A 285,529-nucleotide genomic window follows, 5' to 3' on the forward strand; every position below is an offset into this window, starting at 1 on the left:
TATTAAGTGACCTATGATGGTGCTGCCTTCTAGGTTTTGGACTACCTGGTGAAACCGAATATGAGACATGGCAACATGTTATCATATTTCTTTAAGTTGAACGTTTCAGGATTATGCTTCGAAGCTAAGGAACGCAGTGATGATGAAAATGAACGAAGTGATGGTTTGAACAAAGTGGGAGGTAACAGGAGGACCTGAGAAAATTCATGCATTCGGTGTTCATCCATCACAAAACAAACTTGGTTCGAGCTACGATCGAACCAGGGGCCCGACGCACCAGACGTGAGCGTTCTACCATTGAACCACCCCGGCCCTATGTTGCCACATACGAGTGTGCACGACTATATGTGGATGCACATATTGTAAGGAACACTCTCTGCTTGTGTTAAGATATGAAAATTCCCTATGTTGCCACATACGAGTGTGCACGACTATATGTGGATGCAATATTGTAAGGAATACTCTCTGCTTGTGTTAAGATATGAAAATTTCAAATGCGAAGTATTCGTTATATGTATCTAAATTTTAGCCTTCGATTGTTATGTTTTTATAAAAGCAGATATGTAGAGGAAGTTCGGGTATTACGGAATTGTCGGATAATATGGGATACCTCGTTATCTCGCCTGTGATGTGTTGCTTCCAAGCGGAGAGCAAATAAACTACTACCTCACGTTTCTATGACTCTCTACAGTCTGTCTCCTTGTGATTGTGACATTCGTTGTGTTGGTAGACGTAAAAATCTGATTTCTTATTCGTGAATACTTTTACAGGTAAGTATTTTACAACCTGTATTTTCCTATTAAAATATAATAGAACAACAATTCTTTGTTTCCTATGACGTTGGATATACAGAGTGATAGTTTGATAAGCGCCATCATCCTATACGCCTTGGAATGCGTTTAACAGCTCTTTCCTTCCCAAGATGGCGTGGAGGGCAATATGGAATATCCACAAGAAAAGCATAGTATTCCGTATTCCGTTGATATTAAGATTACAAAAATATCTATTGGTATTGGGCAATTAAACATACATTTATGGACAACAATGCTAAGTGTATTTTTTATTGCAGCAAATTTTCTACTGATACGAAAGGTGAGCTTTGGGTCCAGTATTCATAATGTTTAATGTGAGCGCACAATGACTGTGCTGATCCTGAAGGAGGGTATTATATTTATGACTTTTGCAAGTAATGACATTCAGTTATGGCTTAGCATTCGAAAGTTTCATATATTGTCACTGTATTCATTGTATGTTCAACAGAAAACTAATTTCTTTTCTATATAACATTTGTATTCCATATTACCCGACTATTTCATACTACCCTCCAAACTGGTTTCTTTACAAATTATAAATTTTGCCCACCCCTGTAACTTCTTTATCAAGGTACCCATAAATAAAGCCAAATATGTAAGGCTTATACTTGTTTTCCTTTCTGTTTCAATGTGCAATTATTAGCTGAGTTACAAACGAAACAAGAATGGTATTCCATAATACCCGAACTTCCTCTACAATTCTTTCGTTGTATAAGTTATGCATTGACCAGTAGGTGTTTTGTTATTAGCGAGCATCACCAGAGATTTATTTATTTATTGAAATTTTTATGTCCCTTTTGTGTATCGAGGTTGTATCGGGCATGGATCAGAAGTCTTCTTCTACCGGAAATCGAAATTGGAACCACTGGATCAAAGACACTCACTAGCCACTAAACCATCGGGGAGGGTTTATTTATTGATATTTACCTTGATTAGACATATCAAATATAAATATGTCTAATCAGACTTTCATAATTCATGACTTGGCATTTATTCCGAAGTTTGTCGTCCGCTTAGTTTTCGACCAAAAGCATAATGGCAGCTACGAAAATTTAAAGACTATCAATTTTTAGGACCGCTTTAAAAGAGTATAATAGAGTAGGGTAGGGTCGAGTAGAGTAAGGTAGGGATACTTAGGGTAGGGTTAGTTTAGGGTTAGGTAAGTTTGGATTTATACAAACAAGCAAATTATCCATTTCTGCCCGGTAACTTTTCAAAATTTTGCTAGAAACGGACGACCAACTTTGGAACTTAACCCCATGACTTTAACTGGCTGTTAACAAACACGAGACAAAATAAACATATAGAAATAATTTGGGCTGCAAAACAAAAAATGTATTACAGACATCATATTGTAAAATAATAAATAACATTCTGCTATAATACTAAATAAAAAGCATGATTGTGAAGTAAAAAATATATAAAATTATTAATATATATATATGTAAAAAATGTTTTTAAAAAATTACAAAATATAATACTTTATAAGCTTACAAAGAAAATGCAGGGAATCTAGCCTTACTGGGTTCTTGTATATCTACCATGAGATATATTGTACCTGTCATGCCTTTAAATAACGACAAATGAGAATATGGAGTTCTACCTGTGTGTTTTCCATGTCTGATACACCATTCAGCAAACTTACAAGCTCTATAAAGATGTTTCACGTTTTTTGTCGCTTGAAATAAACATAAAAATGTATACGTGTTCCCAGCTACCCCATGACAAAGTCCACAACCTTTTTTCAGTAATCCTTTGTTCCAAACAAGTTCACCACAGTCCTCAGCAGCTTTTAAATATTTAACATCATGAAATGTATTGAATGCTAAACCGAAAAGATGCACTATCCCAGGTGCACCATGGCACCATTGTACAAGATCATCATATTCATTTTCAATCGTGAAAGGAAAGTTGCTTAAAGGTGATCGGAGCTGCAAAATAAAATCTATTGTTGGCCTTATTAAGATGTTTAGTTCGGTATCGGTTAGGTATTTTTTAGCCAGCAGTAAAGTGAATAGAATACCTGTAATACCACGTTCAGCTCCCAAATAGTGTTTATTGTTATTAGTAAACATAAGTGGGGATTCTTTGGTTTTGGAGGATCGGCCAGATTCCAGTATGGCTATAATTACCTGTCTAATCACGTCTGCTTGAATAATTTCTGACTGCAATTGAATATTAACAAACAGAAGAGAATACAGATACCCTGCCCTACCATGTAAATTATCGGCAATATTAGATTCTAGATCTGTTGCGAAAACTAACAAGGACTTTAGTTCTTGAATTAATTCTGACGATCTGGTTTCATTACCAAGTCTGTGTTGAAGAACTGCTCCCAATGCTAAAGGACCAGAGGCACCATATAAGAAACTAATGTTATCAAATGTCACAATTAACAAGTTTTCCTCTATAATTGTTGCAGCCGTTTGCAGGTAGTGTTGGCTATCTTGGGCGCACCCAACAAGATAATAAAATAAAGCAATTCCCGATGATCCAGAATATATGGAAAAATCTTTCGGATCCCTGTGGTTTACGAGTTCAACATGTATTTCTTCCAAGAAGGATGTAACATTGTCATCCAATCTCTTTTTGAAATCAGTGCTAAGTACATTTGCTTCATTGTCTATGTAATCTGTCAAATTTTCCAAGGAACTCTCACCCAGCTCTACGAGTGCATTAGGATAATATCTCGTGTCTTCCTTTATTGCGTTATTCATATTTTAAAAATTATAATCAGTAAAATTAGTTTCTTTTTCCTTCTTTCCATCTTTTTTGCAGGTATTAAACGCAGACCTTGTTCCCGTCGCCTACATCTTACGTTCATTCTCTTTTTCTATTTTTTTCAGTGTTTTTTTCAACTAAATTTTGTTTTAATCCTTTCAATATTGTTTCTATTATACTTCGTATTAAGAGTCTGACATACTAAAAATAATAGAAAATTTGCCACTTTTCTTTTGCTGGTTTTTCATAAGTGAAAGGAGATAATGAAGTGCAACTTACCACAATTATAGATAATGTTATTCTACAACAGAAAATATGAACTGAAGAATTTTCAGTGTTGCCATTCAAAGAAATTGCAGTGTTTCCAGAATGACATTTCCCCCAAACTAAGTTAAGGCAGCGACTAGAGGAACGAACTCAACTGCATTTGATTACTTATCATCTTGTTGTGGTGTCCTGTGAAATACTTATACGCTAATCTTGATTAAAGACTAATTTGTTTGTCGATTTCGGCAAAATATTTTTGGGAGTCGATCATAAGTCTTTGCTTTCTGGCTTCCTGTGTCATTACTGCTGCTTTCCTTTTCTTCTTTTTATCTGTAAGCACCTCGTTCATGCGAGACAGACAAGATTAGGGTAATTTCTTTTTTTCAACTCCCCGAAGTCTGCATTTTCCAGTAGGCTCATTCAGAAGGTATCTAATCTGGTTTCCTTCTTGAAATAAGTTTCATATCAATTTTTACCCTTTATTGATTAATGGGTTCTTTAAATTGCTTATCTTCACTCTGTGCTATCGGGCGATACAAGAATGTCCACTGCTTTTTGTCATCTGTGACAATGCTTCATGTGGACTGAACGCTATTTTGTGAGGATTTAAAAATGTAAGGACTTCAGTTAATGGATACTTGGAATGGGAGATTTCTCAAGTTGTAACTATAAATATATTTATTGAGAGTTCAAGTCAAAGAATAATTTTGCGAGAGTAACATTATTTTTTATTTTTATTTATTTTTACATTTTGTGTTATCTGCAAAATGAGTTCATTTTGTATTCAGATTCCGCAGTTAAATTTATTACGAACAAAATTCTAGTTTTCACCATTATTCAACACGCTTCTGTCACACACAAAATAGTTATGTCCTAGAAATTTTGTTGTTGGCTCGTGCTATTGTTTGATTTTGTCCTTTTGAGCTAATAATATTGAATTCAGGAAGACCTAGGCGCAGATGGGAGGACAATATTAAGATGGATCTCGCAGGGATTGGAATACAAAGTAGAAACTGGATGCAGTTAACTAAGGATAGAAGTCAGTGGAGAGCTTTTGTGAACGCGGCATTGAACCTCCGGGTTCCATAGGCCATAGAATTAGTTAGTTAATATTGAACTCATAATGAATATGATTTTTAAAAGTTAATTTTTTTTTTTCATATTATAGAGATAATATGCTAGGCATATGTAAAGAATTTTAAGTAATAAATCTGAAAACTTAGGAAAAGTTTATATTAGAAAGTAACGTAATTTATTGTTCATTAAACTATCACATCGGTAAGTCTTTAGGATGGATTTTATACAATTGAAGAGAAGTAGATATTAAACAAGGCCGTAATATTTGCTATAGATCAACCCCATTCTTTATTCCGTCCGAAAATTTGAAAGATGAGGTTGATTTGTTGATATAAGTGGTAAAGTTCATTTTTGCATTCCATTAGTCTATATAAAAATAGAGAGAGAAAACTTACTTAACCCTTTAGCGCGCAGCTTTCCATATATGCAAAGTTTACTTTGAAATTGTATTGCACCATGTAGTTTCTAGTTCGGACATAGAAAAGTAGCTTTGCGTATCAGCTAAGATGCCCTTTCACTAATAAAGTTATGAATTTCCCGCTAGATGTCATAGTAAGCCAGCGTTTGTCTTTTTTGTATTACTTGCTACACGCGGAGTTGTCATCTTCTCATCTTTGAGCTTTATTTGCTCGTTTAGGTGCACACGTTTTGAACTGTTGATTTTTTCTATGTTAGACAGAAGTGTAGTGAATTCAGAAGTGCAAGTACGCTGACATTCGTCGCGTTTTATTGGTTCTATCTAGTTTTAGTGGACTTTGCAGATATCAATGCGCAACTTTGCATAGTCCCTATATGCAAACACCATAAAATATCCCATAGACACCATATTATTTGCATTAATGTTTTCTTTTTAATCCCGTGTTTCCTACACCGAAACCACTCCAAATTTTAAAAAAATCAGTCTGATCGAGAAAATGGTACGTTAAAGGGTTATTTCTGGCAATGAAAATAATTGCCGTAAGGAATTCAGATTTGGTTATCAGATCATAGGTTTTGTTGGATTTGATTCTTAAGTGTAATGATGTGAAAATGAAGTAGATTGGGAAATTTAGGTTTTGAAGTAATGGATTTTTTTTCGGTTCAAAAAATCCAATATATTTTAATCAAAATTTTTCTTGTAAACTTATATCTGGAGAACAACATATACTGTAGACAAATCCAAACTATCACCTAACTCAGTATGGTGTGCTTATTCCGTAAAAAAATACGAAAACCCTGTTTAGAGGCCGTTCAAATCTTTTGTGACCCCTGATCCAAAAACTAATTACTGACCAAGATTGCAATCTTTTGGTGGATTTTTTTGACCATTCCTAAAATTCTCGTTAAGATCGTAATCTTTTGATCCATTTCTTTATCATTCCTAAAATTCTTGTTTCAATATGTTCCATGTCATTTTTTTGTTTCTCCATTTTCCGTAAATGCCATGCTGTTTCTTTGTTAGTGAAAGTTCAATCGTGTGGATTTCACTATAGGTTTTAATTAGCCTAAGGATCTTTTTATGTTAACTTGTTCGAAGGACATGAATTGCCCTACCCTCTTGTCTCCTTTAGTTTACACTTCCAACTTTCTTCAGGTCTTCATATCGTTCACAGTGAGTCTTCTTCTTTCTACATACTGTATCTCCTATCCTTCAGATTCAGCGCAAATCGGTGACATTATACATCTCGAAAATATCATCTTCACGTAATGCTGTCAACATGTCAAAGGATTCCATGTTCTTCCACGACGGACTGAACTGATTAGCCCAGTATATGGTGTTGCTGTTCCCGAGACAACATTCCTCGAGAAAGGAAAAGCAGATTTGGTACACTCCGCATCAACAAAATTGCGACACCTAACGCCGTGCAGTTAGGCCACCCAATATATACCTTCTTATCCCATAATCGTGTTGGTAGGGAGACTCCCTCCCTCTTCTCCTTTCTTCTCTCCCATACTAAAATTAGCTAACAACATGAACGCCATTCTAATTTCAAACTACACATGTATTAGTATCGATAAAATAAAATAACAAAACCGAGACGAAACAAGATTCATAAGTTATTTAGGAAGAAACTGAAACACACACAATCAAAAATTGAAACCAATGAATGTCTATTACACAGAGGTTCAGAAATGAGACAGAGAGAGAGAGAGAGAGGGCGAGAGAGGAAGAAAAAGAAATGGGAGAACAGATAAAAATGTGGAATTTTAAACTTAGCAAGAAAAGAACCTAACATTATAAAGTTCCTTAACAGAAATTCAACAAATATATTTAAGGACTATTCGAATTTATAGAGGATGCTTGAAACATTCATTTAGTCTCTTTCATAAAGGACAGCATACTCAATTTCCAGTAGAACTGTAGATCTCACGGAACAAACCTAAGATAATGTCAACAATTTAACACACATGCTTTCTTTCTGCGTGGTTCGGTTGTAATTTCGGTAGTGTTCATTGGACGTACTGATGCAAACTACGTTCTAATAAACCCAGTAGGTAGCGTAGATCATATCTTCCATTTCAGACTACTAATGCAAAGTGAACAAAAAAGAAAAGAAAAGAAAAGAAAAGAAAGAAAAAGGAAGAAAGAAAGAAAGATGAGTGCTATTTTACTGGTAAATTTTTATCAGAAATATCCTATATTAAAAGTCCAAACCGTATCATAATGAAAAGTTACAAATGTTCAAATGGAAAATTGGATGTTCCTTATAGATGTAGCAGACCTTGCATATTTCAAATTTCAACGTGAATAAATCACATTGAATTACAAGATGGAAACAAATTTGTGTCGAACTAGTATAAATAAATTTTTGTTTCCAAATAACCAAAGAGATTAGCACTTTCTAGTCTTTTAGGAAGAATTATCTGTACCGAACATCCAGCATCACTTTCATCTCTTGCGAATATAACGTTGTAATTTGCACAGAGAGAATGAACACGCTTAGAGCCAAAACGGATCATAGTGTCAGTCGGATGATGTTGGTTAGCTTATGGACTACCACTGGATCAAAGATTCAAACCCATAGTGAACCGGTAATTCGACTGAAACTCGGTAACCCAGATGATAAAAAAGATATTTTGCTTATTCTTTTGCGTTTAAACAGTATTTCTTTCAGAGATCAGCAGGACTGGAGATGTTATGTCCAGAGCACGAAAAATTCGACGCTGAAGTTGCCAGTTAATTACATTCTCCAGACCAGGTCTATCGTTCTCTTGCTCCGTTTTAACTTTGGAACAAGCACACGCACTTCATGTACGTGAGAGAGAGGGGGAGAAGTGAAAGATGTAGCGATAGGATAGGGAAATGTCAAGAAAGAGAGAGAGAGAGAGAGAGAGAGAAGGAGAGACGAATATAAATATGGAACATACTTATCATTACAGCGTATGATAAAGAACGCACACACTGTTTATTCGAATTCTCGCCAGTGATGTTTTGTAAGTTCTCCAACAGAAGATAAATCTCTGTTTGCAGCCATTATTTTATGCGAAAAAGTTAAAAAACCTGCTGGGGAATCGAACCCGGAAATCCTGCTTGGAAGTCCGGTACTTTACCACTACACCACCGACTGCTTTACCCAAACTTTGTTAAACAAATGCTGTAATATTTCTTTCTGAGAACGATAACACGAAAATTGTTTACTGCAGATCAATGAAGTGTTTCGAATGTTCTGGTAAATCCCTTGCCCTTTCCCAACCAACATTCGTAAATCGTCTATATCATGACAAAGGTGTTTGCTTCCACATTCTTAAGCATTGCACGTATAATATGAGAAATCGATTCTTCAATATCACTTTGTAAAAAATGCAAGTGTGGCATGAACAGGATTTGAACCCATGCTGGACACGTTTGTTACTCGTAACTACATTACGTTACCACTACACTACAAGTTTTATTATTTCCGTACAGAAATTACAAGCTGAGAACACAACCACAGGAGCCAAACATGATTAAGTACAAAAGGAGGCTGTAGCCTGTTTACTATATTACATCATAACACATATACTATACATCACAAAAGAAAATTAAAAAAAAATAAATAATAATAATAATAATAATAATAATAATAATAATAAAAGGGAAAAAATTGTACTAAAGGAAGCGGAAGCCTGTTTACTGTATTACATAATAATACTTATACTAAACATTACAATAGAATATTCTATGATATTAAGAAAAAAAAACTATTCCGAAAGAGAGTGATGTGCGTTATTGCAAAACCACTTCCAAAAACCGGCTAAAAAGTTGCCGGTCCCTGTCTGGGGTGTACAACTTTCGACGTGTACGTTTCAAAAATTCAAAATACGTGCGTGCATCTAACAAGGTTGTGAAGCGCTGAAAATATAGTAGAGTGCTGGCAACAAGAAACAGCACCGCTCGATGTTTAGTGGGGGGATAAAAATGAAAATCTGGGAATAACATAAATTGCACCGTGAAGTATTAAGGCGGGCGACGGGTAATGCGGCCCAACACCTCCTGCATGGTGTGCCAAATCAATGGCGAGCCGACACATTGTGTATATCGATGGGCTAATGTGTCCTCTTGCTGGCAGTGCTCACACAAAGCATCTGGGGCTCGTTGAATCTCATAAAGACGCGCCCGTGTCGGGAAAAGTTGATGTACTACCAAAAACCACAAAACCTGCTTGTACTCAGGTATGACAGGGTTTGAGATATTAGACCACACCTGCGGCCAATCTACGTGTGGATACTTTTGAGGTACGCGTAAAGTAGTGTGAGAGAAAGAGTGCGCATTGAGTGTCCTATATAACGAGCGCGCATTGTGTTGTTGAGGGTGGAGAACCATCCCGGAATAATTCCAATATCGGATAAACGTTTTGATATAGGCCGGGCACTGATCAACGAATTGAATATAAGGAGGGTTTTGCGGTTGACTATAATCCTTCCAGAAACAACTTACCCATTGGTTAGTGATAGAACTGAGTGATGAGAGCGCTGCATAAGTGTCAGCCATAAACAACATTTGACATTTGATACGAATATTGACTAAGCCCAGCCCACCAGCGGAACGAGGCAAATAAAGGGCTTGACGGGGAATGCGAAAATAAAAACCTCGCCAAATATGCCATAGGAATAAGGATTCAAATCGTTTGGCATAAATTTCTGGGAACGGAAACACACGCGCTCTCGCTCTGTACCACAGTTTAGAGCTACCATGCCACCTGAAGCTAGAAGGCAAATATTACTTACTTTAGCCTTGATTATTAAAACGATCAAGCTTCTTCCTGTAAGGTTATTTGCACCTAAGTGCACAACGAAATTAATTTATTCGACGACCTGGGAGAAATTAATGCCCACTAATAAAGGAAACCACATTCAATCCAGGAAAAAAATAGAGAAAAAAAACTTTTATGCAGTAATTTCGCCGTGCAAATTCAAAAGTATGCCAATAATAATAATAATAATAATAATAATAATAATAATAATAATAATAATAATAATAATAATAATAATAATAATAATAACCTATATTGTAATATTGAAAGGGACTGTGACTTATAGTCTCTTGAACCACCCGACCGACGTGGATGAAATTTTCAACATAGATTACGATTGTGCAGTGGAATGCTTTTAATCATTTCACTTTGATGGTGGAATGTAGGGAAGGGGAGGGCGGGGAGATATACACAAATCAATTTAAATTTAAAAAAGTGACTATGTTAATGAGTTAATAAGTCTTGAATCACCGAACAGATCTGCATCAAATTTTCAACATGGATGAAGTTCAAGCCTGGAGTGGTTTTCATCATATCACTTTGACGATAAAACTTAGGGGAGTGGAGGGTAGGGGAAAGATATATAAAAATAAGTAAAACTTAATAAGTCTTGAACCACGCGACCTATCTCAATCCCTTCTTTAACATAGATAAGATTCGGGCCTACTATCCATTTCATAAAGATAGGCCCCTGACTTCGCGGTGCTGCCGTGACGTCCAGTCAAAACTTATATTTCATTGTCGTACCTCGTTGGAATTGCTGGAATGTTGTCTTTTCAATACTTAAGACATAAAAATTTTCTTTGTACTATGTAGTGAGAAAAAAATAAAAATTAATGAAAAAGTGCGTATTTTTTCGTACTTTTTTGGTAGATCAATGTTTATAGAGCTATATCTCAGAAAAGAGATCACGTGAAATAATTTCCTGTGTACAATATGTAGATGCATCCATTAACTATAAGTTGTGAAAAGTTCAATTTTCATCACTTGATATTTTTTGTGTAATTAAAACAAATGTACAACGCTCTGATCTCCTTTACCATGGTAGGTAGACAAACGAACAAAACACTGTTCGAAAATTTGGAAGTCTAGTGTTCGAAATATTTGAAACTATTAACAAAAAAGGGTTTAGTTGGTAGAGTATTTATTTAAAAAAAAATGTTTACTTCAACATATTCTCTGCGTTAAGCGGTGAGCCATGTTGCAGCCCAATCTTTAAATTCCCCGCGCTTATATGAAGAAACAGCATACAGAAATGGAAGTGCGGCAACGCTGTCGTGCAGTGTTGTCGCGTTCAGGAAGCTTGTAGCGCGAAGCCTACTTCATAAGAATGTAATAGGAAAAGTATTTATTATAACCTTTCACAACATCATAAAAATATTAATGCATGTACAGTCATGTCCAAAGTTATTGTCGCATGTCTATAAATATGTTATTGTAGGAATATAATTTGATAACGAATTCGCCTGGTATTTCTTATAATGTTAGTATGTCTATAATCGGCAAAGACATGTAGGCTATGTGGAAAATTTCATGTCAAAAGAGCAGTAAATAAGAACAATAAAACGAAACTAAAATTTTCTTATCCATTTAGCAACATTTTGTTTTACTCATGCTAATTTTCGTATTCTTTTCCTATGAAATTTACCACAAATATACATTTCCCGACTCTACATATAGTATCAGTATTAAAAGTACCCTGCAAAATCATTATCAAATTATATTGTTACAAGAAGACAGATATAGGTATGCGACAATAATTTTGGACATGAGTGTACACATCTCAATGTAATCGAAATAAAACGTTGAAGTAACACATCCAAAAACTCATCTCTTACTTCATTCACTTTTGTCATGGCTTTGTTGACTCATCGCTGCTCCTGCTATCTTCCCTAATATTTATAAACAATGGCCTCATTTCTACCTCACACCCTATCAGTATACACACTCTCCAGCTTACGAACATGTTAAAGGTTAAAAAGAAATGTACTGTAGTCTTGGCAATCACATGTTCACCCAAGTTCTGCGATCAATTCCCCTGCCGAATGTACAGTACTAGTAACACAGAATGGGTCCTTTGTTTTCTTTCAACGAAAGAAAACAATGCAATGAGTAGGTGACGAGGGCTGTATTTGGGTCTAATCACGTCGCACTGATTAAGTCTTCAACACTTCCCTTCGGTTCGTAGGCGTCAAAAACTTACACACGCACTCATATCACATGGGTTCATTGCAATGAGACGGACGAATGGGCATTTATATTTTCGTGAGTATATCTTGTGCTTTTTGATTTTAAAAAAAATGGATATTCCTTCACGAGCGGCGGTATTACAAAAAGAAGAGGCAAAATGTTTAGCGATAATGAAATTGCAGAACTGATGAATGACTCCGACTCAGGCGGTTATGAGTTAGTAATTACATTAGTAAGGACATTGATTATTCTGTGCTCAGTGGCGTATCCGGGAGTGAACAAGATAGTAACTCTGTTTCAAGTAAACCTGAGGCTGCGCAGAAAAAAAAAAACGCGTCATTCCTATTCAAAGGCAGATTCTAATGTAGCTTGGAGCTCTTAGATCTGAAAACAGATTTTCTGTGAAGTGTAAACTCAATATTACATATCAACTAAGGTTGTATCATATAATAAACTTTGTGCGTGTTTTTGTTTCTGTGCAAGTGTATTTTGTACTGGGTGCAATAAGTGAAGAACTGACAAAAAGCAACAAATTTTCTAGGACCATCACATGCAAATCCAAACAAGATAAGAGTTCGCTTTTCTAATTTTGAACCTTGGTACATTTACTGTATATCCTGTTAATTTCTAAGAAATTGGTTTAAAATCTGTGGAGACATTACATTTTAAAAATATCTCTAAAAAGTGCCGGACAGTGTGCGTGACAAGTTTAAATACCCGTCCGGCTGAGAGTGTATACGCGTCAGGAAAATGTGGCAACGTAGCACTCCGTATAAACTGCGATAGCGAAGGGCGCAAAGCAGAGAAAATCATAATGTCATATTTGTGATTGTTTATCTTTTAAAACAAGTCAAAACAGTTTGGTTGAAAAAGCTACTTTAAGATCTTTCTAAAAGTTTTTTCAGATTGTTAATACACCGCAGCAATTCAGAGATAATGATGTCTCACTTTTTGCTGAATAACAAGAAAATTACTGCGTGTTGAGTAATGAAATTTTCAGAACTTGTAGGTAATATATGCATTTACATATCGTGCACAGGAAATTATTTCATGTTATCTCCTCTCCGAGATATAGTCCTATAAACATTGATTTACCAAAAAAGTACGAAAAAATACGCACTTTTTCATTAATTTGTATTTTTTTCTCATTATACAGTACAAAGAAAATTTGTGTGTCTTAAGTATTGAAAAGACAACATTCCAACAATTCCAACGAGGTACGACAATGCAGTATAAGTTTTGACTGGCCGTCACAGCAGCACCTCGAAGTCAGGGGCCTATCTTTATGAAATGGATAGTAGTATGGTTTTCATTATTTCACTTTGACGCTAGAAATTAGAGAAGGGAAATGCGAAAGGGATATATATATATATATATATATATATATATATATATATATATATATATATATATATATATATATATATATATATATATATATATATATATATATATATATATATATATATATGTGTGTGTGTGTGTGTGTGTGTGTGTGTGTGTGTGTAAAATTTAATGACTTTTGAACCACCGTACCAATCTCGATAAAATTTTCAACCTAGATGAAATACGAACCCGAGGTGGATTTCTTCAGATCATTTTGATGCTGTAACTAATTGAAGGGGGAAGGATAGCAACATTTAAAAGATAACGAAAAATAGCCGATATTAGTATCGAATCTATAATTTTTGGAGTCGCTGAGATGAACAGTGACACCTCTGATGCCGTTTAAATCCAAATTCAGCCCGCAACATGGAGGAGGGGAAGACATAAAAATGATTATAATAACCAATATCATTGTGGAATTCACAGTTTTCCGGCTGGCTGAGATGAACAATGGCACTGAAGATGCCGTGTTCCGCAGCATGGGAATGTGAGGGGATATATAAAACTCATCGAAAATGACCGATATCAAAGAGCGCTTTAGTAATAGTAAAAAGTGACTGAATAACGGAGCATATTATTATTTTTTCTCAATTTAGCCCAGCAAAGCGGCCAATTGATACTACTACTACTACTACTACTACTACTACTACTACTACTACTACTACTACTACTACTAATAATAATAATAATAATAATAATAATAATAATAATAATTATTATTATTATTATTATTATTATTATTATTATTATTATTATTATTATTATTATTATTATTGGCATACTTTTGAATTTGCACGGCGAAATTACTGCATAAAAGTTTTTATTTCTGTAGTTTTTCCTGGATTGTATGTTGTTTCCTTTATTAGTGGGCACTAATTCCTCTCTAGGTCGTCGAATAAATTAATTTCGTTGTGCACATAGGTGCAAATAACCTTACAGGAAGAAACTTGATCGTTTTAATAATCAAGGCTAAAGTAAGGAATATTTGCCTTTTAGCTTCAGGTGGCATGGTTGTGTAGCGGTAACGTAATGGAGTTACGATTAATAAATGTGTCCAGCATGGGTTCAAATCCTATTTATGCCAAACTTGCATTTTTTACAAAGTGATATTGAAGAATCGATTTCTCATATTATACGTGCAATGCTTAAGAATGTGGAAGCAAACACCTTTGCCAACAGGTAGTATAACTTTTTCACATAAAATAATGGCTGCAAACAGAGAACTTACAAAACATCACTGGCGAGAATTCGAATAAACAGTGTGTGCGTTCTACATCATACACTGTAATGATAAGTATGTTCCATATTTATATTCGTCCCTCTCTCTCTCTCTTTATTGTCGTTACATCTTTCACTTCTCCCCCCCCTCTCTCACGTACACACGCACTTCATCTTCGTTTGCGTGTTCCAGTTAAAACGGAGCAAGATAACGATAGACCTGGTCTGGAGAATGTAATTAACTGGCAACTTCAGTGTCGAGTTTTCCGTGCTCTGGACATAACATCCCCAGTCCTGGTGATCTCTGAAAGAAATACTGTTTAAACGCAAAAGAATAAGCAAAATATCTTTTTTATCATCTGGGTTACCGAGTTTCAGTCAAATTACCGGTTCACTATGGGTTTGAATCTTTGATCCAGTGGTAGTCCATAAGCTAACCAACATCATCCGACTGACACTATGATCCGTTTTGGCTCTAAGCGTGTTCATTCTCTCTGTGCAAATTACAACGTTATATTCGCAAGAGATGAAAGTGATGCTGGATGTTCGGTACAGATAATTCTTCCTAAAAGACTAGAAAGTGCTAATCTCTTTGGTTATTTGGAAACAAAAATTTATTTATACTAGTTCGACACAAATTTGTTTCCATCTTGTAATTCAATGTGATTTATTCACGTTGAAATTTGAAATATGCAAGGTCTGCTACATCTATAAGGAACATCCAATTTTCCATTTGAACATTTGTAACTTTTCATTATGATACGGTTTGGACTTTTAATATAGGATATTTCTGATAAAAATTTACCAGTAAAATAGCACTCATCTTTCTTTCTTTCTTCCTTTTTCTTTCTTTTCTTTTCTTTTCTTTTCTTTTTTGTTCACTTTGCATTAGTAGTGTGGGCTGGAAGATATGACCTACGCTACCTACTGTGTTTATTAGAATGTGGTTTGCATCGGTATGTCCAATGAACACTACCGAAATTACAACCGAACCACGCAGAAACAAAGCATGTTTTTTAAACTGTTGACATTATCTTAGATGTGTCTGTGAGATCTACAGTTCTACTGGAAATTGAATATGCTTTCCTTTATGAAACAGTCTTAATGGATGTTTCAAGCATCCTCTATATATTCGAACAGTCCTGAAAAAAAAAAAGGAAACCTTATTTCTATGTAACTGTTAGATTTCTGGTAACGGAACTTTATAATGTTAGGTTCTTTTCTTGCTAAGTTTAAAATTCCACATTCTTATCTGTTCTCCGTTTCACTTTTCTTCTCCTCTCGCCTTCTCTCTCTCTCTCTCTCTCTCTCTCTCTCTCTCTGCCTCATTTCTGAACCTCTGTGTAATAGACATTCATTGGTTTCAATTTTTGATTGTGTGTGTTTCAGTTTCTCCCTAAATTAACTTATGAATCTTGTTTCGTCTCGGTTTTGTTATTTTATTTTATCGATACTAATACATGTGTAGTTTGAAATTAGAATGGCGTTCATGTTGTTAGCTAATTTTAGTATGGGAGAGAAGAAGGGAGGAGAGGGAGGGAGTCTCTCTACCAGACACGATTATGGGATAAGAAGGTGTATATTGGGTGGCCTAGCTGCATGGCGTTAGGTGTCGCAATTTTTTGATGCGGAATCTACATATATCACTTGCCTACATACAATTCCGAAACCACAATGACTGGTAATGTTATTTGAAACCACTACATTTCAAAAATGATTAGGAATTAGAGGCACGTACATTTAAATTCAGAAATGTAAATGTGTAAACAAATGAATTTCGAACCATAAAATAAAATTGAATGTAGATTTACAATAAACCTCGATAACAATGAAATGTTTTTTCTGTCTTCTTTGAATGAACTTCATATATCGGATCCATACAGTAAGTATTAACATTTAGTCATTTTCACGCTTTCTCAATACCATAGAGTTGATAGTACGCTAGTACAGTTATGTTTCCGAATTAACTTTAGATAATGCTTTTTCTTCTTTTACTGTAGGCTTGTGCAATGTAGTTTTACTTAGATACAGCGCAATAGTATTTGCTTCTGTAGATGTTGCTTTTGCTCGTGTTGTTTATTAACGTTACGTAAATATTTTACTTTATATCACGTGCAGAGCTGTAAGGAACATGGCCCCCCTCCCAGCTTTTTGTTTAAAAAAGAGTTATTCATATTAACTCCACACTCGTCTAGGAAGTATTCCACAGGTCCAAAACCGACCAATAGGTCTTTCCCCCTTCCAACAGACAATTCCTATCTTCGCCCAAGCTTTACATGCATGTATAGTGACAATTAACGTTTGAAGTAACAACATATGCTTATAATTTGATTTGAATATGGTATTTACTTAACTATTAGCTTTTATTACGATTGTAAGTATTCTTTCCATTCTGGTATGGTTTGTCGACAATAATTGTGATGACAAACATTTTCCGAAGACAAGGTAAGCACATGATTACGCTGCTTGGCTTATGATTCTAAAACAATTTATATTATCCATATATATATATATATATATATATATATATATATATATATATATATATATATATATATATATATATATATATATATATATATATATATATATATTACTTTTCATTATATTGTATTTCCTCAATTTATTTACCTTTAACTGTTCGTATTTATTTTATTTTATTTATTTCCATCAATTCCATCGTACAATATATTTCTTTTATTTTAGTTTCAGAATTACCATCCATCAAATATCAAGAAGCCTTCCTGAAGCACCATATATTAAGAGTAATGTGAAATACCATAGGAAACAAACTAGAAATATACGACAAGTGAAAATGATGGACCCAATTTCAGAAATTTATTCTGTGAAATCTAGTACACATACTGTATGTCATTGTGAGGCATATGCTAAGTTAGGTAAACTGTCAGTTTTCTTCAAACATATCACAAATGTTCTATTGTGAGCACCTCGCGTAAAACGGCACACATCAAGCAGATAGTCTATGTTCTGCCAAATCTTTTGTAGGATGTTGCAGTCAAAATCAGCATTGCATTTCACGCTCGCTACTGATTCTTAAGCGTTAGAATGTGCAAACACTGCGTGGACACAACTTTGAAAAGTTAACCTTTCGAAGTTCATGTCTCATAATAAAAAAAGTTTATTATATTTCACAGAATAAGTTCCTGAAATCAGGTCCATAATTTTGACTTGCCCTGTACGTCTTTTTCCGCTGCGATATATTAATATAGCCATTTGGATGTTATTTAGGCCTACTTGAAAACATATTACAATTACAGTAAAATGACTGCTTAAGAAAGCTGACAACGATATGTTTTCCATAATTGTTTTTCAAAAGTTTTGCTTATACCGTTTATATTTATTATTTATAACTAGATCTCATTGTATAGGTGTCTTGAAAACTTCGAGGAGAAAGGAAACGCTCTTCAAGTTTGCCTGGAAACTAAAACTACATAATTCTGTATCTTTGATTATTAATAGTGCCTGATATTTACATATTTGTTAGGGAAAAAAGTTACAAATTAAATATTAAATGCAAACTAAAAGATATTTGGAATTGTTCAACATGTACCAATTTCCAAATATTCGTTTTTAATAACTGTTACAGTTCTTAAACCTCACCCTCAACCAGGGATGTATCCAGGGAGTTTATCTTGGGGGTGTCAAAACTTTTTCAGAAGCGCCGAACTTTCACATAGTAATTTGACCCGAAAATCTGCTTCAGAATGTGAAAGAATTAATAACATATATATATAATAACATATATATACAGATGGTGATCAGAAAAATGGAAACACCTGTAGTTGGCAACACGTCAGATGTATGGGTTGGCAGTGGTGTCGTGGCGCCCGCAGCGCCGGACCGCTGGTGGTGATGTGTTAGGTCAGTCTCCATACTACGTCAGGCGCAGTGGAACCGCAGTGTCCAGTGGCTGCAGCAGACGGAGGTAGTGTAAAATGGGAGACCTCTCAGATTTTCAAAGAGGGAAAATTGTTGGTGCGCGGTTATGTGGAGTGAGTGTGAAGGCAGTGGCTACTGTGTTAGGTGTGTCGCGTAGGACAGTGTCGAAGGTGATGACGGCCTATACAACACACGGGAAAACCACCTCGGGGAAGCGGAACAGTGGGCGGAAGAAAATCATGAGTGACAGGTCACGCCAGGTATTAAAGCGCATTGTCACGCAGAACCGTCGTGCCACTGCGGAGCTAGTGACAGAGGAACTCAATCAGCATCTCCCCCACCCTGTTTCGACAATCACAGTCCGCCGCGAATTACATGACATGAATCTACCGGGTCGTGTTGCACGGGCCAAACCGCTCATCAGGGACCATAACGCTTTTGCACGCCGCAAATGGTGCCGCGACCATGCAACTTGGACCGTTGAGGACTGGAAACGTGTGATATGGTCGGATGAGTCATCCTTCATCCTATTCCCAACCACGGGCCGTGTTTATGTGTAGAGAACGCCCAAAGAAGCTTATGATCTGCAGTGTCTCCGCCCAACTGTGAAACATGGCGGCGGCTCGGTGATGCTGTGGGCCGCCATATCATGGTTTTCATTGTGTCCTGTGGTCACACTTAGCGAACGAATCACTGCCAACGGTTATGTCGCAATTTTAGGAGACCACTTGCATCTGGATGTTGTTCCCGGACAATGACGCCATCTTCCAGGATGATAATGCACCCATTCACAAAGCTGGCGTTGTTGCAGCGTGGTTTGAGGAACATCGGGATGAAGTTCAACATCTCCCCTGGCCCGCCCGATCCCCAGATCTCAACATAATTGAACATCAGTGGTCCGTCTTGGAAACACGACTCCGGCGACGATTTCCACCTCCATCCTCTCTCACAGAACTGGCCAATGCCCTGCACGAGGAATGGTGTAAAATTCCACTTGCTACCATTCACGACCTCTATGCCTCCATCCCACGTCGCATCAAGGCTGTTCTGAAGGCGAAAGGTGGCCCGACACCATATTAATCTGGTAAGTTGCAATTTTGTTCAGGTGTTTCCATTTTTCTGATCACTATCTATCTATCTATCTATATATATATCAAGGGCTCGGGGCAACAAGTGGACAAGCCACACTTTTGTGAAAATCCTTTTATTTGTTTAAATGGTGTATTGTAAGTATATCTACAGTTTTAAAAATATATTTCGTCAGATTCCGACACGATGGCAGCACTATCGTGACAGTCACGTTGTTGCCCAAAAGGTTTTTATTTCTTTTTTGATAAACACAATGACATGCCACAGAGAAATATGGCGTCCTGCATCTGGGATAATGCTGCGAGCAGAAGAAAATTGTTCAATTATGATGATTTGGAGAGCAAAAATGGTGGAGATTTGAACGTGTTTGATGACATAACAGATCAAGACTCAGATTACGAACCGTCCGCAGACAATGCATCAACATCGAGCCAGGTAATTAAATCATATTATAAATTGTGGCATGTCATAGTATTATATCGAAACTTTTTGAGTTTTATTTTGCTTGTGGCTTATATTATAATGTGGCTATGATAGCTACAGAAATCGACGACGTGTTCGTTTTCTTTTAAGTTTACTGGGCTAGTGAATCATTTGGTTAAGAAAAGTGGAATGTCTGAAGTAAAGAAAAAATTTCTTCTACTCATAACTCCTTGTACTTCTAAATACTCGCATTAAACAATTAAAAATGCAAATCACGTGGCAAAGTTTTTCCTTACTCTAAAGTGGTACTAGTGTTCTGATTCCTAATCACTCAAGATGACGTTCACCTGCTGCATGATATGAATGAAACATTATTTAAAGCCTTCAATACAGCCCCCACTTTGCCATTTATTTGGAACCAGAATTGTCACAGGTCGGAACATGTTTATCGTGTCACTATGATTCTTGTTAAGTGATTCTTGTAAATGCAACAGAGGAAAATCCAATTTTTTTACATCAGAAGTAGGGGAAAGAAGTCAGAACATAAAATGTGTATATGCCTAATTAGTATATTATACAAAGATAAGGAGTATGTACTTAGCAGCCTTGATCCAAAAATAAGAGTTCTTGATCTCTAGCCGGGTTCTTGGTCCCCCATGTTCTTGCAAAAAATTGTGCAGATCTAAACTGTCACGTAAAGAAGTAGACATTTTTAATGGATTTTGGGATCTTGGTTCCTATGACATACAAAATGATTACTTATTTGGTTGCATTAAAGTAAACCCTAAGAAGAGATCATATCCTAAAAAAACTAAAAAACATATTTCTTCACGAAAATTTACAGCCGAATACACAGTTAAAGTAAGTGGTGAGGAAATCAAAATTTGCAAAAGTGAGGTTTTGAGTGTTCATGGATTGCATAATTCAAAAGGAAGAATAAATTCTATTGTTTCTCAAGTTGCAAGTGGAGTTACAACACCCAAAGCGGATAGCAGAGGCAAACGTAAGAACAGGCCAAACAGAATAGACGAAAATCCACTTCAGTCTATTAGGAATCACATAAACAGCATATCAAAGTACCAGAGCCATTACAGCAGATCGGATAATCAGGAAAAATTATTTTTTGACTGTGATTTATGAATTTCCCGGTTGTACGAAGATTTTTACTTACGATGTTGCGCGGGAAAGGGCATTCAGAATCCAGTCAGTCAAGATGCATATCGTAGAATTTTTTGCACCGAATATAATATTAGTTTTAAATTGCCTAAGTCAGATACTTGCAAAGTATGTTATATATCGAAGGTCAAAATTGCTGCTTTAAGATCAGAAGGCAAAGAAGATGAAGTAAAAACTATCGAAAATGATCTGAAGTTGCACCAGAGGCGAGCTGAAGCCATGCAGGACATTCTAGAAAGGGAAACTCTGGGCAAAGATAATAAGAAACTCGTGATTAGCATGGACTTTGAACAGGCCTTACCAGTCCCAAAACTCACTACCAGTATTGCCTTTTACTGTCGGAAACTTTGGCTTTCAATTTCAATATTCATGATTGTACGACCGGGAAAGGTTACATGTTCGTGTGGAGCGAAGAAACTGGTCGCAGAGGCTGTAATGAAATGTGCAGTGCTCTCATAAAATTTATAGCCACGAAGCCCGAAGTGGAGGAGCTTGTTGTTTTCAGAGATAATTGTTCAGGCCAGAATAAGAACTGGACTATAATGGCTCTTTAGTTCCATCTTATTAGGGAGAGACACTTCAAGCAAATAACTCATTACTTTCTAATATCAGGACACACCATTCTACCATCTGATAGAGACTTTGCTGTTATTGAAAACTTTCAGCGGAAACACCAGCAAATTTATAATCCTAGTATGTGGATGGACATCATTTCCAAAGCTAATAAAAAGAATCCTTTCCACGTAACACGAATGACTCAACAGGACATATTAAATGTTGAAGCATTATTACAAAATGTGACGAAGACAAAGAAAACGAAGTGTGGACGCCAAGTTGATTTCTCAGCAGCAGTTGCATTCAAATTTAATGCTGATTATCCCTGCAGCTTTTTCATCAAGCATGCAGTTAACGAAGAGCACAAAGAGGTGCAATTCCTCAGAGTTGGTCGACCACTTTCAATTTCATTGGATAAACTTAAACCAAAATATAATGCGCCACTAAGGATAAATAAGGAGAGACTTGAAGATGTAACAAGTCTCTTACCATTCATTCCTCCCATCTACAGCACCTACTTGCAAACGCTTATGCCAAATGATGATGATGAGAGCAATGTGGAACTTATTTAGTATGTATAGGGCAGGCAAAATTGAGCTTGTCTCTAATGTTATACAAACATGAAAAAAGTAAATTTGACTATAAGTGTAACAAGAAAAAACATTGTGTAATTGTTTTGAATGTATATAGTTACTTCAATGTTTGGTTTTAGTGTTACAAAACTGCCCAAATAAATATTTTTCGTCCAGAAAAAAATGGTTTTGAAAATTTATTTCATGAAGCATGTCATAGTCTTGCCCCAAAACTTTCATTTCATGTGTTATCTCTAAGCAAGAAAGTGACAAGCCACAAATGTTAACATTTTCTGCCCCAAAATAGCGATTTTTACAAAAATTTATTAGTAAATCAGACTTTAACTTGCAGTAACGTATTCATGATATATTCATGCGTAAAGTAACAAATAGTGGCACATATATAATCAATAACAAAAATTATGGAATTTTTTAAAACTTAAAAATCACTGTACTGTAAAATTTGTATATTGTGGCTTGTCCACTTGTTGCCCCAAGCCCTTGATATATATATATATATATATATATATATATATATATATATATATATATATATATATATATATATATATATATATATATATATATATATATATAGACATAACATAGATAGATCAGTGACAAACTTTTATTGATATATCTTGTTTATGGTATCATTCTAATGTTTTCATAATATGAAATTTTACAAACCTTCTGTGTCCACAATATTTCTAGTCTAAGTTTAAGAACACAATAAGTAAATCTAGCAAATCCTAAAACTTTTACACTGATGAAAGCTGCAAAACAAAATGAAAAAAAAAAAAAAAAAGAAATGGAAAATATTTGAACTCCATGTTGAACATATTCTGTATTCCATGTTAACCAAAAAATATTAATATTCATAACTTCAATAAGATAGTTTACCTTATCTTGCAAACAATTAAAATCAACCTCAACTTCTCATCGTTCTTCCGAAAACAGGATTTAAACAAACAAAATAATAATAATAATAATAATACTAATAATAATAATAATAATAATAATAATAATAATAATAATAATAATAATAATAATAATAATAATAATAATAATAATAATAATAATAATAATTTCAAATAAACCTGTGAGGAAAAGCGCATAGTTTTAGAGATATTGTTGTACAAAATCGTAGAAAAGCTAAATTTCGACACGTGCTATTTGAGTTCGAGAAACCATGGAGTGGTGATCCGTGTTAGCGTAAAGGAAGTCACATATATACCCAATCCAAAGATCTTTATTTCATCAATATGCAATTGGTATGCAAGAGGTTCCCTACTGGGTATAATTTCCAGACAACATAATTCTAAGATATGCTCTGATTTCGAGATCTGATTTCATGGTTATAGATTTTTATGCACTGCTGTTATAGGTAAAATTGTTCAGTGGAAAGAAGCGAACAATGGTAACGGTGTGTATGAGTCATTTTACCTACGACTCCTGCAGGATAGGAACGCTTGTTTTTACGGCAGGACGGATGACGTAATGCGAAAGCATGAGAACACGATAAATACAATATTATTTATACACAATATCAATTTTGTATTTAAAAATATTCCCAATGTTAATAAATGTAATTAAGAAAAACGTATATGCAAAACGGTTATGGTGACGAAGACTATAAGTTGGAAACTATTTTACAGAAAGAAAAAATAAGTTTGCTAGGACGAAATATTTTGTTGAGACGATGAGCGTTGCATTGAAAAACAACAATTTTTTTGTTTTATCGTGAGAAGCGATAAGAACGACTGAAGAACACCTGCATACACAGAACGAGTTGAAATTTTTACCAAAAGAGAAATAGCTTTTAGTTGAGTAAAATAATAATTTTGTTGCATGAATAAAAGTTAAAAAGAAATACACTGGTCGTTTAAAAACATAGTTTTGTGGCCGGGCAGACGGTCATAGGTCCAAAGTAGACAAAATGTAAACCTTGAAAGCAGTGAACACGGAATTCTTCGGCAAGAAGTCAGAAGTGTTAATGACTGACAGCTTCAAGATTTTCCGTCTTCGGAATAACATGTGCTGTGATGTGTTTTGCCGCGGTATACTTCACGTTTCTTTCACGTATATGCGTGAAACAAAACATCGTACCATGCTTTATTCCGAATACGAGGAATAGTGGATCAATATTTGTGAGTCGAAACTGTATTTTTGATTCAATAAAATATTATATTGAATGTGTATTCATTTTCTTTTATTTTAATTTTATTCCTTTTCTTGCGTCAGAAAATTGAGGTTCAAAACATGACACTTGTCGTCTGCAGATTTCATCATCTTGAAAGAACAAAAAATTATCACAAAAACAGCAACAAAAATGAATACAACTAATAGAGTTTTATAATGTATGTAAAGAGACAAAACTCGCACATAACAAATAGAACTTACGAACACATAACAAATCAGTGTTTAGTATCAACATAATATATAGACGAACAGATAAAATCTTTAAAAATGTGTGTAAGAGTTGGGTACATTTCCTGAAAGTGATCGTCCGCAAAAATGATGAAGACAAAATTAAACAAAAAAAAAAAATGTCTGATCTTTTATTTTATTTTAAATAATTTTAGTTATTATCTATTTATATTACAAAATCATCTCAGTTTGTGATTCCTAATAGTTTACAATTGCAGCTCCGTTCCGTGCATAGAAATAATTGTCATAACACTATTTATTTATTTATTTAACTATAGTATATTGAACACAACAGACATATACCCATTGACAGTGTTCAGTAGCATTCATAAATGATCACATTGCTAAACTATGTAGTCAAAGAATTCTGTTATACGTACATCAAATATATCTATTGTAGGGCATTTTATTTGGACACTATTATATATTATGCACATTCTCCTAATAGACGATATACTTAATGCATTAGTATGCTGTAGCGGTTCATGAAATGTTTGTAGCCGCAAGCGCATTTTCCTGTTCGGTATATGAATTGACATTTCGGACAATAATATTGGTAAATCTATCTCATTATATATAAGTTTATGTAAAAAACACAGAAGGAAATGAGCTCTTCTTGCTTAAAGAAAATATATTGAATAGTTTGTTAAGAGTTCAAGATATTTTTCATATCGTGGATAGATCTCCGTGTCTTTATATATTAAGCAGCGAACAAATTTTTATTGAATTGCTTCTAATTGATGTGCACTAGGATTCCATATTATGGACTTGTATTTCAGTTTGGTATGTACATATGCAGCATCATAAAATTTTAAGAACATTAATGTTCTTGAATTCACTTCCAAGTCCTATTACAAATCCGAGATTTCCGTGAGCTTGATTTACAAATCGATTTAGGTGAATATCAAACGATAGATTTGATCTTATTCATACGCAAAAATCAGTTATTTGCTCAACTCTTTGCTGTGGTATGTCATTAATAGATATTACACTGCACTTCTCAATGTTTCGTGGTAACTTATTAATTTCATACCACTCATGAAGTGCGTTGATGTCATTTTGCAAATTAATGCAGTCTTTCCGAGTGTATGACACGATAAATCGTCTGCATATAACAGTTTTTGTGACTTCATTACTTCAGGTAAATCATTAATTTGCAAGCACGCACGTATGATGCATGAAATTTCTTCTGTTCGGGCTATTCAATCATGGTGAGATTACGGAGAAAGTCAAATCAAGTGGGAATTGCTTACTGTGCAAACGATCAATAAATTGTAGAACAAACATTATGTTTGCGATAAAATAAAATACTGTTGGAGCAACTATCGAAGCAATATTTCCTAAAGTGAAAATCGATTATGGGATTATATCACACGCGCATCCAGAAAGTTCTGTTGAAAGGGATCTAAGCTTTGGAGGGTGGGGGGGGGGAAGCTTCCAATACTACAAACCACTACGTCTATGTAGTATTGAACGAGTATCACTCTGCCCCCGAAAAGACGATAAGTAATTGTAAAATAGTTCCACCTATATTTTCAGGAAAAAAATGATAGAACTGTATTATTTTTATAAGAGAAAGAGCACAGATGAAGTGTAAACTCAAAAATTTTCATGCTACATCAATTATTTCTCTGCTTAACAAGTACAGTTTCATTAAGAAAGTGTATAAATGTATGTTGAGTTAGAAAACTTTGGGAGAGGGAGACTTGGTGAACACTCCCCCGTGGGTACACCCCTAACTATGAAGTGACATATTGCAAATGCTGAACGTATTAGTTCATAGTGTGCAGTTCCGACCCTAATTCTATTCTCTGCTTATATGACTTAAGATTACATTTTAAACATCACCATCATTTAATTTGAAATAAACAAACGGCTTGTGTATACCCGCTCCCCCCAGTTCTTTGTCATCGGAACTGGAAGAGTCACTACTACTACTACTACTACTACTTATATCGAGAACAGAACCCAACCAACCCCTGCGGGGCTTCTAACCCGTTCCTGCTACTACTACTATTGCTACTAACTACCACTACTACTACTACTACTATTGCTACTAACTACTACTACTACTACTACTACTACTACTACTACTACCGCTACTACTACTACTACTACTTATACTAAAGCCTCCTTACCGCAAGATTTACATCTTAAATTTTTATAACATGCGATTCCGATTTATTATGAACTAATATGAATCGTTAGAATCACTATTATTCGTTAAAAATCATTGGGGGAAGCGGGATTTACTCAATCCTAAACAAAGTTTACATAAAAAATTATTATCAATTACATTGTACACTACGGAAAAGCGAGTACTTTGTTATATAATCGTTTGTTATACTTTGATGGATAGATCTAGCTGTTACAGTAACGCGAGCTATATCAAAGTTCACTAATATTGACTGCAATTTAGGAACTGAAGAATATTGCAATTCCAAATAAATAAATAAATAATAACCAAATAAACTACTTGGCACAAAAAATTCTATTATTTCGAAACAGGAGTTCTATGCTTCCTTATTTTTAAACTACATAGCTTGGTATCGCGATCTATTTTTATTTGCGTAAGTTTATTTATAATACAAAATCATCTAAGTTAGGGGTGTTCGGAATTGAGATTTCAATTCCGGAATTCGGAATGTCGATAATTCCGGAATTTTTCGGAATTCCGTTTTTCGGAATCTCGGAATTTCGGAATCTCGGAATTCCGGAATCTCGGAATTCCGGAATCTCGGAATTCCGGAATTTTCTGAATCTCGGAATTCCGGAATTTCGAAATTCCGAGATCCCGGAATTCCGAGATTCCGAAAATTCCGGAATTCCGAGATTCCGAAATTTAGTATCGTGTTCTGGATTCCGGAATTCCGATCTTCCGAAATTTCAGATCTTGTTTCGAGATTTCGGAATTCCGAACTTCCGATATTTGCGATGAAGTTTCGGAATTCCGATTTTCCGAAATCAAATCTGTTAGAGGCTTTATATTTTAGTATAGATATGTGGGAAATACCAACTGAAAATGTTCGTTGTGTAACAACAGTAGTGCCAATATTGTAAAGGCCATTGTTGACTTGAGCGATTTCCAACATTTGAGTTGTTTCGGCCATACTTTGAATATTAGAGTAAACAAAGCCCTTGAGCTACAGGGACCTTCGGAAACAGACAAATTATGAGTCAAAGCAGGAAAATGAGACATGCGCTGCAAGAAGAGTAAGATGCATTAGGCCTTCTGCGTCAAATACTTCCGTCATGCACGCTAACAAGATGATTGTTTACTTTCCTTTTGATGCTGGTAGTTTTAACACGCCAAGAAGAAATAGCAAAAGTTCTGTCTCAAACAATATATAAAAATCTTATCCTTCAGAACGAAGAAACAGAATTATTAACTATGATTATTAATTAGAATTATTAACTATTATCGTCCTTACAAATGCTTTGTGACAGTATGTCAGCATAAACATCTGTTATAGCGTCGGACATATGGCCATCATATGAACAAATTTCAAAAGATTTTCAAGTCGAAGAATCTCAAGTACGCAGGAAACACATCTTTCATTCTATGACTTTTTGACTGAAGAGGGAGATAATGAACAGATCTTAGAAGCAGCCTCAAAGAAGATGAAAGAAGCATGAAAATTTAAATTTTGTCTCTTCTGAAATCGCGATTCGAGAAGGATGAAAGAAGCAGAATTCTGTAGAAAATTTGTGCTTTCTTAGATCTCAGGTTTAAAGAAGATAATTTGGGTAAAAATATTGAGATAACATAAGGTAGAGTACTGTATAAGTTGAGACTTATTCCAGCAGGAAATCCTAAAAAAGATAATCGAGGGAATGTTGGTACTAAAAGATTAGACAGTTGCCTAAAACGAAGGACATTTGGTGACAGGATAAAGAAGGCAGTCACATAGAATAATTGAACCTGTACCTAAGCCTTAGGGATGCAGATTTGGAGGAAGAGCCACCACTTTGGTGGAATAATCATTCCCACCATCTTTCAAGATTAACAAAATTAGCGAGAAAATATTTGTGTACACAAATAATCTTACCGCTGAGCATGCTGGGCAGTTAATATTTCTGTCCACGAACAAAGCTATTGTCCCAAAAACATTTTAAAATACTATTGAATATAAGCTAAATTTTCTCATTGTTTCACATCTCTGGCTTAGTATAACAGGGGATTCATAAATCAACACGAAGTACAGAGTCCGACATAATTATTCTAACATAAACATGTTTACTAGATTTATCATTTCTATAGGTATGCAAAGAAAGTAGACAAAATTACAACTGCTACAAAATAAATTTGAGTCTTCTACTAAATATATAAACTCATGAAAAGCATCGGATACTTATTTCCACTACCAGAAAGGATGAAAATAGTTTGTTTACATCTGGATATCAGCATTCAATAGAGAACACCTAGTAATTAGTTATGTTCCCCTTTCTATGGATTACTACGATAATTTTTTAACATGACTGTACTTTTTTGTGCTGACTGCAGAGTTCATATTTCTCCACTCTGAAGAAGTTCTTTCAGATGGTCCTTACTTCTAATGTGATGTTTCCTAACACGATCTTCGAGCTCGTTCCAGATGTTCTCTGTAGGATTTAAATCTGGTGATTTGGTCGGTATCTTCAAAGTGTGAGGAGTGTTATACACCATCCAAAGCCTCATAATTTTCGCAGTATACTTTGGATCATTGTCCTGATGGAAGTAATAACCATTTCCCAATTCTAGCTTCTGTGCACTCCTCTTAAGATTGTTTTCAATAATTCTCTTGTATTCAAACTTTTCCATGATTCCATCTATGAGCATCAGTTCCCCAACGCCTGATGAAGCCGTACATCCCCATACCATCACACTGTTGCCTCCATGTTTCACTGCAGCTACCATGTTCTTAGCTGTATTTGATAGCCTTCACACTATAACACGTCCATCACCCTTGTATAAGCAGAATTTGTTTTTATCCGACCAGAGAGCGTGATCCCAGAATTCTGTTGGCTTCCCCTATACAGGTTAACAAATTTTAGACTTTTTCTGATACACACAATTGACATGGTTTCCTCGTAGGAAAACTGGCATTGTAACCGGCACTATGTAAAACCCGTCCAACTGTTCCTGTGTGCATCAGAGTGCCAGAATATTGTTCAAGGCTTCCTCTAATCTCAGATGCCGGATTCTGCTTGTTTGGCTCCTGTCTCTAGTAGTAAGTTTAGAAGGAGCGGCGTATCTCGGCTTATTCACAACACTATTAGTCTGTTTGAAGCGCTGAATGATGGAGAACACCATGATTTTGCTTCTGTTGACTGTACTATCAATTTCGGAGAGGGGTTTGTGTTGTTTGTACAGATTAATTACAACATTTCTCTCTTCGACTGTTGTCTCCTTACCTTTACACTCCATGTCACTTGTGAATGCTTAGCTTTACACTACAATTGCGAGTTGCTGTTGCGAGGCACAGTATGAAATCAACGACTGTGTGGTGGAGGCATAAAACATGCATCCAATCATGTGTCTACTCGTTTGGAGACGTTATGTCGTCCTATATATGAGACCGCAGGAGAAATATAGTAGACTCTATATATTGTGTGCTAAATACATGCATTATGATATTTTAAATATAGTTTCGGAGACACATAATGGTAACGTTTATATGTTTACAAATTCAACACTACTAAGCAAATATGATGTATGTTGTTTATAATTCATACAATGTAAATAAAGTATTAATTATATTATTCCAATACTTCTGTCGGTCTCTGTATCTGTTTTTTCTTATTTTCAAAGGTACGGTAAATTTAAGCTATTGAGAAGGGCATAGTTACCAGTGTCATTATCACTGCATAGATGTATCTGTATATTATTCAAATAACATTCCCTTTGATTTCATAATGTTAATACATTATTTCAATATAATATTTCAATTAATATATTTCTTAAGTTTCATAATATTTCGTATTTAAAATGTTGTTTGTACAGCATAACATTTTCTTAGTTTTCTAGTGTTACGTATTAAATATGCGTAATATATATTGTTATTATGTTATTTGTATAACATTTCCTTATGTTTCATCATGATAAGTACTTTTTATTTTAATTTGTAGTTAATGTACATTTCCATTCTGCCTTTTACATATGTCCTAGTAAAACTAACCAGACTGAAAACGCTATGAAAGGATAAAACAATTTTCAAAAGTAACATTTTGTAGTAGAAATAATTTACAGATACAATCAGGTTTAATGGCATCCATCAAATATATAGGATATTATTTCTAATTTTTAAAACATTTATTCTTTTGAAAATTGTCGCGAACATAACTATCCTCTCACGAGTCGGGATCGAAGAACTGATTTTATACATCAGAGTCCGACGAAATAAAGGTTGTTCTATAACCGCGAATACCGTGTTCAGAAAAGTATTAAAATGTTGTACAATGATAGTATTGGATTTGAGGTAATGTGTATTTTTTAAGTTTTTGTAAATTAATTGTAATAATGTATATTCTAATCTATGAAAATTTATACGAAATTTATATTGCATTAACCAACATCTTTAAACATAATAAGGTATTTTTTGTTTGTTTATTTTATTGATCTTATGAACAGGTAGCCTAACTTACAAGAGTAAGAATCCGCTATTATGTAAAGCTCTGATAGAAAAAAATTACGGTAGAAACTAAAATTATAGGTTTCCTATAAATTAAAGAAATTTGAGAGGATTAACATTCTATTGATATGGCATTTCATTATTACTTTATGTTGAAAGCTAGATTGATTGTATATTCTTCCACTGCTTTTACAAATATTAAATACAGTTATTACAAATATATTACATTGTATTTCCAATCTTCCGCAGTTCAGATCTATCATATTTTTATTTCTTCTTTATATTAACGCAAAATACATTTGACATTAAGGAAAGTTTTCATTTTGTGTATTAAAAAAGGTATCATGGTATAATTGAATTAATTTTTGTGCCATGCTATCTACAAAAATTACATAATTATGGTACAGCATTATGCAAAATCTACGTTATGAAAAACTATTTGCTATCAGCTAGTTACGGGACCGACTACGTATGTGAGCTCCGAACCACATGTTTTCGTTGAAAAGTTGTTTTCCCAATACAAGAAAATAAAAACTAAGAAAACTATGAGGGAGAAGAGCTAGATGCTTTGTCTTATAAAAATGGATGTATGTTTGTTCCAGCATAATTCTGGAACACCGGAAGCAATTTCAACCAAACTTGGTACACATATGACTAAACTAACTAATTCTATGGCCTATGGAACCCGGAGGTTCAATGCCGCGTTCGCAAAAGCTCTCCACTGACTTCTATCCTTAGCTAACTGCATCCAGTTTCTACTTTGTATTCCAATCTCTGCGAGATCCACCTTAATATTGTCCTCCCATCTGCGCCTAGGTCTTTCTAATGGTCGTTTTCCGATTGGTCTTCCAGTCAAGATTTTGAAAGCGTTTCTACTTTCTACCATTCTAGCTACATGACCTGCCCACCTAAACCTCCTAGACTTGACGACCCTAACAATGTTGGGTAGACCGTATACATTATGTAGTTCCTCGTTATGAAGTTTCCGCCATTCCCCATTCCCATTCTTCTTGGGTCCGAATATTCGTCTCACGATCTTGTTCTCAAATACTTTCAGTCTATGTTCTTCCCTCAGTGTAAGCGACCATGTTTCGCAACCATACAGAACAGTAGGGATGATTATCGATTTATATATTTTAAGCTTCAAATTCCTCCACAGAATTCGCGAGGACAAGAGATTTTGCGCCGAATAGTAACACGAATTCCCTGCTTTTAGTCGACATTTAATTTCTTCGTGAATATGATTTTCCTCAGTTAATATTGATCCTAGATATTTGAAACTACCCACTTTATCAAAAGTATTATTTAATATTTTAACGCATCCACATTTATCCGTATTACGGTCCCGACACACTTCCATGTATTTAGTTTTCTCTGCATTTACTTCTAAACCCATGTCCCTGTAAGCGTTTAATAAGATCTCTGCATTTCTTTCTATTGTTCTCCTATCATCCTCTATTAAATTTACATCATCAGCATATGCCATAACCTGGTGAATACCGTTCAACTGTAGGCCCTGGTTGCTATCTTTGATTTTCCTTATAGCGTATTCCAGAACAAAGTTAAATAATAATGGCGACAACGCATCTCCTTGTTTCAGGCCATTTTCGACGTGAAAGCTCCTGGACAAAAATTTTCCTACCCGGACTTTACTTTGGGATTCATTTAAACATATTTTAATTAATCTAATTAGCTTTCTCGGTATTCCAAGTTCTGTAAGAACGTTGTATAATATTTCTCTCCTAACCGAGTCGTATGCCTTTCTAAAATCTAAAATCTCTTCGTGCGCAGAACGAGCATTTCAGCTACGTATCCAGAACCTGGCTTTTAAACATTAAGGAGTACGAGGGTGAATATCGGTTCAAGTGTGCAAGTAAATATATAGGTAATGAATACGAAACTCGCAATCTATGGCTTCACCCTGTTTCTAAGTTTTTCATTTTCTATATGTCATTTTGAAGCCACGCAAGGAAGAAACTGGTCGATACTCTATCCGTATTGCACTAGTGACCCAGCTAACTACTATGTATAAACATGTTAGAGCCTGCCCTTGGATAGAACATTAGAACAAGACAAGAACCAGTAAATAAAGTCTTTACACTTTGTTCAATGAGTCCTTCTGCTCAGCTCTTTTCGTTCTGCAGAAAGACGGAGTATTGCCGCCACTGGCAATGAGTAAAAAAGAGTAAGTTTCATCATTGCATTGTCTGAGTGTTGATGTCTATCTCATAATCATGCTACTTGAAGATTTCAGATACTGACATTTCAGCATTCCGAGATTCCGATATGCTGGATCGACGTACCGTTATTGGGAATTTCGAATTTCAAAGATTCAGAAGGGCTGAACCGAAGTCCTCATATTCTGGAATTCATAAATTTCTAGCTGAAGTTTCGAGATTCCGGAATTCCGAGTTTTGGAAATTCCGAAATTTCTGACTGAAGTTCCGGAATTCCAAGATTCCTGAATTCCGATATTTCGAGGTGAACCTTCGGAATTCCGAAATTCCGGAATTTAGAGACTTCGAAATTTCGGAATGAACTTCCTGGATTCCGAAATTCCGAGATTACGGAATTCCGAAATTACGGAATTCCGAAATTCCGAAATTACGGAATTCCGAGATTCCGAAATTACGGAATTCCGAGATTTCGGAATTCCGGAATAACTAAATTTTTAATTCCGATTCCGGAATTAAGATTTTCATTCCGAAGTATTCCGGAATCCGGAACACCCCTAATCTAAGTCTGTCTCTGCCTAACTCCTAATAGTTTACAAACGCAGCTCCTCTACTTTCACTGCCTGATTTTATTTAAAACTGGATACTGATAATGATGAACATAAACATGCTTTGCTAATTAATATTAAGACAAGGTAAATATTTTCATTATTAAATGCAAATAGGGTTATAATTACATGTATAAAATCCACAACAATTTGTTCCAAGTCAAGCACAGATGTAATTTATTAACTAAGCAGCATGGACACAGTATAAATTTTACAGACAGTTGTTACCGTTTACTTTTAGGGCAGTGGGATACTTTACAACCATTGCCGCCAACCTACATGATGTATACTGCCATTAACACTTACTATGGAAGTATAAATAAGGTTTCAATCTCTATACAAAAGAAGAAATCCTGAGTGACTTGCTAACTGATCAACCCCTAGGCCAAACCACAAGCTAGAAACCTTAGATTTGTACAATACAAAGGATTTTGATGTAAGGTACCACTAAAGAACTTTTTGAAATTTAACTAGGAAGGGGAGAAATAGAGGTGGTAATTATTTCATTGAAATGTCCATATCTCCGAATTTCTGATAGTTGGGGACACGCAATTAGGTATATGGGATTCTCTTTTAAAATAATAAGGCACGTGTTTCAGCTTACTTTTTTTAAAAAAAAAATATTTAACTTATAAGGGAAGAAAATGCATGGCAAGAAAATAAGGGTAGGGATTACAATTATTACTATAATAGGATGTCTATATCTCAAAATCTCTTAAGGTTACATAAATAATATTTGGTATACAAACTTCCCATGTAAAATAATAAAACTAGTGTTTCAGAGCTTTTTGTTATTTGACCTTCAAGGGAAGATGATGTCGGCAAAGAAAAGATAAGTGGGATTATATTTATCATAATAAGATGACCATATCATGGAATCCCTTAACGTTAGAGACATAACGTTCGGTAAAGCACTTAAACATGTGTTTTGAAGTCCTTTTTTAAAGTTTGAGCTAGCTAAAAGGGAAGAAAAGAGGATAGGGGTTGTTGCAAGGCTTCCAAACTATAAGCTATGCGTAAATGTCGAAAGTCATAGAAAGATTTGTCTGTCTGTCCATCTGTCTGTCGACAGGCATAAGAGCAAAAACGGTTTAAAAAATCTCGAGATGTGACTTTTAATAATCGATTAAGCGTTACAATTATAGGTTCCATCTCTTCCATTAACTTTCTATTCAAACCGGAAGAGGTTCAATTTAACAATTTCCGGTTTCAACGTTTACCGCCATAAAACGAAAACGGTAATAGATAGCGAGAAGCTGTTTTTGGAAACGATTCAGAGTCTCAAGGCAACGTAGCATGACTATCCTGAAGACTTTGCCGAAACCAGAGATGATTCAAATTTAATATTTCTTCCAGTTTTAATACTGATTTCCACAGAGCAAACACGATAAGGGATGTCGAGATGAGATTTTCTGCGACCGAATCAACGTCCCAAGGATAGACCCTATCTTTTCCATCAAGTCCCTATTCAAACCGGAAGTGGATCAAGTTAGCAATTTCTGGTTTTCAAGTTTATCGCCATACAACGGAGACAATAACAGATAGGGTGAAGCTTTTTTTTTTTTTTTTTTTTTTGCAAAGTATTCAGCGTCTCAAGGCAACGTACCATGCACTGGCGCGAATCCCGGAGAGGATGAGAGGGACGTCCCCTTCAATCTTGGAACTGGGCGGACTATTCCCCCAATAATCCGATTTGAAATGTGTTTTTTTCGGGAGAAATGTGATGATTTGTGTCCGAACAAAGGAAAGTTAGATGAAATTGATGTATCCCAGAATAAGCCTCATATTTGTCCGGGCCTCCCAATGTTAAAGACAACTCTGCTCCCTTGATCCTCCGCAGCATTTTTTTCACCTTCATAAATATTTTGAACATCGTTTAAATATATATGAGAACGGTCTTACCCGTTCCCACCCCCAATGTTGAAGACAAATTTGCTCCGCTGGTACCATGATTATCCCAAACATACTACCAAAACTGGAAGTGGTTGAAATTGACTACTATTTCTGGTTTCAATACTGATTTTCATAAAGCAGAGACAGTAAGAGATATCGAGATGCATTTTTCCAATTGATTAAGCATCCAAACAAGAGTTTTCATCTTCTCCGTTAACCATTTATTCAAAGTAGAAGTGCTTTAAAAAAAATTCCATTTTCGTTGCCAACGTTTATTGCCATAAGACAAAATACAATTATATAACCATAATCAGTTTTTTGCAAACAATTCCGAGTCTCTACCAAAACCGGAAGTGATTCAAATTTAGTATTACTACCAGTTTGAATATTGATTTCCAGAGAGTAAACACAATAAATATATCGAGATGCTGTTCTCTGTAATTGATTCACTGTCCGAAAAATAGGTTCCATATTCTTCATTAACTCTGTATTCAAACCGGACATTGTTAAAACAAGCCATTTCCGGGTTCAACAATGATTCGCGATAGAACAAAAATGGTAATATATAGCTACAAACGATTTTTTGCAATCGATTCAGGGTATCAAGAGAACATATCATCACGACTCGCAACACTCTACTAAAACCGGAAGTAGTTGAAATTAACTACTACTTCCGGTTTCAATACTGATTTTCATAGACCATAAACAGTTAGGGACAAACTTTTTTGCAATCCATTCAGCTTCCAAAGAGCCTCTCCTCTGTCCTCCGTCAATTCAAACCAGAAGTAGTTTAAATTAACGATTTTTGGTTTGAACTTTGATCGTCATAGTTTAAAAAGCAGAAAGGCGTAGCGAGTAATGGCTATCAATGTTCGATGACAGGTTCGATTTTTGATCTTATTAATATACTGTATTGCATCATATTGAGTATTATTAGAACTCCCATAATTTGGAAACTTACTATTTTCACTCTGTGAAACGAGACTGACTTGTTTGCAATAGATTCAGCTTCCCAAGAGTGGGTTTTATCTCCTCTCTTAACCACCTATTCAAATCGGAAGTGGTTCAATTTAACTACTTCCGGTTTCAACTTTTATCACCATAGATCTAAAACAGTAAGACATGGCAGTAATTGCTTTATGATATGAACTCAACGTTCAAGGAACAAGTTCTACCTTTGATCTTATTAATCTTTTGCAACCAGTAGTTATAAATATACTACTTTAAGTTTGAGTAGTGAATTCCCATTGTTTGGAAAGCTACCATATTTTCACACTGTGAAACGAAAGTCACTTGTTTATCTTGAGACTGCAAAATATCTGGAGAAATAAGCATCGGACGAAAAAATGTCAAAATTAGTAGTCTTAACTTTTAAGGAGAAAATTCAACTGTAATAAATAGCACCCCATCGTCTCATGAGTGTGGGGCAGAGGGCAACTTTGAAAACTTAAATGGAGTAGTGGTGATTCCCATTTTTTAAATTGCATATTCGGATTCTATGGGGAAGGGGACTGAATAAGTGAATTTTATTTGAAACATGTTTCTAGATTCGTGAAAGATGACACTGTAATGAAAATAAAATGAAATATTTCAGTCAGAACCACTTAAGTTACATACATTAGATAACCATATAAGATTAACGTTATGGACAATGTACGAGTATAATCGGCAGTGGTGTATCTAGGATTTTGTTTCGGGGGTGCTATGCACATTATCCTGAGTGGTTTATATATACTGGTTCTATGTAAGTATACAGTTATTATATATACTACGTATAAATGTATCTATTTCGGGGGAGGCTTGAACCCGATAGCCACCCGTCTAAATACGCCACTGATAATCGGCTTAATAAGTTAAGTGGTTTTTAACGTCCCACGATTATGCCGCAAACATTATCTGTCAGACTTCTCTGTTCAAAAACTACTTTCTGTATTTCTTGTGATTTTCATCCCTCATACTGTTTTATTATTATTATTATTATTATTTTATTTAGTGTTACATATTTGTCTTTAAAAATGACAATGTTATTTTCATTTTACATGTAAGATGAAATTTTCATGCTACACCAATCATTTCCATGCTAAACAAATCTAGTTTTATTGAGAAAGTATACAAATGTAATTGAGTTAGGAAGTTTATTTGGGATGGGTGGATGGAGGTTCGAATCCGGTGGACCCCTGCCTTATGGGTAGTAAAGTAAATTTGCTTTGTTTATTTTCACTCTTTGCAAAACATTCAGTTTAATCGTCATTACTACCTGTTTCCCGATTTCCGTGGCTACCAAAGGTTTGTCTTCCCTAGCTCTGTTCCCTATGGTCCATAGCACCGTAAATTTTAATGATCGCCATTTCTTTTCATACTTAATCAGATGCCGTATGTTTGCACTGGATTTGTGCGACCAATACACTGGCATTTACTTGTAAGAAGTATTACGCTTGTATAAACAAGCTCCTGAAATGTTTCTTTTTTAGTGTGAATTAGTAGATTTTACCTGCAGTTTTCAAATATTGGTACCCATAATGTTAACTTACACCTTAAAAGTTTAATGTTTGTAGTGTTGAAGGATTTCGCACATTTTTTTCTTTAATATATAATAATGAATACATTGACTTCATCAACGTCTGATCTTGAAATTCACAACAAGTACTCACGACCTCTATCATTATATTAAAGAAAAACAAGCCAAAATATGTGATTTGTTGATTGTACTGGTTACTTTATAATTACGTTTTTGAATACAGGCAATATCATGTAGCTGAAAGGTAGGTAGGTGAGTTGAGAGCAAAGAGAAAAATAAAATAAAATAAAAATCAGCAACTAATTTGTCTGGTGCATGCATTAGCTGCTTTTAACATCAGTTGCCGGTTTACTTGAAATTCACAAACAAGTTTGCATCAGAAACTTTAAAATTGAGACATTCTTCTGATAAATGCACGCACACAGATTCACAGACGGAACAAAATGATAGGGAAGAGAGAAATTCGGAACGCGTGCTTCATTTTTTTCTTATATTTATATAAAATAATATACAATCTTGTTATAAAAGAACTTTCTATTACGCTATACAGAATTGTTTCCCAAGTACGTGGAAAGGTGGGAACTTCACGTGATGCAAGTCATTCTGTATATGTAGCCTATGGTATGTTGTGAAAGGTGTTAAGAACAGTGGTCACAAATTTTTACTTTTTTCTTTTTTTTTTTTAAAAAAAAAGAAGAAAGTCTTGTAGGTAAAGATTCTAGTTGGTCCAGTAAAGAAACAAGAAAAAAATGATAAGTTTCTGCTTCAGGGAGGAGGGAATATTTAGGAGAGGGAAGTGGTACCAAATCGTGAGGTACTTTTATTTTTTATTTTTTTCTATTTTGGTTTTTTTCTCACGTTTACTGATGGCGCCAATCGCGTGTGAGATGATCCCGATGACTTTCCTTAGTACTTCTGGAAGACAATTACTGACGTCAGACAGACAGACATACGACGCCCTCCATATACAAGTAACCAACCGGGGCTTGTACCAACCAGTCTGCAAGAACTGTTTGCAGTAGTGACATGTTTATTGCGAGATCGTTTCTCGTGTGGGATGATTTTACATTGTTATCAGTGAGTACTTTGTTTCATCATCTCTTTCAATTCCATACATCACAAACATATAATATACATATATTATAAACATGTAAATACTTGGTTCAGTAAGACGTTACTGGTATTAAACATCTGTATAGGCTTAAGTGGGTGTGCGAAATGGGATGCTACTGGTGTTGTTCATGAGACGACTCGTCTCGGAAATGGGATGATAAGTACATTTTTAAATTAGAGGTGTTAGATTTCAAACACTGGTTTAGTATTGCATGATTCATAGTATAAACACTATAAATTGATAAAGTTATTGCACGAACATGCAAGTCATTACACAGTATACTCCAATAATAAATATGGCTTAAATGTTGTACCACACACCATAGTCGCGGACATAAATTTATATAAAAAAGATATGAGACTTATACAAAATTTGCGAGACCAGACGAGAAGACCTAAATGAGCTTTCGTCTTGCAAGCACAATCAGATGTTACATTTGCTGTGTTATTATATTTTTTTTTTCTACCAGATGCAAGACCCCGCCCCTACATTTTGATGAAGAAGTACCGTATATTCCTTTCAGCAGTGAGGCTATATGAGGCGCGGACCTAGTGAGTAACCTGGAATCCAAACCACATGAGCTCCCGCCGGAAATCGAACCCGGACCTCCCACCTCAAAAGGTTAAAATAAACCAATAAAATTTCATTACATTTTTCATAACAACTAAAATAGAACTTTTCCTTATAGATGTTTGTCTGCAAATCAGAATAATTTGTTTTTGCGGTATTAAAATACAAGTTTTCTAACGTTATTGATGTTAGTTAGAGATTAAAATTGTGGGGCGCTCAGAAAATTATTAATTAAATTAAATAAGATGCAAAGATAGAAGTCCCATGACCTTATATTTAGACTCAATTTTTTTTTGAATTGCTGGTAAGTTCTTGACAAATAATGGATTAGTTCTATAACATTGTCTCATACAAATATAGATAATAATGTTACGTATAAAACTTTTATGATTTTATTTATTATTTAACAAATTCAAGGTTATGATAATGCATAACGTATGAGCAACATTATTAGGAATACGGACACACTCACACAAAGATGTACGCAAGAGATGGGTCCTGAGTGTCAGGACCTTCCTCTTCTTCCGAAACCCTGACTCTTCCGTAAATTTAATCTAATTTTAGAGATCATTTATTAAATTTTAATATAATTTATTCTCATTAAGTCCTTCTTGAAATCAATTTCTGCATACGTGTCTGCGCTCACAAACAAAATGGTTTTAGGACCAGTTTTACAAATATTTGATAAATTCTCAATTTCTAAATTAATAAATATGACAATACTGCTGAGTATTTTATCCAACATTACTATCTACCATTGTCTGACGATGCTGAAACACATCCATTATATGACCTTTGTTAGTTTATCAGGAACGTAATATGAATGTTTAATAGGGTTGCTAATTTAAATTCTTTTGCGTCTACTACAGTTAAAAGTATTTCTTTAAATTTGAGAAATTCTTTCTTATCTGTGCACCCAGACAACATTTTCTTGGAAATGAGATCCGGCAATTCTCATTCATAAGGAAAGTAACAATATTTTCTCGTTTCGTTTTATACAACCTCATCTAATTTTTTTCATTTCTCATTAACGAGAGTTTCAAACTCTTGTTTCTAAGAAAGGATATTCTCAGTGCACAGATAAGAAACGGTTTCTCAGATTTAAGAAAGTATTTTTAACAGTGTAGGGCAAATGATATAGATGAAATATGGAGGGAGGTAATTATGTTAAACTGAAAATAAAATTGCAATGGAGCAAAATACAGGACTGTCAATTTCGAAACCAAAAATTGCTTTGATGAGAAATATAAGGACATAACGGATTAGATTAAAATGGTTTCAAACTTTGGTTTGATAAGGAAAGTAAAAACCTTAATAAACAACGGGAAAAGAGCTAGATTACAATGGTTTCAAATTTTAATTCGATGAGGAATATTTATATAGACATAAATGAACAATGAAAACGTACTAGGTCACAATAGTTTCAGAATCCAAACGTTAACCCGGAAAAGTGATAATATAAGAAAAGTGAAGCTTTTCGTGGCTTCATATCCAGTAAAGAAAAATAAGTAAAAAATCGCAGAAATAGAAGAAAATTTTAAAAAGGAAAAATGTTTGCAAACTCGTAAAAGAATGTTAGCTGACATTGAGTTGGATTCAGCACGAAAACAAAGCAGACAGTATCAAATGTAGTTAATTCCGTAAACGTTTTAAGTAGATGGAAGCTGTATTGTAATGACATGTAAAATCTACATGTGGGGAAACGAAGAAAAGAGAAAGAAAGCATATACCGCAATATCTCTTATTCAGGAACCACCTTTCCTAGAGACCATATCAGTTACAAAAGTAAAATAAGAAGAATGATCTCAAATATATGCGAGTTAAATTTATACCAATCATATTACTCAATACAGAATGAACCAGAGAAAGGTATTTATCCTAACCTTTATTCATATTCATCCTCATTCAACTGTCTTAGAAATCATAACTCTCTCGTTATCACCCCCCAAATAATATTAATACTTTAAATCTCCACTTGCCGTCACATTATGCACAGCAAATAAAGATGAGGGCGGCCCGAATGAGGGCCAATTGAATGATGATGTCCATTTACGGGAAGGAACCATGTAAGATTAACAGACTAGCTTTCATAATAAGGCAAAAACAGCGAATTGTTAAGGAACGGGTAATTATGGTTACGTTCAAGAAAAAGGACAAAATTGACGGCAATATTAATCGACAAATATCGCTGTTAGGTCTAGTTATTTTTTTTTTAAAAAAAAAAGTACAATCAATCTCGTGTATACTGTAAATGAAGTAATCGGAAATCGTTAACATGAATTCAAACATAATAGGTCGACTATGGAAAAAATATATATTTATTTTAATTTAATATCCCGCAATAAGGCTCTCAGGCTAAGGGAAAAAATGATTATGATGTTGAATGAAATAATGGAAAGAAGGATGTGCAAGGAAATGGGAGAACCGCGAGAAAACCCACATATATAGTATTGGTCCAATACAAAGTCCAATTGGCCAGAACTTGGGTTGAATTACTTTGCATTCTACAATTATATGAACTTTGTTGTTCACAGTTACATCTCGAGGGTGCTGAAGAATGTTGACACCAAATTTACGAACGAACTGCCCATATTCATTGTAGATTTGTATCTGATGGGTAGGAGATCGCTCTGTTACTATATCTCCTGATGTTCTCACAACAGCGACTCGATTCGGATACAGTAACTGCCCATCTCGCTTGCCATACTTACCAAACTAGATCTTAACTCTAAAATGCATTTTGATGCCAATTGGCATCATAGTAAATCAATAACAATAACAATAATAATGATACTCTTAAAATGTGTAATTTAGCGAATAGCGCAAGCAGATGCCATGTGGCACCAATGGAGTTAATTAAGCTTTCTACCACACAGTTTTCGTCTAGTGGCATAGGTCGGATAGAGAGTGTCAGAGAGCGTTAAAAAGCATATAAAAAGCACAAAACGTGCACATTTGTTACTTATAAATTTCTATCACAAAACCTTTTTTGTTCTCTTAACATTAAAAAAAAATATATTGTGTCACAATCTTCCATACCACATGTTTTCTGCTTATATTGACAGTAAACTCTGTTTTCACTAGTGTAATACAACCATGACATTCATCCTGTAACTTGATACCCCAGAAGTAAAAACATAAAAAAAAGCATATTATTGGATATTATTTACATTTGTGTACCTAATTCATAAAGAAAGGGAGAAGAAAAATAATTTCAACACGACCAAAATTAATTCTTGCAATAAATAGTTAAAATGGTCCTATTTATCAAAGATCTGAACACGATGATTGCTATGTCATTCTGATGTCGTTATGTCATGCTGCGCACTCACAGCAACAGCATTCGACTCAAATGGACTGTCCTTTAGTTACACTAAATTCTCCGAATTTGCAATGAAATATTAATTTTTACCGTTTAAACTGAGATTTAGAGTAAATATTGTGGTGGACATCAAATTCGAAGTTAGATCAATCATTGAAAGAGGTCTTGAGGGAAGCGGAAAATGGTCACTGCCATTTTGAAAGATGCTATCACTATCACCAATAGACCATTTTTCGTATGGGTTAACACCATTCAAATTGAGATCCCTAATCGATGATGAGAAAGATCCCAAATTGTTGGCTCAGCACTCTACCACTGAGTCACGGCGGACTCTATGGAACAAACATATTTGAAAGCATAAACATAGACATTACAAAGAAAAGACGAAGAACAATTAGTCCTTAGAAATTCGGTTATAGAGAAGAACAGTGAAACCTAGGTAGATAGAATGTGTGCCCAATGAAGGAGTGTTGAAGTAGAGGAAAGAAAACAATATTGCAGGTAATTTTAAAAAGAAATTAGTTGGAACACTATTTTGCAATGAAATTATGATACATTCTGAGGGACATGATAGAAAGAATGGTAGAATGAAAAGGAAGAAGGGGAAGCAGTAGGTTGGTATTGATAGGCGATATTGAAGATGATAACTTGTGCATAAAGGCGAAAGGGTTAGGAAAGGATAATTGTACATGGAAACATCTTAAGTTACGACAAGTTGTCTAGTGGAATATTTGTGTGGTCTTGTAATTCAGTTCATTGTAAGCGGAGTTAGTGTGATAGAGAACGTCACATACTGTCAAGCTTAATCTTGAATGATGCTCTGTGCAACCACCAACTGAACCGGATTAATGTCCGCGTAATAATTTGTTGCCCACTTAATACTAGTAGTTACGTTCTCTCCTTCATAAACTCGATGTTGTATAAGGACGTCAAATATAGAAATTCAAAAATTAAGGTATTGTAGAAGTTGAAAAGGGAAGTCGAGGAAACAAAAGTAAACTTAGTTCCGTTTTCTTTTTCTTTCTTGTTTTGAGATACTTAAGAATGGAAATTTCCTTCATGATCACTGTCAATCCATTATGAAACTTCATTTAAATATATATATATACAAGGGCGGATCTAAGGGGGGGCTACGGGGCTATAGCCCCCCCCCCTTGATGCTCAGGTTTACACTGGATAAAATGGGCTTCAATTCTGCTTTACACTGGATAAAACGGCAAATTATGGTTTAGCCCCTCCCTTGATCATATCCTGGATCCGCCACTGTATATATATATATATATATATATATATATATATATATATATATATATATATATATATATATATATATATATATATATATATATATATATATAATAAAGGAATTGTTTCTAAAAGTTTTTTATTACAGTTTTATTCAATATCCTACAATTAATCTTTATTCAATATCCTGCAATAATTTCTTTTCTCTTTACTTCCTTAACATGAAAATATTACATAATTTCAATGTATGAGCTTACATATTTAATTTTCCAAAGACATTTTTGAATCAAAATTTCCAATATATTTCAATAAAAAAAATTCCTATACGCCTTATATCTGGAGAACTACATATAGTGTAGCCAAACTCAAACGATTACTTAACTCAGTGTGATGTGCCTATTCCGTGGAAAATACGAAACCTCGGGTCAGGGGCCGTTCAAAAATTTTGTGACCCCTGATCCAAAAACTAATTATTGGTCAAGATTGCAATCTTTTGACGCATTTTTTGGATCATTTCTAAAATTCTTGACCAAGATCGCAATCTTTTGATCCACTTTCTTGGATGATTCCTAAAATTCTTGTAAAAGACTTACAACACTTTCCAAAAGATTGATTGATTGATTTTGAGTTTTACGTCCTGTTCAGCAACGAGGCTATATGAGACGTGGACCTACTGATTAACGTGGAATCCGAGCCACATGAGCTCCCGCCCGGAATCGAACCCGAGTCTCCCACGCCAAAGGCGCGTACGCTAACCGCTTAGCCACGGAGGAGCTCACACTTTCCAAAAGAATATGCTGTATCAAATCTATCCTTTTCAAGAGCTTCATGGGAAATTTGTCGCAGTAGTTCTTATCGTTAACACTAACGATACCACATAAAGGTTTCGAATTAGCACTCTGGCCATCAATTGTCGTAATTCTTAATTAACTAACGTTCCGTACGCATATACTGTATGCAATGAACTTAAATAATTTTACAGTAAAACAATAACATAGAGCAAAGGTTATATACAAGTATTGTATTACCATCAGCTTTCTGTATCTGCACAATATTTGAGACCTTTAGTTAGTACCGACATATATTAAACGTATGTTGCAAGATTTGACAGTAACAAACAAACAAGGAAACAGAACAATAACCAAATAAAAGCATTCTAAAAATCGCAAGTGTCATATGTACACCACGGGAAGGAGTTTGGTTTGTATGCCATGATATTTAATTTTAATTAATACCGAAACCGAAAGTGGTAGCAGATTTCTACCACTTCCGGCTTTAGTAGACATATTAGAATGGAGATGGAATAAATTTTGCCCCATTCGGTCTCAACCTAAGTACAAGGTTCCTAAAATAATATTTTCGGTTCTAAACAACACGACTACTAGATAAGGAAAGCATAGGTAGGTGTGTGTTTCACTTTATTTTCATGCAGATGTGCTTCTTTATCTTCCTTACCTTTGATCCATTTGCATTTTGTTTTTATGGCGATGTATTTCTTTAGTTTCCTTATTTTTGATGCATTTCCAGTTTGTTTTCATGCAGATATATTTCTTTACCTTTCTTATCTTTGGTCCATTTGCACTTTGTTTTCATGCAGATATGCTTCTTTACCTTCATTATCTTTGATCCATTTGTACTTTATTTTCTTACAGATGTATTTCTTTACCTTTCTTATCTTTGATCCATTTGCACTTTATTTTCTTACAGATGTATTTCTTTACCTTCCTTATCTTTCATCCATTTGCACTTTATTTTCTTACAGATGTATTTCTTTACCTTCCTTATCTTTGATCCATTTGCACTTTATTTTCTTACAGATGTATTTCTTTACCTTCCTTATCTTTGATCCATTTGTACTTTATTTTCTTACAGATGTATTTCTTTACCTTCCTTATCTTTGATCCATTTGCATTTTATTTTCTTACAGATGTATTCTTTACCTTCCTTATCTTTGATCCATTTCCACTTTAACAGGACTGCAAACCGCGAAATCTCACGTTCCACAGTGGTGCGTCTGCTACATGGGAGTGGTCTCTTTGTCTGGCGGCCATTATATTCATTGTATTCCGTTGACACTTGCACATCGGCGACTCCTTTTGCGGTGGCGCCAAGAACATCAGAACTGGACCGAGGAGGAGTGCGACCACGTTTTCTTCTCCAATGAGAATATATTCCGTCTGAGTAGTTCTTTATAGACATACATTCACCTGACGAGAAGTGAACACACCCAATGAATCAAGAAACGTTGTCGAACATGATCATTTTGGTGGTCCGGAGTTCTTGCGCAGGGTGGCATAACATTATACGGGCCTGCCAACTTCCTAATTTTAGTACATTCGCACGCGGTACACTCACTAATCAACCTTAACGTAACAGTGTACTACTTCCCCACATGAGTCTTTTCAGAGTTGCAGTCGGCTTCAACTTCTTCTTTAAGGATGATAATGCGCGACCGCATCGAGCGGCGCAGATGCCAGAGCTCTTGGAACGAGAAGATATAAGAGAATAGATTGGCCTCCCTGTTCCCCAGACTTGAATTTACACATTTGATATGCTTGCAGTTGAGTTGCAACAAGGACCATCTAACAGTTGTGAACAGCACTATCGTAGTAATGAAACTCCATACCACAAAAACTGATTATCAACTTTGTAAGCAACATGGAAACATGTTGCAGAGCGTCCATCGTTGTCCGTGGTAGTCACACGCCATTTCAAGGACTATTTCACTCCTTCTTTAATGTCAAGGAGGCATAGTGAGTCGTAGTGCTTTCTGTGAAATTAATGTATTTGTATAACATTGTCATTTTTGTTTTAATGATCACGTATTTCTTACTGTTGTTTCCTGTATCAGATTCTAGCACTACTTTTTATGTATCAATCTATGCCACTTGGAAGCGACGCATTATGTGAAACTTGCTTTGTCCTTAAGATTTACACACACCAATGTATAAAAGAGTTTTAGTAAACCAAACACTTTAAATAAATCTAGAGAAACAACTGTGAATAACAATGTTATATATAATTGTCTGATTAACCACGTGCTCACCCAGAATTTTTTGTTGGAGGGGGGGGGGAAATACTACAAACTTTTACGTCTATGTGGTATTGAATGGTTATTATTCTGCTCTCAAAAAAAAGATAAGTAATTGTAAAATATTTCAACCTATATTTTCAGAAAAAAATGATAGAACTAGATTTTTTAAATAAAAGAAAGAATACAAACGATGTGTGTGATCAAAGTTTTACGCTACATCGATCATCTCCCATTTAAACAACTTTAGTTTTATTGCGAAAGTGTATGCATGTTAAGTAATGAAGTTTTTTGAGGGGGGTCTGAACTCAGTAGACCCCCTCCATGCACCCCTTCGGCAAATATATATTCTTGATATTAGAAAAGGGAAATAGGCAAGATCACAAGTTCGTTTGAAATCTATTAATTATTAGCTGAATGTTTGTTCAATGCAAATATTCTCTTTATGGTATTGAAAATGTTATTGGCTTATTGCATCATATAAGTTGTCCAGCAAATTTTCGTAAAGTCGCCACGTGAACGTGACAGTGCTGGAGGCCAAACAAAAATAAAAAAAAAAAGTACGTAAGTGGTAATTGCAAAAGTATTTATATACGACACGAGTATTTTTAACTTAATTGCAAAATCATATAACTAACTTAACCGAATGAAAATAATTCCTTGAAAACTGTCTGTAATATTCTGTTGGTTAAAGAAAATGTGAACTTATATATAAAAGTTAGACCATTCACCTCAAAAAAATAAAAATAAATAAATAAAATAAAATAAAAAATAAAAACGCTTTGTTTAGAGATTTTTTATTTCTTTTGTGGAGTTGAATAAAAATCATTGTGTTGTAAGATGTACGTGTATTAAAGCCAAGCGTAACAGAATTATTCAAATGATACAACCTCAGATCAACACAAGTAGGCGTATGCTACTGCAGTGGTTCCCAACCTTTCTTGGTTGACGACACACTTTGCTGAACTACAACGACATCGTGACCAGTGTTGAATTCAGACATGTTTAAGGGGGCCTGAGCACCCCCTAGCATATAGACACGTATTGAAATATTTGCTTTTTTCTGTTTGTTTTTTTCGGAGATAGGACAGTCTTAAAAACAGATTTGTGTTTTATTTTTTTTTTTTAAAAAAAAGGAAATTAGTTTCTTCTTTGATTAACCCAATTATTCCAATTAACAAACCGTGTTCTCGCAGTCGAAGTTAAATTCAAACTTGAAAATTAGATACAGACGCACACAAACGCTTTACAACGTTAGTTAGGGGAAAATGATAATATGTTGGTTATTGCATACTAGCAGACAATAATAAGTCGCGAGTTTTGTTGCGAGAGATTCCTGCTGCTCTATTCCAATCTAAAACACTGCCCCCCTCAAATTTTTATTGCCCCCCCCCTTGTACGAAAGTCTGAATTCAACACTGACCGTGACACACTTGAGCTCCTTCATGACTAAGCGGTTAGCCCACGCGCCTTTAGAGTGAAATACCCAGGTTCTACTCCCAGCGGGGGCTCATGTGGTTCGGATTCTACGTTAAGGTATAGTTTCGCGTCTTATATAGCCAGCTGCTGACGCTAAACTGAAAATAAAATAAAATAAAATTATGACACATTTATTTGATTTTTTAAAAATTAATAATATAAATTACAATAGTGTAACCCTATAAGTTTCTATGAAGTAGTGATCCTATATAGTACTAAGCATTGTTGCTGCTGTAAGAGGTATAAACAGGTACAGTCTGTCTCATAATTGATTTTAAGTAATTATTATTAAATGCTTCATGATATTTTAATTTCAAAAATTTCCCTTTACGCCTTACGAGACTGTGCAACACAACAGACACACGGTTGGCTATCTTGCTTCACAATCGGGACATCTCGGACTCGAATCCAATGTCTGACATTTCTAATTGAGAGTTAAAGGAATCCTCGCTCAGTTAGTGGTTAGCTCGTGTTTCTTGATTCGGCTTCCGATTGGAGAGTGATGAGCGCATTGTAATGGTTTGATTATCATCAATAATAGATGATCAAGATTTAGGAATTCAATTCCTTGATGGAGATGATTCATTGTCCAGAAGTGGTGGAAATCAACAATTTCCGGTTTCAAAGTCGATCTCTATGGAGCAAGAACGGTAGCAAATAGCAAGAAGATGTTTCCTACAATCGTTTAAGCGCCCCAACAAGATGTTTCATCTTCTTCCGTTAACTCTCTACTAAAACCGGAAGTGATAGAAATCCACTACGACTTCCGGTCTCTCAATATTGCATCCGGTCTACATAGAGCAAAAACGATATGAAATAACTAGAAGGGTTTCTTTTTAAATCGATTTACCTTTCTCTAAGAATAATTACCATCTTATCTGTTAATCCTCTATTAAAACCGGATGTGGCAGTGGCTCAGTGGTAGAGCGTTCAAATCTAGTGCGTGAAGTCTCTGGACAAACACCGTGTGCGTGGGTTTCTTCGGGATTCTGCCGTTTCCTCTCATATTCTTCATTCCACTATTTCATTCATTTCTCATCATCACCACCTCCTTTAGCCTTGCTGGCATAACCGTGGGACGTAAAACTCAAAGATTTCATTTCATTTTTTTCAAACCGGATGTGGCAGAAATCAACCCACTTCCGGTTTGATTTAACGTTGATTGCTATAAAGTAAAACGGTAATAGATAGCGAGAAGCTGTTTCCTGTAATCAATCAAGTCTCTCAAGAATACAGCAGACCCACGGGTTACGAACTTAACTCGTTATGGCCACAGAAATATGGTACGGTAATTTTTTTAACGTTTTTTTTAGTTGTTTCCTGCGATTGAAAATAATATTATCGGTTTTAAACACAAATAAGTAACACTAAATTAAATGAAACACTCTGAGGGCAAAAAAACACAAATAGTATATATATATATATATGCAAACACAGAACTCTTTCAGATAATGTTTACGACAAACGCACAAGAACACTGGTAGACGCATGGAATTCTCGGTTTGTGCATTCATTTCCCGAAACATTGTTCTAGGCTGAAAGGAAAATTGGTCGCAAAACTTGTAATTCGAATTGTTCGCGAGCCGAGGATTCACTGCCCCTCCCAATCCACTCTAATCTGTCTATTAAAAACGAAGGTGGTAGGTATTGACTACTTTTTCTGGTTTCGATATTAATTGAGAATATATCACGCCATACAAACCAAACCCCTTCACGTGACATACACATGACACTTGGCAAAGTCAGGACTATATGCCGGATGTAACATCAGTTCGATGTCATCAATTTTCTGAATTTTTGTGTTGCGTTTTTCGAGATGACTATGGTTTTGCGTTATCCTGTTGTAGCAAGAAGCGCTTTCGGCTCACCAATGCAAAATAATTGACGTAGAGCAGCATACATTTAGATTAACGGATGACATTGATAGTACAAACGTTAGGAATGAACTAGAAGTGAATTATACCCCCCGTGGTTTCACCAAACTTAGAGGATGACTTTATGCTCAAAACAATCCTGTTTGACGACCAGCTATGGAAGATGGCCGTTGGTCAATCACTGGTTTTGCTAACTCAGATTTCGGAAAAAAAAGAACTACTTTTCGTCACATATGACAATCTGTTTCAGGAAACGCATATCATGCAGATTTTGCAGCTTATTCTCGGTTGCTGCGGCAGTATTATACCCGAGTTTGAACTTATACAGTAACAGTTCACGTATCAGAGGTTGTTGAGCATTCATCGTCACTACTACTAAAAACTAAATGAAGATACCGACAAAGTGGTGCCTTCCCTATTAAATACCGCTAATCGCTATCTATTATCCTCTTTATGCCATAGTGATCAATGTTCTAAAAAACCGGAAGCGGTTGATTTCTGCCACTTCCGGTTTCAATGGAGGATTGAGAGACAATATGTATCTATGCTTAGAGCGCTAAATCGATCCCCTCAAAAATGTCGCTTCTCGATATCTCTTATCGTTTTAGCTTCATGCAGATCAATATTGAAACCGGAAGTTACTGTGAATTTCTACTACTTCCGGTTTTAAAAAGAGAGTTAAGAAAGGATAATGTATTCTTGGGATGCCTATTCGATTATCTGAAACCGCTCCTAGTTGTCTATTATCATTTGTACACTATAGTAATCAACGTTAAACACGAAATGGTTGATTTCTACCACTTCCGGTTTAGAATATCACTTTTAACAAGGAACTGGATTTCTAACTTTACTCTGGCCAAAATTGGTAGTGATGTCCCATGTAGTTCTTGAGGTTCTTTTGTCTTCCGGACGGACACAAGTACAGTAGGTCGTGAGATCTTTTCTCTCCCGAACGGACATAAGTAGTACTTGAATTTTATTTCCCCCGGACGCACACAAGTACAGTGTTTCTTGATATTTTTGTCTCCCGGACAGACATAAGTACAGTTGTAGTTCTTGAGATTATTTGTCTCGTGAACGGACACAAGTAGTTCTTGAAATTTTTGTCTCCAAGAAGGACACAAGTAATTCTTCAGATATGTTGCCTTCTAGACGGACACAAGTACAATAGTTCTTGAAATTTTTGTCTTCCGGACGGACACAAGTAATTTTTGAGATATGTTATCTTCTGGACGGACACAAGTACAGTAGGTCTTGAGATTTCTGTCTCCCGAGCAAACACAAGTAGTTCCTAAGAATTTTGTCTCTCAGACAGACAGAAGTACAGTAGTTCTTGAGATTTTTGTCTCCCGGACCGACACAAGTAGGTTTTTGATATATTTTGTCTCACGAATGGACACAAGTACAGTAGTTCTTAAGATTGTTTTGCCTTCCGGACGGACACAAGTAGTTCTTGAGATATCTTGTCTTCCGGACAGACACAAGTACAGTGCTTCTTGAGATATTTTCTTCTCCCGGACAGACACACTTGGACAGAGAGATTAAATATGGAAGGAGTTCTGGTAGACTAAAGTCCTTAAAATTAATAAAGTTGAGCAAATTACAACTAGAAATTGATTTGATACGCAGTAGTTGAGAATTCTGGAAACTTCTACACAAGGGTCCTTCGGAACAATATATGTGAGAACTTATGTTATTATTTGTTTCTGCGCATATACATATAATCCTCGTAAAATCATTGCCAGTGCAGTGTAAAGCTTTCACCGGAAGTAATACGAATCGGCTTGTATACTGTATTGGCCTTGAGTGATTAGTAGTGGCGAACCCCATATTGATCAAAGGCAGTTGCCAATCATGCAGATCCTTTTATAAATGAATTTCATGTTGGCGAAGGCTGCATCGCGCGGGAAAGAGCAAGAAAACCGGATTTGCTAATTCGTTGTCAGGGTCGATCAGCGAAGTGGAGATTTCCAGTGATAGAGATACAGCAACAGAACATGTAAAGGAATTCACGTTTGTATCGTCTCGTGAATATTTTTCTGTTCTCCTGCGTGACCTCACTTGTGGCTAGATTGCTGCCATTCTAGAAGTTGTTGTGGAAGCGCAGGTTCGATTTCCGTTTGTACATAGTTCGTGTGGTTCGGATCCAGGTGCGCAATTTGGAGAAACCGGACGGAGGCAAGTGACTCCCTCTTAAATTTCAGATCTATATATGCTTTAATCAGTTATTATCACTGGGATTCTGCCATGATTGGCAGGTCACTTGCCGCAACTGAGAAGCTTCCATGCCACAGTAATCTCTTCGTCTTCACATACATTTTTCTGATTTAATATTATCAATGAATTGAAGCCTCCTTCGTCTCCTCCTTTTCATTCTTGCTACCATACCCTCTAGCACGTCCCTCATGATAGAGTTCCTTCTTAGCCAATGTCCCAACTAGTTTCTCTTCCTCTTCTAAATAATATTTAAAATTGTCCTATTCTCCCCCACCATTTCTAATACCCTCTCATTTGTTTTCTGCTCGACCCAGCTAATTTTCTTCACTCTTCTCCACACCCACATTTCGGAAGCTTAAAGTCATTTTTCTTCATTCTTGCGTAATGTCCACCCATACAGCACTATCCTCTACACGAAGCACTTTATGAGACTTTTTCTCAACTATTTATTCAAGGCACCACAAAATATACATTTCTTCCTCCTAAACGCGTCTTTTACCATTTCTATCCTTGCTTTAATCCATAATATAATAATATTCTTATGAAAAATGTGAAACTCGATACATATGTCGAAGAGTCTCCCAGTACCTCCCTCAAATTAAAATCGAAAATGATGTTACTGTTTGAATCCCGCGTTAAAATCTGAATTTCTGTCACGAGAGAAAGCAATCAACGCGTTACATTCATTGTAGATTCCATCTGATTTATGATTTCGACTTCTGGGCTTTCGGCATCTATGGCCATTTAGCCCATCAAATCCCTCGATGAGCACAATATCCGGGGAAAGGGAAGGAAGAAAGAGTTGGGGCAGGAAGGAAGCGGCCTGGGACCTATATGTTTGGTACCACCCGGACATTTGTCTGGTGTGAATGAGGAAAATCCAGGAAAACTTCATTCAGGGTGGCTGGCCTGAAAAAGCGTTTTACACTTTTACAACCGAGTACCCCTACCAGGAATCGAAACCGGAACCACTCGCATCGAAGGCTAGATCAGTAGCGTACGCAGGAATTTATTTCGGGGGAGGTTCAAAGTCAACATAAGGGTATTTTATATTAAAATTCCTAAATTTGCCCCTAAAATTAGGCTAAATTTACACAAAAGTCGAAATTGGGGGGGAGTCCGGACCCCCAGGACCCACCCCCTGCGTACTTCCCTGGGCTAGATTCTATCTGATTCTCTAGATTATAAAACCTTAGCGCTCAAAAGAGACTTTTAAAGATTTGAAGAAACTGTATCAACAATAGATCTGATTGTTAATTTATACTAATGTGATCAAATTCTCACATAGAACAGAGACACCTAGAGCCACCATATGTTGTATAGAAATATATATTCACCAGATATCGCATACAAATTTGCTTTTTATATTATTTTTGACTCGTAAGGGTGACAGTGATAGGCAACTCACACTACACTACTGTATTTAAGGTTGCATGTAAATACCGAAGGCATCGTTGTATATATATCATGCATGTCTTTATTTTGAACTATTTTGCATAATGATTATTCTTCCCTTGCAAAGAATGAGTACTTCTACTAGTATAAAGTAAAAGTTAAGATCATCTTTAAGGTTTATCATCGAATAGACTCGTAATAAAATTTGATTTTGGTTGGTTATTTGAGGAGTTTGGCGTCTACTTCTTAACAACGAGACTACATGAAACATGGACCTAGAACTTCAGATGCTTTCCGAATCACGGTAACACGTTCAAAATTTCAACGCTCTTTCACCGGGAATCGAACCCGGAATACAATGCAGCAAAGGCGCTTGCGCTAGCTATGAAATCAAGGGGAGTGCTACCCTAATTTGAGTTGAAAATGTTGCTGATTATGAAATAAGTTATGTGAGACGAGTTGGCAGCCCCAAACATCTAGCGCATTAAATAAAGATTTGAAGCATGGGCAATATGCATTATTGGAAACATTTTACTATCTAGAAAGAATCAGTGATATAGTTTTTATCTCTGTTCCATTATCCTATTAAGATACACAAATGTACTGAACGACAAATGTCTCATATAATTTGAATCTCCCTCAAATTTAACTTTTCCTCCAAATTTACTATTCTTCCTCAAAACTAACCTTTCTTTCTCCAAATTGGTCATTCTTCAAATGATACTTACTCTACCCTAATTTAACGTTTTCCAGTTTGATTATATCATTTTCAATGAAAAATTACACCCGCCAAATAGGTTCATAGCCACAACGTGCACCCTTAAATCCGCCAGGGGAACTCTGATTGTTGTTGTACTGTATCACCTTCACAAAATTAAAGTTATTGTCATTAAAGTAGTAGTACAGTAAACATTTATTATCACAATCAACCTTACGGTACATGTTGGTGTAAGTGTCCTGCAAGAGAAACAAGGTACAGTACTGGTGCAATAGACATTTTGGAAGTATGCCGTACACTGATTCAAGAATATAGAGAAAAATTTAGCAGTACTACCGCGAAGTCAAATAATATGTATGTGTTTAACATGCATTGTCTCATGTTAGATATATGATTTTTTTTATGTTGACCTGGTACCGTAAGGCAATTTGAAAGTTGATTGCTTAACAGATATGGAAATAGGGTCCAGTAAGCCAGAAAGAACATTGATAGGAGCATATGTGCTAACCACATATAATTTGGCTAAAACCTGTTTGGTCTAGTGGCAGTGAAGCCGGATCTATCCCCTGGCTCACCGCAGAACTAAAAAATAATTATTATGCAAATTATTAGAGTTGAATTGAGTTGATTTTGAGTTCCGTTCAGTAGCGAGGCTATATGAGACGTGGACCTACTGATTAACGTGGAATCCGAACCACATGAGCTCCCGCCGGGAATCGAACCCGGGTCTCGCACGCCAAAGGCGCGTACGCTAACCACTAAGCCACGAAGGAGCTCAATTATGCGAATAGAGTTTCATAACTTGGGGGATTCTTAAAAGTTCGGGGAATCCTCAAAGTGCGAGCTCAACCGCCGCTCCGCCATTAATTTGATTGGTCATAGTCCTTCATAAATTGTAATGCCACGGTGTTTGGTTTTTAGAATTAATGTAAACAGAAACCTTCATCATGTTAAGGTCATTGTAACTCCCTTGTAGACCTGACTTTACAGACGTATTCATTCACGTGTCTTAAAATGTGTAAAGAGTTAGTTCCTACAGGTGATCTCTTCTTTATTAGGTGTTGATTGAACATGATGTAGTACCTTCACGAATATCCTTTATTCGTTTTGTCTCTCTCTCTCCCTCTCTCTCTCTCTCTCTCTCTCTCTCTCTCTCTCTCTCTTCCTTATAAACATTTTCGTCTGCACGTTTTCTGATATCTTCGAACAGGTTCTTCCCCTCTGGAAGAAGAATTCACTGGAATAATTTTTTTTAACACTTCCCAAACGTTATCTTGCTCTTGAGCCGGAAGTCAGGAGAAGCAAGCGTGTAGCGGAAAGTATTCTTTGTGAGTGTGTATATGTGTTTTATTTTTGTTTTTCATTTGTTTCACGTTAGCGCTCTGAACAGTGACATGTAAAAGGAAAAAAAAAAAAGTAATAGGTTCACGTGCTGCGTTCTCCAGTAACCTTGATGTCTTTCTGGAAATACCGGAAGAAAAGCGGAAGAGCTGCAACTTCTTAACGAGATATGTTATGTCTTTTGTTTCTTGTAAGTCCCTTGTGATCTATTGTGTTTACAATAGAATAGTTAAGTCACATATTTTTGGCTGTGTTGCGATCTATTTATATACTCAAATACAATATATACTTTTTTTTTCTTTCTTATGTCATGCCATTAGCCATATTGCCTTGTTCCGTTGTCATTGTTGCTTTCTGAAGTACTAAAGCGGTTGAATTATGAGCCTAGGTCTATGACTGTATTACGTACTTTATTCTTAGTGGGATCGGTAGTGTTTACACATAGCTGTGTTGTCCAGGTGAGGTACATTTATTGCTTCTTTTAAGAATATAGTCTTAATTATTTTGTACGTGATCAAAACATATTAGTGTATAGTATCAAGGGCGCCACGCAGTTTTTTGTTTTCTTTTTTTTTCTTAAAGTAGTTAATTTTGTATGCAGAAGAATACTACATATAATTTTATTTGATTTTGAGTTCAGTATCCCTTTCAGCAGTTAGGCTATATGAGAGGTTGACCTATTACTTAACATGAGATCCGAACCATATAAGCTCCTGCTGGGAATCGAACCCGGTCTTCCCACATCAAGGCGCATGCGTTAACCGCTTAGCCACGAGGCAGCTCTACAACATATAATTAGCACAGATTTACTTAGTTAGTAAATTCTTCTGTTACTTAGCAGCATAGAACCCTATTCTGTAACGGTCTTCGTAAAATTTCCAGACCGCGACGCTAGGCAATTAACTGTTGTGTTGATTACATCGCAAACAAAACGCAAATTTTTCTTACGTTGACGCAAATCGTTACTGAAAGAGGATCATAGTAGACTCAACAGTGGCAAACACAGGCTGGCCAACTATCGACGTTGGCCCTACATTATGGCGCGTATTGGCGAGCAATTGCCTACCCAGTCAATAGCCAACGTAACTCTTACGAAAGAGTTACTCAAACTCTGGTGGGCAATTCCCTCTGCCCTCCTTGCCCGATGTTAGATATAATCATATATAGCTTCAGCGTTGAGTAGGGAAGTTAAATCCCGATCAGGCTAGAAAGACACGAAATGGGCCAGTTTCCTCTTGAGCAAGCCCAAAGTTAACCCACCTTAAGCAAAATATTATGCAAGAATAAACTTTACCATATCAGAATCTGTATATAAATGCCTGAAGTTACATGAAGCTAGGATCTCGAAGCCTCCTTTACAAAATTCTGCATATGCTACTGAATCAGCTGATATGTGGAACGAGGTCTCTTGTTGAAATTAATCACATGAACGTTAGTAAATGAAGAAAGAAAGAAAGAAAATTAAAGCGAAAATGTTTGGCTGAAATGATCATAAATATACGTAGAAAACTGAAAGCCTTCAAGTTTCTCCAGTTTAGCACATATTAAGTCATATTAATAACTAAACTCCCTGACATGAATCCCCAAAGGACTTAAAAAGATCACACGGTGATTCGAGATTGAAACAGGGGCCGTGGTGGCTCAGTGGTTGCCTTCCGCTGGTCTAGTGGCTAGCACGTACGCCTTTGGTGTACGAGGTCCGGGTTCGATTCCTGGTGGGAGAGCCTTTGTGATTTTAACTGTCCTCGATGTTTCTGTGTTCGTGTCCCTGTCGTTCTAGGTGATTGGAAAAAAGTCAGGTAAACGAGTAAAGCAAGTAAAATTAAGTAATAAGTAGTTCAAGTAAGTTACTGAGACACCTTCGATGAGTAAAAAAAAAGTGGTAGATCGTTCACTTCTCGTGCATGTGGTCCTTGGTTCGATCCCAGCTCGCGCCAAGTGAACTTTTTTGTGGACAAATACCGTGTGCGTGAGTTTTCTCGGGGATCTCCCGTTTCCTATCACTTTCTTCATTCAACCATTTTATTCATTTCTTATTATCGCCGCGCCGTCTTCTTTAGCCTACTCGGAATAACCTTGACACGTTACACTTACAAGGGAACATCTTATATTGATAGTAGCATTGTCCAATCAAACAATGCGCAATCGATAGAGAAGTGAAGAAAAGTGAGAAATCCAAAGTTTTACGGGCCGACACCCAGAAATACAGGAGATACAGAGGAAAGAAGGATCTAGAATTATGTGAAGACAGCAATGCAAAAGATACATTGACACAGAAAGAACTTCAAAATGATTAAAGTAATCAAAAGGACATCTACACAACAGTATAGTAAGCAAACATTGTACCCACAGACATGCTTAATAACATCATATGTAAAGCAGTGTTGCCAACAACACAAAATGAAGTTTTGTTAAATGGCAGGGAACACAAATTATAACATCTAGAAAATCTAATTATGAGTAGAACCATACCTGTGAAGTCGTGATATAAAGTGTTGCCAAGGTCTATATGAATTCTTATATGAAGTTTTGTGTATTGCGTTTGATACTATTCTGATTTTCCGCTTGGGCAAGAACGGCTGTGCTTCGTCCCTTATTTTCGTACTTCAGTTATTATATTGTTATTTGTGGTCTAATATTTTGGTTTTAATTAGATCGAATCGTGTACTGTATGTACTCTTCAACATACAAGATTCATATAGACCTATCTTCAAACGTTGGCAACACTGTACATCAAATATCACAGGTATGGTTCTACTCATAATTAGATTTTCTAGATGTTATAATTTGTGTTCCCTGCCATTTAACAAAACTTCATTTTGTGCTTAGTTGGCAACATTGTATTACATATGATGTAATTGAGCATGTCTGTGGGTACAATGTTTGTTTACTATACTGTTGTGTAGATGTCACTTTGATTACTTTAATCATTTTGAAGTTCTTTCTGTGTCAGTATATCTTTTGCATTGCCGTCTTCACATGATTCTAGATCCTTCTTTGCTCTGTATCTCCTGTGTTTTTTAGTGTTGGCCAGTAAAACTTTGGATTTCTCACTTTTCTTCACTCCTCTATCGATTGCACATGTTTGATTGGACAATGCTACTATCAATATAAGATTTTCCCTTGTGAGAGATATCGAAATTGAAAAATGTGTCAGTAACACAACGCTAGTGTCATTGTTGTTGTTGCTGACTTTCTAGACTTCCGTTCAGTACTTTTTATAGTTCCAAACTATGCTATGCATAAGTGCCGGAAGTCTTATAGAACAACATGCCCGTCCGTCTATCTGTCTCTCAACAAATAGAGCAAAAATAATAAGAGATATCGAGAAGCAGATTTTTGGAATTGTTTCAGCGTCCCAACAATAGATTTCATCTTGTCCGATAACTCTCTATTCAAATCGGAAGTGGTTGAGTTTAACCATTCCCGGTTTCGATGTTGACTGCCGTAAGAGTAAAAACGGTATGAAATAGTGGCAAGCTTTTTTTCTTCTTCTTCTTTAAATCGAATCAGAGTCTTAAGAAAATATACTGTCTCCAGTAGCATCTCTATAGTAAAACTGAGAGTGGAAGAAATTTATTACGACTTCTGGTTTCATTATGTATTTCTATGGTGCAGGAACGGTACGAGATAAGGAGAAACAGATTTCTGAAATTGATTAAGCGTCCGAGGTATCTATTTCATCTCTGAATTTATTCCCCTAGTACAGTGGTCGCCAGACTTATGAAGGTTCTGAGTTACCGTACCATTTTTTAATCCTACTGTGAGCTACCAACCAAAAGAACTACCAACTTACAAAAAAAAAAAAAAAAAAAATCTTATATGTTTTTATTGCCTATAAACTTAAAAAAAAGAAATCTTACATGTGTTTATTACCTATAAACTTAAAAAAAGGAAATCTTACATGTGTTTATTGCCTATAAACTTAAAAAAAAGAAATCTTACATGTGTTTATTGCCTATAAACTTACATTTCTAGTAAAATATGAAATCAAAATTTCCAAGTTCTCAAATGTCTAATATACACACGCAAAACATAATGTGTGCAGCTCCATGCGTATACAATCAACTGTGAGATGACGCTGACAATGGCAGTTGAGCGGGAGAAACAAACGGTTATTGTCGTCAGCGCCCCCTGTCGTTAGAATTAGTTCAGTGGAGGAATCAGGTTAGTCAACCGGAGCATTAACGCAATCTACCGAAAGTGTCTCCTCGAGCAACTAGTAGCTCGCGGTCGAAGGTATAGCGATCACTGCTCTAGTGCAAGCTGCATAAAACTACTACCACTTTCGGTTTGAATATTAATGATCGAATACAAAAAAAAAAAAAAAAAAAAAAAAACTGTAAGAGAAGGCAAGAAATAGATTGTTTGATATGGCTTCAATCTCCAAAGAATAAATTGCTATTGTTTGACAAATACCGAACATTTACTGCCCATAAGGAGAATCAAATTCGGACTGTGCGCATCAGCGGTTCAAAGACATCGCATTGGCAAATGTTGCACTGGTGCACTCTCTTATTCCGGTCTATGGGACTATTTCTTCTCATTTGTAAATGAATTGGAACCAGAACAACGAAAATAAGAATAACACATATTTTGGGTCAATTGGCGAACATCGCCTCGTACTAATTGCTGAAAGTAAGTGATCCTAGCGTGTTTGAGTATCGGATACTCTCGTCTCGACACATGCCGATTTACTACGTGAAGGTAGTCATCTTCATTGTGGAGATCATATTGCCCATTAAATATGTCATATTCTTTCAGAATATCCAGTATACTGAGACTTCAGAGAACCTTTTAAAATAAAAGATTGAAAAAGCGTTTTCTGAGGCTTTATAAAAATTTTTCATGACCACTACTACTACTACTACTACTACTACTACTACTACTACTACTACTACTACTACTACTATTATTATTATTATTATTATTATTATTATTATTATTATTATTATTATTATTATTATTATTATTATTATTATTATTATTATTATTATTATTATTATTATCATAGTCACTTCTTTTGTTATATGTATTATATTTTATTTATTCTTTTAGATTTCTCACTAGCTCTGTATTATTTTTTTAAATACGAGGGCAAGCAAAATTTTATCAGAACTTTTATAAGGTTATACTGTTGTGGCAATGCTACAAAAGTTTCGTCGTAATTGATGTATATTTCTCTCTTCTATTGCAAAGAGAACATCATTCGGCTGGCAGTGTGCACAAAGAAAGAGCAGAGGACAGTGATCATGCAACGAAAATTCTGTCTTCGACAATTGATCTAGCTGTAAAATGGGAATTGTTTTAAGCAAATCAATGTACTGAACGGGTGCTGTTAACTTTGCATCCCCTTTTCCGGACAGTTTTTCAATATAGACCCTTTTCAGTTCTAAGATATAGTTCGTATCACTCTTCCCGCTGAAGTTTGAGTCTTGATTCGTTTTTCTTTCATTAGTGATTCTGGGTATTTCCACTGTACACTTTCTTTCTGGACTCTGGCTGAAAATGAAGGATTCACGTTTCCTCTCATGTGACTATTCTGTTCAAAGCTTCGTCGGCACAATTGTCGTGGGGGTCGAGTAAATGGTGAGATTTGGCATGCTGTTTCTTTGTATGTCATTTTAAACTTCTTTTTGCACTCGTATATATTGCTACGCAGTAGAACATTGTTCACATATTGTGATGAACGTCTCCAATGAATTTCAGAGTCCTCATACCAGACAAACCTGGTCATTGTTTTCGGTTCTTTGGTACACTGCTTAATATCAATCGGGCAGCCATGTTGTTCCTGAAATAAAAAGAAAAGAAAACTGGAGCAACTAATATCAAACTGTCATATTATTACAACTGCGAGAGCAAAAGACAGTGCGCACAATCTGAAGAAATATAAGGCAAAATTGCTGATAATTTTTTACTTTTCCTTGCAGATATTTTGTATTGCTATTTTGCTGATTTTTTTAAAAAAAATTTGATTTCCACTGTTTAGGAAGTTTTATTTTGATCAATATTTTATATTTTTAGGATTTCTTTTATGAGAAGGATGTATATTGATCATAGACCTTTTCATACAGGGACAAACAGCCCCTGCTGCTGATGTCCCCGCTAAAAACAACTTTAACATTCAATGAATCGCAACAAAGACACACTTAATTTCAACTATATCCTGCTACACGTAATTATGGAATTGATAAAGTATATTTCCTTGTTTTGTTTTTAATATAATTCCCGAATATTCTCTAGTTGTCATGATATATAATGAGTGAAATCGTAAACTTCCTTGTTGATAAAATGAAACCTAGTAAACACTTGTCAAATCCGACACGAATGAAGAAAACAAGATTTTTCTGAATGAACCTTTTGACCTCTGCTGAGGTGAAATCTTCAGGGTAACGGCCAAGGTTGTCATTTGGACAACGGGATTTAAAATATAAAAATAAAGAAAAACCTTCGCGTCTTTCTAAAAAAGAAGTCATTTTACAAGAAGAGAAAGTAATTGTCACTATCTTCCTCTCTGCATTTCATTTTATTTATTTTTATATCATTGGAAAATGTGTAAAACATGATACAGACTTTAGTTCATGTTGCCTACATATCGTTTACATATGTATTCAGTTCGAAATTTAGAGGATTTATTTCATAGTCTCTAATTGTCTACAAAGTTTTTCTGGGTTTCACATGTCCATTAGGATTTTAATACTTTCGCTCGTCCAGCTTGCTGTCAATTTAGTGTATCTTTTAAAAAAATGTATATCAGGTAATATGAAAAGCGCAAGCAAGTGAAATATATGACAAACATCCTATTTTAAGGTAAATACAACATTTATTGTTATTGTTGGTTGGAGTTGCTACAATATTACCGAGTTAAACTTGGGATTCGTACGATTCCATTAATAAGGTTGCCCAAGTCTTACTCGCAGGCTTAGGACAGTATTCGTAGGTTTCCGTAAGAAAATTTTCCTCGATTGACACAAAAATTTCCGCTTTTCTCATGAAGCTTTCCCTAGTTTGTTGAATGTCCAATTCCTATGACAGAAGATATGTGATTTAGCTAAATTAAAGGAAATGACAATCATATTTGTTTTGTTCATTTTATTTTTTGCTTCTATTCCCCCCCCCTTTTTTTTTTGTACAAAATAACACACGATTACACTCAGCCAACAATGGGTGTAAATTATGGTGCTTTGAACTCACACAGACTACTGCTATTGTCAGTGGCGAACTCACAATATTTTTTTGTGGGGGCTTTGATAACTTTATTCGTGGAAATGTGAAAATTTTCAAGATTTTTCATTTACTTTAAAATAGTGAATAAAATTTCGGGAGGCCTAAGCCCGGAAGCCCCTCCTTCAAAACGCTACTGGCTATTGTATTGGTTTGTTTCTAAAGAATAAAGAAAAAAATTTAAGCATTTATGTTGGTCAATCAGTTAGTGCGAGAATTTCCTTGGATTTTCATGTCTTTATGTTTTAAAAATATCCCTTTCCCATTTAGCTAAATTTACCTACGAAATTTCCCTGTATTAGAGAAATTTCCCTCAAACTACGAACACTGGCTTAGGATTGAAAGCGTTGAAAAAAGTTCTTCAATATTCAATTGATTTAATGTTTAACATTTCCAACTGACATACTTTATAATGTTACTAATAGTTTTTGTTTGTATGTTAATAAATATTTTTTTCAATTAGTAATTGTTACTAATAATACATTTTTTCCAACAAAAATGTTAACCGACTTCAACACAACATCTGTTCAGGGGTTTTATAGTCTAGCTTCAAAGAATACCATCAGACCCTAAAGACATTTATATGGGTCCACCAGAAAGGTATGTTCTTTCAAACAACAACAACAACAAAATCATCATAGTCTGTGCACCTGTGTCAAAGTTCTGCGTGAATCTACCAATGACATATACAGAATGAACACAAAGTCGATTTCGCCAATGATATGATGGAATAAAATAAAAGAAGCTAGATGACTTGACAATCTTAGAAGGAGAAAGCAGACTTTGGTAAATGAACTTCTGGACCATCTTTCACGAGGTAGTAGTGTACAGCTCACAGATGACGAGAAGAACCCTTGCAGAAGTAGTATGACGTAGGTATGGACTCGCCCATTTTTCGCACGGGAGTTTCCAATGACACCACGGAATAGCACACATATAACTTTACCCGGAGTAACAGACGACAACTAAGTATAGGCCACACCTCAAAACCCGAAAATGGACTTGACCGTGTCGTTGACCTTTCCCCGCTACCCCTGTTTTAGGGTTCTTCTCGTCATCTGTGAGCTGTTCATTTAGAGCGTTAATATTACAAACTGGGACAGAGCAATAACCAAAAATAGCGGAGAAAAAGTGTCTTAAAATTTCCGACTCGCCGCATATGTGATACGACGCGAAAAAGCTACCAACTGATGGCGTGGCAGAATAAAGAGCATTTACGGCTCTCGTGCAAAGGGTCCCGGGTTCGATTTCCGCTCGGGTCAACTTTTTTTTTTCTTTAACGAATAAAGTAGCCATTTGTAACTACAAGTAAAATATTAATTCACCAAATGTTTATAATGCATAAAACAATAGAAATGTTTAAGTCAATCGTAAAACCTTTCAATATTTCATTTAATTAGTAACAGAATGTAACCTACTCCGTAAATATATTGATACCACGAGTTATATTATGGTTACCGCAGTCGTTGTGTAAAATAATGTTCTTGACGCTTTGTGTCTATATCTGTGGACACTGTGTGAATTACGAGGGGAAATTCCCTTTGGTAGTACTGGATGTATGCTATAACTAATATACAAACAATATTATTTATTTATTTATTGTTTATTGCTATTTATTTATAACTTTGCTTGTTTATAGAAGTTTAGTGTCGCTTTTTACCGCCAAGATTATGCCAGACGTGGATCTACAGTTTAAGGTGGAATGTGAATCAGTGTAAGGCATTAAAATTTCAAGACTTGCTCAAGGGAATCGAACTCGGGAAACGATAGCGCTAACCACTATACCAGTAGGGAGAACAATTATGTTCTTTGTTAGCAACGAACCAATATAGAATGAGAACTATAGTTTAAAGTGGGATACGAACAGCTTTAGTGCGATCAATGTTCATCCAACGAAAATCTAACCCAGGACCTAGTGTACCAAAGCACGCACGCTAATCATTTCGCTAAAAATGAAAAAAAAAATAGTCGTGACTTCAATTGTTTCCGACTTTCAACAGCCTCCTCTCTTGGATAGAATCTTGTTAAATATCTTTTGTTCCTTCATAAATTACATACTTTTATATTTGTACTTTGTTAATTTAAGTGCTATCAACATATTTTGTTCTAATCACAAAATGTTTGATTGGTTATGGATTGGTCACTTTACCGAGCATTTGCCAACTCAATTGCCAACGCATTTCCTACGAAAGAAGTAGAATTGCGATTGAACACACATGAGAGAAAAACTGATGGCAAATTGCTAATTGGCCCAGCAAAACATGTGCACTAGATTGAGCCAACATATTTTAAACTTTTTTTTTTTTTTTTTTGCACTTATCAATTACAACCATACTGACATTAGCCTACGTTGGGCCAACGTACATTTCAACTCTAATTTTCTATTTAAAAATTCCCAACCATTAACCTACGTTCTGCCGACGTATGTTTAAAGTTTAATTTTGAAATTACCAATTCACAACCATGCTTATCATTAGCTTATATTGGTCCAACGTACTTTTAACTTTACTCTTGTACTTACTAATTCTCAACCATACTGATTATTACCGAACGTTGGACCAACGTATGTTTGAACTTTAATTTTGTAATGACCAATTCCGAATTATACCGACCATTAGCCTACATTCTGCCACGTATTTTCAACTTTACTCTTACAATCACTAATTCCCAACAATATTGACCATTAGCCTACGTTGGGCTGAAGTATGTTTAAACTTAATTTTAGTAATTACCAATTTCTTAACAAATCATTAGTAGTCATTAGCCTAAATTGAGCAAACGAATTTTTCAATTATATTTTTTGCAGTTACCGATTCCCAATCATATACCGACAATTAACCAACGTAGGTCCTACAAAGTAGGCTGTATACTTAATAAGGTTATAGGTATGTTGCTCAGTATCTTTAGAGTTTTTAAGTGTTGTTTGTGAGACGAGAAATGAACCGCCTCGTCTCGTAATTTTGTTTTTATTAAATCTCATCTTGTCTTGATGCTCAAAAAGTTTTTGTCATTTCGTCTCTAATTTTCTCGTCTCGTTTTGTCAATTTATGTACAAAATTTGTGGCCTGATTTTTAAAATCTTAATTTCATCTACTAGTCATCAGAATCCTTAAGCACCATGAGAGATCCACGAAAGCTGTAATATAACAATGCTTAAATTAATTATTGGAGGGTGTTGTATAATGATATGCGTATCTTTAAAATTTGATATATATTCTCTTCATTGTGTTCGTATATTCACTTTGTCTAATTATTGCTTTTTTTTTTATTTTTTTTTTTTTTTTACTATGAATCATGCAACATTAAAACCATCTTTGAGATCTAAGACTGAATGAAGTAGTCTTGTCCATGAGAACGTGAATGTTTTTCGTCTCGCCTCGAGAACGAGAGAAGAATTCTTTCTCGCCTTGTCTCTGATTTGAAAATGTACGTCTCATCTCTTCGGACTGTTTTACTTCTTTATTTCTAAATTAAGGGGGTCATTCCTTACCAGTCTTCTCAAAATTCTGCTTACAAGAACGCAGAACAAAGCAAAAAAATTCAAAATGTCATTCATTATAACTACTGTGCCAATTATCGAAACTAAATCGCAAATTCCGTGTTGTGTTAACGCAAACCTTTACACAATTTAACCTAAGTCAACTTTTTTTTTTTTTTTTACATCAAATTTTCTCAAACTCAGAATTCCTCATATTCCTTTTGCAAAACGTAACTATGACCTTCATTACGTCGTGGTTCGCATCAACACTGCAACATTTTGAGTTTTACATTGCCCTAGTCGGCGTAGCAGTTATAATATTTTGCATTATTTGCGTTGCATTGCGATCTGCAAATTTTTCAGCCTTAAACTGATTGAAGCCCCTTAACTTTCGTATAGTACTCAAATTACAGTATTCTTTTTTTAAAAAAAGAAAAAGAACAATAGTTTCGGATATTATGCTTCTCAAAAACTTCATAACAATTAAGCTTTTTATTATATATGAATGTTTCTAGTTCATAGCCCCAGTAGCGTCATTTCAGATTTGGCTTGGGGGGGCAAGACCCCTTGATATAAGTAAAAATTTCGCGTTTTCCACTGACTTACTACTATTCTATTGATAGAATCTACATAAATCTCAAACTCAGAGGGGAAATGCCCCTCTCTGTACCCTAAATGACGCTCCTGCATAGGCCCTCTTTTTTCAACTCCAAGTAGCCATTGTTTATCTATACTGGGTTATGTATGTTAGGATAAGTTGAGTATAGTTACACTTAATGGATGGGTAATGTATGACACATTTCCGTCAGTACTTCGGCCATCATTTGTTTCTAGCGGATTCCAAAAGACATTATGGGCCGTATTCAGAGTCGTTCAGACGATTGATAAGCGTCATACTAAAGACCTAACTACCGCATGAAACCTGTGTGTTAGTCGAACTCTAGTATGGCGCTAACTCTACGTCAGAACGACTCTGAATACGCACCATGAGCTACTTATGGAAATCACAATGGCTATGTTTTGTACTAACTCATATATACAGTATTATCACGAAAGAAAAAAAGTTGTAGTTTTTCTTTAAATTTCGGAAAGAAGAAACTAAAAACCAAACGGGTTAAAAATAACAAAGATGGGGAAACGTATTTATATAAAAATAAAAGAAACATACAGTGGCCTATGGTTTGTTTACCTAGCAGACATATTGGACATTGCGACTGGAAATGTAAGTTTTGAACCTTGCACTTAGGTTAAGCGACCAAGTGACGAAATTACTTGACACTACCTTTCTTTGAACAAAGTAGGCAGCAAATCGTTTTCGAGTGGCCGAAGAAAACGAGGATTGTGGCGGATAGGTTCCTGCATTTTATATCAATGAATAAGTGATTGGGGTTTAATGGAATATATTTTATACTTACCCATTTTCTTCTGCAGACATTTTTCCTTTAATCGGTTTTGAAGGATCATAGTATCCAACTCAGACCTAATTCTGTATCGGCTTGTGTCAACGCAATGCAAAATCTGCATTTTAGTATATATTCGATATTATATAGAGATATTCGATATTACATACTGATTTTCCGACATGGTAGCAGTTACACAAATTTTGCTTTTTGTAGTCATCTAGAAAAATGCGCAATTTTTTCACAGATTACCACCATAATGTTTTTAAGGTATATTCTACGTTGCGTTTTAATAGTTAGGATAAATTGAGTAGAGTTACACTTAGTGAATGGGTAATGTATGACGTATTTCCGTCTGTACTTCGTGCAAGTTTGTGAGTATTGATACGGAATTATGACCCTTGTCATAATCATTTGGGTTTTAAACAAGTCCGAGTGCGATGAATAATACTTCACGTCCAGAAGAAGAGACATTTTACGTTTTAAGTGAGAGATGAGGAAAGAGAGTGAGATGAAGAGAAATAAAAGAAGAAAGACAATGATTTCGTGGAATAGAGGTCATAAACAGTAATAGCCACATGCCACAGGAGTTAAATGGTCTTTTCTTTCTTGTTAAGTTTTAATTGTGAACATTTTCTTCTTCTTCTTCTTCTTTCTCAACTAGTAAGTAAGCACAGCCCACCAGCAAAAAGGCAGTTTGACAACGTTTCACGCAATCAATATAGATAGTTAGTTGACGCCATATTGGTAATAACCATGAAAAAATAATAATAATTTTCTGGGCGTTGCCCAACGGTTGGTTACTGTAGTGGGAGGGGAGGGGAGGAACTTATTTTTACATTTCCAGTTTTCTGTTAACTAGGTTCAATATAAGTGCGTTTATATTTTGTAATTATACACTGCCTTTTAACGAACTTCTCCGTCGTTTTGTGAGGCATTTAACATAAGGCATAGGATTTAATTTTGTTTTATTAAGTTTCTTTTATCACGATTCTTTTGTTTAACGCCAGAATCCATATGTTCATGTAACGTTTGGAGTCTTTCTTCTGAGTGTACATTACGGATTATATACGATATTTAAATCACAAAACTGCTTGATAAAATCGTATGAACGGGTGCCTATATTTCTGAAATTATTATATTTGCTTTTTTAAAACAATAAATGAAATAAAAAAGTTAAGCAATCCTTATCACAAAGATAAGTCGTAGGTTTAACAATATTTCCACAGGCCAAACAGCAGGCGTGTCTATACGCCGTGATTACCCGTTAAGTACAAGATCAAACTAGCCCAAGAGGTAGCGTGGGAAGCAAAATATTATTTAACACTTCGTCAGTATCTTCAGACAGTTGTAAGTGGAAGCGACCATGAGTGCTCAACAACGTTTGGTACGTGAACTGAGTGTGAGTTCAAACTCCGGCATAGCGCTTGCGGTAGCAACTCAAAATATTTGTCATGCGAAAGAGGAAGGTGCAATGAACCACGACACAGCAACTCGTTGGTTCTAGAACTTTTTTTGTAGGCTATAAAAATGTGTAATATAATCCAAAGTCCGGTACCTAAGGGAAAGAGATTCTGAGGTCATACTAAACAAAACGCATCTACTAGCACACGACAGTTGTCAAACCAATTCGGTATGCCCACTGCATTGCGTTACCTTCACGAACTCAGGAAAACCATCAGCATCTGCATTGTGCCATATGAGTTAACTCCAACTCAGGGCTAGAGGACAGTGGGCGACAAATGCTTCAAAATCCGCGTGATTTGCGTTTGTTACACATGACAGAAAGCGTTTTCTTCCGAAATCTGAATATGTATTGAGCAGAGGTGAACTTGCAGAACCGACGGTCAAACAGTTCCGTTTCGAGCATAAAGTTATGCTCTGTGTATGGTGAAACTATGAGGTGGACAATTCATTTCGAGTTCGTTTCTAACGGTTGTTTCATCAATGCCGACATTTACTCTCCTGCATTGGTGAATCAAAATGCGCCCTGCTGCAAAAGAATAACGCAAAACCACACTCGCCTCGAAAACCGAAAAAGATAATTCAGAAACTTGGTGGCTTCGAACTGATGCCGCACCGGTGTATGGTTCTGATATTGCCTTTTCAGATTCGGACTATTGCCTGATTCTGACCATGGCGCACTTTTTGAATCGACGATGCTTCACCAACCAGCAGGAGGTGGAAACAGCAGTGACTTGACTTCTTTGCCTCTGAGGATGAGATGTGGTATCGTATAATGCGTTTTTTTAAACCTTGGAGAGGGGGATAGCTTCACTTTATCGTCCTCAGTTGATTTTAAGTTCAAGTAATGGAAATGATTGTGAAGCCAAAAAAGTACACCTATTCCAAGAAAATTTATATATATATATATATATATATATATATATATATATATATATATATATATATATTACGAAAGATATCTTGGATCATATTTAATAATCGGAGAGGGGTTAAATAATCCATACCTTATTAGGAGACGAAATCACTGCTCATTCTTGACTGAGTTTAATCCCAAACACTGGTGATTACGAAAAAAGAGTCGAAAAAATATGTATTGTTTATTTCAAAATGGAATGAATTTTAGAAAATATATCGTGTGATTCTAAAAGGAATCGGGGGTGGGGGTAGAGAGGAAAATTTGGGATGATATACTTGATGTGAGCGGAAAGCTCCACGAAACTATGTACATGCAGATTATTATGGATATAATCTGTGGATAACAAGTCGTTTACAGAATCTACGATCTCCTATCAGTACATTTTGGCAACATACAATTGGTTCGCTATCAGAATTCGTCTTAACTTTCTACTCCTTAACGGTATTCTCCTCCAATATTAATATTAACTACTACTAAAAAACAACCACTAACCACACAACACTCCATTACTTGTTTGCTCTTGTTGGAAGAACTTTATGGAGGAATCCTTTGTCCAGCCAGAAATTTTTGCTTTCAGACCATCGACCGATCTTCACTCTTCGAAGCTCTACCCTGATGAAGACATTTACTTGTCGACCGAAATATTCTTGTCTTACCTTCTTGACTTACCTGTCATTTAACATTCACAATGACATAAAGGAAATTTAATACATTAAGTTTTGTCATAATCGAGAATTTTTTACGTGCTCTATATTGAAAAATTGTCTTCCGTGTGTATGTGTACACTTACTATATTGGGAACTCTCTCGTGGCTAAGCGGTTAGCGTATGCGTCTTTAACGTAGGAGACACGGATCCGATTCCTCTCGGAGCTCATGTGGTTCGGATTCCGCGTTAAGGTGTAGGTCCAAGTCTCATATATTCTCTCTGCTGAAAGGACGCTAGACTGAAAATCAAATAAAATCAATTGCTATATCGGGTGGATTTAGCCTCCTTTTACCCCGTCCTTACATTTGGATTCTAAGGCTAACAATAGAGTTATTTCTATATACAAGAAGAAAGAAGGCACATACAAAGTTTCATCAAAATCGGATAAGCTTTACGAAAGTTATCGTGGAGTAGACAGACGGACAAATGAATAGACAGAAAATGCCAATCTAATAGTACAGAAGCTTCGATAACGCTCGCTTCAATAATAATAATAATAATAATAATAATAATAATAATAATAATAATAATAATAATAATAATAATAGGGCCTAATAATAATAAATCACATGAAAGAGTATTTGAGGAGGTGTTATATAAGTCTAATGTATGTTTAACTTACTACTTTACGACTTACTAAGGATTCAAAGTCTTTGGAAAGAGCTGTTCACAAAATGAGAAAAGAAAGTGTTTTTCGAACAGTAAATTGGTAAGTGAATTCAATACTTTGGTCATATATATTGAATGACGCACTATTATGTCGGAAACTCAGACAAAGTTCCGAAACTGTATGGAGTTTCTGTTTGAATGAGAGTTCCTTGTGCCTAGTTCCAATAATACGTTTCACATTATTTATCAATAAAAAAAAATATCACAAGTAAGAATTCTTCAGAGCTCAAAATGATCAACATTTATATTGAGGGAGGAAAATGTCTGACTATATTGCAAATCTCTTGCGTGTTATTTCTTCTATGAGAAGCAGGAAAGTAAAGGTTCTTGGAAAGAGTTTCTGAATGTGACTCGACTAGTGACGATTAAATGGCTTCTTATTATCTGCGTTCTGTAGAAATAAAGGAAGACATTCAAAGTAATTCAAAGGAGTATTGGAACTTAAAAAAAAAAAAAAAAAAAGAGGATGTTACAACCGTCAGAATTATTTCTTCCTTCATTATCTGTCTTTTTTTTAAAATACAAATTTCCATCACAAATATGGCTGCATAATTGCTAATGAAGTATGTACAGTTACTAAAAAAAAAAAAAAAAACTAAGAGACAAGAGGGTTGCCTACGTTAAGGCTGTTTCGTCTCGGAAAATATATCTGTTTCTATTGGGTGAGCTTTGTCTCGTCTTATCTCCTGAGCAATCCGAGGCGAAAAGAAAATAGCCTATGTTATATTGAGACTGTATACATATATGTGTTTGTTTAAGAAATTCACAGATGCAACCTGCGAGATTAATTCACACAATCCAACAAATAATAACTATGAGAAAGGATGTGGAAGTCAAATAGGACCTATATTTAAAGGTATCTTCCTGATATTCGCCTGGTGGAACTGAGGAAAAAATTCAAAATGGTTGAATCTCACTTTCAAATTACAAAGCTAAAACGTTTACCGCTAGCATGTGCTTGTTCGGTAAATAATATTGCCCGTGGCAAAACATAGTCCGTCTTGAGCTGTAACGTCAGGGAACATAATATTTAGTTCAAATAGTGTACGTCAGTCAAGGGTGCCTATCTCCCCAAGAAGCTTTAGCGCAACTCCACCTAATTTATCATTATTCCAGCAAAGTTCACCATTCTTCCTCCAAAATTTACCATTCTTTCACCGATATTTATCGTTCTTATTCCAAAGTTTTCCATTCTTTCACCAAAATTTACCATTCTTCATTAAAGCTTATCACTCTTCCACTAAAATTTACCATTCTTCCTTCAAAATTTACCAATTATTTAACAAAAATCTCGATTCTTCTTTCAAAATTTCCGATTCTTCCACCAACGTTTACCATTAATCTTCCAATACTTCCCATTCTTTCTCCAAAATTTTCCATTCTTCCTTCAAAATTTACCATTCTTTCACTAAAATTTATCATTCTTTCCCCAAAGCTTACCATTCTATCAACAAAATTTACCACTCTTTCTCCAAAGTGTTCCATTGTTTCACCAAAATTTACCATTCTTTCCTCAAAGTTCGTCATTTTTACTTCAAAATTTACAAATTTTTCACCAAAATTTACCATTCTTTCATCAAAATTTACCATCCTTCCACCAAAATTTACTATTCTTTCACCAAAATTTACCATTCTTCCAGCAAAAATCACGATTTTTATTTCAAAATTTTTCATTCTTCCACCAACGGTTACCATTGTCCCTCCAAAATTTACCATTCCTTCACCAAAATTTATCATTTTTCACCAAAGCTTACCATTCTTCCCTCAAAGTTTACCATTCTTTTACCAAAATTTACCATTCTTTAACCAAAATTTACCATTCTTTCATCAAAATTTACCATCCTTCCACTAAAGTTTACTATTCTTTTACCAAAATTTACCATTCTTTCTCCAAAATTTCCGATTTTTTCACCAAAATTTACCATTCTTTCAGCGAAGTTTACCATTCTTTCTCCAAAATTTATCGTTCTAAACTCAAATTTACTGTTCTCCTACCTAAATGATCCTTTCTCCTCCCTAAAATTTACAATTCTTCAGTTTAGTTGTACCATTTTCAGTGAAAAATTATATCGTCCGAAATAATCTCATGCACATAACCTGAGTTCTAAATTTCGCTTTAAACACTCCTGACATTAGTCATTTCCAACCAGTGTTTCTTCTAGAAATAGACTCGAGGAAGTAGTCAACTGCCTCCCCCAGAACGAATTAAATTTTAATTATATGTCACTCTTGTGCAAAGATACATCCTTTAGCAAAATAATGTCCCAATGCAGCCCCTTCACGTTTTCATTTTGTTCTCTGCTCCTTCCCGGACGAACTTTTCTGGGAGAAAGTCTGTTTCCAATTTCCAACTGTCCAATGTGTGACATACGAGCGCGGTTTTACCATTTAAGAAAAGCAGAGAGAAATTAGGAAAGGACGGAGTGAGGATGATATAGGAGAGCAAGTACTGGTAGTTATCATGGATCCAGGAGTACTATGCTTATAAAATCGTAAAACTATGCGATCGATGTTCTTGTTTTCCCTACCATCACTGTTTTTTTTTTTTTATCAACTGCAGGTTACCTGCTTGCTCCTTGCCTCTCTGTGTGTTTTACTGAGAAGAGTAGCAACGGACTGTGACGTCACAATGCATTCTGTTGGAAGTGACTGTTCTGTGTCCATAGATAGGACAAAGTTGTTGGTGAATTCCCAACCAAAATTTCTTAGTTAATATCAAATCTTCTCTTACATTCAGGCTTGTATTTGAGTATTTTATACCCCTAGGACCAAGAAAATTTTCCGTTGCTTTCCTCTTGTGTGTTTATATTCAGTAAAGGCCTAAACAACACTTTCGCGCTCGCTTACGTAAATGAAACCCTATAAACTGAAACAGGACGTACAGAATCAAATCCACAGATTACGCTGGATAACCAATACGCCTTAGCAACAGTAGCGTCGTAACGAGAAAACTTTGTTGTGCAGTAGTAGCAGAATTGTTTTCAGTATAGATCTCTTTTAAATTTCCTTCTTGTGGACTGCCTTTCTTTTCCACATATATTTTAATATCGATTTTTTAACTTGCCGCTCCTGGAAAATGGCCGCAATGAACCCAGAACATGGAAAGGAAAAAACTGATTATAAACTATGTTTTCTTTGAAAGTATCAACTCATTCATTCATTTAACATTCATTGTGCATTAATATAAAGTCTTGTTCAGAATCTTGGCCACCTACTTTTGCTTTAAATGGTGATATCAAAAATCTTGCCCCCCCCCCCCATTTTTGCTTTAAACGGTGATATTCTTGTAACCATACATAGGATATTCTAATACTTTTGCCTCTAAATAAAGGTATCAACAAGCTCGAGAAAATCCACATTTTATTGATTTAATTCAAACTAACTAAGAGTGTAAGAATTTTCAAAGACAGATGAGTGGCCATTTTTCGATTAATTTAACTCAAACTGGCAAAGAGTGTAAGACTTTTCAAAGACAGATGACTGGTCATTTTTTGATTAATTGAATTCAAACTGACTAACAGTGTAGGATGTTTCAAAGAGAGATGGGTTGCGATTCTTTGATTGATTTAATTCAAATTGATTAAGAGTGTAGGAATTTTCAAAGAGAGATGGGTGGCTATTTTTGATTGATTTAATTCAAACTGACTAAGATTGTAGGACTTTTCAAAGAGAGATGGTTGGCCATTTTCTTAAAACAACACTCTATTCATCCAATGAACTTACAATATACACGTATAGTAATACGAGATTTGTAATGCAAAATATAACTAAAGTAAATACAATACAAAATATACAACTAATATATCAGAAATAAGTTAATATAAGATCACTGTTAATAGGATAACGCCAGTGAGACTTCTAATGTTATAACGTTAGTATGTCCGTCTTTCATATCAAGTTCCCTAACTTTTTGGGTAATTAATGGTGTGTAATACCAGCACCATTTTGTCTTCCTTTGCGCTCATTAAATTATATATATATATTTTTTTGTTTTCCTTTCAACAAACTACAATTTTAATGGTTTGTGTTCACCATATTTTCTTCAAATCTATTTAAATGTCCGTTTCTTCGTGAAAATTAAATTCTGATATATGGGTGCGCAAATGAGTCATTTGAGAGTTATAAACGAGCATATGTGCACAAACGAGTCATTTCAAAGTTATGGATTAACATGGCTGTACAAAAGCGTCATTTTGAAGTTATAGACTAATAATAGTGCACAAATGCATCATATTGGAGTTATAAATTAGTATATGTACACAAATGCGTTGTTCTGTAGTTATAGATTGACATAGGTACACAAGTCATTTCTGAGTTATAGATCAAGACGGGTGCACAAATTCGTCATTTCGGAATTATAAGTTAGCATGGGTTCACAATTCTGTCACTTCGGAGCTCTAGACTAGCATGGATTCAAAAATGCTTCATTTCTGTTGTAGATTACCATGGGTTCACAATTGCCTCACTGCAGAATTATAGACTAACTCCAATACATCGTTTAGGAGTTATTGATTAAATATTTGCACAAATGCGTCATTTCGAAGTTATAGAAACACATGAGTGCACAAATGCACCATTTCAAAGTTATAGAGTAACATTTGTGTACAAATGCGTCATTTCATAGTTATGGCCTAATAAAGGTGCACATATGCGTCATTTCGAAGTTATTGAATAAATGGGTTCACAAATGTATTTCCGAAATGAAATGAAATATAATTTTTGAGTTTTACGTCCCACTTGTATGCCGGGTAGACTAAAGGAGATGGTGTTGATGAATGAAATGGTGGAATGAAGAAAGTAGAAGTAAACGGGAGAACCCCGAGCAACCCACACACACCGTGTTTGTCCACCACAAAGTTCACTTGACACGAGCTGGGATCGAACCTGAGACCCCAGCACCAGAGGTGAACGCTCTACCACTGAACCATCGCGGCCCCGTCACCAAAAGGATCAATATATTTCTGAACTATAAGACACCTCAGAAAGAGCACGACGGACAACATTCTCCAATGATAGTAGCGATATATGAATGCAAAAAGCTTGTTCTTGCTCACTCACACTTCCATTGGGAACAAAATGTAATGCGTATTCTTGTAATACTGCCTCCATTTAGAAGCTCGACCCGAGGAGCCAAAACTATTTGAGTAAAAGTCAGTTGTTTTATAGATATTTTTAAATGACACATCACGTGAAGGCGTAGTCAGAAGTGGAATTGAACGTTCTCCCTATTCACCAGACTTGAGACCATGTAATTTTAACATGATTCCCAATGTAAGTAATCCATAGGAAGAAGACACTGACGGTGTTGGTTCGACGTTTAACGGCGAAGAGTCTAGATAAAACATTATGTATATCGGAGGATCCGAGCTACATGAGCTCCCACTGGGAATCGAACCCGTATCTCACTCGAGCCAGTATCATATGTGTCAGAAGGCGATTTTCGGATACCTCTTCCTTGAAATGAGAAATTATTTCAGTAAGAGAACCTGCAAAAGTCAAAACAGAAAAATATATTATATGGAAAAATAAAGGTTATGGACCGCCATACTAACTTTTTCGCTTTCACTTAAATTGAATCATGTAATGTTGCAGTTATTACGGAAACATTTATTTACGGAATATGAACAAAATTTTAACTGGTGTTTTCAGAAATCTTTGTATCTCCCAAAGAAAACTCACCCAACGAACAAGCTACCTCATTAGATATTTTAATGAAAAATGATTCATATCATGTTGTAGGTCTGTTAGTGAATAATTTATTTATGAAATTCGAATTCTCTAAGAAAACCTTCGAAAGAAATTCACCCCAAGAGTAATCTACCCATTTAAATTTCATAATGAGAACTAATTTATAGCACATTGTAGGTTTGTTAATGAATCATTTATAAAATCCGAATTCTCTGAGAAAACCTTTGAGAGAAAATCGCCCCAAGAGTAATCTACCCCTTGTAAACTTCATAATGAAAACTAATTCATGGCATATTGTAAGACAGTTAATAAATAATTTATTTATGAAATCCGAATTCTCTGAGAAAATCTTCGAGAGAAACTCACCCCAAGAGTAATCTACCCTTTTATAAACTTCATAATGAAAACTAATTAATTGCATATTGTAAGTGTGTTAATGAAACATTTGGGTATGAAATGCGAACAAAATTGCGTGAGTGGTTTTAGAGAAAAATCGTCCAAGAAATTTGGTATAGGGGACACTTTTGCTATACAGAAAACTAATATGTCATTAATTTTTCATGAATTCTTTAAACAAAATCTCAAAAGATTGACATTTCACTAACATTGTAAGTTTAGTTTGAACCTTTGGAAATAATGAGACGGATTTTAGTATCTGTATAAGGGTTTATATTTATTTCTTGCAGAGTCTAAAACTGGCATAACATGTTTAACTAAAATCGGCCATTTAGAGCAGTAGTCTTCTGAATGACCTGAGGGAACCCATGCACATCGTGTTTGCACACTAGAAACCCCACTGGTGCGAGTTGGAATCAAATCTATTATCTCACTCACCAGAGATGATCATTCTATTACTCAGCCACCGAGGCTCAATGAAAATTTTATGCTTACATCGTTTGTGGTCTAGAATCCGAACACGTACAAAAATCGGCGAGCTGACATATATTGTTCTTACTTGGATTTCGTTGTAATTTCCCCAAATTCGTTCTAACATTTCGACAAGGATAGTGTAATGTACTACGTGTTTGTGTTTTTAAATATTTTACACGTGCTTTTATTTATAAACAATAATTATGTGCACTTTGTTATAAAGTACAACGATTACAAACAACAAAGCCCCCTTACTTGGAGCACTTATATAACTAAAAGAATTCCATAAACAGCTATCAGTCTCGGCGGGTCAATTTCTTATTTAGCTTGCCCGGAGCTCTAAAAAATACCCAAACCAAGCCTCTAGTTTATCTCGAAGCTCTAAGCTTCCCTTCCTCCCGCTTAGCTTGCTTCGAGGAGCTCTGTCGGAATTCCCAGCCTCAGTCCCTTAGCTTGCTGCAGAGCTCTATGGCTTTTAATTCCCTTTCTGCTTGCTTCGGAGCATTGGGGATTCCTAACCCACTCCACCTAACTTACCCCTTAGGGAGGGTTTCCGGGCTTAAGCCCTTCCCGAAATCTTACTTACTATGAAGTATATGAAATATCTTGCAGAATTTTCACATTTTCATGCAAAGCCCCCCCCGAAAGTTAGCAAAGCCCCTCCCGAAACAAAATCCTAAATACGCCACTGGATATATATATATATATAATATTATTGTACTATTCCTTCCTGTAAAATCCCGTTTATATTTTTTAAATAATAATTCCTGTACTAAAAATAAATTTCAAACAATAGTCTACTCTACCAAAGCTCTTACTTCTCCTGCACAAGCTGAACTTTACAATAGAAAATCCTAAATATCGAAAATGGATAAAAATTAAATTCAAATTCACAGTAATTTGACCTCGCAATCATTATCCTTAACCGTCTTAGAGTGCTCAGTTATTCATATTGGGTCTCCTTGCCTATGCGAATGCGTCAAACAGTCAATGACGCATAAGGAAATGAATTGAAAAAAAAAAAAGCGACACAAATGTCGCATCAGCCTAAAGGTGAATTTTCATGGACGTGACAGCCACGTGCTTCAACAGCGTCATTAGGAAATAACAAAAATAATTAATTTATGTAGCAAAGTTATAACACCACGCCTACATTACAGCTGAACTTAATTCAACTCTATAGCATAAGTTGTTATCATTAGAAAACATGACGTGAAAGGGAAGAAAAGAAAAATTGCGGCGTTATGTTTCAAGAAGCGAGAAACTGACACATCAATGAAAATCCAACTTTTTTTATCTTTTATTCTTATAATCGACGAAATGCAAAATCTATACAAGTATTAATATTTTCCTCGGGTGTAAACGTGTAATGGCTCTGTGAGTTGTGTTAAATTTTGGTGCTACTTCATCTTCAGCGTAGTTTGGAATGTTAAAATGGCAGTCGTCAAGTCAACTACCTGACATGATGAGGAAGATTAGTATATAATTTTGTTCATGTATATATGTTCGATGGCATGTATATATGTCTTACCTGTGAATAATATTCTAGTTAAATAAAAACTAAAAATCTCTGATTAAATTTCTATAATATTTGGATACTATTCGAACAAATTATTAGGATAATGAATAACTATTCGAACAATTATTCGCATAATGAATAACTATTCGAACAATTATTCGGATAATGAATAACTATTCGAACAGTTATTCGGATAATGAATAACTATTCGAACAATTATTCGGATAATGAATAACTATTTTATAAGTAATGTATTTTTTTTAAAGAAAAGTAGAAATTGCCATGTGCGGTATTAAAGCAGGGAAATTTAAAGGTAATGGAATCTTTCAGTTTACGTTCCACTTCTATGTCCTTGTAGGCTAAAAAGGACGAATAAATGAATGAATGGCAATGATTGTGAAATAGCCTAATTGATGGAATGGGTATGTGAAAAAAAACGTGAGAATTCGAGAAAAGTCTACAGGCACGATCTTGTTCACTGCAAACTCACATGGCATGAGGTCAAGCCATGAACCTCTTGCACCACATGAGGCACCGTGTCCATCCCCATCTCTCAAACGGAAGAGTTTTTGTCACTGAATCTTGAAAACTGAAAATATGCAATATTTGCAGAGCCGTAGCTAGAGATTCTGGCGCCCTTGGTAAAGTAGAATTTGGCGCTCTCTCATTCACTTCTTCTTTACATATAAGAGTATCGACTTTTGTTGTAATGTTTAAGTAGGCCTAATAAGTAAAAACTTGTAACTCTCATTGAAACTTTTGGGTTGCGAGCGGAGCGAGCAAGAAAATTCTTAACAAAGCTACATCTTTGCAAATCTACAATAATATTGATTTAATAGGACGCCAATACTTTTACGAGACAACACGTCGTTCATTCTTTTCCAACACTTTTCCTTTGTTCTTGCTGATTCGGCGCCCTCTTGCTAACAGCGCCCGGGGCAACCGGCCCGCTCCCCCCCTGCTAGCTACGGCTTTGAATATTTGTGCCTAATATCAGAATTTAAATAATGCCTTCACAATAAAAAAAAATCACTATATATTCCCAAACCATGGAGAAATTATGTGGGGGCCCAAAGAGTGGAGAGAATTCTGCGTTGGGGGGGGAGGGAGGCGGAACTGATTTTACCATGACTAGTTCATATTTTGAATTTTCATTGTAATAAAGAAATTTATTCTTATTTATTTACTTATCTACTATAGAAAAACAAAAGTACAAAAACAATTTTTTTGAATTTTTTCTTTTACTTTCAGGTTTTGTCAAGAGTATCTGAGAACCACTTTGAATCACCGACATACTACAACACACGTAAGTAATTATGTTAATTCCTTAAAAAAAACAGAAAAAGAAAAGAAAGACCGAAAAATATGTATTTAATTATTGTTTGCACAAGGTTACCTTCTATGGTGAATTCGACCTTGCGATTGGTGCAGTTACTGTACTGTGTGAAGGTCTTCTAGAAAGGAAGCATTTTCCCCATCGTCTTCTTCTGCCAGACACAAATATAGGGGCTATATACTCACAAGAACACACACCTATTTATATATGCCAAGCCAGTGTTTAAAATACTGGTATATTTTCTCTGAATGTGTTGGGGAGGGGGTGTTGTGTGTTATTTCTAGTAGTGTTGCGCATATATATATATATATATATATATATATATATTTACATCACCTAATGCTTATGGCAACAAATACTATTCAAAGCTTTCTTGCACCCACTGGAAAACGTGAAGTATATTAATATTTATTTGCATATATTGTTATTGTAGACTGTTCCCATAATGCCCACCGACTTCGATTTTACAAAATTTGAGAAATAAATTTCACTTTTTATTTAGTGGTCAATTTGAAGGCATTTTGTTATACTACCATTAAGAAACCCATATACATCATATTACGAATCAATCATTATGGAACAATCTCATGTGTGACACGCAGCAGTGGTACCAATCTTTGAAAGTTTCATTTACAACTTTTTTTCCTTTTTCTTTTTTAACTGATTTTGTGAGTAATGGTGCATTCAGTATAAAGGTACAACAAGATATTCTCTCTCTCTCTCTCTCTCTCTCTCTCTCTGTGTGTGTGTGTGTGTGTGTTTGTTTGTTTGTTTCTAGTTTCCGGCGTAAGCGTGTGGATACTACCAGGTATACTTTCGTGTGTACAAATGCTAGTGTGTGCGGGTGTGGCGCGGGGATCGCGTAGTGGAACTTATCAATATTAGTACGTACATACAAACGGCTGTTACTTCACACGATAACTTTGGACGAATCCGAATTTTTAAATTCTGCTTTTTGCAATAAATAAGTAGAGTGATTCCTCTCGAGGGAGTTCCCCTAAATGGTAGCCCCTACCATGTCCAATTGAATCACAAATTGCCGCAATCGTTTGTACATTGTTTGTACAGAAATGTGCAAGCCAAATTTTCGTTTGTACACTATTAGGGGCGCCGCTAGAACAGAAAAAATAGGGGCTGTCTAAGTGGTAGCCCCCCACCATGTCCAATTCAATCACAAGTTGTCGCATTCGTTTGTGCATCGTTTGTACAGAAATGTGCAGGTGAAATGTTTGTTTGAACAAACTTAGGGGCGCCGCCAGAACGAAAACAAAGTGGGGAGCTGTCTGAGTGGTAGCTCCCCCCACGATGTCCAATTGAATCACAAAGTATCGCAATCGTTTGTACATTGTTTGTACAGAAATGTGCAAGCCAAATTTTCGTTTGTACACTATTAGGGGCGCAGCCAGAACGAAAACAAATTGGGGCTGTTTAACTGGTAGCCCCCCCACCAACATGTTCTATTCAATCACAAATTATCGCAATCGTTTCTACTTCGTGTGTACAGAAATGTGCAGGCAAAATTTTCGTTTGTACACAATTAGGGGCGCCGCCAGAACAGAAAAAAAGGAGGCTGTCTAAGTGGTAGCCCCCCAACCATGTCCAATTCAATCACAAATTATCGCAATCGTTTGTACTTCGTTTGTACAGAAACGGGCAGGCAAAATATTTGTTTGTACACAATTAGGGGCGCCGTCAGAACGAAAACAAAGTGGTGGCTGTCTAAGTGGTAGCCCCCTACCATGTCCAATTCAATCACAAATAGTCGCATTCGTCTGTACGTCGTTTGTACATAAATGTGCAGGCGAAATGTTTGTTTGTACACAATTAGGGACGCCGCCAGAACGAAAAGAAAGTAGGGTGCTTTCTAAGTAATTCCTCCCCACCATGTCCAATTGAATCACAAATTGCCGGAATCGTTTGTACTTCGTTTGTACAGAAACGAGCAGACGAAATGTTTGTTTGTACACAATTAGGGGCGCCGCCAGAACGAAAACTAAGTGGGGCTGTCTAACAAGGAACCCTAGGTATCTATCAGAGCCCGATTTTCATGAAACTCTGTACATAATTAGAGTACCTCGGGAAACACGCACAGCCAAAATTATAGCTGCAGAGTCCAAGACGTTGGAACACTAGGGCTCGAGAAAGATCAAATGTGGAACGTCAGTACATTAAGGACATGGTGAGAAAATCCAAGGTTTTCTTTAAAACTCGTCATTGTAACCACATGAAATGAACATACATGGATACGAGATGGTAGATATCATCTGTTAAAAATGATGAAAAGAATATCTGCCATCTTGAAAGAGGCTAGGTTGAAACTGGTGCCATTGCTGTAAATGAGAAGAGGGTCATGCGATGCATCAATTTGAACGTAAATAGACGCAAAAACCCGTTGGTGAAGTCTGTTGTGGGATTACATTATTTCTGTGCTTCTGGTAGAGTGGTTTATGTACAAAATGAGCAAAGGTATCTCATGACACTCGAACAGATGGTGGGTATGGAGCGCTATGAGTGAACTGATAGGCGTTCTGATTTCTGTTCGAATTAATGGAAATATAATAAACAGTTACAAATTAATGCTAACCATGGCATTATTATGAAGAACCCGTTGTATCAGCACATCCACACCAATTATATGTTGACTCTGACACAAATCATGTACTGCTAAAATTATATTTCGCTCTGTTTTTCTAGTTGCACTGATCCCACTTATAGCGCACCATAACCTGCATCTGCTCGAGTGTCATGTGATACACTTTGCTCATCTTGTACCTAAACCACTCTGCCAGAAGCACAGAAATAACGTAATCCTACAACAAATTTCACCAACTGTTTTTTGTGTATATTTATGTTCAACTTGACGCATCGCATGACCCTCTTCTCATTTATACCAATCGCACCAGTTTCAACATGGTCTCTTTCAAGATGGCGGATATTTTTTTCATCACTTTTAACAGATCATATCTACCATCTCGTATCCATGTATGCTCATTTCGTGTGGTTACAATGACGAGTTTTAAAGAAAAACTTGCATTTTCTCACCATGTCCTTAATGTACTGACGTTCCACATTTGATCTTTCTCGAGCCCTAGTGTTCCAACGTCTTGGACTCTGCAGCTACAATTTTGGCTGTGTGTGTTTCCCGAGGTACTCTAATTATATACAAAGTTTCTTAAAAATCGGGCTCTGATAGATACCTAGGGTTCCTTGTAAGTGGTAGCCCCCGACCATGTCCAATTCAATCACAAATTGTCGCAATCTTTTGTACGTCGTTTTTACAGAAATGTTCAGGCAAAATTTTCGTTTGTACACAATTAGGGGCGCCGCCAGAACGAAAACAAACTGGGGGCTCTCTAAGTGGTAGCTTCCCACCAACATGTCCAATTGAATCACAAATTGTCGCAATCGTTTGTACTTCGTTTGTATAGAAATGTGCAGGCGAAATGTTTGTTTGTACACAATTAAAGGCGCCGCCAGAACAAACAAAGTGGGGGCTGTCTAAGTGGTAGCCCCCGACCATGTCCAATTCAATCACAAATTGTCGCAATCGTTTGTACGTAGTTTGTACAGAAATGTGCAGGCGAAATTCTCTTTTGTACACAATTAGAGGCGACGGCAGAAAGAAATTAATGTGTGGTCTGTCTAAATGGTAGCCCCTCCATCAAGTCCAATTCAATCACAAATTTTCGTAATCGTTTGTACATCGTTTGTACAGAAATATACATGCGTAATTTTCGTTTGTACACAAATAATGGCGCCGCCAGAAGGAAAACAAAGTGGGGCTGTCTAAATGGTAGCCCCCACCAAATCCAATTCAATCACAAATTATATCAATCGCTTGTACATCATTTCCACAGAAATGTGCAGGCGAAATTTTCGTTTGTACTCTATTAGGGGCGCCGCCAGAACGAAAACAATGTGGGGGACTGTATAAATGGTAGAAGCATTTAAAAAAATGTGTCACATTTATGGAGTATTTTTCTAACAGGACTTTGTTCACACTATTGTGTGGTTTGGTATGTTCACACTATCGTGTGATTCACTATATTGATCTTATCCTAACGATGATGGAATTAAATGTTTTTTTTGTTTTTTTTTATATTTATATTTATACTTACAATCATTATTGCTGAGTTAGTTTATTAAACTCGGCTTTTATTATAAACTTATTCATTATTTCTTACGTGAACTGAATCCTTATGAGAAAAAATTATTTTTTTCTTTCCATCTTGCGGAGAAACCGTTATTCTCATCTCGTACAGGAAATTGATAAGTGGAAGATATAACAAATTCACAAAGTAGACTGTTAAAGGGAAAATTATAACACAGTATTTTGTTTTATTTGATCATCTTCATTAAACTCATTTTGCAGAAACTATAGAATGCATGGTTAAGTATTTTGGTGCATTCAGCATTCTGATTTACGAGTAGAGTTGCCAACTGGCCGGTATTTGCTGTGATTTTGATTAAGGCCGGTGACCGGTACAAACTTCTTATTAGACCCCTACTGACCGGTATTTTGGAATCTGCAATCCAGAATATAACATTGAACATCGAAATTTTTCAACAGTGCCTTTACAAACACAAATTTCCGTTGTATTATATATTATCGATATTTTTTTAATGTATGGCAGTTTTTTTTTATTTATTTAACATAACAAATTTGATAACACTTATATTTTATTGTAAAAGAATTTTATTCATTTATTGAGAGTAGAAAATGACTTTTTAAAGCAATTTCCTTTGTTTGAAGTAGAGTAAATTTCATTTTATGAATCAGCTATTGTTACATAAAGATTGATATCCAGTATTATTCATCTGTTTCGATAATTTTAAACAAGTGGCAATTGCTGGTAAATACAATAACGATCAATACAGTCTTCAGTTTCTCATTTGTACAGAGAATTTTGAGGGTGTGCCGGTAAATTTGTTTTCCTGAGTTGGCAACCTATTTACGAGGTTTTGTTTCAACTCTGCTACATAGTGGCTCCGTACTGACACTCCGCATGCAAATAAGTATGTAAGGCTACCATACGCCCCGATTTCTTAAAATTTGTCCCGGTGTGCAGAAATTTTCCTTCTTGTCCTGTTTTTTTCTTTATTATTATTATTAATTACATATCAAAATTTCTGAAAAGATAATAAAATCGACTTATTCCTTTTGCTTTCAATTCCGACAATACTATAGGAACAATTTCATTCTAATCTTTATTATTATTCCAATCCCTGCTTCCCCGGATATAACATGCTATGTTTAAATCCTCCTAAGTAGCACTCTTATCACTGAAAGTAAGAATGTATACCCCGAGGTGGCAACAAATTCTTGTGACGTTGCAGACCAGCCCCGAAAACACATTTTTTTCTGCTTCAGAAAAACAATTATGCAAATTGCTTTCTTTTAGTTCGCATTTTAGGTTAACAAAAATAAATCAGCCTATTGAAATTTTGAAACAACTTCATAAATCTGGATATTTTTCTTTATAGACATGTAGAGCATGTAAAAGTGGTATGCGTAATAATATTGAAAATATAATTTTTTGCCTAAATATTGTATTCACTGATTGCGTTTATATTGTATAACAGCTTCTAGCTTCTATAATAATTTTTAGCACTGTTGATTAAGTATGGACTATATTAATACATTATTTTAAGTTGTATAACTAGTGCGATACTGTAGTAAAATTCGAAAGATAAAATTAATACAAAATGCAATATTTACTACTAATTTGTAAGATGTCCCGTTTTTTCTGTTTTCAAAAAGTATGGTAGACTTAAAGTATGCTAAACCATACAAAATAAATTGTACTGTAAATTGTACCCCTCTGATAGTGCTCTCAAACGGGTCGGGTTACCGGTCGGGTTGTCGGGTCGGGTCACTCGGGTCGGGTCGTCACATTCTTCACTTATTTTCTATACGGAATACTATAAAGAGCTTTGTTGTAGAATTCAATTCGAAGTTGGTGAATGAATGATAAATGTGACTAATTGAAGGTGAAATAGTAATAAAATTTTAATTTTACCCTATATTAACTAATTGGCATTGTAATTGTAATTAATATTAATACTGACTTTTTTCCTATCTCCGTTTCTATGTCAAGTTAAATGTCACATTAAGTGAAATTGAAAGGAAATATCTAGTTAACGTCCCACGTTATGCACCAACGCTAAGCGAGACAGTGATGATGAGAAATAATTGAAGTGGTTGAATACAGAAAGTGGGAGGAAATGGGAGAACACCGAGAAAACCCATGCACATGGTGTTTGTCCACCAGAAAACTTACTTGGTACGAGCTGGAATCAATACCCATGGACCTTCGGGTCAAACATCTGCCTTTGGGCAGGACACATTATTATTATTATTATTATTATTATTATTATTATTATTATTATTATTATTATTATTATTATTATTATTATTATTATTATTATTATTATTATTATAGCTTTAAGAGTGCCCAAGAAAGTTCCGCCGCCTTTTCACCAACACCTTCGAACATTGGTATGTAACCTAAGACGTACCTGGAATATCAAAAATCGTCTCCGTCAGCCTCGACGGCCTTCTGAAAACGTTCTGGAAGGCCATGGATTCCATCGCAGTCGAACTTGGTGGGACGAAGGTATCAGGTGAAGAAGGTATCAAGTGCATATTGAACCTCTACTAGCGATTTGAATTGGCGTTCTCTAAGGTGATTGTCCAAGGAATGGAACAGGTGATAATCGGACGGTACAATGTCTGTGGAGTATGGCGGATCCAATAGTGTTTTTCCATCCAAGGCGTAGAATGATGTACTGGGTCATTTTAGCCACGTGGGGCTTAGCGTTGCCTTGTAACAAGAGGACCCCTTTGCTATTCAGAACTGCTGGATCCAGACAGTGCACAGTGACAGTACACAGTTGCATTGATGATCTGACCAGCTGGTAGTAGTTCCCGATGGACGATGCCTCGAGCAGTCCACAAAATGCACAGGAGAACCTTATTCTGGCGTAGTGCTGGCTTGGGCTGTTTTTGAACCGGTTCATGGGATGCTAACCAACAATGACGGCGCCGTGGAGCTTCGTACAGGACCGACTTCCCATCACATGTCAACACCCTGTCCAGAAATTGCTCCTTCCTCAGACGAGACACCAAAGAAACACAGGTGTCTGCTCGCGTTGCTTTCTGGCTCCAAGTCAAATCATGTAGGACCTATCAACCCAACTTGCAGTGCTTCCCAAGTTGATGGTGGTGGTGCCGAATGGTTTCTCCACTTACACTGAAATGTAGTACCAGTTCCTCACATGTCTTTCTTCGCCTCAATTGCTGCCTGAAGATCTTTATTTTGAACATCTGTTTGTCTTCCGGCACGTGGTGCGTCTTCGAGTGTTTTGTCACCGTCCTTAAACCGTCATACCACTACACTCTCCGCGTAGTCACGACACCCTCACCAAAGGCCTGTCATATCTTCCGCCCCGCGGAGCAGCAATTTGAACTAGTACAGCAAACAAGCCCTTATGACGCTCTGTGAAGGCTCCATGTTCACTCAGTCCTTACGCACGTTCACGGTGTATCTGAACAGCCACAACCAATTAGTATGTTGGATATACTTACTAGTGTTGCTCACGAGACCTGGTTTGGGGCATTCTCGTTTCGAAAATGTGTCGTGAAGGTTGTCTCGTCTAGAAAAGTGCATATGTTTCTATTGAAAGAGCTCTGTCTCATCTCGTACCCCTTCATGAAAATTCTGTCTCGTCTCGTCTCGTCCAACAACTGACCTTCACCTTATATCCATTCGCATTCAACTCACGGTGTGAGGGCCAATTGAACACAGACTTCCACAAAGAGACATAACTTTCTTGGTCACCTTCAGATTATTATTATTATTATTATTATTATTATTATTATTATTATTATTATTATTATTATTATTATTATTATTATTATTATTATTATTATTATTGCTGGGGTAGTGATTTGACTTTCTCCGCAATAAAATACTTGCTAATTTTATATAACGTTGCAAATATCTTCTAGATAAATTAATCAAGAAAAAATAAAAGCTAATTCCCTACAGAATGATATTTCAGTGCAATTAGTTCCTTATGATTCTATCAGACAGCAACGCTGTTTTTAAATAGAAAAATTGGAATGTTAACGTGATGAAATTGTTGTTTGTTACACAGCAAAAAATATTAAAAGAAGTTCTTTATACATTCCTTACTAGAAAATAATGTCTTCAGAACATTTATTCTTTTAGTCTTCAGAACTTGTCTTCAGAACTCAGTCAAATTTTATTTTGACTTTCGAACTTGATTGCCTAAATTTTAACCTTGGAAATTTGGATGTGGAGTAAAATAAAGAAGGTTAGCAGGGTAGAGAGGTAAACGAATTAGGAAATGCTGAAAAAATGCAAGAGACGAGAGCAATATTAGACGATATAAGGAAGCGAAAAATGGACGGATCACAAGTTTCGATCTTGCTAAGGGATTGCATTCTGAGAGATGTAGTAAAGGGGGTGAGATCAGGAGAGCGAGAGTGTGTAAGAAGGTTGGAATTGATAGATTGTAATAAGGAGGGTGGTACTTTATGTTGGGTTGCGAGGCAGATGTTAGCGGGAAATCGCAAAAATGGAAGCTTCTTACCTAGTTCACGGAAACTGGCCTGTCATTAATGGCAGAACACTGAGGAGGAGGATAATTATACTACAAATAAAAAAAGCCGAAACAATGGTTTATTCATAAGAATTGGTCAGCATTTTTTTTCTGGTGGCAGTTTTGTAAGGTTCTAGCTCTCTCAAACTGGTTAGATTGTAAGGTCAAGTCACTCGGGTCGGTTGTCGGGTTAGGTCACCTCGGGTTGGTTCACTCGGGTCACTTTGGGTCGGGCCAATCGGGTCAGCTCGGGTCGGGTTGTCGGGTCGGGTCAGTCAATTTGGGTCACGGGTGGGGTCGGGTCGGTCTTCAACACATATAATTTCCACGAAAATTACAATATACCACGGTTTATACCTCATTGGACTTCCAATAAAACATTTTCAATGATGTGTACACCATGTCACCATTTTTGTATGAGGGAATGTCTAGAGGGATTTTGTGGGAATTTGATGGAGTGTAGATTCCTGTGTGTGTGTGTGTGTGTGTGATACCTTACAGGATACAAGGAGTCGAGGAAGTGTGTAAATAAACCGGACAATTTCTGTTATGTATGTGGGGAGCTGATATTTAAATCACAACGTCGATGTTTTACTCCACTTGTGAGGAAGTGTTATCAGTTACATTTTGGTTGCTGTGTAGGAGACCAGGATAAGAACTGGGTTCCTCACTACATTTGTTGTACTTGCGTGAAACGTCTGACTGGGTGGGCAAATGGTGGACGAAACATGAACTTCGCAGTACCGATGATCTGGAGGGAACCAAAAGATCATTCTTCAGACTGCTACTTTTGTATGACACAGATAAAAGAAATAAGCAGTAAATCTAACCACACAGTACAGTACCCTAATTTGCATCAGCAATTAGGCCAGTTCCACACAGTGCAGAATTACCTGTACCAGTACCTCCTCCTCATCTTACGGTAAATGAGGATTACGTACTTGAGGCAACTATTGAAGTTCCAAATGAAGATGATGATCCTACTTATGTAGGAAGCACATCTACATTGGATTCCCATCTGATAACTCCGGGTGAACTAAATGACCTCGTACGGGATTTAAAACTCTCCAAGACACAGACAGAACTTCTTGATTCTAAACTTAAGGCTGGAATCTGCTCCATCGTGACACTAAAGTGTGTATTTTTCGAAACCTTCATACAGAGTTTCAAAATTATTATTCTCAAGAAAATGATTTAGTGTATTGTAATAATGTCTGTGCTGTGATGGATACACTTGGACATGCACATATAAGTACAGAGTGGAGATTGCTTATTGACTCTTCGAAAACTAGTTTTAAGGCTGTCCTTTTGCACAATAGCAACAAATTTCCTTCAGTGCCTTTGGCTTATGCAACTAATATGAAGGAAACCTATGAAAACATCGAAATAGTGTTAGAAAAAATTCAGTATGAGAAATACAAGTGGACCGTTTGCTGTGATTTACAAGTCATTTCTTTGTTAATGGGTTTGCAGCTTGGTTATACGAAATATTGTTGTTTCCTCTGCGAATGGGACAGCAGGAACAAAGCGGAACATTACATCAAGAAGGAATGGCCAACGCATGTATTAACTCCTGGACAGAAAAATGCTGTTTATTCCTCACTGGTGAGCCCTGATTAGATAATTCTACCTCCTCTTCACATAAAGTTGGGGCTCTTCAAAAACTTTGTTAGGGCAATGGACGAAAGTAATGCAGGATCTTGTTACATCAAGGAAAAAATTCCTCGAGTTAGTGACGCTAGGGATTTTTGTAGACCTCCAAATAAGATGATTGATTCGTGACCAAAAATTTGAGGATCTCTTAACTCTGGTTGAGAAAGCAGCTTGGTATCCATTTAAATGTTTAACAGAGAATTTTTTAGGAAACAAGAAAGCCCCAAATTACCGTGAAATTGTGAGTGATTTCCGGCAATCATTCAATGAAATGGGTTGCAACATGTCCCTTAAAGTTCACTTTCTAGACTCCCACCTGCATTTCTTTCCTGAAAAGCTTGGTGCTGTTAGTGATGAGTATGGGGAACATTTTCATCAGGACATTTCCTCCATGGACAAGAGGTACCATTGACAGTGAAGTTCAAAAATGCTAGCTGATTACTGTTGGACACTTAAAAGAGATGTTCCAGAAACCAAACACAGAAGAAAGTCGACAACTAAAACATATTAGTTGAGGTAAGTAAGCAGTGGCGGCGATTGGATGTTAAAAGTGGGGGGGGGGCAAGATATGATCTGAATATTTGTATATCAGTGTTAGTTTTCCTGGTTGTTTCTAACAATTTGTCTGGCGAAAGGTTGTATAACTAATAGGATACTATCTTTTTCAGTCAAAATACCGTATATCGTGTTTCATATTTAATAAAGTAAATTCACAAGAGCAACGCGCATTAGGTACTAAACCTTCATTCCTTGCTCATGAACATCATTAAATTCTGTCTGGAAAATTGTGTGATCAGATTACCTAATAACATATTTGCAAAACAAATAAATAGAAAGGATAATATTAATCATACTAAGGAATAATGAGGCTTGTTTTGTAGAAGTTATATTGAAACTGGGGATTAATAAACAACTTACATTTTTAGTTCCACACTTGCCATTAAATGTGTCATTACTTTTAGAAAATGAAAGACAGTAAATACTACAAGCATATGCTACGACACAATTGTAATATTAATTTCTTTGAATTGCAATTAAAACGCAATTCCTGCAGCTGTCTTAACTCCACGGGAAGACAAATAACCAATACCCACTTACGCAACGACAAATATTATATGGTACAACTTTTTCTATGAACCAGTAATATATGCAAAAACTTTCCATTTCCAAATTAAACTATATACATTAACCAGTTTAGATTATGGCTCTATAAAGGTAAATTATTGAATTTCAGTCAATCAGCTACAGCATCATCCCTATTTATCCTAGAATCATGGTTAGTACCTCATTCTCTTCAGAATAGAACAACCTTTCAAACGGTTCCATTTACGTTTTCCTATCATGTCCCTAAGGCGGGAAATTTTCAGGGAAACATGAATTTTTCTTATTTTTTTCAAACTTTTATCCCCTCTGAACCCACTATGTTAACACACAAATCTCAAAATCAACTGAAAAATAAGAAAGGGGTGTACTAAATGTGTATATATAAAAAAGCTTCTATCTTGAAACTTAAGTGCGGGAAAATGTTTACCAATGAGCTAAGAACATTCCCACAATGCCCCAGATGTAATATAAAATTTTCCCGAGACATCCCTATTTATCCTAGGATCATTGTACGTACATCATTCCCTTCAAAATAGAACATACTTTTAAACGGTACCACTCACATGTCTCCATCTTGTACCTGAGGTTGGAAAATCATGAAAAAATGGATTATTTGTTTAAAAAGTATTTCTTCTTTGTACTTTTTTGCCCCTCTCTACCCCCTGTTTTAACGCAGAGATCTAAAACAAATCTGAAAAATACTAAAGGGTGTAGTAAATGTGTGTGCAAAATTTCAATCTTCTAGGTAGGAAAGTAAGCCCGCAAAAAGTAATAAAATAATCATAACAAAAAATGTTTTTTTAAGTTTTGACGTAATCACACTACATCTCGACGCAGAAAGGCGTGAAAACGTATGTAAGGTGTTCTACAATGCCTCCAGTCTATATATCTCTATAATACTCCAGATTTTAGTATAAGAAAAGATCTCAGGTAAAAATTCCCTGAGACATCTCTATTTATAATAGGATCATGTTTCGTACATCATTCTTTTTAGAACAGAACATTCTTTCAAACGGTACCACTTACATGTCTCCATCATGTATCTGAGGAGGGAAAATCACGAAAAAAGGGATCTTTGTTAAATTACTTTTTTACCTTTTTGCCCCTCTGGACCACCCCGTTTTATCGCAGAAATCTGAAAAGGATGTGGAAAATATTAAGAGGTGCACTGAATGTGTGTGCAAAATTTCAATCTTCTAGGTGCAAAATTAAGCCCTGCAAAAAGTAATAAAAAGTCATAACAATTTTTTTTAAAGTTTTGACGTAGTCACACTACATCTCGACGCAGAAAGGCGTGAAAGCATATGTAACGTGTTCTACAATGCCTCCAGTCTTGAGAAAGAAACAGAAGTAGAAAGCTTTTTTGGTACTTTTTAAATCGAATAATGAAGATTCTAGCCTATCACAGAAAAATAGATTATATAATTTAAAAGAGTTAAGTGGTCACTTTTAAAAAGTGGGGGGGCAACTTCCCCCTCTTGCCCCCCCTAATCGCCGCCCATGTAAGTAAGTGTCCATTTATTAAGAAGATACCACTCACTTCTTTTGTATTATTTATTAAGTAGATATAAAATGGTGACACGGTGTATACATCATTGAAAATATGTTTTATTTCAAATCCAATAAGATATAAACCGTGCTTATATTGTAATTTTCGTGGAAGTTATATGTGATTTTATCTGCACTAATGAATATTGTAAAATGAACAGTACACATAGCAAATTTTTTATATAAATATGTTTATTTCTCTAGATAGAATAATGCTATTCTTATGAAACTTAGAGGGCTTACTAAGTATAAATCAGGCTAACATACAATATAGTTTGTGCGTTTATAGACCTAAGGTACCCAAGCTACAAGTATGAAAATGGTTTAAAAAAAGAAAAAAAGAAAAAGAAAAGAAATTTGAGGGGAAATTTTCCGAAAACACTTCTGTCACGGGAAAACTGAGGGCGATGGAGAAAAACTGATTGCAGATTCGAATTCTACGTGAAAAGTTATATTATAATCAGGCATTTTCTTCCGTGTGCCAGAGAAAAAGAATTTTTTTTCGACTAGTGCAATAGGTACCATTTTCAAACTCATCAACCGTTATTCAAACCGTTTAATGTTGATCGCAGATATTAAAAATACTCACATCCGTATATTATTTAATACAAACGAAAATTTTACCTGCACATTTCTGCATAAACGATGTATAAACGATCGCGACAATTTGTGGTTCAATCGAACATGGTGGGGCTAGCACTTAGACAACTCCCCTTTTTTTTCGTTCTGTCCACGCATCTGATAGCTTAGAAAAAAAATTTTCGCCTGCGCATTACTTCTCAAACGATGTGTAAAGAATTGAGATAATTTTCTTTTGAATCGGACGTAGGGAGGTGCTACCAATTAGGTAGCCTATACTTTGTTACCGTTTTGGCGCGCCCGCAATTGTGTACAAACGAAAATTTCGCCTGCAAATTTCTGTACAAAACCGTAACAAACAAGTGCGACAGTTTGTGGTTGAATTCGACATGGTGTGAGGCCTATCAATTAGAGAGCCCATAGTTTGTTATTGTTTTGGTGAGGCCACATTTATGTGCAAACGAAAATTACAGCTGCACATTTATGTACAAAGGCGTACAAACAAGTGCGACAGTTTGTGGTTGAATTGGTTGAATTGAACATGGTGGGAGGGCTAACATTTAGACAGCCCCCCACTTTATTTTCGTTCTGGCGGCGCCCCTAATTGTGTACAAACGAAAATTTTGCATGCACATTTCTGTACAAACGATGTAGAAACGATTGCGACAATTTGTGATTGAATTGAACATGGTGATTGGGCTATCACTTAGAAAGCCCCCACTTTGTTTTCGCCCTGGCGGCGCCCCTAATTATGTACACACAAAAATTTTGCATGCACATTTCTGTACAAACGATGTAGAAACGATTGCGACAATTTGTGATTGAATTGGACATGGTGGGGGGAAGGGCTATCACTTAAACAGCCCCCACTTTGTTTTCGTTCTGGCGGCGCCCTTAATTATGTACAAACAATAATTTAGCCTGCACATTTCTGTACAAACGATATAGAAACGATTGTGACAATTTGTGATTGAATTGGAAATGGGGGGGGGGCTACCATTTAGACAGCCCCCACTTTGTTTTCGTTCTGGCGGCGCCCTTAATTATGTACAAACGAAAATTTAGCCTTCACATTTCTGTAGAAACGATGTGGAAACGATTGCGACAATTTGTGATTGAATTGGACATTTGGGGGGGGGGCTACCATTTAGACAGCCCCCACTTTGTTTTCGTTGTGACGGCGCCCCTAATTGTGTACAAACGAAAATTTCGCCTGCACATTTGTGTACAAACGATTGAGACCATTTCCGATTGAGTCTGAAAAGGGGGGGGGGGCTGTCTAAATGGACATCTCCTTTTCACCTCTACTGTAATTAAATTCTTCCTCGAGAAAATCTGTAATCAACACTGTCAGTAGCTACGTCCTCGACTAATATATCTTAACAAGTACAGCTTTATTTTCGTATATTTTTCAACAGTTAACCAATTTAAAACTATCGCAAACAAGAATATGTAGTCAACTTCTTAAATACTTCGCTCGCCGAAACCCGTTCAGCGCGTGCAACAAGCAAAAACAACATGTTTGGCGTTTCACAAATGGAAAAGGGGAAAAAAGAAAAGGAAAAGCAGCACGGCAGTGCCTTATCGCAGTCAGAGCTGACAACATAGTTTCGGTCGTCACTAACGCGAATAGACCTACTAGCGGTGTACAAGAGTTATACAGTTACAATATACGTTGTGCCACAGTAGCGCTACAGGCGGAATGTGCACGAACTACAAATGAATATGTTCCCTTACAAGCATCAGTCACTGTTGCACCCTCTTTACATTCTACACATCCTTTTTTCTCCCACTTTTTGACCTTGACAAGCAGAAGTACCAGGCTTTCCGAGTTCACAACCATAAACTGTTTGTGTACAGAGTACGTTTTCAGTTCTTCGAATGACTGTGCGCGCGAAGAACAAGGGTGATGATCGGGCTACCGTATACGGAAGTCAGAGACACCCGGTTGCAATAATAAATGTAAAATACAAATATAGAGCCTTGACAATGCCGTGAGGATGAATATATATATATATATATATATATATATATATATATATATATATAGGTGTGTGTGTGTGTGTGTGTGTGTGTGTGTGTGTGTACTAAAAAACGTGTTGTTTGAAGTAGAAAATATATATTTTTCTGCGATAATTATGCCTGGTTTGTAGTTATTATACATTGACAATGAACTAAAAATAGTTTTACTGGCGAGAAATTGTAATACTACGTACCATATTACTGCTGATTACGAAATAAGAAGCACGCTATGAGAAGGAATCTATTTAAAATTTGATTCGCTGTGGCGTTATACTGTGTTTTATATTATTCATCTGTATGCGTGGGCTTCTGGAACATTCACAACCTTTTTCTGCAGGTTCTAGTGGTCCATGATTTCTAGTTCTAGGTTCAGATCGTTTTCCTTGTGAGGCCACAGTTTCTATGGCATTATTATCGATCCATTCTCATGAAAGAGTAATATATCAAATTCTGATCAAGAATGCTTGAAATAATCGATAAGACCCGATATACTCATCACATATTAACTATTGGAAGATGTCTGACAGGCTACGACCCTTTACGATCTGTAACAACAAGGGGTTCTATTTCAGTATTCTTTAGTTTTGTTTAAAACATCAAAGTACACAATAATATGTTGCATGTATTTGAATTATGACATATTATTGTGCTTCGATTCACTGCACACAGTCTTCGCGTTTACGGATGGCCAAATAGTTTCGGATCTACATATCTCGAATCCAACAAGATACGGATTTGCACCTTGTCACTTCTGGATCCGAACCAGGATTCAGAACCGATCGGATCTAGAACCACTTCTAGAACTGATCGGACCTAGATCCAGATCACAACTATGATCCCAGATCGATGTCATAGATCTGGATCTGAAATCCATATTTTGGATCTTGATTGAATCTGTATCCTGGATTGGGATCCGGATCTTAGGACTTGGATTCTGATCTCGAATCTAGATTCGTTTCCGTAGTGAATCTTGAAATCAGGCCCTTAACTTATTGTTTGAATTTATTTTTTAAATTTTATTATTTCTATACTTCGTTAAAGATAATTTTATTGATAAAATTTAATAATTGTTGTCAATCGATTTAATTGCCTATTGTAATTTTCAAATTTGTGTTCAACAACGACAGTTATTGCACTTTAAAAATAAATGACTTCAAAATCCCGAATATATTCGTTTCGTCAAAATATGAATATATATACTAAAAATGATTCCTGAAGTGAATATATCATGGTAAATTATCATCGAAAACTCTTAAAAACTGTACAGGAAAATACTCGTAGAAACAAGAAAAATACATATTTCACGCCATTTACAACACTGAGAAAAGTCCTTTACCGGAAGCGATACATTGTACAAATATACGGAATCCTTATGTTTACTACGGTAATCTGTACGGATCATACGTTATCCATATACTCATACGTACTGCCTTATTTCCACTTAGATATTACATCATGTCGCTGCAGGGTGTCTGACATCTAACAGTCTTCTGTATATTATATACGTCAGCTATATATTATATACGTCCATCTGTGTGTGAGATCCTGACTGCATATATACAGTTCTTTCTTTCGTACGGAAAGTACATTTATTTGGAACATTTATACGGAAAGCGTATAAAGCATAGAGGCATGCAATAACACTAGTTTATACCGGTAGTCTACGAAATTTTGAACTCTGAAATTTGATATTTTATATTCCGCATTCTTTGAACTATGGATAATAAAAATAGTGCATGTCAGAGGTACAGGATTTACCCCTCCTCTTCTGTCTATTGGCTCATATGTCATTACTTATTCCGTAACTATTCTCCGATCTTAATTACACAAGTTATTATCTCAACTATCTACTGTCAAAATATTAGTTTCTGCTTAATTAGTCCGTTGTAAAGTTCCAGTTACTAGTGGGTGAAGGAGTAAAATCTAGAATTAGGGTTCGAGGTACCAGTATATAAAAATCAGTTTATTATGGCAGTACTATAACAGATATTCACTTGAACTAATATTCATCCAATATAAGGTACTCTCACCTTCTATACTACAAAAACTCAAATTCCGGTCAGATGGTTATAGTGAATATTTGAAGAAAAAAATTAGTAGTATCAACAATAAAAAGTTTTGTTCGAATCAGTATCAAGTATTTAATAGCATTAATCTAGTTTTACGATTTGTTATTCGACGTATCACTGAGTTTAATTTGCATTCATTTGTGTCACTCATTTTTACCGACCCAAATTTTTCAGATTTTGCATATTTTATTTTACCCATTCCTACCAACCAAGTTTTAATCTAAATTTGGCATTAATTTTCACTCATTCATACATACCCAAATTTCTTTAAATTTTGCATTCATGTTTTCACTAATTCGTACCTACACAATATTTTTTTAAAGATGTATTCATTTTTTTACCCATTACGACACAATTTTCTTAAAATTATGTATTTATTTTTCATCCATTTCTATCGATGAACTATTTAAATTGTATATTCATTTTCACCCATTTCAACCAACACATTTTTTTTTAAATTATATATTCATTTTTCACCCATTTCTACCGACACAATTTTCTTCAAACTATGAATTTACTTTTCACCTATTCCTACTAACAGAATTTTCTTTAAATTATGTTTTTATTTTTCACCCATTTCCACTGTCAAATATTCTTTAAATTAAATAAACATTTTTCACCCATTCTTACTAACACTCGTTTCTTCAAAAATTTACTTGTGACTCACTTATATCGATCAAATATTCCTTAAATTATATCCACATTCATCCATTCTTAGCGACACTATTTTCTTTAACAGGTTAAGTGCCGCGTGAAACCACGTGGTATCAGGTTGTCTCACACAATCTCATGTTTGCCTATGGTCTGTGATGACTCACTGATCTGACTTTTTACATTAAAAAACTATTGCAGTGTATAGTAGTCTGCCTGGTAGTACGAGAAACAGCATTAGCCTGTGGAATTGTGATCCAACGTGCTGTCACATGGCTCTATCCAGTGGCAAAATAGATCGTGCTTTCCACCTAAAGGTCTAATGTATTATTCAAGTCACTCAAAACTGAGGTGAGACAATTATCAACGTGAAGTAAAAGTACAACAGATCGTGCAGAAGTTGCTGCTATACTGAACTCGCTACTAACTTACACATTCTCATTTTCCCAAGAAAATCCGGACACAATCGGCTAAAATTTGCGTGGTGACATGTTGGTCTCACGCGACCACTAAGTCTATTCCGCGCGTCAATTTACCTGAAGTCGCGTGAGACTAACGTATCGTCACAAAAAAAAAGTATCAATACTACATAGTACCGATCATGGGCGGAGTTATGGGGGGCATGGGGGGCATTGCCCCCAACTTTTTGACAAAGAATAAAAATGCCACTTATGAGATCCCTCAATTCTCATTTGTGTTTACCGTGCCCCCCCAACAGACGAAAGGTCTGATTCCCAGCAGACAATTCCTAACTCCGCCCATGGTACCGATACTACAGAAATATCTAAAATGATTACATTACTACTTAGAAGTACATAGAGAAACCAAACATGAATAAAACACATTTTGGCCATAGGGGATGTTTTTGTTGCGATATAGGTGGCACTTAACCTGTTAAACTACGTATTTATTTTTCAACCATAGTTACCAATCAGATTTTCTTTAAATTATATATTTATTTCTTTTACTCATTTCAACTGTCAAATATTCTTTCAATTATGTTTTTCACCGACTTTTACCGACACAATTTTTCTTCACATTATGAATTTACTTTTGACCCATTCCTAACAACAGCATTTTCTTTAAATTATGCATTTATTTTTCCACCCATTTCTATTGATGAAATATTCTTTAAATTATATATTTATTTTTCACCCATTCCTACTGACACAATTCTCTTTAATCAATAGACCTCACTCAGTGGAACAAAATGACATGCAAGAGAATCCATTCTTACGTGTTGTTTTTCCAATGGAAATTGACAATAAACAAACTTTAATGGCGCTGGAAACTTAAAAATAGGCTTAAAAACACTTCACTTATTAAAATGAAACTGATTGGCCAAAACCTTTTATTGTAATACTAGGAAAATGATAGTATGTACACCGATGGTTAATTAGAAATATTAATTGAGCTGAGCGAAGCGAAGCTCTTATACTCGGGTTAGCCGTTTGGTTGTCCGCGAACTCCTCCTGGACCGTTTGGCCGATCTCAACCAAACTTAGCACGCTGATAGAGTATGTCGTGCTGAGTGACAACATAGGTTGAAATCAAAAATCCGATGTACCATCGAGGAATAATCACCGAAAAACGCTTCCTCCTAGACCGTTTGGCCGATCTCAACCAAACTTAGCACGCTGATAGAGTATGTCGTGCTGAGTGACAACATAGGTCGAAATCAAAAATCCGATGTACCATCGAGGAATAATCACCGAAAAACGCTTGCATAGACTTAACATGGGGAAAAAGTTTTCACGCGATTTTTTTGTCAATAATTAAAAATGGCATTTATTATTGCATAATGGCCAGGAATGATTACGTAGTTTAAGCTCGCTCAGCTCATTTCATTGCAATCGGGTACGTCCATTGCATTCCTAGTCTAAAACTATCGTTAACGCTTAAATTTTCATTTTAGATATCTGTTTCAAGTAATATTTGGAAAGTTGTAGGTATTTCTTGTAAAATGAAATGTTAATATGTAATAATAATATTCTGTTCTCCGCTTTCTTTCCAGCACAATTTCTAATGACTGGCGGACGCAAAAACCATCAACACCAATCCCTGATGACGTCAGCGGTACTATTACTTCTGCTGTTGTCCACGATTGCTGTGACGGATGCCAGCCCCGTGGGAATCTGCATCAAGAACTGTGCCCAGTGTAAGAAAATGTTCGGTCCTTACTTCGAAGGCCAGCTGTGTGCAGATGCCTGCGTCAAGTTCAAGGGAAAAATCATTCCCGACTGCACAGATGTCGGATCTATAGCGCCATTTTTGAATAAGTTTGAGTGACTCTTATTTTAAACAACACGCAAACCACCAAGTTTATTTTTTTTTAAATAAAGCTTCAAAAAAGTATTATTACTACTGTTATTATTACATTTTTTTGCGTGTATATTTGTGTACCGCTTGTCGGTCCGACTACCGGTCTGTGATAATCAGTATTATTAATATGTAACCTTGTCGCCCAGTTAAGTGACTGTTTTGTTTGTTCTTTTGCTTCAGCACAGAAAGAACGGACTAGATTTTACAAAAAGCAAAAGAAGAAGAAGAAGAAGAAAAGAAAACTATCGTACTTATTAGTTACATTTTTGCCAACTCATGTTCCATGACATTTGTGTAACGGGTTCTAAAAGTATTCACAAACAATTTACACAATTCTGTTTATTTTTATTATTAATAACTATTGTATTATAATTATTTTTGAGTGTGCTTTTTTTCTCTCCCCTCGTTTAGTGAATGATAGCAAATATTTTTATATTTGTTTTTTTTAATGTAGGACAGTTAGATAATAGTGTAGTTATTTGATGTCTACAGTGTTGCAGATTACAAACAACTTTATTTTATGTATGCATACCTCAATGAAATACAGTTTTATTTATCATTTACATACGAATAAATTTTATATTTTGTTTTGTTGATGCCTGTGGAATCCCTAATATTACTGTACAGTAATGAATACAAGGCAAAGTGCTAAAAGCTTGAATGCCCAAGAAGTATGTGCAAGAAGACGTTCAATTGTCACTTATCTTGTTCAAGGTTGGCAGTTACAGACTCAAAGTACCACCGAATCTATAAATATGAAGAAACACACACACACACACACACACACACCCCCCCCCCCCCCCACACACACACACACACACACACACACACACACACACACACACACATACACACACACACACACACACACACACATACATACATACACACACAAAACAAAAACAAACAAACAAATAGATTCAACACAAGCTTTAGAACAGTTGTAAAGTAGCAATATTAACATATTTATTTATTGTTTTCTCAAACTATTTATCTCCCACTGCTTGTGCTATTCTAATACGTATTAATCTTACCTCCTTAGGTAAGATGCAAAAACATGCATTAAGAAACACTGCAAGGGTGTGACAAGTATTTTTTTAAGGGTGGAAGAGCTTTTCACAAAAAACTTTCAAACTACAGAATCGTTAGTAACTCACTACATATACTTTGTATATACATACATACTACACACATACATACGTACATTATTATTATTATTATTATTATTATTATTATTATTATTATTATTATTATTATTATTATTATTATTATTATTATTATTATTATTATTATTATTATTATATTCTCAGTATTTTACGGTTTTGAGACAGGAACTTGAAATTACAATCAGAGTTTATAGAAATGAAATCTTTAAGTTACACGTTCAGCACTTATACCGGTTAGACTAAAGGAGACAGTGATGATGAGAAACGAATAAAATAGTGGAATGAAGAAAGTGAAAGGAAATGCAAGAACCCCGAGAAAACCCACGCACACGGTGTTTGTCCATCACAAAGTTCACTTGGTGCGAGTTGGGATCGAACCAGGGATCCCATGCACTAGAGGTGAACGCTCTACCACTGAACCACCACGGCCCTCACAGTTTATAAAAAAATGATCGAATAAACAATTTATTAGGAAACGAACACTGTTTATGGAAGATATTTTTTGACTACCTTTAGAAGGGTATAAAAGATATTTTAAAAAAATAGAATGAAAAATTAAGTCAAACTCAGTCACTGTTATGCAATAGTATAGTAATATATTCATAACTATGAAGATCCAGTTAGGAAAATGAGAGTGCAAAGTGGGGGTTTCACTGTAATTGTTTCAATTATTTTTACAAGTTGAGTGGTTTATTATTGTTTTTAAAAAAATCTTTCCATATTTTGCTATAAACATTCCTCGTTTGCTGTAAGTATTAAATTAATTTAATAAACATATAACAAATTAATTTCATTTGTGGTGCCAGGAAGCCGTTTGAAAGCCGAGGGCCCCATTTTCTTCCCTTGGATACATCCTTGTGAATACCTCTTTTTTTTTTTTTTTTAATGCCGACTAGGTAGCTCCCATTACAGAAACTTTAGCCACATAGAGAATATTAGGCTTAACAGTGGGAAAATGATAGGCTAGCCGACAGCCATCCACGTTGTAATTAGTCGCTTTGACGAGCATTTGCCAACCAACTCAACTGCCGACGTAAGACCCCTTCGAAAGGAGTAGAATTGTGACTAAGGATGCGAAGTCGAAACTGTTGAATAAATAATAGCAAGTTGGTGGTTGGCAAACACATTTTCAACAACATTCGAACACCGTATGTTTCAACTTTATTTTTTATCATTATTTTCCAATTCCTAAGCATACCGACCACTAGTGTACGTTGGGCCAACGCATGTTTCAATTTTATATTTTGTAATTACCATTTCAACCATACCGACCATTAGCTTACTTGGCAGAGGCGTCATACAGGAAGGGAAGAGAGTGCTATTGTCCTGTTGACTTTGAATAATTCGGATATTTTAATCAATTGGATATTTATGTCCTAATTAAAAAAAGTGAAACTGTTATGTCGATGGAGAGCCTTGCCGCTCGCAAGCTAAATCTGATATGATGCTGCTGCTACGTAGGACTCACCAAGTGTACTGCTAAAAGTGTTAGTGAATTCCATTAGCATTTGCGAATAAGATCATACATATTTTTAATCTTACGTCTTACCTTCAAAGTAGCCAAAGACAATAAAACAAGAAGCAGAAGCTCAGTGGTAGAGCGTTCACCTCTGGTGTTTGGGGTCCCGGGTTCGATCCTAGCCCCCGCCAAGTGAACTTTGTGGTGGACAAATACCGTGTGCGTGGGTTTTCTCGGGGTTCTCCCGTTTCCTCCCACTTTCTTCATTCCACCATTTCATTCATTACTCATCATCACCGTCTCTTTTAGCCTAACCGGCATAATCGTGAGACGTAAAACTCATAGATTTCATTTCATTTTTCATTTCAAGAATCAGAAGGACTTATAAAGGGAAAGTCATCACATTAATAAAATGCGAAGAATAGGTTATTTAAATAAAGAATCAAGTCTACTATACTTGTTGATTTTTATTTGATTTGATTTTAGTTACCGTCTCGTTCAGCAGTGAGGTTATATGAGACGTGGGTCTACAGCTTAACATGGGATATTAACCACATGAGCTCCCGCAAATAATCGAACCCGGGTCACCATACTACTCAGCAGCTGAATTGATATTTGGTTTTAGCCAAAGATCTAGATACGTGGTATATACTACGCAGCAGCCGAACTGATGTTTCACGTGAACCAATAAGCTCGGGCACGCTATTATCACTTTGTTAAGTGGAATCTGAAATGTCGTCACTGATTAGGTGAGGAATTTGCTTTCAACAGGTGAGTATTGCGAAATATTGATAAGGTTCAGTTCTGACGAACATATAGAATTTAAGCAGAGTGGGTTTTCCCATATGAGAGTGCTGGGAAGGTCTAGAAGCAAATTACTAGGATCACCAGAAAAGAAAAAAACTTCAAAATTGGTTTAGACAGCTTCAAGCGTCAAACAAATTCATTTCGAACTGCTTTGGGTTTGCTTTGTATACTAAAAACAATGGCTCATTCTTCGCGATACATTGTACGGTAATCGAACATTGCTAAATTATGACGTCGTTGTTTCCACGAACTGGCGAATTTAGTTGTTCCAAAATACCACAAACTGGCGAATGTACAAAAGTATGGTTTTGAGAAAATTGAAGTCTAAAAATGAATACTTTCATTCACTAGTGAGTCTATCTAAAAATTTACGTAAATGAAAAATATTAATAGGAATGAATGAACGATATCTTAAAATACAGTTTATGATACATTTGTCTTATAATTGATATTGTAAACTGTGATTTATAACTTTGAATCTATTCGCCGGCTCGTGAAAATCTTTTTACATATTCACCAGTTCATCACTCGTTTGAATAACACAGTTTTCGTAATCGATAATAGCGAATCCATATTCTCCACAATTCGAAGGATAACAATAATTATTTCAATTCAAATGCCTACGCTACTACTGTACAGAGTGTTCACGAAGTCCCGTTATCCTTATCGTGTGCCAACATATTCATAGGTGGTCGCATTGTATTGATATGGGATTATGGCAGAGGACAACTTTGAGGTAGTGTGATTATTTTTTACTATTTATTTCAGTGTCTGTGTGTACACCAAAGTTTTCATAACCGAGTATGATTCTTCCCCATGTACTATGTGAAATTCTCTTCAACATTGCTGGCGTGATGGCAGTAAATCCACGTCGCACAGTATCCTTAAGCTCGTCAAGTATCGAAAAAATGTAAAAACTTTTTCTAATCAGCCATCCTCAGTGAGGTTTCCTCATTCACACCAGACAAATGCCGGGATGGTATCTTACATATTGGTCCCAGATCGCTTCGTACCTTTCCCTTCTTCCTTCCCCTTTCTCGGACACTGTACTCGCCGAGCAACGTCGTCCCTCATATGTGACGGGCTAGCATGGATATAGCCTAGATGTTGAAAGCCCAGAAGTCTAATTCCTAACCTAACCCAAAACATCGTAAGTTAGTGGTGACTTCATTAGGACCTCCTTTTGCTAATCCTTCGTGTGAAACAGAACCGTGTCTGCACTTACTGGCAAGTTCATAGACTGTGAAATTGTAAGTTGATTGCTTTCGTTTACAGTATCATTCCCCATGCTTGGTACGGCGTAATTATATTAGGTGTTCCACATCAAAGCAAGTAGCGACGGTCTTTGGATCATTTGAGGGGCGTTGTTTTTCAAAAGGTAAGATCTCTTATTCTACCCTTTTGTTGAATGTATCTGTAAAACTTATCTGTCTGTAGCTAAATTTAGTTTGTCTCCTTTGCGAATTGTTTCTCACATGGTGCACAAGCCCTTCGTTGGTACACTAAATTTCAGTTTCATAGACGCAAATACTGATCTGTACAAAGGAGTACGATGTAAGATTATTAGGAAATCTTCATTTCAGTTACATCTTACCAATTGTTAATGTATTTGACAAGTATTCGATTTAAAATACACTGCATTTCGGCAATGAAAAACGGATAAGAAACAAAATTACAGAATATAATACTCAAGGGCGCCGGTCCCAAAGTTCATGTGTGCCCCCCTAGTGTATTTATGAATATACAATATTTGGCATAATTTAAATGCAATTTGTCTTAACATCCTCATATATATACCTTCTGCGTCTGAGTGGGGCCCCCAAATTTACAGAGAAATCGGCGCCCTTGATAATACTAGAAACATTTTCATTCTGTAATAGTTGATGGGGCACAAAATGCACATAAACATTTAATTACAAGTAAGAAAATAAAGTAAAAAGGAGGAAAGGCTACTTTTGTTACAGTTTGCTTCATTTACTATAGTAAATATAACCACGACATCTGTGGCCCATAAGACTAAAGAATGTGGCAAATGTGAGGATTCTATCTCTATGTTTCACGAAGAGGCGATTTATATTCGCCAGTTGGTAAAATTGTGGTTCTCATTTTCTCAGTATTCCCCCATATAATATTCCAATATCTCACAAAATAAACAGACTTCGGGGCTAAATTTTCGTTCACTAATTGTAGCATACACATGCAGGCCCCTATCCACGGAGGTCTAGGGTAGGCTTGCAAATGAACTATAATATGGCGATGAACTATAATATGGTTGAATCGCCCCCTAACTTCTACCACCTCCCTTAGTTTTTGAAAATAAATGAAATGAAATCTTTACTTTAACTTTTACGTCCCACGGTTATGCCGGTTAGGTGATGATGAGAAATGAGTGAAATGTTGGAATGAAAAAAGTGGGAGGAAACGGGAGAACCCCGAGAAAACCCACGAGCACGATGTTTGTCCACCACAAAGTCCACACGGCGCGAGCTACCAGGGACCCCAAGCACCGGAGGTGAACGCTCTACCACTGAGCCACCGCCAACCTCCCCTAAGTTTTTGAACTGGCTACCATATCTGGCTACACATGTATCTAACAGTTTTCGTAATATAAACTAAAAAAAAGTGCATTTTTTCATATTTGCCGGTTCGTGATATCTGGGAACAACTACATTCGCTAGTTCGTGAAAACAACGACGATGTGTTAGTTTGGAAATAAAATATGAGAAAAAAGGAAAACTAGAAGATTCAATATAATTTTAGGATGTAATTCAACGGGATGAAATAGAGAGTGGTTTTGAGTAAACAATGAAAGGATCAATCGAATAGCAACTGCCAAATTTCATTCCTTTGTCCTTATTCCTACTTGCCCTTACTGGTTAACGTAGGATCAGAATAACATAAGCTGTCACTCTTAATTGAACTATGTAAACAACAAGAAAATTAGAAAACCAAAAATCGATCAAAAGATTGCGATCTTGGCCAATAATTAGTTTTTGAACAGCCCCTAAATCGAGTTTTCGTATTTTCTACGGAACAAGAAATACATACTGAGTTAAGTGATAGTTTGAGTTTGTTTACACTATATATAGTTCTCCAGATATAAAGCCTACAAGAAAATTTCTGATTGAAATATATTGGATCTTTTGATCCAGAAAGAAAGCTAGAAGAGTCCATTCAAACAGAAAAACGAAAATTACTATATGTGTGCAAAATAAATATAGATATTTGCATCAGCCGTGATGGCGTACTTGAAATACTCTCTAAACAAAAATCTCATTTGGACTTCCCTCAACTCTGTCACACTTTCCACAAGATAAATAATGAATGCCTTACACTTGAATATAATAAGGTACTGCACTTTTAATTACTATACTTCGTCTTAATTACACAAGAAAGAAAACTAGGCCATTCAGTCCTCAACAGTAATTAGTAAAACAAGACAACAGCGTATTTTGAAATACAATCAATTTTCTACTCTCTACACAGTGATGATATCTCAAGTAGAAGAAGAAGAGTGATCACAATACTAACAATCATATGAACTGCTTCAATATACTTGATGTTTACAATATACGTATATTTAATCACTTTCATAATTAAGAATACAAATGAAAGTACTTTTTATTTGTATATTTTGCTGATTACTTATTGAAAATTCATTCTTGGATTTTAAAAGCAAGTGTTCATTACCAGAAGTAAGTACAAAGTATTTAGAATTTAAAAGAAGAAGAGGAGGTGCTAAATGAATCAAACACTTAGATCTGGTCAAACAGATATACGAGGAACAGTCGAAAGTTTCCAAGAATTCTATTGTAGCTCTTTATTAGCACAATATAAGTACATATTTACTTGATCCCCTTCAAAGTTGCCAATTTCGGAACACACATACAGGTGTTCTACCGCTCCTGCGATTGGTGGAAACACTAACAAAGTCCTTTTTTGGTATCTTCCGAAGTTCAGCTGTTGCATTAGTTTTGATCTCTTACGTTGGCGAAACGAAAATGGTCCATTTTTAGCTTTCTAAATAGCCAAACCTCCGATGATGCTAAACTGTTTTTAAGGGTATCAAACTCTCTGAATCAGATATTCCCCAATTTCTACATGAACTTGATGTTTGTGCGTTGCTCGATCTGTAAAATTGCACCAACTAATCACTATACACTCCGTTTTCCTACACTATTCTTACACTGTCTGTTAAGACGTCTTCACACTTGTCAAATTCAGAATTAAGGCAACCTAAAGACTATATTGTACAGTCACGAACATAAATAAATGGAGGTTGGAGCCATAAGAAATAATGGCTCCAACCTCCATTTATTTATGTTCGTGACTGTACAAGATTCATTGTGATTGCATCACAAATACCAAAAGTACAACATTCCGGGGAATTTTTGACTTCTCCTCGTATATGTTCACTTACTATGAATTTTAACTTGTACGTGCTGACAGTATTCAGGGCAAGATTTAATGTTTTACCGCCCCTAGACCAAAAGATGTTTGACGCCCCTCATACCGACTTTCAAAATTTTAACATAATAGAGATTTAAAAAATACATTTTTTTAAACTTCTTTTAAGTGAATCAACGTTTTTGGACCAAAAGACCCAATATATTTCAGTCAAAAATTTTCTTGTAGGTCTTATATCTGGAGAACTACATGCAGTGTAGCCAAACCCAAACTATCACTTAACTCAGTATGATGTGATTATTCCGTTAAAAAAAAAAAAAAACGAAAACTCGATCGATTTAGGGTCCGTTCAAAAATTGTGTGGCTCCTGGTCTAAAACTGCATCAAAAGATCCAATATATCTCAGTTAAAAAATTTCTTGTATGCCTTAGCCTATATCTAGAGAACTATATATAGTGTAGCGAAACTCAAACTATGACTTAACTCAGGATGAAATGATTATTATGCAAAAAAAAAAAAAAAAAGCCACCTCGATTTAGAGGCCTTTCAAAAATTTTCTGACCCCTGATCCAAAAACTAATTATTGGCCAGGGTCGCAAACTTCTGATGCATTTTTTTTGGGGGGGGGGGTATTTCCTAAAATTCTTGTTTTTAAAATAAATTTCAATATAGTTTCATTTTGAACCTGCTATAAAGAAAGATTTGAATCGTTACAAATTTACGTGTTTTTTTAAATTAAGTTACATAGAATTATCAGTTTTATTTTTACAATATGCAGTAGCGTAATAATAAAATAAATTCGTTTTGAATTTTTGTCCGTAACAGTGTGAATATTGAAACATTAAATATTACACGAAAACGAATGGAATTCCTGGCTTCAATTATTGTACTGTAATACAAAATTATTATTCGATTCTTTTTATTACACTAAAACTATAAAAGTAAATGGAACAGGAGAGAAACGTATTATGAAAATATAGGAAAATATGTTTAGGCCTACTATTTTAGTTAAGTTTATCATGATATAATAAAAATAATAATTGTTATTATTCAACTTTTACAAATGTCCTTCATTGTGTACCTCTAGGCCCGGAAATAATAGTAAATCCTGCCCTGGCTGTATTGATTAAAAGTTAAAAGGGTATGTCGAACAGAATTTAGGCTCATTTTCCCAGCATACTTTGTGATTGGCAGTGGCGTATTTACGATTTTGTTTCGGGGGAGGGGCTTTGCTAACTTTCGAAAGGGGGCCTTTGTCTGAAAATGTGAAAATTCTGCCAGATATTTAATATACTTTACTATTATAGTAAGTAAGATTTCGGGATGTGGGCTTAAGCCCAGAAACCACCCTAAATACGCCACTGGTGATTGGTGATGCCTTATGGATGTATTATTCAAGCAAACAAGGGAAATTGTGTTTTATAAATTACTGCTAATTAGTGCTTGTACCGTATATTGTTTAAAGCAGTGGTTCTCAATCTTTACGAGCCTAATAATTTTCCAGAGCGTTTCACCTTGGGTGAATGCAATTGTACTGAGCGTCCAAGTCATCTTAACCCAATCTACCCATGCACAAGGCTGAATGTAAGAAGGCAAAGAAGTCTTTAAACCAGAATAGGGTTTCAATTCTTAAAAACAGGTCATCTACAACCACATACACCCCCACGATACCTCTCTCTCTCTCTCTCACACACACACACAAACACACACACACACACACACACATAGGCGGATATACAGTATGGCGCTAAATTCGTTGCACAAAAGCAGAGGAGTGATTCCTGTGAGTAAAACAAAAAAAAAAAAAAAGTTCCAATAAACATAGGACGAAAACCCCATCATTTACGTGTTATAGACTGCCAAAAACAGGATAAAATGAATTTTAAAGGTTCATAGGTCCAAAACTATGGGACCTACCTTGGTCGGGTATAGACTTCACTCAGGAACTAGTATGTGTCCTATCCAAAAAATGCGTGTTTCAGAATCCTGAGGTGCTTCCATATCAATTTTTATAGAGGGAGTTTGACTACGGGCCTATGATATAAAGTACTCTCCAACTACCTCCATAAAAATTGTTGTTTGAGTACATTTTGATTCTAAAACATGTATTTTTGGATAGAGCACATACTAGTTCCTAAGTGAAGTCTTGACCCGACTACAGTAGGTCCAATAGTTTTGGAGCTATGGACATTTAAAATTCATTTTTTTAATGTTTTTGGCAGCCTATAACACGTAAACGATGGGGTTTTCGCCCTATGTTTATTGGAACTTTTTTGTTTGTTTTACTCTCAGGAATCACTCCTCTGCTTTTGTGCAACGAATTTAGCGCGATACTATATATATAGACCTATATAAAGTGGGGTGTTTCAAACAACCGACTACGTTTGGGAGGTGATTCCTAACATCAAGATAATACAAAAAGTATAGACCAACCTGCACAAATGCTTCCTTTCGGAATTGAGTTGATTTGATTTTGAGTTTAACGGCCCGTTCAGCAGCGAGGTTGGAGTTATAGGCTGCCGAAAACTTCAAAAAATGAACTTTAAAGGTCCATAGCTCGAATACTATGGGATCTACCGTAGTCGGGTCAAGACTTCACTGAGGAACTAGTATTTGCTCTATCCAAATATCCATGTTTCAGAATCCTAAAGTACTTCCTCAACAATTTTTATAGAGGTAGTTGATGAGTACTTCAAATTACATGCGAGTAACCAATGATCGATAATAGTGTGAAATCCATAGTTTTCGCTGTCTCTGAAATGAATGGTTAAACTCCGATCTTATTAACTTCCAAATTCACCCCATTCTTCTCCGGGCCTGAGGTCACCGGAAGGGGATACCAAGACATTAAAATAATCTAATATTAGTGTCAAATTCATAGTTTTCACGGTCGCTGAAATGAATGGTGATACTCCCACAGGCGTTGACTTCCAAATACAGCCCCCATGTGAAGAATGGGTATGTTCGGCTAGTATAGGTCTATATATACAGCCGCAGATCCAGGATATGATCAAGGGAGCGCCAAAACAATAGTTTGCCGCTTTATCCAGTGTAAAGAGAGTAGGATGGAAGCCCATTCTATCCAGTGCCTACTAAGGATGTTCATAGTATTTTTTTTTAAAATTGGGCTATTGCCCCAAATAAGTCACTGGCCATGCAAGGAGCATTAGAATATTAATTCTATGACATTTGTGAAAAATCTAACGCTCACTGGCATTTCCAGAACAAAATTTTGAATTTTTATAAAGATCCATCATCTAATGCTTCGCCCCCTGTGCCCCCCTAAGGCGGTGCGTTACCAAAATAACATTCCAGATTTCAAAAACGCATACTCTTTTGCTACAATGACGCCAAATTTCACATTAATTAACAAAAAATACCTTCTTGTCATAAGTCCCTACTAAGGATATTTATGGTGATTTTCTTATTTTTGAAAAAAGGGCTGTAGCCCCATTATCAGTCACTCTTGCATGTAAGGAGCATTAGAGCATTAATTCTGTGACATTCGTGATTAATCTGGCGCTTATTGGCACTCCGAAAATAAATTTTGGGATTTTGGTAACACATCACCCACTACCTTTTTACGCCCCTTACTTCCCAAAAGGGGGGCCTTTCCAAAATAATGTTTGAGACTGCTTTACTAGCTTTGTGAATGAGTGTTTTTGCATTTTGTAACAAATACAACTCATTTGCCCCAAAATCTTTACGAATAATTATTGGAGAAAACTGCTTCCAAAATTTAACATTGAATCTCCCATAAGGAAAATGAACTTCTGTGTTTACACCCCTAAAAGGGGGGCTAAGCAGCAATTTTCTCGTATTTCCTTTAGAAATTCGAAAAATTAAGATATTTCTCAATAAGAGTGCTAAATTTTACATTAATAGTGTGAAACCTTCATCTTCTCCCAATGCTGTAGAAAATTACACGAATTATGGAACAGTCTGTGTATATATATACAAACTTATATATATACGTTATTTTCAATATGTAATATGAGGTTCTCTCACTGAATCAGGTTTTGTAGCGAACACAACCAAAATAATTTTTGTTTCCTTCCTTGGGCAAAGCAGATGTAATTTATTTTTATTATTATTAAATATTGTGTAATTGATACGTTGTTTAAATGTAAACCATTTCAAAATGTAAATTAATACATGTTTCACTTCAACAATTTAACACAAGAAGAATGTCATTAACAGAACACAAGTGTTGCTGGCACAGCCATATTGATTATAATACACGTGTCGCATATTACTTCCATTATGTTGTATTCTTAAACAATTAAACAATAGCTCAGTGTGTCTGAACAACGGAACATCAATACTTCTGCGCACTAATATGTTGCTTTTGTGGTAAACCATCTGAAAATAATTACGAACCGTTTTCTAGTAAATGGCTGACAGAGGGTAATATTCACAACGGATTAGTTTTAGATCGTCCCAAATTAAAAGTCTTGATGAGTAACGAATTTAGGATTTATCCATTGTATTAGCTTGTCACATTTCAAAATTAATTTGATAAATTTTGGCTTAACAAGTAAAGAGCTGACAGCAACTTTTTTTTTCTTTTTTTCTTTTTGGATCAAAGATCCAATATATTTCAGGCAAAAAATTCATTGTAGACCTTATATCTGGAGAACTACATATAGTGTAGCCAAACCCAAGCCATCAGTTAACTCACAAGTAAACCTTACGTTTGGGTGAATCGAGTTGCTGACTGAGACACATATGAGAAAGTAGTACTAAATGTGGTCAGTATTTCAGTGAAGTTTTAGGTGCGAAGCTCCAGGGGTTTAGGAGATATAGCTACCAGAACATCACATGAAAGTACAGAATAGTCATCATATAATTGGAGGTAAAAGCTCTGTAAGACCTCTTGTAACGACAAAAGATGAATAACAAATATATGGGTACATATTAGGACTAGGGGGAAGTCATATAGTAAGGGTACACCTGACGGCGGCCATCTTGAAATCCGCCATTTTGAATTAAGGTTAAGTTTTTAAAATAGGAATAGGGTCATGTGATACATGATTTAAGGCGCAAATTTAATCAGAAGAACAATGGTGACATTAATTTTGATTTACGCGCAATTGGTAAAAAGTTACAGGGGAATTAAATATTGTTGCAGCATATGTATTAGTCCTTTACCCCACCTTGTAAATTTTGTGTTAATGATAATAATTAAATAAAAAGCAGATGGATAAATATTAGGTTCTATGGTAAGAGTTGCCTTGATGGCGGTCATGTTCAAATCCGCCATTTTGAGTCAGACAAAAGTTTTAAACAAAACGCATAACAGTGACACCTTATTAATAGCAAATTTTACCATAACTCCAACGGTATAACCATTTTTGCTTTATCATTAACCAGCACAAAATTAAATGGATCGCTCCTTACGACTACTGCTTTGACGGAATTGTTAACGACAAATGTGTCAAGTGTAACTCGATTGCCTTTGTCAGGTGTGCTCACTGTGAGCAGAGCATTTGTGCAAGTCATGCACTCTTTTCTGAACTACATATTGATTGTACTAATTGAGGACTTTTCTGGAAGAAAGACCCAAGTTCAATTGTGACTCAATTCCACTTTGGTCATTTTTCCCTGAATTAGCAACTTGTTTATGCGATAACAAATGCTGGTTAATGATAAAGCAAAAATGGTTATACCGTTGGATTTATGGTAAAATTTGCTATTAATAAGGTGTCACTGTTATGCGTTTTGTTTAAAACTTTTGTCTGATTCAAAATGGCGGATTTGAACATGACCGCCATCAAGGCAACTCTTACCATAGACCTAATATTTATCCATCTGCTTTTTATTTAATTATTATCATTAACACAAAATTTACAAGGTGGGGTAAAGGACTAATACATATGCTGCAACAATATTTAATTTCCCTGTAACTTTTTACCAATTGCGCGTAAATCAAAATTAACGTCACCATTGTTCTTCTGATTAAATTTACGCCTTAAATCATGTATCACATGACCCTATTCCTATTTTAAAAACTTAACCTTAATTCAAAATGGCGGATTTCAAGATGGCCGCCGTCAGGTATACCCTTACTATATGACTTCTCCCTAGTCCTAATATGTACCCATATATTTGTTATTCATCTTTTGTCGTTACAAGAGGTCTTACAGAGCTTTTACCTCCAACTATATGAAGACTATTCTGTACTTTCATGTGATGTTCTGGTAGCTGTATCTCGTAAATCCCTGGAGCTTCGCACCTAAAACTTCACTGAAATACTGACCACATTTAGTACTACTTTCTCATATGTGTCTCAGTCAGCAACTCGATTCACCCAAACGTAAGGTTTACTTGTCAGTATGATGAACTTATTCCGAAAAAAAAAAAAAAAAAAAACCTATTTAGGAGCCGTTCAAAAATGCATCAAAAGATCCAATATATTCCAATCAAAAATTTTCTTGTAGGTCTTATATCTGGAGAACTGCATATAGTGTAACCAAACAAAAACTATCACTTAACTCAGTATGATGTGGTTATTCCATAAAAGATACGAAAACTCGATTTGAGGGCCATTCAAAAATTTTGTAGCCCCTGATCCAAAAACTAATTATTGGCAAAGATTGCAATCTTTTGATGCATTTTTTGGATCATTCCTAAAATTCCTGCCCAAGATCTCAATCTTTCGATCATTTCTAAAATTCTTGTTTGTTCTCTTAGAAGTTGTGGTCTTTCTTTTCTAAAGCCTCTGCATTTTTTTTTTTTTTTTTTTTTTAGTTACAGATATCCTGCTTGTTGTTACTTGCTTTGCATTATGTCATTTGTAGGTCTATATACACTGAATTTAATTGGCAAAATTGATTTATTAACTTATTTTTTCTACTGACATGAATGATTTATTTTAAATATATCTTTCTACTGTCGAAATTGATTGATTTTTCACCTCTTCTCTCTAGCGACATTGATTCGACAAGTATCTCATTTTTACTACTGAAATTGATTTGATTTTTTTTTTAATCTACGCATTTTCACTGATTAAATTGATTGATATCTTTTTTTATTTTATAAAAAAAGATCACTATTTACTTCCATCTGTTGGAAATCGAAAACTTCTGTCACTGTGATACTTTCAATTCAGAACGCTATAGCTTAGGTATAATCATCTAGGCTATGCTTTATTTGTAAACTGAAAAAAGATAATTCGGATTTAATTTTCCCATTGATAATATTATGGAGAAATAGCAAGTCTGCCACCATGCGTTGAGTAAGTAGAGTCTGTATATTAACTTTGTTTAGGAGCTGTGTTTTATTAAGACTACGCACTGAAGAAACTCTGTTTGACAATGACAAAAAAAGTTAAGAACAGAATCAAAACGGGATCAGTTTGAAACAGAGACCGTATTCTATTTTGGTAAGCAATACTCAATTTTAGGAGATACAGAATCTTTGAAGAAAATACTGAGTGATTTGAGCAGGGGCGATCGGGGCAATTGCCCCGCCCCCAGAAGAGGAAACTTTTTCTTATTTTATATATAAACAAAACCATCCAAGAGTTTAGAACTCTTGAAAGTAGCTGTAAGTGCCAGTATTACAACTCACCGCCTCCCCCAGAAGTCCGTCCTGGATCCGCTCCTGGATTTGAGATACCGAATTTTAGTAAATCTGTAAAAGAATACCTAGTATTCCCATAGCACTCTTCTCAGTAACAGTCATGTGAATCAGTCGTTCTTTCAGAAAAAATGTTCCGGGGGGCACTTCTGGTACTATTTTATTTATTATTATAATATAGACGTATTATTTTGGTCTCGTCCGGAGGTCCACTCTCATAGCTCCGGGGAGGCAATGCCCCCCAAAAAATATGTCTGGAAGAAACACTCATGTGAACCAGCGAATGTAAGTTTATAATCGAATAATACTCCAAGGTTTTTATGTGTAGCAACTCTTTCGATATGACTGTTATTAATACAATATATGTGATAAATTTTATTATTCTTCAAAGAAATACTAAGAGTATAAAATTTTGAGGGTTCAGTGTTACATTCGAAGTCGCATATTACTCAGTATGTTTAGCGAGAATTTGTTGAAGTCGTAGGCCATCGTCTATCGAAGAGATTTTATGGAAAATTTTACAATCGCTGTTCATGGATGATACAGAGAGGAATTAAGACGTAACTAAGGGTGGTCAAAAGGAACTTATGCCCCAAGCGCCGGATTGAGGAACGCAAACTGGACAAATATTTATTTTTACTATAAGGTAAGGAATGGAATTTTAGCAAAATAAAGATACTCGTAATAAAAATTTACGTCAGAAACTTAACAGGACAACAACGACTCACCAACCTTAATTTAGCTTCAAAGCTATCGTTTGAGAACACTGTAAGTACCTTTGCAGCCAGAAGAGTCCGCAAAGTTGAATTTTAGTTCCACCTTTTTGTGCTTTCTTTTTAACTTAGAACGATTTAAGAAATTTGCAAAATGTCCGAGTATAATACTCGAAACAACAGGTACGATGTTCGTCATAATTATTCTATTCTAAAGCAGCAGACTCTTGATTCATTCTACACATATGCATATCTCGATATAATTCCAAAAACTTTGTGATTTGCAGTTATTATGATAAGACTATAAGAATGTGTGAAGCATGCTACTCTAAGATTACTTGGCAATCAAATATAATTAGTTTGGTGTTTTATCTTGTACTAAAAATAAAATTATGTATTGCAATTTTGAGATCAAGCTTCACCACTTGAAGAAAAAAATGGAATAGGAGAATTACTGTGTGATGCCAATATCAAGTGTAGTCGAGGAGCGATTTGGTTTAGTTGGTCAGGGGGGGGGGGGGAGGAGGGAACGTAAAGGCGAGTTCTTGCACCGGGCTAGTTGCGTCGCTGGATCATTCATAATTTTATTGTGTTCCTAGCGCTTTAATTGGGTAAAATTAAGTTTAATACCTCTTTTAAACATCTTTGCTATGTGAGACATGACGCTTATAATGTTAAGGAACCAAATTCTTAGCCGAATTGACTTGAAATCAGAAACACCTTCTTTAAAACAATATACGTATAAACAATGTAGTACAGAGGTGATGGCGCATCTGAATGTGTGTCATTTATTTTGAGCGCTGATAGTTTAATTCACCAGCCTCTAAAAGATAAAATTAATCATTTTGAATTACGATACTTTTTTTAAAATCGAAAGTGAGCTATGATAAGGGAAATTTTATAGGTAAAAGAGAAATAATTGTTAATAATAATTTTTATTACATTTCAAAGTTGTACAATTAATCATAGAAATAAATATTCATCTTCAATAGGTCCTCAATTTCGCATAAAGTTTCTTTTATTTTTAATTAATATATGGCAATTCATTAAAAAGAGACAGGGAGCATCTTAAAATATTGACACTAAATAATTTCTATCATAGATGATAATTTTGTGTTGCCATAAATGTAACTCAACATTAAGATTTCTTTTCTGAAGTTTACGTTGCAGCCTCAAATATATTGATTAACAAAAGACTAGAAGTATTAAGTACTCTATATGAGTTAAAATGAACCACAGATTATTCGGACGGATGCATTCTTCGTTTAAGCTCTTCATTTGTAGCGTTTGAGGAACTGCTGTAGAGTTGATGGATTGTTACAGTCAGGTGACGTTAGTCCTGCAGTTGCAAGACATGCCTCTGCACACGCTCGGCCATGAAAATAATCGCCAAACATTTCCTTACACTGTCCACAGTTTCTGGAAAAGAAAAGAAAATTGCAAACATTAACATTTAATAATTTAATTATGAAAAATTTAAATTATTATACAAGTAAAGTTTGTCTTATTACATGTATTCAGAAAGTTCGTTTTAAAAAGTAACTTTACTCCAATCAGAACCCTATTTCCCAAAGCAATAGTCTTGTACTTATTTTTACAAGTCGTAAAACAAAGAGTGTCCCATAAAGAAAGTGACTTTTGAAATGCCCGTCATTTTTATTCTAGTAAGTTGGCAGTGCTGAAAGTTACATAATTTTCACCTGTTGTCTTTGTGATTAGCAGTCACGGAACACCGAATAGCACATGATCGTTATCTGTTTTATGCACTGATAGGAATGCAGCACTTCACGGCGGAACAGCGTGTTGTCATAGTGAAAACTTATTACAAATCTGATGAATTTCTATCGGTGCAGAAAACAGAAGACGATCACGTGCTATTCGGCGCTCCGTGACTACTAATCACAAAGACAACACGTGAAAATCGTGTAACGTTCAGTACTGCCAACTTGCTAGAATAAAAATGACGGACATTTCAAAGGTTCCGTTCTTTATGGCACACCCTTTATCATTAGGCAGAAACATTAGAACATTAATGAAAATCATTTCTAAGTACTAATGCTAATACCTTAAATTTTATCATAATTTTGTAATATATGGAATGAAAATCAAAGTCGAAAAATTGAATGTCAAGACAATATCCCGTGAAATATGTCTTTACGAGTCAGAGTTAAACAATGATATCTCGAGGAAGTCGATCATTGCAAAAGGTTTGGGAAGTATTTTGACAAGAAACGCTCGCTGCACCAGATAGATCAGACCAAGAACTGCTGTAGCCTAAAAAGCATTCAACAAGGAAATATCACTCCTAACTAGCGGGCTTAGTATTGAACTAAGGTAGAAGCTAGTCAAGCCTTATATACAGTGGCGTATTTAGGGGAGGGCTTCCGGGTTTAAGGCCCTTCCGAAATCTTACTTACTATAGTAAAATATATGAAATATCTTGCAGAATTTTCACATTTTCAGGCAAAGCCCCTCCCGAAAGTTAGCAAAGCCCATCCCGAAACAAAATCGTAAATACGCCACTGCTTATATATGAAATTGGATTGTATGCTTCAGAGATTTTACGTCTGTGAAGTTGTCCCGCAAACCTAATGAATTTTTCTTTTACTTATCTACATCGTTAGTTTAAGTTAGTTTTGCTTAAATTATCGTTAGTTTCGAAAAAAATATATATATTTTTATTCAAAAAATAAATGGGCAGACCAACTTCACGGTTCCCCACCCACAAACGAATTTCAAATTTTTTTCACATCACATCGTTAGTTTACGTTAGTTTTGCTAAAACTATCGTTAGTTTTGCAAAAATAACGATTTTATTCTAGAAATAGTTTCCCGCCAACTGTGAATTAGCCCGCCCATATCGAGTTCTCATAAACTTCCAACTCATATTGTTAGTTTATCGTTAGTTTACGTTAGTTTTCCAAAAATTGATGTTTGTTTTGAAAAATAACGATTTTATTCGAGAAATAAAGTTTCCCGCCAACTGTGAATTAGCTCACCCATATGAGGTGCAAGTTTATGAAGATTCTTTAGGGGAGAGCTAACTTTATATTTGGCGGGAACCTTTATTTCTCGAATAAGATCGTTATTTTTGCAAACCTAACGTAAACTAACGATAAATTAACGATATGTGATGGAATTTTATAAGAATTCAATATGGGCGGGCTAATTTACAGTAGCCGGGAAACATTATTTCTAGAATAAAATCGTTATTTTTGCAAAACAAACGTTAATTTTTGCAAAACAAACGTTAATTTTAGCAAAACTAACGATATCAATTGGAATTTTATGAGAATTCAATATGGGCGGGCTAATTCACAGTTGGCGGGAAACTTTATTTCTAGAATAAGATCGTTATTTTTGCGAAACTAACGATAGTTTTAGCAAAACTAACGTAAACTAACCATGTGATGTGAGAAAATTTTGAAATTCATTTGTGAGTGGGGAACCGTGATGTTGGCCTGCCCATTTATTTTTTGAATAAAAATTTATTTTTTCGAAACTAACGATAATTTAAGCAAAACTAACGTAAACTAACGGTAAACTAACGATGTAGATAAGAAAAAGAAAATTTGTTAGGTGGGCGAGACAACTTCACAGACGTAGGGGTTTGGGCATTACGAAAGTTAGAGAAGAAATAGAGCTGGAGAAATGTTATGTTGGAGAAAGATGGAGAAAATAAAATGGACGGAGAGAGTAACAAACAAAGATGTTTTAAAATGGATAAGAAAAAAGAGGACAGTTTTAGTCAGCACACTTCGTAGGAAGGCTAATTTGATTGGATACATATTGTGAAGAAATTGTCTTCTTCATACCGCTACAGAGGGAAAGATGGAAGGAAAGCGAGGAATAGGAACAAGAAGAACACAACTGATCTATGATTTGAAAAATAGAAGAAAATAGTGGGAGTTAAAAGAGGAAACTGAAGATCGGGAAACATGGAAGAAACATTTCCAGACCCAGACCTAAAATAATAATAATAATAATAATAATAATAATAATAATAATAATAATAATAATAATAATAATAATAATAATAATAATATGCAATTGTAAAGTGTTTGACTTAGAAAAGATTCACACTAGTATTACAAGACTAGTAGTTTTGAGAAATAGATCACCAGCTTTTCCATTTCCTTTTATGGGTCGTTCACAGGAGATGCAACCTCAATTACCGAAGTTGTACCGAGAAAAGGAGACAGAAAAAGCGCGTACCTTCCCCTTAAATCCACAGAGAAAATAAAATCTGTTATTCTACATAAGAACTATTTACAATATCTAGGCGAGAATCTTTTAAGCATCACAACGAGCTTCAGATACAGATCTTATGTATTAAATATGTTCAAAATGACCAAAAATTGGACTTAAATCTCTTGTGCATTGAACGTCCAACATATGTACAAGCAGAAGTGCCCGTTCTTCGCAAGCACCGAAACAGTATGCAACCTGCAACCCAGTAGAGTAATGTGAGTTGTTGAACTTGATGGGAGGTAATAGTGAGATACTGCATACTTTCTCAACTTCCAGAATATGTGACTCCCCAATCCTCCCTTCGAATCGAAAATAAAAAAAAGGGGTTCCTACACAATTAGATGTGGTGAAGGTCTATCTGTGTACAGAGTTAGGTGGTTTTAGGTGACTTCTTTCTCTATAATAAAGAATAGCTTCTGTTTTTTGATTCAAAAGAACATCTCTCATTTGTAGTATATCTATATCTATATCTTTATGAAGAAAACAGACATCATTAATACACTACCTTGCCATTAATCACCGGACACCCCCTGCATAGGAGGTAGACTCGCTAATGATAGAAAATAGTACTAATAAAATTTTCTAGCAATTTATCTTCCATTACCGAATAGTTGTTCTTTTTGTTATTTTGGATGATTTACTTTCTATTATTCTCTTCCATTATTCCGACATTTTTGTTCCATTCACCCTATAATTATTCAACTAATTTTTCCTTTCAATATTTGAATTATACTCCCTCCATCAGTTAACTTTTAAGGTTTTCCTTACATTTCTCATGTAATTTTCTTTCATTAATCGAATAATTGTCCTTCTCTTAATAGGATACTTTCCCTTTCAGTAATCGAATACTTTTCCTTGTGTTAATCGAATATTTTCCTTCTATTAATCGAATACTTTTCCTACCATTAATCGAATACATCACAGACTTTCAATTAGGAAGTTGCTTTTCGTGCCCTAACTACCTTGGATTCATGGGTCGTATGACATTGTGTTTAAAATGATTTAGGTTTTCAAACAATACTACACTCATACTTTCCAGATGCAAAATTTGCTGATTTTCGAGAATTCTCAAGGAAATGATTTTCCCGTAACCTTTTCAGCGCCACTACCGAAGTCTTCACATATCTTACTTCAAGATTTTTTTTTTTTTTGAGTTATAGGAATAGTTATATAGTGTTCAGGTACATGAACAAAAATGGTGTATATAAAAAAAGTGTATATGAGAAAATTTCTCGGCATTTTGTTTCTTTAATTCGGGCACCACTATTAAGACCCCAGGATCAGATACCTGCACGAAAAATATCCCGAAAATTTTTAATTACCCTAGACTAATATTTCTATATAACCAAAGGATGTATATTTTTTTCGGGAAATCTTTCGTATATGTGTGTACTAGCAAAATATACACACATTTTAGAAGTTTCATTCGCGTACAGTTATAGTAGGCGTACAGAAAGGTACAGAAATTAGGGACAACAATTTTTGTAGCAAATATGACTTTTGAGAGAGGGCGGCAGAGGAAGATACAGAAGATACAGAGTGACAAAGAGTATGTTTTCATATGTACAGTACCGTATATTATAGCCCGTAAGTTTTTATATAGGAAATAATGGTTGTAGATTTATAACGCGAAGTTGAAATGTAGTTAATAGTGCGAACCCGAATTTATATGCAGAGCTCCTTCGTGGCTAAGCGATTAACGTACACGCCTTTGGCGTGGGAGACCCGGCTTCGATTCCCGGTGGGAGCTCTTGTGGTTCGGATTCCACGTTAATCAGCAGGTCCCGTCTCATTAGCCTCGCTGTCGAAAGGAAAGTTAAACTTAAAATCAACTCAAATCGATTGATAGAATCCTGCTTTCGCTCCTTTCATGTACGTAGAATTGGAGTGGGAAGAAAAGGGAGCTACCCAACATCGTTACACTATGTATAAAATCTTAGTCTATAGAAAATCAAAACAATTTTGTACGTAAGAAATCACAAATGAACCGCGGAAGAAGAAAGAAAAACAAAAGTATTCATTGTGGGCGTAGTCATAATCATTCTTATGTTTTCGATACAGACCAATGACCTTCTACTCAAAGATCTTCTGACATTTCATTGGTGCGAAATTTCTCAGGCGATGTTCAGACACAATTTTAGTAGTCTTTTGTTTTTGGACGTGATGTCTGTGAACGATGATGCAGGTCATTGCTGACTCAGCAAAAAAACATTTTGAAAGTTTCAGCAAAGATTATTATTATTTCTTTCGTTTTCCTTTGATTAAAAAAGAAAAGCAATAATTTGTTTACTAAATGATGGAGAGGGGAAAGAGAAACGGTAATTGTCATTTGTCCCTTTTTTCGTATTGTTTTCGTTTTTGCGTTTTCTTTAGAGTTGCATTTTGGGATTTTCCATTCAGTTGGAGCGGATATGGCAAAGACAAGTGCAATCTAATGTTAAGAAAATAGGTGCCTGACCCTCTGAAAATTTTCCATGATGTCAAGCTGAAATCAGTGAACGAAATTCGAAAGTACAGTACCATCGGAAATGTATAATAACAGCTAAACGTATATTTTTCTTATATTATTATTATTATTATTATTATTATTATTATTATTATTATTATTATTATTATTATTATTATTATTATTATTATTATTATTATTATTATTACCAGAAACCTTCTGTGAGAGGAAACTACCTCTTATTACAACTAAAAATGTAAGAGATGCTGTTAAATCCTTAAATACCAAATCTGCATTTGGCATAGATGGTATATCTGTTTTCATTATGAAAGGAGTGGCTGAGGTAATTTCACCTGTGTTGGAATCTTTGTTTAATTAGAGTTTAAATGAAAATATTTATCCTGAAGCTTGAAAGGCAGTAATCATAACACATATACCCAAGACTAAAGGAGACAAAATCAATGATTACACGCCAATTTCTATAATGAATGTTATTCCTAAAATTTTTGAAAAAGTAATGTATAACTACTTGTATAGCACTGTCTATGATCTGTTAGACACAAATCAAAATGGGTTTATAAAGGTAAATCAGTTGTTACAAATGTGACAAGCTTTGTTCATAGTCGATTTTTTGTTATTCAATCTGCTGGTCAGACTGATGTTATTTACTTTGATTTTGCAAAAGCATTTGATAAATTGCCTTATCATTTATTAATAAGTAAGTTGTACAAGTACAAATTATCAAATCACACAATAAAATGGTTAGATTCATACATAAGTAACAGGGAATTTAGAATTAGGTATAATGGTTATACTTCCTCCATTTATAACATAATATCTGGTGTACTCCAGGGTTCCAATCTTGTCCCTTGCTGTTTTTACTGTAAATGACGTACCTTAACACTTAACCTGTAACTATTTGTTGTATGTTGATGACATAAAATCTTTAATGAAATAAATACTGTTCATGATCAAATTAAGTTGCAAGAAAATATTGAAACAATAGTTAAATGATCCGAGAATAATTTTCTGTCTTTGAACATTGCCAAAACACAAGTAAAATCGATCTTTTGTTTTATAAATATACAATTGGTAACCAGGGTATAGAATTTGAAACTTATGTTAAAGATTTAGGGATAATATTAGACAACAAATTATTATTCCAAAAAATTTACAGGTAGTCACATCTAAAGCCAAGAAGAAGCTTAGCAATGCTAAAATGGCTTTATCATAATTTTTCAAATGTTAATACTTGTAAACTTCTTTACATGTGTAACTTGCGTTTCTCATTTGGAGTATGACACAGTAATTTGGAATAATGAAGCCAAGTACTTTGATAATGCCGTAGAGTCTATTCAGAATAACTTCCTAGCCTGGTTACGATGAAAGTTCAAAAATGTTAAAAATATGAGCTTGTCTTGTACACTATGTGATCAAAAGTATCCGGACACCTGGCTGAAAAAGAATTACAAGTTCGTGGTGCCCTCCATCGGTACTGCTGAAATTCAATATGATGTTGGCTAACCCTTAGCCTTGATGATAGCTTCCACTCTCGCAGGCATACTTTCAATCAGGTGCTGGAAGGTTTCTTGGGGAATAGCACAACATTCTTCACGGAGTGCTGAACTGATGAAAGGTATCGATGTAGGTCGGTGAGGCCTGGCACGAAGTCGGCGTTCCAAAACATCCCAAAGGTGTTCTATAGGATACAAGTCAGGACTCTGTTCAGGCCAGTCCATTACAGGGATGTTATGGTCATGTCACCACTCCGCCACAGGCCGTGCAGTATGAACAGGTGCTCGATCGTGTTGAAAGATGCCATCACCACTTCCGAATTGCTCTTCAACAGTGGGAAGCAAAAAGGTGCTTAAAACATTAATGTAGGCCTGCGCTGTGAGAGTGCAACGCAAAACAACAAGGGGTGCAAGCCCCCTCCAAGAAAAACACGACTACACCATAACATCACCACCTCCGAATTTTACTGTTGGCACTACACACGCTGACAGATGACGTTCACCGGGCATTCGCCATACCCACACCCTGATATCGGATCGCCACATTGAGTACCGTGATTCGTCACTCCACAAAACGTTTTTCCACTGTTCAATCGCCCAATGTTTACGCTCCTTAAACCAAGTAAGGCGTCGTTTGGCATTTACCTGCGTGATGTGTGGCTTATGAGCAGCCGCTCGACCATGAAATCCAAGTTTTCTCACCTCACGCTTAATTGGCATAGTACTTGGAGTGGATCCTGATGCAGTTTGGAATTCCTGTGTGATGGTCTGGATAGATGTCTGCCTATTACACTTTACGACCCTCTTCAACTGTCTGCGGTCTCTGTCAACAGACGAGGTCGGTCTGTACGCTTTTGTGCTGTACGTGTCCCTTCACGTTTCCACTTCACTATCACATCAGACACAGTGGACCTAGGGATGCTTAGGAGTGTGGAAATCTCGCGTACAGACTTCTGACACAAGTGACACCCAATCACCTGACCACGTTCGAAGTCAATGAGTTCCGCGGAGCGCCCCATTCTGCTTTCTCACGATGTCTAATGACTAGTGAGGTCGCTGATAATGAGTACCTGGCAGTAGGTGGCAGCACAATGCACCTAATATGAAAAACGTAAGTTTCTGGGGATGTCCGGATACTTTTGATCACATAGTGTATATCGAAAGAACTCCACCTGTTATCTTTAACCGATAGGTGTTATATCTTCGATCTGAAATTTTTTCATAATATTCTGCATGGATGTTTCTTTATTGATGTCATATTTTCCATAAAAACTCCTTACCGTAACATTAGAAATTTTATTCCTTTTATCTCGAATGTTTCTACTCTAAAAATCTTTTATATATAAAACTGCAAACAAATATTACTCTGTCCTAGATATTTCCCAGACTAAATTTGTTGAAGTTCGTTCAGAGCTTATTAAATTTCTAAAGAACCTTTTATGTTTACTTATTTAATTTATTGAGGTGCCATTTGAAAGAAGCCATAATGAGTCCTTAAGTGTTGTTAGTTTGTAATTTAATCATTCATCATTTTTTATTTTCCTCTAATCTTTTCTTCTCTTCTAGGTTTAAGCTTTTATTATTTTTTTCCCACTACACTTTTCTACAAGTCTTTATTTACATGTCATATGTAATATTTTTAAAACTTTTTTGTATGTTTATTCTTGCTATTATTACTATATTATGATATCGACTAAATGTATAGCTTGTATTGCTGGTGTATTTTGCCTCTTGATAAATATAATCTAGTCTGTTCTAAATGTAGGGTTGTATGTATCATGTGCCTGCTGTCTGGGCGCTCTTGTGACTATGTATGCTGTTTGCTGCCTAATAAACATTTAAATTATTATTATTATTATTATTTAAACACATAACATGTTCAACTAGGTACGCAATAGCTGCTGCAAATTTGGAGCGAGACGATCGACATTTATTGATAATATATATATATATATATATATATATATATATATATATATATATATATATATATATATATATATATATATATATATATATATATATATATAAGTAAATCAGTTGTTTTCGTGAATGAACACGACATGCAAATGGTTGAATTTAACATATCAACGAAAAGCATAATGACTTTAAAAAACTGTGTTCACTTCGCCTATTTTTAAGGCTGAAAAGTCCATCTCCCATTCTTTACAATGAGAATTCGCGCGCCAAATGCTTTTCCAATGTGAAGTCTATAGGTATCCCATTAACTAACTAACTAACGCTATGGCCTATGGAACCCGGAGGTTCAATGCCGCTTTATCAAAAGCTCTCCACTGACTTCTATCGTTAGCTAACTGAATCCAGTTTCTACTTTGTATTCCAATCTCTGCGAGATCCATCTTAATATTGTCCTCCCATCTGCGCCTAGGTCTTCCTAATGGTCGTTTTCCGATTGATCTTCTAGTCAAGACTTTGAAAGCGTTTCTACTTTCTTCCATTCTAGCTACATGATCCGCCCACCTAAGCCTCCTAGACTTGACGACCCTAACAATGTTGGGTAAACCGTATAAACTATGTAGTTCCTCGTTATGAAGCTTCCGCCATTCCCCATTCTCGTTCCTCTTGGGTCCGAATATTCGTCTCAGGATCTTGTTTTCAAATACTTTCAGTCTATGTTCTTTTCTCAGAGTAAGTGACCATGTTTCGCAACCATACAGAACAACAGGCATGATTATCGTTTTGTATATTTTAAGCTTCACATTCCTCGACAGAATTCGCGACGACAAGAGAGTTTGAATCGAATAATAACACGAATTCCCTGCTTTTAGTCGACATTTAATTTCTTCGTGAATATGATTTTCCTCTGTTAATAATAGGTATACCTTTTTCGGTGATTATTCCTGAGTGGTATGTCCGATTTGGACATGCGAGCTCTAACGACACTCAGTGCGCGCACTCGAATTACCATGTTAAATTTGGGTAAGGATGGTTCAGATATCTCGGAGGAGTACCCGGACATACGGACGCGTAAGTCGAGTAAACAGGAGCTTCACTCCAATAAATAAATAAATAAATAAAACTATAAAGTGGCACCTATTTAGCACTAATAGTGGAATCCGAATCACCATAATACATACCAATTTTATGGTTTTCCTACCGCTCGAGGCTCGGAACTCGAGCACCAAAGGCTACAACTTTGTTAAACTATGAAACGAGAGGTTGCAGTATATCTATAACTCAGCCTGTCTTGAATATTACATGTTCCCATAATGTTCTCTACCAGCATGGATACACTGGAAGAACGGACAAGGAAGAAATTAACGGTGCATAGCACTCTAACCCTGTTGAGTCGCGAATGTTTTATAATAAATATATGTGTTCACTTCGTCGATCTCTGAATTGTGTTCCACCTTGAAAACTTCTTCTTTTAAACTCCCAAATGAAGTGGTCCGAAACTGTTTAAATCTGGGTATTGGGATCGGCAAATTAAATCACTGAAGCTGAAGATCATTCGATTAAGAAATAACTTTCGACGTAGGACTATCCTTGTGTGTGTTTGAGTGTGCGTGTGTGTGTGTGTGTGTGTGTGCCGTTATGTCGTGTTGTTGGAGCCAAACGATGTGTATACGAAATTGTCGTGCCTGAAGTTTTTTATGTATGAAGAAATTTGGTATTTCTTTTGGAAAAAGTTGAAGCGATAGATAATCCTAGCTTATCGTTAGCTCATAAATAATTTTGAAGGCATCGGGTCACTCAAGTCGTGAAATACACTCCATTCCACAAAACATGGTGTTGTGACTCATCCCACGCTGTTCTAACAATACATCAGAAATTTTTCCAATAGATTACTTTCAAGATACACTGTAGGTTATATTCAGCGGCGCAAATCTGTCTTCAACATTGCGGGGGATGGGCAAGACCGTTCCCATATATTTTTTAAAAGCGATGTTCAAAATTTTTATGAAGTTAAAAAACAATGTTGTGAAGGATCAAGGGAGTAGAGTTATCTTCAACACTGGAAGGCGGACAGATTTGAGGCTTATTCTGGGGAAGACGGACATCAATTTCATCTCACTTTCCTTTGTGGCAATCGGATACAAATAATCACATTTCTCCCCGAAAACCACATTTCAAATCGGATTATTGGGTGGGAGGGTCAGTTGAATGCAAATATGAATGTGCAAACTTGAACTTCTCAGCACATTGAAACTATTAAAACATTTTTCCCCTTTTGTATCTGTCTCCTGGATTTAGTATATATAACGAACTCGATGTACTCCACACTGTACATTTCAAGGTTACGCAGGAACATTTCTTTCCGGAAACAAATTTATTTGAAATTCATATACGATATTCTAATACGAGCAATTTTTGCTTGCTTGCAAAAATTACCTAAACACCTACATACCTAATACCAAAACATTCTTATGAAACTTTTTCTGAAATCCGTCTCCGGAAATGAAAGAGTAACTTTACGAACGTTATATATACGAGAGTGGTTTAGCGTGAGCCATTCCTGATCCCGCTCTAGTTATAACACTTATAATTTCAACCATAACATCTTACATGCTTTGGGCAGATGTTCATGAAGTTCAAAGAATTTACAATTTTTCTTTTCTTTAGATGTTGTTGATCAGTACAAATCCTAAGTGTAGCCTGATTGAAAAAAAATCAAATAAAAGAGAAATGACCTCCGAACACTTGTAAAATATTTAGCGAAGAAACATCTAACACCCAAAAACGTCAATGATTATATGGTAGGAGCTCTTGAGGACTCTAGCCCCTCATATGACCTAGTGAAACGATGGTGCCATGAAGTTAAACGTGGTCGACAGATTTTGAAGATGACGATAGTGGTGGCCCGTCTGCAGCTGTCACCACGTCAGTAATGATTGCGAAAGTGCATGACATAATTTTGACAGAGCAGCGAATAACTGTCCGTCTTAAAGCAGAGATATATGGCATCTCAACTGACAGTGTGCATTCAATTATTAATAACCATTCATTAATGTAAAAGATCTCTGAACGGTGTGTTCCACAAATGCTGACGGTCGACCAAATTATGTCAAGTCGTAACCTGTTACGGATAATCAAGGCTGACAAACGAAGATTTTTGTGAAGATTTGTCACCATCGATGAAGCATAGATTCACTACTGTGAACATGAGTATAAACACGAAAGCATGCAATGGAAACACATTCACTCTCTACCGTCCAAAAAATTATATGTCCAACCATTAAGGTGCAATATGATGTCATCTGCTGTCTTGCGATGCAGATTGAATAATTTGGATTGATTATTTCAAACGGCAAAACACCATCACAGGCGTTTATTTTGAAATCCTAATTATCAAACTATGTATTACCATCAAAGAGAAACACCGTTGAGAAACGGCCCGTGGTGTGTTGTTCCATTACGATAATCCAACCGCCTACATATTCAAATTACAGCCTAATTGGTGGCTGTAATTTATAAATCAAGGTTCAAACTTATTCCACATTCCCCCTATTCCTCAGATCTGACTCCTAGTGACTTCCACTTGTTCCCTAACCTAAAGAAGACCCTGCGTGATAAACATTTTGGCAGTGATTTTGAGGTTATGAATACTATGGATGTTTGACTGAAGAACCAATCCAAAGATTTTTTTTCTGCTTGGATTGAAGCATTCGACGGACGATATGAAAAGTATGTTAATACTGCAAGGGACCATATGAGAAAGTAACAGTGGTTTGCTTTTCCAGTGGGGTTCCCTCTATGTCAGAAGCAAAGCCAGCATACTGAATCATCTACGTATATATACGGAGGGAATATGGATGACTTTATTGGTGGGAAAGACCGACGAGAAGCAAACGGCGAAGTTACTAAAATTGAGCAGTAAACGTGTCGGTAGAACCCCATCTTTAGTGAACATCTCTGGGGGTGGGACCTCCTGAAAGCTCCGCCACCGAGAAGGTTAAACCGGAGCTGGCTGACCAACATGTTTAGAGGTAGCTTGCATCTAAAGTAAGAAGTCAGATAAACTCGTTGCTACTCACTCACTGATTCTTAGTTTCAGTTGCCTACACTTTCTGACTAAGTGGAGGCGGCTTATTAACGACTTAAAGTCCGTCCGTCTCCGTATATTCCCAGTTTCCTGCGCTACTTCAAATGTCAACACTTCGGGCACATCAACACGTCGTGTAATGCAACTGCTGCCCTTTGTGCGAATTGTGGACAGAGTAGTCATGCTGTGGAACCCTGTACAGCGACCAGGCTCTTTTGTGTCAACTGCAAAGTCGAGCATTCTGCTTGGTCTGGAGACTGTCCAGCCTTTCAGCATGAGAAACGTATTCGTGAGCTAATGGTTGTTGAGATATCTGCTGCCGAAAGTGAGCGTCGCTTAAAAGAAAGCATCCCTTCCTCGCTTTTTGTGCCCTTTCCTACAGTTGTAACTACCTTTTGTAAATCTGTGGCAGCCCAGACGTCCGACGTTTCCACCCAAACGGATCTTGTTCCCGACAAAAGCCTGGAAATTCAGACTCCAGTCACATCGACTAGCGAACCTCCCCAAACCCCACTTGTTTCTGTTAGTATTGGTGTTCGGCGAATTCCAGCTCTTCGCCGCTTACCTTACATATGCGGCCTAAAATTTAGCCAGTATATACGCCAACTCAATGATATGGTTCTTTCCCCGAAACGAAAAAAATAACCACCTGTTCGTAAGCCTCCTGCAGTTTCTTTGAAATCTGACATAATGGGAACGTTCGCCTGAAACGTTAATTTCTGACTTTTTTTCTCTTTATTGTTGTTATATTATAACCGTCACCAGGTTATAGAAGTATTTTTTGTGGACGCTCTGTATATTTTGGAAAGAGTAATAATTTATTCGATTTATACTGTATTCTGCGACGCCCATAAGTTCTTTCTTCGATGGGAACTGTTTTCTTCCCACGCAACAGGACAAAGAATTCTTTCATCGTTTTTTCATATACATATATTTGTAACGTTGCTTTGTGGTGAGAACATTTCAGTGTTTCTCCCTGACTCATTAATATGCAAAACCTATGTTCTATGGTCATTTGGAACTGAATTAAGTGTATTCTCCAATCATTTATGGAAATACTGAGATCTAGAACTCATCAAGTGCAGAAACGACTGAATGGCACCAGCCACACCGCTTTACCAACTCGTTATAACACAGTCAAGTTATCGCAATGTCTTGTGCGTCGTGGCCAGTGGACTAATATTAACGTCAACTGTTTCTTATGTTCTATTTGCATGTACATACAGGTGACTTAAATTAAGTGCTTTGAAGAATGAACTGCCAACATTGATCCTTCGACCAATGCAGCTCGTATCTCGAAACTCAAAGTTCGAGGAGTCTTACTCCATAATTGTAAGCAGTAACCACGCATGTCGTGTTGAGAGTCAAATATGATATTGTGCTAAGGGGCACAAGCTATTAGCCGTGAAGGACCTTCGGCTAGCCCCAATCAGTAAGTCCCAGGTTCATATACCTTGTGAGTCAAAGTTTTAAACGCTCCCTCCAACATTATCATTCCACTTTGGAGACTATCTACTTTTACTGAGGATAAACGTCGACTCTTCAGGATTGTTTGGAGCAGCAACTATATTACTTCGTGAGATTATTCCGGAGACATTACCCCAGTGTTAATCCCCCAAGTGCATTAATGGTGTGAGAAAAGTTTATCTAGTGGAATTATTTCTTAATCTTCAATCCTAATATATAAAGTGCCAAACAGCTATAGTGCAGTGAGAAAGTAAAGTGTGATTTTATTAAAGGAAATAATTATACATATGCAGTGTTGAGTGTTGTGATTATTTTTCTAATCCGTTATTTTTTCTTTAAATAGTATTTTAATAAATAAGCATAGTGTCGTTTAATCCAGTGTGTGTTTGTTGTGTGTATGAATAATGTTTGTGTGCGTTGTGGTCTGAGTGACCGTCTGATCGTCCGTGAGGTTTTCGAGACGAGACATCCGAACCTCTCGGTGCCTAATACCCATCTCATTATTGAGACCAGCAGGCAATTTAAACATAATTTTGTAATCCCTTTTAGGAGATGTCCTTCAACGCCTTACCCAGGTAAGTCCAGGTATCCGGAACATACTCATTGGCAGGACCACGGAGGACAGACCCCGGAAAACAGTTATATAAATAAATGGTACCCGAATAGCAACCCGATATCAGGCGATTATAAAAAATGCCGCCCGAACAGAGACAACGAATCGATTATAATATACTTTCCTTACTGTTACTATTATTACTATTTCTTGTTATTCTTATATATTTATTCTCATATATTTAATTGTCAATCTTTTGTTTTCGGTTTTTATTTATATTTTACACTTTTCTGTTCCTTTAATTATGTTCGTTTTTAAACATATAGTCCGTGTTGATCGTGACAAAGTCAAATAGCCTAGATGCTGATGTCCCCATTATAGCTCAATCAATCAGTCAAACACATTCATCCCCGCCTCGAGAACGTCTCCATTAACCCTCAGTCAATCAGTCAATCAAGCACATTCATCCCCGCCTTGAGAACGTCCCTATTTACCCTCAGTCAATCAGTCAATCAAGCACATTCATTCCTGCCTTGAGAACGTCCTCAATAATTCTCAAATCAATCATTCAATCAAACAACAATTCATCTCCGCCTCGAGAATGTCTCCATTAACCCTTAATCAATCAGTCAATAAAACATATTCATCACTGCTTTCAGAACGTTCCCATTAATCCTCAATCAATCAGTCAATCAAACATATTTATCCTCAATCAATAAGTCAATCAAACATATTCATCCCTGCCTTGAGAACGTCTCCATTAACCATCAATCAATCAGTCAATCAAACATATTCATCCTTGCCTTGAGAAAGTCTCCATTAACCCTCAATCAGTCAATCAAACATATTCATCCTCGCCTTGAGAACGTTCCCATTAACCCTTAATCATTCAGTCAATTAAACACACATTCCAACCTTGAGAAAAATATTTAATTCGCACACTGGTCATATGAGGAATACTAAAATTTCTGAATTATTTACATGGAGGGAATTTTAGAAAAATCCTTGCTTGGTGAATTCAACATTCAAGAGCGCAAAGGATTCAAATGGGGCAAGTAAAAAAAAAAAAAAAAAAAAAGATAATGAAAGACGAGTCATAACTATTGTTGGGAAAAAATGACACCTCAACCGAAGATATTGCGTTGTATCTGTTTTAAGAGGAACAATGTTAAGATAATTTCTTTTTAATTTCTCTGCTCGTGGCGGCAGCATTGTGCTGAAATATTGCGTCAGCCATCTAGAAAACAAGGGCAAGCATCTGAAATTGCTTTTTGTCGCAAAAAGAAAGAAAAAAAGGAAAACCTCTTAGTACACACGATATTACCTCCTGGCGCCATATTATGACTCCCCTCCCCCCTATACTGTAACAAACTGCGTGGAATGGAATTCTAGTAGTATTTTGTTTTTATTTGTATTTTGTTGTTACTTGCACGAACTACGAAATGGACACACCTATTTCATCAGCCAATAGGATTGGCTGGTTATACGTCACCAGATCTTCCTGCAGAAATTATGGTAAAGTGGCCTGACTTGACGAAACAAGAAACAAAAACAAAGAAAAAAAAGTATATAAGCCACTAATATATGGCCGGGGGTGTGTATGTTTAAACTACGTGGAATAACTTCCTAGTTTTTATATTTCTTTTGTTTCTTTCATTTGTTCGTAACTGACCACTTTATTTTTTTAAAAAAAAGAGGGAAAAAACGGAGGGGATTCGATTTCTTTTTGATTGCGCAGTTGAATTCCAAAGAGTCTTTTTAACGACTGGGTGGCCATTTTTTCCTCTGTATGAATGTTTGCTCCACTTCTATAAAACGAAATAAGGAAATGACTAAACTCTTTTTTTTTCAATAGTAAATGCGTGATTATGGAAAAGTACAAGTTATATTCACAAGATGTTTTCAATAAACAATAAGTCAGTGGCATAGACAGAATTTCATCAAGGAGATATCAGTTTAAAAATACCGATGTTCGTATCACTTTAGGACATGCATGATACGAGGGGTGTTCAGCAATTATAATCCCTGATATAGAAGACATTATCCGAAATACATTAAATTGTATGTACATGCAGTATAAGTATCCTTTGAAAACTTAGAGACAAAGTTTCAGGTATGTCGGGTGTATAATGTTAGTATTCTGCTTTGTTTTTCAGGTTAATGGTTTTCACTACAGCGAAATTAAACTACCGCTAATTTTAGATTTTTTTCTCTAATATCTTCAAAACAAATAAAAATATTCGAAAAGCAGAAACGTAGTAAACGTGACAACACGGTTTTGCATATGATAACCGTTATCACAACTCATCTATCTGCTTTTGATTTGTAACTGTAGATAGATTTAGCATTTTTTGCGGATTCTGTAAATAGCGGCATACCCGAAGCAGATAGGCGAATTATGGTAAAAGTATCACATGCAAAATCGTATTGTCTAGTTCACTATATTTCTGCTTTTTAAATATTTTTATTTGTTTTCAAGATATTACAGAAAACTCTAAAATTAGCGGTAGTTTAATTTCGCTGTAGTGAAGACCCTTAAGATAAGCAATGGTTGAGAAAATGAACAAATCTGAACAAAGAGCCGTCATTAAGTACCGTACCTCAAGAGGAAGGGATTAACACCTAAGGATATTCATGGTGACATGGTGAACATATTAAATGATGGCGCCCCTACATACCAAATCTTTCAAGAACTGATCACATGACTTCCGGTGCGTCAGGGAGAGCTGTGAACATGCATCAGGCGCAGGACCGCCCGTAACAGTGTGTACACCAGTAAACATTAACATGGTTCACCTACCACCTGATAATGACTGACAGACGACTTACTGTGCGGAGGTTAGCTGAGATTACTAACTTCTCATTCGGTTCAACAGACACAATTTTACACCAATGCTTGGAGGGGCACAAGATATCAGCCCGATGGGTACTACGAGTGTTAACCATTGATCAAAAGCGTGAAGGAGACCGTTGTTCATAGACAAGTTTGGCCTTGTTTAAGAAACACCCGGGTAACTTTCTTGCTAGATGTGTGACCGTAGATGAAACTTGGATACATCATTATGATTCAGAGTACAAGCAACAGAGTATGTAGTGGGTGCACGATGATTCTTCCAAGCACCAAGAAATTCAAGACAATGCTATCAGCTAAAAAGCTTATGGACACTTTTTTTTTTTTTTTGGATAGTGAGAGCGTACCGTTCATTGATTATCTCCAGGATCAAAAGCCAATTACAGGTGACTATTATTCACAATTGATTCCAAAAGTTAGGAAGGCAATCAAGGAGAAACGCAGAGAGATGCTACACAGGAAAGCGCTGCTTTTGCAGGACAATCCTGCAGTAGTAATGGGGACACTCTGCCTAACTTTGGACTTTGACCCCGACCTTTGTGACGTCATAGGTCAAAGGTCAATGACCTTGGCCAGGGGTCAATGACTTAGAGGTACCTAGGATCACCCCCTCTAAATTTTGGGAGGGGTACCTTGGCCCACCCCCTAAATTTTGGCAGGGGTACATAGGACCACCCCACTTAAATTTTGGAAATTGCCAAATCTAAAAATTGGGTATGGTAGCCTAGGACCACAGTATGTACCTCTATCAGTATTGGGTGTCTATGTCGTTCCCTTTCATGAGTAAAAAATTGCCAAAAAGTCAAATTTCGGGGGTTTTTGACCTAATTTATCCCCTTGGATGAGGTGTTATTACCCTATATGGTTATATGGGCGTATACAGGGGTCCATTCCCTTTCATAAGACATGGGTATATTAATGCACCCCTTGAAAAATTTGGGAGGGGTACCTTGGCCCACCCCTTAAATTTTGGAAATTGCCAAATCTAAAAATTTGGTATGGTAGCCTAGGACCATAGTATGTACCTCTATTAGTATTGGGTGTCTATGTCGTTCCCTTTTATGGGTAAAAAATTGCCAAAAATTCAAATTTCGGGGTTTTTTGACCTAATTTATCCCCTTTGATGAGGTGTTATTACCTTATATAGTTATATGGACGTATACAGGGGTCCATTACCTTTCATAAGACATGGGTATATTAATGCACCCCGGGAGGGGTACCTTGGCCTACCCCTTAAATTTTGGAAATTGCCCAATTTAAACATTGGGTATTATAGTATAGGACCCTAACATGTATTATGATAAATTTGGGTGGTCCACCTCGTTCCCTTTTAGGGGTACAAAATTGCCAAAAATATAAACGTAAGCAATACGTTGTACCACGTGTTTGGTTTTTGGCCCAATTTCTCCCCTTGGATGAGATCCTATGATTACAGGGATCTATTTCCTATCATAAGACATGGGTATATTGTTGCACCCTTCTTAAAATTTGGCAAGGGGTCCACTGAAATTGTCCGGTGGTCCTATTGCCAAATTTTTAAGTACAACCACGTGTTTGGTTATTGACTCAATGTATCCTATTTGATAAGGTATGGACGGGTATCCCCTTTCAATTTGGTATAACCCCTCGGGTGTAGTACGGTCACGTGATCGATGATTTGGTTTTGATGCGCGACGAGGTCCCTGGTCAATGTTCTCTAGGAATTAGGTGGAAACTTTGATAGGAAAGATTCATGGCATTTAATTTTTTTTTGCAACTTTCAAACTAAAAAAAATCAAACCAAAGTTTTTCAAAACAAAAATTTGAAACGAAAAATTTTGAAACGAAAACATTTGAAACAAAAATTTTGAAACGAAAAATTTTCAAACAAAAAAATTTCAAACAAAGTTTTCAAACAAAAATTTTGAAACGAAAAAATTTCAACCAAAAAATTTGAAACGAAATTTTTTTTTTCAAACTAAAGAATTTTGAAAACAAAAAAAAAGTTTGAAGCAATATTTTTTTTGAAACGAAAAATTTTTCAAACTAAAAATTTGAAACAAAATTTTGAAAACAAAAATTTTCAAAACAAAAAATTTCCAACAAAATTTTCAAACAAAAATTTTGAAACAATTTTCAAAACAAATTTCAAACGAAAAAATTCCAAACTAAAAAAATTCACGTTTCACGGTTAACCGTCAAACTTTATCCGGTTTTTAACTATTCGATTAACAAATAAACGGTTTTCAACTATTCGATTAACAAATAAACGGTTTTCAACTATTCAATAAACAGATGAACGGATTTTTCCTTTTCACACCAGTGAGTGTAAGAATTGTTGTACTCGCTGTAAATACGCATCATTTTTGAAACAAGGTGTTAGTGTTCATCATGGATACACAGTGGAAACATCCATTTACCTGTATTCTCGCAGGGCCTAGTGGGTGTGGAAAAACGTATTTTGTGAAGCGATTACTGTCACATCTCCCAACCATGATCAATGCAAAATTTCGTAAGATATACTGGTATTATGCTGAATGGCAAGACATGTATGCAACAATGCCGGTTCCAGTAGAATTTCACGAAGGACTTCCACGAATGAAAGATTTTCAGCCTCAAGATGGACCACATTTGATTATTATTGATGACCATATGCGAGAAGTGAATAGTGATATTGTTGATATGTTCACAAAAGGATCACATCATCGAAATATTAGTGTGATTTTTATAACACAAAATGTATTTCATCAAAGTAAAGCAAATAGAAATATGAGTTTAAATTGTTCGTATTTGGTGTTGTTTAAAAATCCACGTGACAAGTCACAAATCAAGCATATGAGTTATCAAATCATGCCTGAGCATCCACTGTTTCTACAAGAAAGTTATGCAGACGCAACAAGAAATCCACATGGCTATTTACTGATGGATCTTAAACAAGATACACCCGATGAAATGCGATTTCGTACAAATATTTTCCCCGACGATTTGCATCATTATGTTTACGTACCAACAAAACATGTTTAAATTATTGTGCATGTGAAAAGAATGACTTAGTCTGTCACGATGTCTCCTACAGTGAAACACGCTGATCTGCTACGTGCTCTGCACAAAGCTAAACCAAGATTGCGTAAAGCTATTATTGCCAATGCAGACGCTTCATTAATTCATAGTATTTGTGAATGTTGTTATAATGTCTTAAAAGGCAATGTTCCACTGACAAGTGCGCAGAAGTCAAGATTAAAGCGTTACAAGAACACGCTCCGCTATCTCGTAGACAATACAAAATCATTGGATAAAAAGAAGAAACATTTAGCCGTACAACAAGGAGGATTCTTACCTGCATTACTTGCACCTATTAAAGGAAGTGTGTTATCCAGTATTTTGTTTAAACAATAAACATCATGGAACATAGCAAGAAGATGGTTTTAGTGCCACCAGAAATGCTTCAACGAATGCATGCATCATCATCCCGTGTGAGTGAAAATCGAGAATCTAATCTCGATCGTGAAATGCAATCCATATTGAATACATCGTATCCAAGTGATGAAGAAAAATGGAATCAGTACAATAGAATATTACAGAAATATCTTTATGTGATACGTAAACAAGAAGAACCAATACCACTTACAATTACATCAATGAAACCTGATGGTGACGTCCCGAATGTTGACGATAGCACGAAACAAGAAATTTTAGCCGCAATACCACAAATGTATCGTAAGAAAGCCGAACTACTATTCCGTCGTTTAAAACAAGATGACGCAATTACGTGGGATCATAAAGGAACAGTGTACATCAACGATAATAAACTACATGGATCCAATATTGTAGATTTAATGTGTGATGTGACTCGACCGAGGAAACATTCTAATCCTCAAGGCTGGGAATTGTTTTGCAACTACCTTGCATCGTCAAACACACCTCAAGAATTGATTGGTAATCCACGAAGATTAAACTATATTGTCAAGCATAATAGTACATCAGCATCTGAAGGATCTGCACCACCAAAACCGGCACCTGAATTATTTTCTTCCGGAGAAGAAGAAGAAGAAGATGATGATGATGTTTTAGAAGTCCGACCAAAAAGAAAACGTATCATTCCACAATGGTCAACGTACAAACCATGAACAAAAAGTTGAAATCCATTTATTACAATCCAGCACATCCTGCATCGTTTTCTACTGCAAAGAAATTATGGCAAGCCACAGGAAAATCTATACCTCTAGCCAAAATAAAACTTTGGTTAAACAAACAACCTACCTACACGTTACATCGTCCTGTACGTCGTCGTTTCCGTAGAGATTTTTATCTTGTCAACAATATTGATGATCAATGGGAATGTGATTTAAATGATTTACAATCACTTCAAAACTATAATGACAATTACCGCTATATTCTTACAGTGATTGATGTGTTTAGTCGGTACGGGTGGGCTGTACCACTAAAATCAAAAAGTGCCGAGGATATAGTGAATGCATTTGAAATGATTTTCCAGGACAGGAAACCAATTGTACTACGTAGTGATCAAGGAACTGAATTTACCAACAAGACAGTACAAAAGTTTCTCAGGAAACACAACGTGCAACATGTTACAACAACGGATCCAGATATTAAAGCCAGCATCGCAGAAAGATTTAATCAGACATTGAAACATCGTATGTGGAAATACTTTACCAAATATCAAACATACAATTACATCAAAGTATTGCCTTTACTTGTAAAAGCATACAATGAAAGTCGGCATTCCAGTATTAAAATGGCACCTGCAAACGTTTCTCAGGACAATTTACTGGAGGTGTGGCATAACTTATACGACAAAAAGCTACAACGTTCAAAACAAGATACGGATTTGTCTGTTGGTGATACTGTTCGTATAAGTAAAACAAAACGTATCTTTGACAAGGGTTACCTTGAGAACTGGACTTGGGAAATATTCAGAGTAAAAGCCATTGTACCAAGAAACCCACCAGTGTATCGACTAGAGGATTTAAATCATCAACTCATCGATGGTGTTTTCTACAGAGAAGAATTACAACCAGTACCGCTTCCTTCGACGTTCCTCATCGATAAAATATTACGTACAAGAACAAAAGGTCGCAGAAAGGAGTATCTCGTCCAGTGGAAAGGATATCCTTCCTCATTCAATTCGTGGATCCCTGCAACTTCATTGAAGAAGAAGAATGGAACCTGATCAAGATTTTTACGTTACACTTCCCAGTAATAGTTCCATGGATTATTTTCCAGAAAATACATTGACTTCATATATTACGAAATTACAACGACGTGTAGAGTTTCGCCAGAAATGGGATGTGGCAATTGTAGAGATTCATTATCCACATTCTTTGCTGAACATTAACAGTAAAAACAATAAAATATATTACAAATCATCAAGTAGTAATGATCAAGAACCGTGGAAGGTTGTAACGATCCCTGTTCGCTATTATAACAATATACGGGATCTTATTCATGCAATTAATATACATCATAAAGAAACCAATTTATTTATATCTCATGACGCAACTAATAATATATGCCTCATAAGACATCCCAAAAAGGAAATCCATACTTCTGTACAAATTTCACCAAGTGTTAGTTTAATGCTTGGATTTGAACCGAAAAGTGATTTAAAAGATATGGAAAAGGGACAATATACACCGGATGTACGATTAGGCTTACCATCACAAATGTACGTCTATTGTGACATTATTGAATCTGTCATTGTTGGAGATACAATGGTACCATTGCTACGAATTGTCAACATGGATCCTGTGAATCATACTTTTGGAAGTCATGCAGTACAAATCTTTAATCCTGCACATTATGTTCCGGTGGAAAAAATGAATTTTGAGCAAATACAAATCGATATAAGGGATAGCACAGGTCATCGGATGCCATTCACCTTTGGAACGGTGTGTACAAAACTACATTTCCGTCGTCGTCGTCATGACTGATCCGTATTTGCAATACTACCAAAAACAAGCGTTGTCCGGTATCGGCAACGTCTATGTGGGAAGTCCCTATCAAGCAGGACATGGCATTGGAAGTTTCCTTGGTGGCTTATTTCGTTCAGTGTTACCACTTGTGAAACAAGGCGCTAAAACTGTGGGAAAAGAATTATTAACATCAGGTGCCAATATGATTAATGATGTTGTGATCTCGAATCAACCGCTGGAAGAATCGTTTCATCAACGGATGCAAGAGGCAAAATCAAATTTACAAGAAAAAGCTAAAAATAAGTTGAAAACTATGCTGGGAAGTGGATATCATAAACGAAAATGGGATGACTGCTCTCAGTTTGAGGTTGACCTTCCAACGATCAACAACACCATCAATCCTACAAAGAGACGTAAATTATCACATAAGAAGAAGAAGAAATCATTGGCATCGTCACCAGATATTTTTGATTAATTCAACGATGGCTTTCTTACATCATCAATCCTGTGAATGTGTAAAAAGTGAATTGGACATTTTTTCAACGTTGCCCACGCAAACCAGTGTTCTGGACAATCGTATTATTGGCTACAAACCAATTAGTTCAATAGCTGAAAATTCACCAATAGAATTTGTAGTGAGTGGTAGCGGTGATGAATACATTGATTTGCCACAGACCTTATTATACATCCAAGCACAAATTGTGAAACCAGATGGTTCCTCCTTCACCAATACGGATAAAGCAATTGCACCTGTCAATGATTTTCTAAATGCTATGTTTAGTGAAGTACAAATCTACTTGAACAATAAACTGATTTCATTTCCGTCACATAATCATCCATATCGTTCGTACCTGGAAAAACTGCTCAATTATAGTGATGGAGCTAAAAATACACATTTACAAACAGCAATGTGGTTTCAAGATACGGCTGGTCATATGAACGCAACCACAAGTGAGAACAAAGGATTTCAACAACGCTATGAACTGACAAAACAAAGTATGAAATTCGATATGATTGGACATCTTCATTGTGACATTTTTAATCAAGATAAATTTTTAATTCATGGAGTGGAATTACGTGTGAAACTTATTCCTGCAAAACCAAACTTTTGTCTCATGGCCGGTGAAAGTGGTGTCAATGCAAAAATCAATATTCTAGATGCATCGTTGCAGGTGAAAAAAGTTAGCATCAGCCCTAGTGTTAAATTGGCACACAATAAAATTTTACAATCTACACCGGCAAAGTATCCTCTGACAAGGGTTCAAATGAAATCATTTACCATCCCGAAGGATATACAATCCAAAACTATTGATAACCTGTTTATGGGAACATTGCCAAATCGTATTATTGTAGGATTTACATCGAATGAAGCATCCAGTGGAACTATTACCACCAATCCATTTGAATTTCAACATCTAAACATTAATTTCTTTACATTGTACGTGGATGGAAAAGCTGTACCTTCAAAACCATTGCAACCCAACTTTGAAGAAAATCTCTACATTTCATCGTACCACACATTGTTCTCAGGCTCTGGCATACATTTTACCAATACTGGAAATACAATTTCAAGAGCCGACTACAAGAATGGATATACACTGTTTGTATTTGACCTAACTCCCGATTCTTCTGCTGGAGATTGTCACTATTGGAATTTACAACGACATGGCGCCATCCGATTGGAAGTTCATTTCCAAGAGAAATTAGCAGCACCTGCAAACTGTATTGTGTATGGGGAGTTTTCCTCACTCCTAGAGATAGACCACCAGCGCAACATTATCCTGGACTTTTAAATTACAAGGTACGTATACGTTATGTATCATTTCCATTCACGATGTTGAATACATTACAATTAGCTAGTGCTTTACACGGTAGTCCATTATTCAGAAATCATTTTACCGGGGTATTTGCAAGCGATGAGTTGCCCTCACGGATTTCTCTTCCTCTGGCAATGATTGTAAATACAGATCCATCCACAAAACTAGGAAGTCATTGGATTGCGATTTATATTGATCATCGCGGTGTTGGAGAATATTTTGACAGCTATGGCCTTCCTCCTTATGTACCACTACATGTTGCATTCTTAAAACTTCATTGTATGTACTATAAATATAATAATAGCCAAATGCAAAGTCTTGGTTCATCCGTATGTGGCTATTATGCTTATTTTTATTTGTGCTGTAAAGCCCAAGGAAAATCTCTGCGTGAAATTCAATACTTGTTCACAACAGTACCCACGGTTAATGATCGTAGACTGCTGCAATATACCTTCCAGGTAATTTTATCATATTTATCATTGCAAATGTATTGTTTAATCATCATCTATTTCTATACTAATCATCTTTTTCCTCGTTCTTTTTACAGAATTCACAATACGAAGCTTTGCAAACGGGTGCTATGCTGCAAAACATGGAAACAAATCATTACAATCAAGAAGAGGAGGCGGTCTAATGAAGAAACCCAGCTCAATATACAAACATTGTCAATAAGAAAGAAAAAGAAGAAACCAGAAAAATGAATAAAATACAATTTATACTTATTTATGTGTTTTTATTGTCCATTCCATATACAACGTTATCAGATTCTCCTAAAGAACTGTGCGATATAAGACGAGAACCCTGGACAAAGTTTCCACCTAATTCCTAGAGAACATTGACCAGGGACCTCGCATCAAAACCAAATCATTGATCACGTGACCGTACTACACCCGAAGGGTACTACCAAATTGAAAGGAGATACCGTCCATACCTTATAACTTTATCAAATAGGATAAATTGAGTCAGTAACCGAACACGTGGTTGTACTTAAAAATTTAACAATAGGACCACCGAAACATATTGAGGTCCTGTACTATGCTTAAATTGGACAATTTCAGTGGACCCCCCATTGCCAAAATTTAAGAAGGGTGCAACAATATACCCATGTCTTATGATAGGATATGGACCCCTTGTAATCATAGGATCTCATCAAAGGGGATAAAATGGACCAAAAAAAACAAACACGTGGTACAACGTATTACTTACGTTTATATTTTGGCAATTTTTGTACCCCTAAAAGGGAACGATGTAGACCATCCAAATTTATCATGATACATATTGAGGACCTGTACTATAATACCAAATGTTTAAATTGGGCAATTTCCAAAATTTAAGGGGTGGGCCAAGGTACCCCTCCCGGGGTGCACCAATGTACCTATGTCTTATGATAGATAATGAACCCCTATACATGACCATATAACCATATAAGGTAATAGAACCTCATCAAAGGGGGATAAAATGTACCAAATACCAAACACGTGGTTGTACTAAAATTTTGGCAATTTTGTACCCCTAAAAGGGAACGAGGTGGACCACCCAAATTTATAGTGATCTATATTAGTGTCCTATACTATAATACCAAATGTTTAAATTGGGCAATTTCCAAAATTAAAGGGTGTGGGCCAAGGTACCCCTCCCAAAAATTTAAAGGGGTGCACAAATGTACCTATGTCTTATGATAGGTAATGGACCCCTATACATGACCATATAATCATATAAGGTAATAGGACCTCATCCAAGGAGATAAATTAGGTCGAAAACCAAACACGTGGTACAACGTATTGCTTACGTTTATAGTTTTGGCAATTTTGTACCCCTAGAAGGGAATGAGGTAGACCACCCAAATTTATCATAATACATATTAGGGTCCTATACTATTATACCCAATGTTTAAATTGGTCAATTTCCAAAATTTAAGGGGTGGGCCAAGGTACCCCTCCCAAATTTTTCAAGGGGTGCATTAATATACCCATGTCTTATGAAAGGTAATGGACCCCTGTATACGCCCATATAACCATATAGGGTAATAATACCTCATCCAAGGGGATAAATTAGGTCAAAAACCCCCGAAATTTGAATTTTTGGCAATTTTTTACTCATGAAACGGAACGACATAGACACCCAATACTGATAGAGGTACATACTGTGGTCCTAGGCTACCATACCCAATTTTTAGATTTGGCAATTTCCAAAATTTAAGGGGGGTGGTCCTATGTACCCCTGCCAAAATTTAGGGGGTGGGCCAAGGTACCCCTCCCAAAATTTAGAGGGGTTGGTCCTAGGTACCCCTAGGTCATTGACCCCTGGCCAAGGTCATTGACCTTTGACCTATGACGTCACAAAGGTCGGGGTCAAAGTCCAAAGTTAGGCAGAGTGTCCCCATTACTACTCCTGCTCATAGAAGTCAACTTACGACACCGCTATTGCGAGGTTTGAAATACTTGAGCATGCTCCTACTTTCCAGCTCTTGCTCCAAGTGACTTTCAGTTGTTCCCCAAGCTTACGCAGCACCTGCGAGGTAAAAAGTTTGCCAACGATAAGCATACTGTGCAAGCTTCGAAGAATGGCTTCTAGCATAGCTAACAAGTTTTTGGAAACTGGTATTCGTACTCTAGAGCATAGATGGGAGAAGTGCATTACAGTGAAGGAGGACTATGTGGAAAAATGACGGATCTTCTGTCAGAGACAATCATTTTGAACATCTCCTTGTATTTGTATTCCAGTGATGTAATGCTAGAACTTTTCGTAGGTATACGCTCAACCGTTTTCAAAAATATAGGATATATCCACTCCCATTTACGCTTGTTGTTTCGTACCTTTACGGTGATTATAGTTTTAAAAAATATACGCCGTATACTCCCGCATACACCCCATTACATCTCTGTTGTATTCGTATCTTAACATGGTGCTGTTTTCATTTTTCTGTAATAACTTGAAGAAGAGAGTTCAAACACGGTAATCACCTTTTGCGTATTCCATTGCAATCAGTAGGCATTATAGAAGTTCAGTGCATTCAAAATATAATAGGATGCGAACTAAAATATTAAGTTTCGAAATGTCCTATACAGTGTAGATAATCTGTGTATCAGAAATATGTTCAAGATATTTTGTAATATAGAGCTGTTACCAAAGAAGCAAATTTGAGTGTGACACGAAATCAAAACTACCAATGATATCGACATGAAGTTGAGAAGTTATGAGTTTGATAAGACACTAACACTAGAGCACCTGATTGACGCAATAAGATAGCTGCTAACACTTCAGATATATCATACCAGACCTGTAGCCAGCCAAAAATATAAGGAGGCGGTAGAAGTTAGCCGAGGAGGCGATTCAACCATATTATAATTTATCACCATATTATAGTTCATTTGCAAGTCTACCGTGAACATTTTATAGGAGCCGTTTGAGGTTTATTTGATTGATTGATTGAGGTTTAATTGGGACGTGAGCATGGAGGTTGTTTGTAACAGTCAGGATCAAGACGCTCCATTTAAATTCATGGAAAAGTAAACACTGGTTTTTACACTGTAGAAGCTACTTACAAAATCTGGTCAAGAATCCTTTAAGCTGTGAAAGGAGCTTAAGATTGATATCTTAAGGATAAAATAGGTCCAAAATGAGCAAAAAGTGGACTTGATTTCCTTGTGCACTGAACGCGCCATATATTTTAAAGAATTCTAGGGATAAGCTTACGGTTAATACTTCTTTCAAAACTAAACATAGACATTCGAATAATAACACATAAAAATGAATAAAATGAAAAGATTAAAATAACATTTTATTTCAGTAGTATCTTCCAAGATTTAGTATTTAAAAGAATTAGATTTCTGGGCTTTCGGCATCTATGGCCATGTTAGCCCGTCACTAGGATTAGGATTAGGAATTAGGTTTCTGGGCTTTCAACATCTATGGCCTTGTTAGCCCGTCACTAGGATTAGGATTAGGAATTAGATTTCTGAGCTTTCGGCAGCTATGGCCATGTTAACACGCCACTAGTATTAGGATTAGGAAATAGATTTCTGGGCTTTCGGCATCTATGGCCATATTAGCCCGTCACTAGTATTAGGATTAGGAATTAGATTTCTGGGCTTTCGGCATCTATGGCCATATTAGCCCGTCACTAGTATTAGGATTAGGAATTAGATTTCTGGGCTTTCGGCATCTATGGCCGTATTAGCCCGTCACTAGTATTAGGATTAGGAATTAGATTTCTGGGTTTTCGGCATCTATGGCCATATTAGCCCGTCACTAGTATTAGAATTAGGAATTAGATTTCTGGGCTTTCGGCATCTATGGCCATGTTAGCCCGTCACTAGTATTAGGATTAGGAATTAGATTTCTGGGCTTTCGGCATCTATGGCCATGTTAGCCCGTCACGTATGAGGGATGACGTCCCTCGGCGATCTCACTATCCGAGGAAAGGGAAGAAAGAAAGGATTGGGGAAAGAAGGAAGCGACCTGGAACCTATATGTTAGCTACCGTCCCGGCATTTGCCTGGTGTGAATGAGGAAAACTCAAGAAAACCTCACTCAGGATGGTACGCCTGAAAAAGATTTTACACAGTTTCCACCGAGGAATTGAACCCTGGACTCCTCAGTAGCACCTTCCACATATTATATCAAAAGAATATATATTTGAAACTACCACGCTTTTAGCTTACAGTCTTAAAGTACAAGAGTTAGTAATTGCCATGTTGTAGAAGTAAAATTTTAATTCTAGTGTCTCGTGATAGACTTATCAAGGTCGTGTGCACATTGTTCAAAAAAAAAAAAAAAAAAAAATACATTGACGACGTAGCGAGAGAAACAGGTAATCATTAAGAAAATAACAACGTTACATCTTCAATTAAAAGGTAATAATATCAAGGTTAATACCAATGGTGTTTTGTATGCGTAGATAAATCAGACAAAACTCTTTCTTAGCCCGAGCTTATATTCGGCATTATACAGAGTAGCACTCTGTCCACTCCTTAATTTCAAAGATTTATATCTACTAACTAGGGGGGTATGTGAAAACAAGACATATACCTGCTGAGAGGACGAATCTTGTCATTAATTACCTGAGATTTTCAAGTTTATTTAGGGAATACAACATCAGGATGATGGTGTCCATTATAGTCAGTGATTTGCTGCAATCGCTTCTTGAAATTTGCAAACACACGTTCCAGGAATCCAACGTGTATGGCTGCTACCTCTTAAATTATGGCGTCCTCAATTCAGGAATTGTTGTCAGGCGTCCTTCAAGTCAGGAATTGTCATTAATGTGGCCCCCATAAAAAGTCGGGAACAGACAGATCGGGGGAGCGAGGATGCCATAAAATATCTCCCCCAACCTGAGATTAGAGTCCTGAATGTTCCTCTATGAAAGTTACCATTACAGCAAGCCATTGACTGTAATGGACGCCATCTTCTTGATGATGTATTCTGTAAGTAAGTTTGTAACTGTTTGGTAATTAATGGTAAGATATTTCCTCTCAACAGGTGCCATTCTTTTTTTCCTAAACGATCCCTGTTAGTAGATATAAACCTTTGAAATTGGGGAGTTGGCGGCGCGCCACTCTGAAGCAGTTAGAGTAAGATCATAATTTTCATGATGCCAATGTAAGATTAGCACATAACTTTGTCTCTTCAAAACCCGTTCCAAATTATCTAATGCTCCTGATTTCTGTATATATGAACGCGGGTTCATTCCCCAATGGAGGAGTCCAGTGTTATTTGCTGCCATGTAGAAAATTCCTGTTAAGTGCGTCTATCTTAGGTATTTTTGCAGATTAACAAGATAATTCTACCAATGGCTGCATCTGTCAGACAAGAACAGGAATTTTCTCCATGGCCACGAATGACGACACTCCTTCCTAGTAACAAGAAAGCTATCGGCCTGTTGGCGCTTACTTGGCTTTTGGCTTTCTACACTTACATTTTAAACACATGCTTTCATATAATCTGCCTTTTGTTGTACTTGCAAACGATGCTTTAAATACTTCACAGAGAGTCCTAGCATCACTGGCCGTTCATTGCCTATTAACTTGACTTGGCTTGTAAAACGCTTGCGTCAAGCTTGAATGGAACACTGAATGTAAGGTTGCTCCCATGTAACTTCGTTACTGGAATCCAGCTTGCGGCGTGCTTGCACGTTTTCCAATCAAGCTGGATGCAAGCTTGGACTACTTGCAATTCAAGCCTACCAAGTCATTTGGAAGTTGACTCTGATACTAGGGCTATGGAAGTACTTTGTTTTTGATGCTCGGTGTGCATTGTGTTTGGTCGTCAACACCGGCACACTAATAATAATAGTAAAATTCCTAATAGCAGGATAGTTGCTTGTACTCTAGGAGCAACATGGTAAATACAATCAATTTCTAATCCTTGTGAGTATAACAAAATACTTTGGATTGAGTAATAATTACCTGTACCTTGGGCAGAAAGTGCTCATACATGTGCACTATACTTAGTAGAATGTTAATTTCATAATAACAAAAGAAGAATGTTCTTTAAGATATGTAAAAGTATTATTATGGGATAGTTGTTGCTAAGTAAATGTTTTATGGATACCTAGTCAGCAAGTTTGTGTGCTTGACAGTTTTAAGGAAAAGGTATTATAAAGTATATCAACTAATAAACCATTTTAACGCCGTTCATAGACGTTATCATTCCTATTAAAAAGGTGAGATTAATAGTATATAATTATTGAAGCTAATTTTTACATGCAAAGAAATACTACCACTCGAAATTTGTATATCTTACTTAGCCGAACCAGGTTAACGACTATCCAGTGATAAGTCGTTGTATGAGCAGAAATTGTGAAGCATCCTACACAACAGTGTTTCTTTCAAAATAAGTGTTCCGGGGAGGCACACTTAGTATTCGTGGAGGAACTGCTGATACTCTTCTATTTATTATTATATTATAGACGTATTATTCTGGTCTCCTCCAGGGGGACACTCGCAGAGCTCCGGGGGCAGTGCCCCCCAAAAAAGACATGCCTGGAAGGAACATTGCTATACAATGCTTTATTTGCTTAGATTACTCGTTAAATACTGATGATTATTATTTTTTTCTGACATCCGGTATAACGATTTGTATTCTTTGTTTACAGGAACTCAAACATGAACAAGAAGGCAGTTTTTCATGAATTTTATTACGGCCAACAGGTGAAGAAGCAAGAAACAAAAAGGCATTCCAAACGAAAGCAAAAAATGTAAGAGAAGAATCCGTTGTTCAAGTACTTTAAAAGAAAAAAAAAAGATTGGTTGTTCTGTTCATTTTTATCTGTGCGTTTCCTCTTGTTGGTTCTGGGAAATTGATTTGTTTTGAGAAGGTTGATGGCCAGCGACGGCGCGTCCTTGCTTGAGGTCGTCGGAGTTTTCCTTTGCTGACGTCACAAACAGGCGACTACTGCAGCAACATGTAGGTCGAAAACCAATTATAACAGATGGTCCATTGGTGTAAGTGGGAGGATTAATTTCACTATTAAAGAAAAGAAAGAAAGAAAAGGTGACTCAACAAATAGATAGACGCAAGGCGACGAATCCGCCAAAAAGAAACTGAAAAGAATGAATGTAAATAAAGGAAGAGAATAAGAGAAACAGAGAGGAAGAGAAATATGTTTTCGTGTGAGTGGAAACACGTACGCAATTCTGTCCTTAACTTTCTTTTTCTAAAACTTTCGCAATTAAATTGGCTTCTACGATATGTGACATATAACACGTCTAGATTTTTCGCTTGAGATATACCGATTGATTAGGTATTTGTAGCCTGCACCATTTAAAGATGGCATATAAGATAATGAATGTACAGGGTGTTTCAAAACAACTCCGATAACGTTTCGGAGGTGATTCCTGACACCAAGATAAGACAGAAAGTATAGCCGAACCTGGGTGCAGAAATGCTTCCTTTCGGAGTTATCGGCTGCCGAAAACATGACAAGAAAAAATTTGAAAGGTGCATAGCTCCAAAACTATGGGACCTACAGTAGTTGGATCAAGACTTTACTTAGGAACTAATATGTGCGGATTCCAAAACTACATTTGAAAGAAAACAAAAATTAACGAAGATAAAAGAGCTAATGTAGAGTTGGAGAGGAGTCGCTAAAATTAATTTCTCTTTAACGAGGATGATTACGAAACATCACCTACTGATTGAAATCCAGATTATTTTCTAATAAAGTAAATTCCAATAAACTTTCTTGTTATTGTTAATTATTCCATATCGGACTCCCGAAGAAAACTTATCGAAACAACTTATTGACCGTGCCAATAGCGACTACTCTCAATCATGACTCCGTTTTCTTTCATTTAGAAATAGGAAAAAAAAGAGAAGAAAATAGAAGGGTAAAAGAAGGAGGTAAGAAAAGAAGAAAGAAAAGAAATAGGGTATTTTAATAAGAAACAGATTACTGGATTATTCCGGAAATATAGTAAAAGGTCGGGAAAGTCGTTGAAAGATGAATCATTCTAAATGTTATTAACAACTAATCAATTTTGGAATGCTTCGGAATAGACACATGTTCCCTCATACCACCCAGACCTAGCTCCAGGCACCACGATCGTGGGGTTGCCCAGGCCTAGACCTGGAAACGAGAAAAGTGAAATCATTCTTTGTACTGTTGTTCCAACCGGTGATTGATTACTATCCAGCATCTGAACTCTGTTCTCTAGGATCGACCACACATATGAATTAGCCAAGGAAAAAAAAATCAAACTTATAAACTCAATATAAATTTATGTATCGTATCAATAAGAATTTCAACTTCCTGGAAGAAAGATGTCGTATTTAGGCTTATCCTGCTATTTTTGCTTCACTCCTCGAGCCGATTTAAACCATTAGTGACGGTCCTTCATGACCTAGGTTATTTACCGTAACACATCTATTAAAACATGACACATATATTACAGATGTTAATATGACAAAGGATATCACTAAAATTACTTAAATTAAATCTATCATGCATTCACACGCTCACTCACTCAGGACAGTGTATATATGTTTAAAGGAAAATCAACTAGCTACAAGGGTACAAATAGTTTATTACATTCATAGTGAAAAGAAAAGACAAAACAAATAATTATGAAAAAAAAATATTAAAAGCACAAATTCTTAGTTATATATTAATAGAGTACATAGTGTTATATTTTAGTAAATTTTTATATATTCAATCATATTGACAAAAGAAAAGAAAAAGGAATTATTACATAAATCATATCTTAGGCATGCTAAAGCAAAATTATGATTTGCGACATATGCAAAGAAGACACTTATTTCACTTAAAAAAAATTGGACAAAGAGGAAAGAAAAAAAAACTTTTAGGTGTATCAGAACTTATATGAGTCTCTACCTCACATCGGGTAATAAAATATTAATGATTTTGAGCGTTCAAATCACAAATCACGCACTACTCATAGTGTCCAAAACATTTCGCTCCATTTGACTTAGTTTGTGGTCATTTATATATATCTCTATAGGTATATATATATATCTATTGGTTTACAAAACCATTCGTCGTCTATATTTGGTTTGTAACTGGTAACAGTTTATATCTGCAATCGCACACTGCTACGTCTATACCCATCTAGGGATTTCGAGAAAATAACTTTCACTAGAGGAGGTTTCTCCTCTTAGACGGTCTATTTCCAAATTTATTAATCGAATAATTTCAAGTTATTTATCCAACACTGGGACACTTCACGAGACCTTTCATTAGGATCACTTTCGTATATGTTTATACATGGTTCGGATTAAAAAAAAAATGATCTTCCACAGGTGTACGGAGTATGATGGTTCAAATTGAGGATAAAAAAAAACTGGTCAAGTCATAGTATACACATGTAGGTGAGAAGGATTCAAGGTGCACTTTCCACAATGGTTTTAGGTTAATTGTCCAGGGATAATATTTGTTATGATGTGGGTTACGTTTAGACCTGCCGATATTTTTTCAATGCATGCCATTATATAAGTACAGAGGTTATCACTTACATTGATTCAGAGGAAAAGGAAAATTACTTAAGTGCACGGCGGTATTCTTAACAAAATCTACATTCTTAAATTCGTCGGAAGACTTCTGGTAAACTATAGCAACCAATACACGTCTAGGGGGACAGACACGAGCGCTCTTACATATATTCATAATACATTTAATATCATACTTTTACTTTAACATCATATTCACATACTAATTACACATACATTTCGAAGTATTTATTTCTCTCTATATATATATATATTTATAATAAATGCGCACACATTTAAATTAATCATCCCCAACAATAAAATTTTTCAAGGTTGCAACATTGTCCAAGAAAACAAATGACTTCCAACATTACATTTGGAAACAAATTAACTTTTATCTGATACCGTGCGTCTATAAATTTTTAACTTTTATATAATCAATTCGTGTTTAAATCATTAAGGAAAAAAAAACTTTGTGAGGCAGGCACGTAACACAGAGCATTTCTAGATATAACTAGGTAAATCAAAATACAATTTCTGGGCCCATGTTAACTAAAAAGTAATTGAAAACCAAAACAGAAAGGAAAGTGACCAACGGATTAAAAAAAAACTTAAGAGGAACGACGGTGAAAGAACGTAATCGAAGTGTCGTCAACTACTAAGTCTTTGTTCATTTCAGCGATAGGTCAAAATGTGATGGAGGACCCAATCATTATCTACTCCATTCATGAATCGTGTCTTGCAACGTCTCAGCTGGTAATTTCAGATCAGAGTTGTAGGTTAAATAAATTGTAAGCAACAAGTTCAAAATCTCGGGGGGGGGGGAAGGTTGAAAAAATTAAAAAAACTTGAAGAAATGAAGACAGAGAGAGAGATAGAGAAGAAGGAAGACGAAGAATAGGGGCGCCAAAGACTTAAGTGAGAAATAACTAACGCTACAAAGTTAGAAGTCGAATTTCGCTCTCAACAAAATCCATAGCCAAAATATTCTTAATATGCCAAAAAGGGTGGTCTACTCAAATACGTAGACTCAAGGGGCGTCCTGCTGCCAAGGATGCAAGTTCTGTGTCCATCAGATCCCAATCCCACAAGAGTTTGCTTGTAAGATTGAAATCCGATCCCCGTATCCGGCCCAGACCAGCAGGAAAAAAGGAGAGGGGGGAAAGGGACCAGGTAACTGCGTCCCCAATTTTGAAATCTCTAAGTAAAAAAAAATATTCGACCCCTTAGAAAAACTAAGAAGGTTCGAGGACAGTAATGAAACTAGAATAGAAGTATTATCTAAGATATCCCTAACTAATGATTTGCCGAAATAAAAAAAAATTAAATAAACTGAATTTTGAATCGGTGATTTCTATGCCAAACCTCACCGATAGCTACCCTGCGCAGACACGCCACAGTCTGGGATGTCGTTAATTTCCCTCGTCTAATTAAACTAAGAAAAGAAACGAAAATACTTAAAGGGAATAGGGGTCGACATCCGGGTACGCGAAAATAAATTTCAATAACTAATTGTTTTGATTCTGTACCCAGTCAGAGCTGTCGCCTCCATGAACATTGTAAGCTAGCCCGAGTAGGTAACGTGGGGAAAAAAAATCTCACGGAGTGGTACATTCTATTTTTAAAACCGACCAGAAGATATGATTCACTACAGCCCTGTTGTCTAACTACTATTGTCTTTTCATAATTTATTATTCAATATGTCTAGTCAGCGATTATATGATGCTACCCATTCTATCAGATGGTATTACTATGGTTGATTACTATTATGACACATAAACTACAAAGTATTACCGTAGTCCGACTATATATCGCCCTCCGGTCCGCGTGATATTATGGTGCAGGGGTCAGAACCTGAGATGTTTGCAGTTACACGTATCTATTCAATATCTATATATCAACACGCGGCGAAGTATTCACTGGGCTACTATATATTTAACTATATGGGTGTCCTATCTACTATATTCATTTACTACAATATTCATATACTTATTAATATTCATATTCACATTAATATTCATTTGCCACGACGCTATATTCTACAAACACCCTGTTTCCTCTATCTACGCCCAGCCTATTTACACATTTCATCATAATACTTTAAAATCTATAATCACTACAAACATTTTCCCATTCCGATCACCGCACGACAACCTCACTCGAACCCAAGACTCTTTTACCACACACACAATACTATGTAATACTTGGTAGCTTTATTAAGAACGAAAGAAAAAAAATCCTATGTATGTTCACTGAAAATAGAATAAATCTGCGATAATGTCTAATGTTTATAAAATTCTGCATCAACAATGAAATTCTACAGCCACGAAGAAAAATGGACATCTATATATATAAAAGAGAACGCACAAAATCCTTTGTCCGCTCATCACGCTAATACGGCTGAACCGATTTCTTTCATTTTTGGGGGGTTGTTAGGATTTGGACCCTAGATGGTTTTTATCATATCACTTTAATTTTCAATTACCAGTGTCTTGAGATAATTGACCAATCAGGTGTCAATACGTACAAAAAATCCTTTGTCCGCTCATCACGCTAATACGGCTGAACCGATTTCTTTCATTTTTGGGGGGTTGTTAGGATGTGGACCCTAGATGATTTTTATCATATCACTTTAATTTTCAATTACCAGTGTCTTGAGATAATTGATCATTCAGGTGTCCATACGTAGAAATCCTTTGTTATTAGTTCATCATAGGTATAAAAATAAACGTATTTATATGCAACCCGCATGACCCTGTGATTCGGCGGGTTAACATAACTAACAGGCGCTATAAATCACTTGAAAGCGAAAAAGTAAAAATTATCTAAGTAACAAAGTTTATTGCGTTCCGGGGTGACCGCAGCGAACCGGGGTGAACGCTGCTAGTTTAATATATTTTCAAAGCGAAGAACTAGCATCATATCGCCCGACTTCCGTTAAAAATTTACGTATTGTTTATTTATTTAAATATTTAGATTTCTAGACTATGCAGAATGTTGAAACTTTCCGAATATATTAATTTTGGGTCACTTGACCTAACTGTACATTCATATGGGCTGTGAATTATACCTTCTAGGTTTTATTTCGGAAAGAAAGGTCAGTTTCATGAAAACTAAATCACTAAGCACCTCGACGGAAGAATGGCGGTTAGTACTGACTTTTGACACTAGGGCTAGCGACGATATAATGAACCCTTGAACAACTGAATGTGACCTTGTACACGGAATTATTATACTATATTACGTTCACTTAATGACGGAGTAATAAAAATTTATCGCATAGTAAATACTACACTGTCCAACACACTCTTTCATCACTTAATTATCACTATCACTGATACTACATTACAAATATACACATACTACTCGAACTACAAGACACATCATGCCACATTCATACTACACACTACATTAATACATGTTATACTAATAAATATACACAGAAATCATTCAGATTTCACCATGTTAAATCGGCTCTATGAAAGGTAACGAAAGGAAAGAAATGAACAGGGCCAACTGGCTCTTTATTTACTAAATCACATTCTTGAAATCAACCTGTTTAATCGATGCCCTGAGGGGACATATCGGAGTATTAGCTAGCAATAGGACCCCTGCCCTGAAGGGGCAGGAACCCGGAAACAAACTGAATGTTCAACTCATCCCGCTGGAAGCCGTACTCCCAATTTGGGAGTCAGATAGGAGCCCTTACTGAAATTTACACGTGCATTGTGATTACTGGACTGACTACCACAAAATTAAATACCGCCATGTATGTAATAAATAAATACAAAAAGAAATCACATCCACTACATACACGAACACAAACGGTAGTGAGGCAGGCCTTACGTAACTAAAAAAGGAATAATTTTAAGGATAAGAATATTTTAAGGGAGAAAACACCACTCCTCCGAAACTGTTTATAGATTCCTAAGAAAACTCGCAAACTGATGCACTTTACAAAGCCTGTCCATAACTAACAATATCTGCACAACATGGCGTCATCTATTTTTTATTTCTTCAGTCCGGTTTTTACTATGAAAAACTAACAAATTATGGCTCCGTAGCTTCCTGCTTGGTAGTTATTCGACTATTATATTAGTTTTACCTTTTACTGCAGTTTTTCTCACTCCGTTGCGACCTTTTAAGCTCGACGATCGAAATCTGGCTGTTGTCAGCAAGATTTTCCGGCTTGGAATGGAATAATTGCGCCCTAATATCATCGCGTGGGTTTATCAGCCAATCAAAACTAAGCATTTTGGCGGTGGGGCTTTGAAGCGAATAAAATTTGGTAAAATCTGGATCAAACTAGATTTTAGAAGGACCTAGGTATCTAAAAGAGAGGTGAAGGGTGGTCCTGAAAATTCTGTCGAATTTTAGATTGGTTATTTGATCTGGAAAGTTCCGTCCAATAGTGGATCTATATTTTCGGATAGCACTGACACCGTAAGAATTGTAATAATCCATTTACATATCCATATACAAAACTTATAACTAATTTAAAATATAAATAAAGGTATTGATTCCCAAACTATAATTCCTAATGAATTTTTTACAGGTTTTCCATGTTAATTTGAAATAGAATAACAAATAAAATTACGAATTATATGAACAGCCAGAAATTTTTTGTTAAACATCAAGTACAGTCGGTGCAAAAAATTTCGGGCACCCTCCTATTAAAAACATAATTTCATTAGACTGTAATGGCATATTACAGTTCCCCGGCGTCGTTAAAAAAAATTTTGTTTGAATAACAAAATTTTGTTGAATAGAATTAACATGTATTAATACTAATAAACTAACTACTCACTCATACACTCATACACTCATACACTCAAATGAGACAGTGTAACATTCACTTTGGGTATTGAGATAGAAGTTCCCGTTTTTTGTCCTCGGTACAGTTGAAAAGTTTAAGATTTTGGAAATTGTGAGTTCCGATACTTTCACCTTTTAGATTGTGTAATACAGCGCAATTTTTCAATAACTTAACTGCTAAAAACGTTCACAAAGGAACAGGACTGACAGGAGTTCCAGCTGAGATATTGAAAGAGACAACTCATAGGGTTTCACCCGTCGACTGGCATATCCAATGACGTTAAGATCTAGTTTCTCGACTATCACTCCCTCGAGTGGCTAGAATTCCATTTCCGCCATTAGTTTGTATTGGCGAAGGGGCAGAATTCTGAGATCTATTTGCACAGTTATTGTTAACATTGCCGTTTTGACCATTACCGTTTTCTCTTCTGCGGTACGCCCCGTTAAAGTTCCTTCTATTATCGTCCCTATTCGGGTTCGATTCCCCCATTGTGCGGTCATAGGGGCGATAACCCCGGCGATTGTTAAACATCGGTCGGTTACGGAACAGACGTCGACCGTTATATTGATTGCTTTCTGAGCCACTCCCACTCGGATAGCGAGATCCAGCTTGGGTGTAACTCAGAAAATCCGTTTGGCAACTTGCCGTTGCCTTGCTTTTCACGGGTTTCACAACTTTTGCTTGTCGGGCGAAATACCTCTTTGGTGGGCCTCCAGTTTCTTTCCCACACAGGGCAGCTAGGCGTGACGTAACTTCTCGCACCGTTTGGCATAAGTGGGAAGCAATAGCCCGCGACTCATCTGGTGGAAGAGCGTTCACTATGATGTCTACTAGTTCGGCTTGCGATGGATTCTCTGCAATCTGGTAGTACAGTTCTATGATCTTCCAAGCATAGTCCAGAAGGGACCCATACTTGGCTCGATCATATCTTAAAGATTGGAGGTTGCGTTTCTGAAGCCTCTCTATATGTTCATTGCAGTATTCTTCCTTGAAAAGGATCAGGAAATCGTCAAACGTATGGATTCTATATTTAATAGAAGCAAACCACGCGCCTGATGCTGCAATTAAAAGTTTTTCCACTATTTGTAAACGTTCTCTATCGGTCAGCCGATACATTTCTAAACACTGCTGCAATCTACGCAGAAAAACACGAGGCTGTCCATTGGTAATATTCCCGTCAAAAGTGGGAAAACGTTCGATGTCCCTCAGCGAAACCTTGGAACCCATACTAACATAAGCAGGGGAATAGTTACTGGGAATTAACATATTATCCTGCACAATCGGAGTCGTCACCGGATTTACCAGCGACGACGTAGTAGCGGTGTTATAATTACCCATGTAAGGGAAAGGGATTTTGTTGGTCGTATTGAATATGTTGGGCTCCATCCCCGGACCAATCGCACCCATGAACAACGACTCAGAATGGCACCCATCTCCTTTTCCCGGCAACACGCTATGTGATTGTATACCTCCATGTAAGGAGGGAGCACTCACGCTAGTGACCGTAGTCGTCACAACACTCGACTGATTCGGCACACTATTAGAATTGAACCACGACTTTGGTTCTGACCGATGCATGGGGTAGTGAGTCGCAATATCCCGTGCATCAACTGACGTTAAATTTTCTTTTCCTGCGCTACGGGTAGTTGTAGCGGGTAATATTCCTGAGGAATCGCTACCGGGGAAAGGATAGGTTACCTCTGATTTTTCGCGACTAGATTTTGTCATTTCTTATCGAATATTTACTATGTCATTTTGAATTTTCAAAACTTTCTGGTCAGTTACTTCCAGTTCGGTTTTCAATGATAAGTCTGACAAGGTTGACTTTAAACTATCAATTTCGGCCTGCTGTGTTTCCAGTTTATTGTCGATTTTATGTAATTTTGTATCCATTTCTTCAATTTCAGAATTTACATGATCTAATTTACTTTCAGTCTCCTGCTGAAGTTGCTTTATGGACTGTTGAGCCTCGCATCTGACCAAATTAATTTCAGTAGACATTTGCTCTCTCAATGTAGTTATTGAGGAAGCAAAGTCCGAGCGTATGTTGTCGATTTTCTGGGTTAATACCTCGAATCGAGATTCGGTTTCTCGTTCCGAGGTGTCGAATTTCTCATTTATTTCGCGTCTTATCTCCCGGCTATTTTCATTCATTTCACGTCTCATCTCTCGGCTATTATTATCTATTTTCTCATTTATTTCGCGTCTCATTTCCAGACTATTCTTATCTATTTTTTCATTTATTTCGCGTCTCATTTCCCGGTTATTTTCATTCATTTCTTGTAGCATTTGTTGCAATGAAAGGAGGAGAGCGTCATTATTAGATGACCCAGTCTTCCTTTTCTTTTCTTTGGGTTTATCACCAACTGGATCCCCATCTCTTTCATCATCATCGAGGTCAGATATCTCCACTGGAGATATTTGGCCTCGGTTCTTCGGGGTACTAAACCCTCGCTCACCGTCTGAATCGGGATGTTCAGTTTCTCTCTCCGAGGATAAACTCATGGGTTCACGCGACTGGTGGAGCTTCCCCTCACATTCTTTGCAGTATTTGACTATCTCACCAGCCCGGACCTTTTCTGCATTTTCAGCAGTATCCTCTAAATTAATACAACTGAAATGAATCCATTTCAGCCCACATTCGTGACACCTCACTAGCCTACGAGAGACGCGAGCTCTTTTCTCACTACTTTCTAAAGTACATTGTGTACATGAGACTTCTGCGTTCTCGTGTGATACTACTTCCCTATTGGTTGCCATAGTTTCCATATAAAAAGACACAATATAAACACATGCAATTATATCCTTATAAACTAACAAGACTTATTATTCAGGCACTGTTCATAAATTAAGGGACTCCTATCTAATTCCCTCCTTGGGTCAACTTCCAGCATTTTCAATTTTAGAATTTACTTTGACAAATTCCTTCATTTCCCCCTTTCTACAGAGAGAGACAAAGATAGCAGAACAGCCAATGACTATAATTATTTAATCTCACTGTGACTTTTTAATTATTCATCTTTGTGGCCAAGTCAATATGTGCTCGATCCTAAACAGGTCTTTGTTGTGGGTGCACGGATTTTTTTCCATTTCATGATGAATCTGTGTGGTGTGTGTTGTGCAATGAACACCACACATCAATGACATTATAACTTATTGTGTATTTAATGCATCATTTTACTACATACTGTATGTGAGATGAAAGAGAGAGAGCAAAAAAAGCACTGATCATGCATGAATTATAAAATGATTAAAACTATCTAAAAATATCAAATTTGGAAGAATTAACGGAAATAAGTTTCTAAATCTTTATCTCCATTTATGGATCTACTCTATTTCTCCGTCATTCAAATCATATTTCTCTTGTCTACAGAAAATCTTGCTCATCACACTAGGTATGGATTGAAATTGAAATTGAAGTATAGTAAAAAAAAATCGGACTTGCCGGGATTCGAACCCGAGTCTCTTGGGTAGAAATCCAGTGAAATCCATTGCGTGGTATTTCATCGTGTACATACAGTATTCGTTTACGCTCGTTCGTATCATTCAAGGAAGACATCATGTCTCCTGTCACAAGAATGGCACATTGCCCAATGACAGCAAATATGTAATTCTCTACCTCAGAACTCAGTTTCTACAGACGCTGAAATGCAGAATCCGTTTTCCTCCACCGCATCCATGTAACCACGCTGTTCGTTTGTCCATTCCACAGAATGCTAACATTATCATCCAGTAAAAGCATGGAACTACAGTAGATGTGTCTGGATCTGGGAAATAAGACAGAAGTATGTATCATGAATTGCGATATTTTGACTGAATTTCGCTGATCAATACTCAATCCACTATTCTTCAGGGTGTTGTATCTTGCCAAACACATCAATTATATTATCACAACGTCTGAGTCTCCTGTTCGGATGCATACTTGTCTATATCCATTCTCAGTTGTCGTTTGACGTGGAACATAAGTCTATCTGACTCCTTATGCTAAACTGGTGAAATACCACTCACATTCAGCGTTAAGGCTGATGTCACAACATTGTCATCAAAAGTACACACACTTTCTTTACTTGTATAATGTACATACTCCCTCGACGAACTGTTCTGTTAGAAACATAAATATAAAGGTAATCAAGAAAGTTCTGTCGCTTTTTCACCCAACACCTTCGAACATCTATATATCACCTAAGACGTACCTGGAAGATCAAAAATAGTCCCCATCAACATCGACGACCTTCTGCCAACGTTCTGGAATGACATGGATTCCATCACGTTAGAACTTGGTGTGCCGTGAAGCGAAGAATGTATCAACTGCATTTTGCACCTCTACTATGGATTCGGATTGGCGTCCTCTAAGGTAATTGTCCAAGGAATGGAACGGGTGTAATCGGACAGTGCAATGTCCGAGAGTATGGCGGATGCAATAGTGTTTTCCATCCAAGGCGTAGAATGGTGTCCCGGGTAATCCTACCCACGTGAGATTTAGCATTGTCCTGTAACAGGAGGATACCTTTACGATTCAGAACTCTTTACGGACTCTTTATAGGGATGTCAGAGAAGTAAATTGCCGCAATTCCAGTTTCCTCTTCCATACGGTGATAGAAGTCCAGCGATGTTTTCGCCGTGGGGCTTCTGCTTCATGTCTTGTTTATACATTGCTGAGATTTCATGCTGGTACGTTTCAGTCAGGGGTAAGTCTAGTAGTTCGCAGAATTGATTTTGACGTTTCATTCTACCTTTCGGAGACGCAATTTGTCCCTGTAAGAGAAACCAGCCATAATCATGAAAACTTCTGTGAAATTCTCTGCGCACTAGCGGAAGAACGGGCTTGGGCCCTTGGTGTCAACAAGTCTGTATGCAATGGCTCGTGTCATGTGCGCCTTATCAAAGGCAACAACAAACTTCAACCGATCACTCGCGAGATGACATTCGTACAGCCTCCTGCAGTTCCTTTTTCGTTCAGCCAGATGGCATGGTTTCAGGGCGTGTACACTGCTCTTGCGAATGACCATAAGGCGTAAATCCCTGTGAATTGCGAGGTTGATTGTCGCTTGCGATATGAGGCATTTGCTAACCATCGCACGCTATGTAGAGATATTTTCGGAGGTAGCCATACGCCAAACCACATGGGAGATCTTCTTCTCAGGATGCTCGCGATGTGGTGGGTCCAGGACTCTGTCCCGCATATTTTTGTATAATATGATTCACAGTGGCACGACGTACACGAAAATTACACACTTGATACATTTCTAGGATGCACGACACCATGAACTTAGAGTCAAAAGGGGCCACAATAAACATTCTTCCAGAATCTGTCCAGTTTCAGCGCCATCAGGTTACGCTACACCACATTGTTCTACATGTGACTAACGATATACTGTTGTTTGTCTCGTGACAATCTCACGGCGATGGGTTGTGCATGCATGGTATAGTTGCTCAGTGACTTCGGCTCAGTATAAATGAACCGATCTACCAGTATTACTCCTGTGGGTCATTTTGTACTTGATTTGCACCAACACCCGTGTTACAGGGCAGATATCTTGGAAAATGGCTGCAGCCAGGTCAGGAAAAAAATTCTAATGACCTATACTTACTGCCCTGAAAAGGACAAACTAGCATTCGTATGACATTTTTTCAGTTTCAAAGATTTAGCTATTACACTATATTAACTCTAAAGGAAACAAGTGCTTTAAAAACAACTTACGTAATACAAACACCAACTTGACTTAGGTAGTTATTTTGGGCTGAACTGCTACAAATTATGAGAAAACCAACTATGGCTATCCAAAATCGAGTTCTACAGCTCGTCACCTGCAAATCATAAGAAAGATAATAATAACTATTATTACTTCGGTATTTATCCTGGAAGAGAACACGCAGTGGAATATATTGATAAAAATAGCATACAATAGGGTAAAAACAAGTTGTAAATAAAGAACATAATGTTTAAAATAATAAGATGTTAGTAGGAGAAATTTGAGACCATAATACAAGGAAGGGAAAACATAAAATTTGGATGAATGTTGTTTGGGGGTAGTAAATGCTTTAATCATACTTTGTGTACTTTGATAAACGAGGAAGCCTGTGCTAATAATATAGTGAAAAGTTTGTGAGAAATTAATGTAACATTGTTTAAGTATGATCGGTATTTAGTAATTCAGTGATATTCCGAATGAATGTCGTGTTTTGAATTGTGAGATATTGTAGGACACGAAAATCCTGAATTTGAAAAAAGATAGAAGATTGGTCTAAGACATATTCTTAACATTAATACTTACTCTCCCAATTTTGTATTAGGTTTACAAGGGAAGTTCGGCAGAAATCCCGGATTCATTTTATATGATTTAGTTTTCCAAGAGTACGTTCAAACTCGACTTTAATCTCTCTGTTGAATCCGGATATTGTAGAAATGTCTCATATCTCGTTTTAATATTAAATTTTCATAGAGTAAAAAACGATAACAGTTTTAAAAAGCAATATTTCTTAATTCAGAGAAAATGTTTTTTGACATACGCTAAGCATTAGTAGTGTCTACAAAGACAAGAGTGAACACGGATAATACTCAGATTTCAGATTTCAGATTTCAAACACAAATTCACCCACGTCTCAAATTTCAAACACTGTTTTAGTATTACACGTTTCAAAGTATAGAACTTCAGATTGATAAAGTAAATGTTCGATGTTTTAGTGTTACATGTTTCAAAGTATAGAACTTCAGATTGATAAAGTGAATGTACGATGTTTTAGTATTACACTATTCAAAGTATAGAACTTCAGATTGATAAAGTGAATGTACGATATTTTAATGATACACGTTTCAAAGTATAGACCCAAGTAACATTTTCGTTGTCAAACGGTGTGCCAACCGTTGTCTGTTTGTAGGCATCGTTGGCAAAGCCACTATCAAAATGCCAACGGCAAATTCGACCATCCATCAACCATCGATTGCAGTACTGCCAAAATCACCGTTGGCCAACCAACTATGGTCGGTTGTCCCAACCATTTGCCAACCCAAAATGTTACTTGACGAACTTCAGATTAATAAAGTGAATGTATGATGTTTTAGTGTTACACGTTTCAAAGTATAGAATTTCAGATTGATAAAGTGAATGCACGAACAGAATTTAGTACATTTACCAACCTCTAAAGATACGCAAGTCATTACATAATATATTGCAATAATAAATATAGTTTAAATGTTGTTTTATCATACACTTTATGGATTTCTTATGACGCGAAAGGATTCTGACAACTTCTAAATGAAATTAGAACAAAAATTAGAGCAGACATTTCATACATAATTTTACGAATCAATCCGAGAAATAAAAGCACTTCGAGAATCGAAATGAGATGAGAAATCCTTATTCCTTGTCTTGTCTTGTCTCGTGGCCAACACTACTGAGCATAACAAGAGTAGCTCGTACGAGTAATCTCTGATTCGAACCTCGGTCACGCGATTGTTTATTTTAGAACGTGGCCTTTGTAGGCTTTCTTGGGTTTCTCCCGTTTTCTTCCACATTCTCATTTCGTTAATTATATCATAGTCATTAACCTTGATTATAATCATCCATTTCCTTTTTTTTATACTCCCGGGTGGCGCACGAGAAACCAGCCCGCCACAAACAGGCAGACTGCGCATTCCATTACCTAGATATTGCCTATTGTCGCGACAACTTTTTTTTCTTTTTTCTTTTTTCTTTTTTTTCTTTTTTTGTTTTTTAATCGTCGAGTGTTGCGACAACGTTTGTGTAGTGTGTTCTGTATTGTCAGTTTTCAGTAAGAAAGTCGTGAAGACTTTGTTAAGACTAGGGTTACCATATTACCCGATTTTCAGGTCCTATATTCGTCCCTCGCTTAATCATCTCTTAATCACAAAAAAACACCCGCTTTTCTGGATTGGAGAAAAATCTAAGACGACTTTGTTGATTAACGGCTACATCTCCGTGTCAATCTCAATCTCGATTGAGTTAAATCTAGACTCGCGCTCAGGTCCAGGCTGTGAGTTATGTGTTCATCGAATCTTTAAATTACGGTATCCTTAGCATTTTGTTTAGATTAGACTAGCATATATTACCTGCTTCGCTGGGTTGAAATAAATAATCTAAATGCACACTGATATTGCTCATTTCGGATTATTTTAATGTATGTCGTACCTCCTCATCCTCCAAGTGTCAGGGCTGAAAATGGACTTAAACAGCATGAGAAGTGTCACTGTTCATTTCCGCGACCGCAAGAACTATAGATTCAACAGTAGTATATGTCATTTTTGACCATATATATATATATATATATATATATATATATATATATATATATATATATATATATATATATATATATCCCCCACCCCATGTTTCGGGCCATGGCATCGGAAGTGTCACCGTTCATCTCAGCGATCTCAAAAAATGTGGATTCAGCACTAATATCGGTAATTTTCGATGATTTTTATATATCTCTTCCTCCCCCTCCCCCAAGTTGTGGGTTTTGAATTTGGATTTAAACGGGATGGAAAGTAACACTGTTCATCTAAGGGATCCGGAAAACTATAAATTCGACACTAATAGTGGCCATTTACGATCACACACACACACACACACACACACACACACACACACATATATATATATATATATATATATATATATATATATATATATATATATATATATATATATATATATATATATATATTCTTCCCCTCCCCTAAGTTTCGGGTATGATTTTAGATTTAAACCGGATCGGAAATGTCACTGTTCATCTGAATGATCCCGAAAACTATGGATTAGACACTAATATTGGTAATTTTCAATCATTATTATATATAGCTCCCCCTCCCTCTTCTCCTTGCTGAGACACACGGCATCAGAATTGTCACTGTCAATCTCAGCTACTCCTAAAACTATGGATTCGACATTAATATTAGTCATTTTCGATCATTTTAAAATGTTTATCCCCCTCCCCTACGTTGAAACCTCCCCTCCCCAACTATCAGGGATGAACTTGGAATGACGTCAGATCCTGAATCACCTGTCCTAAAAGCCCCCTGGCAGGAAATTAAATGTTTGTTTTCGGTCTATGCTTAGAGACCATTCCCAAACGTTCAATGGAGCTTTCCACCCTTAAATCTTCGCCATTGCCGAAAAAAAAAAAAAAGAATACGTGTCGATGATTTTTCGATGTTCTACAAGTGTGCAAAGTTTATTCAAGCCGGTGAGTGACACTTCCGGTTTTTTTGGACGAAACGACACGGCACAGTCGACGCCTCCAGCGGCAGCAATAATGCTCAGTGCTATATAGAGTCATTACAAAGACTAATAGGTTTCACTATTATAATAGATATTATCTATCTTCTAATATAAATAAAATAAAGAGTTTGTGTGTTTGTCTGTCTGTCTGTGTGCGGCGTGGAGACCAGACGAGTGGACCGAAAGTTACCAAAATTTGGTGACGGATACCTTGGTCCAGGCCCCAGACCAGAGCAAAGCTTTTTTAAAAAAAAATCCAACTAGTGGGTTCTCAGGGGGACGTTTACCGAAACATGTAAAAAATAGTAGAAAATGACCTATTTTAGTGTCGAATTCATAGTTTTCGCGGTCGCTTAGATCAATGGTGAAACTCCGATCGTTCCAAATTCACCCTATTCGGCTGCGGGCCGGGGGTCACCGGGGGATATACCAAGACATATAAAAGTAATCCCAAATGACCGATATTAGTGTCAAATCCATAGTTTTCGCGGTCGCTGAGATCAATGTGACACTTCCATTAGCGATGACTGGTAAATTCAGCTACCATTGTATGCAGGCCGGGGGTCAGCGGGGGTAGATACCGAGACATGTAAAAAAATAGCCCAAAATGACCGATATTAGTGTTAAATCCATAGTTTTCGCGGTCGCTGAAATGGTGATACTTCCACAGGTGTGGACTTCCAAATACAGCCCCCATGCGAAGACTGGGTATATTCAGCTAGTTTATAATAAAAAATATGAAACAAATATGTCGCGATGTCCTTGAACTTTCAGCAAAGTGTGCCGTTAGTCCAAAAGATTGGGAACCGCTACACAAGCTTATTACAAACCAGAAATTATAAGGCGGTCGCTGGCAAAAGGATGTTATAAAATGGGGGTCGTGATAGGAGTTAGGTTGAGAACCACTGGGTTAGAATATATCCCCTGTAGTCTGGAAGTCTCTCGTAGTTTTACAATTAAAAAAAAAAACAAAAAAAAAACTTCAAGTTATTTAGTTAAAACAAATTATTAAAATACCTATGTTTGTTATCTGTAGAGAGCGACGATGGCTCTCTACAAGAGGAGTTTAAATTTGTGGTCAAAACGTATGCTGTACAATTCTAGTTACATCAGAATCATAAGAATTAAAGCAACGCTTCTACTAACTAAATATCCTTGAAGAGCAAACAGATACGCGTCACTTACTTAGCTGATTAGTTGCAGTCAATTTTCCTCTCGCAAATTTGAATTGCAAAACAGATTGGAAAACATTAGATGCATCTGTAATATTGAGGTTTCCATCAAGGAAACATCCCTGAGACATTGAGATTTCAAAGGAAAAATTCAAGGAAGTGCAAGTGTTGTTTGTAAGAGCAAATTTTTTCTGAAGAAACTCAGTTCACAACAATTTCAAACATTTTCTCACATGTATAAAGCACGTCGCTAAAATATATAGGGTGTTGTTATAATTATACTAGAAACGGTTGAATTACCTTAATTATTAGACAGAAAAGTGATTAAATTGTCGTAAGTGAACAATATTAGGATTATGCTTTAGCATAGATACACATTTATCTGGCACTTGCCCGTGCAATTAATAGTCGGACGGGTGCTCTGTTGGATTACGTGTTGTTTGCCACGACTCGATTTTTGTGTTGTTTGCCACGGTATTGTTCTCTCTGATTTATCTTATATCATAATCATGAAGATTTATAGAAAATCGACTCATAAATTGAGGGTTACCAGATGACTATATTATAACAATCGGGTCTATTGTATTTATAAACTGAATAGATACATGTAATACAAACGGTCCAAAACACGGTTACTGTTTCTATTCCGTAACCATAGTTACGGAATAGAAACTATTCATTAGTCATTTCTCTGCAAAAGGTATTTTAGGAATGTTTTAGTTTATTCTCAACATTTAAATTATATCTGAATGTTCCATTTCGTATCCTGTGGTTGTCCGTTAGCTATTTTAGTGAATTTAGCCTATGTTTTTGCTTGTTTGACATTAGACAGGACTCGATCGCTTATTAATTTATGTTTTAATGAGTTTGTGTAGGATAATTCTAGCTCAATGGTAGAGCGTTTACCTCTGGTGCGATGGGATGGCCCCCCGTAGCGTAGGCGCTAACACTCTCGCCTTTGGTGCGAGTGATCCCGGGTTGGATTCCCGGTGGGGACACTCGGTCGAAAAAGTGTAGAACGCCTTTTCAGCCCAACCACCCTCAATGAGTGTTTTCCTCATTCACACCAGGCAAATGCTGGGGTAGTACCTAACTTAGATCCCAGACTGCTTCCTTCCTTCCCCAATCCTTCCTTCATTCCGGATTGTGTGATCGCTGAGGGACGTCGTGTCTCAAAACGTGAAGGGCTAAATTGCCTTAGATATGCCGAAAGCCCAGAAATCTAAATTCTAAATCCTAAAATCTGGTGCGCTGGGGCCCTGGTTGGATCCCAGCTCACTACAAGTGGACTTCATGATGGACAAACCCCGTGTGCGTGGGTTTCCTCAGAATTCTTCCTTTTCCCCCACTTTATTCATTCCACCATTGCATTCTTTTCTCATCATCACCGTCTCCTTTAGCCTATCCGACATAACTGTGAGACGTAAAACTGAAAGAATGCAATGGTGTAATGATAAAAACGCAAAGCCCACTTCGTGCGAGCTGCAATCTAATCGGAGACCTCAAGCAGCAGGTGGGGTGCTGACTGCCACGGGTGCTGACTGCCACAGCCAATTATTGGTGCTGACTGCCACGACTTGTTCTGATTACCGATAACAAGGTGCTGACTGCCACGACGGCGTGCTGACTGCCACGATCCTGAGAGAAAGTTGCTAGACGTAACGTTACCGGACGCCAAGAAGCATGAAAGAAACGCGATGAATTTTAACACCACATTTAATCCATACGTTCAGGCGGCTCCGATAGGAACCTTGTCAGTTGCTTTCTTCAGTACGCACGTCGTCCAGGAGACTTGTTCAATACTACGTCGTGAAGTAAAAAAGAAAATAAAAATAATTACAAAAATGCCTCTAATATATACTGGCTTATACTGATATATACTGACTTATACTGATATATAAAAATCATTACAAAAATGCCTCTAATATATACTGGCTTATACTGATATATAAAAATCATTACAAAAATGACTCTAATATACACTGACGACTACTCTAATTTATGTATGTAGCCCAAACTCCTAAGACATTTTCGCAAGTTACCATGGATTTGCAAATCTTGTAGAATTACTTGGTCCCTGTCGTCAACTTTTGTGTAGGCTAGCTTCCTCTTCTTGGCTGGAACTTGTAATTTAACTTTGTTGTAAGTAAAATAATTTGATTTTGCATCTTCCTTTAGGGTCTTGAGCAGTGTGAAAACATGTGGGGAGTTCTTGGAAATTGCATTGTTTAGCCGATGGTACCATCCTTCCACACCATTGTTCGTGCGGTGCCTCTGGCCGCTGCAGTTCAAACTCTTGACAGGAATGGTAGGGTTTTCTAGCCATTGTTGCGTGAAGTAATCATTGAAGGCTTCAACTTTTTCTCCACGTGGGCACTGCTCCATGATAAGCAACCAACTATCATCAACAAATTCAATAGGTATAAGTGCCAGTGATGCACACATACGGATGTGGAGACGCACTTCTTCATTGTGCAGGTAGTCGCTCACCAAACCTATATCCTGCACTTTCCGTCAAATGCTTTGGTTAAAGTGAAAGTTGCAGCCAGATACCTGTGAATTTGGAAATACAGAATTTAATGCATTGATAGCTGCACTTTCGAAGTCCACTTTCAACACACTAGGATCGTGTTGTTCAGACCAACTTCTAACAAAGGAAAACAGGTCTCTGTATGTATTTTCTGTTTTGTCAGGGAGCAGTGCGTACAAAACTGGTACGATTGATGTATTATAATTTGAACTCCCTATGTCAGCATGAACTGTGTACAGCTGCGCAAATTATTTCGAGCAGCTCTTGAAAGTTCCATCCAAAAAACACTGCTGGCTGCCCCTCAGCGCTGGCCTCAGACCATCATATCCAAAACATAAAATCCTTTTATCCTGTTGCAATTTATCATACTGCAGAAAGGAAGTTCCATCTTCGAAGCGAAGAAGATCCTCCGGAAAATCTAGCTCTTTAGATGTGGAATTGTTTTGCTTTATACCCAGCATCGTCCTCCTAGCATTGTTTAAATAACCCTTCCTTTGACTATACAATGGAATTGTAGTAACAAGATCCAGTCCCTGGTTTATAGGGACAGACATCTCTTCTCTAAAAATTTCACACACAGGTGTTAGAACATCCTCTCGGGCCCTTTTCTTACAGTTTGCAAGTCGTATTCTTACTTCGCAAGCTGCGAGATCTGGCGTGCAAGTGTGATTACTCAGCAGACTTGGTGCAATGTCGTTTTCAGTTTTAACTTTACCTGGACATCCCATCTTCTTTCTTTTCACACACAGCTGAAAAGAACCAAAATACTAAAATGTCGAAAACATGTTTAAAACAAGTTTTAAAAAATATTCAAAATACACTCTATCCACAATACCATTGGACTGTTACCCTCTTCCAGGACAAGTCATTGGTCAATTCCAATGGTCTGTTAGGTTTTTCAAGAGTTTTTTTTTCTTAATACTTGGAATGGAAATTATCTTAAACTGTTCTAAAAGTTATGAAACAAGTTCAAAAGATATTGAAAACACACTCTATCCACAATACCATTGGATTGTTATCCTCTTCCAGGACAAGTCCTTGGTCAATTCCAATGGTCTGTTAGGCTTTTCAAGAGTGTTTTTGTTCTAAATATTCTCAAACATGTTTGAAACAAATTAGAAAAAATAAATATTGAGAATAAAAACGAAAATAAAAAGTCAAATCATTTGCCTTACCCATACACTACCGTCTTCAATCTCTCTTTGGAAATGATACTGGAAGCCATGGTGCATTAAAACGGGTTTTCCTCTCTGTGACGTTGTAAACTCCATTTTAAACTCAAATGATATAACACAATTCTCGAGTTTTGGTTTCTCTTAATACAAAAATTATTAAAAGATTTGCAAGAGTTTAAAAAACATTATTAGAGTGAATATAAACATATCATTTTTTTTCTTTACAGTACTCGATCCATTAAATAATACAATGAAACAATTAATATAAACAACGAAATATTCAAATTACACGTATAACGGAAAAAAATAATCCCTTTATAAACATCAAAGCTTATGTCGTTCCACCTAGTGACTTGTAACTTTGTAACTTAAAGCGGGGGGGGGGGAGCTACTGCCCACTTTTCTCCAGGCTCGTGGCAGTCAGCACGCCGTCGTGGCAGTCAGCACCTTGTTATCGGTAATCAGAATAAGTCGTGGCAGTCAGCACCAATAATTGGCTGTGGCAGTCAGCACCCGTGGCAGTCAGCACCTATCCAAGCAGCAGAGGTGAATGCTTTACCACTAAGCCACGTTACAAAATGTCAACTGTAACACGTTTTTTTTTTTTTTAACCTCAACTATAGGTTGGTGGTCAACATAGAAATTTTAAAACTTTTCTCTCCCTTGGAGGTGCTGTTTTATATTTTGATAGGGTCTATTCTTGTAAATGTTAATTTACGATGCTCGGAGTTGATGTCATATAGCCCTTCTGCTATTTCTAACCCATTTCTAATATCCCGCAGCAGGCTTTCTATAGATTTAATATACTACAGAATTTATGCACCCAGAAGCATGAAATAAAGTGATAATTACAACTTCACATCATATTTGGTTCTTAGTCCTAGGCCGCTCCTATAAGAATGCAGAATGCTTTGTAATGGACAAACACCGTATACGTGAGTTTTCTCGGGATTCTTCTGTTTCCTCACACTTTCTTCAATACACAATTTTTCATTCATTCTCATCATCATCATATCCTTTACCTTACACGACATAAATGTGGGACATGAAACTGAAATATTTCATTTATTTTTCTTAAATATATCAAGTCCAGTTCTTTAGTCGCGTAGCATAACACAAAACAGAACATTATGTAACAGGCGGTGATATAAAGGACTCCAATTTATTAATCATATATTATATATCAATTATATCAATGAGAAAATGCAATTACATCAATTTACTAAGCTATTGTCATATTAATGATGATTTGTGTTCATATGTTTGGAGCTTAATATTCTCTTTGAAAAGCGAACAGCGCCGTAAGTTAGATTTTTTCTGGGGACGGGGAAGTATTAATATTTGGGCCCCCTAGAAAAAGTTGATTTGGGAACTCCCGCAAAATTCGAAAATAGGCCCCTTCTTTCTATCTTTGTCTTACTCTATGTGGACTCCCCGCAGCGCTTGGACTTTCCCGCACGCCCCTAGGCCTGTTCCAAATATGACAAATTAATTACGGGGACCAGTGGCGGCGATTGGACGTCAAAAGTTGGGGGCAAGACATGATCTGAATATTTGTATTTCAATCTTAATTTCTCTGGTTGTTTCTAACGCTTTGTTTGACGAAAGGTTGTATAACTAATAGGATAGTATATTTTTCGGTTAAAATACCGTATATCGTATTTTATATTCTACTAACAAGAGCAACGTAAGTGAGTATTAGCCCTTTGTACTCTTAAACAACGAAGTGTAAGAAGAAATTTGATTCCTTGTTCATGGACATCTTAAAATTCTGTCTGGAAAATTGTGTGATCAGATTATTAAATAACAAATTTGCAAAACAAATAAATAGAAAGGATAATATTAATCAGTAATGAATAATAAGGCTTGTTTTGCAAAAGTTATATTAAACTGGGGATTAATGTACAACTTACATTTTTAATTTCACACAAATGCTATTAAATGTATGTTATTACTCTTAGAAAATGAAAGATAGTAAATACTACTGTACAAGTATATGCTACGACGTTTAAAGGGATTTTGCTTTTGCAGCTTCCCGAAACATGTTCCTTCCCATTAAGTGCAGTTTTCACTTTTTTGGAACACCAAAACACAACAATACTTTGAATCATTCTACACTCCAGTTATACAAAATAATCCCAAAACCTAGAGTTATGTTGAGTTCACTAAGTTTAATTGTATATACACTTGCACACCTCTAAACACACACTTCAACGTATATTACACTGCAAAACAATGAAAAAGATAGAAGTTGTTTCTTATTACTCTTTTTAATCAATATTCTTTATTACTAAGTAGATAGAAGAAAATATATTTTAGGAAATGTCCATTTTTGTGCAATTAAAGAATAACTTGTAAGATCTTTTTTTCTTTGCGAAATGTGCTCTCAATTAGTTTCAAAACGGCTGAGTAACATACCGAGCCCTTGCAAGTAGAAGTGAAAGTATGCTGGAATTGTTGTGCTCCAATAGGTTAATTTTTGGGTTATTTTCCGCCGCAATTCAAACGCAATTCCTGTAGTTTTCTTAACTCCACGGGAAGACAACCAATACGTACTCACGCAACGGCAAATATTATATGGTACCATTTTTTTCTATGAAACAGTAATACATAAAAAAAACTTCACATTTCCAAATGAAACTATATACATTAACGGGTTACTTCAAAAAATGGGGGACAACTGCCCCCTTTTCCCCCATGAAGGGGACAATATGACAAAACTCAAAGCAATACGAGTAAATATTATTTCTAGGGTCACTAATAGACATTTTTACTGAAATGGGCCCACGACTCATTTTCGTTTTATATACCTTTTGTGTGCTGTTTTGTTTATGTAATGTAGTGAACCTGTTTGATGCTTCACTTATAATTTAATGTTCGTATCGTATATGGAGTAGGAAAATTTTGTCTTAAAGTGGGCCTCCTCAAACGGCGGGGTGTTTCTCTGAGGGCAATTGCCCCCTGTCCCACACAAGTTACGGCCCTAGCAGTGAATCTAATGAGATCTCTCTCGTCCCTAAGGAGAGACCACTTAAAAATTTGATCCAGGGGATCACAAACAGAGGTGCCTGGCAAACCTTCCTTTTTATCCATGTGTTTGTGAATCTTCAGGATAATGAGATCTGATAAGATCGGAATGCAAATACTGTGGCAAAATCGTGGCAAACAACATCAAAATCGAGTCATGGCAAACAACATGCCACCCTCTGTTGACACTTATTCGGGAGTTGCGGGGTGTGGAAAATGTTTTCGAACGGTACTGCTACTTCTAGCAAACCTTTTTATTTATATAATTACTGCCTAACTAGCTGAACCTGCGCTCTCTACACAGCGCATCATTCACATATGAGCATGAATCTCTTTGTCATTCCTCACAACATCTGTACATGTCCCTTTACAGACACAAGTGAAAGACGTCTAGATAAAACTTGTTAAGGGGTACCATAAAGGGGAGATTTTTTTCAATATCTCCACCGTTTACAAGATTTGAGTTTACTTCCGGTTGCAGTTTCTAATTTGTGCATGACCAGTGTTTTTTTTCTTCTTGTATGCAGTATATAATAAGCAAATACATTATATACACAATTAATTATAATGTCAGTGATATATGGTGTTAATTGGGCAAAACACTCAAAACAATAAAGATTCATCTTAGACTGGAGAAATAGTTATCCTTCATTTTTCATTATCGTTTGGCCATGACACAAAAGTCTGAGAGATATACAATCCCTAGGTACAACTATGTCGTGTTGGAATATATAACTCGTAGGATATTATATTTACTACTAAAAAAATCAACAGTTCTAGTTTACACGTAAAAAATGTAATGAAGAAATAACCATCATGTATTTTAAATATTCAATTTTAACTGATCAATCTACCCAAAATTTGGAATTGACCAGTGAAAACGGCACTTTTCTTGCACTTGCGGTTTTCGAGATCTTATTGTCGAAAGGATTGGAGAAAATCATATGACCCTAGTATTTTAATACAGAGTTATTATAAATGATGGACCCATTTTCAAAAATTCGTACTAATTAAAGCACAAATCCAAAATGAACAATCTTTATGCCAATGGAAAGAGGAAGGTTGAAAGTTTTGGTGGGCAATGATGGTTCCCGAAGCGAACGGCAGAGTTCGCGCAGCAATAGGCCGTCATTCCTTTCCCCTCTCAGTTGTGAGTGAGATGGCTACCGTGGAGCACAAGGTTTTCTGCCACCGAGATCTCCTGATCTCAACCCCATATGACTACTTCTTATGGGGTTATGTTAAGGAAGCTGTTTACGTCCCACCTCTACCAATAACTCTGGACGATCTGTGGAGCCTTATCACAGATGCCGTGCACTCAGTAACAGTAGATACACTTACTCGTGTGAGGGACGAGTCCAGCTAACACATAGATGTTTGCCGTGCAACAGACGGTGGACACATTGAACATTTATAATGTATTGCGCAAAAAAAAAAAAAAAACTTCCACTTTCCATTGGTATAAAGGTTGTTCATTTTGGATTTGTACTTTAATAAAGACACATCTTTAAAAATGGGTCCATCATTTATAATAACCCTGTACATACTGTAGATACTACGACCGTCTTCTTAATGAGAAAAAGGAAGGATATTTTTTAAAAAATGAAATGAAATCTTTAAGTTTTACGTCTCACGGATATGCCGGTTAGGCTAAAGGAGACGGTGATGATGAGAGATGAGTGAAATGGTGGAATGAAGAAAATGGGAGGAAACGGAGAAGCCCGAAAAAACCCACGAGCACGGTGTTTGTCCACCACAAAGTCCACACAGCGCGAGCTGGGATCAAACCAGGGACCCCAAGCACCGGAGGTAACGCTCTACCACTGAGCCACCGCGTCCCTGAAGGAAATTCAAGTTGAGTATTGTTGATAGACATCAATTTTCTCAACGTGGTCACAATGGACAAATAAAATAAATCTATATTATAAAAGAGAACGTACAAAACCTTTGTTCCCTCATCACGCTAATACGACTGAACCAATTTCTTTTATTTTTGGGGGGTTATTAGGATTTGGACCCTAGATGGTTTTTATCATATCACTTTAATTTTTAATTACCAGTGTCTTGAGATAATTGACCATTCAAGTGTCCATACGTACAAATCCTTTGTTATTAGTTCATCATAGGTAAAAATAAACGTATTTATATGCAACCCGCATGACCGTGTCACTCGGCGGGTTAACATAAATGACAGGCGCTATAATGTTAACATTTACTGCAATTTGAAAGCGAAAAAGTAAAAATTATCTAAGTAACAAAGTTTATTGCGTTCCGGGGTGACCGCAGCGAAGCGGGTCACTCGGCGGGTTAACATAAATGACAGAAGTAACAACGTTTACTGCGTTCCGGGGTGACCGCAGCGAAGCGGGGTGAACGCTGCTAGTCTTTAATAGACAAAAAGCTCTTCGCATAATTAATTTCCATGTTGTCAGAATATGTTACAGAGCAATAACTGTCTTTTTTTATATTTATTTATAAAGTTACATTTGGTTTTGTGTTTTACTCAATGCATAGCCTTTACTTCATGAAGATCCTTCAACATATACCGGTAATATATGGAAAAATCAAACATTCAGGTGATATTCCAGTTGCTAAAAAGAAAATCGCCCTGCAAACATGATCCATTTTTATCACAAAGTAACTCGAAACCTCTGTTAAACGCGCTACAAAATTTCTTAAGATGGCATCCCTGCTCTTAATATTCTGTTGAACAAAGTGAAGGAAAAGATTGACAGGGGACACGCAACACGCACTGATGATTACGCCTGAGCAGTTGAAGGTAGTTTACTAACTTGTTTAAAGATTTTTTCGGTTACAACAGAGACATATTCACATAAAGCTTTGATAAATTATCATAACGATATATTGATGATAAAGTACAAATCTTACATATACAAAATGAACAACAGGACAATTCAAGTATTTAGTAATCCTTATTAATACTTGTGTATTAAATAACGAGTATGTGTATGTCTGTTATCAAATATTTATATAAGAGTAACCTGCGGGAGCAAATTTTGTGCATAGTTAGATTTTCACTAGATCTAATCGTGTACGAAGCCCTTTTCATTCCCGACTTGAGGAAAGCTCACAAGTTCTGGGGGTTTAAATTTCATAAAATCTCAGAAGTAATCAAGTTAGGCAACTCAAACTACTGTACTGTATTTCAGGTTGCATATTGTTCGGGTTGTGCTAAGAACGGGTATTTCTGCTAGGAACTAATATGCACTTCAGGAAGCGGGTGTAACGCTCCATCATCCAAGGCCTCCGATGCGTTGCATCATCGATTTTTATGGCTCTGCCTACACAAGCATGTTTTCAAAAATGAAATTTCATAAATTGGTTTCTTTCTCTTTCTCTAGTCCGCCTTTGGCGTAGGAGACCCGGATTCGATTCCTGGTGGGAGCTCATGTGGTTCTGATTCCACGTTAATCAGTAGGTCCCGTCTCATATGGCCTCCCTGCTGAAAGGGACGTTAAACTCAAAATTAATTCAACTCAACTCTCTAGTCCTGAACTAAGTCAAGATGACTTTACCGAGCAATCGTTAAATGCACTGGGGTTTATATTACAGCTAACTTAAAGTATTTGTTTTATTAATTAGTTATTTTGTAAATTAAAAAAAACATGATTTTCTTCTTCTTCAAATGGCTAGCTCCCTTGTGAGAGTTTTGTCTCTAACAGAAGAGCATTCAATAAATATACTTAGTGAATTTGATGGGCTAAGATGAAGTAAACTTATTTTATTTTATTTTATTTTATTTTATTTATTTATTTATTTGTTGCCAGCGGAGGTTAGCAATCCGCTTGAGGGTTACACCGACAATTTTAGGACAGGATTGAGAGATGATCTAAGGGATGTTTCAAAATGTTATATTTGAAATGTATTCTCATAAACTCAAGGGTAAAAATGGATCTGAAAAGGTAGGGGGACGGTAGGTAGCGCCATTACGTCACGCCGTCCCCCTGCCTATCTTTCTCCGTTGTAATATTTTTGGAACTGGAGAGACATCATACATAGGTTTTGGAGGTGGGGGACGACGTTCTCCCGCGCTTTTACCCCTGCATAAACTGAATTATTGGTCATTACGATGTTTGGACAGCAATCATAATAACAGAGTAAGGTATTGTACCGAGAATTACAGTTTGGTGGCCTGATGGAGGAGACATGTGGAGCGGGGACTTCGGAATGATTTACCCAGGAGCTGTAAACGGTACAGCAGGAGTCGGTTTTGTCTTGAATAAGAAGATAGGACAGAAAGTTATAGGCAGCTGGAGATACAATGAAAGGATAGTAATGTTGAAGATACCAACCGAACTGAGGAATATGACTATAATCCAAGTATATATGCCTACATCAAGCTACATAGATGAGAAAGTAGAAGAAATCTATGAGCAAATAAAAGAAGTATTGATGAAAGTTGAAGACCAGGGCAATTTAATCATCATGGGTGACTGGAACGCAGTAGTCAGCGAAGGCAAAGAAGATAATGTAACTGGGAATTTCGGCTTAGGAGAAAGGAATGCGAGAGATGCACGATTAGTTGAGTCCTGCAAAAGCCATAATCTGACGGTAACGAACACTCTCTTCGAGCAACCACTAAGAAGAAGGTACACATGGACAAGACCAGTAGACAAAGAAAGATATCAAATAGACTATATACTAGTCTGACAAGCATTTAGCAATCAAGTGAAGAAGAGCAAGAGTTACCCAGGAGCAGACGTTGACTCAGACCATAATTTAGTTTTGATGAAGAGCGAACTCCGACTAAAGAAGAAACGAGTAGTAGTACCAAACAAAAGATGGAACAAAATCAAGCTAAGAAGAGATGAAAACATGAAAAGGGAATTTGCAAATGCGACAGACAAAGAGACGTCTACGGTAGCTTTAGCAGGTGATGACATCGACTCGAAATGGGAAACCATGAAAGCAGAGATTACAAAAGCTGCCGACGAGCGCATAGGAAGAGAAACGAGAACCCAATATAAACCCTGGATAACAGCCGAAATATTGGAAATGATAGAGCAAAGAAGACAGTTCAAGATAAGAAACAAAGAAAAGGAATACAGAAGGTGCAGAAATCACATCAACAGAGAAGTAAAGAAGGCCAGTGAAAACTGGATAAACAATTTATGCAAAGAAATTGAGGAAAATATAGTCAAAGGCAATACAGAAACGGCATATAGAAAGGTTAGAAAACAGTTCGGTGAGAAAAAGAAACGCACAGACATTATCATAGACAAGGATGGAACAACGCTAATATAAGAGGAGCAGATAACAAGAAGATGGAAGGAATACGTTGTAGAACTCTACAAAGTAGATAAACTGAACGAAGAAGAGATAGAGAAAGAAGAAGACGTTGATGAAAATGAATTAGGACCATCAATTTTACAGTGTGAATTTGACAATGATTTGAGAAAATGCAACATGGTAAAGCCCTAGGAATAGATCAATACCAACGGAAGTGATTAAGAATCTCGGAATAGCAATAAAGAAGAAACTATTTAATCTTATTAATGAAATGTACATCTCGGGAAAAACACCAAGAGACTTTGAGAAAAGCATATTGGTACCTATCCCGAAGAGGAAAGGCGCACGGAAATGCGAAGAACACAGAACGTTAAGTTTGCTTTCCCATGCATCAAAAATACTTGTGCAAAATTATCGCACAGTGAATAGAAGAGAAAATCGAAGAATGGCTATCGTAGGACCAGTTTGGATTCAGGAGGAAAAGGGGAAAAAGGGAAGCAATACTGAGTCTATGGTTGATGGAACAGTACATCAGAATAAACAAACTAATTGTGATAGCATTTGTAGACAGGGGCGGATCCATGGGGGGCGATCGGGGCGATCGCCCCCCAGAAGAGGAAACTTTCTTATTGTATATATATATAAATAGAACCCATCCAAAAGTTTGGAGCCCTTAAAAATAGCAGTATGACAACTCACCGCCCCCCCCAGAAGTCGGTTCTGGATCCGCCCCTGTTTGTAGATATAGAGGAAGCTTTTGACAACGTAGATTGGAATATCACGTTCAGAGCGTTGAAGAATCTGAAAGTGGATTACAGAGACAGAAGAATAATATACCAACTTTATAGGAACCAGACAGCTGTTATAGAAAGAGATCAGAAGAAAGCAATAATAAGTAAAGGAGTGAGGCAAGGATGTGGACTTTCACCTCTCCTGTTGAACGTCTATATGGAAGAGGCTATGAAAGAATTCTTGGATAAAAACGAGAAAGACGTAAAAGTAAATGGTCGGGTTTTCAGGACAATAAGGTTTGCTGATGACATAGCATTGATATCAGAGAACGATGAGGACTTGCAGGAAGCACTTTCAAACTTGAACGACCAACTGGAGAAAACATGCAAAATGAAGATAAATAAGAAGAAAACGAAAGTGATAAAATGCACAAGAGCAGGACAGGAAGAGGCAAACGTATGGCAAGATGGAGAGAAAATTTAGGAAGTGTAACATCCTCGGACGTAAGAAGTGAAAAAGACGTAAGTTCCAGAATAGCGCAGGCTAAACAAGCATTCAATAGGAAAAGAGAACTACTAACACCACGAAATGTGTCGCTGGACGTTCGTAAACGGTTTATTAAGACACTGGTATGGAGCGTGGCGCTTTATGGATCAGAGACATAGACATTGAGAAAAGCTCATATATCCAAGCTGGAAGCATTTGAAATGTGGTGTTGGTGCCACGGTTGTGAAAAACCCATTTTTTAAAAACTCAACCCAGTGAGTTTTATTGGGTAAAATTGGGTTTTATTGGGCAAATTTGGTTTGGACAAATTTTATTGGGTTTTATTAAATTTTGTACGTATATTTAAAGCCATATTCCTATTTAATATACCATCTAAGCATATTTGTTCTACTGTACACACGAAACTATGGAATTCCTATGTAAGAATGCGGAAGTTCACGTCTGGCGCGGGTTCCTAGTTCGATCCCAGCTTCCACCAAGTTCGTTTTGTCGTGGAAAAACATCGTGTGCATGGGTTTCTCGGGCTGGTTTCTCCATGCCACCATTATTTTCCATATCATCACAGTCTTCCTTATCGGTGTTCATAATCATGAGACATTGAACTAAACTTAGAAATAAATAAATAAATAAATGAATAAATAAATAAATAAATAAATAAATAAATAAATAAATAAATAAATAAATAAATAAATAAATAAATAATAACTTTATTTTAAATGCTATGAACAGCTCATAAGAAAAAATACAGCACTATGTTAAAATCAGTATATAATCATTTTAAACAGACCAGAAATTATATAATATAAAATGACTATTAGAGCAGGTGAGGGCCTTTGTCAGAAGATTAATATATTAAAATTATAAGGTTCAAACTGATATATAAAACAAAAAAATAAAAGAAAACAGTTAATTTCATAATATATGATTAAAAGAACTATGCAAATTAAAGTCTCATTTAACTACCATTTAAAATAATGAAACAACCTTACTTAAAATTTGACCTTCACATGAAAAAATCTGTTTCAATTATTCTCATATTTTAACGTAAAAGACTGGTTCTTTGAGTAAAAGATTATAACGTAAAAATACACTGAAAATACACAATAACAATAAAATAAAGATAAGCAGCTAGAACCCTTGTCATAAAGTTAAAACAGTTTAATTTTTGTAAGAAATGCTCTGATATTTATCCTAACATATGTTCATTTTAAATTGTAAGACATTGTCATCCTTCTCAGTATTTCACGTTTTAAGTTTAATGCAACCAATGTCGATCGATTCCTAACACTATAAGTCGGCACTCTTATTCCTACATTTTCTAAGTAATATTCGCTACTATATTTATTATCCAACACCATTTGAATAAATAATTTATCAGTAACTTTCCTCCCCCTCCTCCTCCTCCTCCTCCTCCTAATAATAATAATAATAATAATAATAATAATAATAATAATAATAATAATAATAATAATAATAATAATAATAACGTACAAGGAATCCGTGGAGTCCCTTGCGCATTTCTTGGGACACACTTTGCACCATTGACACTCGCTTATATTTCGATTTCTAGAAAGAGGGAAGTACACAATTTTCTAGAGTAACAAAGAGGTCGATAGTTTTACGTAGTACAGAATAGGAATAAAATCCGCTTGTTTGTACGGGGAGAATTAGATTCAAGGATAATGTATGAGCCTCGTCTCCCCCTTAGGATACGCATATCAATGAAAGTGTAGTAAGATATTCTATTGCTGGCATGAATTTTTAAACCCTTTTTTCCTTAGAAAAGTTACCTTCCCCTTCCCTTGCGCCCTATAAGGAAAGTTCTTAACAATATCCCCAGTTTGAAGTAGGTACTAAATATCTTCTAAAACTCATTTCAAACTGTTCAAGCACATTTCACGTGACGCGATCGCAAACAACAGACATTGTCGATTTAAATGTGAAGAAAGAAATTACAGAAAACACCCTCTTTCTTCCCTTAAAATTGAAATTTTCAAAAACAGTCAAAGTAAAACATTAAATAAATAATAATAATGAACTATGTACCAAATTCATTTCAAACTGTTCAACCATTCCCCGTGATGCGATCTCAAACAACAGACAACATTGCTTTCAGTGTGAACAAAGGAATTATGGAAAATCACCCCCTCCCCTTTAAAACGAAAATTTTCAGAAATTACAACACATTCCAGGTTATTTTTAATGAAAAGTTTATATACCGTATTTCTAACTTGGCGAGCTCCTGACATATCATACTGTATTATTATTATTATTATTATTATTATTATTATTATTATTATTATTATTATTATTATTATTATTAGTAGTAGTAGTAGTAGTAGTAGTAGTAGTAGTAGTAGTAGTAGTAGTAGTACTACTACTACTACTACTACTACTAGTAGTAGTAGTATTTTACATAAATTTTGAACTTCTTCTACTCCTCCTCCTAGGATGCACCCTTGAATCAAAGTAATATAAAAATCCCAGCTCAGGTAGGTACTAACTACTGTATATTCAAAAATTCATTTCAAATTGCTTAACCGTCTCCCCGTGTGATGCGATCAGAAACAACAGGCAAAATCACTTTCAAATCATAGAAAATGCTTCCCTTTCCGACTTAAAATGGAAACTCTCAAAAATACTGGGACACGGGTCCACTTACTTTTAGTGGGAATTTTACATAAAAAATGTCATCTTCCTAACTTAACAGAATCGTGAGATAGTAAGATTTTCGAAAATATTTTGACCATCCGCTCCCCCCATAGAACACACATTTTAGTGAAAGTAACTTGATTAAACACCTAGTTCGAAGTACGTGATAGCTGCATCCAAAAATTCATTCCAAATGGTTTAACTGTTTTCCTGTGTTGGGCTCACAAACAAAATTCTTTTCATTTTCATATAACAGATTACAGTTGAACAGTGTTACAGCGAATTTGATCTCGCGCAAATAATTTTTAATTATGAATGATTTCCAAACCTTTTTTGTTTTCAATGGTGTTCTGATCTGTTCTGGTTGTAAATACATACTTTAAACCAATTTAAAATCTAGGCATACACTATGAAGTACGATTAAAAGAAAGTAATTATAATCATATGATTATCATTTCAATCCAAGTTTTGAAGTGTATTTTTTGAGGTGGGCTCCTTGGGTTTTATTATGTTTTTATTTGGGTTTTACCCAATAAAGCCCACTGGGGAATTTGGGCTGGGGAAAATTCCAACAACCTTGGTTGGTGCAGAATGGTGCGCATACGAGGGTCACTACGAAAGTTTTGAGATGTGAAGTAACTTACATACTTAAAATCAATTTAACACTTACATTTTCTCAAAGTATTGACCATTACACTATACACACTTTTGCATCCTCGAAAACCACTTTTGGAAGCAGTGTTGCCAGTCTTTTTCTTCAAGTGTTGGAAGTTCATTCTCGTAAGCCACTACAGCTTCTTCAGGGCTGCAAAATCTCTTCCCACGCATGCGATCTTCGATCATGGGGAACAGAAAAAATCACACGGGGCCAGGTCAGGGCTATACGGCGGATGAGTCATAAGTTTGACCTCCGTAGATTCTAAAAACCGAATTGTGATGTTGGCCGTGTGTGCGGACGCATTGTCATGATGAAGCAGGATCCCACACAATCCAGTTCTTGGACGCCGTTCCCGAAGCTTCTGGAACACTTTTGTTAGGCAAACAGTGGTGTACCACTGAGCAGTAACAGTCCTTTGTTCTTCAAGTGGAGCAGTTGCAACATGGCCAGATTTTTAGAAGAAAGTTGCGATCATCTTCTTCCTCACACTTCGCGGTCGCTTCACTTTCGTGGGTGGATTTTCATCTGGAAAGATCCAAACTGTAGACTGGCGTTTATTTTTAGGGTCAAATTGATAGATCCAAGTCTCGTCACCAATAACAATGTCAGAGACGCGTCGAGAATTGTCTCCATCATATCTCGCAAGCATTTCTTCACACCATTCCACACGCTTGCGCTTCTGCTGTTCAGTCAAAGTGTGAGGCACCCAACGAGATGAAACCTTCCTGAGCCGAAGATGATCATGAAGAATTTTTGTTACTGCTGGCGATCCAATGTTCACCGTAGATTCAATGTCTTTGAAAGTTGTTCGAGGATTTTCTCAAATCATTTTTTCCACAGCGGCAATGTTTTCATCTGACACAGCTGTTGCCGGACGTCCAGCTCTCTCTTCATCTTTAAGCGATGTCCGTCCTCTTCTGAATTCGCCAAACCACCGAAAAATTGTAACACGGGAAGGAGCAAGGTCCCCAAATGCCCCCTGCAAACGGTCAAGGCTTTGTGTCTCATTCAAACCACTTTTGAAATCGTAAAGGATCATTGCCCGAAAATGATCCATTCTATCCAGATCCTTTCGAGCTCCATTCTAGACAGCCGAATACTGCTCGCATCAACAAACAAGTGAAGGCGATACGGCCACGCCCATAAGCGAGACGAGTTGAAAATTGCTTCGCTTCTTCGCTCTGGATATCACTACCGAACGCAATTGTTGGAATTCAAATACTGTGTCACAACAATGCGTATCTCAAAACTTTCGTAGTGATCCTCGTATCATGGACCGAAAGGAAAAGGAATGAAGACGTACTAAAGAAAGCTAATGAAGGACGACATATCATGAAGATAATAGGAAAAAGAAGAAACAGCATGCTTGGCCTTCTTATTTGGTACTCCGATTGGATCATCGTGCTGATAGAGGGAAACGCAAAAGGAAAACCAGGAAGAGGAAGACCAAGGATAGAATATCTAGATGCAGTTACAAAGAAGAAACCTTTCAAAGTATAAAACAGCTCTCCCAAGCGAGAGAAAAGTTTTAAAATTTCCATGTTACCCATCAACGTATGATTGAGGTGAACAGGAAGAAGAGATATGTCAATATGATGCAGGTGGCATGTGTGTGGGAGATGAATGAGATGGGATTCACTGGATAAGCCAACACATAGGATATTGTTAAATAAACTAAGACAGATTAATAATAGACTCACTTGTGTACTTCTCCAAACACTGATGGTAGACAGTGAGAGGCCCATCAAATGAATTACTGTAGCAGTAAAATAAATCCCAAATGTATGAGAACACTTACGAAGTAAATAATTCAGCGTGCCAGATATCAGGTGAAATTTAATTAACTAACATGATAAGATACTAAACTTACAAAATATATCGCATTTTTGTTCACTATTAAAATGACTATATTTTCTCTCTGAAACAAACTAGTCAACTTGTTACAATGTTAAGTATTATAGTAGTTTGACACGATACGTGAATGTAATTATGAAGGTCATTTCCTAACTAAATAGTTATTGCCATCTTGTGACGAAAGTAGGCGGCAGTAAGTACCAAGACAGGAAATCTCTTTAGCAGAACTTAGAATTATAGTCTATACCGTAGAATTGAAGTTAAATCGGCAAATAGGCAAGAATATATATGGAAAATTCCATCCAAATTGTTTTTGGAGTAAAGGTTTTCTTTTTTTATTTCTTTTCAGATTATTTTTCCTTTTCATAGTTTTATTTTTTTTGACTAGAATAACCTCAGGCAATTCTTTTTCTACTTCTTCTGGAGGCAGTCTGCAATCAACTCAAGATTGCAAGGTCATGGTAAAATAATTGATGCTTGTCATTTTTTTCTTTTTTTTTTTTTGCGTTGGTATCATCACTTGCATCTATACAATACGTAGAATGATATTAATTTTTATTTTTATTTGTAATTTTTTTAAACAATATATAATCACTAAATTATTCGCGTGTGATGACAAGGTGCAACAAGTTTATTACAAGCTTGAACATCTATCAACTGTCAACTCCACTTTATACAAGTGAAATTTTAATCTAATAAACAATTTTGGCCAAACAAATTGAATGTTGTGATTAGCATAATTCTGAAAACTAAAAAATGACAAAAAAATATCTATATGTTGCGTCTATGTAAGAATTTCTGATTATGATTTTTTTTTTAACCGGAATATATTTCTTAGAAAATTATTATTTTTTTTTATATATATATAGATTGGCAAGGTCATGTTCCTGGAAATGACTCTTTGCCATTTAACAAATTCTTAACAACATTTCTGACAGAGGAAGTTGGTTCTGTTGCGTCATTTATAAGTTTATATTGAAACTTGATGGCAACTTAGAAATATTTTATGGAAATGATTAAAGGAAAAAGTGAGTGACCAATGGCATGAGGAAGAATGATAGAACAAGGTCAGTTTTGTTCATAGCGATGCAATATTCTTTCTCTGTTTTGACTGCTTATTCGTTACATTTCTTCCTCTATATCATCAGGAGAATTCTGAGACGGTACTCCAAATCAGGGTTGATTTGAGAAGATTTCTCTCGGGAGGGATCTTCAATATACAAGGGGTGAAAGTAGTACTACGAAAATATTGGTAGGCCATTTTGAACACAAATATATGTCCTAGAGAAAATTTCGTAGCTCTGGATTGAATTTTCAACCCCAAAGACCAACCCCCTGAACTTATCGCTGCTCCAAATACGTAAACTAAGATGGCTTTCATTGATAATATTTATTTTTAAGTTAAATTGTACCCATAAAACGGATGTTTTCGGAACATATTTAAATAAATTGCCAGTAACATCTCTTTCGAATAAATAGACAAATTACATTTATGGTTACACGTACACATGTGTCAGGGACGTACTCACGCGGGGGTAGGGATGCATTCGAGTCGAGTCGAGTCGAGATTTAAGCCTGTCTCGACTCGTCTCGAGAAAATGTTGTCTCGACTCGTGTCTCGACTCGAAAATATGTTTCTGTCTCGACTCGTGTCTCGACTCGACAGTCTCTGTCTCGACTCGACTCGAATTCGAGTCGAGACGTCTTGAAATTCGAGTCGAGACAAAATATACGAGTTAAAATATACGCACACATCAGCCAGACCATCATGACTACCTACCTAATTGTCAGTATGTCGACTTTTGGCATGGATAAAAACGGCGACACGTCTTGGCATACACGCAATGATCCTTGATAGGTCGCTGGAGAGAGCTGGCACCACATGTGCTCACTCAGTCACCTAATTCCCGTAAATTCCGGGAAGGGGGGCGATGTGTTCTGACGTCACGTTCAATCACATCCCACAAGGGACATCACTCAAATGTCCGGCTCCAATTTCAATGAAACTTTTTTTGCTGATAGAAGGCATGTATGCATCATTACTTGTGATGACAAATTTTTGCCAGTTAGCATTTTTTCTATTTTTTTTAATAACTTTTAAGAGTTGTGATGTGGTTATTAGAGATTACCACTGAAGTCCCTTACTACCCTTTGTAAACGGAGCGTTAATGAAGAAAAGTGAAGAAAAACCATGTGGATACATATAAGTCCTGGGGGGAAGTCGTATGGTAGATATGACCTTGATGGCAGCCATCTTGAAATCCGCCATTTTGAATTAAGGTCAAGTTTTCAAAATGGGAATAGGGTAATATGATACATAATTTCGGGCTTGAATTTAATTAGAAAAATAATGGTGAGATTAGTTTTAAGATACACCCATTTGGGGGAAAGTTACCGGCATATTAATTGTTTTTACTTACTATGTGCGTAAGACCCTTCTTACTTTCGTCTCAAGACCTGTAAATCGATCGCAACGGCAGAGCCCGGTTTCGCACTAGTGTTTAGAAATCTTTAAACTCACTTGTGGCAATATTTGTGGATTATTGTATTGTATTTTGCCTTTAATTAAATTTGAACCCACTTCATGATCTTGTGTAAAGTATCACTAAAAGAGAATTTCTGTTTTTATGGAGAACGTAAGCATAGCAATTATAAAAGGTGAGTAAGGTGCGTATGTATTTATAAGAAAGTTTATTTTACGAGTCTTTTGTGGTTCCGCCAACCTATTCTTTAGTTGTTTTTTTTTTTTTTCAAAATACTCATATCTCATAAATAAAAGAGCTATTATAAAATCTCTTACCACTATTCTTTACTTATAAAATTTTATTTATTGTAAAAGCACTGGCGAGATATTTCTTATCGCCCACTAAAATTATGGTGGAGCTCCTTCGTGGCTAACGGTTAGCATACTTGCCTTTGGCGTGGGAAACCTGGGCTTGATTCCCGGTGGGAGTTCATGAGGTTCGGATTCCACGTTAATCAGTAGGTCCACGTCTCACATAGCCTCGCTGCTGAACGGGACGTTAAAATCAGAATCAATTCAACTCAAAATTAGGGTTTTGACTTTATTATGATGTCATTAGTTTACGCCCAACTGCCCAGTAATTATAAACATTGACTACATTATAAAATTGTAATTTTTGACGACTAAAATACCAGAAATTAAAGATTATTCTTTGGGTTTTGGAACATTTTGAAAAACGTGAAAAACTGGTACTGCACCGATACAACACACCTTTTGGATTTGTCATTGTGTAAAGTGATACAAACTAAAGAAGAATTTCAACTTTATGAAATTGTATTAGGACTTATTATTTAGAAATAAACACCAAATAAGTGTAATAGTTCATATCCGTATCAAATACCAAGTTTATGATGAATCAACTACACAAAGTAGGATCCAAAAACGCTCATTGCAATTTGTTCCATCCTTCAGTCGAACCAGGAACTGAAACATAAAGAGTGACATTTTCTTTTTAAAGATACTTTGTCCAGCTAAGTATTGTGAAGGTTTATGTCAGTAGAAGGAATTGCATTCCATTATACAAGCGCAATTTCACAACTTTATGTACACATTACTAAATATCGATCACCCTTGTCCATATGATTAGCGTACGCGTCTTTGGTGCGGGAGACCTAGGTTCGATTTCCGATGGGAACTCCTGTGGTTCTGAACCCACGTTAATTTGTAAGTTCTCGTCTCATATAGCCTTGATGCTGAAAGGGACACTAAACTCTAATCTAATACTAAATACAAATATTTAAAGAAAAATGATGACGCACAAAGATGACGTGAATTTGGCTATCAAATCCATTTTGTGTTTTCAGTTATTTTCTAGTAGTATTTTTTCTAGGCATCCTTTCAAAAGACAGTGATGCAAATTTCGTAACTGCGAATTCCTGTTAGAAGCCATGAAATTATCCGATTAGATGCAAAATTTCCCGTCCACTAAAATAGATACCGTAAATTTACAATATCTAACAATAAATAATTTTGAAAGATATCGCTTTCGAGGGAAAAAATGAAGTGAAATCTTTGAGTTTTACGTCCCACGGTTATGCCGTTTAGGCTAAAGGAGAGGGGTGATGATGAGAAATTAGTGAAATCGTGGAATGAAGAAAGTGGAAGGAACGGAAGAATCCCGAGGAAACCCACGCACACGGTGTTTGTCCACCACAAAGTTCACTTGGTACGAGCTGGGATCGAACCAGGGTCCCCAAGCACCAGAGGTGAACGATCTACCACTGAGCCAACGCGGCCCCGCTTTAGAGGGGCCATGACGTATAGTTGAACTCATTCTCGTAGTATGAAAGGCATTATTTATAATTATGCATGATAGGATCACAAACAAAATTTAAAAATATTATGTGCACTTTCTTTTAACAAACATTATATTGTCTTTTATGGTGTGGAAGGGAATGTTATGTTCGAAAAAAAAAGTCCTTAACACGATTCTTGTTGCTACACACTGATGTTTCTAGCCACAGAAAAGATGCAGCGATAGGTAGGCTATTTTTCAATTGCTTTACATTAGCTTGATGTTTCAAGTCTTTTGTGTGTTTCTGAAGTTCACTTTTACCACAAAAGAGCTCAATATTAACATGTCTTGCATAGCTTTGGTTCGATTCTCAACACGGACTGCAACTACCCGTTAAATTGTGCATCCGAAAGGCACTCTTTGTTAAACCTCGCTTATCACCGCTCATCTTAATAATATATATAACTTCACCTCGAAGCAAATGTTGCATTTCTCTTTTTCATCCTAACACAAAACAAAACTAACCACAGCTGTGACACGAAGGAGCTATTTCGAAAAGAAACAAGCTGTGGTTCATAGAGATGTGTACCAAATGATAGAAGTATAAAGTATTGTTTTCTTTCCTGTTTATTGATATCAGTTGGTGTTCTTAATGAGTTTACTCATTAGTTTAGAAAGAGTATATATGGAATTTGGACATATGTTGTACGTATTCTCCTGAGAAATTGATGAGACCAGAAAATTTATAAGGACAGATGGAATAGGTTTAAGCGCATCTACGTGACTTTATCAAATATTTGTTCTCCATAATGGTACCACGCGGAAAACTTGGTATAGGCCTACTTTTATCTTTGCCTCCCTCTGTTAGCTGTTTTGTATCATATATATCGGATGGTTTTGATATTTCTTCTGATCATTAAAGCAACAACGGTACCTGTGTGCGTGCAGAAATGCAAAAGCACAAGGTAACTTCCTATTTGTTTTGGAAACAACAAACCCATTTCACGTGTGCGAGAGAAATTGAATACAGCGAGATCGGGTGTTTACTCACGGTCAGTTCGCAGCAGGAGTCCATGGTAAAAATTTGGCTATCTCGAAAATACTCGCAAAACTTTACAAATACAAAAGACTGCGCTTCAAAGAAAGTTTAGACACAGATGTTTCAATTTTCTTTTAGCATCGTTCTTCAGCAAAAGAGTCGGTTCATTGTATTCGAAAAAGAGAAGGGAGAAAGGGTGAATTTATATTTTATGTGGGGGGTAACGTTGTAAGTAGTATAAACAATACATACCGCTTCCGACTCTGTACGCATACACTAGCCGCGGAGTTCACACACACACACAGAATCCAGTGGTGCCCTCCCCTTATGTCTATGACGCACCCCCCCCCAATTGTCTATCCGTAGGTGTTCTTCCATGAAAAAATATTCTTTTCGATTAATTTTACCCCCCCTCATCAAACATATTTATATAGATTTTAACCCCTCCCAAATATTTCAATGACGCAGTTTGCGTCATAGCCCCCCCCTTGTGGGCACCCCTGCAGAATCAGAGTCCTCACACACCAAGGGTGAGAGCTGTGCCACTGAGTCACAGCGGCCACGGGGCTAGGTCGAGTCCACTTTACGTTCATAGTTTCTTAGTACATAAATGTTACGATTATGAAATAGATTTTCCTTAATAAGCTGCATAAAAACAAAAGCTTTCGAAATGCATTAAACAATTAGCTCGATTTGAGTGTGAACTTAAAGTTATATCAGAGTGTAAATACGAATACGCACCAAAGCTCGAAAACTCAATACACTATTTCTCCTATATAGTCAGCATGTATCAAGCAATCATTCAGCTTTTATTTGAGAGGATGGAAATCGAAGGCCCCTGAACAACTATGTTACTAATGTGCGGAATGTATTTATCTTACAGTGAACTGCTTTGATGCCAAGTGGCCTAACTCCAAAATTGAAATTTTCCAGGAGTGAAAGTTGAAGTTCAATATCTCATGAACAATCCATATTTCTTTTATGTTGGGAACCAAAACCATAACTACTGTATGTAGTTCATTGTTTTATAACTTAGTGTTTACAAAAATCCTTTTAAAAAATACCTATTCATTGAAGTGGATGGTACTTATCTGTACTAGTTCTTGGCATCCAAGCAGTCCATTTATTGTAATACTAGCTTAATATACCCATTCTTCGCGTGGGGGCTGTATTTGGAAGTCAACACATGTGGAAGTATCACCATTCATTTCAGTGACCGCGAAAACTAAGGATTTGACACTAGTATCAATCAATATGGGCTATTTATACATGTCTCGGTATTCCTCACCCGCTGACACCCGGCCCGCATACAGTAGTAGCTGAATTTGCAAGTCATCGCTGATGGAAGTGTCACCATTGATCTCAGCGACCGTGAAAACTATGGATTTGACACTAATGTCGATCAATTTGGATTACTTTTACTACATGTCTCGCTAAACGCCCCCCTGAGACCCCCTGGTTCCAATTTTGACAAAAATGCTTCGCCTTAGACTGGGACCTGGACCAAGGTATCCGTGACCAAAATTTGGTAACTCTCGGTCAACTTGTCTGGTCCCCAGGTCGGTCCCCTCCGAGACCCCCCTGGTTCGAAATTTAAAAAAAACGCTTCGCCTTGATCTGGGGCCTGGACTAAGGTACCCGTGACCAAATTTTGGGAACTCTCGGTCCACTCGTCTGGTCCCCAGGTCGCACAGACAGACATACAAACACACAAACAAACTCTTTATTTTATTTATATTAGATAAGATATACTATGTAAAATAGTCTCGTATCATAATATGTGATGTACAACAAATGTTACATTATATATTATCCGTAGCTCGTGATATGCTGCAACATATTAAAGCCTCAGAATAGTTGGGCAAGCGAATAATCCAGAAGTTACGTAACTCTATTGCGTTCATGGGAACGAAAACACAATAATTATAACTATGCTAAATTACTATAGACTACCAACTGCTCATTCAGAGAATTTATGAAGTTCACTCTATTGCAATAGTTTTATACAAACTAGATTTAGACTACGGATAATAGTTTTATACAAACTAGATAATCAATTATTATTATTATTATCATTATATTTACAGTACAACCAAATACAACGACATTAACTATTAGTTCTAATTAACTGAATTGAGCTGAAAATTAAATCTTGATCTTTAAAGATTAACTATTAATTTTATGCGTTCTGTACCTTTCTAAAGGAATAAAAGCTGGAATTGGTTTCAAGGCTGTTTCTGAGTGAATACTTTCTTCAAAATAATATTAAAAATTATAGAAAGATTTTCGAGACATTCGAGTCGAGTCGAGATTTTTAAGAGCCGTCTCGACTCGACTCGTGTCTCGACTCGAAAATTCGAGTCGAGAAATACGTTTGTCTCGACTCGTCTCGAATTTTACAAAGTGTGTCTCGACTCGAATCTCGACTCGAATTCGAGTCGAGTCGAGTCGAGATTCGAGACATGTCTCGACTCGAGCGCATCCCTACGCGGGGGGGTCTACCAATTCCGGACCCCCTCTAAAACTTCGTAATTCGTAGTGACCGGATGTTAGGCAAAATGCCTATTCTTTAATATTAAAGATGTGATCAAAAATAACGTTTTAAAGTTTATATGGGTAGTTATAATTTCAATTTAAGCCAATTTTACTTTGTCTATTTTGCCTATTTCGCCCATTCCTGCCTAAATAATTGCTTTAGTGCCTAATGTTGCCTATTCAATGCATTTTCCTCAAAATAAGACTTTATTGGGAGAAAATATATAGTGTAGTATTTCGAGGAAGGATTCTGCCTCTTCCGAGAAATATGAGTGCTGTTTGCAGTGATAAAATGTCGTAAAACTTTGGACTGCTATGGGTATTGATAAAGTGCTGTAAAACTTTGGACTGCTACATATACTGATAAAATGCTGTGAACTTGGACTGGTGTATATATTGATAAAGCGTATAAAATTTGGACTGTTATGTGTAGTGATAAAGTGCTGTAGAGAATGTATTTAGCAAATATACATGAAATACATATCAAGCATCGTTTTTATATATACCTAGGTACAATAAAAGAAGATATTAACAACCAGGTATGCTCCTATATTTTTGAACATTATTCATGACTTAAACTTATTACTTTTTATTGTATTGAGTATTTATCTTAATTATTTCGAGTTATAATTTAGTGCCTATTTTTTAAATTTTAAGTGCCTATTTGCCTGCCTATTTTCCAGGTTTTTAATGCCTAAACATCCGGTCTCTAGTAATTCGACATACATATACATACTGTCTTAAAAAACTGTACTTGTTTGGCAGATAAATAAATGATGCAGACACAAGATTTGACCTTAATCGTCATCTGTACTATTTCTTTCCTGAGAAAAAAATACAATATAGTTTTATCATTTTTCGTGAGAATATAGGTGGCCCCAGTACTTAAAAATTACTTTTGTTTTGGCTGTAGAATAACACCCATTCGATACTACATAAATATAGTGTCTTGTGTTATTGGGTCTTCCAAATGTTGAACCCCTCCCAACAAAATTTTCTGGATGCGCGTCTGACACATGTTGATAATTTTCTTGTTGTAATCGTATGATACGCTATACTTTATATTTTTATTGTAAAAAGTACGATATACAATAGTTTCTATGTTCTTATTTTAATACGCATGATTTATATCTACTATATATTTTTAAAACTTTCTTCATGTAAGGTGTATAATCTAGTTGTAAGAAGCATAATATATAATTTTTACATTCTTGTTGTAACGAAATATATATATATATATATATATATATATATATATATATATATATATATATATATATATATATATATATATATATACAGTGCGTTCCACGAATAACACTAAGGTCCACCTCCTGAAGAAACGAAGGCAGATACAAACATGAAAACTTTTGGAACCTTCAAGGAACTTAAAAGGCAACATTATGCTGAGAAGGAGAATCCCCCACAAGGGGGCTAAAGGGGGTTACTGGGGGTAGCTCAAAAATTTTAAATAGCAACCCCCATCGTTTGGTACCTCGTTTGAAAGGTATCACGTGTATTGACCTGTTCTGGAAAGTGCATGTTGTTTGCATGTCCGTAACCAACATGGCTGCCATCCGTAAACTATGATCGAAGAAACATTGCAAACCTGTAAGCAGAGAGTAACATAGTATGATTTGGAACATACCTCATTAATGCAGGAGATGCTCGAAGTGTGCACCGCCCACTTCCTGGCAGTAATGTAAACGTTGGACGAACTCCTCTCGAACACGCGTAAAAGTCATTACCGGTATAGAATGACAGGCATCAACTATGCGTTGGCGCAACTCCGCAATGCTGTTCGGCTGCGTGCGGAACACTATAGTCTTCAAATAGCCCTAGAGAAAAAAGTCGGGTGGAGCAAGGTCTGGCGAACGGGCTGGCCATTCAATGGTGCCGCGACGACCAATCCATCGTCGCGGAAACTCACTATCTAAATAGTCACGTACAAGGCGGTGAAAATGGGCAGGACAGCCGTCATGCTGAAAAACGGGCGGAATCTCTCCAAATTCTTGCGGATTCTCTTCCATTGCCTCGACAATCAACGGTGCAATCAAGTCTTGCAGCAGCGGCAGGTACTTCTCCCCCGTTAATATTCCATCGATGAAGAGGGGCCCGATTATGTGATTACCTAAGATACCCGCCCAGACATTCAGCGACTCTGGGTGTTGAGTGTTGCCTTCACGAAATACATGAGGGTTTGTGTCACACCAATATCGGATCTTGCCATTCAAGTAGAACGTACTCTCATCGCTGAAACACACGTTTGTCAGCACAATGGTCCCACGTGCCAATGCCTCACACATCTGCTCACAAAACTCGATACGCATATCGGGATCATGTTCATTTAACTCCTGGACCATATGTAGTTTGTATGGATGGAAGGTATGTTTTTTTAAGATTCTGTATGTCGTTGTGCGTGACACACCACACTTTTGAGCCACAGTTGTTATGGACTGTTGAGGATGCACATTCAGCTCCGGCAACACTTGTATCTGTGTTTCTTCCGTAGGGTTTCGAGGCTTTGGGGCATTGGTCTCACTGCCTGTCGTAAAGAATTTGATTAATAAATGGCGTACAGAAGAAACACTAATTGGATTGCGCACATTTTGTTCATTGAACAACCGTGCTGTTGCACTATACGAACGATTCGTAGCACCAAAGAGTAACACAATTTCAATTCTCTGTTTAAGAGACCACGTTATGTATGATGTAGGATGGTCAAACGCACCAGCACAAACACACGTCTACGTCCTTCAGACCTACTGTTCCGGGTTGTAATGTAGAGCACTGTTGGTCGGAAAAGCACATCTGATAGTGATGCACGAGTAAACAGAGTAGCTTTGCTAAAGTAAGTTTGTCCAACACCAAAGCGCCACCACGGGCAACTCGTCGTCATGAACTACATCTCCTCGTCCGTAAGACTGGCAGTTCGACAGTAGTTAGTTCAGTACACGTGCGGTCCGGGGTTCAAGCATCGGAGGGTTTAGATTTTTCAATAATAGTATGGTACTCTCTTTTCTATCGGTTTCAGTTCAATTTGCATGTTTTGTATTTGCAATATTGTTATAGTGTTAGTTGTGTGGTATGTGTATTGTGTTAGACTTTAGAGTTTGTTGTGGACACGGTCTGGTCTCTATACGCGATTACTTTTCCAGCGAGATACCACACGATGGGGGTTGCTATTTAAAATTTTTGACTCACCCCCAGTAACCCCTTTTGCCCCCCTTGTGGGGGATTCTCCTTCTCAGCATAATGTTGCCTTTTAAGTTCCTTGAACGTTCCAAAAGGTTTAATGTTTCTATCTGCCTTCGTTTCTTTTGGAGACGAGCTTTAGTGTTATTCGTTGAACGCACTTTGACCGTCCTTTACGGATGGCCGCCATGTTGGCTACGGACATGCTAGCGACTTACAATTTTCACAAGTGGTCTTTACTCGTGATTACCTTTCAAACGAGGTACCACACGATGGGGGTTGCTATTTAAAATTTTTGAGTTACCCCCAGTAACCCCCTTTAGCCCCCCTTGTGGGGGATTGTCCTTCTCAGTATAATGTTGCCTTTTAAGTTCCTTGAAGGTTCCAAAAGGTTTCATGTTTCTATCTGCCTTCGTTTCTTCAGGAGGTGGACCTTAGTGTTATTCGTGGAACGCACTGTATATATATATATATATTATAGCTTTTACATTCTTGTTAGAGCTCATTTGATATATTGTAATTCTTACATTTTCTTACATTCTTGTTGTAACACGATATACTACATTTTCAATCAACGAACTTAAAAAGTTTGTTACTGAATTGTCTAGGTATTAATATATGTACGCATGTATCACATATTTATGATTTTTTTTTTTTAATTTTGAGCCTTCCATTCGATCCAGGATCAAAAACTATCTGAAATAAATTATGAAATTTTTCGCGTCACTCTTACCGTTCCCCAGATATTGGTAATAAAAGTTCCGATTTTGAGAGATTTAGGGAGTCATATATTGGGAACCGTAAGTCATAGAGAGATGATATTGCTGTTAATCAATACCTAAGAGGATGGTGAACATTTTGGTACCAAATAGTAACCGGTGGCCACTAGTTATATCTGCATTTTTAATATATATATAATGATAAAAAGTGACAGCTCAACATAGCTAATTGAATAGATCCTCTAATACGCAGGTTTCAAATACACATTCAAGTATATAGCCTATTATCTATTATATTTAATCAAATGAATTTAATATACAATTTCAAATAAATTTCAATTCTAAAAAAAAATATTCTTTTTTAAAGATAGTTCTGGCAATGCTCTTCGACCATTCTTCACTGGTTTTACTTTCTTTTTGTAATACGTACAATATACCTAGGTGCAATATTTTCACATTTATTTTTCCGCTATAGAAGAAATCATTGACAAAACAAAAATTTAATTAAAACATTTTTGGAAACTATAAAAATTTGACTGAGGGAAATTTGAATTTGATTGATTAAATATTTTAATTGGAGTGTCAGAAAGAAAGGCGACATTAATAAATAATGAGTTATTAATGATTTGTTGTTAATGAATTAAACTCAAAAGAGAAATTTCAGTGTTTTATTTTAATTAAGTTTTATATATAAATATGTCTTTACATAATAGTAAAAACTTCTTAGCTTAGAATGTTTCGAAAATGCATGTGCACCACAAGGTAACTTTAACAAGCTAACTAACTTTCTTTAGATCAAAACTTTTTTTTGAACAAAGAAGAAAGAGAAGAAGAAAATAAATATGATGTCTTTGACTTCTGCAAAAGAAATGCAATATAAGGTTATTATTCCTTTTCATTTTCCTTTCGGGAAAAGTTCACGAGACTTATTTATTTAATCTTTCTCGGAAAGATCTCTGTCTGCTTACGTTATTATTGAATGAATAAAATCTTTTTTCCCCCTGCCTGTTTATACTTTAGATATTTCTAACGAATTACGTATTCCCTGTTGATACAAACTTTTCTTGATTTTCTTCTTTTTTTTATTTAGGAGCAAAAGTTATAAGCTCTCGATCTCCTTACTGGATTATAATATTGTTGGAAATTTTATACTTTAACATGAAAATTTTACAATATTATTGGCGTGTTTATTTAAAAAAAAAAAAAAAGTCCAAAGATGTATACCAGTCAATGTATCTGATTCAGACAAACAAAATTCTGTGATTTAGTATAAATTCTCATATGTAAGTTTTGAAAAAAAAAAAAAAAAACTATTTTTTTCTAAACGTAAAAATTGATGCTGTTCCTATGTCCCCGAAACCAAAAGGAAACGTGAAATTATTACAGACGCCTGCGCCAATACCGACATCAAATACCTATGAGATCCCTTCAAAAGCTACGGATGACAGAAAAAAAAAAAATCTTCCACTCTAAACACTGAAGTTGGGAAGGGTAAGAAAAAAGACGATATAGAGACTACTTCAGATGTGATCAAAACTTGGATAAACACATATGATCGCCATCCTACTCAAGGCTATAAACTACAACAAGTAGTAACTAAAGATTGCAGCAAGAGAAGTCACTTTTCTATTCATGTAAAAGCATACACAAAAATTAAGTATGAGCTTCAGGAAGATTATGAAATCGTACAAAACATTTGTTCTTATAACAAAATACAAAATGCCACCGAAATAAAAAAGAAAACTGAGACCATCAAAGGAGTTATTCGCCACCTTCCAGTTGATACAGGTATTGAAGACACCATGACAGTACTCAAAGGGAAAGATTTCCCAATACTCTTAGTTTCAAAAATGTGAACCCAGAATCGTGAAGCAGGAAAGTCCCCATCCCACTATTGAAAAAAGACTCTACAAGCTATCAAAATCTTCAAAGAATTCATTATTGGTACACATGAGAGTTCGCATAGAACGACTGCAAAAGAAATATTACTTGCAATGTTTCAAATGCCGAAGATTTAGGCATTTGCAAGCAACTTGTCAAGCTCTACCTCGGTGCGTTAAGTGCGCCGCCTATCATTGGACGTACCAATGCAAAAAGAAGACCAAGACACACAAGCGAAACATGACAACTGTAAAGGTGCACATCCTGCCAATTACGTAAGCGAATACAATAAATTCTACAAGCAAAAAGGAAAACAATACCAGCAAGCGCAATATAATATTCAGCACCTCTTCAAGACGGAACTGCTCCATCCACTTCAAAACTGACAAGGGACATCACCCAATTGTCCGGCTCCGATTTCAATGAAATTTTTATTGCTGATAGAGGACATGTATTCATTACTTGTGATGACAGAAATTTTTGCCATGGTGCATGTTTTCTACATTTCTATAATTTTTAAGAGTTGTGATGTGGTTAATAGAGATTACTGCAGAAGTCCCTTACTACCCTTTGTAAACGAAGTGTTAATGGAAGAACAACCATATAGATACATACAAGGCTTAGGGGAACGTATGACCTTGACGGGAGCCATCTTGAAATCCGCCATTTTGAATTAAGGTCAAGTTTTTTGAACGGGAATAGGGTAATGTGATACATGATTTCGGGCTAGAATTTAATTAGAAAGACAATGGTGAAGTTAGTTTTAAGATACGCCCATTTGGGGAAAAGTTACAGGCATATTAATTGTTTATACTTACTATGTGCGTAAGTCCCTTACCTCCGCTTCTAACCCGCGTATTAATGATAATAAGTGGATAAGGGTTTCGGTAATACATATTATGCCTAGAGAGATGTGATACGATCACGGTATCATTGACGGTAGCCATCTTGAAATCCGCCATTTTGAATTAAAGTGAAGTTTTGAAAGATGAAAACCATAGCATGTGGAACCTAGTTTTAATAGTAAATTTTCCCCAAAAGCCAATGATATGAATATTTTTGTTCTATATTTAACCAGTATGCATTTAGGACTCTTCTAATGTGCACCAAACGTCCATTATTCGACCTTTCAAATTGGCAACACTCCTAATTTTCACCGCATGTTTTAAGATTCCAACTGGCACTTTGCAATTGTTGCCATGACTTATGTTTTCTAAATTTATTACATTTTTTAAGAGTTGCGATTTGTCAGTTCATGAATAGTGTTGGGATAAGCATCCAGCAATCTTTCTGAATTTTGAAGACTTGCCATGTAATCATTAATTTCCTAGGCAGTGCAATTATATATTTTAACCCAGAGTACATGAGGTACCTATGGACCTATGTGACGTAAAGAACTACAAATGAAATTATAACAAATTGGTGTTATACAAACACAAAATTATCATGAAATCCGCAAACGACAAACAGTACTTTTTTTAAAAAAAGCAATAAACACAACTTTACAACTTTAAAGGAACAGCAGCAATGATAGAAATTATCAAGGAGACATAATATGACTGTTCCCAACACACTGTTTGTACCATCAACAAAATATGAAAACAGGTAACTTGTTTATAAAGAGGTGTAACTTAATCAAGTTCCCGATCAATACTGATTGTAAATTTTAAAAACATGAACCATCGACAACAATCGCTAGAAAATGAATGACTTTTTGTCTGACTATATAAAATATTGCCCTAGAAAATAAATAAATATACAATTAACAATTAAATATAAAACAAAACAAAAGACCATTGATTTATACAACAATCATATTTCGTTTTTTTTTTTTTTTTTAAGTGAATTTTCATTTGATTTCTCGTCTCATCTAATATCCATTACAAGCTACGTCTTCGGTATTACCTGAATGAAAAGTTGGAGTTGTTTCGTTGTGCGATGATTCATGTCAGTAAATTCATACTGGTTAAATATAGAACAAAAATAAGCATATCATTGGCTTTTGGAGAAAATTTACTATTAAAACTAGGTGCCACATGCTATGGTTTTCATCTTTCAAAACTTCACTTTAATTCAAAATGGCGGATTTCAAGATGGCTACCGTCAATGATACCGTGATCGTATCACATCTCTCTAGGCATAATATGTATTACCAAAACCCTTATCCACTTATTATCATTAATACGCGGGTTAGAAGCGGAGGTAAGGGACTTACGCACATAGTACGTATAAACAATTAATATGCCTGTAACTTATCACCAAATGAGCGCATCTTAAAACTAACTTCACCATTGTCTTTCTGATTAAATTCTAGCCCGAAATTATGTATCATATTACCCTATTCCCATTTAAAAAACTTGATCTTAAGTCAAAATGGTGGATTTCAAGATGGCTGCCGTCAAGGTCATACATACCATACGATTTTTCCCTAGGCCCTATACGTATCTACATGGTTGTTCTTTCATTAACACTCATTTTACAAAGGGTAGTAAGGGACTTCTGCAGTAATCTCTATTAACCACATCACAACCTTTAAAAATTATTAAACAATAGAAAACTTGCACCATGGCAAAAACTTCTGTCATCACAAGTAATGAATACATGTCCTCCATCAGCAATAAAAATTTCATTGAATTCGGAACCGGACAATTGGGTGATGTCCCTTGTGAGCCTACAATATCACACACTATCGCAGCTCCACACCAAAGACGTCTCCTCATGATAAGTCATCCTCTGAAGACATCATCTAAGACATTAAAGAATTTCTTCAACTTAAGAAGGATTTAAACATGACCAACATAGTACACAAGATACGCACCTACATGCAAAAGCTGAAACACGTCCCAGATCTGTTCAGAAAATTCACCATTCTCATGAGTTTCTTCTCTGAGCTTTTACCGTAGGATCAAGAAACCCTTTTAGCACTGCACTCCAGCACTTCAGCGCTGGTTGTAGGCGGCACTTTTCTTATTATTATTAGAAAATAAGATACTATTTTCCACTCCTGTCACCTATTTAGATAAAAATTTGTATTTTATGACAACCACGCCACCTATTTAGATAAAAATTTGTATTGTATGACAACCACGCACATATTAAGATAAAAATTTGTATTGTGTGACAACCACTCCACCTACTTATATAAAAATTTGTATTTTATGACAACCACGCCACATATTAAGATAAAAATTTGTATTGTATTCGTATGACAACCATACCACCTATTTAGGTAAAAATTTGTATTTTATGACAACCACGCCACCTATTTAGATAAAAATTTGTATTTTATGACAACCACGCCACCTATTTAGATAAAAATTTGTATTGTATGACAACCACGCCACCTATTTAGATAAAAATTTGTATTGTATGACAACCACTCCACCTACTTATATAAAAATTTGTATTTTATGACAACCACGCCACCTATTTAGATAAAAATTTGTATTGTATGACAACCACGCACATATTAAGATAAAAATTTGTATTGTGTGACAACCACGCCACCTATTTAGATAAAAATTTGTATTGTATGACAACCACTCCACCAATTTAGATAAAAATTTGTATCTTATGACAACCACGCCACCTATTTAGATAAAAATTTGTACTGTATGACAACCCGCACATATTAAGATAAAAATTTGTATTGTGTGACAACCACGCCACCTATTTAGATAAAAATTTGTATTGTATGACAACCACTCCACCTACTTATATAAAAATTTGTATTTTATGACAACCACGCCACATATTAAGATAAAAATTTGTATTGTACTCGTATGACAACCATACCACCTATTTAGGTAAAAATTTGTATTTTATGACAACCACGCACATATTAAGATAAAAATTTGTATTTTATGACAACCACGCCACTTACTTTTATAAAAATTAATGTTGTATGACAACCACGCCACCTATTTAAATAACAATTTGTATTTTATGACAACCACACCACATATTAAGATAAAAATTTGGATTTAATGACAACCAATTCTTCCTATTTAGATAAAAATTTGTATTTTATGACAACCACGCCAAATATTAAGATAAAAATTTGTATTGTATGACAACCACGCCACCTATTTAGATAAAAATTTGTGTTGTATGACAACCACGCCACCTATTAAGATAAAAATTAATGTTGTATGACAACCACGTCATCTATTAATATAAAAATGTGTATTGTATGATAACCACGCCACCCATATAGATAAAAATTATTGCTGTATGACAACCACACCACCTATTAAGATAAAAAGTTGTGTTGTATGATAACCACGCCACCTATTAAGGTAAAAATTTGTATTGTATGGCAACCACGCCACTTATTTAGTTAAAAATCTATATTTTATGACAACCACTTCACATATTAATATAAAAAGTTGTATTGTATGACAACCACGCCACCTATTTAGATAAAAATTATTGTTGTATGACAACCACACCACCTATTAAGATAAAAAGTCGTGTTGTATGACAACCACGCCACCTATTACGATAAAAATTAAAGTTGTATGACAACCACGTCACATATTAAGATAAAAAATTGTGTTTTATGACAAGCATGCCATATATTAAGATAAAAAATTGTATTGTATGATAACCACTCCACCCATTAAGATAAAAATTTGTATTGTATGACAACCACGCCACCTATTTAGATAAAAATTATTGCTGTATGACAATCACCCCTCCTATTAAGATAAAAAGTTGTGTTGTATGACAACCACGCCACCTATTAAGATAAAAAGTTGTGTTGTATGACAACCACACCACCTATTAAGATAAAAAGTTGTATTGTATGACAACCACACCACCCATTAAGATAAAAATTTGTATTGTATGACAACCACGCCACCTATTTAGATAAAAATTATTGCTGTATGACAACCACGTCAACTATTAAGATAAAAATTTGTATTGTATGATAACCACGCCACACATATAGAAAAAAATTGTTGCTGTATAACATCCACAGCACCTATTAAGATAAAAAGTTGTGTTGTATGACAACCACGCCACCTATTATGATAAAAATTAATGTTGTATGACAACCACATCACCTATTAAGATAAAAATTTGTATTGTATGATAACCACGACACCTATATAGATAAAAATTATTATTGTATGACAACCACACCACCTATGAAGATAAAAAGTTGTGTTGTATGAGAACAACGCCACCTATTAAGATAAAAATTAATGTTTTATGACAACCACGTCACCTATTAATATAAAAATTTGTATTGTATGACAACCACGCTACCTATTTAGATAAAAATTAATGTTGAATGATAACCACGCTACCAATTTGGATAAAAATTTGTGTTTTATGACAACCATGCACATATTATTTAATAAGATAAAAATTTGTATTGTATGATAACCACGCCACCCATATAGATAAAAATTATTGCTGTATGACAACCACACCACCTATTAAGATAAAAATTTGTATTGTATGACAAGTCTACAGTGGTGGATATATTGAGGCAATATTGAACTTCAAAGTTCTGAGAGTTTTGGATTCCTGTAACTCCTAAACTTCTCATTGACAAACATGAATTGAAAGAATGTTTTTACTTTCTTTCACTTGAAGATCACCTCCTGAAATCTTTCCCCCCATATAGTTCTGAAACATCTTGTATATGGCGAAACTGTGAACTTAAAACTAGAATTTCCCAGCTCGCGCCAAGTGTACTTTGTGGTGGACAAACACCCTGTGAGTTGGTTTTCTCGGGGTTCTCCCACTTCCTTCATTCCAACATTTCACTCATTTTTCATCATCATCATCTCCTTTAGCCTACCCGACATAACCGTGGGACGTAGAACTTACAAAATCTTAAAAACTAGAATAAGTAGGTTCATAAAGACAAACTGAAATATTTTTTTGGATTTCAAGTGTATTGGTATATGGCAGTATCATGATGAATTGATTCATAGTTCAATACTCTTATTTTGTTGAATTAAGGAAGAAAATAATAATAAAAAAAAGAAAGGAAAAGAAATATTCAGCAAACCCTGGCTGTCCATCCTCTTTAATCGTTGCCAGACCAATTTTTGTGAATTTTACCTGCAGAGCCAAGTTGATATGTAGAACATCCAAGATTTTCATAGAAACCTTACCTACTAAAAGCAAAGTGTTTATTCACCTCAGGCCACAATTACTGCTAAGGCATGTTTCGCCGCGCGCAGACTACAAGCAAGTCGTGCTAAATTTAGGTGTTGCTGTATCAAATGAAGGGTAAGGGGAAAAAAGAAGGAATGTCACAAAACTACATTTTCGAGAAAACGGCGTTTTAATATTGAAAACCGCGTAAAAGACAATATGATTAGTGAAATCTTTTACCCCTTTTTAATGAACATTTCTACATCTACATATGCATGGCATATACAGTCAAATAGTACCAAGAGTCACCAACAGATGAGACAAAGAACTCGATAAAGTACATACATGGACATTCCTTGTTTTTTCCCCTTACCCTTCAAATTGTATACACGTGGTGATAACAAAAACCTTTATGTATCGGAAATGATACACGAAGCCTAGACGGAAGAGGCTATGTGTATCATCGGTGACACATGTTGCAATGAATGTGTTAAAAGACTTCCTTCTCATAAAAGCAGGTTCTTTTAGACTTCCAAACTATGCTATGCATAAATGTCAGAAGTCTCAGAACGGCTTCGTCTCTCCGTCTGTCGAAAGGTATCAGAGCAAAAGAAAGAAAAAAAAAAGTAAGATATCGAAATGTGGTTTCTTTCAATCCATTCGTCACCCCAAGAATAGGTTCCATCTCTTCCGTTAACTCTCTATTAAACCGGAATTTGTTTAAATTAGCCATTTCGGGTTTCAACGTTTATCGCCATAGAACAAAACCGAGAAGAGACAACGAAAGGTAATTTCTTGCAAACCATTCAGCGTCTCAAGACAACATGTTATGACTGTCCATAACATTCTACTAAATCTGGAAGTGGTTCAAATTTACTATTACTTTCGGTTTTAATACTGGTCTTATAGCCACAGACCAAAAATGGTAACAGATAACGAGAAGGTTTTTTTTTTTTTTTTTTTTTTAACGTTCAGTGTCTTAATATATCACGACTAACCATAGCATTTTACCAAAACTGGAAGTGGTTTAAATTTGTTATTACTTCTGGTTTCAATACTGATTTTTCGTACAGCAAATAGGGTAAATGTTACGAAGATGCGGTTTTTTTTCAGTTGGTTCAGCTTCACAATAATAGATTTTGTCTCCGTTGAAGCTCTATTCAAACTTGAAGTGGTTAAAGTTAGTCGTTTCAGTTTAGTGCTTACTTCTGGAGCGTCGGACCCTAGTTCGATTCCCAGCCAAGTAAGTTTGTGGTGGACATCATCGTGTCCGTGGGTTTTCTCGGGATACTTTAATTTCCTTCCACATTCTCATTCCATCAATTCTTCCATCATCATTCACTTGCCTTAATCATCGTCTCCCTTAACCTAAAAGGGTATAATCGTGGGACGTTAAACTGAAAGATTTCATTTTTCATTTTATTTTTCAATAGGATTGAAGAATATAATTCATATAAAAAACTTTGGTTGTTAGTTGAACTATAATGATAACCAAGATAGCTATGTCGCTTTTTGAGTTGAGTTGAGCTGATTTTGAGTTTAACGTCCCGTTCAGCAGTGAGGCTATATGAGACGTGGACCTATTGATTAACGTGGAATCCGAACCACATGAGCTCCCGGTGGGAATCGAACCTGTCGCTTTTTGTGGAGGTCTGTGTTCTATTGACCCTCATACCATGAGTTGAATGCGAATGGAGATAAGGCGAAGATCAGTTGTTGGTGTGGATATATCCAATATACTACCTGATTGTGGCAGTTCCGTTACACCGTGAACTTGCATAACGACAGAATGAACATAAGGCGAGTATGCTGTATGCGTTTAAACTGGGAGTCAAACGGCGCTGCAGCTGGACGGAAGATATGCCAGACCTCTGGTGAGGGTGTCGTAACTACGCGGACAATGCAGCGGTGGTTTAACAAGTTTGAGGAAGGTGACGAAACACTGAAAGACCATGTGTAGAAATACCAACACATGTACAAAATGAAGATCTTCAGGCAGCAATTGAGGCGAACAGTAGGCAGACATGTAAGGAACTGGGACTACAATAGTACAATTCAGTGTGAGTGGAGAAAACATTCGACAGCACCTCCATCAAATTGAGAAGCACTACAAGTTGGGTCGATGGGTCCCACATGATTTGATTCCGGGCCAGAAGGCAACGCGAGCAGACACTTATTTCGTTGGTGTCTCGTCTGAGAAAGGAGCCATTTCTAGATAGGGTGTTGACATGTGATGAGAAGTGGGTCCTGTACGAAGCTCCATGGCGCCGTCATCATCGGTTAGCATCCCATGAACTGGTTCTAAACAGCCGAAACCAACACCGAGACGGGACCTACTGATTAATGTGGAATCCGAAGTACATGAGCTCCCACTGGAAATCGAACCCGGATCTCTCACGCCAAAGACGACCGTAAGCTAACCGCTTAGCCACGAAGAAGCTCTGAGTATCACGAAGTTTACAGTCTATGATAATAAATTAAATTGAAACAATACAGTTCTAAAGTTACAATTAAATGGTCTGCAATATTTTAAAATCGACATATTGTAAGCATAGTTTAATACTCGATAGCGCCGTAGTGGCATCTATTAATGCGATTGTTTATTAGTCGAATTAGCGTAACGTACAGACTGAGACATTAGCGGTTCATTATTAGGATTTCTATGTAGAGTGAGACTTCGATAACTCGAAGCTGAAGGGAATCGATAAAAATTCGAGATATCGAGTTTTTCGAGTAAACAGGGTTCGAGTTATCAACTTGGCCACAACAAAGATTCGAGATACCGAGGTTCCGCGTTAATCATTAAAAGTGACCATACAGCCGCTAAAACTAGAAGTTTTATTCGTTCAACCTCTATAACTCGAAGTTTTGGAAGTTCCTTAAATTAAATAAGATGACTAATAAAAATTAAAATACTAGATATGTACCGCCTTATGCAGAGTCGTTTTCACGTATGATTAGCGTCATACTAAAGGCCTGACTACTGCAGGAAACATATATTAGTCGATCTCTTTAGTATGGCACTAATCACCCGTCAGAACGACTCTGCATAAGGCCCGTATTGTTTTGGAGAGGGGCTTTTATGTCTAGACATGAGTAAAACACAATTACAGTATACAGTAGCAACACTATCAGAACTAGCAATCAGTGCCGGATCTATTTTTGATGGAGCCCTAAGCTATTGAAAGGAGCCCTTTATACGTCAAGCTTTCTTTTTCAGCGACAAAATGTCGGCGTTTTTTAGGTTTGAATATATGCTATATGCTAAGTTATGGAGTTAATGGGATATCTAAATGGAAACAAGGGCCCATTACAAGCATTACAACAAGGGCCCCACTTGGAAACAAGGGCTTTATTATAAGCGGGCTTGGATAACAACGGGGTCTCATTACAAATGGGGCTGAGAAATATAGCCTTATTACTTGCCCCATAAAAGCCTAGTACATAACAATACAAAACACCATTGTTATACGTGCGTTTTATCTTACTTTTTCTTGTTATTTGAAAATTACATTACAATCAGTTTTTCTTTAAATATTTTGGGCCTCAAAGCGAGTGGGGCCCTAAGCTATAGCTTATTTAGCTTATACGTAAATCCGGCACTGCTAGCGACAATGACAATATTACGTAAAATTCAATTTATAGAGGTAAGCTTCGACGCGTACAGATTCGCAGATATCGAAGTTCGAGCTACTGAGGTTTTTAAATATGATTATTAAACACTTAAAAATCGACTTATAGAGAAAATCGACATAAAAATCGACTTATTAAAACCTTAAAAATTGACTTTTACATATTAAACCCTTAAAAATCGACTTAACATTAAGTGATGTGGAGAGTTCAATGGAATATGTTAAAAAAATCGATTTATTACGGAATTCGAGTTATCGAGGTCCAACTGTATATCGCAAAATTTAATTTTCACGAAGCAAGGGAGGTTTAAACAGATATGAAGAAAACATCAGTTCGATCAAATTGTCAAAGGCAAAAGAATAATACTTTTGCTGAAAAACATAGGTGGCGCAGGCGTCAGCATTTTCTTAAAGGAAGAATTAAAAAGAAATATATTAATTCTGTTAAATTCATGTCTTGAATAAAGAACGAAACACAAGTAGTTTTTTTTAAAAAAATTCAAAAAGGTTTTCTTCTTCTTTTCTTTCTTTTTTTGATTTTAACGTCCCACAATTATTCTCCGAACCTAAGGGAGACGGTGATGATGGCATGGATAATAATGCAGGGCCGGATTTAGGGGGGTGCAAAGGCGCATGTGCACTCCCCCTTCGTTGTATATATACACTACCTAAAGTGAGAAGCTAGCACTGAGTTTTGGAAAATCAATAGTTTAAGTCAATTTTCTGAAGGTTGAAGGAAAAGAATTCATCGAGAGCAGACATTTAGCATTTCCAAAGGAATTCCTCATTCACATCACAGATGCCTAAAGGCATTTAAAAAACTCAAATTTAATTCAAATGTACTGGTAGTTATGTACCTTCCCCCCTCCCCAGAGAACCCTGAATCCGGCCCTGTAATAATGGAATGACGGAAGTGGGAGGAAACATGAAAATACCGAGAAAACCCCCACACACAGTGTTTACACACCACAGACTCCATTGGCGGAAGCTGAAATGGAATCAGGCCCGTATCCACAGGGGGTACGTGGGCCGGCTCCCCTAAAATTTTCACGGTGGGCTTGTTAATCAACTATAATATGGTGATGAAGTATAATATAGTTGGATCGGGTCCCCCTAACTTCTAGCAAATCCCCTCTTACATTTTTGGGTTGGGAGCTCCTCCATGGCTAAGCGGTTAGCGTAAGCGCCTTTGGCGTGGGAGACCCGGGTTCGATTCCCGGCGGGAGCTCATGTGGTTCGGATTCCACGTTAATCAGTAGGTCCACGTCTCATATAGCCTCGCTGCTGAACGGGACGTTAAACCCAAAATCAACTCAACTCAACATTTTTGGGTTGGCTACGGGCCTGAATGGAACCAAAGACCCTACGCTCCAAAGATAAGTGTTCTACCACTGAGCCACCGAGACTAACGAAAATGATGTTTAACGATAGATGACAATTCGAAAACATGAAATTATTAGATTTATTATAACCAAAAGAGAAGGGTTATAATATTTTGGATTACCTCCCAGATGCGTACATGTCAAAATCCTTCCCAGATGCATAAAAGTGCATTGGGCGATGACATGACATATTTTGATATTGATAAGAATTTTCCCACTTCCGTACATGTCTAATAACTGACACTCTTTCTGTGTATTTTTAATAAAGTTTGAGAAGAGAAGGATATGGAATTGCATGCTCAAGAAAATACGAAAAGATGCATACATGCTTTCCATACTGTTGATTTTTTTTTTTTTGACTCAACTCTTCACGTTGAATTCAAATGCGACCAATGTATCCCCGAAATGTGTGTGATATGAATTCACAAATCACATCAAAAGGGATATAGAAGTCGGCTTTTATAAAGAGTCTTCGTCGAACTAATATCTGGATCTTCAGTGATCTTGGTCCATGTGTAGTAGGCCGTTTACCGTTGTTACCACCACCTTGCTTATCAATATATATATACGATTTACAGTTTTCGACAATTTATGAATATATGAAAGTGCAACCAAATATCATCTAAGATCTTTTGAAACATCAAAACTACAAAAAACTTTTTTTTTTTTTTTGTCAAGCTGCATATATACTTTCTTCTTTTACCTTGTAAGTTGAGATACTTTCTGTAGTAAGCATATAGTCACTTGTCCTGGCTTCTAACTTGAGAAAACGAACTAATTAATTCGATGAGATGAGGATTTTGCTTGTATAGTAGATTATTTAATCTATTATTCCAATCCTCTGCGGGATTATTTGTTCTATAGCGTTTTTCATGACAGTTCCACATGCTTATTGGGACTGTAGAATTTTCTAGCAACTGGTCAATGAAATAGCCATAGAACTGCTCAAGCTTAGAGGATGTCTTCTTGAATAGACAGCCAATCACTGTCGACCATTTCTAACGGAAGAAAAGCTAATGATGCAAACATTCAAACCTGAAGTCTTTTATCATCATTGTTTTTGTAGTCTGTAACCAAGACCAAATCCTGTATCTTTCTCCAAAGACACTGGTTAAAGTGAAAATTGCAAACACACATGGAAGCTTAAGAGAAAATTGTCCTAAAAGAATTTATTACTGCTTCCTTGAAGCCTACCATTACAACTTCAGTATTCCAATTCAGGACTTCAACCTTTCATTATATGCTCTCTCTTGTTCGGAAGAAGGCTAAAAACCACTGAAATCACATAAGTTTCCTCTATTAAACTTTCAATATCTGCATGAATTGCAAAAATTTGGGAGAAAAGTTTGTTGTAGCTTTTAAACGTGCCGTCAATAAGGAAGGTCGTGCTGGCCTGCTAGTTAGTCTACAAAACGAAACTATTCAAGGATTCTTATTCACTGTGGCTGCCACTCGAAACGAAACCTTTAGATTCCATATCCCCCCTCTGCTTAAAAACTTACAAAATTCACAGAAATAGTGCCAGCTATTGAACCTGTACGGAAATGGGAATTCTTATCTCGCTTTTAAATCATGACATTTCATTGCATCTGGTACTTGTACGCAACTGGGAAGGATTTTGACATGTACGGAAATGGGGAGGTACGCAAGTGGGAGGACACCATATTTTGTTTGGGAATGTTGACTTTACTTTTGAGGATTATCCACCCCCTGAAAAACGTAAACGACAAATAAACACTGGACAGGAACACTTTGATAAGTTGTTTAAATTTAAAATAAACCTATCATTTTTAATATTATTCTGCTAATCCTTTATTATCTGATTCATTTTCTTGACATAATTTGCCATTCAAATACACGAATATTTCACAAACTATTACACAGATGGCAGGCTTATTCGTAATCGTATTTATGTATTGTGATATTCGCGATCAAGTTATAAATTTATGAAGTAATGAATTTCTTTGTGAAATGATACAGTAGCCAAGGAAAGTGTACGCAGAAATTAATCGTACATCAAAATCTATGTGAAAATTAATTTGATTCTCTCATCGGCAGAGGAGAAATTTTAAAAATGCTGAGATATTAATGAACACTATAAATATGAAAACATGAAAGAGTTTTCTCGGTCCTTAACGATATTAATTTATCTATACTTTTACGATTATTATTTTGCTAGCTGTAAACATCAGCTGTTGCCGGGTCTTAAATCAGAAGCTAGATAAAAGGTGAACAAATTATGGTCCTGAATAACCACTGAAGAAATTGAATGCGAATGTTTATATGAAAGAGATAAAAGTATATTAATTCCGTTCGTTTTATTGCGTGAATGTAAAAGGTTGGTATCGGACGAGATAAGCAGATAAGAACTGAAACTTGAATTATTCGGAAAAACAGGATAAATTTTATTTTGAATTTAATATGATTTTCAGTTCAGCGTGTCTTTAGCAGGAAGCCTACTTACATGAGACGTGGACCTACAGTTTAACCTGAAATCCGAATTATATCAGCTCTTATCGGGAATCAAACCCGTGCACGTCTATGCTAATATCCATAGTACCGAGTAGTGATGGGTAAATTTCCGGGAAGATATTTTTTGGGAATATTCCCTGGGAAGATTCCCCAAAATGGGAATATACCGGAATTTATGTACAAACACAAAGAAAATTGCTTTCTATTACTATATTACGATTTCAAAGTTAAATTCGTCTTTCTATCACAGTATTTATTACTGTTGTCTCCAGAGGATTCTTTAAAATATATATTCTGAACGGTATTATGTTATTTTATTAATATTTTATTATATTTAGAGAGTACGCATAAATATATATATACTTACAATATGTTCTATGCAAGTAAATATGTGGAAAAAATGGTATAGTAAGTCCACATACTTTTACACCGCTAAACAGTTTAAATTTATATGTAGGTGGATTTTCTAAACTTGACTCTACTACTAATATTATAAACATATTAAATTGTTAAATGTTATAAACAAATTACGTTCGGTAACTGCCAGAAGACACATGCCTCACCATTTTATCAACATTTGTGCATACATGTTTATGTTCACAATATTTGCAAGATACTGACTTATCTTTATAATTTTGCACGTAACATTGCCACACACGACCTGCCTTCCTACCTATTTCTCGAAATTTCATGCGTTAATTCACACGTAATAGAAGTCCGAGTACATCTTCAGAAATTCGAGTCAGAGACAGGAGATAGACCGACGTCTATTACTAACGGTGGTTCCGGATGTATTAATAGTACTTCATCTCTATTCTTACACAATTTCTACATTACTTCACAAACTGGTTCCTTTTCATCATTTGTAAATTAGTACTTTGCTACTTTTTAGTGCAAATGGAAATTGAACTTTAAAAAATCATATTATTAGTTACATAAAGTACAGTCAATAAATTTTAATTTTCGTGACCTCCAAATTATTTAAAATCTAGAAGTAAATCATAATAAATAAAAATAAAGTAATTAGTCATATCGTTCTTATAATTTGTAAGATAAAGTAAAGAAATGAAAATAAATTCCTTTCCGGGAATTTATATGTCAGGGAAAAAACCCGGGAACATTCCCATTTTTTATTTTCTTCCCCACCATAAATATTCCCACTGCACATCACTACTATGCGAACTGAACCCAGAACCTCCCGATCCGATGGTAATATAGTATCATCTACAGCACTGTTTCCGAAGCATTTTCGGTTCACGTTGCTCTTTGTGTACAAGTCAGAACATAGGTGACCTCAGGCATTATATACATAAGAAATGAAATCACAAACAGCACCCTCGTGGCTAAGCGGTTAGGGTACGCTTCTTTGGAGTGGGAGATCCGAGTTCAATTCCTGGCGCAAGCTCGTGTGGTTCGGGTTCCACGTTAAGCTATAGGTCCACGTCTCATATAGCCTCGCTGCTGAAAAAGACGCTAAACTTAAAATCAAATGAACTAATCACGAACAACACTTGTGAATGGGTAGGATGAAGACTCTTACTCACCGGCAATTTTCAGGATGTTTAGAGATGTCCCTCTAAACTTCCAATTGTAAACTCGAGTAGAACTCAGGGTACCTCATTAGTTTAACCGGACGAAGCCTACGTCTTAGGTCGGGTATTACGTTATGTGTCTCTCAGATACGTTCCGTGGGTGATATTCGGTTCTCGATTGTGTGTGTAAAAAGAAATGAAATCTTTGAGTTTTACGTCCCACGGTTATGCCGGTTAGGCTAAAGGAGACGGTGATGATGACTAATGAATGAAATGGCGGAATGAAGAAAGTGGGAGGAAACGGGAAAACCCCGTGAAAACCCACGCATACGGTGTTTGTCCACCACAAAGATCACTTGGGATCACTTGGGATCGAACCCGGGACCCCTAGCACCAGAGGTGAACGCTCTACCAGTGAGCCACCGCGGCCCCACAACGATTGTGTGTGTGTATGTGTGTGTGTCTGTAGCGCTCACACCTAAAAGAAATCATTATTGGCTTGAAATCTTGTAATGAAATCAGCGTATATGCTGTAGTCAGCTTTCTTGTTTTTGCGGTATTTCGCTGGCGATCATAAATGAATGTTATGTGCTAAAGCCGTTTCACTAGTTTCCTGTAAAACAATGAAATGAACTACTTCAGTTTAACGTCACACGATTATGCCCCTTAGGCTGCGGGAGAGGATGATTAAAGCAAGTGAATGATCATGGAAGAATTGATGGGATGAAAAAGTTGGAGGAAATAGGAGTACCCCGAAAAAATCACTGACACGATGTTGTCCACTAGAAAGTTGCTTGGCCGGGGATCGAACCAGAGGTATGAGCTCTACCACTGAACCATCGTGCCCCCTCTCTTTATCTGTAGTAATACATGAAGGTATATAAATGAACGAAGAACAAATTGTGAAAATTGTAGCACTTTTCACTAATTATAACAATAGTAAGGAAGTTTTGCATCTTTTCCACTTTTCATTTGTTGTAAAAAAAAATGTACCTAAGCGAAAGCATTCTTGAAATAATATTGTAACAATTCCATTCAACAACACCAATAAATATTGCCTTGATCTTAGAGCAGAATGTTTAAAGATGTATTTGCCATATATTTTGCAAGCCTACATTTTTTTAATTAGATGATACAGGTCTTTTCTTTTATACTGAGAAAAAAGTATGTGGCATACGTCTAAACGTAGGTTATATGTGTAAATCTTGTAGCTTTTGGACAACGTACAGCAAACGTATAACTGGAAAAAGTAGGCTATATTTTATACGTAGTTTCGGTATAAGTGTTCCGAATAAACATATTTTCAGTACGAACGAAAAAACTGTATATAGGCCGTCAGGATCTCACATACAGATGGGCGTATGTAACATCCATATACGTATGTAACACACAGAAGACTGTTAGATGTCATACATCCCTCAACAGCATGATGTAATATCTAAGCGGAAAAAGTATGAAGCATATTGATAACGTATGCTCCGTACTGATTTCCGTAGTATACATAAGGACTCCGTATATTTGTACAATATGCCGTTGTCCGGAGAACGGATTTTTCTCAGTGTAGAAATGCGCTTAACTGATAGGAATTCGCATAGCTATAACCTATAAACAGGCCGGTAGCCAGCCCAAAAATGTAGGGGGGCCCGATCAAATCATATTATAGTTCATCACCATATTATAGTTCATTTGGAAATCTACCGTGAAAATTTTTGGGGGCAGCAAAAATTTAGGGGGGATGGCCCCCTCTAGACCCCCTGGATACGGGCCTGCCTATAAGCCCAATAATGAAAGGGTTAATAACGCATAGGAATGCATTGTGGGCTAAACATAATTTTACTGAAACTTTCCGAATATTTCGCAACGACCCTGTAAGTTAGCGAGGACAACCAAGGTATCGCGGCACACAGTTTGGGAAAATTTGACCTACACTATCCTTCTCCGTAGAATAAATCATATAGAAACATGTGCAAGCATAACACAACATAAAGGAATAAATAAACATTTAAGAAGACAGTTTGCTTCTTACCATAATGTAACGATGCTAACTTCTAGGGAAGGGGTCTTCAAAAAATACTATTAACAGGAGTAGATTTTGTTCGTGTGTCTGCCGGGAAGAGACTGTAGGCCCAACTATCTCATCACTTCTTATATATATATATATGTATACAGGGTAATAGTAATGAAAAAATAAGAGGGGAAAAAGAGACTCATCCGCTACCTCACTTCCTGTAATCACATATTTGCTCTATAGAGTCCGCGCGTAGACAGAGGGACTTGCGCAGAAACATCAATCATCCCCTTTTCAGCTTCCTCTTCACGATGCATATAAACTTTATCTACTTTAATTTTTCCGTCCCAAACTTGATATTGAGTAAATGAAGTTTACTTATTTCTATATTCATTTGAGAAAAAATATAGAAAACACGCAATGAATTATAAAAATGAGTATTTTATACCATCTAAAAATAAAGTGACATGAATTATTTTTTTAATTTTATTTTATTGTTTTAGAACACATGGATGTGTTACAGATGTGTTAAATACGGGTTGTGAGGAGTTGAGTTGAATTGAATTTGAGTTGAGTTGAGTTGATTTTGAGTTTAACGTCCCTTTTCAGCAGCGAGGCTATATGAAACGTGGACCTACTGATTAACGTGGAATCCGAACCACATGAGCTCCCGCCGGGAATCGAACCCGGGTCTCCCACGTCATGAATTGAATTTGAGTTTCACGTACCTTTCATCAGCTAGACTATATTTGACGGGACCTACTGATTAACGTGGAATCCGAACCACATGAGCACTCGCCGGGAATCGAACCCAGGTCTCCTACGCCAAAGGCGCATACGCTAACCGCTTAGCCACCAAGGAGCTCCGGATTCTGTGAAGTATGTATTCTTGAATAGCGTTTCTCAAACTTTTTTTCAAGTGGGAACTACTTTTATTAGTCAGAGTGCTCTGCGGACTACATTACTCTTCCTCCAGAGATGTTGCGGATCAAGATTTGTGAGTGGGTCCTGGGTCATCAGGACTTGACCCACTGTGCTCAGTGCATTGTAGAAAGAATAACACTGGTGAATTTTTTACGTTTTACTTTCAAGTTCTCAATTTCTCTTCGTTTTTCATTTGTTTCTATTTACTTACCTAAGATGGATATGTCTAAATGAGAAAAGAGATATTGGATATTGATATTTGTAGTTGTAATAATAGCAATAGGACTTAGTACTTGATTTTAGACACAGTCAAAATTTACAATTTTTCCCCCCATTACGTTGGCCTACTTCAGCTTGATTTGAGACTTTCAAATTTCATCCTACTTTCCACTGAAAAGTATCTGTAATTCAACAGGGAAATAACTGTATAAACGATACTTAACCCTACAATGCATGATTTTATTTTATTTGAAAAAAAAAATTTGCAAGAGAAAAATATAAGTAACGGAAGGTACTGGTACGCTTAAAGTGACATCTAAGCGGAAATTGTAGAATTACAACTAGCTTCGAATGTTCCCAATCTGGTTCAACATGCATTAGCAATTACACAAAGTTAAGTAGGAAAACACAAATTACGTTTACCACTATGACCCATATCTGTTCGAGGGTTAAATTGAAATTCATCGTAATATGGGTAATATAGCCCTGATAAACACTTTGCCATTTTATATTGTAAAGATCAAATCCATCAGTATTGTAAAAGAACGGCCCTTGAGCAATTAACCATAGAAATTCAAACTCCGATTAGTGATAATTTCACAGCCTTGTTTTATTACAAGCGCAATCTCTTTAGCCAGTGGAGAGGAGGTCATTGATCGTGGGTCAGAGTTGATGACGATCGATTTTGGTGTGGTATTTCAGAGTGAGCCACAGTGGGTCGTGGGAAAATTTTCATTGACCCACACAATCTCTTGCTTTTATGGCAAATTTATCATTTTCAAAGACTTTGGTTTAGACCTACTAGAGCTCGTTTATTAGTACATGTGTTAGTATAGGTGGCGTGAGAATAATTTGGGGGTACCAGATCCTTTCTTCAAACCACAATCGTATTGATGGAAGAGGAAGACACATGGAAGAGGAACCATGATGGCCATCTCGGAACGATAGCTTTTAAAGATGGCGTCGAATCAAATATGGCGCCCTAATTGGTTCATAAAACTGGTAATATCTCAGCTCTTAATTATCTAATATTAATGCTCATTTTTAATGAAAGTGTCGGGTAAACCTCATTTCAGGGGTACACATCTGTTATCGTGATTTCATTAGAAGATTTATTTGCTTCGTCCGTGGAGATCGTTTCATCTGACTAATTACTCATACTTGATTTTCCCACACGAGAGGCTACGTGTCTTTTCCTCCCTCACTTGTCATAGTTGTTATCAGCTCCAACCCCTAGGCGGTAAGACTTATACTATCTCATTTCAGGAATACACATCTTAATAGGCGGCTATTTGAAGCGTTCGCAAAGCGTTGTTATTGCTCTTGTGTACGCTTGGAATACGCTTACCATGTATTTAAATGTGGATGGCTAATTACAATGAGCTGCAAACGCGAAAGCAATAAAAACGTGGAGAAAACGTCAGCTCGAGCGTATTTGGTGCGTTTCGGAACAATAGACCGCCTGCTGTTTAAAAGATGTCTAAAGGAAGGAAAAAAAAAGGAAAGATGTGTTGCCAGGCAAGGGGATTTTAGCAAGAAACAGCTGCTTGGAAGATGCTTTATGCAGAATATTGGAACTCTGCTAGATCTATTATAGACCTGCACCTGAAAAAAAAAGACCTGGAAATCCTGACTGGCTCACAGTATAATTTATAACTTTGGCGAAAGTAAAATTACATACTAGCTACCTAGGTCACGTTTGCTGCTGGGGGTAACGCTTCGAAAACGCATAGCCACAGACTAAGCACTAGGCTAGTCGAGAAAGCGTTACCCCCCACAGCGAACGCGGCCTAGGTGGCTACACGGTAATTTTAGTTTCACCAGAGTTGTAAATCATACTATGAGCCAGTCAGGGTTCCCAGGTCTTTTCATTTCCCGCGCCAGAAGTGTAGAATGAGAATGGCCTGCTTCAGTTGGTTTTTTGTGAGAAGATATGAAGGTTATCGAAGAAGTATTGGTATTAGCTGCAGTTTCTTCTTATGTAAAGAAAAAAAAGACGCAGAGGAAACTAAGTGCAGACAAAGTAAACGACCAAAACAGCCTACTTTATCTTAATCAAACTTGGAAAACAATTCAGTTGATGTTAGATTGTTGCTTTTTAAATTTATTCCTACATCCATATTAATCTGTGTATCTGTATAAAAAGGATGTGTATGTATGTTAGGAATGGTATAGAGACGAGATGAAACTCAATACACTCTCGGTCTCGTCTCGAGTCGAAAAACATCGTATTAGTCTCGGTCTCGTTTCCATCAATATATGGAGCTCCTTCGTGATTAAGCGGTAAGCGTGCGTGTCTTTGGCGTGGTGGACCTGGATTCGATTCTAGGCAGGAGCTTATGTGGTTAGGGTCCCACGTTGAGCTGTAGTTCACATCTGATGTAGCCTCGCTGATATAGTCGAAAGAGACGAAGCAAGAGGTATTTTTTTTTAAGATATTCTCTGTATCGAAAACAAATATTACACCCCAATCAATAAATTCAAACATTTACACTACTTTATACTTTACTAGCTATGCACGTGCCTTTGGAGAATGGGTTTCCGGATTCGAATCCTGTGGGAGATCATTGAAAAGTTTCAGCGCATAAAGGTTGTTTAGATTCCACCTTAAACTGTAGGTTCACATTTTGTATAGCTTCGGTGCTGAAAGGACCGCTAAATTCCAAGCCACCAAGTACAAAATTTACATCATGATATTTTAACCAACTCTCTGGTTTAATCTTTTAAATTTTTTCTTCTCATGATTTTGGCTTATTCTGAAATTCCTACTCTCTACCAATTTTAGCACCTTATTTTCAGTTTCAGAACAAAGTTGATAAAACACGAGCAGTTGCAGTTAAAATAAATAAATAAAATAAAATAAACATATCTTTCCCAGGAATATTTCTAAGCTGCATGGAAAGAAATGTCTGGAAACTGAAACATTATGTGTTTGTTTTACAAAACTAAGTTTCGAAATACTTTGGCAACGTAGTTTTTCGGTCATTTCAAAGACTGGAAAGAGAGTAAGATGTATTGAATCCCAATTTAAAATTATGGTCTTTGCTGTTTAAAACATTTTCGATATACCTAAGTACCAAACTATTAGATGTGGCATTTTCCGCCTTTCTCTTGTGCACACATCTATGGCTTAGACCATCTAAGGGCAATTGTTCCATTATCTAACATATCCACCCCATAAAATGCCGCATCTAACATATCCGCCCTGGCCCTTTCGGGCTGTTGCGCCTTAAGGTTTGGTATATATTAGACATATTGGAAGTTGGCACAACTTTAACAAAGTATTTATTATTATTATTATTATTATTATTATTATTATTATTATTATTATTATTATTATTATTATTATTATTATTATTATTATTATTATTATTATTATTAATCATAGTGAACATACAATTTAGCTCGATGTAGCTCTACTTAACGTATTAAATGAAATCATAAAATAAGAATATTCTTACTTACTTCATTCTGAGAATTCTGTTCCATTCCCTCCTAGTCTGGAACAAATATCGCAGCCACTTCTCTCCACATTTTTATTTTTAAGTCACGGTTCATGTAGTTCGGATCTCTTAAATCATATAGGCATGGACTATTTTGTATTTCGATTATAAACGCCTCTAAACACACTAACTATGATTGGAGATGTACACAGGACACGTTTTCAAACACAACTGAAAATTTCTCTTTGTGATTACACTTGTGGTTATCTGTTTGGGGGTGGAGTTCGAGCTTCGGAGATAGGGGCTCAAATTCAAGTTATTTCGTTGTTTCATCTTTTGCCTAAAGCAAAATATTTTGCTTACAGATTACCATGGCACCAGCTAACTGTCAATCAACAGTATCACGAGAAATCACCCTATTGTGTTACATAGATTTTTCTGTGATTAGCTAATTTTTCGGAATTTCCTTCTATTTTTGTGAATTTTCTTTTGTTATACACACACATACTTTATAATAGCAGAGTTCCAATCTCTGCACAAAGCGTCTTCCAGCAGCTGTTTCTTGCTACAGTCCCCTTGCCTGGAACCCGTCTTTCCTTTTTGTCCTTCCTTTTGAAATCTTTTAAACAGCAGGCGGTCTATTGTTCCGACCCGCACCAAATACGCTCGAGCCGACGTTTTCTCAGCGATTTTATTGCTTTCGCGTTTATGTTTAGCCACCCAAATTTAAATACATGATCAGCGTATTCCAAGCATACACATGAGCAATAAATACGCTTTGCAATAGCTTTAAATAGCCGGGGTGTTAATCAGTTGTCAACTAGTTTACAGGCCGGCCAACATGGACACTTTTAAAAGCATTATAGGTGCTATGTACAACTATTGCCACTTACGAACTGAAACAATTTCTTCTGCAATGGCATCTGGTTCAAGCTTTGAAACTCTGTGGTACATGCGGAAGCAATTGTAATATTTGGAAAAAATGGGAACGGTAAGTTATTTTAGGTCTCTTAACAAATACGAGTATTTATAGAAGTTTTTCAATGCGAAGAAATATGAATTATACAGTACATTTTCCTTAATGTCATAAATAATGAAGAGCTCGATTTTCATAATGGCAATCTCTTTAATAGTCGAAAATGTGTGAGGCTCATATTGTGTATTAGTATTTCTTATGGATGACACGTTTATAACAGACGTTTACTTTTTAATTATAAACAGAGGATACATTAAGTTTTTTTTTTTTTTTTTTTGTTTAAAATGAAATCTAACAGTGATGACTGGAAAATTGTAAAATTTGAGTACACACCACATACTGATCTTTATATATATTCTAGTTATGTACTAAGTCTATTTTCTACAATGTTCTTTTAAAATGTGACTATAAAAATATCAAAAGGTAAATTTGAAACAGCACTACTTTTAGAAATCTGATGTATTTTCTTTTTGAATATAACATATTTGTCAATATATGTAATATACGTACCATTGTATTTATTTAATTTTTCGATGGAAAACTCAAATTTAGAATTAAAAATAACAACCAATCTACAGTACGTTTTTAAATAGATAAAGAACTCAGCTACAGATGTTCAACTAGGAACTGTAGAAAGAAATGTTCGATTCAACATGGCACTTTGTTTTCGATAACAAAAATAAACCTTCACCTGTTTTTTTTCTTCTTTTTTTTAAAGTTCTACTTGGGTGGATTCTGCGATACCCCACTTCGGTAGTTACAAGTGAAACGTGTCTCAGCCAAAATACAGTTTCAAAACTGTTAAGTGAATTTAGGAAAGTCCTTGCAATGTGGCTATTAGAAACCAGTGCCAAAATTGTAGGTAAGGGACACATAGTTGATGTGGACCAGAGCGTTTTTGGCAAACATAAATACAACAGAGGCCTATAATGCGTACCAAATGGGTTTGTTGGAGGAATCGACTGCCAAACTAGAAGAACTTTTATGATGTTGGTGGAAGCAAAAAAAATGCCGAAACTTTAGAAAACGTTATATTAAATAATTTCTTACCCGGCACAATTATAAAAACAGATTACTGGAGAGGATACAGCAGATTATCTGTTTTGGGATACAAACATGATATAGTAAATCACAGCATTAATTTTGTTGATTCAAATGACAATGCAACACATACACGAACGATTGAATCTTATTGGGCGAGAGTAAAGAGACATTCGAAGGCGCATAGGGAAGATGAGTTTCAGAACTGAGTCATATCTAACAGAACATGTATGGAGTAGTAGATTTACACCACTCAAGAACATTTTTCAGATTTCGTACGTGTCATGCAGTACTTCTATCCATAGAAGTATATGGATTAAATGAAACGCAATAATGACAAGGTATATAACAACTCTTCCCCACCCCACCCAAAAAAGACGATGATCGAAGAGACCTGAATTGTTTTACCGTTAGCATATACAGATAAGAAGATCTAGGATATCATAGCAACTTTTAAACACGCCATTGGAAAAAATGTTTCTGGTTTGGTAGGAACAATTGATTCATTGTAAGTCCTAAGCCTGAGTAAAGTGTGGAGGGAAGTTGCAATAAGAAGATAAGTGGGGTCTGAATTTGTACTTCCTGTGCGCATACATCTTCCCATTCTACATATTTCTTCTTAAAAACTGAAGGATTACAATAATTATTTTCAATCCAAGGATAGCCATAATAAAAATCAGTTTCGAAATTATTCTCTAAACGAAACTCATCTTCTTGATTCCCACGAGAACTATGATTTCTGGACTTTGTTCCAGTAAATAAAACAATGACGATTTCTAGGTTTATTAATGGTATACTATTTTATAAACTACGAACAGAACTGTTAGAACCTTTCTGATCAAGTTGCATGAAAAGGGCAGCGATAATTTTGTCACCGGAAATTTCGTCACGGTAATTTCGTCACCGGTAATTTTGTCAGCAAAATATTATCATGTAGGTAATTTCGTCAAGGAAATTTTTACACAGTAATTTTGTCACCAAAATATTAGCATATAGGAAATTTTGCCATTAAAAAAAAAAAAAACATTTGTTGAACTAAGTAGAGACAAATTAAACGACCAAAACAGCTTACCTTATCTTAACCAAACTTGGAAAACAATTGAGTTCGTGATGGACTCTACAAAATTGGAGTTTCGGATACCCGACGCAAGAACAAACACCAGTCGAAGAACAAATGTAAGCTTCAGCAAATGTTAGAAACACATGCAAAATAGGCCTATAATGGGATTGTATATCATTATATATAAATATTAGGTTTTGACAATATCAGATTTCACGAAAATTTTCATCGTTTTTGTATTGTTCTGTGAGTCTAAGTTCTTGGACCTTCCTCCATGTTGAGTAAGTCAGGTGAAAAGAGGCAACCCTTTTTTAGGAGCCATTGAAAGAATATTATATTTCAACTCTGAGTAAACGTTGGTAAATAGTTATTGGAAATCTGTTAAGAAAACAAATTTATATAAAGGAAGAAAAAACAAATATTTCTGGAAGGTGTTCGACCAATCAGAGACAAAGAGTTTTTTTTTACATTTCCCAGTTTTAGCCAATTACAAACAAGCAGTTGTTTACATCTTTCAAATGTATTTGCTTTGGTTGCTATTTAAGCACATAAATGCTGACAGTGTAGAGTGAAGTTCTTCTATACAGAGTGTAGTTCATTGTGTATCGCGCAAAATACTTTAGTATTTAGAAACATGGATATGAACCGAAAATATAGCTGCTGATATTGCAAAAACGGTTCCCGAGATTTTCACTTACTAGATATCGTTACATGTTCAGCAAGCGATGAGAAACAATGATATCCGAGACATGATCGTGTCCACTCATTTCTATTTAAAAGCGACGCATAATAGAAGCATTGAAAAAAGAACATTAGAATGTAGTGTGATTTTTGACAGCGGAAGGTCCAAAAGTTACGGTCAGTGGTTAGCGGTATTGTGAAACATTAAAAAAAAAAAAAAAAAAAAAAACAAAGAAAACAAGCTTAAGGAGGCAATCAAATCGAAACATCCCAGTAACTTCCTCATGGTGTTAGCTCGTTGCACGACAACACTAGACTACACACAACAGAGGGAACAAAGGAACTTCTGCAGAAGCTCAAATCAGAAGTCCTCCTCCACCACTCTACAATCCAGACCTGTCTCCATGTAACTTCCGTGTCTTTAAAAAAAAATTTAAAAAAGGCGCTGCAAAGACAACGCTTTGAAATACACGATGATATCAAGGAGTGTGTGGGCAATTTGTTTCAACAGCAGCCAAGGGAGTTTTAATAGCATAACACTGTGCGATTAATGCCATTGGTAGTGGGATAAATATCTCAACAATTTCGAACAGTATTTTTGAGGTAAGTGCGAAGCCTTTTATGTCACAATATCTGCCTCATTTTTTAATTGATTTCTCCTAATAAAATCATATAACGTATTATTCTCGAACCATATATTATCAATAATCACACCATAACGTATTATTTATATCAATTAGTTTCTGCTGCTTTAGTCAATTGAGAACTAAATAATAACTGCTATCAAGGGACTTAAAGGTCCGCGATGGATTATACAAGTAGTTACTTTAAAAGTCAAAAGATCATTCTTTTTTTTTTTAACGTCCCACAATCGTCCACGGATCCTAAGGGAGACGGTGTTGACGACAAGGATAATAATGAAAAAACGAAAGTGTCAGGAAATGCAAAAATCCCGACAAATACTCCACACACGGTGTTTGCCCACCCAGGCCCGTATCCAGGGGGAGCTAGGGGGACGAGTCCCCCTAAATTTTTGCTGGTCCCCCTAAAATTTTCACGGTAGGCTTGAAAATGAACTATAATATGTTTGGATCGCACCCCCCTACATTTTTGGGCTGGCTATCAGCCTGTACCCACCACAGATCCCAGTTGGCGGAAGCTGGAATGGAACCAAAGACTCAACCCTCCACAGGTAAATGTTCTACCTCTGAGCCACCGAGGCCCACAAAAGCGATGCATAATGATAAATGACAATTTAAAACATGAAATTATAGGATGAATTATCCCCAAAAGAGAATGGTTATAATATTTTTTTGGGAATGTTCACTTTACTTTTGAGAATTACTCATCCCTTGAAACAACGGGATCTGCAAATAATCACTGGACAATAATACTGTGATAACTTGTTTAGGTTTAAAATAAACCTATCATTTTTAATTTTATCCTGCTAGTCTGTTATCTGCCATTTTCTCCATATTTTGCACTTCAGATACATGGATATCTCACAAACTGTTACACAGATGGCGGGTTTATTCATAATCGTATTTATTTGTTGTGATAATCGTGAACAAGCTACAAATTTATGCAGTAACGAATTCCTTTGGAAAATGTTACAGTAGTCAAGGAAAGTGCACGCAGAAATAAATCGCACATCAAAATACCCGTTAAAATTAATTTGATTCTGGCATCAGCGGAGAAGAAATTTTGAAAACGGTCAAATATTAATTAACACTATAAATATGAAAACATGGAAAGAGTTGTGTCGGTCCTCAACTTATATATGTAGATCTATCTATATTTTTATAATTATTATATGCATCCAGGAGATATTTGCATCCGTCATTGCCGGGTATTAATTCAAAACCTAGATAAAGCGTAAACTCACGTTGTTCTCCGTCTTAATTCAGAACATGGATTAAAAAAGGGGGGAAGAATAAGATCCGTACAACTACAGTAGAGCGTCGATTATCCGAAGTAATTGGGGGACATGGGCGTTCGGAAAACTGGTTTGTTCGGATAATCGAACTGTACTGTACTGTACTTCTACAGCCAGTGCCAAACCGACAGAAGTGTGCTGATTGTTGAAACACAGCGACTGGCGGCTTGGCCGGTCAGCAGCGCCTTATGAAGGCCCCATTAGAAGCAATGTTCCGCCAACGGTGGCTCAGTGCGGCGACTACTGTGGGAAACTTGGTTTGGGAGTGAGGGGGATGATGGACGGTAGGATGGGAGAGTAACAGGTGCGAGCGAGTACACAGTTCGGTTAAGCGGTCGTTCGGTTGACCGACGTTCGGGTAATCGACGCTCTACTGTATTTCATTGCTTGAGGTCTTTATCCTTTCGTGTTATGTAAGCCCTTAGGACACAGAAGTAATGAGGGTTGCATTCAGATAAAGCTTTTTTTACAAAAGAAGCAGAGAGGAAATGAAATTTTAAGTTTTAGGTTCCATGTTATGCCGGCTATGCTAAAGAAGACAGTAATTATGAGAAAGGAATAAAATGTTAGAATGAAAAAATGGGACAACCCAGAAATAACCCACAAACACGGTGTTTGTCCACCACAAAGCTTACTTCGCGGGAGCTAGGATCGAACCAAGGACAGCATCCACCAGAGGTACAGAGGTGAACGCTCTACTTCTGAGCCACCGCGGCTTCGCGGAGAACAAATATAGATAACTTTGAACCGCCCACTATACACCCTTGAGCCAAAAAATGGAAAAAAAAAAATGTTTAGTAAGTGATCAGATTTGGCATCTGTGTACCAAGTTTGATGGTTTTAGGTCAAGAGCGCCGATCCTAGGGGAGCCGGGGACCCGGGTCCCCATCTCTCATGTGGGCCTCTATGTATTTTTATCAATATGCATTTGTTATATGTATTTTTATGAATGCCTCCCCCATTGTTGCAGAGAAATCGGCGCCTCTGCTTTAGGTGCCTACTTTCTATGCGAAAAACTGACAAACGCACACACACATTATTTTTATTAAAGATTATATATAGGGGAAGTTCCTCTAAGAGCGAGTGGCCTCTTAGAGTACGATCAACAATTTGGCAGAGTTGGCAACGCTGTACGATGTTTGTTTGTATTCCTGCAGAAGCGTCGTTGTGTGAAAGATAGTTGTACGCAAATTGTCTGCTGCCAGCATCTGTATCCTAAGTTTTATTGGCATGTGAATATTTTTGATACTTCCAGTGTAATAATTGAGTTCCTACTAATTAGTGTGCGTAGTTGAATACAGATATATTCTGTTTCTAAACTTAATGTCAAATATTAGGTCATAATGAAGTTTGGACATAAGACCGATAATATCATCATATCTGGAAACTACTGATAAATTTGTGATAAATTTGTAGAATGAGTGCGATTCCTCTAAGAGTACGCATTTTCTTTCCTTCAAGAGTACGTGCGCACTCTTTGGGATCGGTGATGTGTACTTTTGGAAGACTGTGTAGACAATTGAATTTGATTATCAGAGGAGAACACCTTGTCAGATTCTTTCCCAATTCTGACACTGTGGGGTTACTTTGAGGCAAAATGAATAGGTTTCTCTAATATAAACCCTAGCAGTGTGCATCACCGTTGATTCGCATGGCCCGAAAAAGTAGATAGGCCTAAGTATGTTGTGCCGGCGATTCACACGGCTTACTAAAGCAATACTAATGTGAATCACTAATGATTTACATTATAGCAATGTGTCATTACGCTATTCCTGAAGTGAATGAAATAAGACAAAATCTCAGAAAAGTGGGTATGATTATTTTCAGAATCAGATAATGACAAATTTGAACCTACTGCATACGAACTAACCTTGGAAAAGAGTGTGATAATTAAACTAACTAACATACTGTAATGAGTTTTTAAATGGTTTTTGTTTAGCTATAGTTCCGTTTTCTTTTTTAAATTTTCGAGGGTATTGTCCCAACGTCTCTGGGATGGATAAAGCCAACATTTAGCCCTCTGCAAGAACATGAATTGGCTCAGCACGTAAGGGACCTTGACTCCATGCTTTACGGTATCACATGCCAGCAACTGAAGGACTTTGCATTCGACTATGCAGAGAGAGAAATCAGATCAACGACATCTTGAACAGAGAGAAGAAAAAAGCCGGGAAGAATTGGGTATATGCATTTTGCAAAAGGCATGATAACTTAACATTGCGCTCACCGGAGAAGTGCAGCCTTGGAAGAATAATTGGCTTCAACAAAACTTAATGCACTATATTCTTCAGCAACTTGCAGGCAATGTACAAGACAAAAAAAAAATTCTATCTCATAGAATGTTTAACATGGATGAAAATGGAATTTCAACTGCCCCAAATAAAATTCCAAAAGTACTTTCGCCAATCGGTAAAACGCATGTAGGTAAAGTTGTGTCTGGTGAGAGGAGACTATTTTCTGTTGCTATGATGACGTGCCTCTAGTCATCATATTTCCCAGAAAGAGAATGAAAATGGAGTTGTATGAAGATAGGCCTACAGGAAGTTTACCTCTGGTCTCAGATTCTGGATACATAACCAGTGAACTTTTTTGGATTTGGTTGAAACATTTCTCTCACCTCGTGAAGTCCACTCAGAATGATGAAGTGTTGCTCGTTCTTGATAACTACACCACACTCTGCACTTTGGAAACAGTGCTGCATTGTAGGGATAATTACATTATCTTGCTTTCTCTTTCTCCGCCACATGCTGCAGTCCCTTGACAAGGGGTTCGAACCTCTGAGACTCTTTGCAGCTGAAAGTGACAGTTGTGTTTATAAGTGTGACAGTTGCTAATGATAAAAAAAAAAAACGTCAGGTTTTAGATGTATAATTTCATTATAATATTTCTACTTGTTTCCTCTGTGCATATAAGTTTTTGTTTAGTTTTAAAGCAGTGTCAATTGAAGGGTAAGGGGAAAAAAGAAGGAATGTCACAAAACTGTATTTTCGAGAAAACGACGTTTTAATATTGAAAACCACGTACAAAATGAATAGGGTTAGTCAAATCTTTTGCCCCCTACATTTCTACATCTACGCGTGCATTATATATACAGTCAAATAGTACCAAGAGTCATCAACAGATAGGGCAAAGCACTCGTTAAAGCATACACATGGACATTCCTTGTTTTTTCCCTTACCCTTCAATTATACTTTGGTATAATTTGACAAGTTTTCTTTCTTTTTTTAATTTCACTTTCTAGGCCTAGGTTAATTGTAGGCTATCTCTTGGTTTCCCTTATTATCGAGAATTTGTGTACTTTTGATGTTGCACTTATATTCATTTATACAACTTTCTTGCCAAACCAAAAAACTTTGTACCTGTTTTCGTGTTTCTGTCATAATTTTCTTTGAACTGTGTAATGTCATTTTCATTTGCTACCTTGTATTGTAATAGTGTTATTCCCACATAGCAAATGCGTACTCTTGGAGGACACATTGCGTACTCTTACAGGCATAGTCCTTCAAGAGTGCGCCAATGCATTGTTTTATAACAATGCATCTATTGTAACTATTGCGTCACTGTCCTTATATTTGCCTCCAATTTTGACCTTAAGGAATGAATAAAGATTTGTGTTAGAAATTATTATTCTGGGTGATTTTCCTTTTCTTTGTCGAGTGTTTAAAGACTAAGTGCATACTCTTTGGGGAACTTCCCCTAATATTTGTGATAAAACATGAACAAAAGAAAAGGGGGCGGCGAAAATGCCTCCAAGGCATGCAGTAAATTAGGAGGAAGAACATGGCCAAGAAACTTCTTTTTCCCACAGATTTCGCGAAATTACATATAATGCATACAATATTTAGACTAACAATTAATTGTATCAGATAAATTCATTATCGAGTACATTTGATACGTGGGTTCCTGTCACCACGGCATGGCGCGTCCTCAGGTTGCGGATCGAGGAGAAGGCCTCTAGATATAGAGGTTAGCTGCGAATATACTGAATAAGCAGTCGCGGACAGACGACTAGGAGTGGTCCTCCAGCTTGGGGGTTTGGGTAAGGCTAACACCCTCATCCTGTAAAAAAAGGTACTTGTTCAGAAACATTCACAAAAGCCTCGGACTTATTCTGTTAGCAAGATTGACCCCATACGCAGATGAAATTATTGGAGATTATCAGTGCGGATTTAGACGAAATCGATCAACTATCGACCAAATATTTACCATTCGCCAAATACTCGAAAAGAAGTGGGAATACAATACCCCGGTACATCAACTATTTATTGATTTTAGAAAGGCTTACGACTCGGTTAGGAGAGAAACATTATACAACGTTCTTACAGAGCTTGGAATACCGAGAAAGCTAATTAGGTTAATTAAGATATGTTTAAGTGAATCCCAAAGTAAAGTCCGGGTAGGAAAATTTTTGTCCACGAGCTTCCACGTCGAAAATGGCCTGAAACAAGGAGATGCGTTGTCGCCATTATTATTTAACTTTGTGCTGGAATACGCCATAAGGAAAATCAAAGATAGCAACCAGGGCCTAGAGTTGAACGGTATTCACCAGGTTATGGCATATGCTGATGATGTAAATTTAATAGGGGATGATAGGAGAACAGTAGAAATAAATGCAGAGATATTATTAAACGCTTGCAGGGACATGGGTTTAGAAGTAAATGCAGAGAAAACTAAATACATGGAAGTGCGTCGGGACCGTAATACGGCAAATTGTGGAGGCGTTAAAATATTAAATAATACTTTTGATAAAGTGGATATTTTCAAATATTTAGGATCAATATTAACAGACGAAAATCATATTCACGAAGAAATTAAATGTCGACTAAAAGCAGGGAATTCGTGTTACTATTCGGTTCAAAATCTCTTGTCGTCGCGAATTCTGTCGAGGAATTTGAAGCTTAAAATATATAAAACGATAATCATGCCTGTTGTTCTGTATGGTTGCGAAACATGGTCGCTTACTCTGAGGGAAGAACATAGACTGAAAGTATTTGAGAACAGGATCCTGAGAAGAATATTCGGACCCAAGAGGAACGAGAATGGGGAATGGCGAAAGCTTCATAACGAGGAACTACATAGTTTATACGGTTTACCCAACATTGTTAGGGTCGTCAAGTCTAGGAGGCTTAGGTGGGCAGGTCATGTAGCTAGAATGGAAGAAAGTAGAAACGCTTTCAAAGTCTTGACTGGTAGACCCATGGGAAAACGACCATTAGGAAGACCTAGGCGCAGATGGGAGGATAATATTAAGATGGATCTCGCAGAGATAGGAATACAAAGTAGAAACTGGATCCAATTAGCTAAGGATAGAAGTCAGTGGAGAGCTTTTGTGAACGCGGCACTGAACCTCCGGGTTCCATAGGCCATAGAGTTAGTTAGTTAGTTAGTACATTTGATCAATGCATTGGCGTAACTAGAATATTTTGCTAAGGGGATACGGTTCATTCCCTAACAGCATTCCAGACTTTTAATAGCCTTACTCAAACCTTCAAGGCTAAATCTGTAGGCTTGCACAAGCTTAACATGTATATGAATGTGAATGCAGACTTAAGCAAGCCTATTGCAAACTTGCTAGTTCCTTGCTAGCAAACTTGCGTCAAACTTTCCAATAATACTTAATGTTCTGTATAAGACTAGCCTTAAAATTTCTTTAAATTAACACATGTGTTAAGCATGACTTAACAAAGTCATATTCAAAGTGAACCTTTAAGGCTAAGTATAACACGCATGCGATTTTGCGCAGCCTTCATTCTCACATTTGGTCTAATCGTATACACGTTTATACGTCAAGGCTATCGGGACTCGAGGCATGACTTAAAATTTACACTTTACAAAGCTATATACAGAGACAGCATCTAAGGTTAAGAGTCTTCATCCCGGCGAAATTAAAATACCGCTAATTTTACAGTAATTATGTGATATCTTCAAATAGATAAAAGATAATCGAAATGTGGAACAAGAGCGCCCTAGACAATATTATTTTACATGAGAAACCGTTATCACGACTCACTTATCTGCTTTCGATTTCGAGCCATTTTGAAAATTGGCATTTATTTTCGCGTTTCTAAACAGCTGAAAACGGAAAGTCAGTAGGTGACTTGTGATAACGGTACCTCACGCAAAATAATATTGTCTAGGGCGCTCTTGTTCCATATTTCAATTATCTTTTATCTATTTGAAGATATCACATAATTACTGTAAAATTGGCGGTATTTTAATTTCGCCGGGATGAAGACTCTTAAGTCTATCAGCTGCTAAGAATTGAAAGTGTACTTCAGAACATCTCGTTTATAAAATGCTTATTCTTGTTTTAAGTAAATTCTTAATCCTACGAGATGAGACTTAAGGCTGTCTTGTCGCTAAAATATAATCACGTCTCAAAAATGTAATTCTTTTGTATTGAAAGGATTCTGTATCGTCTTGTCTCATTGGCAACAGTAGAATTCCCGCCCTGTTTTCTCTTCGACTATTTTTGGCAACTTAATAGCAAGTCAGTTCTAAGCCTATTTTTTAGGATTTATCTCAGGATTTGGAAGACGCGATTCAAACTCTACAACCAGTATCACAAGGAAGCAGCAACTTAATAACACCCAAGTTTCAAAGCCATATGTAGGAAAGAAAAAAAAAGCGGAGGGGGACGAAGTAGTGTCAGTACTAACTATACATAATCCAAACATATCACAAAATCACTTCACGAAGACTGCGAAAAACCGGACACAATATTAGCATGCAATTAAAACTTTCGGGCATGCAGCGATTTTTAATAGAGTTTCCATTCTCTAATTGTGCCTATGCTAGTGCGAGAGTTCTCTGGTTTAATTCCAGCATATACATTATTGAGGTTCTTCTTTCGTTCCTCATTTATCATATATTTTTATACCATAATGAATAACATGAATGAAGTAAAAAAAGGCGAAAAAGTAAGCAGATAAATCAAGGAAAGATGAAAAATAGATACTTTATATAAGGTAAAGCTAAAAAATTGACTGTTTCACAATTTTCAAACAAGATCTAAAACAAAAAATGCTAAGTTCATGGTGTAGTATAAGCCTTACACCCGGCAATTTGACACCGGGACAAAAGATGCTTCGCAATTTGAAACCGGGACAAAAGATGCTTTAAACCTGTGGAACTCACGCTTCTTTACAATTTCCTTAAAACTAACTAACTAACTAACTAACTAACTAAATAAATAAATAAATAAATAAATAAATAAATATAAGTTTAATGGGGCATCGTCCGTGGGTAGAGTGATACCCTGTGTTATTTGGAATTTTGTGGGTATTGTTATGGTATATTATTTACCAAAATGAGAAAAGATGCTACAGTGACGGGAAAGCACTATTCAGAACTGTGAGAAAAGTAAATGTGATCTCTCTGGAAAGATAATTAAAATCATTCTGGTGAATCAAGATAACACATCAGCTCAAAGACCATTAAGAAAAAGTGCTACTATGAAACGTTACCTCATCTTTAGCACTCTCAGACTTTTCTTTGCTCACTCAGTTAAAACATACTGACGTCACATGAAATACTGAAAAAATGCAGCTATGAGATATTTCTTCACCTCTCATACTCCCCTGATTTAACGCCCTCAAACTTTTTTCTCCTTCTTCAGCTAAAAATACAACTTTAAAATGACAACATTTTAATAGTGATAAAGAAAATTCCAGTAATATTGTCATTAGTGATTTCCTCAAGGCTACAACTCTGGATCAATTTAAGAAGACTCTTGAAGTCAGGAGCGGCTACGTTGAGAAATAATAATAATACTAATAGTTTTATGCCTTTGCGATTCTTTCTTTAGTTTAGGCTAGAAATTTGTCAACCATTTCTCCTGTTACACAGATTTACAAGTACTCCTGTTGCAAAATCAAACAACCATAGGCGGCGCTACAGTGGGTGCAGTGGTTGCAGCTGCACCCACATTAACTTCGATTTTCATATTTCCTACAATAATCCTTCCTATTTTGTATACTTATTCTTTCCTATGTTTGGATATATTTGAGTGACTTCTTAAGTCTCTCATAAGTTACTTGCTGTCATACAGTGTTTTTCTAGTTTTTTTTTTACTAAAACTTACGGATTATTTTTTGAGATCTTAACGCTCAATAGTGCAGAGCGTTCTGGCAACAATGTTAGAATGTGTTGGCAGAACGTCGTCTTCGGCGAACAGTGCGATGTAATTGCTAGTTGAGTTGTTATTGTATGTCGGTTTGTTATTGTATGTACGCATGTCAGCATGTTAATTTGCCCTTAAAATGTTTAAATCAAAACCACAGGGAACTTTGCTTGGGTGGATAAAAACGACATCTTCAACTTCAAGCGAAACTGCTGGTAAATCATCGTTTAATAGGGAGAAGCAATCGACAGAGGATAAAGACGATGTCTAGGAACAAGCTTGCCATTGCCATTGCGAAAAAGTTTCCTTGTAGAAATAAAAAAAAAAATCTGATATTTCTTTGATAAATCCATAATTCATACACGTATTCCTGTATGAAGTTTCTTTAAATATGTACATAAAAGTTTTTATTGCCTACCATGTTAATACTTCTTACAATGTCCCTGGCGCCGCCTATGCAAACAACCTTGTTCTCTAATTCGGAAACACATAATGCTCTTAGGAACTTTTTTTCGTATTAATTTGTTTTTTTAAAATAGAAGAAAGAATAAACTTTTCGAAACTTTTGCGTACGAACTGAATTTGTTTTGAATGAACTACAGATGATATAAGAACTAGGTCACATCTTTAAAAAAAAATATTAAAAATAAGCTTAAAAGTAATATACTTTAAATCTGTTTAGCCTCCATTATAAATAAAAAAGAAGGAAACTAAATATATTTTTTTTGAAAGAGTAATTGCAGATGTCTTAAGACTAAAAATAACTACTTGCACTTCTTTCTCTTTGTCAGACATCTCACAACAAATATGGCGTGATTTTGGAGCAGATTATTTTTATATTGATTTCAAATTGAAATATTTCTTTTCACTTTTTTTTAAAATTATACGAGGATGATTCAGAAAGTAATGCATCCAAGCCCACTACTTGGCCAATAGTACTGCAAATATTCTGAACTGTTTATCATTAATGTACTGATGTTTAAGCTATAGAGTGTCACTTGTTTCACCTTCCTATCTCTTCTTGTTCCAGAGCAATGGAGCAATCCATGGCAACCAGTGGTGACATCTGGTTGAAACAACAGGCTGTCATGGAATTTCTGACTGCGGAAGATTGTGCACCCAGGAAGATTCAGCGCCGGCAGTCGTGGATACACCATTACGACCCGGAAACGAAGCATCTGTCGATGGACTACCGCCACACACCTTCTCCTTCCCCAAAATTCAAAGTTGTTCCATCTGCTGGTAAAGTGTTGTTGAGATTCTGCCTCATCCTGCCTATAGTCAAGATCTTGAGCCCTGCGACTTTTGACTCTTTCCCAAACTTAAGGATCACCGATATAGTTGTGATGCGGGGGTGGAACCAGCAGTTCGGCAATTGTGTCGCCAGCAGCCACAACAATTCTTCGACGAAAAACCTTGTTTTACGTTGGCGCAAAGTGTGTTGCCCGTAATGGGGATTATAATATATTATTTGAAAAATGATGCCACCATTTGTAGCTGACACTCCAAGCGTTGTATTTGATGCCTGTATTGGTGCTATCAGTCAAACACAATTATAGGTACTGTATACCTTGGAGCAGTGGCGTATTTAGGATTTTGTTTCGGGGGGCCTATGCACATTTTCTTGAGTGGGTGTATATATACTGGGTCTATATAAGTATACAGTTATTACATATATATACTATATATAAATTTATTTCGGGGGACTTGAGCCTGATAGCCACCCCCCCCCTAAATATGCCACTGCCTTGGAGGTATTATTTTCTGAATCAACCTTCTACTTTAAAAGAAGTGAGTACTGTTTCACATTGTGAAACCTACGGTAGACTTCGAAACTATGCGAATCCAGTACTCCAACTTCAAATAGTACATATATAACTACTGATTGCAATAGAGGAATAAGATCAAAGATAGAACTTTTTCCTTGGACGCTGAATTCGTATCAGAAAGCCATTAGGTACCAGCTTTACCTCACTATCTTTGTTCTATGGGATTAACTTTAAAACTGGAATTGGTAATTGCTGTCTATCACTTTTGGTTGCAATAAAAGGAATAAAATTAAGTATGAAACATCTTCTTGACACTGAATCCATATCAGAAATCTGCTTGTCGCTAACTATTTCCGTTTTATCCATTATGCGATCAGTGTTGTAATCAAATAAACGTAGATTTCTCCGGTTCTCACTTCCTGTTTCAACAGCTAGATTATACTCGAGACAAAACTCATTTTTGGGGTACTGAATCTGTGTCAAAAATAGTTTTTTGATATCCTTTATCGTTTTTGCTCTACGATAAGAAGTATTGAAAGCGGAAGTACTAGTAAATTACAACGACTTCCGGTTTTGGTAGAGTGTTACGGTTGGTTATGGTATGTTATCTTGAGATGCTAAATCGTTTGCTGAAATCCACTTCTCGCTAGCTATCATCGGACGAATAAACATGAAATTATGTTTGATATACTCAAGATATGGTATCTTTGAACAGTTCCCCATTTTCCCCATTATCTGCCTATTGAAAACGGAAGTGACGAAACTATTAACTTTTGGCAGCGTTTAATGTGAACCAACCAACTATCAAATACACCATATATTAATACAACCAACTATTAAAACGTTTAATTAGCCGTGAAGGAATATAGGAGCCGAACTCTGCACACCTATATTTTCACCTTTAAGTGTTTGTAGTCTCGCCGAGTTCCTGGCCAAAGTTGTGACTACATAAGGCCCGACATAGGTGTTCATAAACTTGGCAAATACCTTCTTCGGTATTGATGACACATGATGCGTCTTTACCATAACCAAAGAACCTTCTGTGATCGTATCTGGTTGTTTCTGCTGTTTTCTTTCCTTCTTCGGTACTGTTGGTGGAATGGAGACGATGAAAATCTTATCTTCATTTATCTCTAAAGACTCCTTGGGCCAGATGAAATTTACCTTGAAACTTTTGGATGCTGAACAGGACAAGAAACGCTCTGCTGGAGTACATCCAAGTGCATCACACGAAGAATGATTGCATAAATCTTGGGCGGCTTTGATTCTCCCGATTTTCGGAATTTGCCGAAACAATGAATTTTGAATTTTGAGGTTTGATATAAAAATCTGACGAGGTTCTAGTCAAACTAGAATTTTGATTTTCCGCTAACCTACTTTGTTCTTTCTGGGGAGTTGAGGAATCCATCTCGCAGTCCACACTCTCTCTTAATGAGGGCTGTGATATGTATTTCCCAAACTATTCCCACTCAATTCCGGTGGCTGAGCCATCGTTGGTACAAACGTCGGATATTGCGGAGGCCAACCAGTGGACATAGCCATGTTCACCGCTGGGGAAGGAGTGGACGTGGGAGTCGCCACTCCCCCTCCAGGAGGCAAATTCAGCGCATACCCTGGATTAGCTTGCGCTCCCGCTAAGTTCGTCGGATTTGGCGCGCGTGACTGAGATGCGCCCCGATGATACCCAAAGCTCATCGCTTCCGGTTGAAAAGATTGGTTATAACCATACGGAACATTCCGATTTCCACGGTCTTCTCTTCCCCAATTCTGTCTTCCATTATTGGGCCAAGGTCTTCGTGACTGGAAGTTTCTTCTTCGACCCCTATTCCTTGAAAATCGGTTATCTCTCTCTCCCTTTCCATTGGAGTCTCCGTCATTCCTTTTCCCTTCGTCTTCCTCCGTTTGAGACGAAGTATAATTGGTTTGCTGTTTTCCTGTTTTCTCAGACTTCTTTCCTATTTTTGCCTGGCGCACCTGGAAACGTTTGAGTTTTTTTATCGGTTACCGGTTCAATCGGTTCCGGATGTCCTTCGATCTCTGCAATTTTTACCATGAGATGTTGAATATTCTTCAGCTCAACAGCCCGCAGTAACTTTGCATCGCCCGCTGGTAACAATCCAGAACAATTTCAATCAGCTCGGTTTCATCCGGATGCTGCGCCACCGCATAATATTCTGCAATTATTTTCCAGGCAAAATCCATCAATCTGTTATATTTGGCTCGGTCATATTTCATACCCTGTATGAATTTCTTTTGTAACATTTCCATTCTGGCCGAAAAATAATGTTCCTTGAATAGGCGTACAAAATCTGCATATTTTTTGATTTCTTTGCTAACAGACTGATACCAAGTCTTAGCTCCAGAAGTTAGGCAACAAGGTACTAAAATCAAACGTTCATGTTCTGAAGCCCAAATTACTCTGAAGGTCTGTTCTAAGTTTTCTAAAAAGGATCTAGCCAAACCGTATTCTCCTGAGAAGGTAGGTAAATGATTTAATTCGGATAATCTTAGGTTTAATGTTCGCTTACCAAAACATTTCTCGTTCCTGTTGGGATTCACGGGAGAATTGTGGCCAACCACGGGGCTCTTTGCACCCGAATAATTTTGTCCGAAAGTTGAATAAGGTTGATAACTTTGACCAGAAATTATATTGCTTGACATTGATACCACTGTGTGACTACACGTTCCCTCCTGAACTCCAGCAAACGAAGAAGTCATGTCTGCTACATTACTTGAGGACACCATATGATTCAACCGACACATACTAGTTGAAGAACCTGAAACCTGAGGTAATACCAACAAAGGATTTGACATCCTAGACAAAGCCTGACAACCTATTGTCTCAGCACAGGATAAATTTGGATTACATGTGTTCGAAGAATCTGAGGGAAATTCAAAAGGGAGGACATTTGCGCCGTGAATACTGGTCGGCTGACAGACAGAAACCGTCACCGTGGAAACAGCACGAGTCTCCCCAATAGAAGAGACTGGTACATCCACTTGGATGTCTGACTCTGTACCATCAGACTCGATCCCATCACAAGCAGCAAAGTCACGCGATCGTTTTCGACCACACCGACTGTTTTTTCTTTGCTTTTGACTGTCCTCTAAGGTTTGAATTTTTGCTTCAAGTGCGTTATACGACCTCTGGGTACTTGACTCGAGATGTGATAACTTTTTAACCAGTTCATCACATCGTCGATTCTGCGCTTCGACCGGAGATTTTCCTCAACAGCGTCTACTCGAGCATCTACTTTATTCCGGTAATTCCCTACTGACGCGTATAAATCGCGAACTTCGGTTCTGATATCATCTACATCCTTGTTCACATGAGCTACTTTATCATTGATTATTTGCAACATTTCAATTTTAACACTTTCAAATTTCTGATTCATCGCCTGAAAATTACTGTCAACTTTATTACTCATAGCCTGGAATTTACCATCAACTTTATCAAATTTCTCGTTTAATGTCAAAGTTAATGCTTGACTGAAACGTTCCAACATTGCGGCAAAGTCAGTCAAAGGTGCGTTTGAACCGAAAGTTGCATTCCCTCGGTTTCCTTCATCCATGTCTGTTTCGTCCGGGCTTCACTGTGTTTCATTGTTACCTTCTTCAGTTTCATTTTCCGGCGATTTCGGAAGTGGTAAAACTGTAGCTTACTTTGCCATAGGGAAGGCTTACAAAACCACTCACTCTTATTATTCGTCACTCTTATTTAACTCCTGCGCCTGCTCATCCGAAAGATTGTAACACTGAGCATGCACTCATCTAAGACAACTGTCACAATATACACTGTAACCCGTTAATTCGTCACTGCAACATACGTACTCGTTTGGGTTACGAGACTCGTTACTAGACCTGCTACCAGCAGACATCTTCACTTTCATATAATTGTTTTCCCTAACATTACACACATAAAGATTCAAAGGTGACCATGCATCACTCAATGAGTCGATTGTCATAATGATCCCCATTACATACTCTGCTGAGATTGTTTGGTTTCCTTAGCACTCGCGTGATATTGAAACAACAGAGATCCTGATTGTGGGTCGCCATTTTACATAAAAAATAATATTAAGAATAAAATAAATAAACTTTGTTTTTGTGTTGAGTGTTGAATGGTGTTCACTTTCCTTAAGATTATGGACTGTGCAAGTGTATCATCGACTGGTGGTAACGAACCTACTGGGCCCGTGTGGGCTTGCCATCAACAGTCACTGACACATTTACCAAGCCAATCATCTCCGGAAAATAGAACTCAAAATTGCCCCAATAAGAAGATTCTAGAGCTTCTTCCATCTGAACTCACAGTCCGGTATCCAGGCCTGCAGTTCATCATCCGCATCTCATGGTGAAATAGGTTGCGAACCACAAACTACCGACACAGGACATCGACCTACGTGTGGAGCTGGCAATGAACACCATGGAGATCTTAATTTTGTCTGTAATGGCCCTACCAAAAAAAATCTCATAAGAATTCCAAACAGAATTTAGTAGCGCAACGGAAATTTAAAAAAATCCAAACTGAGATTTTGATCAAACTGGTAGAAAAGAATTGAATTTCTGTAGGCTCGGCTGTCTCAATCTCCGGTCACACTAAGGAAAATCTCTTTTCTTCCATTCACAGCAATTAACTTTCATTTTACCAGTAAAACAATTGTGTACGTACTGCTCTGTACCTTGTCCACATTTCACATACTATTAAAATATAACTGTACTCATTTTTACTACTTTAAAACTAAAAGATACGTTCTTGAGCTTGAAAAGAAAGATATTCCTTCTCGGCTAATAATTTATTTACATCATTCACTGAAATACATTGACAGGAAGTTCCATAAAAAAGTCTTTTACATTTTCTTGAACTGATATACCCATCTGAACCAAAATAAACAAAAGAAATAACATTAAATTTTACTAATTTTCAGAGTCGAATCTTCCATCCATCATATATTATTTATAAATCGTTCAGCTTTCAAGAATTTCTCAAATCTGCGTATTCATCAACATTCTCAATATTGTGGACATTTGCACAAAGACGACACAAGACAAAACAATGAAAATTAATAAACACAGCAAATTAAATATACGTCAAACAAATTTAAGGGATATATTTTCTTATAGGTTTACTTCTGTGGTTCGCTATTTCGTTTTCTTTCTCTATATTCGGTGCTAAAACATCTGTGCATCATGGTTGTGGCCGGCATAGAGGGTTTACGCATTCATTTGCTACCTCACCTTTGAAGATCGGACCTCATAACATAACAACTTGCACAGGAAAACACCCACAAGAAAAATACATAATATCTTACACCTAACATCCCTAACCTATCCTAACCTAACTAACTAGACTACCTTAACCTAAAGAAAAATACATACATAAAGCACTTTTATTAGACACAAAATACTATTTTATATAGCTACCACAGATTTGCAAGGACGTATCTGTTATCAGTTACTGTGTCGCTTCAAAATTTTCATTCTCTCTAATTAAATACTGAAATTTCAAGCAGATATATATTTAAACTGCATTTTAAACTTATTTCAATGGGTATCAGAATATAGTTGCTGAGATCTGAACTGTTGACGACAATTTCCTGTTACCGGTACCAAAACCATGTACCCTTATAGTAAACGCTAGCCGTGATCTTGACAACATCTGTTTCAAAATTTAAAACCTTTGGAAAATTAAGCAAAGAAAAGCTCAGTGCAAAATTTTAAACTTCGAGCAGTACTTCGATTTTTCAAAATAAATAATTTAGAGGTTATAGAATCTAAAACTTCTTTTATACTTTTTGGGGAAATGTATGTGCCTGAGGTACACACATTTCTTGTTATCATGACAATCGTCTTCGTAATGTTGAATCTAACTCCCCCCCCCCCCCATTGAGTGTACTCGGATAATCACATTTCGAATCTATATGTAAGCAATTTTGGGAGAAAAAAACTTGGAAAATTAGCACATCATTTTAATATCCACTACTTACACAGAAAACCACATTTCTTTACTGTCATGCCACAAAACAGTGAATTTCGAGGTTAAATTATCCAAACTAGATTTCCTGTTTCACTCGCTTCTCACTTACTTGGAATACATCCCTCGACGGTCGATAGACTGTAGAAGTCAGAGGAGTGTAAAATAAAATCTTATCTTCCACCAAATCCCATCAAGAGCTTTAACTAGTGGACACAAAAAACCAAATCTACTAGCGTTCAATAACCATAGCACGATGTCATGGCGTAGCAGCTCACCTCTTCTTCTCTGACGCCAGTCACAGTTCACAATTTTTTTTTACGACCACTGTCTTAAACAACCTTCTGCAAACAACTTTCTCACAGAAACGACTGTCACAAATATTATACGATCTTGGGAAACACCATTCCAAGAGAGCGTCACTATTTAAAATTGCACTTTTCTATAATTTTGTACAGACGTTAAAAACTTCACGTCTATCTCTTACTGCTGCTTCTGTTGAAAGACAAAGACAACGGGAAGAAGATCCCTAATTGGATGTTTTTGATGACGTAACTATAGGATGATAGATTTTTCTCCTGACATCAAAGAAGCCGGAAAATATCAACCACAGCTGTGATTACGGATGATCCAATCACAGATAATTTACTCCGAAACAAAGAGATGCATAAAGAAGAAATTATGGCTGACTTTCCAAATTTAGAATTTTGAAGAAAATTACGAAATAAAATTTTAGTTTTCTTTTGAAGATTCCCTATAACAAAATATCCATAGAAATAAACTAAAAACCATATAAAACGATAAAATACACTCTTATTTTCTAAAATAATGCAATATTTTCGGTTAAATATGTAAAATTTACAAAATATAATTAGTAACCATGTATTTTCATGGAATACATATTTAAAACGATCGTTTTGATCCAATTTACGTAAAATTTGTGACCTACGTTTACCATAATACGATAAATAAGCATATTTTAAAAGTTCCACTGAAGTTTTTATTTATATACACTGGGTGTTCAAAACTCCTGGGCCATGTTACATTATACAAGGTAAAAGTGTGTCATCCCTTTTCGTGACTAATACACATTAATGGAATGTTGACTAGTCAGTTACATCGCTAGTTTGTTGGAACCTGTTATGATCACACTTCTTCAGTTCTTGAATGGGATATTTTCCAACAGGATAACGAGTGACTGCATTTACCGCGTAACGTCTGACAATATGTTCCATTTCTTATTTGGCCCGCGCGCTCAACTAATCTCATACCTAGGTACACAGCGGTTATATCAAGTTCATAATTACACAAAGACTCATATATCTGAAAATTTCCAAGGTAACGAACAACAAAGGCTCATGGCTTACGACACGCCAGGAGGCATCAAGTCCTCTTCCGTGCTAAGCCTTGTTCTGCATCACCACCTAATTGACATCCGCAATTACTTCATTGAATACTAATCTCTGTGTGTTCTGCTAGTTTTCGGAAGATCCGTTAATGGTACCATCATAAGGTATCTGTGTACCTAATTTGACAATTGTCAAATCTTTTCTCTTCGTGTTGGACTTAAATGGTGAGCAGTGTTGGATGTGAATGAGGAAGAAGTTAGCTTTAACAGCAACAGTATTTCCAGCCACCCTCGAAAATATACGTATATAAAATGGACTTCCAACAATGTGTTTTCAACGAAGGGAGAAATGTGATATTTTAAAACATCGAAAGAATCTGATTAAAGTAATGAACCTTTTTATTCAGTCAAACCCACTTGAAGTGTGTTTAGATATTCGACGAAACAAGATGGCATTTTTTAAAAAAGTAATTCGACTTTATAGTATTTGTAATTCCATTAAATGATTATTAGAGGAAGAGAGGAACATTAAAGTACCGCTATATGAAAGGAAAATAGTTTACTTTCCATTCTCTGAAATTGATATGGTGCATCCTCTGTAAATTACATGCTATTTAGTATGATAATATATTAATTACTGAAGGGTTTATTTTATAGAAATAAAATTGACAGACTCTTGTTAAATAAAAATCTATACAAAATATTTTTTTATTACTTTAAGTACGAAAATTATTTATAAAAAATATTTACATTAATAAAGTACAGTAAAAAAATAACAACAACTATATAAAATTATGAAATGACTCTTACAAAACTATGGCGTGATAATACAATATCACATTATACTTCCACAACAAAACTTTTGGCCTCTTTAGTATCACTTTGTTTATCTGCTGCAGTACTGCCATCTATTTGTGATGAATCACTGTGAGTAGTGCTAGTAGTGGCAGCACTATACCTGCAGTCTTTTGTAAATACACAAGGTGTAGTCCTTTCATTTGGAGATGCACTAACTGGAAGTTTCAAAGAATTATTTGTATTTAGAGAACCCCGTGAGGGACCACTATTGTTATTCCTATGATTTTCTGATTGATTTTGAATTAAGTAATTCGACGAAGTACCGAAAGATGGTTCTGTATGACTGCCTTTATGTGCCTCCACCTGTGAACGAGAATCAGAACTAGCAGAAGCTATACTTTCTTGAAATGAATTGGCTTTGCTAGAATTGTAAGATAAGGTATAGTTTGATTCAATTTGTTTCAAGGGGGCAGCACTAATATTATCCTTATTAGCACCAAAAGGAATCATTATTGCCAATGTCATTCCACCAACTGGCGACATTTTTCTCTTTGGGCGCTGTTTATGCTTCAAAGGTATTGTCCTATTACTTGGGAAAAACTGAATATATTGGACACTTGCATTAAAGGATACAGCCGAAGAATCAGGATTTAATGTTGTTTTCACTTTCACTTGGCTTGATTCGTCAGATGGTATCTCGATCTTTTCCGGGCGATGTGATGCCACAAACACTTGAACATGTTTTTGATTGGATTTTCCGGTATGAAACTGCTCACTATTATCATTGCTATTAAGCATCATGTGAAGTTCTTTGTGATGTTTGGTTAAAACGCTGTTCCCAAAATCTGAGAAACCGAACCGGGTCCGAGTGAAATTTCTATACGGTATATGCTTCTTGCCGAAATCTCCGAAAACAAACGGGAAAATTGAGTGTCTGAAGCCAAGTTTAAAGAAAGCTAACGGATCACGTGCGTTGTCATCTAGATCCTCTTCATAGTCAAAGGGTTTACCTTCTTGCAGGTTCTGGAACGGAAAAAAAAATCAGAAATAACTAAAAATGTTCTTGAAATTTAATGTTAAACAAAGATAAGTTAAATAGAAGTGCAAATCATATTCTAACAATATATAAAACTACATGAATTCACTGACATAAAATAACGGATACTCCCGCTTCACGTGAAAAGTTGAAATTTGTCATGATTGTAGTTTTCGGAACTAATCCAGGGGTAAAATTGAAGGGGATGCCGTTCCCCCACTTCCAGAAAATATCTAAGTCATCCCCCCACTTTCTACAAAATTACAATGGACAAAGATAGGCACGGGGGACGGCGTAACATTATGCGTCCCCCTACGTTTTCAAATCCACTTTTACCCCTGGACTAACCCACAGGAATATTGTCAAAAGTGAATATCTTTAATTTTCAGTCCCCATGTTATTTAAATGGGCTTAGGTGCTTGGAATTGGAATTAAAAACTTGAAATTCGGTGTGTTTGTATGTTTACTATAGGATTATTTAACCAAATCATTAAAAAATAAAAATTTCCAACTTTAGACTGGTTTTATGGGAACTGAAAAATCTTTCCCATGTTATTTATATAAGACATCTTCTACACCCCAAAATGTTTAGGCCTTCTTCCAGGATTGCAATGATGAAACTTGGCATGATTATAGCCTTCCGGGATTAACCCACAGGAAAATTGCCAAAAGTAAATATTTTTAATTGTTAGGGGGTCTAAACGGGGATATAGAAATCTCCTATGTTATTTAAATAGGCGTTTCCTTTGGATACAAAATTTTATATTGTAGATAGTTAAAATATAAAAAGAAACATGAAATTCTCCAGAATTGTGGGTTTGAGAGGTGCGAGGCCGTAGGCTGAGCAAATGCGGGGATCTGGGGTCCCCAGCTGGTTAAAGGGTAGTACAATGTTCAATGTACAATGTTCAAGGGTAAGTCTACATATTCTGAAGCGGACGAATGTTTCGGCATGTAAATATGACAAAAACTTTAAAAATAGGTCTTATCTGTCAATTTAATTAAATGATAAATAACACAGGCCTACAGAAAAAAAATTTTTTCTTGGTGCCTAAAATTTTAGAGCTGATTTTAACTATGTATGGGGCGCTGAATCCAATAATGTAAGCAGTTTTTTTCTATCAGCTCTACTTTGGTAGATACAGGCTACTGTACCAGTAGTGTTATTTACGTTACAATGTATGTGGAAGAAATATTACAATCCAAAATAAATATGTAAATTATAAATGATGTAACCACTATTTCTGCATGCTTCTTGCAATAGTATACAAAATAAGCAAAAGAAATACAAATATTCTCGTAATAACAAGTTTGAATATGATCTTATAAACTCTGCAACTCAAATAAATCCTACTGTGCTCTATAGAGATTTCTATTTGGAAGAACGGCGCTCTTTTCTCATTAGTGCTGCTATCTGTCGGTACTAAATGGAAACTAGTCATATAGTAGTTCCAGGAACGTCCACTAGATTGCATTGGTATTCTACTTGGCTAGTGGATCGTAGTTGTTGTCTTGCAGGTGGAGTGACATGTTGGAACATGTGAGTTTTGTTCTGAAATCATAACTTGTATCGCGTATACTAAGGCTTTATATTTAACATCCGTGTTAGTGGCCTGAACATAAAATGAGTTCAAGTCGAAGAAGTTGTGTTAACCATCCTGATGTGTTTTGCTACATATGTGGTGAGTACACATTTAAAGACAATAGAAAACATATCAGTGACTTTGTAAAAAAAGCATATCATGCATATTTTGGTGTACGCCTAGGGGACCAAGATAAAACGTGGGCTCCACATATTGTGTGTAAAATGTGTACTGAACACTTGCGACAGTGGACAACTGGAAAAAGAAAAAGTCTTAAGTTTGGTGTTCCAATGGTTTGGAGGGAACCCACAAACCATGTTGATGACTGTTATTTCTGCCTGGTAAATGTTACGGGTATGAATAGAAATAACCGGAACAAGTGGACATATCCTGATCTGCCTTCAGCAAGACGTCCAGTTGTTCATTCCGATGAAATACCAATCCCAACGTTTCACCACTTGCCAGAGCTTTGTGAGACTGAAAACGAACGTAGTGAACATTCTTGTGACATGGATGATGGAAGTGACAGTGATTATGAGGGAATGTCAACAATTCCTCAACAGTTTAATCAAGATGAGCTAAATGATCTAGTTAGGGACCTTAATCTTTCAAAAGAATCGTCTGAATTACTTGCTTCCAGATTGAAGGAGAAAAACGTACTAGAACAAGGAACTAAAATCACATTCTACCGAACAAGGGAAAAGGAGTTTTTACCATTTTTCACTGAAGACACAAATCTCGTATTCTGTCACGATGTTAGAGGTCTCCTAGAACACATGGGTCTTCCAGAATACAATCCAGATGATTGGCGCCTGTTTATTGATAGCTCCAAGCGAAGTTTAAAATGCGTCCTTCTACACAATGGCAATAAATATGGCTCAATTCCAATCGCTCATTCAACACGACTGAAAGAAGAATATGAAGCAATTGCTTTGGTTATGGAAAAAATTAAATATCAGGACCATCAGTGGGTGATTTGTGTGGATTTAAAGATGGTGAACTTTCTTCTTGGACAGCAAAGTGGCTACACAAAATATCCTTGTTTTCTATGTCTGTGGGATAGCAGAGACAAAGCAAACCATTGGTCAAAAAAAGAGTGGCCGCAGAGAGACGACATGGTTGTTGGTAAGAAAAATATTATTAACATGCCTATTGTTGAGTGTGACAAAATCATTTTGCCACCTCTACATCTCAAGCTCGGTTTGATGAAGCAGTTTGTAAAGGCGCTAAATAAGGACGGGCCGTGCTTTGCTTACATGGGAAACAAGCTACCTCAGATCAGCACAGAAAAATTAAAAGCTGGAATATTTGATGGTCCCCAAATAAGACAACTCATGAAAGATCCGGCTTTCGTGGAGTCCATGAATGAGACTGAACGTAGAGCTTGGACCTCATTTGTAGAAGTTATCAAGAATTTCCTTGGCAATAATAAAGCTGATAACTATGTTGAGCTAGTGAACCAGATGCTTAATGCATTCCAAAATCTTGGATGTAATATGAGTATCAAAATTCATTACCTGCACAGCCATTTGGACCGTTTCCCAGACAACGTAGGCAGTCTGAGTGAAGAACAAGGTGAAAGATTTCACCAAGATATTAAAACAATGGAGGACTGCTACCAAGGAAGATGGGATGCCCATATGATGGCAGATTACTGCTGGAACCTAAAAAGAGACTGTGCAAAGAAACATTCAAGGATGTCACGAAAACGAAGCTTCCGAAGTGTTGAATAGATCGTTTTGAACAAATTATTTGATTTTTTATTCATAAAAACTATTATAAAATGTAGTTACAGAGTTATTATGTACTTGATGTTTGTGTTTATATGGTTTTCATTATTTTCAAAGTGTTCCAAATAACAGATTTAAATGTCATAGTTTTCTTTTCACTTACAGTAAAACAGCACCTATGCAATTTTCAACGTTGTAGCAGGTCAGTCTTGCAATTCCTATATCTCAAAAACTAAAGCTGTTAGGGGAAAACTAACGCCATATTTGGATTCAGCGTCCCAATTCTACTTCAAATCAGCTAAGAAACACCCGGCACCAAAACCACTGTAAGCCAGTGTAATAAAAGCAACAATCATGCTAGTACTTATATTAAAATTGGAATAAATTGGCTTGATTATTTCATGCGGGTCTGTTTCTTTTTAAAATGATTAATTCATTAATGTGATATGAACATTATTTCATTTCAGGCCCTACCAGATCTCTAAAGTAGGGTCGGGACGAGATAATTTTGAGAGTTAACTTCGGTTCACTTTACGTTCATGGGTACGTATCAACGAACATTTAGATGTTTTGACCATCTGTATATGGGTCTGTTTCAATTATACTTCTTTATATTTCCATATAATTTCCATAATTAGTGCATACACATATGAAATAATGTCTATATACGTATAATGGTGCAGTAACTATGGTTATGTATATTTGTATTCCGGCCCCCCACACCCGGTACATCCTGCGCAATGGTCGGCATAGTAGACATAGACACTACACAGGCTAATGTTTAGAATGATAGATCATACATAGGCTAATGGTCGTCATGGTAAGTCCTACGCAGGTCAATGACCAGAATGGTATGTCCTACGCAGGCTAATGATTTGGCATAGTAGACCCTACACAGCTTAATGTTTGACATAGTAAGTCCTACGCAGAATAATGGTCAGCATGGTAGACACTACACAGACTAATGGTCGTCATGGTAGGTTCTACATGGGCTAATGGTAGTCATGGTAGATTCTACATAGGCTAATGGTCGTCATGGTAAGTCCTAGGCAGACTAATGGTCAGCATAGTAGGTCCTACTTACGCTAATCGTTTGCATAGTAGTCCGTGTACAGGCTAATGTTTGACATAGTAAGTTCTACACAGACTAATAGTCAGCATTGTAGATACTATGCAGGCTAATGGTCTTCATGGTAGGTACTACGTAGACTAACGGTCATCATGTTAGGTCCTATGCAGACTAAAGGTCGCCATCAAGGATCTTCTAAAATAGAGGATCTGCCCTTACAACAAAATCTTGAAGCCATACGTCACAGTTTCGCCACCCCTACTCTGCCCACTCCGCCCAATAGGATCGCAATGTTTTGAGCCAACAATCATGGCGGAAACGAAAGTAGCCAATCAGACGATGGTAGAAATGAGAGTAGCCAATCAGACGTGCCGATGCTCGGTTGCTTTTTGGCTTCACCGATTTGATAGGATGAAGATACATATGGGCAGATCCTCTATTTATAACATCCTTGGTCGCCATGGTAGTGTCCTCTTCTTCGCAACTCACTACTTTCGTTTTACTTCTGTATGGTGCAGACTTTAATCCATGTCGCCTATATAAGGGTACTTTGGAAATATGTTATACATATACCACATTGACTTGATCCCTAGTCTTCCGTTGCAAGCGCTGCTATCGGCTAAAGAAACTCCACTCACTTTCTCTCGCTTAGTAACAGCTGAATCCTTATTGGCTCAACACGAGGGTGTAGCTTTAGTTCGCATTTTTGCCACGGCTCAAGACATTTTGGCAGCACAATAGATGTATGAGTTAGCAACGGTCAGGCGTAGACTGCAGCGCCACGCTGTTCGTAATGGTGTGTTGAGCAAAATCCCGTACTACGTGATGAACATAATAACGACAGTGCGTAATGAACTGAGCAGACAGTGTTAGTGTAAAATGGGCGACCTGTCTGATTTCAAAGAGGGTAAATTGTTAGCACTTAGTTATGTGGTGTGAGCGTATCGAAAATGGATTAAGTGAATCGCGAGGGACGTGATGATGGCCTACAAAATTCATGGCGAAACTACATCGGAGAAGAGTAACAGTGGTCGGAAAAAATCCCCAGTGATAGGTTCTGCAGAGCATTAAAGCCGATTTTCTCTCAGCACCATTGTGCGACTACGGTGCAAGTGACGGACCAACTCAAGGAGCACCTTCTACAGCCTGTGCTGACAATCATTGTTCGCCACTAGTCACATGACACGAACAAACGGGGCCGGGTTGAGGGGGCGAAACTGCTGATAAGGGACTATCATGCTTTAGTACGATGCCAATGGTAACTCGAACATGTAACATGGGCCGCTGATAACTGGAATCGTGTGATATGATCGAATGAGGCATCATTCACTTTATATCCAACCTCAGGCCATGTTTATGTATGGCGGACACCCAAAGAAAAGTATAATCCACAGTGTCTCCACCCAATTGTGAAACACGACGTCGGCTCTGTGATGCTATGGGTTGTAACATCTTGGTTTTCCTGTACTGACACTTACCGGTCACACTCACTGCCTGTGATTACACTGGTGCAAATTCCGAGAGAGATGAGGGGGACATGTCCACCAATCTTGGAACTAGAGGGACTGTCCCCCCATTAATCCGATTTGAAATGTGTTTTTTTTTGGGGGGGGGAGAAACACTACTTCATAGTATCACTACTTCATCTACATCGCCTGATATATATATAACAGGTTCACCTCAGAAATCAGATTAGATTCATCTACCGTAATATGAGTCTCATCTCCTCCCTTTCCAGAATAAGTCTCAAATCTGCCTACCTCCCAATGTTGAAGATAACTCTGCTCCCCTGATTCCCCGCAGCATTGCTTTTCAACTTCATAAATATTTTGAACATCGCTTTAAACAAAATTTGCAAAAAAAAGAAAAAAAAAAAAGATAAGAACATTTTTCCTCCGCCCCCGCCAATGTTGAAGACAGATTTACGCCGATGCGTGATTATCTCCATTTGAGGAAATCATGTGTATCCTATGGTACAGATATTGTTTCCGGGAAATTACGCCATATTCCATTTTGAGGACAAACATAATGAGTAGATGGAGCTGTTGCGGTGTGGTTTGAGGAACATCGGATGAAGTTAAACACCTCTCCCGGCCAGCGCAATCCCCAGATCTGAACATAATTAAAAGTCAATAAATTATGAACCTGAACATAATCTTCCAAGAGGATATATCTGTCGCGTGTTCAAAATCTAGCTTTGCAGTAAGCGTATTGAAATAGGCCAATGTATCGGGAAGACTTAATTGGTTGTGTTGTGTGATTGACAGAAGCCGAGTTTCGTTGTCTCTTTGGAATAAGCGGAAATCTTTCATTGCCAGCTTCAAATGGTCGTGAAGAGTCATCATGTTTTAGTTCATCCACTGTCCAAATCTAAAAACATCCGAAGGATACACTAGTCTGGTCGTACTAGCCGGCACGTTTTCAACAGTACCGTAAGACGATTGGTACTGTCCACGATTTAAGGACAGTACCAATCGTCTTTGCCCACGATTTAAGGAATTTTACCCACGATTTAAGGAATTTTAAAGAAAATCGCATGTAACTTACAAACGTAATGATTTAGAACACTGTATTTTAAACATATAATAGCTAGATATATGCGGAAACCATTCATGCAAGTTCATTAGTAAACATTCAGTATGACCATAGTTATTGAAATATAAACTTTGGTGCAAAGTAACCCCATAGTTGGGGTTACTTTGCACAACATACAAAAAAGTATGTTCAACATACGAACATAACGTTTCTGTTTAATGTTTTCCCTTCAGTATTTATACATTTTATTTCTATACAAAACTGCATACAGTTTACAAATATTCATATTAGAATGAGGGTACTGGTATCGATAATTAGTATGAATTACAAATATTTGTAAAGAAAATTACCAATATTTGTATTTTCTGGAACCGGCACAGGAACCACATTCTAATAGTTTAGTGTGTGTGCACAAAAATGCAAAGTAAGGAACAGAAAAAAAATCCCCGTGAACTGATTTGCCTTGGTTATTCCTTATGTCCAAGAATATCATTCCAACCGTAATTAGAGTAAGATTTACGGGGTTTGGGACTTTCAGTCTGAAGTCCACCCAAATTTCAAGATTTCTTTTTTAAAAAAATCTAACGTTAGTCATTCCTATGAGTATAAGCTTCAGCCCCCCTAAAAGTCTAGTTATTTCTAAAAAAAAAAAAAAAAAAAAAAAAAAAAAAAAAAAAAAACCGAAGCCTTTGTGAGTGGAGCCCCTCTTAAACTATGTTTCTGGATCCGCCACTGTTCATACTTTATTTTCCAACAAGAAATTTATTTTGGCATCTACCTAAATAGGAAATGTATCTAAATTTAGAATGCAGGAGGTTCCAGTAGTAATAATTTTCTTTCTAAGCGGTATTTTGGACCGGTGCAAAGTAACCCCAAATAGAGGCTGAAACCGCCTTCTCCCAGTTTTACTTTTCTTATGACTTTAAAACGTTTCACATTTCAATTTCAACTATTGCATCAAAGTCCCATTATACACAGTAGTATTCTACGAAACTGACTTAACTTTGACGAAAATTCTTGTATGCAGGGCCGTGCCGTGGAAAATCAGCGCCCGGGGCGAGAGTATACGACGGCGCACCCATACATATACACCGTATTCCAAGCAATTTTTCCTATCTTTTTCCCTTTTTCCTCCCAAATTTTTCGCCCCCCCTTTACTCCGGCGCTCGGGGCCGTCACCCCGCTCGCCCCCCCTTGGCACGGCCCTGCTTGGATGTGATATCTTTCAAATTTTGGTGGTCCTACAGTGACAGCTATTGTAGTTTACCTCTACAACAACAAACCCTCAGGGGAATTAGAACTGATGTTAACCCTCAACATTTTAGCCAAAATGCAGTTAGATGTTCTATCTTACAGTGGCAGTTGAAACTTCCTCTTTACAGTTCATGGTTTTACCGACAGAGAATTGTGAAACTCTTTTCATATTTTGTGCAAAGTAACTCCATCTTACGGTAACTGTTTTATTTTAGTTCCAAGGTCCTCGATTATAAACAGTCTTGCCTATGAACGGATCCCACTGATCAAATGGCAAAGAGATTCTCATCCATTGTTTTTTTTTTTTTTTTTTTTTTTTTTTTTTTTTTTTTTTTTGCTTCAGTCAAGAACTCTTGAATACAATTGGTTAGACCTGTTTTGTTCATTATACCTGATTTTGAGATGTCAAAAATTTGTATTCAAAAATATGTTTTGCCAAATTTCACGGTGGACTCTTGATAAGTAGGCTAATAAGCCGGTGACAAAATTTGACTTCCTTTCTTTCCGGAACAGCTGGGAACAAATGCGTAATTTTGTTTGCAAGTGTATCGCGTTATACACTGGATAGTTTTCAATGTTAGGTTTCTCTCATTGAATTTTGAGCAAAAAAAAAACTGTTTTAACTTCGTCATACTATGTATTTCCGATTTATTATTATTATTATTATTATTATTATTATTATTATTATTATTATTATTATTATTATTATTATTATTATTATTTGTTCGAAAGCTCATGTTGAGTTTTTTCGATTACAAATATAAACTCAACCTCATTTTGATCTACTAGTATGTCTGATCCAATAGCATCATTTCAGATTTTACCAAGTCGGGGGGAGGGGGGATTGTCCACCGACGTAAGAGTTTCGCATTTTTCATTAATATATTAGTGCACAACTTATTAGAAAGCATCTGTTTCTTAAACTCAGGGGGGCCACGTATTTTCTGTTTCCATCGAAAGATGGCAGCATATAAATTCATTTTCCATTGAAAGCATATACCCTTACACCATCTAGTATCTTCTATTGGAACTTACATTTCATGACTGAATAACCGAAGAGAAATTTTCTGTTTTCGTTAATAGATGTCAGAATAAGAAAAATTCCTTTGCAGTAGCAATACAAATTAGTAACATGCTATGTTTTCAGGACTTTTTGGTAAAAAAAAATATGGTAAATGAAGTTAACACTGATGAGAATAAATTAACCTTCTTGACATATATATATAGGCCTATATCTCGTTTTGAAGACAATCTAAATATTAAATTTATTATACAGAAGACATTTTTTTTAATGTTCACACATGCATTTTTAAAATAAACTTCCTTGGCTTAATTATCAGCCAAAGCTTTGTGGCACACATTATAAAACCTTTATACATTTTCAACAGCCTGTTGCACAGAAAGAAATAAATAATAAACTCTGATAGTGAAAAGGATCTCGCACCTAGAAGTTTCAATTTCATCTGGTTCAATTTCAACCGCTAAAGGGTGCTTGCTGCCATCTAACGGCGCAATATGTATATTCTACTGCGTTTGTTTGCTGTCATCTAATGGCGCAATGTGTAAATTGACTACGTTTGTTTGTTGCCATCTAATGGGCGCAATGTGTAGGTTCTACTACATTTGTTTGCTTCCATCTAACGGCGCAATGTGTAAGTTATACTATGTTTGTTGGCTACCATCCAACGGCGTAATGTGTAAGTTCTACTACGTTTGTTTGCTGCTACGTTTTGTTTCCTGTCATCTAACAGCGCAAGGAGAAAGTTCTACTACGTTTGTTTGCTCCCATCTAACGACGCAATTTGAAGTTCTACTACGTTCATTTGCTGACATTTAACAGCGTAATGTGTAAGTTCTACTACATTTACGGTATTTGCTGTCCTCTGACGGCGTAATGTGCAAGTTCTACTGCGTTTGTTTGTTGTCATCTAACATGGTGGAAAGACTACAAGGTGGATGCAATGCAGTGCTACATTCTTGTCGCTCTGGCGCATGACGTCATCTTGGTCGCAGACGTGGCCGGCGAGTCAGATTAACTTTTAACAAGCGCTTGCTCGCTGGTATCTTACACGCAAACTTCTCTTCTATTTATAGTGATCTTCAACGAAGTAAAAATTTTAGTACAAACAATAATTATATAAACGTAATGTAATCAATGCTTAAGCTAAGTGAATTCAAAGGAAGATATTTACAATAGCAAAAGAAACAGCAATATCAGTTCATATTAAACAACTTCGAAGCTTGAATAAGCCAATATTACTCACTACATTTTCTGCTTTTTCTTTCTTTTCTTTTTTAAACATCTGAAGTAATTCACTCGAGTATGCCTGAATAATCTATAACACAGTGTGTCGTTAATGCATTTCATTATTATATATTTATGTATGCTCAAGTATATTTTCGTAACACATTGGTCGGTTTTGATTTGACTATTACTATTATTTTGCTTGAAAGAGAATTCTTTACTGATGACCCCATATAAATTTTTAGAATATCTCAAGGGAGAATTCATGGTTTTCGTAAACATAAATGCACGTACGTATATTTTCGTTATGCTTGGACAGTTTTTTTTTTTTTTTTTTTTTTTTTTTTGAAGAGGTTGCTCCCACATAATTTTCGTCAGAATTTCAGGGAGGTTAAAAACTTTATTGAGCAGGGACGCACGTATTTAATATTTTAAACATCGTTTTTATTTTTGATTTATAAAAAAAATCATCTTATTCGCAATCGCTGATCGCTTATTTATAGAATTTTTATTTAAACAAAAGGTTTGGTGAAACTGACAGTTCTCTGAATATTAGTGTCAAATTTACGCCATAACAAACTGTATTATTAAACATTTGTTCGAAATAAAACGTTACATATACTATTGTGATCTAAAAATATATAGAAATAAATATGTATATACAAAGTATCTCAAACAGAGAAATTGCAACTTGACTATTTCAAGCAAGAAACAAAGCATTAGGCATAGATGAAGACGATGTAGGGGTGTTACAGCTAGACTAGAAAACATATATACCATAAAATTGCATAATTTTCTTAATTCTTTTGATAAATTTTCTCTTTTCTGTCCCGTGGACTAAAGAAGACAAAAGGTAAATGCAAGTAAATGATTATGTGGAATTTGGTGGAATGAGAATGCGGGAGTGCCCCGAGAAACTCACGGACACGATGTTGTGCATCACAAACTCACTTGACCGAGAAGCGGACCAGTATCCCTTGCACCAGAGGTGAGCCTTCTGCCACTGAGCCACTGTGTTTCCGTGATTGGTTAAGAATCTACCATATTTTAAAATTTACTGGAGTCATTCTTAATTTTGTAATTCTGGAGGGGGCCCCTAAATATGTATATGTAATTATCCAAAGTTATGATTAAAATGAACAAAAATTTCAAAATCTGAGTGTAAAAATGCCCCGACAATGTCGCCCTGACATGGTAGGTGGATACTTTATTCTCTTGACCTAACACATTGTTATATATCTTTGTAACCGTTAATCGTTATTACGAACCTTCCATTCGTTAGTTAATTTGAAGTGCAACGTCCCGTTTTAGCACCGAGGCTACAGGGAATGCAGACCTCCAGAATGAAATGGGACCTGAACTACTTTAACACGTTCAATGCCCTCCATTTGCGTAACTCGAGGGAGGTAAGCCTCCTAGATCATCGTGCCTCCCTGCTCGAGTTACATGCCTGCCTCTGTGGGGAAAATTTTACCTCAATATCTTATGTAGAAGGAAATGATGATAGAAATGATCACCTCTGTCGGTTCCCCTCCCTCATGATTTCGAATCCGGGTCTTGCCTCAAAGTTCGTCTTTTTAAATCGTGCTATTGGATTTTTGTATGCAGAATCAACACAAGCTACTGTAGCCCTATGTACTATTATTACATACTATTAATACTAAAAAGAAACTACAAAATGAAATCGCTTTTTTATAATTTCATTTATCAAACATCGTGCTCGTGGGTTTTCTCGGGGTTCTCCCGTTTCCCCCCACTTTCTTTATTCCACCATTTCACTCATCTCTCATCATCACCGTCTCCTTTAGCCTAACCGGCATAACCGTGGGACGAAAAACTCAAAGATTTCATTTCATTTTTTTTTCAATTTCATTTAACATTGCGTTTATTTATTACTTTTATGCAAAATTTACCATATTTTAGGTTTATTTTGTCCTGTCACCTGCAAACTAAAATCCATTTCTGGAGACATTCCCCCTCTTTTTGAGGAAATCTAAAGTATTTTATATTAGTTCCTTTAGTTTTTCTGTAATAATTACTACAGCCGTACACTGCACAGTTAGGCATTCCCGATATCATTTAAAAAAACAAAGTAACAAAGGATTTCCACTTGTCACTTAAAGCCGCGCCTTTTCCCGTTCTCTTTTGCAAACCAGATGACGTCACAGCCACGACAGCGCTCCAGGCGACATGCGCATGCAACCACCTTGTAGTCTTTCCACCATGGTCATCTAACGGCAAAGTATGTAAGTTTTACTGTTTTTTTTTCAATCGTAGAAAATGGGGATATGGATGGCCGCCGTTACCCATGAAGGTCATAATGAGTTTGCTTCATTAATGAGCTCGACTGATCGTGACATGATCGCTCTAGCTATCTATAGCAAAAAAAAAAAAAAAAAAAAAGCAAAAATTCAAATATTCGCTTTCGTTCGAGTGTTATTGCGTAAAGTGACGGACGTACGTTGTAGCATTACAATTTTATGAGTCCCACTTGTGTTATCCTAACAATAAAACAACCAAATAATGCTAACTCAATACTGAAACTGCATGTATTAAATTTATAATTTCTAGTTGTAATATAAGAATAAGTTGAAAGATGGGACACTCTGAAGCCGTATCAGGAAAAGCCATTTCTTGCAATCTCTTAGCCGTGTTTGCTACACAAAACTTAATATTTAAACCGGAAGTGGCATTAGAATTATACAACTTCCGGTTTCACTAGAGAAATAAAAATCGAGATGAAACATATTCTTGCGGTACTGTATTATTAAGAAACTGTTTATCTTTCTTTACCATTTTCAAAATGGATCCCAGTGTTGTAACCAGAAATCGTCGATTTCTAACATTTCTGGTTTGAATTGAGGAATAAAGCTCGAAATGAAACTTTATCTTGCAACACTGAATCGATAAAAAAAATTCTCGCTATCTCTTTACCATCTTTTCAATGTAAAAAAATAGTGTTGAAACCGGAAATGGTAGCAGATTTCCACCAGATCTGGGTAAAATAATAGAGGGATTAGGTCCGAGATGGAATATATTGTTGGGACACTCAATCGGTTTCAAAAAATCGCTTCTCTCTATCAATTTCCGTTTGTTCTATGACGAGACGAGTAACGTTAAAACCGGAAATGGTTGATTTCTACTCTTCCGGTTTGAATCGAGGGTCAAGGAAGGTGGTAGGACCTATTCTTGGAAGACTTAATAATAATAATAATAATAATAATAATAATAATAATAATAATAATAATAATAATAATAATAATAATAATAATAATAATAATAATGAGACTCATATCAAGCCTTACATATTTAAGGCAACCAAAATTGTACTTGGGGAAGAAAGCCAGTAAAAATGGACAAAAATGTCATTTTCGGATAATACTGTGAAACCTAGAATTGATTAAATGCTTTTGATTTAAAAGATCAGATAGTTAAAAACGTTACAAAACCTCCGTTTGTGTCCTACTCAGCTAATTCTCTCCATTCTTCTCCACACTCACATTTCGAAAGCTTGCATCATTTTTGCGTAATGTCTATGTTTCGACGCATAGAGTACAAGACTCCACACGAAGCATTTTACGAGTCTTTTTCTCAAGTCTTTTTATTCATGGTCCCACAAAATAGTATTCTCTTCTTGGGAAAGGCTTTTTTCGCCATTCCTATCCTTGCCTTTATTTCACGTTCACATTTCATATCCTCACTAATAATACTACTCATGTATCGAAAACTAGACACCTGTTCTATTTTCCCCTCTTACTTTTATACTTACTTAGCACCGACCGCTTCGTTCCAGTCACCAAGGCTTTTTGTCTTTCTAACATTTACTTTCATCCCGTATTCTTCACAGCCCTTCCTCAAGTTTTCTAACATCTTACTGATTTTCTCTTCAGATTCCACAACAAGCGCCATATTACCTGTAAACCATATACTTCTAATTATTGTGTAGGTTCTTTTTCACTCTCTCTTCTACATAGATTATATAATGTTGGCGAGAGACAGCACCCCTGTCGAACTCTCCTTCCAATTGCACTCTTCTCTGTCATTTCCTTCCCTATTCTAACACTTACTTGTTAGTTCGTATACAAGTTTCTTATGAGTCTTCGAACTTTCCATTCCAATGCAACTTTCTTTAGAACTCCCAACAACAATTTCGAGTTCACGCGGTCAAAGGCCTTTTCTAGATCAATAAATACCATATACCCCTTTCCCTTTTTTATAAATCTTTCATCGATCACTCCGGTTGCATCTCTTGTGCTCTTACCTCTTCTGAACCCGAACTGTTCCTCCTTAACTTTTTTTTTATTTGTTCTTCCATACAACTTTCCGTTTAAAATTTGAAGCAAAATTTTTGCTGCATGAGATATGAGACTAATAGTTCTATAATCCTCATATCTCTTTGGGTTCGATTTCTTAGCCATTAGTATCATGATCGTCGTCAGGAAGTCTTTTGTTCACTTTCCTGTTTCATATATTTCATTGCACAGTCGGAACAGTTCTTTCTTGCCTTTGTCTCCCATATTTTTAACGAAGTCAATTGGTATATTATCTATCCCGGTTGCCTTTCTATTCCTGATCTCGGATATAGCTTGTTCAAACTCGTCCCTTTATCATCCTCGCATACTTCGTTTTCTGCTTTAACATCTCGGCCACATGGTCTATCCCTACTCTCATATAAGTTCTCAACATATTCTTTCCATCTTTCTAAGACTTCACTTCTCTCGTTGACTATCTTCCCGTTCTTAATTTGTACCGCCATCGTAATAATCCCTCATTTCTTCTAAAGTTTCACAAATTTCACATCCTTGTGCAGTTCCTCATGTTTCTAATTCTTCTATGTTCTCGCATTTCCTTTTGTAAAACATCTCTTGCTCTGTTTGTTTCCCTTCGCAACTCGTTGTTTAACTTCCTGTATATCTTTCTTTCCCTCTTCCGTATCAGCATGTTTCTACGTCTTCCTTTCCCTCATTTTCTACAAATCTGTCCAGTAACCCATAGTTTCTTAGCTGTTTTGTGTTCGTGGTAATCTGGGACCACTGACTAGTGTTGATTCAGCAGCATGATGCAATTAGGGGAGCTATCTGAATTAAGAGGTATCACATTTCTGTCCAGAAAGCCAGAAATACTGGCGCGTTGGACGCGATGGGCTGACTACGCATCATTTAATTGAACGTGCGCTATTTGGTCGGCTATAGATCTGTATGGTCTATAGCGAAAATCAGTTTTTGTACTTTCCTCTATTTGTTAGCAAATTTTGTCAGTTTCTCAGTACTGAGTAGATAGGAGCAGAAGCGTCATTTGGGAAAGGGAGGGGCAATTGTCCCTTGGGTTTCAGGTGAAACTCTTTAATGTCAGTAGACCATCCTGGCCTCCTGACAAAACCTGAAATGTTCCTACTGGACTGAAGCCTAGGTTCATTCTACTATTTGATTCTCTCATATTTGATTGGGCTATTTAGATATTACAGAATAAATTTATATTCTAAGCAATAAATTTTCCATGTGGGCGTTTCTGTATTACATATTTAATACACTTTTGTCTTTGCGTACAAACGTGGATTCAATAATGAAATTTCATGAAGCCGCGACTGAATACTGAATCCATTTCTACCAATTCCAGTTCTAATAGAAAGATTAGAGTGGAGATATAATATATTCTTGGGACCCTTAATCGATTGCAGAAAACAGCTTCTCGCTATCTATTACCGTCTTTGCTCTATAGAGATTAACACAAAACGGGAAATGGTTGATTTCTTCCACTTCCGGTTGTAGTAGAAACTTAAGGATGGCGGCGAAATGTATCTTGGGGACACTTAATCGATTGCAGAAAACCTCTTCTTGCTATCTATTACTATTTTTGCTCTATAGTGATCAATGTACAGACAGGAAATGGACTATTTCTACTACTTCCGGTTTTGGTAGTGCTTACATGAACGAACTCAAATTCTATCTTTTGACCCTCTCCATTCTGACGAAATTTGGGTGTGATTTATCGATTAGTTCTTCAGATTCTTTTGTCTCCCTGACGGAGAGAGTAAATATACAAATTAAATTTCGAAAACCAAACCCCTTAATGCTAAGGCAAATGTAAATCTTTACCTTAGTCTCAGGAATAATCGACAAAAGCAATTTTTTGTAGCGCTAAAACCTATGTCATTCGTGGCCAATAACTATAGGTTCAATAACAGGAAGCGTGACATACTGAAAATAATACAAATTTTACCATTTTTCTTTTGCTTGTTTCTCATAAGTGAAAGGAGATAATGAAATGCAACTTACCACAATCATAGATAATGTTATTCTACAACAGAAAATATGAACCTGAAGAATGTTCAATGTTGCCATCCATAGAAATTACAGTGTTGCCAGAATAAAATCTAAGTTAAGGCAACGACTAGAGGAACGAACTCAACTGCATATGATTACGTATCATGTTGTCTTGGTATCATATGAATTACTTTTAAATAACATTATTATTTAATTTTAATAACTCTGTGTTCAAACTATTTTCCTTATTACAAATTAAATACGATTATTATTTAAAAAGTAGTTCACAGGATACCAAGACAACGTAAATCAAATGTAGTTGAGTCCGTTCCTCTAATCGCTGCCTTAACTTAGATTTTGGGGAAAATGTTATTCTGGCAATATTCTGTGGGTGGCGACACTGAAAATTCTTCAGGTTCATATTTTCTGTTGTAGAAAACATTATCTATGATTGTGATAAGGTACATCTCATTATCTCCTTTCACTTATGAAAAACAAGCAAAAGAAAAACGGTAAATCATTTTAGTATGTTAGCCTCTTATTTTTAGTATGTCATGTTTTTAAGATGAAACTCAAACTAAACCATACTTCCATGAAACCTTTCATTATGACACCAGCGAGAGTGTAGTATACACTATGAGCAGTGGCGTATTTAGGAATTTGTCTTGGGGGGGGGGGCTATGCACAACACGTGAATAAGCACTTATATTTTTTCTTTTGAGCCTACAAATTTTAATGAAGTTTTGTATATAACAAATTTATTTCGGAAAGAGCTTGACCCCGATAGCCACCCCCCTAAATACGCCACTGACTATGAGATATAATAACTTAAAATTGTTATTACCACTTACATTATAATTTCAAATATTTTTTAATTAATGTTTTTAAAATTAAACGTATTTCTCGTAACTGAAGCTATGTTATTATTCCCTGTTTGTGCATGACACTTACGATACTCCAAGTTAACCAGAAAGTTGTATTTGTATGAAAGAAGTTCTTGTGTGCATATAGCTTTTTTCATCATACTTGTGGATTATTGGTCTTAAGGACTTTTAAAGATTATCACGAACTCTCAAAATATTCAAAACGTAAACCATACGAAATCAAGGATCATAAAAAGTTTCTTATATTACTCTTAACATATTATCCAAATTTTACGTAACTGAAGACGAATGCATGCACAGTATTGGCCAACCTACCATTTTTACAGGTTGACTAGTTAGTAAATTATAGTTTAGGTAGCACCTACAGTGTTGGCCAAATCTTTACTCATTATCCAAGTTTTACGCAATTGAACACATGAATTCATGCACAGTTTTAGCCAACCTAGGGATTTTTACAGGCTCATTAGTCAGTGAAAAATTAGTTTGGCTAGTAGCTACAATGTTGGCTAATTCTTTACTCATTATTGCAATCTTTTAGTCGTTTATCCGTAGCTAATAATTGGATGTCTTCGTCAATCAAAATTGTGTATAATATATATGTTTGCTATTTTTCTAATTTTTCCGCTTGCATTGTGGTACCTTCTCATATTACCATATCACAATATGTATCGTATTTCTATTATTCTCACTTTCGCATCAGTTCAATACAGACAGGGTTACGAAAACTAGCCCCCCCTTCTTTTTTTTTTACTTAGTTCATATATTTATATCCTGGAGGCTAAATGATTGGTATTATTATTAAGTATTCTTCCTTTTGGTAGGTCATGGGACCAATAAAGTTTTCTTTTATTTTATTTATTTATTTTTTTTTAAGGTTTGAACCTAGAAATGTATCTTTCACGTTTCTCGGTTTTCAGCTTCTTTTTTTTTTAACTCTTTAACTCCCAAACATTTTCTTTTATTTTCCAGATCATCGATCAGTTGCGTTCTTCTTCTTCCTACTCCTCGCTTTCCTTCCATCTTTCCTTCTATACCTTCTACGAAGAAGACAATTTCTTCGCAAGATATGTCTAATTCAATTGGCCTTCCTACGCAAGTACGCTAGCTAAAAGCTTTCTCTTCTCGTCTATCCAATTTAAAACATCTTCGTTTATTACTCTCCCTGTCCATTTTATCTTTTCCATTTTCCTCCAACACCACATTTCGAAGCTCTCCAAATATTTCCTCTCTAACTTCCGTAATGTCCAAGTCTCTGAACCATAAAGTCCAAGGCTCCATATATAGCACTTGACCAACTTCTTAATTCCAATATTAAGCCTGCTTGTTAAGAGTGATCTTTTCTTATCACTCTTATCACTTTCTTGTTAAGAGTGATCTCTTCTTTGGTGCAGTAAATGTCTCTCGTCAAAATATTTCTCTAATAATTGAAGTTATCGACCTCTTCAAGTTCTCTTTGTTCTATTCTGACTAGTTACGGCGCGTTTCCACAGGATAGTCTCATGACTTAATTTTTTTTTATGTTGATTTCCATTCCATACAATTTTCCAGTGTCAACTATTTTATCAATCATCTCCTGTAGTCCTTCTTCGGTTCTAGCTATAATAACCGTAACATTTACATATCTGATCTTGCTGATAATCTGCCCTCCAATCTTGAAATCTCCAATTCCCATTAATGGTTGGTCAAATGATACGAATGATTAATAAAAGGGATGGATTATGAAAAGAATTGGTGGAATGAAAGTGTGGTAAGAAACAGAAAACCCTGAGAAAGCTCACGGATATCATGTTGTCCACTACAAACTCACTTAACCTGGGATCGAACAATGGATCGCTTAGAGCCATAGGTGAGAGCTTTACCATGAATCTATCCTGCCTTTGCATAGTAATTTCAATGTGTAGTTAATTTTCGTATGATTTGTTTCAAATTAATTTTCGACTTGGGCTGTATACTTATAGCGTTTTGCTAGATCAATAATGTCACCTAACTATAGCTAGTATTACTTGGATTTAAAGGTCATCGGAAGTGTCACTGTTCGTCTCAGTGACCCCAAAATCTCTAAATTCGGTACAAATATTGGTCATTTTCAATAATTTTTATATCGGGTATTCTAAAAACGGCACCCAAGGACCACAGATAACTATTCTACAAGTCAAAATAAACCTATATTCCTTTCGGGCCCTCGTCTGGAAACGCGGATTACATTATGTGGCAACGTCACAGATAAAGAACCGTAGATTAGCTCTACCTATCTACCAAATAATTACATCGATTCTTGCCAGATGACAGTTAAAGTCGATAGAAAAAAATGAAATCTTTCAGTTTTACGTCCCACAGTGATATCGGTTAGGTTAAAGGAGACGGTAATTATGAGAAATGAATGAAATGGTGGAATGAAGAAAGTGGGAGGAAACGGGAGAACGACGAGAAAACCCACAAGCATGGTGTTTGTCCACACCACAAAGTCCACACGGTGCGAGCTGGGATCGAACCATGGACCTCAAGCACCGGAGGTGAACGATCTACCACTGAGCCACCGCGTCTCCATTAAAGTTGATCGACTTTGACACTAGCACCACATATTACTTTAACAATCGATGTGACTGTTTGATGGCTTTGTAGAGCAATGCTAATGGTTTCAAGTTAATATGTGATGTTGCCACATAGTGAAATTTTAATTCCCCATAGCGGCTGAAGAAGGTCCCGCGAAGACATTCCATCACATAATATTTTTGTTTTATATTGACCTGTAGAATAGTGCTCTGTGGTCCGTGGGCACTACTTTTAGAACACTCGATATATCTTCCCCCTCCCCAAATTGCGGGGCTGAATTTGGATTTAAAGAGCACCAGAAGTGTTACAGTTCATCTCAGCAACCCCGAAAGCTATGTAATAGATCGGTCATTTTCGATCGTTTTTATGTATCTCCACTCCCCCAAGTTGCAGAGCTGAATTTGGATTTAAATGGCATCGGAAGTGTCACTGTTCATCTCAGCTACCCTGAAAAGTAATATCGGTCGACACTAATATCGGTCATTTTCGATCATTTTTACATATTTCCCCCTCCTCCCCCGCTAAGTTCTACCGTCAAAGTGAAATGACAAAACCATCGCAGTTCCGAACCTCATACATGTTGAAAGTTCTATCGAGATCGCTCGGGTAGTTCAAGAGGTATGAACTCATGGACATAGTCACTTTCAATTTTATGTATTATTCAGATTCATCCTGTAGCAATGATGCCAGAAAAGCGTCCTGCGAATGTTTTAAATATGAATGCCTGTGATTTCTAGCATATTGTGAATAATATTACAGCACATTTTAAGTGCTATATACTGAAATTAGAAAGTTTGATCTCGTTTATTCTAAAACCTCTTCTATCTATAAGTTTAGCCATAATTTTATTTTAAAATATGGGACATTTCTATGGAGATTCTATGCATCGTCTAGCTATTTTCTGAATGGACTTTTTGGCAATACTACTCATGCAAATATTACAGTGAATTTATAATTTAAATATATGACTCTTGAGGCACGTAACCTAAGTTTTGCTTTATCCCGTATTAGAATGTGAAGCAATTTTATGAAACGTTAGTAAAATAGTAGCGGAACCATTTTCTTCTAACAATATAAACAGAAATGTTTTTTAATGTTTAAATTGAAATTAATTCTATACAATTAATAAATGTAGAAATTAGAATTAAGTTTTCGACTAATTAAGATCATTATCAAACGATACGAAGTATTTGAATTAATTCTTTCGGTGATATTAAATAATTCAGAACTAGTGTAACCTTTCGACCAATTAATGTCATTATCAAATGATACAAAGCATTTAAAATTAACTCTTTCTGTGATATTAAAGAATTCAAAATTAGTGTCTAACTTTTCGATCAACTATAAAGTCATTGTCAAATGATACGAAGCATTTAAAATTAACTTTTTCAGCGATATTGAAGAATTCAGAATTAATGTGTAACTTTCCGACCAATTAAGGTTATAATCAAACGATACGAAGCATTTAAAAATTAATTCTTAGTTTGAATCTTCGACTGTCCCCTCAAACATGACTGACTGCTTTGTTTCTGTATTCATATTACTTTTACATTTTAACAAAATAACTCATTATTTTCGTAACGAATTTTAAATTTAAGAAAAAAAAAACTGCTTCGGAAGTATGAGAATTGTTTGCTGCTAAATTTGTGATGAAACCAAACTAAGAAGTGATCTCCATCCCTTTTACTGATTGTACCCAGACCTTGCATGTATGTTACATGTGTTCTTTTGTTTTTCTCTAAAATGTGCGTTGAAATTAAATAAACACGATGGTTGTTACTACGTGCTGAATACACTTGTTACGTGAACTTTGCACTAATTACACGAAGTGCTGTTGTGGGAAGTGCCGAATAAAGGAAATAATAGTGGGTAGTGAGGTGATCTACAGGTATATGTGAATAAAAAACAACAACAAGAAGCAAGAATCAAAAGTGAAAAAATCATTTTTACAAAGCTTTCATTTATTTGTTGTATTGTTTCATTATATAATATATATACATACTATTATTGTATACATGTATTATTTTTAAAAATTCTTTGTACAATTTTTTGACGATTTTTTACAAAAAAAAAATCAATCCTACTTGTTTACAAACTAAGTTTTTGACTTCTGTGATTCATAGCACCACAGTATTTTTTTTTTTTTTTTTCGTTTTCTTCTCTGCTGAAGTTCACTTGCACACACATATATATTTATGTATCTATATAAAACTATAAACCCTGTGTTGTCATTTCGTTGAAAACAAATAAATCAGAACCTTCTCTTTCCACAGTACTTCTTGATTATCAAAAAGTAGTGTTATCTTCCTTATTTTTTTATAATTAATTAAAATATTATCAGTGTTGCTATCATTGTTATACAGGAGGAAAAAAAACACTAGTCAAAAAATATACACTTTTAGACAATGATAACAACACTAAAATAGCGTGTATTATACATTAGGAAGATTATTCGAAGACATATTTATTTATATTTATATTAAAAAAAAAACAATGAATACTAATCGTCGTAGCTCAGTATAATATCAAGACAGAAAGTCAAATCACAAGTATATGATTATTATTATATACAAAATTCAATACTTTCACTATGTTCTCCTTACAAAAGAAAAAAATGCCATGTTACATGGATGTTATATTTTGAAATATCATACTTGTATTTGATATTTTAAATCATTTATATTACTCCATTGAGAATGCCACTTGACATTTAAAAAAAAATCTTACATTATAAATTAGATAGGAAAAAACACCTCAATATATATAATATATAAATTCTCCCTGTGATATGAATGCCAAGTTTGTGTGTGTTTTTTTTTTATTTATTTACATTGAAAATACGTACAAAAAAATCACATTTTCACACGAAAGAAGAAGAAGAAGAAAAATCACACTAGAAAAAAAACTTTCATTACCATCAAATGTTTCAGAAAGAGAAACAAAAACTTACACACTATAGCCAAGAACAAACTAATTCCATTTTATTGGCATGAAAAGAAATTTATCTACTTATTTTACTGTAAAGAAAGAAGAGATCTGAGAAGAAAAAAAAAAAGTATGAAATATTGTTGTCAAACAGTCTCTCATAGTATACAAAAGGAAAGTACTACCGTGTCGAAAGAAAGAAAAAAAACATGTCTGTTACGATAGGAGGAGGAAGTAAAGTAGGGTACTGTCAAGAGTCTAACAACGAAATTAAAAGCAAATATATATATATATAATACACAATTACTCTATTTCTTTTTTATGTGTGAATAATCCTTTTAAAATGATGTTTAATATATATATTTTTTATGATATATTTTTTTCATTTTCATTCGATAAAATGACACAGGATGTACTGTGTATGTATAAACAATGCACTTTGATTTTACACTTGGTTTACACAATGCCAAAATTAAATACGTGCATCGAAAATTATATTAATTTTGTAGCCAAACTCAAGAAACATTTAGTAGTCTAACTTTCTGCCTGTTACATTGAGTTCTTGAAAATTTTTGGAACTAGTACGATACTTCCGTAAATGTCTTTTTAGTGTCTTTCCTGCATATTTCATATTTTATAAATATTTCATTAAATAATTAACAAGCATTGTGTCGTATGTTGAACTGTATTTGTAGTAAAAAGAAAAGTCAATAGCTTTTAGTTTGTGATATCATTTCTTAATATCAGCGACGCAAATACTCTAGTTGTCGCCCGGGGCAAGAACTCGCCTTAGCACCTCCCTGACCAACTAAACCAAAACTCTTCCCCAAATATTTGCTCAATTTTGCGCCCTCCCAATCCGGCGCCCGGCCCCATTTGTTTCCCCCTAGTTACGTTGCTGCTTAATATACTGAGTTTCATATAATATTGTTTACAATATAAATAGTATGAGAACTATAAAAAAGAACTAAATTTCTATGTGATAGGATAGACTTGTGTGATTTTCTTACTAACTTTGAAGCTGTATATAATATAATAAATAATAGAATCTGACCAAAGCATAACTATATATATATTAATAATTACTTGCATTAAAGTTTCAGTAATTTGTCATTGGCTTCATCAAATATTTTATTTAGTTGTAACACAAGTTACTATTAATATAACTAATGAAATCTTTACTCATGTTTTCTTATTTATTTATTAGGATAATTTCATATAAACTTAGTCCACATCAGTCGAATACTATGATGTTCATACACTCCAACAACAACATCAACAAAAAAGGATATCTCTGCCTCTATATGGGTAATTCAGAGCAAGTAGAGATATTGCTACATGTGTATAAGTGTATCTAAGCTATTTACATATTGATATATTCATCAGGATACGAAAAGAACTAGAATTTAAATATTTCTCAGTTGAATTGAGTTGATTTTAGTTTAGCGTCCCTTTCAGCAGCGAGGCTATATGAGACGTGGACCTACTGATTAACGTGCAATCTGAACCACATGAGCTCCCGCCGAGAATAAATATTTCTCAATCAAATGTGTAACAGAAAACAATGTGTTCCTTTCATATAAGATAGAAGTTATAATAGTATGGATTAGTTTCAGGAAGAGTACTAGCTGATAATAAGGTAGTAATTTTAGAATAGTACGGTTATGAATCCTTATCATTTTAAATTATAGTCTTCTTTTTACTATTATTATGAAAGCATATACAGCTAAGTAAATCTGAATTATATATTTCTACCTTCAAAATAATTATTCTGTTAAGTATTCTATCAAGTGAAGTGTGTGGACGTATGTAAGAAAAAGATACTTCTACATGTGTATCTAAAATATGTACCCACTGAAATATTCATTACTATACGAAAATATATCTCAAATTTAAATATTTCTTAATTAAATGCGTATTAGGAAATATTGTATTCCTTTCAAAAGAAGATGAAGTTATAATAGCACAGAATAATTTCAGTGAGTGTAGTAATGATGGTAAGTACATTAATTTTAGAATAAAATAAAGGATAGTAATTCCAGAATATTATAGAAATGAAAGTTTTCATTGATTTTTTAAATTATCAGTTCTTCGTACTAGTATTAAAGAAGCTTATACAAGTAAGCAAGTATTTATTACATATTTCTACCTAAACCAAAATAACTATCACATTAAATATTTTATCAAGTGAAATGTATGCATGTATCATAAATATTATTCATGCAATTATATAATATAACCCTACTTCGTTAATAACATAAGAATTGTTTACATGGCACATAAAATAAATATATTTATATTGTTTTTGCTTGAGTGTTTGACTACTAAATAACATTTACCTTTCTGTGTGATCTACGTAAAGTCTACTCTCCTACAAGACGCGAAAAGATGTGACACATTTCCATACCGTACTAGTTCGTTTATAACGATCTTCCACATGGCTAGATTCTGTTTAACAAAAATAATGAATGATTAATCAGTATCTAAAGTACGCATACAACGAAAGGACCTTGCAATACAAATCTCTTAAATGACAAGCAGAAGTTAGGATTAGAATTTAAGCAAATGTCATTTTCTCTCCATGTAAAGAAAAGCCTTGTTAAATGTTAGATAGGAACTGTTTATGCTCCGTGCAAATAAATTTCATTTTTTATATTTTACATTACTTTAATTACCAAGTGTAAATATCAAGTGCTAGAGTATTTTTTTAATGAGGGAAGATTTATATAAACATTTTAATATTTAAAAAAAAGATAATTCATTTACATAACAAAGGACGAATAAGCACTCAAATTATTTTTTTAAAAAAATAATCATAAATTAATTACACTTCAGTAAATTGCTTGTTAAAGCAGTTTGGCAATTAGAAAAATAAAAACATTTAGAAGGAAAAAGAAGAAGAAAGAAATATGAAGCGTTATTTGCGTTTTGTATCCAATTCTATTGATTCTTCAGAAGAGAATCCAAAATATGGCGCAAGCTTAGGATTTCCATAGAAGGTGCTTTTCGTTCTGGCCGATTCGAATCGTGATTCAGAAGCTTCAGGGTCATAAGCACGCTTGAAAATATTTGCAGGTTGTACCAAAGGCGCAATAACAGATTGTGGAACTACCACACTTTCAACGCCCTCTACAACCTATATGAGACAAACAAAGACAACAACAAAAAATACAATGTGAAAAAGATAGATTAAATAAGGAAGGGTTTTGTAAGCAATAGCAAGCACATTTACATTATTTACAAATTTAAAAAAAAAGTACGTACACAGCATATACACTAAAGCGTATGGAAGAAAATAGAAAGCTTATAAAGAAAATATACTGTGTTAATGCATGGTAACTATCACAAATTGTCGACTTGAAACATAAGGATATTTGGTTAAGCTATTAATGTATTTTACTACTAGATTTAAGTTCTCAAAGAAATCATACTTTATTTTGAGAATTATTTGGAAACTACGCGTTACATTATATTGAGGAAAAATCAACAATTCATATTATAGGCTGAGATAGAAAGATACTATTTCTCTAAAATTCTTCGATCTATACACACAAAAGGAACTTTTTATTGTGTATGATGTGTTCTCTTCTCACCATCTTGGTTTAGCTACTTTGTACATCTTTCACGTCATAACTTGAATATGAAATTTGCCAATCGCTTCAACTACTTTGTATGTTTTACGTTATAACTTGATTACTAAATTTCCCAATCGCTTCAGCTATTTTCTTCGTGTTTTGAATCGTAATTTGGTTACTAAATTTCCCAATTGCTTCAGCAATTTTGAATTTTTTTACGTTATAACTTGCTTACTAAATTTCCCAATCGCTTCAGCTACTTTGCATGTTTTACGTTATAACTTGGTTACTAAATTTCCCAATTGCTTCAACTACTTTATATGTTTTACTTTATAACTTGGTTACTAAGTTTCCCAATCGCTTCAGCTACTTTGTTCATGTTTTCAGCTGTAGAATGTGAATCCCATAATACCTAGTATTATAAAGTAAGGCTGATAAATATTACTTACGAATTTTGCCAAAATGTAAGATAATTTTAAGGGAGGTGGCTATATTCATTTACCGTTCTTAAGGAACACTTGTCCCTTGCAAGCCCGCATAGTGATTTTCAAAATTACGTAGTAGTTCTTTTTACTGAGATTGTTATAATTGCTATCCTGAAATTATGGAAGTTGTTTTAATTCCAATAACATAAATACACCCACCGCATATTGTGCATTTTCGATTCTAGAAAATTGGAAATAAATTTTATTTGCCCATCAAAATGCTCTACTGTTTCTGGCGATATACGTTTATATATATAAAATATTTATATATTTAAAATATTTAAATGAAAAATATCCTTATGTTTCAGAGAACAGGTAAGGAAAAAACATATAGAAAGTAAAAAAGAATACTAGTAACTACATACGATACACATCACGTTGACAAAACATATATATATTTATATATAAACACACAGGTCTAAATGTGTTTAAATTACGGAAGCGTGCTACCATTTTGTACTTAGCTAGTTTACATTTTTGTAATAAAAATGAAAAAGTTCTTGGTCTGTTTTTATGCTTAGTCTTGTCAAGATCTGTCAATCTTTTAGTGTCTTCATCAACTTTCAGGTAGTCAACAAACACTCTTCAAATTTAACTCTTAATTTTAAACATTTAATCACTGAAATAAAACCTACTTTTTATGTTTACGCCTACCTAACAATCCTTTGCTATCATATCTTCGCACTTCGTCAGGAATGTGATTTATAATTACACAGCAAAATATAAGGTATTAAAACAACACAAAATGACTACCACTTTGGCGTGCTGTTTGTGTGTTAATTTAACACCAAAGACATCGCCTTCCGAGCATATCAGAAGTAACTAGTAATTGTTAGTGAAAATTTGAATTGGATTTTATTGTTTGCAATGAGCAAAACTTTACGCAGTATATTTGACATTTATGCCAAGTAAGGAATAACGTAATATGTTTTGCTGTAATCGGTGATGAAAATAGTTTTGTAAACCTATGAATTGCCTGACAACAGTTACATGAACAGCAATTCTGCCATCTGTTGTTCTTATATCCTAGCACATAAGAAAACAGATAAGAACAACAGATGGCAGAACTGCTACTCATGTAACTGTTGTCAGACAATTCATAGGTTTACAAAACTATTTCATGGCTGATTACAGAAAACATAGTACGTTACACGTTATTTGGCATAAATGTCAAATATACTATGTAAAAGTTTGATATAGCAAGCAATAAAATCCAATGAAAATTCTCACTGACAATTACTTGTTATTTCTGTAATGCTCGGAAGGCCATATCCTTGGTGTTAAATTAACACACAAGTAACACCCTAAAGTGATAGTCATTTTGTGTTGTTTTAACACCTCATTTTTTTGGTGTGTACTAGTTTTTGGTTCAATCGTATCCTGATCTCTCTAAGGATAAATGAAGATGCAACAAAAAACAAAAAATGGTAACTAATGGCTTAAAACATCATTCTAATGAACTTTAAAATTAGAAAATCTTTAAGTTAAAACTGTTTTCAATAACAAATGGTTCATGTAACATTTTAAATGAATTTTAAAATAAGGGAATGTTTACATTTAAAAAGTTTGTTTCCAAATTTTTGAATTTAACGTGAAAATTCGTATTTTGATTGTAAGTTCATATATAATACTTTTTTTTTTTTTTTTTTTTTAGTATGGTACTTATGTCAGTTGCATAACATAAATGTTGTATTGAACATAAAGCAAACTTTGAATGTATTTCTGGCAAGATATCTTTAATATTCAAAATTATCTGAAAACTAAATTAAATTAAACTTTACTATCATGGGTCAATTCTAAGTTAAAGTATTAAATAAATAAGAAACTAGTTATCTTTCCATAACAGTTATTTGATCACGGTTCAAAATTAATATTTTACTTGAATCTTTAAAAGCAATCCATTTTATAAATTTCTGCTAATTGTGAGAACTGGCTAAAGATATAGTATCATAACTTTATTTGAAATAACTAATTCAAGTTACAAAGTCCTGTATAAACCATTTAAATTGCTGGCTTATTACTTCACTATTACTTTGATTATTTCGGTAGTTTTGATCTTTACTTTAAAAATAAGAACTGGTAACTTCTACAAAATGCAATTTTTGGAAATAGAACTTATCTTAAATTGGTTTCTTGATTAATACAAAAAACACAACGAAACTGGAGTTAGTTCCTTCACCCGATACAGTATAAGGTCCTTAGTCCAAAAATAATTACAAGTATTACAGTAGGCAGTTATGTACAATGGTGTATAGTCATACAGAATACGAAGATAAAGTCACTTTATAGAGAACAGGAAGTGTGCACAGAATGTCTACAGAATGGCGGTGAACAAAAGTCAAGAAAGACATCACAAAAAAGTGTGTTGTTTGTTATTTACACATAAAACAAAAGACTGCAGCAAAAAGCACTCATCAAACGTACAAGCAGCAAACAAAAAATATATATATTCATAATAAACAAAGCTCACAAGCCGTGCAGGAAGATTATTATTTTATCATTGTATATGTTAAGTTATTCGTTATGTTATTTTTTGTTTATTATTATTATATTTTTAGAGTTCAAAATCCTGATTTCATTTAAAATTCCGAAGTAAACGTTCAGTCGTTCAGTCAAGCTGAGTGTTTTGCTGTTTTTTCATTTTTTTTTAAAAAAAAAAGTTCGTTTGACACAACACTGGTAATAAAATAGTTTTTGTTTGTTCTTTTTTTTTTAAGTGCGAAAGAATGTCGTGGTCAGTCACCCACAAATTAAAAACCCCCATTGGCTCCTCCAGTGTGACGTCACGCTTCCTCCGCATTTTGACAAATGAAGGGACAAGTCCAGTCAATCAAAAATTTGGATTTTCGTTACGTCAGTGCTTCGAGAAAGAGAAAAACAATTATACATATTTAAATGTGAACTTAGATTAAAATTTAATGTAAATATATATATATAAATTGGCAAGAGCTGAAAATTTAAAGATTTTTTTTATAATTCTAGTTACTACATAAATATTTCCTTATACAGGGTGTTTAGAAATTAGTTATGTAAAACATTGTTTAACAATACAAACATCAAAAGAAATTTATCGTAAGATGCAGTCTAGCTTGAAGATGTTCATTTGTTTTTAGTTCATTGTCTCGTGATTATGATTCAACGTTAAGGGAGACGGCGATGACAATAATGAAAGAACTGGTAGACAGTGCAGGAAAACCCCAAGAAAACTCATACACACGATGGTTGTCAATCATAAAATACACTTCGTGAAAGCTCGGATCGAACCAGGAATCCCATACACCACAGATGAGCGCTCTACCACTGAGCCACCGCGACCTGTTTGAAGATGTTACATATATCAATCTAATTTCACGTGAAACCTTATGTCCTTAGTTACTTCTGTACCAACTGTGATTCGAAAGAAAATACTGGTACTCTTCAACTTTCTTTTAGAGAGAAGCATACAAATGTGCTCAATTTAAGCTAATAAACTTCTTCTCTTAAGGTTGGTTTAAAGGGACAAGTTTTGTCGATAGATGTCACTACAGTATTCGTATATCTCTCATGTATTTTTTACCTTTCGCGAAAATTCACGATTTATCTTACTAATTTCAAATTACTAACTTCAATTTTTTTTAGAGAAGGAACTTTATAACCTATCAAAGGCAATAATCCGCGCCGATTTTTTATTTAGAATTTTCTTCATTGTTGAAACAGTATATTGCTAAAGATTTGGATATCTAATTTCAACAATTAAGCCATTTCAACAATGAAGAAAATTCTAAATAAAAAATTGGCACGGATTGGTGCCTTCGATAGGTTATGAAGTTCCTTCTCTAAAAATTTGAAGTCTGTAGTTTTAAATTTGTAAGAGAAATCGTGAATTTTAGTGAAAAGTAAAAAAATACATGAGAGAGATACAAAGTCTGTAGTGATATCTATTGGCAAAACGTGTTCCTTTAAACCAACCTTAAATGGTGTGCCACTCAGTTTTTCTAAAATAGTAATATAGATTACGTTGACATAATAGTTTCTTTGCCACTGTGTATCGTTTCTTTTCCGCTACTAGTTTGATTCTAACTGTTTCTTGACATACATTTTTCTTGTTGATGTCAACAGTTACGTAAATTTAAAAATTCGGGTAGTTATAGTTAGCGAAGGGTTTCAATGTGTTTTAGAAGTGAAATGAGACGCAGCGGGAACACAATAACAATCTCAGCTATTTTATGTTTCTCTACACAAAATCTTATTATATTTAAATCTTTTTAAATAAAACATTTTTTAATAAAAATTAATGGTAATGTAAAGTTTTTCTCATACTCTATGATCGTACCACTGAATATTCTAACGTTTTACAGTAATGAAAAAAAGAAAGAAAAGAAAACTAAATTTCATCCTTTCTCTTTCTAATTTCGTACTTTTTATAATTATAAAGAAAACAAAAGAAAACTAAATTTCATCCTTTCTCTTTCTAATTTCGTACTCTATATAATTATAAAGAAGAGAAAAAAACTAAATTTAATCTTTTCTCTTTCTAATTTCGTACTTTATTTAATTATAAAGAAAAGACAAGAAAACTAAATTTCATCCTTTCTCTTTCTAATTTCGTACTTTATATAATTATAAAGAAAAGAAATGAAAACTAAATTTCATCCTTTCTCTTTCTAATTTCGTACTCTATATAATTATAAAGAAAAGAAAAGAAAACTAAATTTCATCCTTTCTCTTTCTAATTTCGTACTTTATATAATTATAAAGAAAAGAAAAGAAGACTAAATTTCATCTTTTCTCTTTCTAATTTCGTACTTTATATAATTATAAAGAAAAGAAAAGAAAACTAAATTTAATCTTTTCTCTTTCTAATTTCGTACTTTATATAATTAAAGTTTCATTTGTTTACGAGCTATAAACTACTTATTGCTCCAACTATCATAACTAGAGCTGGTGTGGGGTGGGATGGGGTGATTTTTTTAATGCAAAATATGCTTCATTATGATAATCCTTCTGGTATTATGAACGCTACGACTGCACTAAATGTGTGAATGTCAAGTTTCATTCGTAGTTAAATGTTACGAAAGCTTTTCGAAAAATGAAGATAAAAAATGTAAAACACGGCGCATCTCTTTGCTAAAAGAAACTACCATAACTTTGTCATATAAATAACTAATTTATATGCACCCTGTATACATATTTCAGTATAGATATAGCTTCTTATTTTGCAATACTAGTAATGAATTTTCAAAGTTTAAATATGATTTTGTTTCCACATTAAAGTTTCTGATAGTCAACTATTATCAAACAAAACCATTTATTGTTTTTTTTTCCTTTTCATATATAAAAAAGGAATTTATATCTTGCATTATGGCACCTTCAAATTACTTCTTAACTATAGTTTTGCAAAACAAAACATGTATATATATATATATGATCATGACAATGGTCTTGCTTATGAAATGTAAAAAAAGATAAAAATAAATATCTACTTTCTGAGCTACTCTTCTTCCATGTTAACAACACTTTCTCAGAAAAATATCTGTAGGTGTTGTTTATTTACCCCTTTCTTCCCCCCTAAATAACAAAGATTATTGCGAGGATTCAAGTGTAGTCATTTAATTTTCATTTTTAAAAAATATATATAAGTGATGTGTTGTTTGTTAGCTACATCTTGTGCAATACTAAATTTTTTTGTAATAAATGAATTCAAAAGTCACTTTTGCGAGATACGTACTGCTTCAATTAACAAATCAAAAGGGCTTAGATGAATACCTCGGTGTGGTTCATAAAGGCAATAACAGGCAAATAAAAGCATCGAGGATGGCGTAGCTAGCTGAAGATTTTGCAGATAGATACACCCTCGTGAGTTCATGATTACCTGTATACTGCCAACCCTTATCTAGCTTATTTTTCTATGTCCCCACCCCCGCCTTTTTTCCTATTTGTTTCTGTCAGGCACTGCTCCAAGCATAAGGGCATACTTCGATGTAATATTCAAAACTACCTATTCTTATATAGTTCTTCGAAATATCTCTTAACAGTATCATCCACATTCGCAGATGTCAATTTTGTGAAATTTTGTTGTTGCCATATAGTCATAAAAGATGGATTGTCAAACTGTTTGAAATTTCGAATATTACTGCGAAATTATAGGACAATAAAATAAAGAGATTTATAAGTATTTGTGTCACTTAACGAAGCTACTCAATGTCGAAAGAATATACAGTGTACGCTCTACTTCTTCTTATTTTGAAGTTCTTCTAACGTGGAAAGTACATTACGCGATATTACTATTTCAACGGTTGAGAACATGTCAAATGCTAACTACTGAGACTCTCGCATCATGGACAAGATGGAATGTTTCGCATCTGAAAAAAAGATTACATGACCTCCCAAGAAATATTTTTATCTATGCAGTGTTGGTTGCAGATGTTGGTTTCAGTAATGCATAAAACATTTCGTACTGGTTACTCCATCCAAGTAATCTTATATCAATGTGTTTAAACATTAAATAAACCAAATCTTATATATCATGTTTATGAAGTCAAAATGTCCTACCAAAAGCAAATCATAACCATATTAAAAAGAAAAATGAACTGATATGAAATATACTTGTATCAATGAAATAACCGTATCTTTGTATGCAGGAATGAAAATGGAACACATACTTAAAACAGAAGGAAAAGAAATTAATAATTACATATGAAATGAGGAAATACTACAGATAATTTCAGCAACTAACTGTGGTTGTCACATTCAAAACCAAAAAGATAGCGAACTTCGATGAAATAAGATAAATAGGTAGAAATAATAGTAAGGTTAACATTCGACAAAAGATTAATATACAAAGAGTAAAAAATGCACGACTGGACCAGATGTCTAGACCAGATCGAACCCCGATGTCTGCCTTGCATTGCAGATGCGTTAACCATTATACTACCTGGTCTGCTCCGTGAACATTCATATATGCAAGTATGAAGTGGGTATTAAGCGGTATAATGGTATTAAGCCACTTTGACAACATTGATTATACCGCAACTCTGGTGTGCTTAGACAATCCACATCCATAACATAATATCACGGCACGGTAAGTCTAGAACCCAGGTCGAATATACACTCTTTGTATATTATTTAACTTTCACCTATAGATGAATTACTGTGATAGATGTCGAATTATTTCTTACATTTATCGTATGTAATTGAAGCAAAAAAAAAAAAAAAAAAAAAAAAAAAAAAGTAATACACTCCAATAAACACCTCAGAGCTTTCTCAAGTTTTTCTCTTGTTTATATGATGTTTATATCTCTTCCCGAACCAAATTTCGCTTTCAGATTTGATATAGATGCTGCAGTTAGTTGTTGAAATTATCAGGAGGAATTCATCTCTTCTCTACGGAACTGTACTACTACTCTAATATTTTCTATTTTAGAGGGCGGGATTAAAAACTGATACTCGTGTTTTACATATTCACAACATCATGACGAATTCCATGTGAATTTTAGTTTAATTTATGTTTTCCTTATTTAATCTATGAGTTAATTGAAAGTCTTACTACAACCAACATCCCTATTGGTGATATCAAAAGACTTTAATAAAATATTTTAAGAGTATTTACTTCAGTATATCTTGGACAATCTAACTCTTTAAATGTCCCTGTTATTATAGTCTTCTAGGTATTTAGTATTGCACAAGAATTCTAACTTGAATATTGTAGAATACTTGAAACTCGAATATATAAAATAAATCTCGGGGCGTAAATTTAAACGAAGAGATTGTATGATAGTAGCAAAATTATCAGAAAACAATTAATCATGTTTGGAATTTAAAATAAATTTGCTAGAACACGTAGCAACTTCACAACCTGATAGAATTTCTATTTAATATGTTTTTGCTGATAAATTTGATATTTATAAAATATAATCAATCAGAATTATTTTCTTAGCAGGTCCATTATCATTTTCCTATTTTAATATTCCATTAATATTTTTATTATTTATCTGATATTTATTCGGTTTTGTTTTTAAATACGTTGTACTAAAGTTCTTATAATCACACACAAACACACATATATATTATCTGTTTCTTTTCTTTGTGATGAAAATTTGAATATTTTTTCTTTCACTTTTTCTTCTTTAGAGACAGGAAATGATCGTAGTTACTCACGAGAGGTGCTCCTGCATCGAAGCCCGTGCCTCCGCTGTAGTCCGCCCACTTAGAAAGATCTACACTTGGTAAAATTCCACTCCTACATGGCACTCGAGGATTACTGTGTTTAAAGCAAAAAGCAAAGTATTAGTATCACTTGATATCAAGAATGATCATTTTCATACAATATTTTCACATTCTTAATTAAAATAGGCAAGATCAGCTCGCATAGTTATTCTTAAACTCATGTTTACCCATATCTACACTTTCTGATACTAACAAAATAAAACGAAATATTTATATGCAAAATTATGTTAATGCTTAAATGAGAACAATATGTAATTCAAAGAAAACATATTACGTACAATATTTAAACTAGTCTCAACTGAGTGTCTATTCTTAACAACTGAACATACAATTCTTTAGAAATAGTTGTATTACCAATTCCTTATTCTTTCTGTCACCCGTATAGTATCTACCATCCATTTCGTATAGCTTAAAAAGTTTTCTCATTTCTTATTTAAGTGATAACATAATCTTGGCTATGATTGCATACGTATATTTATATATACAAGATGATCCGGAAATAAACCGACAAACTTCGCATACGTGTTCAGGACCTTAATGCGGATCTGTGAACTTTGATCTGAAGTGTCCCAAGTACAGAGATGGGGGTCCTATTTAAGAAAATTAGTGGGAATTGGTTCTAAGG

The 285,529-nt window shown here is 35.9% G+C and overlaps 3 protein-coding genes, 1 non-coding gene and 2 pseudogenes across 5 annotated transcripts; 1 reads left to right on the forward strand and 5 right to left on the reverse strand.

The window, feature by feature from the left end:
• Nucleotides 1-2,302: 2,302 nt before the first annotated feature.
• Nucleotides 2,303-3,529, reverse strand: LOC145683152 (glutathione S-transferase LANCL1 pseudogene; annotated as a pseudogene).
• A 36,240-nt stretch (nucleotides 3,530-39,769) lies between these two features.
• On the forward strand, nucleotides 39,770-102,999 carry LOC145683531 (uncharacterized). Of its 2 annotated transcripts, none has more exons than XM_081754875.1 (3): nucleotides 39,770-39,910; nucleotides 82,329-82,383; nucleotides 102,682-102,999. In XM_081754875.1, exons 1-3 carry the CDS (start codon nucleotides 39,860-39,862, stop codon nucleotides 102,954-102,956), a joined length of 381 nt encoding a protein of 126 aa, XP_081611001.1. In that variant the 5' UTR covers nucleotides 39,770-39,859; the 3' UTR covers nucleotides 102,957-102,999. The 2 variants fall into 2 exon arrangements, with proteins under 2 accessions (XP_081611001.1, XP_081611002.1); XM_081754876.1 differs by lacking the exon at nucleotides 39,770-39,910 and adding an exon at nucleotides 57,273-57,329.
• Nucleotides 41,252-47,283, reverse strand: LOC145683603 (protein brain tumor-like; annotated as a pseudogene).
• TRNAQ-UUG (transfer RNA glutamine (anticodon UUG)) lies at nucleotides 56,500-56,573 on the reverse strand. The gene has a single exon. It is a non-coding gene; the product is annotated as a tRNA-Gln (tRNA).
• Nucleotides 103,000-120,081: 17,082 nt separating the features above from the next.
• Nucleotides 120,082-220,377, reverse strand: LOC145683532 (eclosion hormone-like). The gene is made up of 3 exons (XM_081754877.1): nucleotides 220,290-220,377; nucleotides 166,403-166,509; nucleotides 120,082-120,541 (listed from the first exon to the last, which is right to left on the reverse strand). Exons 1-3 carry the CDS (start codon nucleotides 220,290-220,292, stop codon nucleotides 120,397-120,399), a joined length of 255 nt encoding a protein of 84 aa, XP_081611003.1. The 5' UTR covers nucleotides 220,293-220,377; the 3' UTR covers nucleotides 120,082-120,396.
• A 51,277-nt stretch (nucleotides 220,378-271,654) lies between these two features.
• On the reverse strand, nucleotides 271,655-284,938 carry LOC145684130 (peroxidase-like; the record flags this gene model as incomplete). Its single annotated transcript, XM_081756058.1, is given in 2 exon segments — nucleotides 271,655-275,775; nucleotides 284,836-284,938. Coding segments are annotated over 2 exon segments (322 nt in total), but the record flags the coding sequence as incomplete, so codon positions are not given.
• Between the last annotated feature and the right edge of the window lie 591 nt (nucleotides 284,939-285,529).

The sequence above is a fragment of the Thermobia domestica genome, chromosome 4, assembly GCF_964235325.1.
Source record: "Thermobia domestica chromosome 4, izTheDome1.hap1.1, whole genome shotgun sequence".
Taxonomy (NCBI): Eukaryota; Metazoa; Arthropoda; class Insecta; order Zygentoma; family Lepismatidae; genus Thermobia; species Thermobia domestica.

Excerpts from the sequence above, each read along its gene's own strand:
- LOC145683531 (XM_081754875.1), top strand. The coding sequence starts at position 39,860 with ATGTTTATTGCGAGATCGTTTCTCGTGTGGGATGATTTTACATTGTTA. Across the intron at positions 39,911-82,328 it reads ATGATTTTACATTGTTATCA|GTTTTGTCAAGAGTATCTGA; the intron begins GTGAGTACTTTG and ends TTTTACTTTCAG. Across the intron at positions 82,384-102,681 it reads ACCGACATACTACAACACAC|CACAATTTCTAATGACTGGC; the intron begins GTAAGTAATTAT and ends CTTTCTTTCCAG.
- LOC145683532 (XM_081754877.1), bottom strand. Across the intron at positions 120,542-166,402 it reads CAAGTTGGTGTTTGTATTAC|AAACTGTGGACAGTGTAAGG; the intron begins GTAAGTTGTTTT and ends TTTCTTTTCCAG.